At 41.5% G+C, this 271,976-nt stretch overlaps 4 protein-coding genes and 1 pseudogene across 10 annotated transcripts in view; 2 read left to right on the forward strand and 3 right to left on the reverse strand.

The window, feature by feature from the left end:
• The window catches only part of GRXCR2 (glutaredoxin and cysteine rich domain containing 2), a 13,421-nt gene extending 2,402 nt beyond the window's left edge, over nucleotides 1-11,019 (reverse strand). The window contains exons 1-2 of the mRNA XM_010959597.3: nucleotides 10,684-11,019; nucleotides 4,296-4,517 (exon numbers count right to left, since the gene is read on the reverse strand). Coding sequence (XP_010957899.1) covers nucleotides 4,296-4,517; nucleotides 10,684-11,019 — 558 coding nt within the window. The remainder of the gene's footprint in view (nucleotides 1-4,295; nucleotides 4,518-10,683) is intronic.
• Nucleotides 11,020-38,859: 27,840 nt separating this feature from the next.
• On the forward strand, nucleotides 38,860-47,682 carry LOC105072617 (interferon regulatory factor 3-like; annotated as a pseudogene).
• A 9,730-nt stretch (nucleotides 47,683-57,412) lies between these two features.
• SH3RF2 (SH3 domain containing ring finger 2) lies at nucleotides 57,413-176,934 on the forward strand. 6 transcript variants are annotated; one of them, XR_006726626.2, is made up of 12 exons: nucleotides 57,413-57,563; nucleotides 58,748-59,224; nucleotides 109,465-109,734; nucleotides 112,640-112,735; nucleotides 123,665-124,006; nucleotides 146,113-146,204; nucleotides 147,522-147,692; nucleotides 154,406-154,638; nucleotides 157,839-158,197; nucleotides 160,291-160,600; nucleotides 171,187-171,236; nucleotides 173,416-176,934. XR_006726626.2 is itself a non-coding variant. In XM_045520064.2 (11 exons), the coding sequence occupies exons 2-10, from the start codon at nucleotides 58,847-58,849 to the stop codon at nucleotides 160,564-160,566; spliced, it is 2,217 nt and encodes a 738-aa protein (XP_045376020.1). In that variant the 5' UTR covers nucleotides 57,413-57,563; nucleotides 58,748-58,846; the 3' UTR covers nucleotides 160,567-160,600; nucleotides 173,416-176,934. The 6 variants fall into 6 exon arrangements, 5 of the variants coding, with proteins under 5 accessions (XP_045376020.1, XP_045376021.1, XP_010957901.1 ...); XM_045520064.2 differs by lacking the exon at nucleotides 171,187-171,236; XM_045520065.2 differs by lacking the exon at nucleotides 173,416-176,934 and having other exon boundaries at nucleotides 171,187-172,288.
• A 2,107-nt stretch (nucleotides 176,935-179,041) lies between these two features.
• PLAC8L1 (PLAC8 like 1) lies at nucleotides 179,042-195,514 on the reverse strand. The gene is made up of 4 exons (XM_010959603.3): nucleotides 195,390-195,514; nucleotides 190,541-190,677; nucleotides 180,368-180,504; nucleotides 179,042-179,290 (listed from the first exon to the last, which is right to left on the reverse strand). The coding sequence occupies exons 1-4, from the start codon at nucleotides 195,512-195,514 to the stop codon at nucleotides 179,150-179,152; spliced, it is 540 nt and encodes a 179-aa protein (XP_010957905.1). The 3' UTR covers nucleotides 179,042-179,149.
• A 7,578-nt stretch (nucleotides 195,515-203,092) lies between these two features.
• LARS1 (leucyl-tRNA synthetase 1) lies at nucleotides 203,093-260,464 on the reverse strand. Of its 2 annotated transcripts, none has more exons than XM_010959606.3 (32): nucleotides 260,414-260,464; nucleotides 252,545-252,663; nucleotides 250,322-250,409; nucleotides 249,834-249,914; nucleotides 247,892-248,029; nucleotides 245,340-245,501; nucleotides 244,657-244,769; nucleotides 243,668-243,731; nucleotides 241,937-242,004; nucleotides 241,610-241,835; nucleotides 239,010-239,097; nucleotides 238,851-238,927; nucleotides 235,157-235,210; nucleotides 234,244-234,384; nucleotides 232,622-232,699; nucleotides 229,404-229,489; nucleotides 229,245-229,310; nucleotides 229,065-229,147; nucleotides 228,437-228,575; nucleotides 227,881-228,093; nucleotides 226,248-226,305; nucleotides 224,425-224,488; nucleotides 221,352-221,535; nucleotides 220,157-220,247; nucleotides 219,208-219,348; nucleotides 218,053-218,193; nucleotides 217,199-217,309; nucleotides 214,992-215,102; nucleotides 212,646-212,750; nucleotides 211,260-211,355; nucleotides 209,710-209,842; nucleotides 203,093-205,126 (listed from the first exon to the last, which is right to left on the reverse strand). In XM_010959606.3, the coding sequence occupies exons 3-32, from the start codon at nucleotides 250,370-250,372 to the stop codon at nucleotides 204,921-204,923; spliced, it is 3,369 nt and encodes a 1,122-aa protein (XP_010957908.1). In that variant the 5' UTR covers nucleotides 250,373-250,409; nucleotides 252,545-252,663; nucleotides 260,414-260,464; the 3' UTR covers nucleotides 203,093-204,920. The 2 variants fall into 2 exon arrangements, with proteins under 2 accessions (XP_010957908.1, XP_010957906.1); XM_010959604.3 differs by having other exon boundaries at nucleotides 260,302-260,457.
• Between the last annotated feature and the right edge of the window lie 11,512 nt (nucleotides 260,465-271,976).

Below are 271,976 nucleotides of genomic sequence, written 5' to 3' on the forward strand. Positions count from 1 at the left end.
AATTCTGGCTTGAATTCAACCGAGTCCCCTGCCTCTGGTCTTGTGAGATGTTCTCCCCACCAGGGCCAGTCTCATTGTCACCTACAATGGTGCTTGACCCACAGAAAGCACCCAAGAAATCTTTCAATGAACACTTGCCCACCAGAAAAACTTAAGGTTAGAACCCAATCTCTGTAGCTGATTTACTTCTTTCATAGATTCTCATCCTTAGGTCTCTCTCCAGCTGGCTTTTAGGGACTTTTCCCCACTCCCAACCCAGCCGACTCGTAACTGTTCTTGGATGTCAGCTTAGCAGCACTTCCTCCAGGAAGCCTTGCCGACCCACACCTCTGGACCAGGTGTTCACGGCGCCTCTACTGCATGGCAGGTCTCACCCTCCATTGACAATTCCTGCTGACTAGACAGGCAGTGCTCTGGGCTAGTCCCTTTCCCCATCACCTCCTGGCATCTAGCTCAGTGCCTGGCACAATATTTGCTGCTCATATACTTGCTGAAAGAATAAACACACAAAACAATGATGTCTGGAGAACACCTCCTGTCCTTAAATTCTAGGGACCAATAAGACAGCTGGAGTCCACTGGGTGGCTCAACCAGGCAACACAGCTTTCTTTGGTAACCTAAGAATAAGCATCATCTCTGAAAAGGAAGGCCTACGTTCTGAAAATAGTTCCATCGTGCTGCAAAGTGCCTGGGAAGGTATTAAATTCTATTCATTCTAGAGTTAGAGAATGTAAGTGATTATCCAGTTGACAAAATCCCAAATGATGTCCATGTACCCCTTTGTTAATATTTTATTGGTTGTGGTCACATTCTAATATATTAACAATGAGGAAATTTATTTTATTCCCTTAAAAATATGTATCTGTCAAAATACTCTTAAAGCAAATTGCCATGGTCCATTTTTCTGCCAAATCCATCATGTTTTATGTTTTGCCCTTGATCCCACTGAGATTTTAATGATACGTCAATGTTGTCAAAGGAAACACAGTAAAATCCTGCCATAATGCTATACAAGTGATCCAAAAACTCACTGGTGTAGAATGCCAGGTCAGATATTGAAAGATTACTGAAATGCCCTGCCCTAAAGAAGAATAAACCATCAGTCAAATTTCACCCCCTGTCACATGATTATTGCCGCATTAGAGGTTTCACTTGACGTTTCCATTTTCTGGGGTTACCACCCTTCCTCCCAATACACTCTCAATGTTCTCTTTTTAATGATCCGGTTATTTCAACAGGTGTTTACTGAGCCTCTACCCCGTCTGCATGGTATCAGTGGCTATCGTTCTCAGTATTTTTAAAAATCCTTCTCAGAGAAGATTAAGCAAGAGCACACAGAACACAGCTGCACAGCATAGCTTAGGTTCCAGAATCCAACAGATCTGCCTGAAGCACACCTTCCTAGCTCCACAACCAAGAAAAAGGAACCCAGCTATCCCCGCGGACTCCCAGGCCCGGGCAGCCCTGGAGATGGCAACCAGCGCCAACCTAGAGGCTGGTTAGCCAAGTGGTGAAGATCGTAAGATTGGTAGTCCGGTGGACCTGGGTTTGACTACTGACTCTGGTCACCTCTGGCAAGTTACTTAATTCCTCTGAGGCTTCGTCTCCCCAGCTGCAGAATGGGACTACTAATAGTACCCAATTCGCGGAGTCCTTGCGAGATTGAAATGGACTATTGCATGGACAGCACTGGGCATGCTGTCTGGCTATCGGGAACTCTCAGAAGCTGGCAGTTATTATTATTATTATTATTATTATTATTATTATTATTATTATTATTATTATTATTATTATTAATTACTACCACTACTTTGTTTCAAAGGTAAGAGCACATAAAACATAAAGAAGCCCAGATGAATTATGGTCTCAAATCCACTCAATCCAAGGCCAGATTCTTCCCCTTCTACTTTTCACTGTGGCTCAATTCAATTATTCCTCTCTTTTTCTTTTATCGTTAGTACAGAGGTTCAAACACGGCCTGGCTTTTAGCCCTGCTCTGCTCTTTCATCGCGGTCCTACTGCTCCCCTGTTCCATATAATACAACAAAGGGTCTCTTGGTCAGAAGGGGCTCCTTGATCTTCTTTGACCCTCTCTTCTAGAATAAAAGTTGTCTGGGCATTTACTGCATGAGGGATGGGGCAAATAAATAGCAATTTAAAAGAGCTTAAAGAACAGGCAAGTCAAGTATAAGCTTTCACGGCAACTCTCCGCCGCACACCTCTGTCCTAGTTTACGGCATTACAGCTAAGAAACACTGTTCCCTCCAAATTGAATTTAAAGATAATTGTCATAGCAGATCTGTTGTTGCTTTTTCACTCAGACCTGCAGTGTGACCTGCATTTCTGGTCCCCTTCTGAAAATATACGCTCCTACAAGTTACATTAATGGTATGGACAAGAATAGAATTAATGAATTTTAAAGTGGGAAGGTAATGCTTTGGATCACAATGTTCAGCTGTCTGCTTGCTACTCTGCTAGGTTTCAAGAGTGCAGCATAGAAGGCAGAGGCTGAATAAATCCTTGCCAGCTAGTACTTTGGTTTCAAATTTCAGTTTTAATAATAAGTTAAATAAAAACATTTATTTATTGAGCACCTATTATATGCCAGGCTCTACTTTTTTTTGGGGGGGGGCATTGGAACTAGTGTGTTACACCTAATGTAAATATGTTCCCTGCCCTTGTAGAATTCAAATCCTAGCAGGTAAGAGCAAACATTAACCAAACAATTGCACAAATAAATGTAAGACTGCAACTGTGTGGAGGGGGTGTGAGGTGCCCTGAGGGGTCCACCCTCAGGGATGTTATCCTCATGGAAGTCAGGAGAGGCCTCTCTGAGGCAGTGATGCGGCCACTGAGATGTCAGGGACTAAGGGCAAGGAGGTAGGGAATCTGGAGAATATTCTTGGCACACAGAAGTTGGCTCCAGTAGGAAAGAGCAAAGAACACATACATGAGAGATGCGCAGGTGGGCAGTGTGTCCGGGGCAGAGAGAATGGGGAGAAATGTGTAAGGGGCGAGGCTGAAGAAGCCAGGCCACACAGTGCTTTCTGGAACAAGTGAGGAGTTGGGGTTTTATCCCAAGCGATGAGAGGCCACTGAAAGCTTTGGGCAGGGGAAAGGGTGAGGAAAGGGTGGCATGATCAGATATGCATTTCAAATGCATCTTATCAGTTGTGGGAACAGGTTGGAAAGAGACAGGACCGGTTGCAAACAGAGCTGGAGTCTGGTCATGACCTTCTCGGTCCACTCCCCTAAACTCTCCCAGGACCAGGACATCACTCAAGCGCGAGGAAGCCCCCACTGTGTTATGCCGACCCACGGGGGAGGCTCAGCTTCAAGCCCCAAGAGAAAGGCTCTGAAGAGAGAGAAAATTCCTTTCTGCTGCTATCCAAGCTTTTACTCTCTTGGCTTAAATTCACTGAAACTGCTTTTCCCACCTTCAGCCCCACGCTGTGAACTGTTGAAACGTCATCATCCTTCCCCTCGTCTGAGCATGTCTCAGCAATGGTTTCCAAGATGGCGAGTGAATGCACACCTCTGAAAGGTGTGGGGAGAAAAAGCATTCCAACTGCTTGTAGTTACTTTTTATCCAAAGAAGGCAAGAAATTAAGCTTTAAAAATGTTTTCGAAAGAAGCTGCTATGCTGACTTTTAATGAACTAGTTGACACTGGCACCCTCACTAATTCAGTCACTAGACAAATGTGGGACCCAAGGGACCATGGCGTAAGTGCGATGTAAACATAAAGTGACGAGGGTATCCCCATTCAGCCGTTCATTTTTAGCGTATTAGAACATATTGCGGTTAACTAACACCTGGTCTAGTGGATTTACAGATGATTTTGTTTAGTTTCAACTACACTAATCTCCACAAAATCTAAAGACAAGTAGCGTTCCAAGATTTCTTCAAGGAAACTGTGGCTTGAGGATTATCACCAACCATGGGGGCACAAGCGAGCCCCTAAGAAAAGGACAGAGCTCTTTTTCCCATCTCTAGAACAAGCTGTTCTCAGCCACACTGCAAAGTGAAAACAATACATACCTGATCAGATCCTTGGAAGAAATCATCCAACATAATTTAAATTACGAGTATTTGAAATACGGACTTATAACTATTATGGCTAACCATGTACCATTAAAGTGTAATAAACTTAAAATTCCTTCACATCTTTAATTCATTCAGACATCTTAAGGATTCCTATTCAAAAGGATTCACTTAAATAGCACACAAGCAAAACCACCTGGAACCACTGCTGCAGGGCCCGCTCCGAGTGGAGAGTGAACCATTCTGACACACCTGTGGGTACCGGTTATGGGGGAAAGTGCCTTCCGTCTCCGGCAAAGGCCCATCGCTCTGGTCTCCATAGATTCCTTCTTTGCTCATCAGAGACTCTTCCTCAGCCTCCTCTTCCTTCTGGAGAATCTTCCTCTTGAAGTCTCTCTTGTCCATTGGAGTTCGAATGATTTTCAGGTTATTTGTGTAGATGATTATCTTTCCAAAATCTATAATAGGCGGGGACTAAAGAATTGAAGAATGAGCGTGGTGATTGGTCACCAGTCACCAAATCCTGGGCTGCAGAACCTCTCCAGAGTCCCAGGAAACAGAGAAACCGTCCAGCACTTGGGATCCCATTACAGCCCAAAGCTGACTCCCTAATTTCTTTGCTCCCTCTGAACATCGTGAACACCAGCTTCTTTCTTCCTGTTGACAGTCAACAACCAAAGTTGAACTAGTCATATATCTAGAATGTAGCAGTCTGCAGGACAGGGACCAGAGCTTCTGTTCCTACTACACACCACATGAGCTGGTATAGGGTTGGGTGGGCACACTGAGTGCTTTTTAATTTGGGGGGGGGGAGATTTTTTGTTTTTCTTGGGGGGAGGAGGTAATTAGGTTTATTTATTTATTTTAATGGAGGTACTGGGGATTGAACCCAGGACTTCAGGCATGTTAAGCATGTACTGTACCACTGAGCTCTACCCTCCCCTGCTGAGTGCTTAATAAATATAAAGGAATGCTTTTCAAAAATAAATTTCTCTTGGGGGAGGGTAGAGTTCAGTGGTAGAGTGTATGCTTAGCATCCAGGAGGTCCTGGGTTAAATCCCCAGTACCTCCGTTAAAAAAAAAATAATAATAATAAAAAAATAAATTTCTCTCCAAAATTTTTTGCATAAATAATGATAGTAGATACAATTTATTATTATTATTATTATTATTATTATTATTATTATTATTATTATTATTATTATTATTGCATTTATTGTGTGTCAGGCAAAATACTAAGCATTTTACAAATATGATCTCACTTCCCTCCCAAATATCCCTATGAGACAGATACTATGATTTCTGCATTTTACCAATGAGAAGACTGAGTCTCAGTGGGGTTAAGATGCTTCCAAGTTTACAGAGTTACTGAGGGTTTGTGGCTGGGATTCAAACTCAAGTCTGTCTCCCTCTAAAGTCCATATTCTTAAAACATACAATGAGCTATTCACAAACATTTTCCCCTTGCAAAAATAAGATCATTATATATATATATATATATGGGTATATATATGTGTGTGTGTATATATATGTGTGTATATACATGTGTGTGTATACGTGTACATATACATGTATATATACACTTGTGTACACATACACATACATACTTGTTTTTTCATTATTCATGCAATATGAAAATCTTTTTATGTCAATAAATACACTTCTATAGCATCATTACTAATAGCTTATGTTCTGTTCCATGGATTTACCCTGTGTTACTTACTTGTTTGCTGAGAAATAATTTGGGCAATACTATAATGCAATAGAGAAGCAGGGGGAGTAAATGTTTAGATGTTACTTAACTAAGAGCACATATTTCTTTGCAGAGCTAGGATAGCTGGGAGGCGGAGAGGGGAACAACACTGGATCCCAACTCCACTGTTTACTAATTGTGAGATTCAGGAAAATCATTTGGGCTCTCGGAACCTCAGTTTGCTCATGTAAATGGGCTGACATCTAATGGGTGGCCACCACCAAAGACAAACTAGTTATTAAAATATACAAATATTTCCATACTGGGTGGTAAACAGGATGCTGTCCTGAGACTCCTGACTGCCTTCCTGTTACTCCAGCCTCTCTTTAGGGAGCCTCTAACGTCCTAAAACCCAGGAATGTAGAAGCTAATGCTTAGGATCCCAGGTTTTAGGACCCTACCTCAACACTCCTCTGGCTTCTATACCAATTAGGCAATGTTCCTGTGGTTAAATATTTTGACTCTTTGGTTAAATACTTTGATTCTTGTCCCTGAGGCTAAATGTATCGACATCTAGGAGTGGGAGTGCAATGAAGAATATGTAAAACAGTCTGCAAAAGCTGAAGGTACTATGCAAATGATGCGCATTGCTACTGTTGCATTAAAAACTATCCTTTAGCAGGGCACATACAGTCATGCTTCACAGCTAAGTTCCCCAGCATAGTTTTCCCTTTTTTTACAGACCTGTATAAGCCAAATCTATTTAGATGCCACGGTCAAGCAGTCTCCCATTGAAAGCCCTCATGTATTCAGTCACAGCCTGGCTTGAGCGGGACTTCAAAACTCAGGTCCCCTTCCTTGAAATATCCACGGAGTTTTTGATAATTATTTATAAAGCCACTAACTTCCTAGCTGGCCCTGTTTTCTCTCCCTCTCTTCAAGGGATCATGTGGCAGCTTCCATTTCCTACTGTTTGATGCAGGCTGGGTTCCTGTTTCACACTCTGGACTATCAGTTTCTGAACATCAGAAGATAAAGATGGTGGCACTTTTGGAAGGTTCCATTTCCAGTAATAGCCAAAGAGGTTCAGTTACTAGAAAGCTTCCTTTTTTTTTTTTTTTTTTCCACATGGAGGACTGGTTTTTCCAAGGCAAATTCTCAATATACTAAAAAAGAATCTGCAGCTATCTGGTCCAGCCTCCTCCCTCAAAGCTGGTCAATATCTGAGACTCTCAGATTAGCGAATTTATTTTTAATTTACTCCAGAGATGGAGGGTCCCAAATCACCTTGAAGATGTGTTTAAGTTTCACTCACCCTGACAGCCAAGTTCTTCCTTGTGTCTAAGGAAACTCTCTGGGTGTAACTAAAGTTCACGTTATCTGGTTACACCCAATTGCCTGTGAGGAACACCCACTCTTACATGATACAGGGCCAGGATGGAGCCAGGAATTTTTGTTTCCTTCCATAGCGCCAAGAATGGCAGCTTATGTGATTAAACATTCATAAATACTCTGATGTCAAAAGCAACATGACTGGGGATTGCCATTCAAGGACCACAAAACCTCACTGCTAAATGCAGATACGCCTTAGCGAGTACTAGAAACTCAGTGGACTTTGGAGGGAGGCAGACATGAGTCCAAATTATATTCAAATATTATTTGACCGCTGTGTGAGATCAAGAAGTTATTTAACCCCAAGGAACTTCTGTTTTTTTTTTCAGTATGTAAAAGAGAATTGTTGTGAAGATGAAATTGCATAATATGTACAAAGGGTATGTTCACTAACATACACTGAACATTTCATTTTTCGTTTCTCTCTCATTTTTTTATGAACCTTATAAAAATGGTTTCAATTCTTTAAAATATCTGATTGTTCATTACCACTTTCTCTATCCATCATGTAAAATTTTAAAAGATTCGATATTTCTTTGATAAGAACCTAGCCATTATCACACTGGTAGGTAACATTTCCCGAGCATACACAATGTTCCAGGCACGATGCTAAGTCCTTCTTATGTATTATATATTTTTTAATCACCACACCAGTCTTCATAAGTACTTCTGTTGTCACAAGGGGAAGTGGCTTGCCCAAGCTCACACAGTTAAGTGGGTAAAATGGACAGCGAGCCCAGGTATAACTGACATTAGAACCTTGCTTTTTATTATTACTTTATTGCGGCAAAATATACATAACATAAAATTTACCGCATTAGCCTTTTATAAGGTACAGTTCGGTGGCTTTAGTACGTTCACATTGTTGTGAAACCATCTCCACCTCCCATCTCCAGAACTTTTTCTTATTCCCAAACTGAAACTCTGGACCTATTAAACTCCACCTTCTCCCAGTCCCCAGCCCCTGGCAAGCACCGTTCTACTTTCTGTCTCTATAAGTCAATCTGATGCCATTAGGACCTCATATAAGTGGACTCATACAATCATGTTTTTAAAAATGGCTTATTTCACTTAGCATACATCTTCAAGGTTCATCCATGTCGTAGCGTGTGTCAGAATTTCCTTCCTTTTAAGGCTGAACAATATTCTATTGTATGTATGTACCTCATTTTGTTTGTCCACTCATCTATTGGTGGACATTTGAATTGTTCCCACCTGTGGGCAATTGTGCTGCTATGAATACTGCTGTATAAATATCTGTTCCTTTTATTTATTTGTTATTAATTTTAGGGGGGCAATCAGGCTTATTTATTGAGGAGATACTGGGGAATCGAACCCAGGACCTCCTGCATACTAAGCATGTGCTCTACCACTTGAACTACACTCTCCTCCCTTTCAGATCCCTTACTTTAAATTGTTGTGCTTAACAGCTACCCAACATTGCTGCAGAGTCAATATTTACCCTGGGTTGTTTTAGCGTTGGATTTGTTACTGAAAGATCATGACTTCCCAGCTCTCATTTCCTTGTTTTAGCTAAGTACCACACTGACCACCTGTTTCAGTGGGTGGAGCAGCAAGAATCCATCCTGACCATCCTCAGACCAACAGGCTGGCTGACAGTGGGATGTGGCAATTGGATCAGGAAACACAGAAAGCCAGGATAACCAGATCGAGCAGAAACCAAACCTTAAAGCTGATCTCTAGAGTGCTATGTTTAAGCCCACTGTGCGGTGCAGCCATGAAGTCTCGGCTATCTGATTTTATTAAGTTCCTGCTAATCATACTTTTACATAGATGCCAAGTTTGATACATGACTTACAAAGGGCAAGCAGTCCAATATCATAAACTGTGGCCTTGTACAAGGTTTGTATAAACTATGACTTTGTCAATTCTAAACCTACAAATGAGATTTAGTTAAAAAGAGGTACTGTAAGCACAAGACATGGTCAAGTACCTAGGACACAATAAATACTCAATAAATGGTAACTATGATCATCTTCATCATTAATAGTGGCCTTATTCTCTTAAAAGGAACATTCCATAGGGCCAAAAGCATGGGGAATCAGAAGACCTGGGTTGGTTTTTTTTTTTTTTTAATTTTTATTTTAGGGCTAAACTTTAATAGAATGTGAAAGTTTGAACTCTTACACTTTTAAACAAACAAAACCTAAAAATTACTGATTGGTTGAAAATGGTTTTATGGGAAAACAAATCTGTAACAAAAACTTGGCATTGAGTGTGAAGGCTTCACTGTTTGAGCAAAGTGTACAGTTTCCCAGAAGACCTGGGTTTTATTCTCACTCTTCACCTAATGCCCTGATTATAGTGGGTGAGTCCCTTACAACTTGGCACTCAGTTTTCCTCATTTGCCAAGTGGAAATGACCATACTATGCCTTTCTCCTCAAGGTTGTGGAGAAGACCCTATGATACAGAAGGTGATAATGTTTTGCAATGCATAAGTCACTCCACTAATGTTAGGAGTTGTTTATTCCAGCCCCCTTTAATATCAAAAAGAAACCTGGTATTAGCTTTGATAAATGTAGACATGCCCTTAATTATTCTTTCACCAATGCCAGCAAGGCCAGTACATTTGTCTGCTATGGATGTATTATCTGTTCCCCTAGGAAATTAACAATAAAAAATGATTAGAGAGTAATTATCTAAACTTCACACTTTAAAGATGAAAACATATCCTGGTGTGCTATTCATTAATAACCTGGTACATTATATAATTGCATTTCATCTTTTTTTTTTTTTAAAGGCATTCACGGTCCTGCTGGCAGAGAGCACACACACATCTATTAGTTTGTGGAAATCAGTGAATAATTCCCAGGTTCTTCTAGCTTAAAAGAAAAGCTATGTATGGACTTTTGATTAACCGTGGTACTGGAGAAGATAACCGAAATTCACAGATAAAAATACATGTTTCAGTCGAACTATTAGCTCAAACGTCTTCCCCATGTAACATTTCGTCTGGCAAATTTGCTTTTCACCATTTCTTCCCAGGACTCCAACTACCCAGTGCTCAGGCTAATGAGCAATGGAAAGGCTAAATAAATAAATAAATAAATAAACACATTTTTAAAAAAGGAAGCAGCAGGAGGGAGATAAGAAATAAAACAAGACACGGAGAAACCACAAGCTAAATAATTGGCTGAAGTAAAATGAGCAAGCACCCTCAAACGCTTAGCTCTTTCAGGAAGCAAAGCAACCCGCTGCCGCATAATCTTCTACACTGGCAGTCCGGCAGCCTGAAAACCACTGCATCTCTGTTTCATTTACTTACCGAGATAACCCAGCCAAAGACCCAATTACCATTTGTTGCCCTGCATGGAATTTGAATACTACCTATGCTTACTGCATTTTCCAATAAGTAGTCAACCAGCATGTTATATTTTGTCCCAGAAATATTATTCTGAGAGTGGCTTCACATTTGGTGCACCTCTAGCTCTGGCTGGTACTGGAGCATGAGCAGGATACAGATGGGAAACATTTAGGTGTTTCTCTAAACACATTTTCATCCTGAAAGCTTCTACGCCATGTGCAATACCAACCTTATGGTCATTCGCCTTGTAATCGTTGAAGAAAGGCTGGCTGCCTGCCAAAGTGTAGGCACTGCCCTCTCTAACCACGCTGATCCTCTGAGCAGTCAGCTTGGGGGAGCACGGTCGGGGCTTGGGGGCTTCCCCAGACCCGTAAACACCATCCATTGGTTCAAGGGCCTCTTGGAGAAAACTGTGAGGATATTCCTCCTTTGGCGACTCTAATTCCTGTCCATCCTCAAAGACCTGCTTCAACACCCGGCCACTGTAGGAGGAAGAGATTTTAAAGCGTACTTTCCGGGGTTTGCTGTCGCTCTTCTGGCTCAGCTTCTTCTCGGGATCCTCCATGAGCAGAAATTTCACCCTGTGGTTTCCAGGCTTCCGTGGAGCCAGTGGAACTTGGGGCTCTGAGAAAAAGGCATTTTATTTTCTCTCCTCCTGCATATAATTAATTCAGGTTGGTGCTGGGGTATGCTCAGTTTACAGCAACTGACACCCACACATTAAATATTGATAGGCCCTCATGCAAAGGCAGGCAATTGCAGGCTGGTGGAATGGATGGAGCATAAGACAAGACTGGGTCCCCTCTGAATCCCAAACCCACCTATAACTTCTCCCCAACCCTGGCTTTTCTTAGCATGAACATGAGTAGGTTTATTTAGACTGAATAAGTAACCAGTTCAATAAGGATCAGTCAGCAAGTGTCTTGTTATTTTCACTAACAACTGACCTAGTGAACATTTCATAGGTGCCAGAGATTTTTACGTGCAATATCTTTGTTCTCACAATAAAACTACAATGAGAGTGTTATTGTCCCCATTTTACAGAAGGGAAAGTAAGGTTCAAAGCAGTTTCCCCATTTTTCTGCTCTATTGTACAGTCAAGGAACAGAGCCAAGATTTGAACTCAGTTCTAACTGATTCCAAAATCCATGACCAAGCCACCAAGCTGGAGGTTTTCAAACTGTGCCTCTTGGAGTGCTGACAGGAGGAAGACACGGGTCCTGGATTCTGGGCCTTCTACCCCTTACTTAGTCAGAGCAGCTTCATTTTATATCCGTTTTATACTTAAGACTTCATTTGCAAGCACAGCATGAGGCCCCACTGCCTACTGCAGACAGAGCCTGGTGAATGCCCGACACTGGGACATGGTCGCTGGGATGAATATCAGAGAAGCACAAGATGTGGGGCTTGAAATGCACAGCCCTACAATCCAGCTTAGGAAACAAACCTAACACACATGAAATCATAGCCTCCCACTTAGGGAGCAAACCATCCACTGCTGACTGCCGGAAGAGCTATTCTGGGAAGAGAGTGGTCCCTCGGGAGACAAGGATGGAAGAAGAAGGCTTGTAAAGGAAGAGCCCTTGCATTGGGTCTCAAAGAACAGCTGAAATGGTGGGGGTTAAGCCTGCCTCCCTGTCTCAGTTAATGACATCATCAGTGACTTAACTGCCCACGTGGACTTCTCTCATACTCCAGCAGCTGTTCCTATGGATTCTATCACCACTGCCTTCTTCCATCCACCCCCACCCCCCAGGCCCCAGGTCAAGCCCTCATCACTTCTGCTTTCAGAGTTGCAGTGACCTCCTGACGACTTCTCCACCCGTCCACAAGTCCATCCTCCACACAGATGCCAGAGCGATGCTTCCAAAACGCAAGTCAGCAGATGTCAGTCTCCTGCATAAGAAGTCCGAACTCCTCATGAAGCCAGCAAAGATCCTCGGAACCTAACCCTGCCTTCCTTCCCAGACTGGTCCTCCACCACTCTTCCAGGTGCTGCCAGGAATTGGTGTTCCAGGCATAGTGACAAGCTCAGCTACTTCTCAAAACCATGAGTTTCTGCCTCCTATCCAATACGTACTCTGTTTCTTGAATGAAATGTCAAGCTTCCACATATCCTTCAAGTCACACCTGAGATGTCACTGCTCCTGGGGTGCCTTCCCACCTGCCCCAGGGAGGAGGCCATGGAACTTTGGAAGCATCATTAAGTGCTTCTTGCTTCCCCTTACCATTCTTGTGCTCCCCTCCAGTAAACTGTGGACATCTTAGAGTCAGAAGCTGCCTTCACCATTTCTCCATCCCTAGTGCTTATCAAAGTGCCTGGTATTTAACAGAACTCAGTTAATAATTGCTGAATGAATGACTTCCAGGTGACAGAAATCAAATAGAGAAAACTTTTGGAACAAGAGTTGAGTGTATTTTGTGGAGAAGACTGAAGAAGTAGGGTCAGAAAGTTGTCAAGAAAAACACCTGCATTTCTATTAAGAAGGGGTTCAGTTATAAGGCCTCAAGCAATACAAGCAAGGAAAAGATCAAACACACACACATACACACAGAAATAACATTTTAAAATATGAAAGATAGGCTCTTTGTAACACAAGAAGATACATTCCTCTCAGATCCCTAGGACACAGAGCTGGCCCTGATGTACCATGAATGGATCACAGGAGGCTGAAATGTGGATCCCTGCACCCTCAGAACAGCCAGGTGAGGCCCCGGGCTTCTAGGTGATCACCTCTGATTCCATCAGCCTCATTCATTTACTCCAGTGTAAACAAAAGAGTACCATTATTTTCTACCTGCACCACGCCATGAAGAAGTTTGCCGTGATAAACGAAGAGAATATTTTCTTCCATCCATCCCAGGAAACAAGTATTAAAAAGTGACTGAAAGTCTGCCTTCACCCAGAAAGACCAGTGAGTGGACGTCCACTGCTACTCATTAAATAGGCATTTTCGGTTGCCCAAGGAATAAACACCATTAGCAAAGGTAGCTTTTCAAAAGGGTAGACTTCAACCAGAGCCTATGCATTCATGCATTTTTGCGCAGTTGTGCTTTTGACGATTCATTAAATTTAAATTAAGTTAGAATTTTGAACACAACCGAATTGAATGGGTTGAATGAAAAAAAAAGAATCCTTTAATTATGCAAAGAAATCAAAAGCTGGCAATGAGTTTTCCAAGTAACGTGAGTTTTGTATGTTTTTATGCCCAGTCCTATGTTCACAGACATTCAGTGAGCCAGACCAAAATCATGAATTTTGAAGCGACGGTGCTTACTTGATAATTTTAATGTTAACTTTTCAGAAAAGTCACACACACCTCCAGAAGGAGGATAAATCGATAAATTGAAAGCAATTCTGGCAGTATTATCCAAAGCCTTAGAAAGGTTTGCATCCTTGAACCTCACTAAGAAAGAAAATGACTGCATAAATCAGAAGAAATCATGCCAAAAACCTCAGCATCAGTTGCCCCCGGGTGGAAGACTCTGAATGACTATTTTTTCCTTCCTAGTTTCATTATATTTTACTTGTCTGTGATAAGCTTATCTTACTTTGATAAACAGAGGGAACATAAATGGACAAAAATTCATTACTTTCAACCCGGTAATTTCTCTCAAGCAGATGTGTGTATTTTTTTTAATTTTAAGAGTTTGTGTGAGCAAAATTGATCCAAATCAGGCGACACCAATGTAGAAGTTAGAAATGGTGAGGAAGCTTCACCACCAGGAGCTTGGAGAGAGACTTTTATAGCGAAAAGGCAGAAGCAAAATAAGGAAATCACTGATTTGGCTACAGCTTAAAGCCTAGTTGGCTGTTTATAATTGGTTGTCCTTAGCGTTTTGATTTCGTATCCATGAGGTATTCACGGGCTGTGAATGAAAAATATTGCTCACCATATCAATAAACAGAGGATTTTGCAGCCATCAAGCTACCACATTGCAGCCTCCCCAAAGGTGCCACCATCAAGCCATCAGCCACTGTAACCACCCCCAACGTACCCCCTGAGGAGGCTCAGGCTGAGACCCTCAATCAAAGCAACGATTCCAATGAGCCCAGACTTCTGCAACTTCTCATATATAGAAAAATACTAAATGCCTTAACTTGAGCTATCTGGTTTTCTTTAATTAACAATAATCTTTTTTTTTTTAATTTTGACACGGTATTTCTTTTTTTTTAATTGAAGTACAGTCGATTTACAATGTTACGTTAATTTCTGGTGTGCAGCATAGTGATTCAGTTATACATAGATACACGCATCCCTTTTCATTCTTTTTCATGATAGGCCACCACAAGGTATTGAAGATAGTTCCCTGTGCTCTACAGTAGGACATACAATAATTTAGGACAATAACAGGATAGTACTGTCAAATTTCTAGGATACTTAAGCAATTTTTGGAATACCTATATTGTAACATATATCCAAAAACATAGCACCTAAGAAAGTGTATCACCACTTATTATCTGACAATACTTCCCACATAATTTAACATATCATATAAACATAATTCGTTTAACATCTCTCTTTTACCAGGTGAGAGACACATCCTTGGAGGTTTTCCAGGGCTCCTCTGGGAAATTTCAAAGTTACTTCGAGGTCCAAAAGACTGCATTTATAATTTGATTTGGGGAAGTTGTCAAAATGTCAAAAGGTTTGGACATTTGACTAAACAAGACCTCAGATCACTATGAAATAATACTTAATTATCAATTTAAATAAATTGACAATAGAAAATTTTAAAAGCAAACATAGAAGGTTACCTAGTTGCGAACAAAACTTCGCTCTATCACTATTGAGAAGACTGGGTTTTCTTAAGTAATAAGAGATCCAATAAAGATGAAATGAAGCACAGAAAAGGATTTTGGAAGACTCCAAACCTTTGCTTTCCAGGTGGATTACCCAAAAGGTAAACAACAACAGCAACCTTTCACAATCAAGAGCCGACCGACATTCCAAGAACACTTTGTCAAAGAGAGAAGGACAAACTCTAATTTTATATACTTTTCATATTAAAATTCATCCTTAAAAATTTAAATAAATCCATTCTCATTTTAGTCAGCTTGACCATACATAAAATTCCTTCTCCAAGGTTCCTTTTCCACTAACCTTCTACAATATTTTTATATCCATTCAGGTCTTGCCCTGTGTTTTTCTCTTCCTAACTCTGGAACAACCGGTCAGTCTATTTTCCTATCTACTTTTCACACAATTGTTCCTTTATGCTCTGATTTTTCTAAGTAGCATAATTACATATACTGATTAGAATCCTTAACCCTTAGAACCCTTTATTTCTAGTGAAAGCTAAGAAGTAAGCGATTGTAAACCATCTGCTACACAGCATTCTGTGGACTGGCAAATTTGTAAACACATTTCACAATTTCTACAAGTATATTCTTCCTCATAGTAAAATTTTGAATGTGTTATATTTACTAATACACACAAACATCTATAGTTCTCTGTAAAAGGAAATCAAAAGTGGATAAACCTATGTCAGTAATTTATATTTCAGTATTTTTCCTTATTTGGAAGTGATCTAGATATTCAATGAATATCCATCATTTAACTAATCTCATAACTGTAAGGTTTCAAGTTACCAAAAATATTTTGGAAATTACTCTTAAGTAGACATACCTAAAGCATTATTATTGTTGAAAAGTTCACTTTTAGGGTTTAATGTCACTTACAGCTATTTAATTTACTTGTTTTAACAATTGTGTTTAGATTACTCATGAAAACTTCATGAGACATTAAATAGCTAGCCATCATCTTAAGCTATCTTTCTTGCTGACAAATTCTGTAACAGAGATAACATGAGCTTATTTGACTTCTAGTAAACCTAGGTAAAATGAAAAAATTATTTTTAATGCTGTAACTCTAAAGACATGCCTATTTTAATTAAACCAGCAAGCTTCAACTAGCTTTTATTTGCCAAAGATTATCCTACATCACATGAACTTGAAAAACATTTGGGTTAGCTTCTATATTTCTGAGCATAGACTTGATTTATATCAATGTTTGTCTTTAAGCCAATTAAACAGTTCTTTACAAATTACTTTTGGCAATACTATTAGGAGGTCGAAAAATATCAAACATCTATAACACACATACATAGACATACATAAACATACAGATGAATGCAGAGATCTTATAGCTTTTACTTTTAAATTTTAGCCATAAGACAGGTACAGTAATAGAATACTCACTGGTTTATAAAAGAACAGTTGGATCCAAATTGTGTTTCTGGCAGACAGGATAAGTTACAGTTACCTCTCAGATGGCTAAGGCTTTTACTAATATTTATTAAAAGACTTTAAGAGTTTTCATTCACTTAATTTCCAAATATCTTTTATTTTCTGGGATCAGAATTACTGCCCTTGTAGTTTGCATTTCAAGAGATGGCTCTAGGTTCCTAGAGAAGACCAGGTGGAACATTTACATCTCAAAGGCTCAGAGAAAGGATGTAAGTATCTCCAAGAAGGGCTTTTCCCCCTAAATCTAGTATCTTCTACAGTATCTGCAAGGCTTTTGACATGAAAAGTGGAGATTCTGGGATTGGTAAAAAGGATAGGTGGCATGGAATCATTTCTAGAGTTGAATTTCTGTTCTTGTAAAGGCTCAATTTGTAAGACAAATACAGTTGTTTTTAATTCCTCAAAGAACTGGATTGCAGCTTGAATGAATGACATCAAGAGGCTGATGCAGCCATACATTATGCTCTATTTGCTTCTTTATATCAATAGAAGATCTTCAACTAAGATGGGAGATCAAGAGTCCTACATTCTAGATTTAGACCTGTGTGTCTCTGGAATACAACTCCTTCCACAATGGCTTCGGAATGTTTTTCTTTCCATCTGGATACATAGTTTCATTAGTTTTAAGGGAGAAGGTCTAAAACAAAAGTTCTTATCAGGCTCTGAACATCAGCTTCCAATTTGGCCAAGTTCTGAGCAAAGAACTACTTAAAAAAAAAAAAAAATCCTTGCAAATATTTTTTCAGGTTTCAGCTGGGACAAATAGTAAATATTCCTGGCAGTATTGAACAATCTCTTGGATGAAGAGGGATCCCCAAAGAGGGTGCAAAAGATACCACCTTCCCAAGATCCAGAGCCACTCCCAAAAGAAAAAAGGACTTAGACAATTTCCCTGAGAGCTGACAACAGTTGGAAGGACCCTAGCTGCAAAAGGGGTGCAACCCACAGCTCTATCCAGTCATATTTAACCCTGTCCAGATTAAGTCACAACCAGTCCAACCTTGGACCCAGTCTAATGTAGGTACAGTCCAACTCCAGCAGTTTCCAGAGACAAAAGTTCAAATAAAGTCTGAAAGTTTATAATGCAAAAGCTATGGATGGAGGATGGAGGAAACTTACCCACCAGCTCTAGGGGTGGCCGGAAAGCAGCAACTGAAGGTGCTCCACAGGCACCTTCCCTGCTGTTGGTCGTTGCTCCTGGGGGCCCCCTGAGAGTCTCCTTGGGTTCTCCTGTCACCACACCTGTGAAAAGATACATTGAGGCATATTAAACATTTTGAAGTTTTTTTTTAACTGAAGTATAGTCAGTTACAATGCATCCATTTCTGGTGCACAGCACAATGTCCCAGTCATGCATATACATACATATACTCATTTTCATGTTCTTTTAAAAAAAAACTGTAAGAGTTTATCTGAGCAAAAATCAGTTTGAATCTAGCAGTGCCAAACCGGAAGTGGTTAGGAGCACTCCTAAGGAGAACATTTTAAGTGGAGAGAAATATTTATAGAGACAAATGTTCTCTATAACATTATTCACAATAAGAAAAAAACTGAAAACTTAAATATTTAACAGTAGGAATGCCACAAAATGAAAGAGTGCGTAGTCATTTTTTAGAAAGATTTACAGAGTTTGAAATAATACGGGAAAATACTTATGAAACAAATTAAGTGGGAAAAGGTGTCACACAAAATGTTTTTGGTCTGTGATAGAGAATTTACTACATAAAATTGTAAAGGAGAAAAGACTCAAAGTTAATCCTTTAAAATGTTAAAAATGGTTCTGTCTGAGAAGGTGATTAGAGGTGATGTTTATTTTATTTTTTATATTTTTCTATATTTTTTCCAAATTTCTTATAATTAGTATTGATATTAACATTACAAAAAAACCCCTGTTTTCTTTTAAAGTAAACTGTGCCTAAAACTTAAGATACAGATGAACTTATGCAATTGGCTGCAGACAATGAAATCTGCAACTTCTGTCATTTTCCCTCTGGATGAATACAACTAATAGGAAATAACATCATTTTATTGTAAAAAAAATGTATTTTTTCATATCATTTTTTCCATTCTTTTTTATTGAAAGTATAGTCAGTTTACAATGTTGTGTCAAGTTCTGGTGTACAGCACAATGTTTCAGTCATACATATACATACATATATTTGTTTTCATATTCTTTTTCATTACAGGTTACTACAAGATATTGAATGTAGTTCCCTGTGCTATACAGTATAAACTTGTTTATCTATTTTATATAGTAGTTACTATCTGCAAACTTGGGACTCTCAATTTCTCCCTTCCCACTCCCTTTCCCCCTGGTAATCATAAGTTTTTCTCTGTGTCTGTGAGTCTGTTTCTATTTTGTAAATAAGTTCGTGTCTTTTTTTCAGGTTCCACATGTAAGCGATATCATACGGTGTTTTTATTTCTCTTTCTGGCTTGCTTCACTTAGAACGACAATCTCCAGGTCCACCCATGTTGCTACAAATGACATTATTTTATTCTTTTTTATAGCTGAGTAATATTCCATTGTATAAATATACCACAACATCTTTGTCCAGTCATCTGTTGATAGACATTTAGGCTGTTTCCATATTTTGGCTATTGTAAATAGTGCTGCTGTGAACATTGGGGTGCAGGTGTCATTTTGAATTGTATTTTTCTCCAGATACATGCCCAGGAGTGGTATTGCTGGATCATATAGTAAGTTTATTTTTAGGTTTTTAAGGAATCTTCATACTGTCCTCCATAGTGGCTGCACCAATTTACATTCCCATCAACAGTGTAGGAGGGTTCCTTTTTCTCCACATCCTCTCCAGAATTTATTTGTAGACTTCTTAATGATGGCTGTTCTGACTGGTGTGAGATGATACCTCACTGTAGTTTTGATTTGCATTTCTCTAACAACTAGCGATGGTGAACATCTTTTCATGTGCTTATTGGCCATCTGGATGTCTTCTTTGGAGCGATGTCTATTTAGGTCTTCTGCCCACTTTTTGATTGGGTTGCTTGTTTTTTTGATATTAAGGTATATGAGCTGTTTGTATATTTTGGAAATTAGTTCCTTGTCAGTCACATCATTTGCAAATATTTTCTCCCATTCTGTAGGCTGTCTTTTCATTTCGTTGATAGTATACTTAGCTGTGCAAAAGCTTTTTAATTAGGTCCCATTTGTTTATTTTTGCTTTTATTTCCATTACTTTAGCAGCTGGTTCGAAAAAAATATTGCTGCAATTTATGTCAGAGTGTTCTGTTTTACTCTACAAGTTTTACAGTATCTGGTCTTACCTTTAGGTCTTTAATTTTCACACCATTTTAATACAAAAAAAAGTGACTTTAACTTGAGTCAAACTTAAGGTAGAATCATTTACTCAGGATTGTACCCAGTCACATAAAATTCTGATGGGTTATTGAAAGTAGAGATGACTTAAGAAACAAAATTAATCAATTATAATCTCATATGGGGCTTATTACCTTTTTTATTGAAGTATAGTTGATTTGCAGTGTTTCAGGTATACAGCAAAGTGATTCAATTATACATCTATTTTTTCAGATTCTTTTTCATTATAGGCTATTACAAGATATCAAATATAGTTCCCTGTGCAATACAGTACATCCTTGTTTTTTTGTTTTGGTTTTGGTTTTGGTTTTGGTCGGGGGATTTATTTATTTATTTTAACAACTGGGAGTAAGAGTTGCACTGTCTGATATAATAGTCTCTAGCCACAGGTAGCTAGACACATTAAAATTAAAAATAAAGAAAATTTAAAAATTCATTTCCTCAGTTATACTATCTCCATTTCCAGGGCTCAGCAGCCACTTGCATTGGACAATATTGTATTGGTCAGTACAGATATAGACATTACCATCACCATAGAGAGTTCTATTGGACAGCCCTGGTCTAAGGCACAGGCTTTGGAATTGAGCAGACTTGAGTTGGCATCTCATGTGACTGTGTGACCTTGGACAAGTCACTTGCCCTCTCTAAGCCTCACTTTTTTTTTTAAACTTTTTTTTCATTGAGTTATAGTCATTTTACAATGTTGTGTCAATTTCCAGTGTAGAGCACAATTTTTCGGTTATACATGAACATACATATATTCATTGTCACATTTTTTTTCACTGTGAGCTACCACAAGATCTTGTCTATATTTCCCTGTGCTATACAGTATAATCTTGTTTATCTATTCTACATATGCCTGTCAGTATCTACAAATTTCAAACTCCCAGTCTGTCCCTTCCCACCCTGCTCCCCCTTGGCAACCACAAGTTTGTATTCTATGTCTATGAGTCTGTTTCTGTTTTATATTTATTTATTTATTTATTTTTTACAGAATCCACATATGAGCGATCTCATATGGTATTTTTCTTTCTCTTTCTGGCTTACTCCACTTAGAATGACATTCTCCAGGGACATCCATGTTGCTGCAAATGGTGTTATGTTGTCGTTTTTATGGCTAAATAGTATTCCATTGTATAAATATACCACAACTTCTTTATCCAGTTATCTGTTGATGGACATTTAGGCTGTTTCCATGTCTTGGCTATTGTAAACAGTGTTGCTATGAACATTGGGGTGCAGGTATCTTTTTGAAGTAGGGTTCCTTCTGGATATATGCCCAGGAGCAGGATTCCTGGGTCATATGGTAAGTATATTCCTAGTCTTTTGAGGAATCTCCATACTATTCTCCACAGTGGCTGTACCAACCTGCATTCCCACCAGTAGTGTAGGAGGATTCCCTTTTCTCCACAGCCTGTCCAGCATTTGTCATCTGTGGACTTTTGAATGATGGCCATTCTGGCTGGTGTGAGGTTACAGTACATCCTTGTTGTTTATCTATTTTATGTATAGTGGTGTGTAACTGTTAATCCTGAATTCCTAATTTACCCTCTCCCCTCCCTTCCCCTTTGCAACCATGTTTGTTTTCTACATCTGTGAGTCTGTTTCTGCTTTGTAAAAGTTGTTTTGTGTCTTTTTTTTAGATTCCACATATAAGTGATATCATGTATCTGTCTTTTGCTGTCTGACTTACTTCACTTAGGATGATAATCTCTAGGTCCATCCATGCTGCTGCAAATGGCATTATTTCATTCTTTTTTATGGCTGAGTAGTATTCCATTACACACACACACACACACACACACACACACACACACACACACACACCACATCTTCTTTATCTAGTCATCTGTCAATGGACATTTAGATTGTTTCCATATCTTTGCTACTGTAAATAGTGCTGCTATGAACATTGGGGTGCATGTATCTTTTTGAATTAGAGGTCCCTCTAGATATATGCCTGGGAGAGAGATTTCTGGATTGTATGGAAAGTCTATTTTTAGTTTTTTAAGCAATCTCCATACTGTTTTTCATAATGGTTGTACCAAACTACATTCTCACCAGCAGTGTAGGAGGGTTCCAGTTTATTACTTTTTTTTCATTACTTAGAGAATACTTTATCCCTAATGGTGGGGTAAACAGACATTCTGTGTCTCCTAATGTGATGCTTCATTTACAGATGGGGTGTCCAAAGGAGGACATTCTGAACACTGAAAAGCACTATTTACAGTTATACTGGGACAGGAGGCAAAGGGGAATAAATGATCACTCCACTAATGAAGAATTTTAGGCAAAAATGTTAAATATTTATGTAATCAAGTCTTTAGACCTAACTTTTGGTTTACAAGAAGCACAGGCAATGATAGATGAATGAACTAAAAGATCCCAATAAGAAACAGATGGACAAAGCTACTATGTGGGACATCCCACAAGACAACTAGTCTCAACCAAAAAAGTCAATATACAGGGAAAAAATGTTGAGATAAGCAGAACACTCTAGATTTAAAGAGATAAAACCAAATGCAATATACGAGCCTTGCTTGATTGGTTCCTGGAGAAACGACTCTAGAGTTGGTACCAGATGGAATTAGAGAATTATTTTTCATTTTCATAGGCAGGATAATGTTATGTGATTATGTATGAGAATGTCCTTTTTGTAGGAGATACATGCTAGAATATTTAAAGTAAAATGTCATGATGTCTGCAATTTATCATGAAAAAATGTATGCCCTCACTATATATGCATATTTAAATATATATGCATATATATGAAATGAAAATGAAAAAATGCTCGTTAATATTCATTTATTTATTAATAAATATTCTTGATGGTCATTTATTGTACTATTCCAGTGTTTTAATGTTTGAAATGTTAATAATACCAATTGGCGATAAAATTGCTCTCACGGAAGTATTCACAGGTACTGAGGTTTGCTTCTGTGCATTTTGATTTAGACTCTAGTATATTCCGAATCTTCACTGAGTAGAATTTTAATCCTATCCTGTCTGATGTCATTTACTGGACTTTATTTTTATGTGTACTTTGGGATTTGGGAGATTACATTAGATATGTGTCTTGATGAAAGAAATGTGCAATTATTGCAAATTGAGTATGAACATTATCCTTTAGTGATCTTTCCACAGCTATCTTTTCTAATCAGTGTAGGGCTTATAAATTAAACATATCCTCTTAATCTGCTCATACATTACCACACAGAGGTGTGTGTGTGTATTTAAACCTCAGTCTGGCATTTTTTTTTAAAATATTGTTATGGCAGAAGATTATTATAGCCATTGATCATTCCTAGAATGTTGTGAGAGTCCATGCAACTTTATAAAAAACATGAAAACCAAAATCTAAGTTTCCAGTTCCCCCTTGCTCTACCACCAACCAAAATAGAAATTTCCAAAGCAATGCTTCAAGAGATTATCATAGCTCACATCACCATTGTTCAAAAAAAACGTATAAGGTTGTCTAAGCTCCCTCCGGATGTAGGTGACATGGAACATAGTCTGGTGGCCTGTCCCACTTGTCCCTCTTCTGCCCCATATCACAGGACAATCTGATGAGGAGACCAGCCTACCCAAAGTGTGGGATCAAGAGGCTCTGATTGGAAAATAAGGCATTTTCTCCCACGCCGTCTGTTCCCAAAGTGTAACCCACAGAACTAACAGTTATTTCATGGAGGGAAAAAAAAAATCCCAATAAGTTTGGGAACTTCTGGGTTAAGTCAAGTGAAACTGATTTCTTTACTGCAGGACTTCCCAGAATGTTAAATATACTAATGGCCTTGGTCAATCTCCAAGTGGGGGAAACACCGTTTCTAAAATGTAGTGCCCACAAAACTCCTAAATTGGAATTCTATTTCATGAAACCAGTGCTCTGAGAAAAAGAATCTCGGAGATGCTGTTCTAAGATGCTTTCTGGCTTAAAAAGTCTTGCCACCTCTGACTCTCACCCTCTTCATAGTGAAAAACAGCTACTGTTTATTGAGCATTTGCTATGGACGAGGGAGGTATGTTACAGAAAGAAGCTCAAAGAGGTCACGCTATCTGCCCAGGGTCCCACAGCCATGAAATGTCAGCTGTTATTCTCACTCACCCAGGTCTGACCCCAAAGTTCAGGCTTCTCAACATTAACGCTTCTCTCACATCATCAAGCTGATCACTGAGAGGGGAAACATCAAGTCTTTAAAAGTGAGACAGGAAAGGATTTTAACTAGTCTAGTCTCATCTAAAACCCGTAATAAACTTGTGAATATAGGATCAGTGAGGCCTCTCTGTGACTGGGATGTGAGTTAGCTACCAGTGCGCTGGTTCTCTAAGTTCTGCCTCAGAGGAGTCCCCACGGTTGGCTTTGAAATTTAACCACCAGCATCATCTATAAATTGCCGGCATGGAGAGATGGGCCATCTTCCTTGCACTCTGAAACACCTTTTCCTCACTGCCTCTGAGCAGAGCTGGCAGCAATCTGTGTATCACAGGCCAAAACCCCCACGTCAGAATGTAAAGGGAAGGTTCACCAAGCAGAGGGTGAGTGTAGTGGAAAAACATCAACCCTGCCAGAAACCACAGGCCAAAATCTGGGACTTCATTAAAAAATAATCACTTGGGATTATTCTACCATTGCAACAACCCTGTCCCTGCAGCCCCTGGTTTGCCACCTAGAGAATAAGGAACTAGTTCTTCTAACTCCTTTATTCCTACCAGAGAGAAAGCAAGGAGAGCTCTCTGAGGCTGCAAAACAGTCCTGATTTTTCTCTACCTCAGTACTCTTCGGGAGAAATATACATATGAATGTAACATAGCACATATGTATTTTTTAATTTTCCAGTAGCAATGTTAAAAAAGTAGAAAATAAACAAATGAAACTTGTAATTTCATAAAATTAATAACTGACAAAGTAGACTCACATACCCACGTTGTTCCAATCATACTTAAAAGTTTTAAAAATGTATGTGTAGACTCACAGACACAGAAAATAAACTGTGGTTACCAGAGGGAAATGAGGGTGGAGGGATAGATTAGGAGTTTGGGATGAATAGCCAAGACATGGAAAGAGCCTAAGTGTCCATCAACAGATGACTGGATAAAGAAGATGTGGTATATTTATACAATGGAATACTACTCAACCATAAAAAGAATAAAATAATGCCATTCGCTGCAACTTGGATGGACCTAGAAGTCATCATTCTGAGGAAGTAAACCAGAAAGAGAAAGAAAAATATCATATGAGATCGCTCATATGTGGAATCTAAAATAAATTAATAAATACAAAACAGAAACAGACTCATAGACATAGAATACAAACTTGTGGTTGCCAAGGGGGTGAGGGGTGGGAAGGGACACACTGGGATTTCAAAATGTAGAATAGATAAACAAGATTATACTGTATAGCACAGGGAAATATATACAAGACCTTATGGTAGCTCACAGAGAAAAAAATATGACAGTGAATATATATATGATCATGTATAACTGAAAAATTGTGCTCTACACTGGAATTTGCCACAACATTGTAAAATGACTATAACTCAATAAAAACTGTTAAAAAATATGAAAAAAAGGAGTTTGGGATGAATAGATACACATTACTGTACATAAAGTAGATAAACAAGGACCTACTGTACAGCACAGGGAACTATATTCAATTTCTTGTAATGAGCTGTAATGGAAAAGAATCTGGAAAATATATATATATATGTACATATATGTATATCTGAATTGCATTGCTGTACACCTGAAATTAACATTGTAAATCAACTCCAGTTCAATAAAAAATAAGAATAAAAGAAGTATGTGTAAATTGAATTAGATTAAAAGTTTAGTTCTTTAATCCCACTAGTCATATTTCAAGGTTCAGTGGCGGCAATCAGTGGGTGAGAGGCCAGGGAGACGGACATCCTGCAGTATAAAGAGTAGTTCTGTACAACAAAAAATTGGCCTGCCTAGGTAAAACACCTGTTTACTATTATCTCAGCCTAGAATCTGTTTGTTTTTTTTTGGTGAGAGTGGTGAGTGTGGCTTTAATATATAATATATTTTGGGGGGACTGATAATGCATATAAATTAAGAGAAGTTGGTACTTTGTTTCATTTAGTGTTTGTTCTACCAGGAATTGTCTACCATTTTAAAAAATTGCTTCAGAAATTGAAATGCTGCTCCTATATCAGACAGTATCTGTGGCTGTGCCATTCACAGGGGTCCTAGACATGAGTAAAGCATCTTCATATCTTCTAGGGAAATCACACCCAAGCATTTGCCATTAAAATACACAGTATTTTATTATCAATTACTTTCCTTTTATTTCTCAATTAAAGCAAGGGCGATGTGTTGGTTTTCGAAGTTATATTTGTAGGAGGATTATTGCATCTACTAATTTCATTCCAGAATGGTAAAGGGGTGTTGTGAAATAAGTGTTAACGGGAAGCACGCGTTGTGCCTGATGGATTGAGAGCCCTTGCTCTAGAAGAGCAGCTCGCTCCAGCCGACGAAGACTGCCACCTGCAGGGAGGAGAGTGAACTGAGGCTGCATCCCAGAGAGCCCTAGGAATTCCCATGGCTGAAAGATTCCAGGGGACAGGGAGGAGAGAGCTGCCTCAGTGAAACAAATATGTACTGTGCACCTCCTAAGTCCAAAGCATTGTGCTAGAACACAGGGCTACAGCAGGGCTACAGCAAGACCCAAACAATCATGGCTCTGCTCCCAAGGCGCTCACAGTGTCGCGTGGGAAAGTACGTGGGTCTGGTGGGGGGAATCAGGTCAAGTGGGCTCGGACACTCCATTGGTCAGAGGTTCACACCTTCCATTTGAAACCTCTCTGCTAGCAACTTGTCCAGGTTAGTGGATCCAGGAAAATGTAAGAAAGAATGCTAAATTTTCTGCACATATATTTAATTTTTTTCAAAATGTACATCAACATAGAAAATCTAAATAAAAACAGACACAAGAAATACATTAATACAGCCTTTTGTAGGATAACGTTTTAAAATTAGAGAGATATATAGAATAAAAAAATGTCTCCTTCATTCTTCCTAAAAAGCAATTGTTAGTATATGTCTAGAATATGGCCTTCCCAATATTTTATGTGTTTATATATGTATATTATATATATGTATGCAGATACTAATATATGGCTTTGTTTTTTTAAACATAAATGAAGTTACTATATATACATGTATGCATATATATGCAGATGTATGCATGTATTATAAATATTTATATTTAAATATATATTAATAGTTTTACTTGATTTTTAAAATTTAAAAATATACCTTGGAGATGTTTCCATGTCAATATAGGTAGAGCACCCTCCCCATTGATTTTAAGATTCCATACTAACTCACTGTAAAGAATTTATTCATTCTTCAACAAATATTTATTAAATATCTACTATATGCCTGAATCTATTCTAGGTGCTGAGGATGTAACAGTGAACAACAAAAGAAAAAAAAAAGGCAAGGGAGCTTACATTCCAGTGGACAGAAAAAAGACAATATGCTTAATAAATAAGTTAATAATGTATTGTACATGAAAAAGTAATAATTGCTATGGGAAAAGCATAGAGCAGGAAAAAGGAAATTGGGAGTACTAAACTCAGAGTGGAGTGGGTTGCAATTAAAAACTGGGATGGGTGAAGCAGACCTCACTGGGAAGCAGGCTTGAGCAGATGAGAAAGGGAGCTATGAGGACCCTGTGAGAGTTTTCCAGATGGCAGGAGCAGCCTATGCAAAGGTCCTGAGGTAGGAATGTTACTAACAGGTCGAAGAAACAGCAAGCATGCTACTGCAGCTAGAAACTAGGGCAAAAGTGAACACAGGAAGACCAGGTTGAAGGTAATGGCAAAAATATACGAGAGAGATAATAGTGGTTTAAGATCAGGGTGGCAGAAGGTAATGAGAACTGGTCAGATTCTGCATCTATTTTGAAGGTAGAGTCAACAGGATTTACTGATGGTATTCATGCAGAGAGTGAGAGAAAACAAAAAGGAATCAAAGATGATTTATCCTAAGCCCCTGGAAGTACTGTGCTGCGTTAACTGTAATGTGCCATAGTTGATGCAACTTGTTCTTTATAAACAAATATTTAGGTTATCTCTGGGCTCTCTCTATTATAAATTCTCTTGCAGAGATTATCCTCTTACATGTATCTTTAGGCACATCCAGTTGGGTTTCCTAGTGAAGCGTTTCACTCCTCTCTCACCTTTGAAAGGACCTGATCTAATCTAATCCACTAGGGAGGATTGGTGTGTGCTTGGGATATGCAAAGGAATTGGTGAGTGAAGTCAAATTAAGCATGAAGGAAAGGTTATCTTTTCTCTTTCACACTTTCCCGTCTTGCATCATCCCATCCCCCAGTTAATATTGTGCATGATAAAATCAAACAACAGCTAACATTTTTGAGCACTTAAGTGCTAGGCAGTGTTAGGTGACTGACAATATTATCTCCTTTTTACCCTCATGACAACACTATGCAATAAATATTTATGTCCACTGCATAGATAAGAAGTAAAAGAAGACCTTGTACAGGTCAAAAGCATCCCCAAGGTCACCTCGGCATAAGTGATGGAACTTGGATTTTAACCTGGACAGTCTGATCCTGGAGCTCACATCCTCAACCATCAACCATCTGCACTGTGCAGCATTTAATATAAATAAATTCCTACATATCCCTGTGATCTTTTTCTTTGGGACAAAATATCTTTGTTTCCTTTATAGTAAGGATTATGCCTAGTCCCCTAAAAGGTAGTGCAGGGTAATGCAAAAGGCACAGGCTATGGAATCAGCTCCTTCAGGCTGTGTGATCGTGGGTAACTTGCTTAACCTCTCTAAACCTCAGAGAAATGGGTCAGGACCCTTAGGAAATGAAACATATCATGGGTAATTTTCCATGGGGACTTGTGTGTATAAAAACCTCTCAAGTATTTTAGATCCAAGTGTCTGTTTGTGGCTGAAGACTGGCAGTGAAGTCCAGAGTCCCTCTTGGAGAAATCTAGACCGTTCTCTCTACTCTTGCTGGTCGCTCTGTTGTCAGGCAGTTTCCTTGGAAACCCAGCATCCTCCCTATCTCCCTTCTTCTTCATGCTGCTCCCTGTCCTGTGTCAGAGCTGCCATTGAAATCAAGATTTCAGGGCTGTGGAAAGAGGACTGGCCTCAGGCTCAGAAGGTGAGAGTTGAATCCCAACACAGAATGGCTGTGTGACTGGAACAAGCCCATAGCCCTCTCTGAGCCTATTTCACTATCTCTAAAGTCATCAGTTGACCAGATAAACTCTAAATTCTCTCTCTGAATGACAATCCTACAACTCTATCTCCAGTGGTGATTGGAAAGAAGAGAATGATGGATACAGGGAACACGAAGAATCTGGCCGCCTACCCGTATTTATTGACTTCTCAGAGGCCACCATTGATTGGCTTCCTCTGGAGCAGATGCTCAACTGTTGCTCTTGCAGCAAAAGTCTTTTTTTTTTTTTTTTTTTTTTTTTTTTTGCCCGAGGAAACAAAATGTTCCAGGAAATTTCACAAAAATTGATCTTAAATTGTCTTAAGAACCACAAATTCACATCAAGCAGGGCATTACGTGAAACCTGAGGTCCCAAATGTTGTCTGTGAGTACTCTCCCCTGTGAACAGTTCACACTTCTGAGCTGTGTCCTGGGCTGCCTGGTTTAACAATCAGCTGTGTCAGTAAAGGATGAGTGGCAGGTGTGACTGCAGCTGAGTTAGGTCCGACTGACTCCAAATCTAGGCAGCAGATTTGTGTGTGAACTGAGTCTCTGGATAGAGGGGCACTCGGTGCTGAACACAGCTCTGGGAGGATTACAACACCCCTCCTCGATCCCCCCCAGCAAATTTCAAAGGATCACTCTGGCTGCCACACTGAGTATTAGAAAGGGCATGACTGAAAGCAGAAGGCCAGTTAGGAGACAGAAATCAGGAAATAGAGGATGGTGGCTGGGTCCATGGCAGCCATGAAGGTAGTGAGACGTGGTCAGCATCTGAATCCATCTTGAAGGCAAAGGCCAACAGGCGTTGCGGATGAACAGGACATGGCTCTTGTAAGGGAAAGACAAGCGTTGGGGAGACTCCAACATTTTCCCTCAAGCACCTCAAAGGACAGAGATGTTATTAACAGATGTGGGGAGGACCGAGAGAGGAGTGAGTTTGGGGGTAAAGGTCTGACATTGGTTTTTATCATGTTAAACTTGAGTTGCCTGATAGATGTCTAAGTGGAGCCACGGAGTAGGTGGTTAAATGTTAGGGTTTCAACTGCAAAGAAGACGTCTGGACTGGAGTTAGACATCTGCACCAACCCCAGAGACAGATCAGGGGAAGCCTCAGCCTCCTCGCTCATAAGGGGAAAGATGTTCTGGCTGCCTTACCTTTCCTCTGTCAAGTCCTCCTCCTCCCATTTGACACTGTAATTGCCTGGCAAGGCAGTGAGTGCAAATGTGCTTTCCTCCAGTCTCAAAGGATCTGCTACATTCTAACAGTCCAATCCAAGAAGGCTTTTTTTTCCTTAAGTTTTTCAGGTTTAAAGTTCAGCTCAAGAGAATCAAGAGCATAGGAACAACCTTGTGCAAAAAACAAAAACAAATTCACTGGGAGCCGCGTTTCCTACCTGAGACATCTCAGGGAAACCTAGATGTCCTGGGATGTACACAAGGAGGAACAAGACAGGCACAGAGAGCGATGCCTGGGCGACAAGTGGCAGAGGATTCAGAATCCTGGTGGGTTTCCTCAGCTGATGAATGCTCAATAGCTCTGAGGATTTTTAGCTTAAAATAGGAACAATGAATATGGAAGGATCTTTTAAATGTTAATAGAAGCAGTATTAAGGAAGAAAATTGAACCCATTGTTTCACAAACAGCTGGATCTACAGAAGCAAATTCACTGTGTATTTCTGAGGGTTCCTTTCAAAATATGCTTAATTATAATAAGCAAAAACTCCAGGGAAGTGCACCCTGGGAAAAAGACCTGGGGGTTGGGAATCAAAAGATCTGGCTTCCAACTCATGGCAAATCATTGATTTCTGGATGTCATATTCAAAAATGCAGATTCTGGAGGGAAGGGAAATAGCTCAGTGGGAGAGCGCATGCTTAGCATGCATGAGGTACTGGGTTCAATCCCTAGTACCTCCATTATAAAATAAATAAATGAAAACAAAAGGCAGACTCTAAGATTGCTCACAGGTTGTCGTGAAGTGGAAGAAAGAAAATGTGCTTAGTAATGACAGGACTAGGAACACTGAGAGCTGCCACGTTAAGCAGTGAGGTGCAGGCACTGACCAGGCACCTGACAGGTGCTGCTCTAAGGCTGCTACACCTGGAAGATACGGAGTAAGGCTCAGGGCTTTGGAAGAAGAGTGGCTGGATTCAGACCCCTACTCTGTCACTCACTGGCTGGGTGAGCTTGGCCTAGTTACTCAACCTCTCTGAGCTCAGTTTCCTCATCTGCAAAATGAGGATCATAATATTAGCTTTTAACTTTATTAAGAAGCTTAGCAAGAAGATTAAATGAACTATGATAAATGAAGCACTTAGCCCAGCACCCAGCATATAATAAATACTCAATAATTGTTAGCATTTCTTACTATCACGTGTAATTCTTATAACAAGGCTATCAGGTGTGTAGTCATTATGATTGCCATGTTATAGCTGTCAATCAGAGTGATTGCTTAACTCGTCACATTGCTGATAAATAGTAAGTATTACTAGTAAGTAGTAAAGAATGTGGAAGTGTTAATTATTTGTATTTTGGAGGGGATTGAGGGATCTTTGGTTTTTTCCCTGATGTTGAGCTCACATCAGGCTCACGGCCTCCCCTGTTTGGTTCCTTAGATGAGATGCTATGAATTTCCCTCTCCATGCAGCTGCTTCCATCCAAACATGCACTTTTCACTCCCATGTTCCATGTTCAGAGAAGCCTTTCCTGACTGTCAACCTAAAACAGCCCCTACCACCTCCATCCCCCAGCAGAGTACCTGCCTATAGTGTGACCTGTTTTATTTTCTTTACTGAAGTTATCTCTCATTTGGTGGCTGTCTATCTCATCTCACCAGAATGTAAGCTCCTTGAGGGCAAAGATTGGTTTCTTTACACTTGATCCACATGCCCTGGAAAAGTGCTTTGCACACAGTAGACTGTCAATAAACGAAAATGAATGACTGGCATTCTCCCCACTTATCTCAGCCTTCGGATCAGAGCCTCATGTTACTTCTCCTATAAATCCTTTTCAATTAGTCATCTGTCTGAGATCTGTCGGCAAATGACCAAGGAGTTGGGATAAATATTCCTCCTCCCTTCCCACCTCCCCAACATTAATTCCTCCCTCCCACACATTTGCAAGACTAACAGGACAGTGCGATCAGACGTGATTTTCCTCCTCTCCCTGAGGCTGGCGCTAAATTGTGAGGATTAATGAGATTCCTGTTGCTCTCACTCACTCTAAGTGTCACGCCGTGGCTGAACCAATATTGGGACTCGTAGAGTCCATCAGAGTTCATTTCGCTCCTATGCTACCATACCTGCAAGCGGAGTCCCTATCAAGCCTGTTTTAATAACAGGGTTCCAGAGGGAAAATGCCAACTGAATTCATTACTAAAATAAACTGAAGCTACAAGAGCAGGCTGGAGGGGAAGAGGCATCCAAGAAAGTTTATCTTTTCAAACTCAGGGCCACTCAGAAATTGACAAGCAGTAAAACACACACCACCTCTCCTCGCGAAATAAGTTATCTTGGGCAGCACCCCCAGACCACAGCTTGACCTTTGTGAATCTAAATTACTCTCTCCATTAGCCAAGCAAAGAGGGTTGTGTTGCCTAGAGATTTTCTTTTGCCTTCTTCTAATAATTCCACTGTCCATGAAACTAACATAAGTATTAATAATGACATAATATTACAGCAGCTCTACACTGTCTACTGTTGCAACGCCCAGGATACAGTGGTGCCAAGTAAGTATGATCTATTTGCCCTCTTATAGGGGAGACGACACAAAACATGTGTTCAGTCAGTTCATTATAAATTGTCATAAGTGCTACGGCTGGGGTCAAAGGACCTACTTTAGATAAAGCAGGTAAGAACTAAGCTAAGACTGAAAGGGTAGGAAGGTCAGCTTTGTGAAGTGTAGGTGCGTGTGCACATCGTGTGTCTGTGTGTGTGCGTGCGCGCACATGCATGAGTCTGTCAGCCACCATGTCCCCAATCTGTGGATGAGTCAATCAAGGCTCTGGGAGGCTGCATGTCCCGCCCAAGGTCACTCAGTCATTAGACAAGGTTTTGAAATCCGTTTAGTCTAACTCCGAGTTACATGCTTTTTCCAGGGTTCTATGCTGTTTCTTACGTAAATCAGAGAAGATGAAGGCCTGACAACTCAGTGGGGGAAGGGGGTGAAGTTCCTTCCCCTTCCTCTGCACATTGTGGTGACAGCTGAGCGAGGCCACTGGGGTTGCAGAAGTAGCAGCTGGGGGTCTGCAGTTTGGAAGAGACTTTGGCTCAGCAACGTGGAGGGAGGGCGGAAGTGAGAGAGACTGAAACAAAAGGCAGACAAGACAGCGGAGAAAAACCCTACCTGGAGAAAATGTGGCTGACAAGACGCCTAAGGAAATAGACAGAAGATAAAACACAGGAAGAACTGACCTGAGGCCAAGACAGAATGAGGCGAGGCCCCCAGTTCACACCCCCTTTGGGCCCCTCTGTTGGTGGTACTTAGACACTGGCTGAATTTCAAAGTCCACTCCTGATTCCCCCTCAGGTCCCACAGCCAAATCGCTTTTTCCCATTTTTCTCCTTTATTCATCAAAAAGCTTATATTGAGCCGTAATGGAAAAGATTCTGAAAACATATATAAAATGTATGCATGTGTATAACAATCGCTCTGCTGTACACCTGAAACTAACATTGTAAATTGACTACACTTCAATTAAAAAAAAAACTTAAAAATAAATCAATAAAACCTTAAAAATAGAAGGAGGATAAAAATAATAGGTACAGGACCTCTGGTTTCTGGCTTGCACCTGTAAGGAGCTGGGAAGTGGCCACTCTGCCCTAACAAAAAGTAAAAGCTGAACAGACTAAAAGATCAACAACTCTTTTTGGATTCCTAAGGGAGAGGAGGAAACAGGGCAAACTGCTAACCCCAAGATTAGAGAGACAGGTGAATGCCAGCAGTCACAGATTACCAGAGGGTGGGGCTAGCTCAGTGGCAGAGCGCATTCTTAGCGTGCAAAAGGTCCTGGGTTCAATCCCCAGTACCGCTGTTAAATAAATAAACACACGGATAAATAAATAAATAAACCTAATTCCCCCCCGCCCCCCCCAAAAAAATCATAGCTTAACCAGAGCAGAGACTCACAGGCAGAAACTGCCACAGAAACCAGTACTGGGGTAGGAAAACCTGTACTGTCATTGATGAATTCCTGGAAGCTCACTGCCGACAACTCTGAGGGTAAAAATACTCCAGGGGAACCGAGTCACAGAGGGCGCCACACAATATTAGATTTAGAGGAGTTAGGCCAGATTCCCGCAGAGAAAAATCCCCTCTGGCTTCCAGGGGAGGAGGAAAAACAAACAAACAAGTAAACAAGTGTGTATCCAGTATATTCTCCTGCTAGACACTGACAAGTCAAAGATGAACGAAGTGGACAGTGACGGGTCTTGTCTAAAACAGGCTTCACCTTGGACTCCCCCCCCCCAAGTCAGCCAGCCACTGTCCAAGCCAGTGGGCCCAGGGTCCCTAGGGAGTGCCACCGCTGCAGAGTGGCAGCTTCGTCCCAGCCATATGCCGCCTAGAGGTGCAAACATGAATAACACCATTCCACCCTCTAGAGCTCAGGGCCCAGTGAAGGAAACGGAGAGGCCCCGGACAGTTACAACCCAGTAGGGCAAGAGCTGCGGGGGAGAGACGTGCAGGAGGCCACCGGAGTGGAAACGCGGAGTCTTATCCTCGACCTGAGATCAAAAAGGCTTCCTGAATGAAATGTCCCTGCATTCGTTAATTCAGCAAGGAATCAGAGAGCCCCTAGGATGTGTGTGATGCTGCTCCAGGTGCTGGCGACCCAGCGATGAACAAGGAACCTCTGTCCTCACTGGAGCTGATATGGGCGGGGGGCGGGGGGGTGGAATAAACAAGTAACAGGCAAATAGGCAATACACCATCTGAGTCATTTGACAGATGGCACTCAGTGTTGGGAAGAACAGAGAGCAGAGTGAAGTGATGGAGAGGGACAGATAGGCAGGGAAGCTAGTCAGAGTGCGTGGGCGGTGAAGGCGCTGGAGAAGAGGTACCGAGAGGGAACTGCCGTGCGCAGATCTGGAGGAAGGCTGTTCTAGACGGATGCGGGTGCAAAGGCCTAAGGCGGGGAGAAGCGTGGCCTGGTTGAGAAAAGGCAGGAAGGCCAGTGTGGCTGGGGAAATCAAAGGCGGAGTGGGCAGATGGGAGATGAGGTGGGAGATACAAGCAGGGCCCTGTTCACGAGGTCCTGGTGTGGATGTGTGGTTTTACTCACGGAGGAATGGGAAGTCATTGAAAGACTTTTTAAACGATGCTGATATGCTCTGATTTGCATTTTCCAAAGGTAACTGGTCGAATGGATTTTTGAGCACATGTATCGTGAGTATATTTTTAATAAACTTTTTGTTTTGTATTTGAATAATTTTAGATTCACAGAAAACCTACAAAAATAGTACAGAGACTTCCTATACCCTTCACCCACTTTCTCCTATTATTAACATAACCATGGTGTTTTCAGCACAAGGAAGACTAACAGTGATAGATTACCACTAACTACACTACAAACTTCATATGGATTTTGCCAATTTTTCCACTAATACTCTTTTTCTGTTCCAGGATCCAACTCAGAATAGCACACTCCCTTTATACTCATCATGTTTTATTTTCTTATTTTTAAAAAAATTTTTTGCCTGGGTAATTTTTTTTCCATTTTTTAATTGAGGTATAGTCAATTTATAATGTGTTAATTTCTGGTGGACAGCATAGTGATTCATTTATACATATGTATATTCCTTTCCATATTCTTTTTCATTATAGGCCATTACAAGATACTGAATATAGTTCCCTGTGCTATACAGTACATCCTTGTTGTTTATCTATTTTATATATAGTAGTTAGTGTCTACAAATCCCAAGCTACTAATTTATTCCTCCCCACCCCATTCCCCACTGGTAACCACAAGTTTGTCTGTGAATCTCTCTTTTTTGTAAGTTTATTTGTGTCCTTTTTTTTTTGATTCCATATTTAAGTGATATGGTATTTTTCTTTCTCTTTCTAGCTAACTTCACTTAGAATGACTATCTCCAGGTCCATCTATGTTTATGTTGCTGCAAATGACATTATTTTATTCTTTTTTATGGCTGAGTAGTATTCCATTGTATATGTGTGTGTGTGTGTATATACACACAGCTTTTATATATATATATATGTGTGTGTATATATATATATATATATATATATATATATATATATATATATATATACGTATATATATAAACTTCTTTATCCAGTCATCTGTTGATGGACAGTTAGGTTGCTTTCATGTCTTGGCTACTGTAAATAGTGCTGCTATGAACATTGGGGTTCATATATCTTATTTGATGGGGGGAGTTAATTAGGTTCACTTATTTATTTTTAGATGAGGTACTGGGGATTAAATCCAGGACCTCGTGTATGCTAAGCATGTGCTTTACCACTTGAGCTGTACCACCACTCCTTTGCATGTATCTTTTTGAATTAGTTTCTTTTGGATATATGACTAGAAGTGGGATTGCTGGATCATAGGGTAAGTCTATTTTCAGTTTTTTAAGGCATTTCCACACTGTTCTCCATAGTGGCTGCACCAAACTACATTCCCACCAACAGTGTAGGAGGGTTCCCTTTTCTCCACAGCAACTCCAGCAATAAGCATTTGTAGATTCACCATCTTTCAAATAGTCTTTCTATCTTTGAGGATGCATCCAGGTCAGCTAGAATCAGCTTCTCCAGGTTGTGACTAAAAGTCTTGACAGATAAGGGGGAGAAGTGGACGCAGGCAGGCTACTTCTCGAGACTACTTCAGTCCTCCAGGCAAGAAAGGAGGGAGCCGACTCCAGAGACTGGGGTGGGGAGTCATACCTCTTAATAGCACCTCATAGAATAAAGGTAATTTTAATGCTCTCAAATTAGGAAGAACATTGCCTCCAAATAGACAGCCTTTTTACATTGAACGACTTTAGCTTTATGAAAAACTTAATACACTGCTCTAAATTTTCTCATTTTTTGAGAAGAATGAAACTTTATATGGACTTACACTGGTCCAGTCCATAGAATATCATCTGGGGACAACTGCCTCAAAAAAAAAAAAAGTGATTCACTGAATTACAATCACTTAATCAACAAACATTTACAGAGCACCTTCTGCATTTCAGGCTCTATGCTGGTCTCAAGATCAGTATGTTTCCTGCTCTAGTAGAGTCTACAGCCTATGTGGACATCAGAAAAATTAGAAGCACGCTGTGGACCAAAGAAAATCAAATAACTAATTGCAGAATGACCTGCTTAGAGGTTTATTACTAACCTGATGGAGCAAGTGATTACAGGCAACTTGACATTGATGAGTTGGCTGTAAATTAAGCCTAACAATTGGGAGTGCCTGTGCAGGAGATTGTATCTGGGATGGGGTGGGTGGCTACTCCTCTTCTTGGGAAAAAAGCCTCCTGTGGGAGGTGGGGCTTCCAGCACAATTCAGGAGGAAACCACACCTGGGGCAACTTCAGCTTTGTCTGCACCTGAACAAGCCGCTGTCTTTATAAGCTGTCTCTGGTGCAGTATCTCTTCCCTACTCCTTCCTGGTCATTTCAGTTAGTCTAAACAGGGAGTCAAAGGTGAGGGAATCCAAACTGGGAGTTCGCGATTTGCAGATACTAATTACTATATGTAAAACAGATGAACAACAAGGTCCTACTGTATAGCACAGGGAACTATATTCAATACGTTGTGGTAACCTATAATGAAAAAGAATATGAAAAGGAATATATATATATTTGTGTGTGTATAACTGAATCAGGATGCTGTACACCAGAAACTGACACAACATTGCAAACTGACTTCAGTAAAAAAGAATGCAAAAAAATAATCTTGAAATGGCCTATACTGTAAAAGAATATGAAAAGGAACATATATATGTATTACTGACTCCTATGCTGTACACCAGAAACTAACACAATGTAAATCGACTATACCTCAATAAAAAAAAAAAATTTAAGTTAGGGAATCCCCTGGTAGGAGATCTTAGACCAAAAGATAAAAATCTTGCTCCTAGTTAAGAAGATTAAAAAACAATAACAAAACGCCACTGAGCTCCCACAGTAAGCACAGCAGATAAAGACGAACAGCTCCTCCCCAGCCACAGAGGTCAAGGGTGAAGCGCAGAGTGAGGGCAGGCAACCAAGTGATGCTGGGGTCCCAGGATTTCAGTTCCGCTCTCCGGCATCCAGAGGGGACTGCTTGAGGCAAAATTAGTCACTGACCGACAAAATCAGGTCACTACCATCTAAGGTGCTTTTCGTTTCCTTGTCCTGATGCTATAGTCTGAGAAGCAGAGGTTGCTTTTCAAGAGTGGCTTGGAGGCCTCTTGCATCAGGATCACCAAAAGTGCTTGGAAAATGAAGTCTCTGGGCCTTTCCTAGGCCTCCTGAGTCAGAATTTCCAGAACCTGCATTTCAGATCAGCTCCCTAAGTGATCCTGAACTGAAACGTGAGGACTGCTGTGCTAAGGGCACTCTACCTATCTATGGATGACCGAGACGAGAGGAATTGTGAGGAGGATGCAAACCACTGACCAGGAAGAGGCCTTGCAGGAGGTGACAGATGGAGGTAGGTGCAGGGGGCCATTGCCCACCACCTTTCCTGGGCTCTCCCTACTGGGAGAGAACGGCCAGGTTCAGGTCACCTTCAATGGTCTGGATGTTCTGTAAACCCCTCTAGTTACTGTTATTGCCTGGCTTAACCTTTCTGAGGTTACTGTCCACCTTAGTTCTCTAGGGTCCTGTGGGCTGAGAACTTCAAAAACCAGAGATTACCTACAGGTTTCCAGAACAAAACCCAAGCTGGTGAGCCCTGACGGTTAAAAAGATTGGCTCCGGACTCTGGACACTAGAAGGCTGTGTGTCCTTGGACATCTCCCTGTGCCTCGGTTTCCTCATGTGTACAGTGGGTTTATCACCAGGACACCCCTCCTTGGGACATTTTGAGCAGCAATTGAGACCATCCATTCTCAGCTCTCAGCCTGTGCTTGGAACAGAGTTCACGCAGGACAAATGTTGACTTAAACATACAACCTGTCAGACATGCCGGACCCCACGGGGAATTGCCCACAGCGCACCCGGCTGATAAGAGTCACCACGGATGTGTGGGGACCTGGGGGAGAAAGACGAGCTTATTCATGGGGACCAGATGACGCTCTGCAGGGAAGTCAGAGAGCTGTGCTCGGCTGTATGCGAGGCGAGGGGGTGGAGAAAAAGGTGGGACACTGCTCAGAGCCTCTGCTTGTGCTGGGGCGGGAATCATGTGTGACGGGAAAGGAAAAGAAAAGGGAAGTGACAAACTCGCTGTGCATGTGTCTGTCATCCCTGATGAGCAATAAAGATGATGAGAATCCTCAAGACCAGGCTGCGTCATTCAAGGAAGAATAGAAAAAGCTTGTTATTAGGGGAAATTGATGCTCTGTGAAACCAGAGCTTTTAGAACAAAGAGAATCAGATTGGCATTTTGGGAGGCTGGGGAAGTGTGTTTCATTCAAGATTGGTTACAGGCCTTGGGGTCTTTTGTTTTCTGCTATTTCATTGTTTTCCTGTCCCATTTTCTCCCCCAGGCTCCAGGCTGAACCCTGGGGTAGGGGGGCATCTATTAAAAAAAAAATACTTGAAGTGGAGGTATCGAGGAGGGGAGGATTTCTTGTCAGGGAAACACACACAATCTGTATTTTGAAGGGCCTTATTTGAACTGCCTAGAAAATACTTCAGAGGCAAGTCTGAACAATCTGATTGATCACAAACTCAACCTTATAATTTTCAAAGGAGGCAGTACAGAGGATGGTGGAGGACGTGGATGCAGCTCTCGAGGCCAGGATTCAAACAATGATCAGACTAAGATGACTGGCTGTGTTACCTTGGAGAAACCACTTAACCCCTCTGAGCCTCAGTTTCCTCATCTGTAAAATGGGGTCAAGATTATAACTAATCTTATAGAGTTGTCATGAGAAATGAGACAGGGTTGTGCAGAGCAAACCCTCAAAGAAAGGGCACTGTCCTCATCAATGTCATTGCCGCCACTATTCATAAGAGGTTATGGGAAAAACAATGGAAGACGATACAGAATCAAGATGGTCCCTGGTTTAGAATCACAGCAGCATTCAGGAAACTCACAAACCCCCTGTTTCAACCCCAACAGCAGTGGGAGCCATTGCCAGATCTATTTTGTAAATTCCCTGTTCTTTCTGAGAAAGCACTTATTTCCAGGGCTCGAAGTCTCCAGAGTCCACGTCTCCTCTAAGTTACAAAACGGTATTGCTGGGTTAGGATAGACCAATTCTCCACAGAAAATGCCCGCTGCCCCCACCCCACCTCACCACCAGGAACCAATTCCCAAGTCTCCTTTCTTCCCCAAAGTCAATTCCCAAGGCACAAACGGTGCAGAAAGCAAGCAATGCTTGTTGTTCTTTCTTAGGTTTCCCAGGTTTTTTGACCCACGAGTTTGTGTTTCTGTGTTCCAGTCTCCCCAGAGCTGGGGATGACTTTAAGGACATTTCAGAAAGAAAGGAGGTGTGAGAATGAGGGTACGTGTGCAGGATACAGACAAGGACCATGATCAAAAAACAACGACAACAGCAAAACACCCTCCGGCTCATTGAGTTCATCGAGTCGTTCTGCAAACCCTGACGGCATCCCCAGTGTGTGGCAGGTGCTGTGCCAGGGACTGGCCAACAGAGAGAAGAGAACACGGCCCATGATCTAGAAGTTTACCGCCTGGGGTGGGGCAGGGTATAGCTCAGTGACAGAGTGCATGCTTAGCATGCCTGAGGTCCTGGTTTCAAATCCCAGTAGCTGCTTTAAGGGAAAAAAAAAAGTTAGAAGCTCACAGTCTAGAAAGGAGTCAGAGATAAAGGACCCCAGCAGTGGAGAGAGGAGGGGCAGCTGTCGCATCCTCAGGGTTGGCCCAGTGATGCCTCTTGATGAGATTACTGGGCTCTGTCCCATGGACTGGTGAACACCTAGGGATATCCCCAAATATCTCCCCATCCCTCACCTGTCTCCTTGCCTGAATTCCCTCATTAGTTTCATTTAAATCCTTTTTTGTTTCCCTTTTAAATGGCAGTACTGGGGATTGAACCCAGGACCTCATGCATGCTAGGCATGTGCTCTACCACTGAGCTATACCCTCATTAGCCTTCTTTTTGGAATAAGGGACCATCCCTTGGTTGTATGCCAATAGCCCTAGGAGCTGCCATCACCAGCCACACCAGAACCACTTTCCTTAATCCTCTTCACAGAACTTTACAGTTTACAAAACACTTCTGCATTTACTATCTGGCGGTAGGGTAGGCAGTTTTGTCCCCACCTTCCAGATGAGGAAGTTAAATAATGAGCCTCTGGCCTCAAAGCTCAAAGGTGACAGATCTGGGACCTGAACCTGACTCCAAGTCTAGGGCCCAGCAGAGCCGGCAAGGGTCACCATTATTCTTAGCACCTGAGGTCTAAGTTCCTCTTTCCTCTCAAAAGTAGATGCTTTGTGGTTCTGATGGAGAAAGTTGACTTGGTATGGAGTTAACGTCCTACTCTGCATTCTTCAAGAGTTCCATGGAGGGAAGGGCTGAGAGGTCGTGTGTCCTTCAGTACTCAAGCAGAGGTTGCCCAGTCCCGTGGGCATGGGGAAAGGTCAGGGTGGCAAGGAACAGCTAGTAATAACGGCCAGTTCCTGGGTGTGACCCTGGGGCCAGCACTCTGCAGCAGGCCTCAGCTACATCCCCCAAATGTCCCTACACACCCCGTTCCCACCAGTACAACTATAGTCCCTCACACCCCCATCATGTAGAGATTTCTCCCTACACAGAGGGAGAATCTTAGGAACAAGTCCCCTTGTGTTCTTCATTACTATTTACTACCCACCCACAAGTCCCTGTGGGAATTACCTTGGCATCTCCATGGGTGCAGTGGCCTCCATGAAAACACCGCTTTCCTGCCTCCTGGGACCTTAAACCCTTGAGAAGTGAAACAGACTTGGGGTCCCTTATGTTTTCACCCCACCCCTGGCTCCATGTGTAAGCCCTTTCCCCAACTCCGCATTGTGTCACCTCAGCCTCTGAGCTACTGAGCGTCCCACGTCACCTGGGGAGAGCAGACCTTTCAGCTTACGGCTCTAACCCCTGCCTTCCGGGGTCTGAGCATCAGTCCTTGGGGTCAGGCAGGGTTAGACTCCTCACAGGCCACCGGCTGTCCCTGGGGCCCCAGTTCTTTCCCCAGGCCCCACGCAAAAGACTCCACCCTTCTCTTTTCGTCCAAAACCAGATAAACAAATTGGGGAAAATGGAGAATCTGGGTCGCACAGATCAACTGAACATTGCTGGATAATTCCAGAAACATGACAGTTCAGGGAGGGCATGCAGCAGTTGGTCCCAATCCTAAACCCTTACAAATCCCCCCCGTAGTAACGATAGCTGTCATTTATCAAGTCCTCACATACTTACCCAAATAACCCTCACCAGGACTCTTTGGAATAAGTACCACAACTGCCCCCGTTTAGATAAGAAAGTGGGGGTTTAGAAGGTCACTTGCTGAGGTCACCCTCTCCTAGCCAGAAGGTCAAGAGATGGGCCCCATCTATCTGATCCCAGAACCTCAACTCTGCACCCTAATGCAACACTGAGTCCCCCCAGCCCCCCAGCTGTGTTTGAAGAGGTTGCAGATCTAGGTAGCATTTCTTGCGACTTGATTGCTCTGAGAAACAATGACAAAGGAGAGCTTAAGTATTGGGTGGGTGGGTGGGTGGAGGAGAAACTAATTTTAGCTCTGTAACTCAGACTGCTCATTAAGTGACAGAGGTGTCACCATGCCCCTTATCTTTGCCATCCACCTTCTAAAATAAAAGAGTCAGGGCCTATGATTTCCTCAGCAGGAAGATTCACCCTTCAGGGGATGATGGGGTGTTTTTCACAAGTCACCAAAAGAGACACTGGCCTGCGAAAGTCTCTTGTCATTTCCCCCAATTTCCCCCAATTGTGCCCTCAACACTTGGTAGTGAGTCTTGTGTGATAGGATAATATTCCAGAAACTTGTTTTTTAATGGAGGCCTGCCCCAAGGGGGCCAGGCTGATAAACCTGTACCGGGACCTGGTCAGTTCGGGCCCCTCATCCCCATGTCTGAATCACAGAGACGTCCTCTGCAGCAGTGACCTGTGGATTCTAACCCCCTAGAATACTAAGTTCCTCCTCCTCACTGCTTATCTTAGTTCTATATAAAGTGAAAATTAAGCAATTATTTGACATAAGCCAAAACAAGAATCCTAAAGTTAGAATTCGAGCCAGGGGGTGGTAACTACAATATTACCCCTACCTGAAAAAACAAAGGGTGGTGGTAGCTCACACCCATCTGGTGTTCACTGTATCCCAGGCCCTGTTCTTAAAGTGTGGCCTGGACCACCACATCAGCATTGCCTGGGAACTGGTGAGAAACGCAAATTCCCAGCTCCCCGCACCCAAAGACTTAACTGAATCAGAACTCCTGAGGATGGAGCCCAGCGATCTGTTTTAACAAGCTGTCTGGGTGATTCTGACAAGGTACCCTTAGAGCAAGCTACCATATGCTCTAAAGTTGGGAATGCAGTCTGACTTCACCGAGTCCTTCCAACGACCGTGGAAGGTGTAGGAACCACTGGAGAAGAAACCTATGTTTCTAAAATACCGAGCCCTGTCCAAAGTGAGTAGCAACGCCAGGAATGGAACACAAGGCATTCTGCTCCCCAAAGAACTGCGTCCCTAAACACACGTTTCCTTACTGATGAAAAGTAAGCATGGCCGAGGCAGGGAGACAGATCACTATTCCCATGGAAACCAATTAAAAGTAGCTTCGGTCCAGGGAGGGGAAAGACGTTAACATCTATTGAACATCAGTTATGTGCCAGTCACTGTACATAAATATCTTGTTTCGCTCTCACAGAAGCCCAGGCCAGGTAGGCATTCTGGAATCAGATCAGGCAGGGTAAGCAACTTTCCTAGGCTCTCACACCTGCATAAGTTGCAGAGCAGAATCTGAATCCTGCTTAGTCTGTCTCTAAAAATCCTCCCAGCCTCCCTGGCGCACACTCACCACATTCAGCATAAGCATGTGACCTCATGGCAAAAAAAAAAAAGAAAAAAAAAAAAAAAAACCAGAAAACCAGGGATAAATGCCTATGCAGCAGCAAATGAGATCACCCCGCTCCAGGGGTAAAAACTACCTCGGCAGCAACTCTGGGGCTTTTACAGCGTCACCCATCACCCCAGGCTGCTCCTCCCTCCCCTCCCTTTTTCCCTCTCAAAAACCACCGACTTTTCCCTTTCACCTGTGAGACAGGGAAGTTAAGGTCTTACTAAATTAAACATGTCTATTCTCTTCCTATAAAGTGAGTATTCATCTGCCTTTCCAGGGAAGCAAGGCCTTTCGTGGGTAATGATGCCAGAAATTGGGTGAATCGCCAGTTGAAATCCTAGCAATATTCAGCGTGGATTATCATAATGTTATGAATGCCTTTAACCAGCTCCCCACACAGAACACATACACACCCTTGAAACTGGCATGGAATTTACCAGCAACCTTCCCCAGTTGATGGCTTAATGCACTTGCAGGCAATATATGACGTGTCATGAAACATCTAAAATCAAGCAGCACAGGAAGATCTAAAACTTAAAGCTACAGTTTCTCTGCCCTCATTTTGCAATTTTTTTTAAAACAAGTTTGCTGTTTCTTTTCACTTAAAAAAACCAAAACACAGAATTTCCCCCCTTGGTTCACAGAGTCATGGAAATTCTGGGTAAAAATATTTGTTGACAGCAGGGTGGGGGTATAGCTCAGTGGTAGAGTGCAAGCTTAGCATGCACGAGGTCGTGGGTTCAATCCCCAGTACCTCCATTAACAACAACAAAATTTTTTTAATGTTTACCATAATAGTGAAAATGTTGAAAACAATTATATAAAAATATATTTGTTGACATAAATATATAAAACAGCCCCCAAATCTCCCTAGCTTGAAAGTGGTCATTGGCTCGTGGGCCTTTTAGGGTGGAGACCAGGTATCCTGGGCTTCTTTGTCCAGCACTGTGATCAGATGGCTGCTCACACTGCAGTCCCAAAGCCTGACACCTCCTGCCACAAACTCAGTGCTCAGGCGCTACAGAGCACAGGCTGTTCCCAGAAGGTCCCAGGTGCTCCCCTGCCTTCATGCCTTTACACCTGTGGTCTCTCAACCTGGAATCCCCCCTCCATGCCTTTACGGGGCTAACTCCTCCTGCTCATCCCTCCGAACTCAGCCCAGGTGTCAACTCTTCAGGGAAGTCTTCCCTGACTTCTGCCACCAGAGTCCCCCAAGGGACCACGTGCTGACCCTCATCACACTACTTATCATGCAATTTTATGATAGTCATTTACTTTGGTGCCCCTTCCAGAGCTGGGAACTGCCTAAAAAGATCTCACTGTTGTCAGGGCCCAACACAGGGCCAGACACAAGGTAAGCACTCAGAATACCTTTGTTGAATGAGTGAATAAACGAGTGACTGAATGACAATCTCTTCGATACTTTCCCACAAGCTCCAGATGCACAATGGAAATGAGAGAGGGGGTCGTTCTCTCTCAACAGCCTTAAAATGCTGCTCCCACCCTCAGGGGCTCAAATGGCCCCACATGGCCGGAAGTGGCTCAAGGCTGCAGAAACCCTAGTCTAAAGTGTTATCTAGATGAGCCCAGGGGTGTTCTCCAAACTTGAGGTTCTTAATGTTAGTAGCAAAGCCAAAGCAAGGCCAGAATCCTGGGAGTGGCTCCTGTCTGGAATGGTCTGGAAATTTACTTTGGTTCAGACCTTCTTAGCATAAGGCCAGTGCAAGCATGTGTATGTGTATTTATTATAAAAGCACTAGGTAGAAAAGAAAGCACCATTGCTCTAAAGCTCAGAAGATGGGCAGGGGAAGGGTGTGTGCAGCTATGAGCTAGAGACCTACCTGGAGTCCAAAGGCAGGACTGGACCCCAGCACACTGTGTTCACTGGCCCTCCACACTGGGCCAAGGGAACCCCAAAGCCTCGGATCCTACCCTGGCTGGTGTGGCAGCTGGACGTGGGGCAGCCGGAGGGCAGGGTCTGGCTGGACCAGAGCCATGTGCACCTCTGCATCCTGCAGAAGCATGGTTTGCAGCAGGACGCCTAGCAGGAGGACTTCCACATCTTCCAGCCTGGGGATGCCAGTGGTCCTACACCCCTGGGAAGGACAAGCCCGACCTGCTGACCTGGAAGAGGAATTTCCGGTCTGCCCCGAACTGGAAGGAAGTGTTGAATTCAGCCAAGAATGGAGCAAGGACCACCGTGACCTGCACTAGATCTAAGAGTTTGTGACCTCAGGAGTTGGGGACTTTCCTGAGTCGGATACCTCTCTAGATGCCAGTGACAGATGTAGTACCTCTGATACCCTGGAGGAGTTCCTGAGTCGCATGGGCTTGGCCCCAGTACCAGACACAGGGCTCTCGTGTCTGGCTGTGGCCCCTGAGCACCCTCCTGACCTTTTGCTGAACCCCAACTTAGAGATCCCAGCTCCCTGCCCAAACTCGGACCCCCACTCCCACCCCAGAAAGCCCACTGAGGCAGCTGTTGGTACTGGAGGAAGATGAGTGCCAGCTGTGGAATGGGAGGGGCGGGGGCTGGGATGGTGGGTCCCCTTACACTCCCTCAGTCTTCCTTTTCACATCGCTGCTGCCACTGCTGAGAGTGGGAGTTCAGGGGACCACTGTCTACCTGGGTGCCAAGTCTTCCAGCACACTGTCTTCTGCCTAAGGGACCTATGGCTGGTGGGGTCAGAAACAGGGGACAGGACACTGCCTGGGCAGCCAATTAGACTATCAGGCCCGGGGTGTAACAGGCTACAGGCGGCATGTCCTGAGCTGCCTGGGGAGGGAGGTTGTAGGATCAGCTCCGTGGAGAGCCTGGCAGCGCTTTGGGCCCAGATCCTGGGGCACTGTCACTGGTATTGGGCTGTGGCAGGAGCCACTCACCGGTGCTGGTCCCCAACATGATGGCGAGGTCCCCAAGGACAAGAAAGGAGGCATGTTCGACCTGGGACCTTTTGTGGCAGATCTGATCATCTTCAAGGAAGGAAGCAGACACTCATTATCTACACCCTATAGTTCTGTGTCAGGGAGTCATGGCCCCAGGACCAGCTGTGGATCAAGAGTCTCCTGATGGTCAAGGTGGTTCCCACGTGTCTCAGCTCCCTGCCAGATATGGCCCAGTTAGGAGTGCCTCCTCACTGGAGAATACCAGAGACCTGTACATTTCCACCAGCCATCCACTCCCCCTCACCTCGGACCAGTTCAAGGCCTACCTCCAAGACCTGGTCAAGGACATGGATTTCTAGGTCATTGGAAAGGCCTGAGCCTTCCCTCCTCATGAGTATAGTCCCCACCCTGCACTTCAACCAATCAACTTTTTCTTGCCACCATCACGAAAAAACCGTCAAACATAAAGCAATGTACAGTGGAAACCCATACTCTGACAGTGGCCCATACTATGATTTTCCAGAGACAGCCATTGTTAAGAGTGTCTCAGAGGTTGACATGCAGTGAGCCTGAGAGACAAATCCAGTTTACAGATGATTGTGTACAATATTTTTAAAGATAATTCTATTAGTTGCCACAAAATAAAAAAAATCAAGAGTTTCACGGAATTGGGATATTTTTATGGAGCTTTGAAGGTGGCAGAGAAGGAAACGGACTACTACAAAGCAATGTGAAAAGTACTGTGATTTACAGCTTTCCTTGGAAAAGTCAAAGATCCGCCACCCTACTGGCAACGATTCGCTGCAGCTGAGTGGTGCCATTTGCTTTCACATAGGGTGTGCTCCCAAGGTTGTCATAGTCCCTACCTGACCTATTTATAAAACCAGTCTGGCCCCCATGTGCATTTGAGTTTGCAACCATTGATGTCTGTCCTTACAAAACCCTTCTGTAATATTATGAGTATCGTGAGCACTGCCTATAATCTCTTTTCTATTATATCCGTGTCAGCACATACAACTCTACCTCCATATTCCTCTGGGTGACGACATTATGCTATATAGAACCAATCCCTTCCTGATGGATGTTTAGGTTAGTTCCATTTATCTCTAGTTACAAACACTGTAACAGTAAATGCTTTTGTATATATCTTTGGGTATTTGGGCATTTCTCTTGCATAAACTAAATGTGAAATGACTTGCGTGAAAAGAAACACATCTTTAAGTTTTCAGCAGATAATGACAAAATGCTGAAGATGGGTTAGAATCCAGGCCATTTTTTTTTCACCCCAAGCAAGGGGCAGAGAGTGGCAAAGCTGGAGAGTGACATCAAGAGATGAACTGTCCCACATTTGAGCCCTTTTCTTCCATAACCATACTCCTCTATTCTTAATCTACCCACAGCTGACTGGCACAAATACTGCAAGTGGAAGAGGCAGACTTAGCAGGACAAACGTATTTTAGAGTTCTAGCTGAAAAGTTATTTCACAGTCATAAAGTGGGCATGAAAACAAAGTGAGATAATAATTCAGGTTATATTTATGGGATTCTCCGTTTGTTATTAAAAACAAAAGGAATTTTCATCCACATATATTGATTAGTCTTTAGGCTTTTGGCATTTCTCATTATTTTATCTAAACAAGATACTACACTTCTTTACTTTCTGTTTCAGGCTTATTTCCCCTTCTGTTTGATGTATGTTAACCTGATGTTACTGTGTAAAGGCTGCTTACGTTTCCAAGGTTTGGGCTCTACTGAGTGGAACCAAAGATAAAAATCTGGGATCAAAATTACAATAAGGAATTGACTAAAATAGCCCCCCCCCTTTTTTTTAACATGATAAATGCAGCATATGGGATGACTTGAAGGTTAAGAGTAGAGGTTGCCTGGGTAGATGTCCTGACCTCCCTCAGGCACTAGCTGGGGCAAAACATAACCTCTCTAAGTCTGTCACCTCATCTATTAAGACGGGGTAATAACAGGGTGATAGTTCTTTGCAGAGAATCTGGCACAAAATAATGTTCATTGTTATTATTTATTGTAACATAATAGCCAACCCCACCCCCTCTGAAAGTCCTATAGGATGCTGCAATGACCAACACCACATAAGCCACTGGGCAGCTACTGTGTGAGCTGACACTTTATGTAATGGCCAAATCAGAATGAGTAACTCCTTGAGGAAAAGAAGCCAGGAGTGGGGCTTAGTTTTAAACTGTACTTTAGATGCAACACAATAGATAATAAGAGGCCTGGTAAGAGGATAATGGCTAGCCTTTACTTAGCACTGACTCTGTGTCACACTCTTTGGAGCATTTTATAAGCATCTTCTCAGTATACGCACACAACGATCCTATGGAACAGATGCTATTTAGCATCCCTGTTTTACAGATGAGAAAACCAAGTACAGAATGTTTTTAATCAACTCGCTCTAGAGCATCCTCTTATTCAGTAAGATGGCATCGGCCTTCTGACTTCAGAGCTTACACTCTTAACCACTAGAGTAAGTTAGAAACAATGACAGAAAGAGGTCAGTTACAGCTGGTAGTATCTTTCAATCAACTTCTATGCACCAGACACTGGGCTACCGACACATAGTAGGAAGTTTATTCCTTATGTCAAGCCTAAGAATTACATATTCCTCATAGCACTTTTATGGATGGGACTTAGAGCTATTGAACACCTGGAGTCACAGAGCTCTTAATGGTAGAAGTGATTTTCCAAAGCATGTCTGCAGATTCCAAGTCCCGAGCTTTCATCCTTGGAATGCAGTAAGAATTCCAAACACAAATGAGTCATCCTCACCTCTCAGCAAATATTTATTAAGCAGAGATTTATTAACAGAGATTATGCAGAGGAGAGATAATTTATAGGGACAAGTGAGTAAACAACATTTTATATAATTAATATATAATTAGCATCATCACAGGGCCCCCAAAAATCTAATTGATTTGACAAATGTCATCTACAGACAGTTACAGGAAAACAATTCTAATTCTCCTTTTAAAAAAAGAGGAAGCCTTTTGTGTATCACGTATTTTCACATTATCCTAGAAGACCTACCTGTGAAGAGAGGCATCTGGGACTAATCAGGGCATTTAGGGAATTACTAAGTTTTGCAACTTTTCCTGCCTGCGATCAAAAGTACAAGGTTGTGGTTACCCAACAGCCTAGGCAAATAGTCAGCTTTTGCACAGACTTGCCCTGAGTTTAATAGAATTAAGGTTGCATCCTGCTCAGGGTTTTGAATCAAAACATGTCCTGATTTCATCAGCAAAGAAACAGTGAAGGAAGAGGAGGAAGACGGGTTGAGATCACAGCCCTCTTCCTTTGTGAGGCGCAGTATCTGTTACGGATTAACATCTACTTAGAGCAGTTTCAGAGCTTTGCAGCTTACTTTTCCTTTCTTTGGCCAGCTTATTAATTGTAATGCACAGACTATTATTGTTGGAGGGTTTAACTCCACCTGTTGTAAATGTTTTAGTAAATCTATCATGATTTAAGCTATTTTTATTATCTTTGAAAAATTTATTACACTAGTAACATATGTTCATTGTAGAACATCTACAAATACACATGAGCAAAATGAAAAGACTAAAATCAACTAATAAGTCCAGTGGCCAGAAATGACTGTCGGTGACACTTTGGCCTACGTTCTTCTAGACTCAACATTATCTATTTCTGTACATTCTTGAATAACCTGGGCTCATATGGCTTGTGAGTTTCTATGTCCACTTAATTGTGAACGTCCTTCATGTCATCAAGTATACATCTACACTGTCATTTTCAATAGTTGTAACATATGGTACAATTCGTTGTAATATATATAATATATATGTTACATATAATACATATATATATATATATATACACACACACACACACACACACACATACATACACAACAATGGTTCTAAGGGCTACCAGCACATAGTGTATATTATATATATGCCACCATTTACTTACCCATTTACCCATTCCCCTATGTTGGACATGAAGGATGTTATTAACTTTTCACTACCCGTAAGTATTCAGATGAGGAACATACTTGGGTATATATCTGTTGCATTAGTATAAATTTCTAACAGTGGTATTTCAGGGTATTGTAAGTCTTTAGCTAATTTCAACTGGTCTTTTTTTCTTTCTTGCTTGCTTGCTTTTTTTTTTTTTTTTTTTTTTGAAATAACTATAAGCCCACAAGAAGTTGCAAGAGTGGAAAAGTGGTACAGAAAGGTCGTTTGCACCCTTCAGCAACCTTCCCCGAGGGATAACATTGTATGTAACAGTCATGTGGCATAAAAGCTAGGACATTGGCATAATGCAATAACTAGACTACATACTTTACCTGGATTTAACCAGTTGAATTTTTTTTATATTAATAGAATGGTAAGATGCATTCTCACTTTCCTACTTTCTCCTCTTACACAGCAGCCTTTAGAACTCCTTCCTAAACCTCTGTAGAGGAAAGATTACCAACTATATTTAGTAGACTATTGTCTTCTATTGAAAATCAAGAGGAAGAAATGCAAGTAAGAATCTGTCATCAGATGCAGAGGTGGTTGAACCCCCAACTGAGGCACAGAAAATGGGTAGGGTTCTGCCCTCCTTTCAGTTCTTCACATCATTCCAGTCCCTTTATGATGCACTAGAACAGAGCATCCCAAAGCCTGGGGTACCCCAACCACAAAGTAACACTGAATCACACAGTGAGGAGGTTGCTCATTTCTCCTTCACTCCTTTGATCACATCAAGGACAAAGCCTCAGTTTGGGGCTAGTCTTCAATGCCTCTCTGACACTTGCTAATTCCCCCTTTTTAACAAATTGCTCAGGCCTCAAGTTCAGATGGAGGCGGGCCATATCATTTAACTGAAATTCAATGGCATTTTATTGTAATTAAATGTACTTTTGCCTTCAAATTGCAGCAGATGAAACTGGTTTTCCATTTACATGAATATCGTTTAAGTTTCCTTTCAAAACACATTTATTTCAACAACAAAAAAGTGACTCGATATAAAAAAAATGTGATTAGGGCAAAAAACAAAAAAGGTGGAATGCTAATAACCGAGCTTAGGGACACATGGTGTTAGAGCCTTGTGGTCGGTGAAGAGCGGACCAGCCAGCCACGTGGCCTGGCATACTCCCCTTTGGGTTGAGTTTGGGCAAGAGTAAGAATCACTGGGTTCCTGGTTCTCTTATGGGATCTGCTTACAAAACAAAAAGACAAAAAGTATTCTACATCTATTAAGCACTTATTGGATGCCTCATTTCACTGACTCCTCAGAACAACTCAATGAGACAGATTTCATTGGTAAACTCATTTTAAACATGAGGAATCCAAGAGATGGAGGAATGGGGTAATTTGCGAACTAATCCATCTAGTAACTGGCAGGGCTGGGATTCAGACCAGATGGCTGCTGGTTCATACTGCTTCTCGTTAAACTTAAGGACCGTCAGTCATCTCTAGAAAATGTGGGATGACTCTATACCCTCGCCAGGAGTTTGGGTCCCTTTCTTGTGGGTCTGGTGATTGCATAGGAATTCCCTAAAGTACACTCCTGAGCTGAAGACATCCTTCTGACTGGAAAGGATATCTCACAGTTAACTTCATTCTGGACCTGCATCTTTCAAAGAAGGGCAGGATGTCTAACAGCCATTCAACCCTTGCCATTCCACCTTCCTAGACATTTCCACTATTGGAAAGATGCCCAGTTTTCTCCAATCATTCCTCTCTTTGAATAGTTCCAAAGGTTTCCCAGTATCATCAGAAAACCAAATCACAGGGGCAAATTTAGCATCAAGGAAACAGATAATATAGCTCCATTTAAATATTTAAAACATATATCCAAATTTATACTAGCTACTGAGGAAAGAAAGCAAAGAATTACAAAACATGGCCTATGCCAACAAAAGTCCAATGATGGTCAAGAAAGTCTTCATGATCCTTTCGATTTTAATGCTTCAGATTTCTAGCTACCTGGACTCCTTTGATGGACTTATGGGATGGTTTACAAATGATTAATTTTAAGGCAAAGCTTCTGAGACCACTGAAGGATTAAGAGCACGTCAAGTGGAAACACACACTTCTAAAATTATAACTGCAACAAATAAGTAAATTTGATTGACAAAAATTGTCTGCATCCCTGTTTTGTGATTTAATTTTAAATTTGAAAGAAATTATCTTAGGCAGGGACAAAGGTTTGCTTGCTTGGAAGTAATTTATTTGGGAGCAAGTGTTAAGGATGAAAAAGGGATAGACGGAATGAGGGAGAGACAGTACAGGATGCATTGTTGCATTAGCCACCCAAATGCATGAGTGGTACTCATCCCACAGAACCTTTTGAAGAGCCTTATGAAATCTCAGGATTGCCTACTCCGAAGGATGAAAGGAGGAAGCACTTATCCAAAGGTTCGCCATTAGTTAAAGGTGGTCCACACTTCTGGACCGTGCACATGGGACTGCAGAGCAAGTTCCTGTGAGTGTACCACACTGCAGTATCAGAGAAGCTCTGGGACAGGAGGCAAGAGGTACATGGCAGGGTCCTGACACCACCAGGGAGCATCCACCTGAATCTGACGAAACATCTTAGCTTAAGAGGTGAGGCTGAGAACATGCAAAGTGGCATGCAAAAGGTGTCCAATACAAAACCATTATCAACAGTTTGACGTACATCTGCCCAGACACAGTTTTTACAGGACATCATTAATTCACTGATTCAGTCAATCATAAACCCATTCAACAAACACTAATTAAGCATCAACCACGTGCCAGTGACTATGTTAAGTACAAGGGATAGAGCAGATGGTCACTCATAAGCGCTTTGCTCTCTTGGAATTTGCAGGCTCTTTGGGGAAATCAGGCATTAAATTAAGACATTATAATTGTTACTGAATTACGATTGTGATAACTGTTACCAAGTGTAGGATGATAAACTTTCTAGTCAGGAGAATTAAGGAAGGCTTCCCTGAGGAAGTGGCATTTAAGCTCAAACTTTCACAAGAGTGGGTGAAGAAAGCAAAGGAGGAGGGGAAAGTAACGAGGAAGAGAGGAACTAGAAAGTGTGTTGCAGACAGAAAGAAGAACATAAACAAATAACCCCACAGCAGAAAAACTTAACCTGTCCTGAGTAAAGAGGAAAATCCAGTGGGATGGAACTGGAGTGGGTGAGTGAGGGGGGGACGTGGGGTAAGTTGAGGCAGGTGAGGTGGGCAGGAGGGGGATCCTGTCTGGCCTGATAGGTCAGAAAAAGGATGGGGTTTTATCCTCAGGCCACTGGGAATCCACTGAAGGATCTTGAACAGGAGAGCAATATGATCAGATTTGCTTTTTTTTTCTTACATAAATCAAGATATGCTTGTAAATACAAGCAGCAGAAGCTCATAAATATCACACAGGTATTTAAAGAAAGCACAGCCTGTAATCCCGACGTAATTGTACAAATATAAACAGGAGTGCTGATGAGGTGGGAGCAGTGGGGGTGATGGCCTGAGCCAGGAGTCTGGGAAGGCATGCACAGGTCACCTTTTTGTTTGTTTTTGAGGACTAGTTCATCTGATTTGACGCCAAGGTTGCATTTAGTTAAGCCCGGATGAAATCCCCGTTGAAAAACCTCCTGTTTCTTCAAAAGAAAATTTCTCCTCAAGCTTCCACCAAGACTAACCTTTTGTAGGTTGGAGACCACCTACAGGGTGTGATGTGAAAGGTGCTGAAAAACCACTCCTATTCACTGTAAACTTTCTCTGCCTTCCACCAGTGTCTAAAATTCCATGATCACAATTTTCTTTTGATGAATTTTCTGTTGTCAAATATGCTGGCCCTAGATCTAGCCTGCCTTCCTGGGACAGAGCTGGGTTTTGTGTTTTCTCAGGGATGGGTGGATTTGAAGCTTTTTGAGACCCACACAGGGGCAGGGAGGGGGCCAGGAGACTGGATAGATTACAGAGAGCAAGAGTGAAAGCAGCTTGGGCTCTCCTGTGTGTAAAGGATGCATACCTAAAGTTACAGATATATCTTTACATAAACTTATGTAAACATACACAGGTGTACTTTTGGCATAAACTTGACTTTATAACATGGGAAGCACTCATGGTGAGGAACATTGGCTCTGGGGTTGGACCAACCTGGGTTCAGATCACAATCTTCGTAACTCTAGGAAAGTTATGGCACCTACCTTCTAGGTGGTTGGGAGGATTGCATGAGATAGTCTGTTTAAAGTCTTAGCAATGGTCTGTGGCATAAAGGTTACTTACTAAGATTATATGTATATTTCTCCTTGTGCAAGCCAGTGCGTGTCTGTGCATGCAGATGCCGATGTAGATATGTCAGGGAGATAAAGTGTGTTTACGAACAAGAGAGGTGAAGAAGGGAGAATGTTGCCCATCCCTGCAGCAGAAGTGCCAGCCCAGGCACTGAAGTGTGAGGGGGCTGAAGGGCTGCTCACAGAGAAGACAGCTCAGCTTTACCGAATAGGAAACAGAGGAAGGAACAGCAAAGGGTCTTGAACCATAAGGGGCTTCTTGATAAGCACAGACTGTAAAGTGGAAATTGATTGAAGGAGACAGACAACAGAATGCCATGCAATATCATTGAAGCTCAAAAAAACCTGCCATAAAAGGGAGAAGGAAAAAAAAAAAAAAAGGAATTGAATATGGTCTCTGAAATTGACATGTCTCCAAATTAGGCCTCTATGCTCAGAGGACATATGACTCCATCTGCTCCATCCTAAAGCTCTCCTCTGTTTTGAGCTTCAGGCATGTTGGCTTTTTCAGAACTGACATGGAAGAACTTTGAAAAACATATAAACCCACAATCTATTCTCATACCTCTTGGTCCCCTCTTAAGTTTTTCCCATGGCGGGCAGGTTATAGCTAGTGGCAGAGCATGTGCTTAGCATGCACAAGGCCCTGGGTTCTACCCCCAGTACCTCCGTTAAAAGAAAAAAGATTTTCCTGTGAAGTTGTATCTAAGTGCTCTCTGCATAATAAAGAATTGTCATTCTCATGTCTGAGAGAGGAGATAGAGTAAAAACAGAACACTCAGTATCTAGTCCCAGTTCTGCCCCTAACTCACTGAGCAACTTCAAGGAATCTCTCAACCTCTCTGGGCACAGCTGCCTCACCTGCCAAAGAAGTTGATTGGTCAGTCTGGGTCCTGATCTTTTGACTTCCTGCCATTCTAGACAAGGTTTAGCTCCCTTCAACCATCGCTCCTCCCCTTAAAGTTGTATCACCATAGGACATTGGGAGTTAAGAGCACAGACCACCTGCTTCTTGCTAGCTGTGACTCTGGGCTGAGTTCTCTAACCTGTCTGCACCTCCGTTTCCTTTTCTGTAAAATGAGGGTACAGAAAATTGTAGTGCATGATGATGCTAGCACGGGTTGCTAAAAGGATTGAGTGAGTTAGTGTAGGTGAAGTATTTAGAACAGTGCTTGGCACAGGTGAAGGCAACTGTGGTGTTAGGTAATATTATTATTGTTATTATTTACTTTACTGGATACTTTTGGAGTGTTACATGAAATATATTACCGCTAAATCAAGAAACAGAAGTGTAAGCATTTATTTGGGGCTATGAAAAGACTCCAGTGGGTAGGGAGGTGGGGGTGGAACTGGGACATTGCTTTTTTCTTTTAAAGCCCTCTTGTGCTTTGATTTTTCCAGGCTATGTCTGTACCATCACAACACGTTTTGTTTCATTTAAAAAGACTGAACAAAAAGATCACTAAAGTCCCTCTCAAATCTCAAAACTCAAGGACTGACTGTAAGTTTTTTGAAGGAGCAGTACTTTCCATGTGGCTGGATTGCTATCTAGCTACCATGAATATGTTTGACCTTTTTGGGAAATCCTCATAAAGGTTCAAAACAGTCACCTTGGCAGGTTTATAACCCAGCGCGTTTCAACTTCGCCGACAGGAGAGAAAAACCAGAATGATGAAAATACAAACTTTGTCAACACCGGGCCTTCCGGGCTGGCTTCCATTTTGCCCTGTGTAATGTCTTCCCAGAAACCGACTGGGCGACACAAAGGGAGGATCAGGAGCAGGGCGTGGACTCGGGGGAAAGCGCCCGGCGGCGAAAGGGTTAACAGGGCTGGGTAAGGCGATCCCTGAAATGAGTAAGACTCGAGTGGGGAAAGTTTTCAAAGCAGCCGCAGCGGCAGCTCCTGGGGAAACGGAAGCCGCCGGCTGGAGGGAGCCTGGCCGGAGCCGCGGACCGGGCTGAGCTGAACTCTGCCAGGGTTAAAGCGCAAGGTTAGTGCTAGTGGCCCCCGGACACCTCCCGGTGCTGACATCTTTGGAGCGTTGTCTCGGGAAGGCCAGGCGCCGTCCCTCGTCCCCGCGTGTCGCGTTGGCTTTTCTCACCAGGGGGGCCACCGGCGCGCGTGCCAAACCTCCGCCTGCTGCGCTCACCCAGGCCCCGGCGCCCGGAGGGACTGGGACCTCTAACGAGGAGGCTTTTCTAAACGGGAGGCTTCAGACATCCGAAAAGAAACTGGAACAAGAATTGTTTTCAGAATACACACACAGACACACACACACACACACACAGACACAGAGACACACAGACACACACACACACACACACACACACCCCTGTATATGCAGCTTGGCTTTTGCAAGCTGTGACCACGGTCCAGAATTCCTACCTGCTTCACTTGAAACTGGGAATAATTGTCCAAGTAACTAAACAGGCTGTGTGACTTTATCTTATGGGAGGAATATTGTCTCTGAGGCCAAGATAATCAAGGTGTGGAGGCCAGAGGGGGAGAGAGAGAGAGAGAGAGGGAGAGAGCGAGAAGGGAGGAAGAAAAGAAAGAACGAAAAAAAGTCCAAGCCCCATGGCCTGTAGTTGAGGCAAAACACTTTGTGAAAACTAGTTTCTAGTAGAACTTTTTTTTGCACATTGCTTGAACAAAGTAATGGGGGGAGATATGAAGGAACTAATTCTACAACTGCAGGAGATTCAGATAAACTTATCTATGTAAACATAACTTGTCTGCATGTGAGGCAGATAAGAGAGAAACTTAAAGGGGAAAAGAAAAAAAGAGTAGAGAGCGTCACAGGAATTGCGTCTTGAGGGGCCTTTCATTTGAGAACGGAGAGGGACCGACTGCCCGACTGCTTGGAGCCCTGGCTGGGGGAGAGGGCTTTCTGGGCCTCATCATCAGGCCGTCTCTGTGTCCCTGCTCTTGCCTTCCACACGGAGAGGCAGTGAGTAAGTAGTCGGTCGCTGTGCTGACTGCTTCCTCAGACCTGCCAGCAGGCAGGAGCAGAGGCTTATACCTGCTAGCACTGAATCAGAATGAGTCATCTGAAACTTGGGTGCTGGAACAAAGTCCTTGCAAACTGCCTTATGAGACAATGCCTTGATGTAGGTGGGAGACACTTCTCGGAGCAATCATCGTTTTTTCCTCTCTCTCCCTTTCTCCTTCCAGCAGGCAGGCCTTCTGAAACTCTCCAGCCGCCTTGGGCTCAGCTGACCCAACCATGTGGACTCTGCCCCTCCAGGTCAGGACGGGAGTTTTAAAATAAAAATGGATGATGTGACGTTACTTGATCTTCTGGAGTGCCCCGTGTGCCTCGAAAAGCTCGATGTCACAGCCAAAGTCCTCCCTTGCCAGCACACCTTCTGCAAACCATGTCTCCAGAGGATTTTCAAGGCCCACAAGGAGCTGAGGTGCCCCGAATGCCGGACCCTGGTGTTTTGCAGCATCGAGGCGCTGCCGGCCAACCTGCTGCTCGTGCGTCTCCTGGACGGGGTGCGCTCGGGGCCAGGCTCAGGCAGAGGGGGCTCCTTCCGCAGGCCCGGCGTGCTGGCCTCGCAGGATGGCAGGAAAAGCAGGACTCAGCCCGGAGGTCTGCAGTGCAGCCCTTTCCGGCCGGTGCCGAACATCAGAGTCCACATGGATGGGGTAAGAAAGATCTGATTTGTTCACATCATCGTGTCCACTTGGAGGCTGGGTTTGTGTGCATCGCCGATGAGAGGTTCTCTTCTTTTAGTTACATTTCAAAGAGCGCCGCGGAGGATTCCCTGGGGATAGATTTCTGTGGGCGGCGATAGTTGTGCTAGGATTTGGTGGAATCCTGAGCCTCTCTAATCCATCCGGGAATTCTTAGCATTGTTACAGCTTCCTAGGTTCTCCCTGCTTCTTGTCCAGAAGGTGGTAGGTCAAGGAAAGCCTTCTTGCTTAGATTTTTGGTCTCTCATTTCTGCTGTTCTGAGGCCAAACCACAGCAGGGGAAATGCAGAGGGTGGGAAAAAGAGAGAAAACAAATCTAACCGCTTGCTGCTTTTGAGATCTCTGAGAAGTTTCCAAACGTCGGGTTTTGCTTGTATTTTACCCAGATCCACCTTTCCACTCCCAGTCATAAAGCAACATTATGACAATGCTCGTTCTTAATCGTTCGAGGTTTTCAAGACACCTGATGCCCAAAGTTCGTGCGGGAAGGAAGCGGGTATGTGGGTGGAGTGACTGGCAGGAAAGGCTGGGCTGTGAAAGTACAGCAGAGGTGTCCAGGAGCCGTTCTTTAACAAATGAATAGAACACACACAAAATGCACATCGGAGGCTGCAATAAAAAACAAACAGACCCAGCAGAGCCTCTCAGGAGATCACCCAGCAATGCTTTTGGGGGTTTGGATAATGTGAATTGCTCTGTCCAGCCTTGCAAGCCCATCTTAGGACTTTAACCTGGCTGTGAGTCTCGTTGTGGGGAGCCTGGTAAGGGCACATCTCAAGAGAGGGACGTGGTCTTTGTGACTCCAGCAGGATTATTTGCTGTCACCCCTGGAGTTAGTGTGTCCAACTGGACATGGCAAGCTGTGGCCTGGATGGTTGGCATTCTTCGAAAGTCCGAGCTGCATTCTGTGTACTCCCACCTACAGGAAGCTAATACACCAGCAGCAGAGTCTCACGACTCCCTGCTGTGAAGGGTAGCAGAGGGTGGGAAGGTCTTCCCCGGATTTCTTCCCTAACAAAGGAGAAGAGGCTTGTGGTGTGTGTTCAGAAAAAGGTTCTAAAATATTGCTTCCAGCAGCTTACGCCTCCGTGGGTTCCCTGCACCTTCAAGGCACCACCCCTGCAGCAGGGGAGCGTGGAGACATTCCGAGATGAGAGTGGGAAGAAACAGGGCACTGCTGTGATTTCTTTACTGCAGACTTTTGATTGCCATTGTGCTGGTGTGTGCACACATTCCAGAAAAGGGCTTGGCGCCCTTCCTTCAGGCTCCTTGCTAGCCCTAGGTCTAGTCATCAATCAGAATCCACAAGTCTGGAAAAGGTGGGGTCAGAGTAGGGGAGCCAGGTTCTCAGGCAGGCTGTGTTTAGAAAGAATCGGGCTTTATCTCATCTGGGGTCAGCAAATCTCCCTTTGAATTCCTGAGACCCAGGAAGCTCTCCCCTCCCCCACCCTGCAAAGACTGACCTGCCTCCCTGCAGGCGAGAGTACTGCCAACCACTCCCACTCCGAAAGTGTTGCCAGGCTGGGAGGAGGCATGTCCCCTATCACCTTGGCCTGTTTGGGTTCATGTTTTCATCTTTTTTTTGATGTGGCTGTGTTGCTAAGAAAAGGTAGCAGCAGAAGACTCCACAACTCCCTCCTTTTTGAACCACAGAGGATTCCCAGGCCCCTCCCAGCATAAGGAGTTGAGGAATTAGAGTTGGTCGGAAGAGACAGCCAGATACCGCACGTCCCTGGGACTCTTTCACAGGGACTTGTAACCTCAGACCAAGGTGCTGGTGACGAGGTTGTGCCCATCCTCCGAGCTGTCCTGGACTGAGTCCTGTCATGAGGCTGAAATACAGAACCAAGCCACTGAAGGCTCCTGCTTTCAGGCAGGTCCTGGTTTAGTGACGATGCTGCAAGAAGGCAGAGCTCGCAGCCATCCCACCCTCCACCCATTTCCTTCATTTCCTGAGCCTACCTTTCTCGAAAAGCCTCATCTCATCCCTTTTGCCTTTTCAATGGGAATATGAACGGAGCATTCTTGGATGTAAATAGGGCTGTAATTCTGCAGCCTGTTCTACTCCCCAAATATAGCTACCTTTCCTGTAAGTGTGAAAGCAATCATGCGTCCCTTGGATTCAGAGAGTTGAGGATTATCTGGGAGGCCACCCTGTTCTGAGAGGCAGAGGAATGACCTTGCATCCTCAGCCAAACCCTCACCAAGCTACCTGCCCTCTCAGCCTCAGTTTACCTACACCCGTCAACACTTAATAATACTTGCTACCCTCCTTCCTCCAGGGCAGTGTGAAAATTATCTTTACAACATACTCAGATAGCCTGAGAAAACCTATGTCCTGTAAAGACAAAGCATCATCATTATCATTCATTTAAACTTGCTGTCTGACTTTTGACAAGCTACTTAAGGTTGCTGGGTTGCAATTTAAAATTCTGTAAAATGGGGAAAATGTATTATAAAAACAGAGAAGCATGGTGAGGCTTAACTAATTAGTGCTTGCAGAGCACTTTGAGATCCTTGGATGAAAGGCGTTTGGAAGATCATTATCCTGGTAAACATTATTATTGACTGTTGATTGTTCCCTGCCGGGCATGAGGCATTCTCCAAAACACGGCAGGAATGACAGCCCTTGCAGGAGAGCGTAATAGGTATTATTACTGGACTTGAACCTATGACGAGTCCAGGATGGGATAAGACTAAGTGCAAAGTACTCCCCAAAGAGGACATAAATAATCTGTTGTCACAGGCAACCATTTTGTGCAACGCCTCTCCAGAGGACTTGATGTCAAGGTAGCACTCTGAAAGAGTTCATTGAACTTCCTGTGCAGGAGCTTTTTAAGCCCAAAGCCTGTTCTGTTCACCTTGGCTCATCTACAAAACAAGCTTACCAAGATCTTTCTGTTGGCTCCAAGAGGCCTGAAACTTCTTGTGCCAACCAGGATGCTAGGGTGAAACCAACAGCCACACTTCATGGTGCCAGCCCAAGAGAGAAAAAAATAATCCATTGTGCCTGCCTGTCTACAACCCTCCCAAGCCGATTGTGTAAAAAGAAAACTTGAGAAATGGTTGTAGGTTTCTACAGCGTGCAATGATTTCAAGCCAACAGATAAGATCGGCCGTGTCCCAGAGGGCTGGCAGCGCAGATCCCACCGGTTCCTGTTCCTTCCCGTACTGCAGCCGAGCCCAAGGATCTCTGCACACATTGGAAAAGATTCTGGGCTCCTGAAAGGCTGATGTTTTTTCCTCCTCCCTCTGTTTCCCTTTAATATTTCTGAATTAGACCAGACAGGAAAGCAGTGAAGCTAAGAATTGGCGAACTTAGGTTCGAAAATACCAGAATTCCAGTCCTGATCCTGCCCCTCGGTCGTTGTGTACTTTGGTGAGTCACTTCGACCTCAGGGCCTCCAATTCCCCTTCTGTAAACTGGAGATGATAGTAGACCTGCCTCCGCAGGCTGATGGGAGAAGTCAGTGAGACGATTCATGTCAGTGACTTATGAGCACAGCGATTGGCTCAGTAAATGTCAGCTGCTGTCATTATTAAAGCGACTCAACACTGTTCTACTCTAAATTGCACACCATCTCTCACCCCTTGTTAACCGAGTGTCATCCAGAGATGGTTCACGGTATGCTGATTTGGGGCTTGTTTTGTTTGTCTCCAAATGCCCCGTGGCCGTGATTCAGGGGTGTGATTCCTCCAGTATGCACTGCCTCAGCAGCTCACTTCTGAGACCCTTAAGGAGCTAGGAGTTGATTCTAGGAGCGAATTTGCCAACCAGCTTCGCTTCCCCAAACGGCAAGCTCAGCGGGGCTCAGCAGATGCAGGGCAAGAACCCAGTCCACTTCCCCAGCATCTCTGATTCTCCATTAACGTCTCCCCTTTCCCCTGCGTCTCACTCTCCCCAACACAACTGTGGCTGCCCTGGGACTCTCCGAAGTCTTTGTTAAGCATCACGCCAACCACACACATTCCTGTCCCTCTCGCCCTACCTCAGCGAGAACGCACCTGCCACCTCCAGCACACAGACCAGGTGCCTGTGTCCTAGAAACTTTTTCAGCTGGTGTTGCAAGCAGCCCAGGGAGAAAAAAATGAGGTCAGAAGACACACAAGGGAATTGAGGCTGGGCACAAACCAGAAGGCATCCAGCCCCTTTCCTTGGTCCCAGCTACTGTGTCCCACTGCAGAGCAGTGACACAGATGGTGGTTACTGGTAAATTTCCAAGGGGACTAAAACCATCCCAAGCCCCTGGAAATAGCAGGCAGATGCCACTGGGTCACCGCGGACTGCATGTGGCAAGCGGAGGAAGGCATAAAGAGGGGAGCCGAGGTTGAGAAGTCGGGACATCCAGATGGTTCTCCAGCTCCACTCACACGTACAAACTTTAAAAAAAACCACATGGCCCCAAACCTCTCTCAATGTACCTCCTTTCTAGTTACAATCCCCTTCCTTTTATTGATGACTGAAGTGTTTAAGGACTGCAGTCAAATGGAGCTGGGTTTGTGCTGGGATTCAATTATTTGTTAGCTGGGAGGCCCCAGGCAAGTCACTAACCTCCCTGACACCCAGTTTCCATATTTGTGTAAGAACCAATAAGAACTGTTTCCCCAAATCCATATATTATAAGGCCATTGTGAGATTAAAATGAGATAGTGTTTGTGAAAAGTTTAGTCTAGTACCTGGTACATAATAGGTGCTAATAAATGTTACCGACAATAAATAACAATACAATAACAAGAAAGAAGAAAGTCTGCTGGCATTGGGTTTGGAGTTCTTGTGCTCACACATAAACAGGCAGGGACCTCTTGAAGAAATAAAGCAAAGAGGGTAGCAAAAGGAAAGGGGGTTCTCAAAATGGCAAAACCGTAGTGATGGAAAATAGTGGTTTTCAGTGTTTCCAGGGGTTACGGGTTGGAAGAGGATGTAATCTACCCAGTTCTGAAGGTGGAGGAACTGTCCTGGCTGCGGTGGCAGTGAAATGAATCTATGTATGCGTTAACCTTCATAGGAATTTATACCAAGAGAGAAAAAAATCAATTTTACTGTATGTTAATGTTTAAAATATTTTTAAAAAATGAAATGGAGCTCTTGTACATTTCTTTGAGTGTCCTGCCTAATTTTCACTGGGCCCACTCTGATTTCCTTTCATCTCTGTGTGTATGGGGTCAATACTGTTTCTGAGAAGGGTTCTGCCATCATTTAAATGATCAGGGGAGTTCGTGTAGGTCGGTTCCTCTCTGTTTTAGGAAACCATTCTATTATCTGCTTCAGTTTTCTCATCAGTTAAAGATGTCTGGCCAAACAGTGGACACATAGAAGCTCACCCCACTGTGGATGGCCGAGGCAGGTGGCTGGGGCAGAAGGTTCTCTTTACTCAACCTCAATTATCAGCCACACGCACTGGGGCATGTCCAGGGATTAGCCAATGCATATTTTTATGTTGTTTTCGTTTCCTCGTAGGAGAGGTTGCCTGTCCACCTGTCCCTTCAAACTATAAAGAGGTTGTGAAACCAGCGAAAGTGCTTGTTCAGCCCTGCACTCTCAGTCTCCTTATCCACGAGCTGGGATCAGCTCAAACACAGCTCTCTTCAGCGCCTAATATCTCCCTTTCTCATTTTAAATTGATGCTTATATTTTAGACCCGCCTTTCACAAAGTGTCGTCTATAAGCTCTTAGATGTTCCATGAAGCTCCAAGATCAAACAAACCTGAGATTAAAACAGAGCTAAACACTTTCTCTTTACTGCAGGACTTTTCAGTGCTTTTAGCATGCTAATGAATTGTGAATCTCTAAGCGGTAGAAAAATAATAAGATCGGTCTCCCAAATTTCTGTGACCGTGGTACTCCTTCTCCTCCCTTTCATTAGTACCTTTGGTGGTATCAATAATTGTCCACGGAACAAATTTTGGGAAAAGCTATCTCATACTAATGCAGAGGTAACTGAGCCCTCAAAGAGAATCTCTTTTGTAATTGGAGACTATTGACTCATTCCAAGAGGAGTTTTTGGCAAGTTCTTGCCACTAGAAGACATTTTTGGGAAACTGTGTGAACCACACCATCACCTCCTTCTGCAGTATTTATTTAACTCCTGTCAGGAGTATCCAGCTCTAGGCCCTCTGAGAAGCTACACAGCAAGGTAATTATCACCTTGGTAAAGCCAACTATTCAGTGTATATGTATCTACGCATATGTGGTATGTATATGTATACACACATGGATATGATACATATATACCCCCGATTTAAAGATATTATCTATTATAAGATATATTATGTAGTTATAGCTCTTAAAGCAAAAAAAGAAACACTACTGTGTTACATGCTCACTGTAAGACATATCCAATTTTAGAAATGTTAAGATATCAAAAAAGAAATGTCTTACTAAAGAGTACATGTTGTCTGATTCCATTTATATAAAATTCTAGAAATGGCACAACCATAAACTATAGTGATATTTTGGGGGTAATGCACATGTTTTATGTGGTGCTATATAAGCTTGTCTAAATTCATCAAACTGTACACTTAAAGAGAGTGCTTTTTTGGGTATGTAAATTATAACCCAATAAAGTGATTAAGACAAAGAAGTCTTAGACTCAAGAAATGATGGTTTATGAAAATGTCAGGCGATGAGGTGGTTCAGTTTAAGGGAAATGAAGTTTGGCCAATAGAGAGAAATTTTCTAGAAAAAAAAATGGGTGTTTTTAATGGTCAGGATGAAAAGGTAGGGTCTATTCTGGGCATATGGGTGCAAGGAAAGGCAGGACAGGACAGCGATATCTGGAATAGAATGGAAGCTGGGAGAAAGGGAGAAGGGAACAGATGGAGAGGATACGGGGTGACTGGATACCTGCTTCAGAACACCACTAGGAAGGCACATGTCAATTACTCGCGGCAGTAAAGTCTCTTCGCAGCTGAGCTGGTTACGTGGCATCACCTGGTTGATGGGCTGCATCTACCTGATGGATTCAGTGCAGCCAAACAGGGTATCTCTGCTCCAAGCAGATGGCTGAGCTTACTGGGCAAGTGAGAAGCAGTCTCCACTTCACTGGCAGAGAGAGCCATTCTTTTCCATTGAAGTGGTCAGGTTACCTGACAACCCTAGCACGCAGGGGCAGAGCCAGCACATCCACAGCAGGTGATAGAGCACAGGGCAAGGAAAGACAAGTCCATTCATTGTGAGGAGCTTTCCGTAACTTGGGTCTGTGTCAGCCCCCCAGGGTCACATCGCTCCAGATCCCCAGCTCAGAAGCCAGGGCATTCAGCAGACTGTGTCTAAGTGCCTGCTACGTGCCAGGCTCTGTCTCGAAAGCTCACACCATTGAAAGCTCATACCAGGCATGCTCATGGGCTCAGACTCCAGGACTCAAATAGTAGCTGAGTTCACGTCAGATCTGTCATTTTCCTAATCTTTCTTCCAAGCACCAGGAGAACAGGCACCTTGTCTCTCAATACTGTGCTTGGAGTGTGCACCCAGCCTAGAGCCTGGCCCCTACTAGGAATCCCAGTATATTTTTTGAATGGCTGAATGAATAAATGAACACATTCATGTCTCTGGTAGACTTCCTGGAGTCATGGAATAACTCCTCATGCTGCAGAAATGAAGTCTTCACGAATCGAGCCATGACAAAGCTATGTGAGGAATGAGCAGCATGAAGTCATGAGGCGGCTGAAATATTCTAGATGGCAATCACCTTATTCATTACCTTTTTGGGTGACACTATCCAGAAAACATAGTGCTCCAGGTTCAAAACCACTCAGCTGATGACCTGCTAACCCTAAGAACACAGGAAATGCCCTTTCCATATGTGGCCAAACTCCTGAGGCAGATGCCGCAAATTTTAGGTGCTCCTTTGATCTTGGGGGAATCATTTCATGCTGAGTTAATCTACACTTAGTCCCAAGGATACCAGTGACAGAAAGGAAGAGGCACTACAAGAATCTGAGCTACATTGTTACGAGCTAAGAGTTATGAGCTGAATTGACCTGGCCTCCTACACGAAGGGAAGGTGGCATTTCATGTGGGAACATGGCCCTGGCACCTCTCATGCTGACACACCTGTTACATATGTATATAGTTAAGTTAAAAATATGTATAACATAAAATTTGCCGTTTTAGCCATTTTATGTGTACAGGTCAGTGGCATTAAGTTTATTTACACTGTTGTGCAACTACTGCTACCCAGCTCCAGAACTTTTCATCATCCCACACTGAAACTCTGTACCAATGAAACAATAGCTCCCCATTGCCCACTGATATGTGTGTGTGTATGTATACATATATATGTATATATATATATATTTTTAAAAATTTTATTTAATCAGGTCTTTTGGGGGGGGTAATTAGGTTTATTTATTTATTAATGGAGATACAGGGAACTGAACCCAGGACCTTGTGCATGCTAAGCACACACTCTAACACTAAGCTATACCCCACCCCTAACACTAAGCTATACCCCCACCCCGCATATATATTTTTAAACTTCTTTCTGAGTAAGAGGAATAGGGGTTTTTGTATCATTTTAAAAATATGTATTCAATTTTCTGCTGCTTCTGACCCTAGACTTCCAGTGAGATAAGTAAACAAGATAAGGCGGTGATTTAGGACAAAGGCTCTTCATTCACGTAACCGGCTGTGTGCTTCCGGGCAAGTTACTTAGTGACTCTGAGAATATAAAATGGAAATATTAAACCTACCTCCTAGGGTTATTGGGAGGATGTAATGAGGCAATTCCTGTAAAGGGCTTAGCACAGGGTCTGGGCAAAGGAAGCGCCCAGGGAAGGTTAGCTGTCTGCTTGTACTCATCCAGGCAGGTTAATCTTGTAAAGTTCCACCGTGCCGACTGCAGTGGGGCTGTTTCACTGTGCTGTAGACATGGAGTTAACAGTGATCGTGGTCTCGTTTGGAGAAGAAGTTGAGATAACTCTTGTAAAGTTTTTAGCACAGGGTGTGACACGCAGTAAACTACATGACAGTAAATGTGAGGCATTATTATTTCCTGTGCCTCATTCATTCCACAGGCGCATACAGGATGCCTTTTATGAGTAAGACCCTTTGCTGGGCTGCAGTGAAGAACAAAAGCAAGTAAGATACGATCTTAATAACATGCATACATGGAAGAGACCCAGGAAAACTGAGTAACTCACCAAAATGGCCAAAGCCCTCCCCTTAAAGAGCTCATGTCTCTTTGGGGAGACAGCCATAAAAACGAATAATTATGATGCAGTTAATAAATCTTAAAACAAAGGACTGACTGTGTCAGGCACTGGATAAAGCGCTTTTACCTACACAATCTCACGTAACTCTTTCTATGACCCACTGAGGTGGGAGTCACCGTTTTCTCCACGTCACACATAAGAGGTTTGTGCCCAATAAATGTTACTATAAGGAAGCAAAATGGGAGAAAATGGCTACAGATCACAATTTAGCATTCCTGTATTTGTGTTTGGGGCAGTTATTAAAGCTGCATTTTTTAAAAAATGCAAATGGTCTGATTTTTAACCATCCGGAGAAACCCATGACACTGCAGATTGCAAACCTCCGAATACTCTGAGAGGCATGTACGTTGGGCAGTGAGTCCCAGCATCACGGTCCTGGTGCTGCTGGTTTGGGAATATGTGCCCTTCAGCCACCAATTGCGTACACAGTGTGGAGAGCCAAGAGAGGAGGTGAGAGAGCTTGGATCATTCACTGCTATCCTTCCCTAAGAAGCTAACGGGAAAACTTCAGCCCAGAGACAGGAGAAATAAGGTACGTGCTCTCAGAGTACCTGAAGCAAACCACTCCAGCTAAGGAATCAGCCGAACTGCCCGTGTTAGACAAGGGAAGGGTGGAACCATCGCCTAATGGCAAAACTGGCCCACGAGGCTGACTGCAAGCCATCCTCTGTCTCAGTCTCGCCTCCACTCCTTCCAGAAGTCAGCCCTCTGTCCCACGTCCCAAACTGGCTGGCCATAAGTTCCTCCTCAGTTCCCAGAGTCCCCACTGCCTCACAGGGCACATAAGCTCCATGAGGTTAAGGAGGTGTCTTGTCCCCACTGCACCCAGCATAGTGCCTGGAATGCAACTGGCGTTCAATAACTACTTCATTACTGAATGCATACTGCTGGCTATATTGCATGGAACTGCAGTGAGATTTAGCATCTTCATGGCTGAGGAGCTCCTGATGTCTTCCCTCGAGGCTAGAGGACAGGAGACGTACCCGCCACTTTGTCCCCAGGATCCCTTCCAGCCCCTGTCTGGTTGACAAGGGTGTTTCTTGACTTAAGGCCAGGTGTGCTAGGAATGGCACGTAGGTGCTGGCAGGGGATTCAGAGGTAACTGGGAAAGGAAAAAAAGAAGTCAAACCAGAACGGAGCCAGATCAAGAGGAGAGCGAAAACCAACTGACGCGGGCGCAGCCCTCTGAGCAGGTTGTCCTGGTTTTGCAGAGTTAAGGACGATACTGCTGCACACAGAGTATTTTAATTGGTTGCCAAGGCAATGCAGCAGATTCAGTGGGCATGGAGCCAGAAAAGATCTCTGCAGAGCTGTGTTCAGCTTTGTGTTAGAAAGGAAAAGAGTTTGCTATTAAACACGTTGCTTTTTATTGTTTTGGTTTTGTTTTCTTAAATCTTTGAAACACTAAGATTTTTTCTTTTCCCAATCAGAAAACTTTGTGGCTGAAATATGTCCTGAGTTTTCTAAGTGCTTCATTCCATTTGGTGTCCTAAGGCTTAGAGAATTAGGCAAATTTCATCCTATGGAGGGCTTGTCCCGATTGCTTGGGCAAGGAGGGAGGGACCAGGAAAGAGAGAAGCCAGAAAGGAGGTCGGCATTGTTAATCAGCATCTTGATAACTATGACCATCATATAATACCCACAGTGCACCAGACACTGTGTGAAATAAGCATGGTTTTCTTGAATCCTCCTAACAACCCTTGGAGGTCCATGATATTTTCTCATTTTACAGATGAAGAAACTGTTGACAAGTGGCAGAGACAGGATTTGAACCAGGCAAGACAAGGATGGTGGTGCCTTGGCACCCCACGGAGCCCTGGGATCTCTGACATTGCTGGTGGGTTCCTGTTGGCACCAACACCAGCATTGTAACACTGCTGATAAACTTCCAGAGCATAAGGTCATCCCTAGCCAGTCCAACTCCATGTTCCAATCCACCTCACGATATGCTGTGTTAACTGGGTGCCACTTGGTCATGACTTTAAGGACTTAAGTATTAGGCATGAGTCTAGGTGAAGAGAGAGGGAGCCAAGAGCGGGAAATGGAGGCAGAGAAAAGAGGAGGGTAGGTGTGGCAAAAGGCAGAGAAGACACGTGGGAGATACAGACAGGGCAACAAAAACCAGGGAGGAAGAGGGGAGGAGAGGGAGAAGCTGATCAAGGCAGCAAATGCGCAGGGGAGCGATACTTGGGGAGATGTGTTATCAGGAGACCGACAGGCTCTGATCCAGAGCTGGTCTGCTTTTCCTGAAATATAAACAGAGTCAGAGCAAAATATTTCTGCTTCGTTTCTTTCGGAAACCTGTCATAGGGGTAGGCAATGGCCTATTATAGGTGGGGAGTAATAGAGCCTGAATTTCAGGAAAGTCGGCTTCTAATCCTGTCTTAGCTGAGAATCAGCTCTGTGAGGTGACATCTGGGTGCTTAGTAAATATTCGCAATGACTACGGTTGTAGAAAAAGTCTCAGATTCTCCCAGTCTCAGGATTCCAGCATCTCAAATTTCAAAGTTGCCTTCTTCGTATCTTACAGAGTACGCACATGATACAGAAATGGTTGCATTTATGTTTTTAAGAAAAATATGTATCAGTTGAAAGGTTTTCAGAAAAAACAGCTACCATTTTTTTTTTTAACAGCTATCATTTTTGAACACTTACAGTCTTCACGGGCCTGAGCTAAATACCTACAAAAGTGATTTAAGACACATAAGTAAAATTAATTTAATTTAAATTAAAATGTTGGGGTGGGGTGGGTCTAGCTCAGTGGTAGAGCATGTGTTTAGCATGCACGAGGTCCTAGGTTCAATCCCCAGTACCTCCATTAAAAAAAAAAAAATTTAACCCACAGAGCAGTACTGTTTTACAGGAAAGGAAACTGAGGCTCAGGAGCACTGAGTAGCTTGCCCCCAATTAATCATATAGACTGACTCTAAGCCCACAGCCTTGACCATCCCATTATACTGGTTGGTCCTGCAGCACTGTGGCCCTGCCTCCCTTATGCAGAGAGTATATGTAGCACGTATTTTTTTATTTATTAACATGGCATTAGTAAATTCCTCTCAAATCATATTGCAAATCTTGTCACTCCAGAACTACACAGTACCAACCACATGTGCAGGGACTGAATGAATCTCCCAATTCCTTTGCATTCTAGAATCTTACACCTGAAAGGGATCGTGAAAGTCCTCCAAGCCAGCAGCCACTCTCCTGTGCTCCAGTCCTCTCTCTGACTTCCCACAGAGATGCCCTGTTGCCCTCAGGCCCCCAGTGTGGGGGAGCTTCCTGTGCCTGAACTGACTCTATTCCCTCCACCTCTGAACAGCACTCTGAGAAAAGCCTTCCTGAAACTGAGCCACACAAAACGCACCTGCTCCATGGGAGCCTACGGGTCTTTGAAGGCCTCTCAGGGGGGTTGCATCTCATTTTTGTATTTTACTTTCAATCATATTTTCTCCAGGCTGAAGTACCTTCCTTAGTTCACCTGGTGAGCCGGCTGAACTATTCCTAACCCAGGCGGTGAGACAGAGGAATAAGAGCAGGGGCTCCGAAGTTGTGAGAGTGGATTTCAAATCCCAGTTCTGCCTCTTGTTAGCTGTATGAACTTGGGTTAGTCATTTAACCTCCCTGAGCCTCACTCTCGTCACCTGAGGATGGGGTAACATACAACCTACCCCACGTGTTGGTTCCTAGGATAAAATGAGATGACACGTGTGACCCACCCAAGGACTGGCCTGTAAATGCACTTAGTCCATGGTGATGATTTCTGTTATCTTTTAGTAGTAGTATTGCCCTTCTCCCTGCATAGGTATCCATCTTATTCCACTGAGAGCACCTCTTTCAGGATCCAGTTGCTTTTTGCATAAACCACCCACAAACAAGCATATCAGGGTCTTGTCCCATAAAAGATCTCTGAAGCATCTCCACGTGGGGATTTCACGAAGAATGCCAGACTCCTAGATAATCTCTCTTGGGATCTCTTCCCTATAAAGAGCTCCCAGAGGTAGCAAACCTGCTAAAACAACACTTTAACAGGAATGCTACCCTTGAAAGCACTTAGAAAACAAAATACCTCTTTTTCATTCTGTACGTTTTGGAGGGCACTTGTTACATTCTGTGGGTGCACAGTAGGCTACTGGTATAAACGAAACTCCATGAAAGGAAGAAATGCTGCACTGCAGTCATAATACTGCTAGCAGGTACTCATTACACAAACATATATTGAGTGCTGTCACTATGTACCAGACACTAAACGAGGCACCAGGATAGAGCCATGAACAAGATAGACATAGAATGTACACTCTACAAATCCACGGTCTGAGTTGGGTTCCACCCAGAACTAGACTCTGACATGAGGACTGAATGCTCACAGATCATTTGGGAGGATGAGGACATTGGTAGGGGAGTGGGGACATCATACAGGAGAGGGAGGGTGACCAGTAAAGGTGAGTTTTGAAGCCAGTCATCACAGTGGGCTACTGAAGCTTAATCCTTTGGGAGAACTCTGGGAAACAGTGGAAAATTCAGATCTCAGAATTATCCTGGCTGAGAGGTGAGAGATCTGTGTATCTATACCCCATACTTAACAGTCATGGTTAAGAGCTACCCCAGGGGCAAAGTAGGTTCTAGAAGCTCAAGGGAAGGCTTCCAGCAGAACTGCAGGTGCTGGCTACGGGAGGTGAAGCTGGATTGCACAAAAATGGTAAAGGGACCTGAAAAGATACGGGTAGAGCCCCAACAGTGTCACACACATACACACACACGACATAGCCAAAATAATCACCAGCTGTGACTAGTGTCTGCTCCATACACTAACTTTTATCTATACAAGGATATGAGACAGAGGATAAAAGGAAGATCTTTGATCAGGGTGGTTAAGAAGGGAGGCCTGTGTGCTGAGACCTGAGTGAGGAGAGGAAGGCAGCTCTGTGAGAAGGAGAGGATTGGGTTCCAGCTCCAGAAAATATCTGGAGCCTGATCTCAGAAGGAACTTGATGAGTTTGGGGAACAGACCGAACACCCTCTTGGCTGGGGGCTGATGAGCAGTGAGGTGAGTGGCATGAGAAAAGGCTGCAGAGGAAGCTCCTGAGGGCCCGAGAAGCAATGGTGACGGGGGTGGGGGGGTGGGGGGAGGAGACTGGATCCTGGATGCAGCAAGAAAGCTGAAAGCAGGCAAGTCACCTGACCTGATTTTCTGTGTCACACATTACTTTGGCTCCTGTGTGGGAAATGAATTTCTGGGGGACAAGAATGGGAGTAGAAGATCAATTCCAGTCTTCCGGATGGGTGGCCTGGACTAAGATGGTACCAGTGATGGAGAGAAATGGGTGAGTTTGAGAGCAAATTCAGAAGTAGAAACAAAGGAACTCGCTGCCACTGGGGCGTGCAAATTTGACCCTTTATGTGTCACTAACCTTATTGAACATCACTATGTCAAACACTTCTGTTTAACACTGGCAACCTAAAGGCAGGTACCATTACCTTCATCCCCATTTTACAGGTAGGGAGACTGAGGCTCAGAAAGATTAACTCGCTCAAAGTCACCCTGACAGCAAGAGACAAAGCTGGATTTGGCCGTAACTGATGGTCACTAAGTGCTCTGTTGCAGCTTTAAAACCGAGCGGAGGTGGGGATTGGCTGCATGTCACCCTCTCTGAATGTGCACCTCACTGTTCACTTCAACAGTATTCAACTTTCAAGGTGTCACTCAGGCAGAGGGCAAAGCCTAGGCACTAAAATCAAGAGCTGAATTTGAATCCCAGCTCCCTCACTAGCTGGCTGTCATTGGAACTCTCTGAGCTTCATTCACCTCCTCAGTGAAATAGAAATATCTACTTCAAATGGTTGTTCTTCATATTTAATGGAACCTTGTAAAGGCTGAATCACCAGGTTGTTCCAGAGTCAACTCAGATCCCCTCCCTAGGAGCCTCCAGCCTTGAGCAGAACTGGGGCCACAACAGGCTTCTGTCCCTGGGACTTGGTTCAGGAGACTTGATTCTGAGGACTCAGAGGGACAGGTTCCTTCAAAGGGAATTCCTCCCATGACTTGGCCTGAGGCCCGACCTAGACTGGGTGCTATGTAAAGGCACTCCTGATCCAAGTCCATCTCAGACTTGCTTTAAAAGTGCCACCTTGAAAGGAATCATAAAAGACAGGGGCTGAGATCTAAAAAGGACCATAAAAAACATTTGGCCCAATGCCTGATTATACAAATGAAAAGTCGAGGCTTAGTGAGAAGAAAGGACTAGCCAAGGCCATACAGTTTGCCAGTGAATAGACACCAGGGCCAAACTCCCGGCTTTCTGAATCTTGGACTGAGCACTTGGTATTTTAACTGCTTTACATTTTGCCCTGGCCATTGTAATTAGTCTGCTGGGCTTGGGTCAGAGGCCTCCAAACCAGAGTTCAGCATAAAGAATTCCTTGAGGAACATGCACACACGCAGATCATGTGTCGTGTTTTGCATCATGGCCTGGTGAGGGTACTTGCAGACCTCTGGCACTTCAAGTGCCATTTCATCTGAAAAGCAAGCCAGCATTTACCTGGCCTCACAGTTTATGCCAGTTTTCAGCCTCAAAAGGCAGGTCCAACGACTCAGGGGGAAAGAACAAGAGACGAGCTATACAGAAAGACATAAAATAAAACTAAGATGGCAATGAAAGAAAAGTCTTTAAAATGTCAAGCAAAAGGTATGATATAGATGAGCATGGAATTGGCATCAAGTGGCTTCAGTTTCATGGGTATTGTTCTCTAGAAGCACTTTCTTTTCTGGTATTCTTATTTTTTATTGAAATGCAGTTGATTTGCAGTGTTAGTTTCTGGTGTACAGAAAAAGTGATTCAGTTATACAGATACATACATACTTTTTTTTTTTTTTTAGTTTCTTTTCCATTATGGCTCATTGCAAGAATTGAATATAGTTCCCTATGCTATACAGTAGATCCTTGTTGTTTATCTCTTTTATATATAGTAGAGTGTATCTGTTAATCCCAAACTCCTAATCTATCCCTCCTCCCCCTTTCCCCTTTGGTAACCATAAATTTCTTTTCTATGTCTGTGAGTCTATTTCTGTTTTATAAATAAATTTATTTGTATCAATTTTTAGATTCCATATATAATATATGATATTTGTTCTCTGTCTGATTTATTTCACTTAGTATGATAATCTCTAGGTCCATCCATGTTGCTGCAAATGGCATTATTTCATTCTTTTTTATGGCTGAATAGTATTCCATTGTGTGTGTGCATGTGTGTATGTGTGTATACCACATCTACCTTATCCATTCATCTGTTGATGGGCATTTAGTTTGTTTCCATGCCTTGGCTATTTATTATAAATAGTGCTGCTGTGAACATTGGGGAGCATGTGTCTTTTCAAACTAGAGTTTGGAAGCACTTTCTTTTGCAACTATTTGCCCGATCCTACCCACCATTTTGGTTTTGTCTTTTAAACATTTTAAATGATTTCCAAAGAATAGAAAAGTGATTACTGGCTCAGAGGGGATGCATGTTTTTGAGACTTCTGATACATGTTATTAATGTGCTTTCATCTGTGTTTGCCAGAACTCTTTTAGTTGCAAGTGACAGAAACTCACCTCAACTGAATTCAAACCGAAGTGGGAATTTGTCACCCCATGGAATGGGAAGTTCAGAGTGAGAGCTGGTCTCAGGGCCCTAAGGACCAAGATTATCTTGTCGGGTTGCTCTCCTCTGTCTTAACTCCAGTTCTTTCCATATATTGGCATGATTTTCCCCATTGCAAATAACATTCTCCATGATGTGGATGGAAGAAGGTTCCTCCCCTAGAGTTCTTAGTTGCAAACAACAGAATCCACTGCTAATAATCATCATAATCATCATAATAAATTAAGAAGAGGCAAGATTAATACATTCACAGAGTTTCTGGGAGGGCTGCAAAGCCTGATTTGAGGCCACTTTGCCAGGAACCATGCTCCAAGTGACCAGGTGCTGATTTCCAGAGCTGACCTTGCAGGCACTGAACACTGAGTCCTCCCTTGGCTCCCCCTCCTGTTACTGCAGTTGGAGGTCACCTTGGCATTAGCCCCCACTGCTTTCCCACAGAGGTGGAGATGAGTCTTCCCTGGGCCCCCTCTCTGGGTCACTAACTCCCAATCTGAAGTTCACGTCGGGTCCCTGTCATTGACAAAGCCTAGAATCCTGGTTGAGAGCAAGGCTGATAAAGCTGGCATTTTCAGCTTCTTAATTTTGAGACAGTTTCCACCAGCCATGAAAATTCATAAGGTAGATGAGTTCCCAAACATAGAAAGAAGGTTCAGAGGCATGGCATTCAAAAGAATCAAGAATATGTACTACACAAAACATGGCCACAGACAGCTGAGATTTACATCACCCCAGCTCCACAACCCCAGAAGAAAAGGACCACCTAGTTCAGTACCTAGCATGGAGCAAGTACCCGTTGTACCGAAATGATCCAGAGCTTTAATAAATAAGACCTGATTCTAAATCCTAAGTCTCCCTTGTGACAAACTGACAAAACTAAGATGAAATTAAATCACTGTGCCCCTCCAATTTCCTTATACCTAAAACATTTCTTCCCTGAACTTTTGTTTAAAGATGGGCAGGCTTACCTACCTCACTCGTGTCTAACTTTTATGGCTGTCTGATTTCTTTTTGTTGCACTATGTGGGAAACAGGATGTAATATTTCTGATAAATGGAAACTTGGTGATTTTACCAATGGAAGTCTACTGAAATAGAAAATAAGATTCTTAACTAGGAAGAATGTTAACAGGGTGTAAAACTGTAGTTGGCACTTAAAGATACATAAGCAGGGTCAAAACTGGGATCAAAAAGAACCCAATAGGCAGGGCAGATGGCAAATAGAATTCTCAGTTTCATCGAAAACAAAGCAGGAAGTTAAAATGCAACCCCTCATAGAAGCTTTCACAGGTAGTGTGATATTTGATACTAGCAAGCAGCTGATGGAAATTTTTATACAGATGCTGAAATTAGCTTTGCTAACACATACTCCTACAGTGAGCACCACCCAGCCTTGACTCTTGCAAAGCTGCCTGTGAAGACAAAATGAAGAGGGCAAACTGGTATCATTTTTGAAGACAGTAGGTTGTTTTAGGAGTCACTGCATTCCTGCATCTATCCTCATTTTGTTGCCTCATGTCAATTCAAAACAGTTTGTTGTAGGGAAAAATCCTGAGCGGGTCATTTTTCGTTGTTACTTGTGACAGTCCTTCCCTAATTTGGTAGTAGAAATGAGGACATGTTGAGTCATTAGAATTTTCTCATTTCTCAGGAAAGCACATTGACTCTTCTGCACACTGTATGCCTCTTTCTGCCTGTGGGGAAAGAGGGAGCTGCGGAGAGAGAGAACCTCTCAGAGGTGGATGAAGTAACACTCACAGAATCCTAGGTGCAGATAGAGAACTATTTCAGGATTCTGTGGAATGAAAGGACTCGAATACCTAAAATACACAAAACAATCACAATGAGGTAATTCATGGTTAAAAGAATTTTGTGGCTTTGATCTAAAAAAAACCTGTCTGGGCATCTAGTTGGCCACGTACTATAACCACAGTGGCTTTACCATTTTCAGTCAAGTTGCTGTTTGAGACTTTCAAAAATTCATTAAGAAAGAAAAGCTGGCTGAGCCAGGTGCCAACCTGAAATGTCAATTTTTATCACTACTGTTTAGACCAACTTATCTAAGAAAATTTCCCTTGTGTCAACACAGTTAATCAGCTCTATATGTGAGGATGTTTTCAGTTGTAATTTTCAAAATCCCTTGCCAAACTAACTTAAGGGAAAATAAAGAAGGGGAGGTGACTAGGGGATTGGCAGTTTCACGGAGATTTGAAGAGTGGATCTTAGGCATGGCAGGATCTGTGAGTTCACAGTCATCTGAATTCTGCATCTCTCTGTCTCTCAGCTCTGCCTGCTGCTGCTTCCTTCATTCTCAGAAACGTTCTTTCCAAGAGAAAGATACTGGCAGCCAAACTCTACAGCATTCTTAAGACTCTTAATCTTAGAGAAATTGAGGGCATACCCCATGACAGCTCTGCGAGATGCTAATTAGCTTACCTTGGGTACTAAGCAAATCTCTAAGCAATTGCTGTGGATGGGATCTAAGGAATACTCTGATTGGGCAGAACTACGTCATGTGGCCACCCCTGCAGCCAGACAGAAGGGCAGGGTCAGCCCACCTGCACCACAGGGTCTGGGTAGAATTACTAGGGGATAAAGGAGAGGTGGTTCACAGAAGGAAAAGAGCCTGTGCAGACAAATGTCTTGGTAAGAATACATTTAAATCCTGGCACATATTTAGGATTATTTAGGATTAACTGCCGTGTTTACGCATGGAAGTTAAAAGCAAAAGGGAACCAAAATTCAAAGTACCTCCCAAAGCCTTCTTATTTCCCTGAACTGTCTGACTTTCTATCCAACCTTTTTGCCATCACACGGTTCAGTCTGTCAAAATCTTGCCCACACTTTTAAAAGTCCTGTTCAAATGCCACTTCTTTAGAAAATCTTCTCAGTTTGTCCGTGTCAGAGATTCTGTCTCCCTTTTCAGTTCCTGTGGCAAACCTCACCTGGCACTTACCTTGCTCTGCCTTCATTTGTCATATATGGATAGTTTTGCATTATGGACCCCCTTACCACCGCCACCAGATTAAAACTCAGAAAATACTTCAAAAGGTTAAGAGGGCAAGAGAAGGAGGAAGAGACAAGGTCAGGACCCCTTTAGACGCCATATTTCCCCCATCATCACACTTATCTCCTTTACTGATGTGTATTTCTTGTCTGTTTCTTCTCTGGGACTCAGTTCCTTGAAGACAATGACTATGTTGTTCAATTATTCCTTTTCATTATAGGTTGCACAAAATAAATACTGGATGCATGGGTGGATGGATAAATGAATGATTTATAGAGTTAGTTCCAGGCTGGTGTAAACCTTCCCCTTGTCCAATAAAAAAGAGTTCCAAAGAATGAAGGGATTAAGATCAGCTGAGTAAGCAAGCAAAAACTTTATACTGGAAGGGATCACAACCACACTGAAAACAAATGGAACCCAAAAAAGAAAAAGAAAACAAATGAAACACAATACATTAAACTATTGCATGAGAGAATTCATTTCAATATAATGAAAAATTACTCTCCTGTCAGGCTGATTAAGTACCAAAACTCCTCCTACCATCACTTGTAACTACTTTTCAAGGCCCCTGAACGCAAAGGGCTGGATTAAATGATGTCAGGTGACCTTCGGCAACCCTCTCCCTCATCCCCAGCTCTTTGATTACTTGGAGTTTCCCTTAATTGTTTTGGGTTTTCTACTGCTGCGTCTCCATGTCATTACAAAGTCCAAAACCTGCAGTTCTAGTTAAGTTCTATTGACAATAAGAATGAGAGGTAAGCAAGTTGTAGACACTTGCCCTGCTTCCATTTAGACCCTGGATCCTTAAGTGATCTGCTTTAAGGCTCCACGTGGTACTCACAAAATATGCTTCAGTAGAAAGATATTGCCTTGTATGTACTGAGAATAATTTAAAAAGTGGCAATCTCATTTTTGAGGCTTTTGTGATTTCTAACAAGGCTGCTCAAAAAGCAAAAACTAGAAGAACCCTGTTTCAGCCAATTGCAATTTTTCAGTTTTTCTCCTAGAAATGGCCCTGCCATCAGCTGTCAGTGGTGTTTATTCTCAGGCTTTGTCTGGTTCTGTAGGTAACCAGCAAGTAAAGAGTGATGTGAGTCCACGTGTTTATCTGTGGCTATATTAGCCCGACAGTCAATGGTCAATTGACTTACAAGTCATCATAAAACCATTCTGAGCAATCATTTGGCTATCTAGAGCCATCACCATTTTGGACTAGGATGATGGCAGTCTTCTGTTAAACTATGAGAAGAGAAAGCAAGTTGAAATTCAATTGTCTTCATTTCAACAAACATTACCTTTTGCACAGAGAGCAATAGACTGGGCATGGTGGCGTTTTCAAAATTGAAAAGAGGGGAGATACTCAATGTTTACATTAACTTCTCTAAGTGTCATTCACACTTTCAACAAATATTTATTTATCTGTTTATTGGAAGCGTGATTACACCATTTTATTTTATTTCTGTGGGGGAGGTAATTAGGCTAATTTATTTATTTAATGGAGGTACTGGGGATTGAACCCAGGACCTTGTGCATGCTAAACACTGCACTCTACCACTGAGCTACACTCTCCTCCTCAACAAATATTTACTTATCAGCCTCCATATGCCAGATGTACTGCAAGGCCATGGAGGGAATGCAGTGGAGAAAAATGTAGATGCAGTTTCCCGTCTTACACAGTGTGCGGTCTCATCAGAGAGATGTTAAGTAGTAAAACACACAAATAAATATAAAATGCTAAGGTGTGATTGATAATTGAAGTATAGTTAATTTACAATATTGTGTTAGTTTATGGTGTACATCATCTTCTTTTCCATTATGGTTTATTATAGGATATTGAGTATAGTTCCCTATACTATACAGTAGGTCCCTGTTGTTTATTCTGTATTTAGTAGTTTGTGTCTGCTAATCCCAAGCTCCTAATTTATCCCTTCCCAATCTCCTCTCCCCTTTGGTAATGATAAGTTTGTTTTCTATGTCTGAGTCTATTTCTGTTTTGTAAATAAGTTCATTTGTGTCTTTTTTCTTAGATTCCACATGTAACTGATATCATATGGTATTTGTCTTTCTCTGACTTACTTCACTTAGTGTAATAATCTCTAGGTCCATGCATGTTGCTGCAAATGGCATTATTTTATTATTTTTATGGCTGAGTAGTATTCCATTGTATAAATATACCACATCTTCTTTATCCAGTCATCTGTTGATGAAAATTTAGGTTGCTTCCATATCTTGGCTATTGTATATAGTGCTGCTGTGAATATTTGGGTGCATATATCTTTTAGAATTAGAGTTTTTGAGGAGGGATATTTTAGACAATAGTTGATGAGGGAGATATAATAAAAATGAGGATCATTACCATATGATATCACTCATATGTGGCATCTAAAAAAAAAGACAAATGAACTTATGTATAAAACAGAAACAGACTCACAGACATAGAATACAGACTTGTGGTTGCTAGAGGGGAGGGAGGTGGGAAGGGATAAACTGGGAGTTCGAGATTTGCAGACACTGACTGGCATATATAAAATAGATAAACAAGTTTATACTGTATAGCACAGGGAAATACATTCAGTATCTTGTAGTAGCTCATGGTGAAAAAGAATATAAAAATAAATGTATGTATATTCATGTATGACTGAAGAATTGCGCTGTATATCAGAAATTGATACAATGTTATAAACTGACTATACCTCAATTTAAAAAAAAATGATCAGGGATGAGAAAAAGGTACTTCCTGAGGGAAGGTAAGTTGGGATGACCTAACTTAAGAGTTGGGCAGGAGTATCTGAGCAAGGGAGTAGCTTGTGCAAAGGTCCTGCAGAGGGGAGAGTGATTATCAAAGGATGTGTGCTCACGTGTAAAGGAGGGGAGAGGAGTCACAGGGGAAGGAGAGGGAAGCAGGGGCCCAGTCAGATTTTAAGGACAATGGGAAGCCACTGAGAAATTTTAGATGGGAAGGATATGATCTAATTTACATTTTCTAAGGCTCATCTGGCTGCGCTGGTGAGAAGGACTGGGTGAGGGCAAAGAGAAAGTGGGGGAGACAGTGAGGAGAGTATGGCAAAGAGAGATGATGGTAGCAGTGGAGACAGAGAAGTGACATAAACAAGACCTATTTTTGGAGACTCGATTTTAGAGTGGAATCAATAACACCTATATCTTGGAGTTGTGAGAAAAAAGGAAGACAACTTATGTAGTGGTTTATAACAATGCTTGAACGTTGTACATGCTCGATACATGTTAGCTATTGTCTTCATAATTTTCAGACCAGTTTTCAGAATGATTTGAAGAAAAACTCTTGTGTTGAAAACCTTCTGGAAAGGGTTTCTAGTTTACAAGAATTAAAATTCACATTCCATATCCAGCACTGTACCAAATGCTGGGGGGGAACACAAGAGAGACATGAGATACAGTATGTATTATATACCTACCACATCTTTACATTCATCACCCATTGATGGGCACTTAGGTTGTTTCCATATGTTGACTATTGTAAATAATTCCATGATGAACATGGGGGTGCAGGTATCTTTTCAGATTACTGATTTCGTATTCTTTGGATAAATACCCAGAAGTGAAATAGCTGGATTATCTGGTAGTTCCATTCTTAATTTTTTGAGGAATCTCCGTACTGTCTTCCACAGTGGCTGCACCAATTTACATTCCCACCAATAGTGCAAGAGGGATCCCTACTCTCCGCTTCCTTGCCAACACTTGTAATTTGTTGACTTTTTGATAATAACTATTCTGACAAGTTTGAGTTGATATCTCATTGTGCTTTTACTTTGCGTTTCTCAGGTGACTAGTGATGCTGAGCATCTTTTCACACGCCTGGTGGCCATCTGTATGTCTTCTTTGGAAAAAATGTCTATTCAGCAACTCTGTCCATTTTTAATCAGGCGGCCACATCAGTACTCTTGACCACTATGCTATAGCTGCTTTCCTTCCTATTGGGGGGTTGACTGGGCCCCATCTTACCCTAGTGAACAAAATGATGGTCAGTATAAGGACAATATTCTCTCAGTTTCCCCAACCCCCTGGGAATTTGAAGCTTTGAGAATTTTTGTAAAGAGGAAAGTGAACTTTATAGACTTAGTGGATATCAAATGTTCTGATAATTAATGAACAGGTAATTTTCACTGACATGGTTAGAAATGCAATTTGATCTTCACATTATTCTCAAAGCATTTGCAAAGAAGGGTGTGGGGGAATCAATCTCTTTATGACACTTTGAATCATTGTTGAGTCATACAGAATATTAATGGGAACCTAGTTCCAAGACCTTCCAAACCCAAATAGTCTCTAGTTTTGAGGTTTTCTTTGCATTGGGCTGGTGCTCCTTAGACCAGGGCCTTGCTTCCTCTTGCAAGAACTTACAAATCCAGCTGAAAACAACCTATGAATATTACTTGCATGGCTGTGTCTGGACTTGAGAACTCTGCAAGAAGCCATGTTTGTTCCCTCTACAAACTGAGCCCTTGGGCTTGGAAACTTTTCCTAGCAGTCAAAAGCTGACAAGCAGGCTTTATTGGTTTGTAAGTAAATGAAGCAACAAGACAATAAACAGCAGTCTGCCTCTCTCCTTCCCTCTGGATCCCAGCATCAGAGGTGACTGTTCTGGTCACAGGAGCTGGATGAGGGAGGCCACTATGTGTGTCACTTCACCTTCACAGTCACTGTACAAGGTAGGGATTATTATTTCCACTTGACTGATATGGAAATTGGAGATTAGAATAGGCAGGTTATTTTTCCAAAATCTCCTAGCTGGCAAAAGGCTCTGAAGCCTGTGTTTATTTCTCAATACTGTGCTGTTTTCTAGGATAGGGGAGGCAAGCATCCAGGCTTGAATGAATGATCAGGATGTCTACTGTGGCCAGCCATGTGCTGAGTGTTATGATGGGTGCTGAAGAAGGAAATGACATGGTCTTAGCTGACCCCAGCAGTGTTGGATAAACAAGGCTATCAATCTGGAATGGCCAGACTATGATCAATCCCCAGAGTAAAGACACAAGATGACACTTGAGGCTTGAAATAGCCAAGGAGTAAAAATAATAATAATGGCTAACAGTTCTGAGAATTTACCAAGTTCTGAGCACTGTATATCAGCTAACTCGGTTAGTCCCACAACAACTGTATGAGGCTGTACTGTTATCATCTTCATTTTATAGAGGAGGAGACTGAGCCAGGGTTACCCAGCTGGAAGTGTGGAAGCAGAGATATGAATCTGCTTTCTCTCATCAAAGAATATACTTCTCGGGATTTAGAACCAAAGAGACTTTGTTTGAAACCTTACTACACCACTCATCTGATGACCTTGAGTATGTTATTTAACTTAGCTTGCATTAATTCATCTGGAAAATAAATAAATAAAACTAATATACCAAAAGGGGAAGGAGGGGAGAAAGGAAAGAAGGAAGGGAGGGGTCATGCTCTTTACTCTGGTAGGTAGAGAGAACAGGAAATATTGCAGCATCCCATCAGAATAGCAAAGGATCCGTTTCTACTTTTCAGGAGAAATTGGTTTGTTGCCTTCTGAGGGAGTGAGTGCAGAAGTGAAGGCATTAGAAGGATGTGGGTCCCCAACACTAACCACCAGTCCTACCCACCCAGAATGCTTCACCTGTTCCATATAGTTCAGGCCCCAGGGTACCATTCACACGGTAATCCTCAGTGACTGCCCAAAGCCATAGAAGGGACAGTGGACTGGACATGAAGCTCCTCCCAACCTGAGCACTGCCTCAACGTGTGAGTGTCACAGCAAGCACAAGTATCTGCTGGGCCACATCACCCTAGAGGCAGGCATCTGCTCTGCCACTGCTCCTACGTCCTTTGCACCCTTCCAGGAGATCCAGAGTCTACACAGGCGATCTTTATCTCTAATGGTCTGGCACCATGGCAAGTCAGTTGGCCTGGCTGGTTGAGGGATTTTGCAGGTAACTGGGGTCCGAGTGGAGCTCAGGCTGGCAACATACACTACCCTGATCTCAGCTGGAGCGCCATGGTGGGGTGGGACTTTGTCTTGTTTGCCACTTTATTCACAGTGGAAAGCACAGAGCTAGGCATGAGGGACACAAGAGGAACCAAGATGGAAACCTCGCCTTTAGGAACTCATGGTTTACTGCAGTAAGACAGGCATGTGAACATGCAGTGTAATAAAGCGCTGTGGTTGGGGAAGCAAAGGGTCTCCTGGAGAGATACCCGACATGTCCTTGGGAGCCAAAAACGGCTTTCTGCAGTAAATGACATCTCACCTGGGACTTGAAAGGTGGATAAGAGCTAGGTGGTTAAAGGATATGATAAAGAGGGTCCTGAGCAGAGGAACAGCATGGGGAAAGGTCCTGGGACAAGAGAGAACTAGGAACATCAGAAGAAGAGAGAGGAACAATGAAGGTGGAGAAGTTGACGTATTAAGGAATCAAAACTCTATCTTTGGGGCACTGGAGAGACTGCTGAAGAGTTCTGAGCTAAAAGAGTGATATGATCATTTAGGAACTGGGCATTTGCAACATTATCTTCCAAACCACCCAGTAAGACAGTGGATCTGAAGGGAGTTGCACTTCTCTCCATAGTAAGTCTTTTGAGCCTCTTTCACTTCTTCAAACTTTTCATTATGCATGTGATAGTTGTCGACTTGTCCCAAAATAGATTCATCCTTTTAAGAGAGATGAGTAGCTGAAATCTCTATTGCTCCGTTTTGGAAGAAAGAGATACTGCTTTTATTATGTCATAAAAAGAACTGCAGCTGTATTTTAAGAGAGCAGAGGAGAGGAGAGGAAAGGAGAAGTTAAGAGAGAATGGAGAAATAAGAGAGAACAATTTCCAAACAAATGCAAATTTGTTCCTAAAAGACTTGCAATCAATTAGGAAACCCTAGGTCTACAATGTATTGGATTGGTGTCAGCAGGAAGCAGCCCATTAGAAAAACATGATCTTGAACTGAAGGTGATGGGACCCTGAGCTATGCTCATGCTTCTGAACCTTTTCTGGCCCACCTGGGTTTTCAGGACCTGGAGCGAAGCACTACAGCCAGGCTGCGCCCAGGACCTTGGAAGACGCCGGCTCCTCCAGGCAGCGTCCCACACCCATGTTCTGCCAGTTTTTTTGCAGGGAGCACATCTGGGCCCAGGCAGCTGGGCTGGAGCCTGGGCTTGTTTTTCACAGCTCATTTGCAATGTCCTCATTCTATTCCTGAACACTCCGTCCTTCCCAAGTGACACTGGAGCTCAGTTTCCCAATAGCCACTTTAACGCGATGGCTCTGAAAACCTTGCTCAACATCGGTCCTTGGAACTAGTATTTTCCGACACTCGTTCTAAGAAGGATGGCTGAACATGGCACACGCCTGACTCCCCTCTTACTGTCTGAAAGGGGCAGCTGCAGGCAGCACAGAAAGCCTCCTCTTGCAGTCACAAGGTGACTCACAGCAAGCTGGGTGTGAGGACACCCCCAACCCCCACCACCCTTGCACCAATTCCGGGTAGGCAGGTCAGCTAGTCCCGGCCCCCACCCCTGCTGCCTGCACTGTTTGGCTTGACAAAGCCCCCACTGGTCCCCACCTGCCCAGAGGGAGAGATGAGTAAAACCATTAATCCGATGGTTCACAGTCAACCCTGCTGGAATCTAACCGAGCAATAAACTTGAATTGAGTTCAGGCTTTACGCACGGACACTGGATCCTCAGCAGAGAGTCCAAGGAAGCAGAAGACGTTGTGTCCTCACACCTGGCTCTGCCATTTACAAGCTGTGGGGCTGCAGATGAACCCCTGCTCTGTGCCTCACGTCCTTTATCTGAAGGTTGGGCCAACAGGACTTACCCTATGGACTGTTGTGAGGCTTAGATGAGACACTGCATTAATTAGGACATAGTACTAACTGACCAATAAATGTAACTTGCAGTAGGCACTCAGTAAGGAATGAATGGTGTTGACGTTTTTGAAAAGTTTGACATTGCAGTGAATCGCAGATACAAATAGTTAACCAGGCAGCTTGAGTAAGGCAGTGGCAGGTCACATGCACACCAGTAAAGATCCTTCCTTTACATGTGATGGATTTTTAGTAAATATTTATGGAATTAATTGACCTAGAATATTAAGCAACTATAACAGAGAAGCCACTCCCATAACACTGCATGGAGAGGGATCATTAATAAGTGTAGGATGCTGCCGAGGAAAGAGGCTGGGCTTTATCCTCAGACTGCACCACTTACTTATCAGCTGTGTGACCTAAGGCAGGTTACTCCTCCTCTCTGAGCTTCAAATCTCTTTGCCTATAAAATAATAGTAATACTTGCCTCATAGGCTCTTTGTAAAGATTGAATGAGATATTACATTTAAATATATTTTAGCCCCTTCCTGATCCACAGCAAACACTCAGTGATAAGTAATGACTTTCATTTGCTATTTTACAGACTAAATGGAGTTCAGAAGGGAAAACGAAAAGGGATTTTCAATTGAAAAACACTCGCCTAAAGACTAAATAAAATCACTAACTGCTTAGAAACCATCTGGCTGTAGTTTCCCTTCCCAAATTGAGAGAAAGGATGCCTCGCACGCCTGTCTGTTACGTTGACTAGTCTTGTTCCAACTGGAAAAGGCAATGAGAAGGGAAAGATATTAGTCACTGACTGATAACATATCTGAGTGGGATAGAGCCTTAGATCAAATGGACCAGAAGTGATTTAGCCACTGCAACCCAGTTAGTCAAGCACGCCTAAAACATGAAAGAGAATCTCACATGCGTAAGCCATCTCGTTGACAGCTAGGCTCTCTAGCCAGTTCTCCCGATGGTTTTCTAAGTTAAGGTCATTCGAAACCATCTGGAGCCAACCCATTGTGTGATCCTGGGTAAGTCCTGCCATCTCAATCCACGCTTTGTAATAGAGCATGTTGGAACAGAAAGTCGCTCTAAGACTCACTCACCCACTCACCTCTTTCCACAGTCTGGCTCATACCGCTTTGTCTGTGCACACACTAGGCAAAGCATGAGCTTGTTACAGTGAGGTGCATTCATGCCATAATACCAGAACATGACTGAGGTCAACCCACACCCTCATTTCATTTACAGATGAGAAAACTGAGGCTTGGTGAAGGTTGCCTGGACAGATAGAGGCAAGGAATGGGTGAGAAAGGGCCAGAACCCAAGTCTTCTTTTGTTACACAAGAAAGAAAAAAAGTTTTATTATTGGAGAAGCATTAAACCATGCCTACCACTGGTAATGGCAAGATTAAATGGCAAATCAAAAAGAAATCTCATCCTTTTATATGTACATGTTAATTATCCTTACCAAAGGAGGAAATAAAGCTTCTCATATCTTTTCAACAAGCAGGAAGTTACATCTTGGAGTCTAGCACCTGGGCTAGAACAGGTAGATAAGAAGTTATGCTCCTTGAGGCAGAACCCATGTCTTCCAATCACTAGCCCAGAGCTCTTTGTCTTAGGTCAGGCGACCCCCTGCACATACCATAGCAAAAGAAAAGGCCAGGTGGCTAGTGGGTGCCCATCACCTATACTTTGTTCTGACATATATGTTTATTCTTCCTCCACAGACTCAGAGGAAGGGACTAAGAGACTGGACACCAACTAAATACTATAGATGCCTTGCTTGCATTAAATTCTCATCACACCCCTGCAAGAATAAAAGATAACATTTATTGACTAAGGATAGCCAGGCCCTGTTCTAGGGGCTTTGCATGTATCTGTACACAGTATCCAGCCAAGGAGGTACCTGGGGGGTTGAATCCAACCTCTGCTCACCAAGCCCTGAAACGGGGCCACATCAGCTGCTTGGTAGGAGTGTCCCTTTGTGTAGCTCATCTGCCCAACTATACACAAAGTCATGCATGTAATCTTGACAGCATCCCCATATGGCTGGTCCCATTAGCATTCACCTGCTGAGATTCACAGCTAGTTAATGGTCGAGGCAGGATTTGAACCCAGGTTCTCTGACCCTTATCTCATATATGGCCTTCCTGAGAGGCAGACTGAGATAGGGGCTCTAAAGTTACAGACACGTTGAAAACAGAACTGACTGCTTTGGTCACTGACACAGCCCCAGGGTCTAGAACTGTCAGCACACACAGGCACTCAGTGAATCTTGTGCACTGATTGACCCCCCCCCCCTTTACAGAATGAGGAAGCTGAGTGACAAAGAGGCTAAATGTCTTGCTTAAGGTCACAAAGAGAGTAGGAGATATTGTTGGGCTTTGAATGCAAATCACTAACTCTAAAGCCCTTGTTCTTTTCACAGTAACATTCTGTCATTCTTAGACATTTGTGGAGTTCATTGATCCCTAATTATGTGCTCAGAAATATGGGGCTACAAATCTTAATAAGAGTTAGTTCTGCTCAGAGATAAAAAAAAAGAATAACATAATGCTATTTGCAGCAACATGGATGGACCTAGAGATTGTCATTCTAAGTAAAGCAAGCCAGAAAGAGAAAGAAAAATACCATATGATATCATGCATATGTGGAAGAAAGGAAAGAAAGAAGGAAGGAAGGAAGGAAGGAAGGAAGGAAGAAAGAAAAAGAAAGAAAGAAAAGAAAAGAAAAGAAAAGAAAAGAGAAGAGAAGAGAAGAGAAAAGAAAAAGAAAAAGAAAAGAGAAAGAGGACACTAATGAGCTCATCTACAAAACAGAAACAGACTTGCAGACATAGTAAACAATCTCATGGTTACCGGAGGAAAGGGACTGGGAAGGGATAAATTTGGGAGTTTGAGATTTGCAAATTTTAACCACTATATATAAAAATAGATTTATTTTTTATTCTGTATAGCACAGGGAACTATATTCAATATCTTATAATAACCTTTAATGAAAAAGAATATGAAAATGAATATATATATATATACATACACACACACACACACATACATGACTGGGATATTGTGCTGTACACCAGAAACTGACAGGTTGTAACTGACTATACTCAATTAAAAAAAAAAAGTTCCTACTCTCAAGAAACTTGGATTCCAAACGCCTGCCAGAATCCATATTCTTGCAATCATATTCCCTGATTTTTTCAATCAAAGCAAGTCCAAATGGTATAAGCCAAAAGGTATAAAATAAGTACATTTTAAGGCAAGAGTGTCTGTCCTCTCTTCCAAAACTAGGATTATAAAAGTGGCCCACCAGGGTCCATGGGCCTGGTCTATGTCCTTCTATACACCATTGGCTGGTGTGTTCATAGATTACTGTCGCAGGGAGAATGAGTTAAATCTGTGCAAATTTGGGAGAGCCAATCCTCATCCTAGCTTCTCTCGATTCCTTTGAAGTGATATCCACAGATGAGTTGGGGTTTTTTTCTTATTTATTTTGGTAGTGGGCCCAAAGTAATAGTGAAATATGATTTTTTTAAAAAGACTACATTTTTAAGAATAAAGTTCATTTTTAAAAATGAAAGAATAAAGCAAAATTGAGAGAAGGTACAGAAATTTCCCATATATCCCCTACCGCCACACATGCATAAACTTTCCCACTATTAACGTCCCTCAACAGAGTGGTACGTTTGTTACAAGTGTTGAATCTACATTGACACACCTTCATCACCCAAAGTCCATACTTCGCATTATGGTTAACTCTTGATGGTGTACATCACAGGTGAGCTTTCATATGTACCTCCATGCCCTCGTTTTCTACTGCACTTACAAAAACAGGAGACACTTAAGTTAGAACATTAAGCTGGGAAGTTGTGCTTTTCTGAAGCAGCAATCAGGTTTTGATCAGGAACATTAATTCAGGGTTTACTTCATTTTCCTTCCTGGTTTTGTTTTGTATAATATTTAAGAGGCAGGAAGTGGTTAGAAGGGAAGGGTGTTTTAACAACAACAGCAACAAAAATCTCTAAATTCATTAGCTGAATTCCACCAGGCCATGTGAGCAATCTCTTAATAATCCTACATCAATCCGAGAGAAGTTGTAACTAGTTCACTTAGTGTAATTATAGGGCAGCTTTCTGCCAGGCTTTAAAGATAGACTTTGAAATGTTTCTTTTTTTCCATTTGCCTCACACTGTGTATGGGGAGCAGCTCAGGCTCCTGGGATACCGGCCAGAGTTAAATGGGGGCCAACTGGAGAGAGAGGCACCAAGATTTGGTTCCTGTTTTTCTGTGCTCAGACTGCTAGGAGCACAAATACCTCCCCTAAAAGGTCTCCTGGAGAAAGCTCAAGGCCTAGAACTGCTATCTAAATCCTCCCAGCTTTAAGTCAGAGAAGAGTTGGTAAAGCCAGTAAGATTATAGCAAGATGTACAGCACAAAGCTGCAGAGTTTGCACTAGAAGAAAAATTCTCCAAGTGTGATCCCCAGCCAAGCAGCATCAGTGTCACCTGGGAATTGGTTAGAAACGCACCTTATTGAACTCCACCCCAAAAATGCGTAAGAAATCCTGAGAGCAGGGCCCAGCAATCTGTGGGTCAACAAACCCTTCAGGTGAATCTGCTGCGTCCTAAATTTTGAGAGCCACATCTCTAGGGCCATGATATTGAAGAGCATTACCCTACTCGCTTTGCTGAGGAGATAAGGGTTCTAACTTGTAAACAGATTTATTCAAACAAGGCGTATCAAAACATTAAGATCTTTTTGCCTCATTTTTATTGAAGTACAGTTGATTTTCAATGTTGTATTAGTTTCTGGTACAGAGCATAGTGATTCAGTTTATATGTATATATTCTTTCTCATTACAGTTACAAAAAGCCATTGAAGATAGTTCCCTGTGCTATACAGTAGGACCTTGTTGTTTATCTATTCTGTACACAGTACTTTGTATCTGCCAAACCCAAACTCCCAATTTATCCCTCCCTCCTCCATCCCCCCCGGTAACCGTAAGTTTGTTTTCCGTGTATGGGAATCTCTTTCTGTTTTGTAAATAAGTTTGTTTGTGTCATTTTTTTTAGATGCCTCATACAAGTGGTATCATATATTTGTCTTTTTCTGTCTGACTTAATTCACTTAGTATGATACTTTCTAGGTCCATTCATGTTGCTGCCAATGACATTTCATTCCTTTTTATGGCTGAGTAGTATTCCATTTTGTGTGTGTGTGTGTGTGTGTGTGTGTGTGTGTGTGTGTGTGTGCGCGCGCGCGCACATATATATGTATATATATCACATTTTCTCTATCCAGTCATCTGTCAATGAACACTTAGGTTTCTTCCATGTCTTGGCTATTGTAGAAAGTGCTGCTGTGAACACTGGGGTGCATGTATCTTTCTGAATTAGAGTTTTCTCCAGATATATGCCCAGAAGTGGGATTGCTGGGTTTTTTTGGTTACTCTTTTGGGATTTTAAGGAACCTCCATACTTTTCTCCATAATGGCTGCACCAAATTACATTCCCACCAACAGTGTAGGAGGGTTCCGTTTTCTCCACAACCTCTCCATCGTATATTACTTGTGGACTTTTTGAGGATAGTCATTCTGACCAGTGTGAGGTGATATCTCATTGTAGTCTTGATTTACATTTCTCAAGTAATTAGTGATGTTGAGCATCTTTTCATGTACCTGTTGGCCATCTCAATGTCTTCTCTGGAGAAATGTCTATTTAGGTCTTCTGCCCATTTTTTGATTGGGTTGTTTGGTTTTTTTGATATTGAGCTGTGTGCACTGCTTGTATATTTTGGAAATTAATCCCTTGTCAGTTGCACCATTTGCAAATATTTTCTTCCATTCTATCAGTTTTCTTTTCATTTTATGATTTCCTTTGCTGTGCAAAAGCTTTTAAGTTTAATTAGGTCCCACTTGTTTATTTTTGTTTTTATTTCCATTACTCTTAAACATTAAGATCTTTGGAGTTGAGCAGAACAGGGTTCAAATCCAGGCTCTGCCACTCACCAGCCATGGGGCTTAGACATGTTACTACTTAAGCAGTAGCGTGCTGTAAATGTTTAATTGGGAAGTGTAGTGTTTGCTGATTTCCATGGTGTAAACACTGCCATCTCAGCTAATTTCAAACTACCAAGATGGTCAACCAACTCAAAAAAGATTCATGCAAATTTAACAGTTAGTACCCATAAACCCATGCAAGCTGGTGCCAGCACACCACTGTCTCTAAGACTCAGTTTTCTCATCTGTCAAATGGATGACTTTAGTATTTACCTCATAGGGTTGTTGGAATGTTGAAGTGAAAACATAATGAAAGCACTTCTGTGTGCCAGGCACTTAAGATGCATTACCTCCCTGAGTTCTCATAACCATAAGATGGGTACTGTTATTCCTTCCACTTTATATATGAGGAGGCAGCTGAAGTAACTAATCCAAGGTCACTTAGCTAGTAAGTAGGAGAATGTGAGTTTGACTCCAGAGCCTGTGGGTAAGAGATGTGTGTGTTGACTTCTTAGCACCGTGCTGGGCACAGGTGATGCTCACTAACTGGTAGCTATTATCACAATAGAAATGAACTTCTCAAATACCTCTCTGCTTTGGAAGGAGGGATTATCAACTTGTGCTGAATGAAACTTCTCAGTCACAGAAGCTACATTGGTTTTTCTTCTGAGAGGAAGGGCCAGTATCAGTCTATATGAGCTGCTGTAACAAAATACCAGGTGGCTTATGAACAACAGGAATGTATTTCACCCAGTTCTGGAGGCTGGAAGTCCAAGATCAAGGCATCAGCCTGGTCTTGTTCTGGTGACAGCCTTCTTCCTGGTTCAGAGCTGATGTCTTCTCACTTGAGCCTTGCATGGTAGAAGTGCTAGGGAGCTCTGTGGAGTCTTTTTCACAAAAATACTAATCCTGTTCAGGAAAGCTCCATCCTCATGACCTCAGCACCTCCCTAAGGCCCCACTTCCTAATACTATCATCTTTAGGGGTTAAGATTTCAACATATGAATGCTGGGGAGGAGGGAAGCATTCAGACCAGAGCAGCCAGGTTGCCTGATGGGAGAGTCAGCTGTGCATTATTTGTGGGACAGATGATGACCACCTGTAGCTGATGGACACCCACAGATCACACAGCAACTCAGACTCATGTTAGTGCAGCTGTAGGCTCCTCCCCTCCCCAGTTTTGTGTATGTTTTTTCTAGGCTTTCTCTACGATACACTGATACACATATACATACATGTATGTAGTTTTCTATTGGGTCATATTACACATTTTTTTTGCAATTTTTCTCTTCTTTTTAGCCTAAGAATGTATGATGGACATCCTTCTGATGGCAGTCCCTACCAGTCTATCTCAGTCTCTCCAAAGCTGCTGAACACTCCACAGTAACTGCATACTGACATCTATTTCACCAATTCATGACTGAAGGACATTTAGGCAAATTCCAGTTCTTCACTCTTAGGAACGATCCTACATTCACCAATCTTTTACATAAATTCTTGCACATGTCTGAAGGAGAAATTCCTAAAACTAAGATTCCTGGATCAAAAAAGATCAAATAGTTTAAATCTCGATCAGTGTACCCAAACTGACTTCTCAACGTGAAAATTTAAGCTCCCAACATTCAAGAAGGAAAGTGCCTGTTTGCCCATACTCTTACCAACATTGGCATTCCTCTGATGATTTTTAAGAAAATTTTTCATTATGAAAAGTTCTTGATATAAAAATAGAGAAAATAATAATAACAAAGTGCTATGTACTCATCACCTGGCTTCCAGTTATCAACAATCTTACTTCATCCCTACCCCCTCACTTTCTCCGTGCACTAGATTAAACTGAGATAAAGCTCATATATCGTCTTTTATCTGTAAATAACTCAGTAGATACCTTTAAAAGATAAGGATCTATTTTTTTTTAACATGGCCTCAATACCATTATCACATCTAAACATTCCTTGATATTATCAAATATCCAATCAGTGTTCAAGTTTCACCAATTGTCTCAGTAATTTTTTAATAACTGTTTTGTTTGAATCAGGATCCACCAACATCCACATATTGTACTTAGTTGACATGCTTCTTAAATGTCTTTTAATCTGTTTCACATACACACACACAGACACACACGCATACACTTCCTCTTCTTTTATTCCTTGCAATATATTTATTAGTGGAATTGGGTCATTGTCTTATAGTTTCCCACTTCCTGAATTTTTCTTATTACATTCCTGTTGTGTCATTTAATACGTTCCTCAGTCCTCTGCATTTCTTACAACCGTTAGACCTAGAGCTGTGCCGTCCAATATAATAGCCACTAGGCACACATGGCTGTTTACACTGAAATTAATGAAAAATAAAATCTAAAATCCAGTTCCTCCGTCTCATTAGCCACATGGCAAGTGCCCAGTAATCATATGTGGTTGGTGGCTACTGCATTAGACAGTACAGAATAGCACATTTCCATCATCACAGACAGTTCTTTGGACAGAAGGCTTCTAGAGTCATCATCGGATCCTCTATGACTGTTTAATTATTTTTTTCCTCATTTATGTTCAAGAGTGAAGATGAACACGCCAAAGTCTGTGTTACTAGGCAGGCTCAGGTAATATAAGGGAAGTCACTAACATGTGGCAGACTGCTCCTGCCTGGTTTTTTATTTGTGCATGCGTGCGTGCGTGTGTGTGTATTATATACTTAAATTGAGGTATGGCAGATATTCCTGCCTATTTTAAGTGGCAGCCGCCTGTATTTACTGAGGGTGAGACGTTTGTGATGGGTGCCACAGGTATGTGTGAGGCTCTGATGTCTCAAGGTCAGCAGCTCCCAATATGCAAGCAGCCCTGACCCTTTCCTGCCTCCTCAGAGGGAAATTGAGGGAATCAATGATAATCCATCAGGCTTAGCCGTGCAATTATAGGACATGCTGGTTCCAGAATATCCCTGAACATTCCTCCTTTCCCAGAGCTGCAGGTGCTTCTGGCTGCAGCTTTCTGCTTGCCTGTGTCTTTGTCTTGGCATGTGTGTGATGAGCACATTTCAGACCACACCAAACAGGTTTCTCAGCTTGCTTCTGTGACACTCTGCAAAGCCCAGAGGGGCCACGACCGTGGTGGAGCAGTCTGGCTGGCTGTGCATTCTAGCAAAAACCTCCCCAGGTCCCTGGGAAAATCTCAACCCATCTATGAGGAAATGGATTCTTTGCAGTCCTGATAGGAGACAGTATAGGAAAAAAAAAAAAGCATTCTGTGAATTTAGGGTTAGGAGACCATCATGCATGAGGTCATTCATTCTCAAAATACTTATTGGGCCAGATACTGTGTTTGGCACTAGGATGAATGGTGCACTAGGTATAAGTTTCTGTCCTCACCAAGTCTGCCATCTGGGGGAGGAGGCAGATCTACAAACAAGCCATTTCAACGCCATTTGACAATATCGGGTGCTAACGAGTGTCATAAAAGTACACGGAAGAGATCCCTGTCCCTGACATGGACATTCAGGGACATACTGTTCAAGCTGAGACCTGAAAGACAAGTAGCAGTTGGGCAGGAGAGGAAGAGGGTGGAATGCCGCAAGAACCTTCGGGAAGAACTTGAGACGTGAGCGTTTGTGCGGCATTGGTAGTACAAAAAGATGTGCAGTCGGGCTGCGCTGGGTGCTGAGAGTGGCCAGGTCAAGAGTGGAGAGGTAGGCATTGTAACTGACTGTACTTCAATTAAAAAAAAAAAAAAAAAAGAATGGAGAGGTAGGGACTGAGCAAATCCTAGCTGTGTGAGTCAGGCAAGTCCTGTCTTCCTATGCCTCAATTCTTTCCCCATTTTTTAAAATTGAAGCATAGTTGATTTACAGTATTGTGTTAGTTTCTAGTGTACAGCAAAGTGACTCAGTTATACATATATATACGTATTCTTTTCCATTACAGTTTGCTATAAGCCATTGAATATAGTTCCCCGTGCTCTACAGCAGGACCTTGTTGTTTATATATTCCATACATAGTACTTTGGGTTTTTTTTTAAATTTTATATATATTGTATTTTATTATATATATATATATAGGTTGAGGGGGAGGTAATTAAGTTTATTTATTTTAGTGGGGGTACTGGGGATTGAACCCAGGACCTTGGGCATGCTAGGCATGAGCCCTGCCACTGAGCTGTACCCTACCCACCACACATGGTACTTTGTATCTGCCAATCCCAAACTCCCAACTGTGCCTCAATTTCTTCCTCCACCAAACAAGCCTATTGATTCTTACCATGCAACGCTGTGGTTAGAGTCCAATGACATACAGATGCAAACGTATTTTACAAACTGTAGCCTAAAATCCTGTCTGTAGCAAGACAACTGTGCTTGTCTGGACCAACTTTTCAGCCGTGAAATGAGTGTGAATTAAACAGGGAGCTGTGTAGGGGTGTGGGACTCGGCTCCTGCTGGCCCACGAAAGGCAATAATGCACATGTCTTGTGTCTTCCCAATGCCATATGCAGCAACACCAGGCTGGTAGCCAATGTAGGAGCTTTTACCTCATGGAAATCGGCAAATGCTATGTGTCAGAGTCTTTTTATTCTTTGATGGAGAGCTGGTTAACCAGCACACCCCTAAGTGAGGGTGAAAGGAATGAGAAGAGGAGGAACCCTGGGGCAGCAATTATCAAGGAATGTCCATCCACAACAAAAAAGGGTTTTGAAAGAATGAGTCTGTCACTTTTTCTGCCATTTGAAACAGGCCCACCCAAAGCCAGCCCTCAAGGAGGAGGACAGGAGGGCCATTCTTTCATGCCAACCCATTCCCAGACGTACCGGAGGAGTGCCAGCGACACCCGGTCACAGACATGAGACTGGAGCCTCTCAGATCAACAGCTGCTGGGAGCCGATTTCTTTGGCTCATGTACCCAGCGATAAATTGGATTTCAATGTTCTGAATAGGCAGAAAAAGATACCTCCTTGCTCCCTTTCGTGGAGCTGACAGCTGGCATTTGTTGTCACTCATCATGGCTTCCTGCAGTGGAGATTATATACTCAGTGAAGAGGACATGTGAGCAAGAAAAAGTCTTCCACAGTGGGAGTCTCCTAGGCCAGTGTCCATTTGAAAAACAGGGATACGGACACAGCTCAAAGCATGTTTTAAGTAATGGAGCCTTTTTAAAGGATGACCTAGAAAAATCCTATATTTTTGTTTTTTATCAACAAACTTTCTTTTTTAGAGCAGTTTCAGGTTCGTAGCAGAATTGAGCAGAAAATACATAGAGTTCACACATAGCTCTCCCCACCCACACATATATACTCCCCTACCCTCAACATCCCTCATCAGTGTGGCATATTTGGTACAATTGATGAATTAACATGGACACATTATTATCAACCAAAGTCCATAGTTTACATTAGGGTTCACTCTTGATGTTGTACATTCTATGGGTTTTGACAAATGCATGGTGACATGTAGCCACCACTATAGTATCATACGGAATAATTTCATTGCCCCCAAATCCCTTGTGCTCCATCTATTCATCCCTCCCTCCCTCTCCCCAAACCCCTGGAAGCCAGGATCTTTTTATTGTTTCTGCAGCTTTGCCTGAAAAATCCTATTTTTATCTGTGGCTAGCATGCCTGGATACTCCCCAGTCCTGGAAAAATAACTAGCTGAGCTTGTTGGAATTTTATGTCAGGAGCAGAGATGGCAAAAGATCAAAGTTGGAGTTGGGTTTAAGTGGCATGGTGCAATTTAATATCCCTTCCTCCCTCCCTCCCTCCCTCCCTTCCTTCCTTCCTTCCTCCTTTCTTCCTTCCTTCCTCCTTTCTTCCTTCCTTCCTCCTTCCTTCCTTCCTTCCTTCAACAAATACTCACTGAGTTCTTACTAGGTGCTGCTAGAATGTAAGTCCCATAAAGGCAGAGACTGTGTCTGATTTATTGTGGGCATTCAGTACATTTTTGTTGACTGAATGAGTGGACGGCGTCACTTTGCCAGGTGTGAGTGGTATACAGATGGACAAGTCATAGACCCTGTTTCGGCGGAGGTCAAACCTGGTGGACAAGCAAACAAGGAAACCAGCTATGGCAATACAAGGTGATGAGTGCTATGGTGGCGAAGTGGGGAAGTGTAGGGTGCAATGCCCCCCCCCCAAAGGAAGTCCAACTCACCTTGCAGAAAGAGACAGCAAAGGCTTTCTGAAGACATAGAGGCAATGCCAAATATACTGGCACCTACGTGGATAAGACTTTATGGAAAAAGAGAACTGTCCACATATTCTGCAACAGCTCACGTTCCTAGGAGGACTACTGACTTTATCTTAGTGTGGCATATGATTGCAAAGAGCTGCTGGAATGCTCTGTGCTCAATCCTTGGAAACGTTCTCCATTTCTCAGGGACTTTCAGAGGGTTTCTCTACATTCAGGCTTTCCACTGAGAAGATCCTGTGCCCAGTGTGACAGATGACACGTGGGTCTTTACAGTCTCTCTGATGTTCAGCCACTTGCTTCTAACACGGGGTCCAGCTTTGAAGGCAGGCAGGGCACATCTTCTCTAAGGTCACGTCTGTTCCATTTGGTGTAAAGTAGAGGAATGCTCTAAGTTTTGATTTCCAAGAGGCAAACGCAACTTCAGATTTGTGGGAGGTCCTGGTGGTGACAGTCTTGGTTTCAAGGGCAGCTGAACTGAGAGGGAAGAATTCTAACTTCCCAGGGCTTGCTGCTTTCAACAAGGGTCAGGCAGACTTCTTCTTCTGATGTCACCAAATTAAGGTGCAAATAAGTATAAATATGTCACAAACACAAACATGCAAGTCTGAGAGGAGGGAGCCTAATTAAGTAAAGCATTTGAAATCCAGATGTAACTTTTCGACAGCAGAAGACAAGCCCAGCCTCTTCCGCTCTCCCCTTCAGAGTCCCTGTCCCTGCAGGTCTGGGGCACTCATGTCCCTTTCACTCCTCAGCCTGGCCTGCAGTGGTGCCTTTACTTGCCAGTCATTCTGAGAAGGACCGTGTACACAGGAGCAGAGAGAGCAGTGGACAAAACTGCCTTCTACTCATGACTCAGATTTCAACAGTTATCAGCATTTTGCCAGTTTGGTTTCATCTCATCCATCACCTTTATTTCTGGCATATTCTAAAGGTACTCCTAAAGCTTTGATCATTCACCTTAATGTCCTGTTATCTTTAGAATTGTAAAGAATGGTCACATTCACCTTCTTTGAGGAAACTGTGGCCCGGAGAGGTTCCGCGCCCTCAGGCAAGGACTCAAGTTTGTAAGCTGGGTGTCACACCAAGGGGCCACCTCCAGTCCCCAGACCAGATGGCCGCATTGTCAGAAATGTTCTGCTGTTTGCCTGGGTCACGTTGTCACTAGTCCTTCCTCCAGCTCCAGAAATCGCCACATGGAGGCAAACGAGAGAAACAACTTGGGGGAGAAAGCCAGTGTGCGTGCGACCAGAGCTTTTTTTCCCCCTAAGTCAGGAGAGGTGGTGGTGGTGGGAGGGTCATGTGACTCATCTTTCCTCCCTCTGCATGGTGGATTTGGCTCAGTTTCTCAAGCCATATGGAAAGCGACTCACCCACCAAGTGCCACACCTATAAGAAAAGCTTACTCTCGGAATGGAGCAAATGGCAGGGAGCAGAAATGTCTCCCAGGATGAGTGAGACAATTCCTCCCTTTGTCCTTCAGGCTCCCACGCACGTCCAGCCCTTCTTCACAGGTGCCCTGTGCTTTCCTGGAAGAAGAGATGGCAACCGAAATGTTCCCTGGAGAATTCAGTGCTCTCCCGTTGGACATCTCCAGGACGTGGGACCCACCCCATCTCAAAAGCAATCCCACGCTATGTATTAAAAGCCGGCTGATGTCAGGAGCCAGGGACATGGCCATGATCGCGTCTGGGATTCCCTTCTTTGATGGGGGAATGAAATCACCTCAAAGCAATCTCAGGGAAATGTTTGGGAGAAAAAATGAAAACATGCTGGTGGCAACCCTGGAAAGGGGCTGCTGGTTATGAGTGGTTCTTTCTCTGCCCCCTGGTGTGGACTCCTGCTTCTTTCACCTTTTTCCTGCTACAGGACCCCAGATAACTCAAAAAGGAGGTGGGCAGGGGAGGTGGCCAGAGGAAAGAAGGCTGGCATATTCCAGGTGCCTGATTGTATTGGATTCTGGGAGGGAGGAAGGAATGTCCTGCCCACTGACTCAAAGAAGCAGGAGATAGAAAAAAAAGGGAAACGGAGAGCTGTGCTGTCCCAGCTCTCTACCTAAGACTAGACGATGAGAGGTCTGAGACAAAAGACTGAGGGGAGTAATAACCTTTAATGAAAAAGAATATGAAAATGAATATATGTATATTTATGCATGACTGGGACATTATGCTGTGCACCAGAGATTGACACATTGTAACTGACTAGACTTCAATTAAAAATAATAATAAATAAATAAACAAAAAGACTGAGGGGAGAGAAGGAGGAGAGAGATACATGACAAAAGTCACAGAGCAGAACAGAATTTTAGATACAGATATAGAATATATACAGACATAATAAGAACCTTCCTTACACTGGATCTCCTTCTGTCTCTCAGTGTCTGTTACCTCCCTATTCTTTTCTTCTGTAACAGTGACTCCAACTTGTGATTAAATATATCCTTGTTTATAAGTTTGATCTTTGTTTCCCCACTCAATGCCTGGCACAAGTGGCACTCAGAAATACTGAGGGGGAGGGTATAACTCAAGTGGTAAGAGCGCATGCTTAGCATGCACAAGGTCCTGGGTTCAATCCCCAGTACCTCCTCCAAATATCAATAAATAAACCAATTACCTTCCCCCATAAATAAAAAAGAGAAAAAAATCACTAAAAATATTTTTAAAAGAAAGAAAGAAAGAAATACTTATTGAAAGAAAGAGTAAGTAACAAGTAGGGCTGGAAACGTCAGCCCTGAAGATCTAACAGCAAGCTCATGACTCCCCTCTCCTCCTCTGGGCCACATCTCTAAGCATCCTTCCTTATTTAATATTTATTATTTGCCAAGAATGTTACTAAGTGTTCTGTGTAATTTATCTCATTAGTCCTCTCAACAAATGTATGAGGAGTGTGTTCAGAGGTCCCTAAGACCCGTCTCAGATTCAGTGATTCACTAGAAGGGCTCATAGCACTCAGCAGAGCTCCTAAACTCGCAGTCACAGTTTATTACAGTGAAAGGATGCAGATTCAAGTCAGAAACAGAAAAAAGCACACGGGGTAGAATCCAGGGGAGGCCTGGCCCAGCTTTTGGTTGTCCTCTCCCAGACAAGCTGGGCAGACAGCACTTACCTCTCCCAGCAGTGGTGCCTGACAACGCACATGAAAGCTGCCCACCAAGGAAGCTCACCCAAGACTTGATGTCCAGGGTTTTTATCAGGGGCCAGTCAGAGACACATGACTGACTTCCCATGCCACTGGCCTTAGTCTCCATCCCCTCCAGAAGTCAAAGTTCAACAGCCTGGCCCAAGCTCCTCACCATAAATCACATTATTTGCTTACACTATCTGCTGTGTCCCAAGGCTCCAGGTAAACAGAGCCTCTCTGGTCAGGCGAGATATTCCAGTGGCTTAGAGGTTATGTCCCAGGTCAACGGCTAAAACTTCCACTGGTATCCACAGGGTTTGGGTATCACAGAGTTGCTGAGTTTACTGCACAAAGAAGTATTAATATTAGCCCCAATTTGTAGATGATCCGAACTAAGAATCAGGAAGGCTAAGTGATTTGGCCAAGGTTACAAAAGCTAAAATACAAATCAACACCTTACTTGACTCTATTCTGTGTTCTATTCCATCCTAGTACCTCTGCTGAACAAGTAAAACTCTCTATGAAGAAATGAAACTCACAGAGTATTTCTCATAAACCCGGCTTCAGTTTTCAATGCCCAGATGTAGGGACTTCCACTTAAGGAGATCACAGCACCTTGAACCTTCTGGTGATCTCAAGCCCCCAGGTGGCAGATGGTCTGGGATTTGTCAAGGCCAGACATACTGATCCTGCTGAGTGAGCACTGGGGTTGGGGCTCTCTCTCCTCAGAGAAACACGTGCCCAAGGGCCAGCCAGCACTTTCTAACATACACTCACTTGCCCCCAACAAATCTGCTCCAGAAGGATCGTCACCATGAAGGAGGGAGGCTCAGGTGGCCAAGCAGAGAGTAGGAAGTTACCAGGACAGTGAGCTGACCCTTTTTCTCACCAGTAGAGTGAAGTCACAGGGAAGTCACAGGCACCTCACCCAGCATTCCCAGGGTCCTGTTCTGCTAATCCTTCCAAGAGGTCCATGTGCAAATATGAAGTCACATTAGCGGAGTAAAGCTTTGGAGAAGCTGGTCAGCAAAGAAACCTAGATGACTTCGTTTAACTCGTGATTCTTAAGCTTATTTGAGTACAGAACCCTTTTTGAGTACATCGTTAACACCAAATTGCTAAAATTCAGGGCAATTTGGAAAATAGGGCCCAAACTCTCCTTTTTCATTTTCTAGTTCATGCCAGTAGATTGGCTTTCAAATAATTAATATCAGTCATATGTACTAACCATAGGTGTACTCTTTTCCTCCTGGATGTTTCTTGATTCATTCACAAATTCATTCATTCACCAAGCATCTACTAAACACCTGCTTGGACCCAGGGCTCAGAGACAGCACTAACAGAGGTGTTTCAGACACAAATCCTAAGTTCTCCTGCTGAGAACTCATAGCCTGATGAATGATTCCTGGAGCCAAAGGCCAGGATGTCTTCTCTTGGCTCCACTCTCCCGTGATGGGCCAGCTCATGACCAGCTCAGGGCGGTGAGCAGTTAGCTCGGCATGTTGGTTTTGGCCCCACCTGATGCCAGGAGTAGGGAACCAGGCCAGCCTCTTTCTGAACAAGTGGGAAGTGTCATTGGTGTGTAGCAAATAGCTCATCACCCAGGGGCAGGTCGAATGCTCACCCCAGCCAGGCTTTCCCCTCATCGGCATCACAGTGGGGATTCTGCCCCATGTGGACTCCTTTTCTCTTACCTGGTTATCAATACACATGCCTCCTTCTTCGTTTTCAAATTGGAAATAAGCTCAGAGCTCACTGGAAGCTGGACCTCCTGCTGCTTCTGAATTCTGTTATTGGGATATTTCACTGTTACGCAGTTTTGTTGTTTCTGGTTTTTTAATATGTATTAATCAGGACTTCTGCAGTTTCAAATATCAGAAAAGAACTCCAAGCAGTTTAAGTAGTAAACAGTAAATTAGTGGGGATATAATCTCATTTTAACTGTGCATCCTTCAGTCACAGCTAGACGCAGGCATTCTCATTTCATTGTCAAGTTTCTGCCTATCTGGTTGTCTGTTTATCTCACGAGATCGCTAGTTCTCCTGCCTTCTCCAGTTGTGTTTAGGAAGGTGTATCTCCTGGCTGGGAAATGTCAACACTGTTAATCCAGGGCTTACCACCTCAAGGCTCATGATGCAAAAAGAAAGACTCTCTTCTCGGTGTCTATATATCAAACATCAAAGGAGATTCTAAGTGATCATGTTTGAGAGCACATGCCTGCTTTGTACCAAGCACTATCCCAGGAGGATTTGGGCACTCGAACTGTTACCGAGCCAAGCATGGCTCTGCTTGCCCGCTTGGAGTGAAGCAATCTACTGACAGTAGGTTGTAGTGCAGGATAGGGCAGCGTTTATTACAAGGCCAAACGAGGAGTGTGGGCAGCTATTGCTCAAAAGACCTGAACTCTCTAATGGATTTCAGGGAAGGGTGAGGGAGAGGGTTGCAGGGTGCCTGATCAGCTCATGGATATTTTTCTGATGGGTTAGTAGAAAGGTAACTTACTGGGTGGCATTTTGGGAGTTCACATCAGCAACCTTTTGGTTTGAACTGGTCTGGGGTCTGCATGTATGTGCATGCAGTTAACTTTTTCCACATGGTGAGGGTAAAACAACTCAAGGATATGGCTCAGAATATTATCTATAGCATGGATGGCAGGTCCTGTCCCCAGAAAGGCCCCCACAAGGTCTTGCTCAGTTATATAACTTGAACTGTTGCTGAGCCAAACTTGGGTCCACTTGCTGCTTGGAGTAAAGCCTGGGCCACATCCTTGTGTGTGCCTGGTGTGACCAGAGTGAATGACATGCCCATGAGAAGATGGAGAGCAAACAGGTGGCTCCCTCAGACAAGGGATGCCTGAGGTTTCACTAATAAAACATGAACTACTACCACCTAATTTCACTACTACTGTCAATGCATGCCCTGTTCCCTTCTTTCTGGGTTCTGTGCTTTATCCTTCCATCAAAAGCATGGCCCTCATGGCTTTCAGACCCCATTGAGGTGACAAATCAATAGACAAATGCCAGGAGCATAGAAGTATTAAGCCTTCTGAATCTCAGAAAAGGAAAGCTTTTTAGGCACAGACACAAGCCCCCAACGGATTATCTGGCTTTCCAAAAAACACCAGGAAAGAGTTTAGTAATGACCTGGCTATGCGACCTCCCCACCCACATTATCCCCATTCCCCCCTCCCCCTGCCGGCCCCTGTAGAGACAGAAGACAACTGTGGGTAGTAAAGGCTGTTCCCATCAATACAACAGGTGATGGTGGGTGTGGAACTTGGGAGTCCTTTACCCTTGAGAGAACCTGGAGAGATTCCCTTGAAAATCTAACCACTGGGTAGAATCAACCGGCTTCCAAGTGCTTAACTTGTCTGTGAGGGCTCTGGAGTTCAATAATTCAAGCTAATGCAGCCAGCAGCAAGCAAATTACATTCACACTCTATTCAGATTTTGATTATAAAACAGCACTCCAAATGAGTTTTATGATGTAAAAACATACCAGGTGATTTCAGTGGCATGAAAGAGAATGAGGGTGGTAGATGCATCTGGATTTTGAGGTCAAATGAATGGAAGTCTGTCTCCAGGCTGCTGTACGTCGGCTGCGTGACCTTGCCCGGTAACATTGAACATCTCCAAACTTCTGTTTCTTCATTGATAAAATGGGATGACCCACCTACTTCACAGGGTATTGAGATCATTTGAATGAAGACAGTACATAGAAAATGCAGTCATGTAGTAAGACGCATTTCGATGGCTTGCCGGAACCACAGTAAATGTTAATCTCCTTCCCCTCTTCAGATTCTCTCTCTCCTTCCCTCCCCCATCCCCACCCACTTTACAGCATGGAAGCCAGTGTTTCCTATACGTGTAAATGTAGAACTGAATGTATAATGGATGAGAATAAAGGTGATGAAGAGAGTCTTCATGTTAAAAGTAGAATTTATGATTCACTTCCACGATTACTCACCTACCATACTGAGAGGGGAGACTGAGGAAAGAGGAAGATGGCCAAGCAATGAGTGCTATCTCAGGGTTTCGAAGTGCATGCCTCTTCAAAGAGATGTAAGCACTTTGTGCTGTTTTAGTTTAGTATGCTTGCTCAGTGGTCACTAAAACACGTAAGCTACTTGAACGGGAATGTCTTCCAGAAAAGAAAGGGAAAAAGCAGCCTAGCCTTTTATAAAACCTACATCAAAACTCTGCTGCTCCCATTTTAGTTAGAATAAGATACAACTCAGAGCAGGGGCATCAAACTTGGATGGGTGGGAGAGCTTGATAAAAATGCAGCTACTTTCATTGCCCGCTATGAGGTTCTGGTCAAAGAGGTCAGGGATTGGGTCCAGGAATCTGCAATTTTTAACATCTCAAGATTTCAATGTAGATAAACCACAGACTTTACTTTGAGAAACACTGGTTGAGTGGTTAAGAGCCTGGGTGTGGGGACACAGACTTGAGCTCAAATCCTAAAATACACAACTTTCTAGTTTTGTGAACTTGGGCAACTGTTTAACCTCTCCAATCCCCTGTTTTCTAATCAGAGGTTGTTGTGAGAATGAAATAAAATATATTACAAAGTGCTTAGTACAGTACTTAGCACATAGGAAGAAGCACTCAATAAATATTAGCTATTGATACTACCATTATTATGCATAGACAAGGGGGCTTCAAGTCTTTTTTCCCCTAATTTTTTCATTCTTCCTTCCTTTCCTTTTCCTTTTATGAATCCAAAATATCAATGTATTAATAAGCAAGATGAAAGTTTACTGAACTTTCAGACGAAAGTCTGGAAGTAAAGTAGTTTAGGATTTGCCTGGCAGCTCTGCAACCCAGACTACTTTCTCCCCTTTTTAATTGTGACCCTCATCCTCATTGTTCAAGGTGGCAGCCAGAGTTCCAACAATCACATCTGCATTCCACATAGCCAAATGAAGGAAAAGAAAAAAAATCAGTTTATCTCAGGAAGGACATTTCCTAAAAGTTGCTTATATCCCATTGGTTGTAGCTTCTCTCAGATGTAGCAGCCAGGGAGGCTAGAAAATGGGACCAGTGTGTGCCAGGTGCTCAGGTACCCAGAAGAATGTGATTTATGTCAGCGTAAAACTGGGAGAAGGAATAGGGAGGGCCAACTATCATTTCCTGATACATCTAAGCCTGGGTGTCTAACAGATCAGATCATTCCCTAGAAATCCTCTACTCTCATTCTGCTTCTACTTGCTTACTTCTTAGGTAAGGGAGCATCGTCTTCAAAAGGTGGTTGCGTGGTTTGTTTACCTACTCAGCTTGGCTGATTTTCTTCCCAAATTCCTCCCATATCCTTTACTTTTCATCCCGCAGCTTCATTCATTTTCTTTTTTTTTAAATTTCAGATCCACAACATACACTGGTCTGTTATTAACAAATGCAAACATCCCAATAAAAAGATGTGCAGAGTATATGAAGAGTCACCAAAACCCAAATTCAAATGAGAAACAAACACTTAAAAAGAGGTTCGGACGTGTACCTCCATGTTCAAAGCAGCACTATTTACAATAGCCAAGACACGGAAACAACTTAAATGTCCATCAATATTCATTTTCTTTTTACTACCCAATTTTAATAGACATTGTAGAAAAGTTAGAAAACACTGCAAAGGACTTAGGGAGATAATTTTTAAAAAATATTCAAAAATTTCACCACTTAGAAATAACCACTCTTAAAATGTTGGTATAAAGCCATCTAGCATTTTCCCCAGATTAAAAAAAAATATATGTGTGTGTATATTTACAATGAAAGCCTAGTCTACATAACTGCCTTTAACCTCTTCTATTACACTTAACAGCATGAGTAACTCTGCAGGGTTTTCCATTGTATGGGTGTATCATAATTCATTCAACCAAGTCCATTTATCCACAACATCGTGCTAAACCTCCTAGAACATACATCTTTGCTCATTTGTCCACCAGTTTCCCAAGGAGGAGCTGTGTTCTGTGGTTTTCTGTCTCCCCAGGCTCTCCTCGTTGTATCCAGGGACCAGCAGATAAACCCTGCCCCATGATCCCATCCGCAATATAACACTGATCAGATTTCATCTCTACCCCTAAGCAGCTGGAAAGTCCTCTTCAGATGAACATTGCAGACTTAGAAGTTTCTTGAAGAACTGATTTAATGCCTTCTTACACCCCCTTAGGAATAGCAAGACTGTCCCCAGGAGAGGGGACTACTTCACCCCATGGCTGAAGAAAGCACAAAATACAATCTGAGGTGACACAGAAGGGCTTTCTATAAAACCTAAGTTATTAGAACTTTCCATTTGTCAAACTGACTTCACACAAGACAAGAATGAGGCCATTTCTCTGTGAAGAAACCAGTTTCAGTTAGGGAAAAGAAATGCATTTGATGGAAATAACTATTTAGACAGACAACTGATTTGACAAATGATGATTCTTGAGCTGATTTTTTTAAAGTGATGATGGATTTCTGACTGTTTGTCTTGGCTGTGCTTGCTAATGACCCAAACGCACATGAGGTTTACACTGTCTAGAGAAGGCTGAAGAGTAAGTGTATTGCATCACTCTCACACAGCACTTTCTGTTTTCAGGGGGTTTTCACCTCAATTTTCTTCCTGCCAACACTGAGGAGTAGCTAGAACTCCTATCATTAGCCCGACACACCACAGATGATGATTGTAAGTGTCACATATTGAGCACAGACTCTGTACCAAGCAATACGCAAAATGCAGTATAATACTTAGTCCTCACAACTACCCTAATGAGGTGGGTGTTCTGTGATCGCCCCATTTTATAAATGAGTATGGTTTAAGGAAGATGAATTACCTTGACCATGGTCACATAAAAGGAAAGAAGTGGAGCCAGAATTCACAATCAGTATTCAAGTCCCAGAAAGAGTTGCCGATTCACTCAAACGCACTTAGTTGCAGAGTCAAGTTCAAAATGCCGTTCCCTGCTTACTGATTAACAACAGGGGCTCTAAAATCAGTTAGTGTGAATTGAAATCCCACAACTGCCGTTTCCCAGCTGCGTTACCTTTGGCCAGTTACTCAACCACTCTGTGCCTCAGTCACCCTGTCTTAGAAATGGGGATAGTAAGAGTGCCTATCTCAAAGGTTAGACAAGATCTACTACACACGGCACTTAGCACAGAGGAAGTGCTCCATAATTAGTCATCAGTGTGATCCCGTCTGTCCCTCCAGCCTCTAAGTCAGGTACATGTTTCATTGGTCTGTGCCCCTGCAGGTGCCTCGAGCAAAGGCCTTATGTAACTACCGAGGGCAGAATCCTGGTGACCTAAGATTTAATAAGGGAGATGTCATCCTCCTCCGGAGACAGCTGGACGAGAACTGGTACCAGGGGGAAATCAATGGAGTCAGCGGGGTCTTCCCAGCCAGCTCCGTGGAAGTCATTAAGCAGTTGCCCCAGCCACCCCCACTCTGCCGGGCCCTCTACAACTTCGACCTACGAGACAAGGACAAGACTGAGAACCAGGACTGCCTGACCTTCCTCAAGGTAAGGGTTTAGACAGCCACCGGAGTCACACAACCACATAAAGACCATGGCAGAACCTAGAGTTGTTTGTTTCATATTTGCTGATTTTTTAAAATTATATTTTATACATAAATGTATATACGTGTGCATATATAGGTAATACGTTTGTATAATTCAAACTACATGAAAGTGAAGTCGCCAGAGAAATCTAATAGGAGTTTGATGGAAGCCCCAAGCCTTTTCCATTGCAATTACAAAAATAAGTATTCACACCCTCATTCATTCATTCTACTATCGCTCTTGAGCACCTGGTTTTTGCAGACATGGGGAGGAAGCATGAATAAGTCACAGCACCTGCCCTCAGGCAGAGTAGTGGGAGAAACAGATACTTAGACAGGAAATTACAAACACAGTTTAATAGCCTGCTGTGCAGAACGGCAGCTCTTACCTCTTCATCGTGTATCTATCTGTAAGGGTATTCTTGCTGACCACGTTCTGATCACCTAGTTCTACTCACTGACAACATTCTATTTTGTTGAAAACATTGCATTCAAAACATTCCAAACATGCACAATATCATAATTATATCTTTATACATAAATAACTTCTTACAAGATACATTTTACAAGCACATGAGTTACCCCAAGATTGTTCCCCTCTCTTTTTCATTGGATGACTCGTCACCATCTGCAAGTAATGACAAGTCTACTGAAGTCTAGACTTCAACGATCCCTCAATGTCCAAAGGGGATTGATTCCAGGACACACTGAATCCTGAGGACACAGAGCTCATGGGTATGAGGAACAGGCTGTACCTTAAGTCTATGTATTCAGTATTTACCATTCCCTAAACATTTTAATTCTCCCATAGAAACCAAAGTTGTGGTGCTTTTAGCCTATGCTACTTACAATAAGTAGGTCAAATACAAGCACAAGAAGTGGTACTGCTACAGTAGCTCAGGAAAGGTCTTTTGTTTTGTAAAACATTTTTATTCCATCACTACCTGAAATGAGATTTACTTCAGATTCTCTCAGATCAGATAACCCCACTGCCCTCCGTATTTTGAAACCATGATCTTCATTATTGTCTTGGCACCTTGGAGTGAGTCCCCTAAGGAAGGTTATTCTGTAGACCAGCTGCAAATTTCATGCTCTGACTACAGCTGGAGGAGGGCAATTCAATTCGACAAGTGTTTATTGAGTATTTACTTCGTACCAGGCACTAGACACTGCGCTCTAGGGACACAACTGGATGACACCAGCAGGTGTGTGATCTGCTTTTTGGCCCCTCTCTGGCAATCTGTAAACCAGGACACTTACCTCACCTGCTTCTTCATTCACTGAATCCATCCATGCGCCAAGCTGTCTGCTGGGGATAAAGTGATGAGTATTGTCCCCTATCTTCATGGAGCCCAGCAGTCTAGTGGAAGAAAGAGACATGCAAATAGGAAATTATGATAAAGGAACCAGAAGAGAAGACTTGATCCCTTCTGGAGGGCTATGGAAGGCCAAGACTACACTAGGAAATCTCATGGTCTTCCTCAACTCAGCATGTCCAAGTAAAACTCAAGATCTGCCCTCTTGAAGCTATTCTTTTCCTAGCGTCTTCTATCTCAGTAAGTTGTACAATTTATTTGCACATTCATTTATTCATTCATGTATGCATGCATTCAAGAAATAGTTTAAAAATTGTGAATCACTATGTTGTACATCTGAAACTTATATAATATTGTACATCAACTCTACCTCAATAAAAAATTTTTAAAAAACAGAGAAAGGAAGAAATATACTGAATGGTTGACTACTAAAGGGAAGGCCCTGCATAAGGTACTAGGGACACATAAATGAACAAAACAGATGCAGGCCCTGCATGCATGGAGTTTAAGTTCTGATGGGGTGGACAGGCATCAAAGAAATTATTACCTGTAAATGTGTAACTAACTGTGAGTTGTCATAAGGACATAGAAAGGTAAGAAAAGGTATAATGCAGTAATGGATTTAGATTTGGATTCATCCACATTACTGAGGGGCATAGATCAGACAGATCAATGGATAATATTCAGGTTTAGATTGCTGAGAAAGTATGGAAGTGGAAAGGTATGATATTAAGGGAACAATCAATGTGTCCTGTATGACTTCATTTGTATGTTACCTCTTGCTGGGAGGTAGGAAAGAGCACAAGAGTGCCAACTGGATGCTGGAAATGCTTTACATCTCTTACTCTGGGTGGGGGTTTCATGGATATATTCTATTTTAAAAATTCATCTAAAATGTATATACTTTATTATATACATGGACATGTGTTTCTGGAAAAAATTTTTAATTAGTGTGTTTATATGTTTTATCGTCATAGAAAAGAATCTGGGAAAAACTATGTTAACCAAGATGTTAACAGTGGTTGTATCTATGTTGTGATAGGATTTTTTCTTTGTTTTGCTTATCTGTATTTCTAAACTTTTCTACAAATCTACATGTAACCTTTAATAACAAGAAAGATATGAATAGAAAGCCACTTAATTTTGATGCATTAAAAATTGAACAGGTTCTGAAAACTGTTCAACATCAGAATACAATTCATTCTTCCAAGAGTCTGTCTCCTTATGGCTTCTATCTTGAATTCTCCATCAGGTTAATTTAAGTGAAAAGCCCAGATTCTGCTGGTGATGGAAAATGAGAGACATTTCTATTTTCCTGTTGGATTTCATGGATCCTCCAAATTATTTCTACTCCTCTTTGGGCCTTGGTGACCCAAATACTAACCTTTATGGAGAAAGATTATTTTAGTGGAAAATTTTGTAAATAAATTGTGAAAGAGTTCCACTCCTTGCCATTTACACCATTTGGGACTCTAAGCTGATCTCCACCGAACGTTTTCACCACCTGAAAACTGAAAGTAAATGCTGACCAGAGGACTTTCTTTCTTTCAGGATGATATCATCACTGTGATCAGCCGAGTGGATGAGAACTGGGCAGAAGGAAAGCTAGGAGATAAAGTGGGCATCTTCCCAATCTTGTTTGTAGAGGTACGTGGTTATCAAGTCTCCATCTGATCTGAGCTTATTCAGAATTATGTGTGTGTTAGAGTGACACCTGAGAGCCATTCCTAATGCTAGGAGGCTCATTTCACAACTAACTAAAGTCTCAAAAGAAAAGATGCTGGATGATAATACCCATTTCTGGCAAGAACTGGGAAAATGGGCCTTTGCATTCTACTGATAGGAGTACAAATTGGTGCCATCACTCACATCCAAACTCAAACTCACATCGAGTATATTGAAAGTTTATATCTCTTTGGAGTCATTAATTCCACACCTGACAGCTCATTATAATGAAGTATTAAAGCAAGTGTACAAAGATATATGTACAAAATATGCTAAAATATTCACCGTAGCATGGTGCATAGTGGTGACAAATCAGAAATAATCTAAATACCCAGCAATAAGGATTTAGTTTTTTTTTAATTATGGTGATGGAAAGATATATACTCATTAAAATTGTGTTAAAGGAGAATATTCAATATCATGGAGTATTTGGTATTATGGCAAGATGTGTGATTTGTCATTAAGTAAAATAAAGTTTAATGGGGATGGAGTTTCAGATTTAGAAGATGAAGTTCTGGAGATCTGTTCCACAACACTGTGAATACAATTAATGCTACTGAACTGCATACTTAAAATGGTTATTACATTTAATTTTGTCATGTGTTTTTAGCACAATTAAAAGAAAAAAATTAACTGTATGAGACTAACTTTATAAATACATGTGTGTCATATAAATGGATCAAGGACTAGAAGAATATGTACCAAAATATTAACAGTGGTGATTACCAGACAGTGAGACTCTAGATGGTTTTTGTTTTCTTCTGCTGACTTGTATTTTGTTGATCTTCAGAAATGAGCACAGATTACTTATTACTGTTTAAGCCACTTTTTTATGTTCTTTTTTTTGTTGAACTATAGTCAGTTTACAATGTTGTGTCAATTTCTGGTGTACAGCACATTGCTTCAGTCATACAAGAATATACATATATTCATTTTCATATTTTTTCACCATAAGCTACTATAAGATATTGAATATAGTTCCCTGTGCTATATACAGTATAAGTTTGTTTATCTATTTTATATATATCAGTCAGTATCTGCAAATCTCAAACTCCCAATTTATCCTTTCCCACCCCCTTCCCCCCGGTAACCATGTTTGTTTTCTATGTCTGTGAGCCTGTTTCTGTTCTATACATAAGTTCATTTGTCTTTTTTTTTTTTATTCCACATATGAGTGATACCATATGGGATTTTTCTTTCTCTTTCCAGCTTACTTCACTTAGAATGACATTCTCCAGGGCCATCCATGTTGCTGCAAATGGCATTATTTTATTATTTTTTATGGCTGAGTAATAGTCCATTGTATAAATATACTACAACTTCTTTATCCAGTCATCTGTCGATGGACATTTAGTTTACTTCCATGTCTTGGCTATTGTAAATAGTGTTGCTATGAACATTGGGGTGCAGGTGTCTTTTTGAATTAGGGTTCCCTCTGGATATATGCCCAGGAGTGGGATTGCTGGATCATATGGTAAATCTATTTTTAGTCTTTTGAAGAATCTTCATACTGTTTTCCACAATAGTTGCACCAAACTGCATTCCCACCACAGCCTCTCCAGCATTTATCATTTGTGGACTTTTGAATGATGGCCATTCTGACTGGTGTGAGGTGATACTTCATTGTAGTTTTGATTTGCATTTCTCTGATAATTAGTGATACTGAGCACTTTTTTATGTGCCTATTGGTCATCTGTATGTTACCTCATTGGAGAATTGCTTGTTTAGGTCTTCTGCCCATTTTTGGATTGGGTTGTTTTTTTTTTCTTATTAAGTCATATGAGCTATTTATACATTCTGGAAATCAAGCCCTTCTCAGTTTCATCTTTTGCAAATATTTTCTCCCATTCTGTAGGTTGTTGTTTTGTTTTGCTTACGATTTCCTTTGCTGTACAAAAGCTTGTAAGTTTAATTAGGTCCCATTTGTTTATTTTTGCTTTTATTTCTATTGCTTGGGTAGATTGCCCTAGGAAAACATTGCTGAGATATATGTGAGATAATGTTTTGCCTATGTTTTCTTCTAGGAGGTTTACTGTGTCTTGTCTTATATTTAAGTCTTTAATCCATTTTGAGGGGGTTTTTTTTTGTGTATGGTGTGAGGGAGTATTCTAACTTCACTGATTTACATGCTGCTGTCCAGTTTTCCCAACACCATTTGCTGGAGAGACTGTCTTTATTCCATTGTATGTTCTTGTATGGCCTTTGTTTTAAAGTCTGTTTTGTCTGAAATCAGTATTGCTACTCCTGCTTTCTTTTCATTCCCATTTGCATGGAGTCTCTTTTTCCATTCTCTCACAATCAACCTCACTTTCAGTCCTGAAGGGGTTGGTTTGTTTGTTTGTTTGTTTGTTTGTTTATTTAAAGCAGATGTGGAAGTAAAACTGGAAAAAAAAAAAAAGCCAAAACCAAAACAAAACACCACCACCACCGAAAAAATTTTTTTTAAATTTAAAAGAAGAAAAAAGATTTGAAAACAGTATAGGACATGACAAAGAGAAATAAAAATCAAATTGAGACAAATTTTTAAAAGAAAAAAGATTTGAGAAGAGCATATAATCAATACCAGAAGAACAAAACAAAGAGAACTATAGATCAACTTGAGACAAATTTTTAAACAATTAAATTTAAAATTTTTAAAGAAAATTTTTAAAAGATTAAAAAACAAATTAAAGATTTTTAATTAAAAATTTTTAAAAAAGCATGTGTTCTTGTGTAGACTGTGCACTCCTAATAATTTTGTTGTGACGTCCTTTTTAAGTATGGGTGATTGCCAAGTCTTCCTTCCATGCATTTTGCCTGTTACCCCTTTGGTTGGGGGTGTGGCCGGTGATGTGGTGGCCGGAGCACGCCCTGGCCATTGAGCGGAGCCTCCTTTTTGTTCTGTGGTTGTTGGCGCTCTTGCCCTGGTCCTGCTGCGTGAACTTGGCTCAGTGGTTCCAGAGGCCCTCTGGTCGCACCCGTGGTCTGTGCTGCTCCCAGTACCATGCTCCAGCGTCAGCAGGCGGGCAGGTCACGTACTGTCCCAATGCCACGTCCTGGCACCATGCTCGTGTACAGTAGGTGGGTGGGTCGCTCCCCAGTTCAGTGCTGCTCCCTGCCCAGCTCCACACTTGATAGGCAGGGTTGGAGAAAACGGCCACACCAGCCCGCACCAGCCCTCACCCCCACAGCACGCCAGAACTCTGCTCCTTGTTCATTTGTCTTAGAGGCGCAAGTTCACAGAGGCACCAGGGCAGAATGTTCCCCTCTCCCTGGGGCTGTAAACAAATTTCAGTCCCGCCTGTGAGGTTGCGGAGCCCCAGGTACGCATTCAGGTTTCTACCTCACCTCTGCCTGGGAGCTGCATCCCAGACAATATGGTGGCTGTGCTGAGAGCCCCCAGTAATGGCGCCGTGGGTCTGAGGAGACAAAGGTTACAGAGCCCCTTCCCCCAGGGCACACCAGCCGTGTTGCTTTGCTTTTTTTTTTTTTTTTTTTTTTTTTTCTTACTTTATGGGGGCCCCAGGTTGTTCTGCTCTGTAAACCCTCCCAGCCACGGCGCACAGCACCCTGCAGTCCCCCGAGGCTGCCTTTGTACAGCCGGCCCGAGTCCTAGGCCCCCTCAGGCAGCCTGTCCTGTCCCAGCCCTGCCGGATCACGTGTAGGGCTGAGGGGGTCCCAGGGACCCTTTGTGCCGTTTAACTTAGTTCCGTTGGTCAAGGGCTCTTCCATACATATCCGAGCCTCGAAGGCTCCCCCTCCGTCCCGCTGGCCTCTCCGTTGGAGAGGGGGAGACCCAGCGACCGAGCGCTATTCCTCCTTTGCCGCTCCCTCCCCGCGGGACCCGTCCCGCACTGTATTCCTTTTTCCTCTTTTTCCCTTTTCTCTTACCAAATTTGTGGCAATTTTTGTCTTTTGAAGAAGGTGATGTTCTGTCAAAGTTCAGGCGGTGTTCTGAGTGGACGGGTGGGTCTGTGGATGTCACTCTGGGTGTACTCGTGAGAGAGGGTGAGCTGCGAGCGTCCTTCTATTCCGCCATCTTGGCCGCTTCTAAGCCACTTTTTTCATTGATTTCCGCTTGGAGGAGGTACCGGGATTAAACCCAGAACCTCTTGCGTGCCGAGCATGCGCTCGACCAGTTGAGCTATACGCTTCCCCCGTAAGCCACGTTTTAAAGAAAGAACACATGCTAGGCTCTCTGCCTGTTTCTTCAGTATAATAATACAGCCTGTAGCCCCAAGCCTCTCTAGCCGTCAGCCTCACCCTAGCTTGAAGCAGGGTCGCTACAAATTTAAAAGAGAAGTTTTATTATTTAACTGCATTTATTGTGTGTACTAGGAATAAAGCATTCAAAGTGAGCAGTGCAGAGCTATAAAAGAAGTAAAAGGTCTGCTTCTTGTGCTCTAGGAGGGTGGGGTGAAGCAGAACAGAGGCATAATTGGAAAGAAGGGACAAGGTCTTCCATCCATAAGAGCCAAAGCAGGTTCTAAAGTGAATAGTGTGCACAGCATGCTGCCCAGCTGACAATGCTCTCTCTACCCCTCTACTAAATCTGTATGGAAAGAATGAAAAATGGGAGGGAGAGAAAGAGAAAGGGTCCAGAGAGGCTGGTCTTACTACTATCTCTACTAAATGATGGTGGTTTTTCTCTTGCTTATGTCCCATTCAGGTAATATGCACCCAATTCACTCTACCTGTTCAACTTCACTCATTTTATTAGGCTCCACTAGAAATCCACTTTCTCCATAAAATTCCAGCAACTAGTTGAATATTCAGTTGTCTCTTTCTTCTCTGAACACCTGTTGGGTGTCTGGCTTGTACTTGACAGGTTAGCCGAACACAGAGCAGGGAATTTATAAAAAAAAAAATTAACAAATAAATGGATGAAAAATATTTGGAAGGTGGTCAGATACACAGGAAAAAATTCAGAGAACAAACCTTACAGTGTGACCCTGTCCTAAACGTCTAATCAATCATTCAACTAATTTTTCATCGAGTGCCTGCTATGTCAGGTCCTGTGCTAAGTTCTAATGATACAAGACAGATATGGGTCCCTAATTTCAGTAATTGTAAAGTCAGACATTAATAAGTAAGTATAAATGTGATGAACGATGCAAAGAGTGAAGGAGAGGGAACTACTGGCAGGGAGAAATGGGATGATGGGCAACTTACCTGGGTAGGGTGTTGACAAATGCCTTTTAAGCCAAGATCTGACAGATGATTAGGAGTTATTTAGGTAAGCATGGAGGGAAGAGTGTCTTAGGGAATGGAGGTAACATGTGCAAAAGTCCTACAGGGTCAGGAGGTGTGGTGCATCCAGAGGACCAAAGAATACTAGAGATGGAGCTTAGAGAGTAAGAGAAAGACAGACAGTAAAGCCAGAAAAGCAAATGGGACACAAACCACAGTGGGCTTTGTAAACCTGCTTGCATTAGTCAGGACGAGCTAGGTTATGCTGTGGTAATAAACAGCCCCCAGATCTCAGTGGCTTCACAAAGAAAAAGTTATTTCTCACCCATATTACATGTTAAGCATAGAATAGTGAGTGGCGGTGCTCACACAGCCACTAAGGAACCCAGACTAATGAGGCTGGGCCATCTTATCTGTGTGCCATCTGGAACACACAGACTTCCTATTCTCATGGCAAGGTAAGAGTAAAGAAGAGTGCACTGTACGTCAGTGAGGGTCTCAGCTCAGTGACACTTGTCTCTCCCACTTATAGTCTGTTGGCCTGAACCAGTCACATAGTCCCACCAGTCTGGAAGTCAGCTGAGAAGTCTAGGGGACTACATGGAATATTTGCTGTGTATCAGCATCTGTGTATATCATAAGAAGTCTGCACTTGACCTAGAAGTCCATAAAAGCCTCTGAAAGATTTAAAGTCAGGCAGTGATTCCATCAGATTTGGGTTTCTTAAAGAATGCTCTGGCTGCAGTGGGAAAAATAACTTGAGGAGGGGGAAGAAAAAAAGCAGAAAGACAAATTAAGAGGCTATGACATGGCTCAGTTAGAAGATGACCATGACCTTGACTGGTAGGTTGGACACAGGTAGACAGATTCAAGGACCTTTTAGAAGGCAGATCCACAGGACTTGGAGGTTGACAGAAGCAGGGGGTTGGGGAGAGGAAGTAGTCAAGGATCATGCCCCACTTCCTGATTTGCATGCCTAGGTCAGTGGTAGAGCCATTTAACTGTATCAAATCCTTTGCTGAAGAGGAACAAAATGTTTGGGAGACAATAGTTAAGTCTCCCAAGGACAGAGATTCTCTACAACTAAGCCCTAGTCAGATACATAGGAGGTGCTTAAATTTTTGCAGATTAGAGCTTGCACAGTCCCTTGTATTATTTCAAGAAGCTCCTTGATAGCTCTGGGGGAGAAAGGGCACCGCTGATTTTATTATCCTTTTCTGATATTCTTTCTTCCAAAACATCTACATTTCATGATTATTCATTTGGATACTCTCCCCAGTACTCCACCTCTAAAATTAGTGATTACAGGAACCCTCACGATTATCATCCAACTAGCCATCATGTCATTCATCCTCCTAATTGCTCAGAGGGGAAGAGATAATCAAGTGGTTGCTCTAATCTGAGAACCTGGTTTTCAAAAACTACTTGAAATCTAAATTGAGCTTTTTAAAGCAGCACTTAAATTTTGACTCCAGTCATTTCATTAAGACCAGCACTTGCTGAGAACTCCTTAAGTAAGTTTTGAATTACCAGCATCATGCAAAGCAATGGCAAGGAAGGAAAGCTTTCTTCTGAGAGTGACGTGGGTTTTTTTTTTTCTTTTTTGGCATAAACAGGATTTTTCTTGTTAATGTATCATTTCAGGTATTGAACTACACCTGGATAAAAGAGTGGTAAAACAAACACTGAGCTCATGCCCGTTCTTGTCAGGACTTCTCCAGCGGGGCACGCCTGGGTTAAACGAACCTTGCTCAGCCCAATGAACCACAAGGATATTGTTTCAAATGAGTGGGAGCAAATTTAAGAGATCTACAATCCTTCCCTGACTGAGCTATTAATCACACTACCAGAGGACGGGGAAGACCTAGTCACGTGGGGCCCCTTGTCAATGTTGCTGATGGAAACTCTCATGCTGTTGCTCCCCTGGGGACAGAACGGTTTAGGTGGAGGCAGAAAAAATTAACTTATTTTGTTACGGAAATGACAGGCCAGCCAAGAAACAAGCACCACTCAGAGGGTTGGAGTACTCAGATGTATTACACCGGAGGGCTCAGAGGGGCTTCTGCTCCGAAGCTCTGAGCACCTCCAAGACGTGCACGTGAGGTTTTATAGGTAAAGTACAAGCTTGGGGTATTCAGCCAATAGCATGGAACAGCTTTAGCAACATCATTATCACAAAAGTGGAGGCAGGGAGGCAGCAAACCAACATTCCAAAGCCAGATATATCTCTTTGAAAATCCAGCTGGCTAGCAAAAAAAACATGAACAGCAAACCAACACTAATTAACTTAGATTTACAAGTTAGTCCAGCAGAACTCAGATCAGTATTCCGATTCTTAGATTTGTGAGTTATCTTGTTAGCCCAGCCCAGCCTCTCCTTCACATTCCTAGACTTGTGAGTTATCTTGTTCCACCAGCCCAGCTTTTCCTTCACAAATTCATTGTAGCTGTGAATGACCATAAAGAACTTTACTCAGTCAACTTGGAGAGTGCATATTCTCCTCTTGCTGGGTGAACAGTGAAGGGATGGGTGCTCTTGGGAACAGAAGACACTGACCCTGGTCCAGGCTTCCATCAGAACTGGCTGAAACAATTTCAGTGCCTTCCCAGTTGATCTCCCTCCTTCCAGTCTGGCACTTCCAAATAGCAGCCAGAATGAGCTTTTTATGTATTTATTTTTATTTACATATAGTAAAAGTTGCTCTTTTGGTGCCTGTACATTCTGATAAATGCATACAGTATAACTACACCACCATCAAGATATAAAATAGTTCCCATATGATCCAGCAATCCCACTCCTGGGCATATATCTGAAGAAAACTATAATTCGAAAAGACACCTGCACGCCAATGTTCATAGCAGCACTATTTACAATAGCCAAGACATGGAAACAGCCTAAATGTCCACTGACAGATGACTGGCTAAAGAAGTTGTGGTGTACACACACACACACCACACACACACACACACACACACACACACACACACACACACACACACACAATGGAATACTACTCAGCCATAAAAAAGAAGAAAGTAATGCCATTTGCAGCAACATGAATGGACCTAGAGATTATCCTACTAAGTGAAGTAAGCCAGAAAGAGAAAGAAAAATATCACATGATATCACTTATATGTGAAATCTAAAAAAAAATGAAACAAATGAACTTATTTACAAAACAGAAACAGACTCACATAGAAAATAAATTTAGGGTTACCAAAGAGGGAATGGTGTCAGGGGAGGGATAAATTGGGAGTTTGTGATTAGCAGATATAAACTTCTATATACAGAATAGATGAACAACAAGGTCCTACTGTATAGCACAGGGAACTATCTTCAATATCTTATAATAATCTATAATGAAAAAGAATATGATAAAGAACACATATATGTATAACTGAATCACTATACTGTACACCAGAAACTAACACAACATTGCAAATCAACTATACTTCAATTTAAAAAAATAGTTCTAACATCTCCAACAAATACGAAGGCAGGCTGCCCCTTTGTAGTCAGTTCCTTCCCTGACCCTGACCCCAGGCAACCACAGCTTCTGCATTTTTCCTTTTCCAGAATGTCATGGAGATGGAATCATACACAATGTAGCCTCTGGGGTCTGGCTTCCTTCACTTAGCATAATGCCTCTGAGATTCCCCCATGTTGTTGGCGTATCAGTAGCTCATCCATTTTTATTGCTGACCCATATTCCATTGCACAGATGTGCCAGAGTCTGTTATCCGTTCACCAAATGAAAGACATTGCGGTTGTTTCCAGTTGTTGGCAACTATGAATAAAGCCACTGTGAACATCTGCACACCAGTTTTTGAGTGAGCCTAAATTTCTGTTTCTCTTGTATAATTAACTCAGAGTGGGATTGCTGGGTCAGACGCTAAGTATGTGTTTAACTTTATTAAGAAATTGCCAAACTGCAGCATGAGCTTTTAAAAGCCTAATTCAGATCATGTCACTCTCCTGCCTAAATCCTGCCAAAGTCTTCCTAGTACACTGAGAATGAACTTGAAGCCTCCCCACCTTTTGTGATCCAGCTCCTCCCTGTCCCCATGGCCTCCTCTTCACCACCTGCTCCTCACTCGCTCTGTTCCATCCCCCTCTCTGATTCTTTCTCATCTTTTTCTCAAAAAGGCTGAGCTTTCCGCTTCTTCATGATCGTTCCACCAGCTTACAGTCCCTCTGCCTGGTGTTCTTACTCCACACCTTCACATGGCTGGTTCCCTCTTGTCATCTGTGTCTCAGCTTAAACATCGCCTTCTCAGCAGATCTTCCTTGACCACACCCCCCAAGTCTAAAGCAGCCACCTCCCCCAGTCACCCCCTGTCACATCAGAGCACTCATCACTGCCTGTTATTTTCTTGTTCAGCTGCTGCCACACTGGCTTGCCATTTATAAGTCACTCCTGGGCCTCACCATTCTTTTCCTTAAAGTGGACATAATAATGCACCCTCTTCTACTTGATGATTTATTTTCATGATATTACAAGCTTCTTGAGGCAGGAACTACATCATCTTTAAAATGTTCTATCTCAGCTGTATTAATCATCTAAATCACCTGCACACTGTCATTAAAAAGTTCTTAGATGAAGAAAAAAAGTTCTTAAATGGGCAAATTCCCTTTTCTCTCTATAGCTGAATCTCTAAATCAGAATGAGACATGTGGTTTTAGAGAGCACCTGGTGACGATCATAATGATGGAGATTTAGGTAATTGTACAGAGACATTTACCCTTTTGTCAGCAGATTTCGGATTTCTGAAGGAAAGGAACTCATGGGGCCCTTGGTGGGGAGGGTACACAAAACATAGTGCAGTCAGTGGTTGTGCTAGAGCTCGCTGGAACCAGATGGCAAGAGTCGGTTGTTATGTTTTCAGGAAGCTTGCTAGCCAGCTGTTAAGCCATTGGCAGATATTTACACCACAGAAATTGGTAACCCCTACAAATGGGGGGGAGTTGTTTGTTTGTTTGTTCGATGTATCAGCACACCACTGACTAAGAGAGAATGGTGATGAGATAAATGTATTTAAAGGAGATAGAAAAAGATGGTCTTAGCTTAAAGATCGAGGGTCCCGTATGGATTTGTATTCTGGCTCTAATACTTATCAAATGTATGAACTTGAGCAACTTCATCCACACATTACTGCACACTCACTCACTCCCTGAGCATCCAGTCTGGGTTCCAGCGTGGAATACGTGTCTAAGGCCCCTGCCCTCCGGTAGCGAACAGTCCAGCAGAGGAAGGGACATGATTGACATGTGGAGTGGGAAAGCATCAGGGCTGCAGGAACACTGAGAAGGGTGAGCAGCCAAGCTGGGGTCTGGGTGGGGGGATTCAGGGGTGGTTATAGGAAGTGGGGAGGGTCCTCCAGGTAAAGAAGGCTCGGATGAGGCTGAGAGAAATCAGTAAAGGAAGAGTGCAACCGATTGAGGAAGAGTATCGTGGCTTATTTTAGCTTCTTTGGACCTCAGTAAAAGAGTCATACCTACGATGCAACAGAATGGACTGATATAGCAAAGTAACTGGGACATGTTGAGAAGAGATGGAAGCTGACCAAGGAGTGATGACTGAGGTGACAGCATCTGAGCTGGCTTCAGACTAGCCCACTAGGACTCAGCTATTCACATGAGATCAGGATGACTAAATTCTCATCAGACCTTTTATCTTTTCAGCCAAACCTCACAGCAAGACACCTCCTAGAGAAGAACAAAGGTCATCAGTCATCCCGTACACAAAGCCTGTCACTCGTGTCCTCATCCTCCAGGGGCAAAGCAAGCAACACGCCCACCCTCCGAAGGGGCCCGGGGTCCCGGAGAGGCCCGGGGTCCCGGAGAAAGGGGCCTGGGCAGTTCTCCATCACGACAGCCTTGAACACCCTCAACAGGATGGTCCATTCCCCCTCGGGGCGCCACATGGTGGAGATCAGCACCCCAGTGCTCATCAGCTCCAGCAACCCCTCTGTGCTCACCCAGCACATGGAGAAAGTGGATGCTCTTCCCAGCTCTGTGGGGCAGGTAGGGAGCAACCTCGGGGATAAGGGCACCTTGGAGTTGAGCAGGTGACCCACACCATGTCACAAGCAATATTGGATGTAGCACTCATAATGCATGAATAATGTCACATGTATTACCTGCCCGAGCTGTATATACATGGTCTCATTTCATCCTTGAAACAGCCTGTGAGCTCGGTATTATTATTATTATACCCATTTTATAGATGAGGAGACTGAGGTTGAGAGGACGGGGTTGGCTTTCCCATGCTAAGAGCCATGGTATGGTTCCTGTCCTCTGGAGAACTTCCCTGCAGGGTGATAATGGCCTCTGTTCACTGGGATCACAGTTTGACATTCACTGTGCCATCCTCTGGGAATTTACTAGGCATGACGTGGAAAGGAAGGAAAAGAAAGGAAAAGAAAGGAAAAAGAGCTATAGGTTCTTGGGTGTTTTCAGGACTGGCTACGTAATTTGCAAGGCTCCATGAAAAATGAAGTTGCAGGGCAAACGTGATGAAGAACTTCAAAATGGCAGCAGCAGAGCATCAAACCAAGTGAAGGGCCCTTCTCAGCACAAAGCCCTACACATGTCAGACACCATGAAGTCAGCCCTGGGTATTTTCATCTAGAGCATCTAGTAAGATAATGTATATAACATGTTTAGCACAATGCCTGGCACAAACTAAGCCCCCAATAAGCATTAGCTCTTAATACTATATTATTAATACTATGACTGTTCTTATAAACCTAGCCACCAAGTTGCCAACTGAAGGGAGATAAGCTGAGGGGTAGTTGTGGCAATCCAGAAGCAGAAGGGCTTCTAACAGCATGAGGCTATTTAGGTTGAAGGGTCCTTTAAAAGATGAAGGAGGGGAGGTGTGAGGCAAAGTAATTAAGAACTGCATGTTGGGTATTCTGCTGAAAACACTCTTTGGAACCATGCAGGTGGCAACTTGAAAGGACAAACCTCAGCTTGCAGTGATGTTTTTTTTTTTCAAAGCTGTAAATTTTGTTTTTAAACATGAATCTCTACCCTGGGATTAAATGACTTAATTGGACTCTAATCCCTTTTTAACAAGACAAGGAGGAGGAGAAAGTCAAGGGCTCCTCCAAGACCTGTGTGCTGGTCTGAAAATAAAACAGTCCCCTCCTCCAGCACCTCATACCTTATACTGTTGTCTGTATCTCTAGGAGGCTGGCTCTTCGTGTAATTCTGCCCGCCACTTGCAATATGTACACACACACACACACACACACACACACACACACACAATTACACTCGCCCCACCACATACACTCTCCTTGCAATAAAAAAAACCATGAAATTTCATCCCTTTCCTACACACAGTCCAAATGCCTTCTTACAAGTACATAACACACTCTGTGCCCAAAGTTCTCCACCCACTCCCACCCCTAACACACACACACATACACACATACAGGGGCCTGTGACTCTCAGTTAAGCCAAAGACCAGCAGAATTTTTCTGAAACCATTCTTTCTACATAGACATAAAGGTATGAAGCTCAGCCCACCTGCAGTAGACCCAGGCTAGCCCACTCAGCTGTAAGTTGGGTTCCTAAAGGATTTAGCCTAGAGTCACTTCCTGTGTGCCTTTTTAATTCTCTTTCTTGGTCATTTACCCCACTGACAGAGAGGTTGGACTGCAGTGGAGAATCCTAGGAGGATTCAAAACAAGTCGGATTCCTTCCTAGTTTAAACAGATGGTGAGAGTTCCAAAGGGTGACATTTGCATACTCTCTTCCCAGGGAACCACTGCTCAGTACTGATGGCCTTTTCTCGCTTCAGATGGCTGTGGAGTATAAGTATTTCTCCACGCTGGCCCAGATGTTGTTAAAACCCCACTCTTAAAATGTCACACTTATGAGCTATATCTAAAGATGAGTGGAAAGTGGAACAAACGAAAAGTTCTCCGGCTTCCTTTTTCTCTAACACCCTTGAGTTTTGGTCGAGTCCAGCTCACCAGGCTCCCCCTACCTTCCCCATCTCAGCACTCTGTATAGTACGTAGTCCCTAGTAGGTACCCAATAAATCAAGGAATCCAGACTTTTGACTTAAACATCTGGGCAGACAGTGGTGACGTATACACAGACAGGGAAGACTGGAGGAGGAATTGTTTCCTGTGGAAAGATCACAGGTCAGCCTAACTCTTTCAACCAATAGGCATCTGTTGAGTGCTTATAATGTACCAATCACCATAGTGAGTCCTGGGGATTCTATTACCAAAACAAGAACAGCAATAATATCAAACACTTACTGAAAGTAAAAGGATTGATTGATAGATAGATAAATAGATAGATAGATAAACAGTTAAAGAGGGAGATAAATAGATAGAAGGATGGATGGATGGATGGATAGATAGACAGATAGATAGATAATAGATAATAGATAGATAATAGGTAGATAGATACATAGATAGATAGATAGGTAGGTAGGTAGGTAGGTAGGTAGATGATCTTTTTTTGTTGCCTGTCTCCTGAGTTCTGCCCTTCATCCTAAAATATGGTAAAGAGCCTTTGTAGGGGAGGTATTCTCACCACTTTACAGCGAAGTAATTAAGGCCCCAAAAGAAAAACAGCCTGGCCAAATTTCATGTAATTAGTAATTATAAGTGATACTAGTTTTATGTTCACAGAAGTATATGAAATTCTTTTTAATACTTTAGTAAAACTCTAATGCTTTTTTCTCCAAAGAATAGTAAGTTAATAAAGGTGCAGGTGGCATGCGAACATGGCAAAAACTCTGGAGGCGGGAGGCAATGCAGTTTGGAACACAACGATAGAGTCAATACGGCGTTGCTAGAACATGTAAGAAGGGCCAAGAAGCAGAGAGGAGGGCGCTCGTTAGCGTCTGTCTTAGTGCCCCGGGAGAAAGAGGGATATTTGAATATTTGAATGTCAGCCCTTCTGTGATGGTGGCATAAAAAGTCCAAGAACATTTTTTAGGGAAGAGCCTCTTGAAAGCAGTTCAGGCCTCACCAGCTAGACGGAGGGGCTTGGACGAGTAAGGAGTTGATTTTCTGAAAGCAGCTCTAAAGAAACAGTAAAGAGAAGTCTTGGGTTGTCCCTCAAGTCCTAAACAACAAAGAGGAGCAATTCCTATCTTCTCACAAAGAGAAGCTAAAGCAGGGGGTTTTGTTTTCCTAATGTCGTTGTGTCTTCCCACCTGACACACCCAACTAGAACGTCAGGAAGTGACCGCAAAGACGAACTTGGGCTAAAAACAACTGTACTGGAGAACAATTCAGGATTAGACGTGAAGACTCTGAGTAGGTTCTCTGGGAAACTGCGGTGGAGGAGGTTAAGTAGGAGGGTTGGAACCAATGCAGCTGGCCTTTCGGGGAGTCCTGGGTATTATCTCTAGGTCTGTGATGAGAAGGGATGCTGTAGGAAGAGAAAAAGAAGCCAACTGCCTGGGACCCGAGTTAGAATGGAGCCCTTCATCAGTGGCTCTCAAGGGAAGTCACAGGTGCCAGGCTCACCCTGGAGACCCTAAAACAGACTTGCTCAGGATGTGAAGTCCGTTTGTCCCCTGAGTCCCACACTCACGGAACTCAGCCTCTTCCTCCCCTCCCCACTCCACCCCGTTCCCAGCCCCTCCAGCCCCCTCCTTCAGCCTGCCCTTCCTGGACCAGACCCTGGGAGGGGAGCTGCCGTGCAGCTGGAAAGCCTGTCATCATTCCAGGGTGCTGCCTTTCCCTCACCGCCGACACACAGTCCATCAGCAAGCTCGTCTTGCCACCTCAGTAGCAATGGCTTCTGTCCATTCTATCCCACCGCCTTAGTTTTGGTCCTCATCGTGGCTTCAGCCTCCTCCTGGTCTCCCAGGACCTCGCTCATTCCTACACCTCACCCCGCCAGCCCCCTTCCCCCATCCGCTCTCCCACCGTGGCCTCCATAACAATCCCTTGAAAACCTAAATCTTTTGGGCAGCTTCTCTTCCCCAAACCACTAATGGTTCCCTACAATCCTCAGGAGCAGTAACACCTGCTGTTTATTCAGTGACCACTGAAAGCCAGACACTGTAATAGACGACTTACAGACATGATGACTATCCCAACTGTTCAGGTGTCTGTGTGTCCATTTTAGCGAGGAAACAGGAAAATCAGGTCACTTTCCCAAAGTTTCAAAGCTAGAAACAGACCCAGGATTTGAGGGCAGACCTGTGCCCTCTCCCCTAAATGAGTTAAGGCATTCTAACTTTTTGTTTGTTTTTATTTGGCTGGGGGGTGGGGAGGGGGAGCAGGAATCAGATTGATTGATTTTAAATGGAGGTACTGGGGAATTGAACCCAGGACCTCACACATGCTAGGCATACACTCTACCACTGAGCTACACCCTCTCCCTGAGTTAAGGCATTCTAGGCCCTCCATGATCTGGCTGCAGCCCCGCTTCCAGCCTCCACACACATGCACACATGAGTGGGAACACACAGTGATCTACTCAACATTCGGAAGCATAGTGTATACTAGGTCACCTCTTGGCTTTCTGTCCTCGTATCTGGCATGTGCCTACATTAGTCTGGGCAATGAACAAATACTTGTGGGATAAATAAATGCTGCTCCTCCTGGCATTTATTTTCGGTGCATTTGCCCGTCACAGTCACACCCAGACCCCAAAGCCCTGTATGCATACCATTTCTTCAGGTAAACTTGCTACCCACTCTTCTGCAGAATTAATCTCTTTCCCCTGTGTTCACGTCACACTGCTTACACTTGTGTTCTTTGTACTGTAAGTACCCCATAGGTATCTTATCACCATGCTCGCTAGATTGAAACTTCTTAAGGGCAGGGGTGGTGTCTTACTTATTTATGTTGCCGTTGACTTTCCAAAACCCCAGGAGAGGTTTCTAGTAACGTACAGTGCCTCAAGAATCAAACACAAAGACAGAGGCCTCTGACTGACTTAAATAATTACCAATCCCTTTGTCCTCCTCTGATCAGCCAGAAAAGAAAAGAGGTGAGACAAAGAGGGGAAAGGCAGGTCCCCGAAGTCAGGGTGAGGAATGTGATTCTTTCCCTCAGGCCTGCTCCATCCCATTCCAGGAGGATAATGACAAGTCCACCTATCTTTCAGGGGCTCCTGGGAGGATAAGCTGTCACGTTCCTTAGGGAATTCTGAGGTCTATAAAACCGAATCTCCTTTTAACGTTATGTTTGAAATATTCTGAATAAAGTAATTTCCAGGAGCTTCAGCTCTAAGTTCAGATCCCCTCCCCAAGTGCCCCTTGGTCTCCATCTTTCACAGAAGTCTCCCAACCCAACTTTACAGTTCTCAGGACTGCCAGGAGAGAGGGTTTTTATTTAGCAGTAGGATCATTTTTTTTCCTTTGGACACACTCTCCATGCTACTTTTTGTTTAGGATGCTCAGCTAGTCCTCCTTCTGAGGTAACTGACAGAAGGTTATCCTATGTTTTGTTTATATTCTTATTTTGACATCTCCCAATATAAATTTCTTTTATCTTTGCAGTTTTCACGCAGCACATCCCTACTGACAGATGATGCTGTCAGAGTTCTCTTGCGCTGGCCAGACTGGCCCCAAAGAGCCATGGGTGAAAAGTGGGAGCTTCCATTAAATGGACACCCATCCCCTCAAACTGTTCTGCTCCGTGTCACTGTGATCTGCCCCAAAGTACATTCTATGGGGCCTTGAAATATGTTTATTAAATTTTTAAGAACGTACCCCCACCCCCCGCCCGGTGGAGACAGCCCCATAAACTGTCGCCCTCACCCTCTGCTCCAGCAGATCCCCCTGGGGAAAGAACCGCCACGAGGAAGCAGTGCTGTGGGCACGAGAAACCACTCCAGCTTCAGACCCAGACCCTTTTCTCCGTCCCCAGGGGGAGACTTCGGACAAGCCTGTAGCTACTCTTAAGTTTTGGTTTCCACCAAAAACAGGAAAAACCCCTACCTCACCAGGTTGTTGGGAAAATCAAAGACGTGAGGAGTGTCAGGTGCTTGGTTCCCACTTCTGTTACGGTTGCTATTATTTAAAATGTTAGCAGTCACACTTCCCTAGCAGTCAGTTGCTAGATCTCTCTTCAGTCGCTCTCCTATAAATGTTTTTGAACATTTTTTATCAGAAAATTTCAAACATCCATAAGAGTGAAGAGAAGATTATGAATCCTCCTGTTCATATCACCCAGTCTCAGCAATGAACCCACTTATAGACCAATCTTATTTCAGTTATATCCCCACTCACGAACCTGCTCCCCAATGGAGTTATTTGAAAGCAAAGCTCAGACATCATCTCATTTCGTCCATACACAGCTCAGCATCGCTTTAAAAATTTCAGTGAGCATTTTCTTCTAAGAGTTTCACATAAGCATGATCCCAATATCATACACTAGAAAATGGATCACTGTTTCTTAAAAACATTAAGTATTCCGTGTTCAAGTGTCTGTATTTGCCTCATAATTTTTTTACAAGATGGTTTGTTTAAATGGCATCCAGATAAGGTAAACACCATGCATTGGGTCAATAAGTCTATTAGATTTCTTTTATTCTACAGGTCCTCTCACACACTCATGCTTTCTCTCTGTCTCATCTTTTGTCATGGATATGTTTTAAAAAGTCACCTGTCCTGTTGAATTTTTTACATTCTGGACCTTACTGGTGGCATCTTTGCAGCATTAACACAGTAACACAGATAGTAGACAGTAACCCCTGTCTACTATCCATAAGGAGCCATTCATGACCATTTGTTTGGGGTTGCAAAATGGCAACATTCCAGATCCATCATTCCCCCTGGTTTTTTTTTAAGCTGCAGTGCTTCTATTAGATTGACTCATGCTAAGAAGTGAGTGTGTGTAAAATCCTCTACTGTGAGTTTTCCCTGAATCATTTTGCAATGATGTCCAAACCTGCATCTCACAGGCCCTCAGCATATATTTAAGGGAATCCAAAGTTCATGCCTCAACCACTATATATTCCACCCCCCTGCTGCCCCCACCACCCCTCTGTTTCTCTTTGTCTCTCTCCCTTGTTTGTTTCAGGGTGTTCCCCTTGTTCCAAAGACAGGACTCATTTCTCACCACCTTCTCTGCTGGCATGTTTGCCATCACTGAACGGCCACCCCTTTTTCCACTGGCCACTGCCAGCCGGGCTAATCTCTCCCGCCTGCCTGTGCCAGTCTCCCTGTTGACATCCTTATCTCTGCCCTCAGGCCGGCCTCCGCCTCCTGGCCCCTTCGGGCCTGTGTTCATTCCCCTGCCCCTCCTGAGGACTGGCTCCCACAGCCGGGCTAAGACCAGAAGGAAAAGACGGGGTCTGTTCAGCCTGGAGAAGAGAGGGCTGCAGGGTTGATATGGGAACAGGAGATGGCTTTATTCTTCCAAACTTGGGTTTATAGACTGGTTGTGTGTTCCCGTGTATGCAAGAGGAAAGGAACATAAATCAGCACAGGAAGGATTTCGTGAGGTACAAGGAGAAATCTCTCCCACCACACAGATTGTCAGAAACTAAATAATGAAAATGCCGAAGGAGCCTGTGGAAGCTGTTGATGGATTTCAGGGTGGTTCTTATTTTTCCCCTGAGAGGAAGGCAGCTGAGTATAAATGGAAGGGCTCTGAGTCAGGTGAAGCTTCATGCCATGGCTTTGCCACCTAGTAACTAAGTGACGGTGAACTGAGGACCTTACCCATTGAGCCTCAGCGTCCTCATCTGCAAAATGGGTAGGTCCTTCCATGCGGGGTCTTTGCCGGGATGAGCTATAACTCAGGGAGCTGCAGCCGTCTCTCTTCCCTGCTTTCCTCCAGGCAGAGCTTTCAGAATACAGCATATATATCATCATTTGTGGGAGCGAGGAAAACCCCTGGCTTCAGCCAAAATCTAGATGACCGTTCCAATCTGAATTCCCTACGATGTATTTTTCACAGCCACTAGCAGATGTGGAGGTGGTCTGGACTCATTTTACATGTAAGAAAACTGGCAAGAAAAAGTATCTCCCTAACAGACTCAAGGTCTTCCCCCAAAATAAAATAAATGAATTGCAGTTTAAGACAGGACAAAGAGTCCTTTTACTGTCTCATTTAATGCCTCATCCTTGAGCCACATAGTCCCAGTTGCAGCAACGATTATTAGCACGAGACAGGTGCCTGTCACCTCCCCGGTCAGGCTGAAGTTAGGTCCGTGCGCTGCCGCCCGTCAACAGCACGGCCCTGAGGGCGGCGCTCTGCCTCCCCGGCTCTCGTTTTCTAGGCGGAATGACAGAATGCCCTGGGCAGAGTATGCTGTGGCTCTGTTAGCAGAGCGCACTCTGAAGGTAAAACCAGCGGGAAGAGCAGTTGCTATGATTTAGTGAGTGATGGTCACGGTTGTGACGGTTGTGATTCCTCTGGTCCTCTGCTGAAGCGCACGTTCACACAACAGTGCTGTTGCCTTTCTGGCTCCTGCAGAGCTTTCTCGGCCCCACCAGGTGTCAGGTAGAGTTCTTATTCAAGACCTTCTTGAGGGAGAAGCAGTGTAGTGAGAGGATGAACATAAGGGCTTTGGGGTCAGCCAGCTCCGGGTGGGACTCTCACACTGCCTCTTACTGAGCAGTGTAACACTGGGCGAGTTACTTAATCTCTCTGGGCCTCAGTTTTTCCATCTGTAAGATGGAACTGACGTGATGCCTTGTATTTTTTTTTTTTTTAACTCATTAAGATTGCCGGGAGGATAAAATGAGGTGATGCATGTACCTGAGATAATGGCCAGGGCTTGGCAGTGGTAAATGGCTCTATAAATGTTCACTCTGTGATTAATGGTGGGTCAAGTCAGGAAGCTGTAAGCATCCCCTCTCCCCATGGCCCCGGGGCTGGCCTGTGCAGACCGGCCTCACTGATGGGGCCATCTGCCAGCAGCACGCTGAGGAAGGATGACCTGTCAGAGCCTGCCTTCGAGCGCAAAGCCTTCCCAAAGTCCCAGGGCTCCCCTGATAAGCAGTGACAATTCTGGAAGGAGGGAAGGAGGATGACTTTTGGCTTTTATCTAGGAGGCCCCTGGGGGAACTGTACTTGCTCAGCTCAGACTCTTAGCTGTAATCCCAAGGAGGGGTCACAGGAGGGAAGCCAAGAAGAAAGACTTTGGACAAAGGAGGACACCAGGGTGGAGACCGGGCAGGGCTGTCTGTCCACTATTTTCTGTTTGCACAGCTTTCTCTGTAAGTTGCATCCTCACCTGGTATAGTTAGTTGCCCAAGCCCCTCATGGCCCACCGGTGAAGCAGCCAACAAAGAGCTGTTGGGTGCCATCCATGCACCCAGCACAGGCGACACAGGGGACAAGACAGACACAGTCCCTACACTCGTGGAACCTCCACACCAGGGAAGACAAACTGAACAAAGTGTTACAAATACCTGATTACAAGATTATAGGTGTGCAAAGTGCCGTGAGGTTGAAGGATGGGAATGAAGGGAGTCTGAGGGAGGTCAGGGAAGCCTGCCTGGAGGAGGTGACCTTCAGGTGGCGATCTGAAGGTTAACAGAAGTCAGCCAGGTGCTAAAAGGAGGTGAAGGGGGGTGCCTACATGCTCCTCTCCTCAGCCCTGGCAGCCCAGTTCCCTTTAGACCCAAGTTGCACCAGAAAACGCCAGCACTTGGGGGCACCACGAAGCCTGCAGTCATTGGCTCCTAGCCCTACCCAAGTTCCCCGAAGTCCTCTGGGGAGAAACCATTCTGGTTTCTGGTGACCAAAGCAAGTTCTGTAATTAACTCTGCTGCTTAGCTTGTTTCTTTGATTCAGCATTTCTCCAGCGAGAGGTTAAACTTTACATCATTATTCTGCCCAATTAATCCTGGCAGGCGAGCCACTAAGGAGCCCCAGCCCTGCCCGGGTGGAAAAGGGAGCGGCCCAGCTTTTGCCTCAGACATCTTAACACAGACTCTTTAGCTCTGGGAGCCAGGAGCAAGGGTCACTGTTCCCGAGGCCACTGGGGCCTGCAACGCATATGCACACACTCAGAATTCAGCAAGAAGGGAGAACAAGAGAAGCAAGATAAAATAAAAGGGCAGGAGAAAGAGAAGAGAGGGGCACAGGACAGCAGACAGGGACAAGGAGGGTGGCAGAGAGAAACGTGGGGGGCACAGACATTCCTTAATGGTACGAGGTTAAGACTTGCAAGGACTCAGTGACAGCATCTTTCAGAGAGACCGGTCAGGAACTGAATGAGATACTCACATGCAGAAGGATTTTGCAACCTTAGCACTGCAGGCATTTGGGGTCAGATAATTCTTTGTTGCGGGGACTGTCCTATGCATGTAGGGTGTTTCACAGCATCCCTGACCTCCACCCACTAGATACCAGGAGCATCCCCCATCAGACGTTGTCAAACATCCCCCGGGGTCAAAATCGGCCCCAGCTGGGAACCGCCAATGAAGTATATAGCAAAGGGCCTGGTGCACAGTAAATGCAGAATAAATGGCAGCTAACATAACAAGTGTGCAAGGCAAATGCCTTTTCTGAATAGCAGACCCTTCTTCCCAAACACATGCTTAGAATATAAGTGCTTTGGATAAAACCAGAACTTTCCAAAGGTGGGACAGCTAGACTTGTCAGTGCTGTCACTGGAAATGTGCCAACAGAGACTCACGTGCCCGGGCTGGAGAAACTGAAGGCACCCACATATTGACTGGATTGTTGGAACGGGTCCACTTTCCACTCCGCTCGGCTCAAAGGGAAAGGAGCTAATGTTGTGACAAGGGTAGCAGGTGCCTGGCCCCATGCCAGGTCTTACATACAAACCAGCCTCTGTGAGTACTGTGAATAGATGTTATTATTTCCATGTTAGATGGAGGAATGGTGACCCAGAGAGGCTAAGTCACTAGCTCAACGTTACTCAGCAAGTGCAATCCAGGATTTGGGTTAGAACCCGAGTTTGACTCTCCTCCAAGCCCACACTCTCTCTCCACCCAAGTGGCAGGAGTGGGGCTTTTCACAGGCTGACTTGATAGTTCACAGCAAGAGTTTAGGAGCAGTTCGGGGGCAGCAGCCAGGCTCATTGGGAAGGAGTGATGGGACTGACTAGCAACGTCCGTCATGGGCCCAGGAGGAGGAAAAGGGGGCCCATGGCCACGTGTTTGCCATCCGTGTACAGGCTCATAATCCAAGATTCAGTGGGTCTGTATCATCCAGGCTGGTGTTATCTGGGGGCTACACTGGACTAGGGTACATCTGGGTTTGTTCAGCAAATTAGCTGCTTTCTCAAGGCATGAGCTGAAAACCAGGTCCTCTCCATAGGGGAGGGTTTCTACAGAGGGCGCCAGGGACACCTTCTTAACAAATTGTTCTCATGGAAAAACAAGATATAAGCCCCTACCACAAGCCTTTGTTAATGCTTGAGGAATTTTAGTTTCGGCAAGTAATGATGTTCTCAAAAAAGAGAAGGAAACAGAAACTTCCAAGGCAAAGAGCCATTTTTTTTCTCTCATTAAAAAAAAAATGCTCATTGTATTTCAAAGCACAAGCTTTGGGAGATACAATATCCATCCTTCTCTCTCTCTCCCCACTCCAAAACAATCAAGCCCGGGTGGAAAATTGCACAACTGGATGCATAATAAAACCTGCTTACACGTGCAGAAAACACAGCAAACACCACTTTGTCTATTTCCAGACACTTGGCTAGGGAAAAGGTGCTTTCTCACAGCTGAGTCTCGGGCAACTCTGAGGACACAGAGGGCAGAGTTAGGAATGCATACGAGTCCTTCCCTCTTGCTGGGTGCAGTTCAACCTGCCTAACTGAGCTCTTGTGCTCTGCCTGCAGCCTTGGCCTTGGCCTTGACCTGAGCTGGCAATGATGGGAGAAGGTTGGCTGCCTTCACGGCCCACCACGTGCCAGCCAGCCAGCCATTCAATAAAGATTCACTGAACCCCATTATGTGCGAGCACCGGGGTGACAAACTCTGGACATATCTGAAGCAGCAGGTCAGAGAGAGTTCATGATTTTCATCATTTTCCTGCATCCATTTCAAACAGGCAGGACATGAATCGTATTGAAGAAAGTCTATCCTGTATGTTTTTTTAATTGAAGTATAGTCAGTTACAATGTGTCAATTTCTGGTGTATAGCACAATGTCCCAGTCATATATGTGCATACATATATTCATTTTCATATTCTTTTTCATGAAATATCCTGTATTTTCAAAGTCATATTCCTTACAACTGGGATTAGGCCCTCGCTGGGCCCTCATCTCTCTATGTGAGCAGAGAAAGCAGTCATCAGGGGAAGAACACTTTACCCCCAACTACTTCCACTATTGGCACCTGGAAATTATCCAGCATTCACTTATTTTTTTTTGGAGCTGAAAAACAATTGGCAAACTACAGCTCAGCGGCCAGATGTGGCCATAGCCTGGTTTTGAACGGCGCACAAACTACGAAGGTTTTTCCAGTTTTGATTGGTTGGGGGAGGGACCAAAATAAGACTATTCCATGACATGTAAGCATGACATGAAACTCCATTTTCAGCATTCAGAATTAAAGTCTGGTCGGCACAGAGCCACGCTCATTTTTTCTGTTATCCACAGCGGCTTTCACACACATAGCAGCAGCATTGAGTTGGATAGAGATGGTGTGTCCCACCAAACCTGAAATATTTACTGTCTGATCCTTTGCAGAAAAAGTCTGCCAGCCCATGGGTGAGAACCTTGCCCTCTCTCTCTGTCTTCTTTGAAAATGCAAGTACCTGCTGGTCTCGCAATATCTGAGGTCCTCGGTGCCTTTGTGAGAACGCGTGTATCTGGTCACTTGCAGCCTGGCAGGGAAGAGGCACCAGCTGGAACCCCCCCATTCATCTCAGCCTCCAGGTGCACGTGTGTCACATCACGCCTTGTTTTGGAATTTACCCAAATTCCGCCTTCTTACCCTTCACTCCTTCTCAATAAGGTAGCTGGTGCCTCCTGACCCCTCCAGGGTAACCCTCACTGAGCCTGGCGTGGGGAAATGTTTGGTGAAGGTTAGCTGATGTGAGTGAAGAAGTGAATGAAACAGTGTCTATCAGCCAATAAGCATAAGCACCAGCTGAAGAAATGACTGAATTCACGGATGATTCAGTGATCGAGGGGGTTGATGAAAGAAAGGAGACGTGAGGGGGAGGGTACAGCTCAGTGGTAGAGTGTGTGCTTAGCTTGCACGAGGTCATGGGTTCAATCCCCATTAAATCTCCATTTTAAAAAGGAAGAAAGGAGATGTGAATGCTTGTCAGAGGGAGAAAGTGAACAGAGAAATCAGTAGTGAAGGAGGGGGTGGATCTGTGAGGCGGGTGAGCCAGTGAAGGCGGGCAGTGGCACCTCTGCAAGAGACACAGAAAGGAGACAAAGGGCGTCACTGCCCAGCTCTACTGGTCTTGTCATTCTGCCTTGCTAGCTCACACCCTGCCAGCCTGGGGATTTTGCTCTTAATCAACCCCCTCCCTTGCTGAGGGTGTGCCCATGCTTTTGTCCAGGGCTTCTGTCAGAGGACAGAAACACCTGCACCCTGGGCGTGAGGCCAGACAGCCTGCCTCCACGCCGATGGCCTCCCATATATGGAAAAAATATGCCTTCAGCGCCTGCGTCCTCAGCCCCATCCCTTTCATGCACTGTGGGTGAACAGGACCGAACCCCAAAGCCAAGAGCCCCTCAAAGGCACAATTTCCAGGTGTACAGAATGGGCAACATGTTGGTTTGGACCAAATTCATGGCCAGCATCCTCCCAGCCAGGTAGGAAGACATGGAATCAAAACCACCCTATGCAAAGCCCCCTCCCCACCTCCACTGCCCAGTTACTCTGTTTTTTTTTCAGTCTCTGTCCTTACTTTCTATTTTGTGTGTTTATTATCTCGCCTTCTCCCTCTCTAGAATATAAACTCCATGAGGACAGAGCCAGGCACATGGAAATCTCAATAAATATCTGTGAATATGAGTGACTTAGTCCAGGAAACAAGTCATGTACACCAAACGCTTGAACCAGCTACCAGGACATGAGCCCCTCTCCCAGTGGGGACCTGACCTGACTATGCCGCCAAATCCCACGGGTGACCTTGAGCATGCCATCTCCCCTCTTGGAGGCTCAGGACATTAAGTCAGACTATCTTCAGGGTCCCTTCCAGCTCTCATATACTGGAGTTCTGAAGCCAAGGGGAGGGGGCTTCAGATTCTTCAAGGTTCATGTATAGTTAATATGAACCTTAGTCCCCTGACCACAACTCAAAGAAAAACTTTGCCTGTTACATAAGGGACAGCCATTCCACCTGGCCCATGATTGGGGTAAAGTGACACTGGGTGTGTCGACATCCCTGTTGTGGCCAGCAGCCACCTGAGCATCAGCAGTGACTATCCAAATGCAGCCAGCCCTCTCCCTCAGGCTTTGCTGAAGGAGCCAAAGCCCAGCCTGACGTCCCGCTGCCTGTGCCTTAGGAAAGCCCTGGAAGTGCGCCCTGAAACCCCGGCAGAGAAAGGACTAGGCAATCTCTTCCCAGGCGTCTACGCAGGGGTGCCAGAAACGGGGCATACTTGCCCAGGTCAGCCCAGCAAATGAGGTCCAGAGAGCCACAGAGGGCTTGTCTGAGGGCCCCAGCCCTCAGGGACTCCTGCGCCCTGGGACCCCTGCGGCCCTGGCAGCTTGAGCCTCTCAAGCCTCCAAAGTGCACGCGCTGCTTTGCATACTGTAGGGATCGCGGAGATGCTGGCTCTCAGTCACGGTGTTTAGGTTTGAATCCCAGCTCTGCGTACTGGCTGGCTCTATGGCCTTGGGCAGATTACTTTAATAGGTATTGCTTTGCCTTTCTCATCTGTCAAATGGGAATGGTGATGATAATAATAGTATTTAGCCCTTTGGTTTGTTGTGAAGATTAAAAGTGTACTTAGGAATGGGTGGTTCCCAGCAGGCATTCTGTAAGTATTAGCCTTTGTGGTGCTTGTGATTTCTGAAGTCTGTTCTGGTGTCCCCCATCTGACCCCAGTGAGACGATACACTCTGAAGAGACAGAGACCATGCCTCCCTTTCAATCCCATCCTCGTATTGCCTCACTCAAGGCTGGGAACACTCAGAACACTTGTCAATGGAAAGGCATCAGACATTCACTCTCAAATCATGGCCCTCCAATGTTCCAGGAGTTCTGCTAGTTAAAATCCATGACCCAGAGTGTTCAGAAAAATGACACCCAGAGTTTGCGGGAAACTGCTGGTTAGGAGAAGAGGCTGAGCTAGGGGACAGCAAGAGAAGGTAAACAACAAAAAGTAAACTGCCCCCCCCGCAATATACCTCGGTCGTTGGGTGTCAACAAATACCTAACACCAGCAGAAGACAGAACTGGGAGAAGGACAGTCCCTTCACATCTGTCCCAGATGGTTTAGCCACTGACCTTCCTGAAAGCAGACTCAGCAGACATGTGTTGAGTGCTGAGCTACTGTGCTAAACTCTGGGAAAACAAATAGTAAGTTTAAGGGTGTTCTGAGGATGGGCCAGAAATTGGGATCTCCTCCTGCTTAATGGAAGTCCATGGTTTTACTCCTTCTGAGCACAATGAGATGAAAATATCGTGACACCTGGAAACAGAGATTCCCTGAAACGTACTCTCCCATTATTTCCTATCCAATGCAGCGCCCTGAAAGGTGAGATGCGGCTGCGCTCCCAAGCAGGTGTGGTTCACTCAGTGTCAGGAGAAACAGTAGAGTGCTTGCTCCAGGGGCAGTCCGGCCTTCAGGCACCACAGACTGAGCCCTCGGGGCGGGCAATCAAAACTGTTGAAGTCTAATTTGAGACAGTAGTGGACAAGCTTCTCCTGACTTCTGCACCACCTTGTAAAGCCAGCAAGCACGCTATCCAGAAAGGAGCTGTGAGCCCTGGCTTTGGGCATGTCACTCTCTGTTCTTTTCACTCGCCTAGATCCCTGAGGCTGTCCCTAGAAACGACCCCTGGATCTCAGTGGACTTGACAGCCATGTCCTGTCAACCCCAGGAAAAGGAAGAATTATTAGGTGACCAGCCACATCAGAGATCTCTGCCTCTGGGTGGGGTGTTTCCCAAGGGTCTCCTGTAACAACAATCCAGAAGAGGGAGGCAGACTTGTCAAGAAAAAAGATATCAGGCGGTGATCTGGGGGATCCTGAGGCCTCCAGATCCTACAGTTTCTAAGATTGTAAATCCTTCATTTATTAAGAGGACTTAATAACTCAAAAGGAGCAAAGACAACCGTTTTGATAATGTGGAGGGGCAGTGAGAGATTATCTTGTTTCTCTTTTTAAAAACGTCCATTGTGGTTGCTATGATATCCTTCAAGAAATTTTAAAAATAATGAGACAACAAATACATGGCAAGAAATTAACTTTCTGAAGATGCCATGTGAACTTGACGTTGTCAAATGATTTCTGGGCTCATGACCTTCTTTAGAAGGTCATGCTTTAAGTCCTACTTCCATTATGTCCTCCAGCTATATCCCCAAAGTGAAACCCACAGACCTATAAAAATTGACAGTCCTTAGAGAAAAACTTATCAAACCTCACCTAAAACAGATGAAGGAATTTAGGACCAGGCACGTGAAACAGCTTTCCCGGGGTCACATGGTGAAAGAATAATAAAGTGGGGAGAGACATACCTAGGAAATCTGAATCCAGAACCCAGGTTTTTAACGATTATGCCATTGTGTGTCTTGACTGGTTTTGGTCTGCTGCTTTTCCATCCCACTCTCCCTGTGGGGCCCTTTTCCAAGTCTCAGCCCTACTCCCTCCACCATAAACAGCCACTTTCTAAGACGTGGGGTCTGTTTCAGAGGCCAGCAGAGCACCTAAACTTCTAGATGTTCAGAAACAGCTCTTCTCTGGGATGCTCTTATCCAGAAAATGTGAAGGCAGGACCCTGGCGTAGGGCGGACAGAAGATTTCTTGCAGTCTGTGCTATCCTGGTGAGCAGTGGCCTTTGTCATCAGTCCCCAGGACCTAGCACAGTGCCTGGTACTCAGGAGATGCGTGACAAGCATCTTCTGTGAATAAATGCCATGAGAGGACCCACAGCAGACTTAAGAGGAACTTTACTTGTTTAGATTTTTATGGTCTCTCATGAAGTCCAGTGAGAGGATTTAATTATCATTATTGCCAAGCAGTTACTCCTTCAGATGGACTGTTATGAGTAGGAGGGTGAGGGTTATAATTAAGGTTCTGGTATGCCCTGGCATTTCAAAAAGCACTAATAGCCCTCAGCCATCAGACTCTGCTTTGGGACTAAAATCCTGCCCTGAAGGCAGCAGGCTGTTGGGCTCAGGAGAGCATGAGACTGAAAAGGGAAGAAGGAGGTGAGGGGCCAGGTGGGGACACTCTTTGCCCAATCAGAGGGCCCAGTTTTAAGAAAAGGATTTTGACTTCCTCTTTTGACGTGGGTTTTTTTTTTTTTTTTTTCCTGCATTTTCCCAAGAAGCCAATGCAGAGCACAGCTAGAGAGGTGTCAGACCTCACCCTCCACTGGAAGCTCAGGGTGCATGAGAATAGCCCAGTCCCGAGTCAGGAAAGAGATTCCTAAATACATGTCCCCCACACAGGGGTAGTCACCCCTCACTGGGTCTTTGTGAAAGGGCATCTGGACTCTTGAGGTTGGCCCTGGTGTTCCGGAGAATGAATATTTCCTTCTAAAGTCCAGTTTCATTAAGAAGGTCCTACCTTCTGCCTCTTCTACTCACACATCTGCTTTGTCCCCCATCTCAGTGTTACACTTTATTGGGTATTTACATGAGCAAAGTACTTTGCATGCAAGTTCTGATCAAATTTTCACAAGAACTCTATGAGGTAGCTACTATTACTGCTCCCTTTTATAGATGAAGAAACTAAGGCTCAGAGGAATTAAGTCTGAGCCTCACAGAGTCAGTTGGTTACAGTGCCAAATTTCAAACTCAGTTCAGACATCCCCAAAAGTCCATCCTCTCAGCCATGGCTGCACAGTGTCTCAAGGACTTACAGAAAGCCCCTTAATCAGTGACTGTTCACAAGGGGTTCTTCTTAAGTAATGAGTGGAACCCTGGAGACACTGAGGGCTTGAACTGACAGTGTGGGATCCATGTCAGCTGGGGTTTTCCAAGCTAGGGTTTTCCAAGCTTCTATGCATAAGTTCCAGGTACCACCTTTTCTCCCCAACAGAGGCCATCAGGCAAATAAATTAATCAGGAATTTATCTTCAGCAAGCAGAGTATGAAAAACATTTTACATTTGGTAAACAGCTCCTGGCAACTACTTTAGAGTAGTATCATAACCATTAAAGAAATTTAAACTCTTCCCACAAGGAAAACCCCAGACCCAGATAGGTTTATGGGTGAGTTCTTTCACACTTTCAAGATGGGGTTAACTTCACTTTTTCCAAACCCTTCTAAAGAATGGAAGAAAAGAGAACACTCCCCAGCTCATTTCATGAGACTCAGATATTCTTAATCAAAACCCAGAAAACAACAACATAAGAAAGGAAACTTTGAGTTCTACCTCACTTACAGGCATAGATGCAAAAGCCCTCCAGTACCTGTTAGCAAACCAAATCCACAAGTGTATGAAGATAGAATACATCGTGATTAAGTTGGGGTTTTCCTGAGATTGAAAGTTCAGCTGAACATTATGAAATTACCTGGTGTAATCTATCACATTAACAAATTAAGGGAAAAAAGCTATCTTTTCAATAGCTGTAGAAAAAAAGTTTGATAAAATCCTATGTTCATTCACTGCACATATTTTAAAAATCTTATCAAACTAAGAGTAAAAGGGAACTTCCTTAACATGATAAATGGTATCTAAATCTAATAAAATCTACATAATCTAATAAATAATCTAATAAAATCTAAATAAGTCTAATAAAATCTACAGCAAACATCACACTTAATGGTAAAATGTTAAAGACATTCCCCTTAAGATTAAGAAAAAGAATAAAATGTCTGGTATGTTTCTGCTCAACTCTGTCCCTCCCAGAGCACCTAGCCAGTATGGAAAAATAGGAAAAAGAAGTAAAAGACTAAGTATTTGAAAGGAAGAAGCACAGTTGTTATTATTTGCAGATAATGTTGTCTATTGGAGCACTCAAAAGAATCTAGGAAAATGTAGTAGGAGTAAATAAGAATTTAGCCACGTTACTGCATACAATCAGTATAAGAAAGTTAATTGCATTTCTGTATTCTAAAAAGAAAACAAACAAACAAAATAAATAAAAAGAAAACAAACAGAAAAACAAAAAGATAGCATTTACAACAGCAACTCAATTTTTCAAAATCCAGCAAAAGACAGGCAAAGCCTTTTATGGAGAAAATGTATAAAACTTTATCAAAAGATGTTAAAGAAGACTTAAGATAAATGAAGAATTATGTCACGCTCTTGGGTTGGAAGACTCAACATCTTAAAGATGTTGATTTTCCCCCCAATTTATTTATAAATTCAAATCCCAATGAGTTGTTTGTTTGGAACTCAAAAGATGATTCTAAAATTCAAATAGAAGGACAAAAAGCCAATAGCAAAGGTACTTTGAAAAAAGAAGATGGAATTTCGTTGGGGTGAAGAGTTGGTCATACCCAATCAGATATCAAATTTTATTTTAAAGCGATAGTAATTAAGATGGCATGGATTTAGCATAGGGATTCTATTAAACCAATGGAATGTACTGGAGAACCTAGAAACAGACACAGCATGGAGACTTGATTTATGACAGAGCAGGTTTTGCAGATCAGAAGGGAAGGGTGAACTGTGGTGTTGGGTTAATTGAGTATCCATGTGGAAAAAGATGAAATTGGATTCCTCCCTTGTCAAAATCAGTTCCAGGTGGATTAAAGACTTAAATGTGAAAGGCAAAACTATAAAACTTTTAGAAGACAATATAGAAGTATATCTTTATGACCTTGGGATAAAAAAAATTGTATTCAAGATTTTTTTAAAGTATCAACCATCAGGGAATATATTGTAAACTTGACTGTATTAAAAATAAGAACTTCACTTCATCCAAAGACATCAGAGTAAAAATACAAGCTACAAAACAATTCATATCCAAAATATTAGAACTCAAAACTTAATAAGAAAATAACCCAAAAAAGGGCAAGGAAAGAGACAAAGGAAATGAAGAAGCATTTCATATAAGAAACAAGAATGGCCCATAAACATTTGAAAAGAAACCCAATCTCATTAGTACTCAGAGAAATTAATTTGAAACCACAATGAGGTATCATTTCACACCCACCACAGACAGTTACCCAAAAGCTTGGCATTACCACAAGCTTTCGAGATGGTGGGATAACAGGAATTGTCATTGGCTGCTGGCAGAAGTGTAAATTGTTACAGCCACACTGGGAACCAGTTTGTTATTGCCTAATAAAACTGAGCAGGCTCATGCCCCATCAATTCTACTCGTAGGTGTATGAACTCCTGTACATGTGCACAGGGGACACACCCACGAATGTTCATAGAAACATCATTCAGGACTGCCCAAACTGAAAATCACCCAAACGATGCATATATGATAAAATGGTCAGATGGTGGTAGACGCATACAATGAAATACGGGATGGCAGGGAAAACCCACCACAAAAACTGAGTACTGAGTGCAAGAGGCAAGTAACAGGAGAATCCACGCAGTGTGAATCCCTTCTCACTGTGTTCAGAAACAGGCAAACCTCAACACCGTATCATTTATGGATGTGTACCACCAAGGTAAGAATTACACAGAAAAGCATCGGAACGATTAAGTACCTTCCAGCATTGTAGCTCCCTCTGGGAGGGAAGAGATCGGTTCATGGAGGAATATGCTCCCCCCACACCACCCTGCCCAGCACTGCAGCTAATCTCTTGGCAGATCAAAATAAGTAACACTTCTTGAACACTTAGAACATGCTGAATAATTTACATAGATTATTTTATGTAATCCTCATAAAAACTCAATGAGAAAAATACCATTATTGTCCCATTTTATGGATGAGGAAATGGAGGAACCACAGAATTCAATACTTGCTCAAGATCACATAGCCTGGTAAAATGCTAGAGCCACTCGCCTGAGCACTAAGCGAGACCTGTCCCCTGACTCCTGGGCGGGAGCTGCATTGTCTCCACCCACATGACTGATGAGGGGGCCTCATGGCCAGTAGAATGTCGAGGCAAGTCTGTGCCAGGCCCTGCCCCGGTCCCCTTCCTCCCCCATCAACACCTCAAGACCTGAAAATGCCCAGAGGCCACATAGCTGTAGATTCTTCTGTCCTGATAAAGACTTCTTTTCAATGAGTCATTTCCTTCCAAAAGGAGGAAAAAATGTTTCTAGATCGTAGGAGAAAGACCCACCCGCGCCCTCACACACATACCCTTTCTCTGATCCTGCTCAGATCCCCAGATCCTATTCCAGGAAGCACCAGTTGCTAGAAGACCTTGCATCCAGCCTCACAAACCCTTTGTGGCACAACCGACCCCAGGAAACCACCCACCAGAAGCCCGTTCACTCAGACAGGTTGGGCCTCAGTCTTCAATCCTAGTAACAGGAAGAGACTTGCCTCCTCAGAAGGTGGCCATCTCCTTAGTTGTCTGCACTGACCGGGTGGGGCCTTTGTTTCTGTCTTGTTCTGTGTGTGTTTATGTGTGCGTGTGTGCATGTGTTAATACTAGCATCGGTAAGAGTGTGGGCTCAGGACCTAGACTACCTGGTTTTAAATTTTGTTTCATTCTAGTTGAGTGGCTTTTCTTTCCCTCAGTTTCTCACCCAAAAATAGGGATGATAAGAGGACCTTTAATAAAGATTGAATTACCTGTAAAGCACTTAAAACTGCCTGGAAAGCTTTACATTCTCAATATTAGCCATCGCATCATGTTTGGAGAATAGGTTTGCATAGAAGGAGGTGACTGCACTGGGAGATGGGTGGGGAGGGGCCGGGGGAACAGATCGAGGTGCCAGCAGTGCCCTGTTGACTGTACATTGGAGAGGTCTTCATGCTCTGCCCTATCTGAGCAACTTTTTGGAATGTGACCTTGGCCTGCCACCCCAGCAGACTGTAAACCAATCCACCCCCACCCTGCTCTGCCCACAGCCACAAACCACAGAGAAGACACACCATGGGTGGTGCAGGGTGTGGCTCCTGGTTTTCTGCTGTGTCAGGCCGCAGTGGCTCTGCTGTGGGCCTGGCTTGGGGCATTCACTGGTTCTGCTTGGCTTTTCTATCTGTGCAGGTCAGCACTTACCACCCTGTACCTGCCTCCCCGGGACATTCCACGGCCATCGTCCATCTGCCTGGCTCCCAGCAACACCTCTCAGCTAACATGTGAGTAACACCCTCAGCCCTCCACTCTCAGGGTCCTGGAACAGACAGGTCATCTTTGCCATCCCTCTGCCATCAAGCATCCCCCGGCCCCAAACATCGCATCCAGAGAGACCGCACCTCCCCTTCCTTTACAATCACCAAAGGAAATAATGGTGAACAACGTGATTAGCAAACCACATCATCCTGGCTCATTATTTTACAAAAGTAGAAAGAGACTAGAAGATAATATACCAAAACATTGCAGGGAGATTGAGTCCTGAGCAATATCTATGGTCTTCCTTTAGATTCACAATGCTAGGTCATAAATAGATGTTGCTTGCTCAAGTCATCAGGGAAAAAAGAAATACAGCAATTTAGACAGAAAAAAACCTTGCAGATGAGAACACTCTCCTAGCCCCTTTGATAAAATCAGTGTCTCGAAGTCCTTAAGGTCTAGAACTACTTCCCAATATCTAGCCTGAGTCCATACCCTGGTAACCCTGAACCTGGCAAGCCAAAGTGGGTTGTTTTTAATGCCTTTAGTCAGGCAGTTATTCTCTTTCACCAGTATCACTATTCCCAAGGTCTTCCCCCTCCAGCTCATACCTGGATGTTACCTGCCCAACTCCTGTGTGGACTTCAGAGTGGAAAGTCAATGCTCCAATCTGAGAACATTTCTAGCACATTTCAAGCCTGCTCTCCTCCATCCCACCATGCAGCCAGCACTCCGACTACGCACCGTTAAACTGAAATTAGCCTCTGCCTCCCACTTCCCAGGGTCCACCTCCTGCCTACGTTAGGCAAGCTCCTCCCCGTTCCTGGGGTCAGACATGTCCGCACCCTTAGGAGAGGCAGTGGATCAGACAGGCTTCTGTACTGACCCCTCATTTCCCTGAACCTTGATGGCTGTGACCGTTTCCTCGAGTGACACTCTAAGCAGTGTGAAAAAGCATCCCAGGCAGAACCATCACTTCTGGGTTTGAGGCCCAGCTCTGCCACTATTTCCTGGTCACCAACTCCTCTCTCTGTTCTAAGTCAGTTTCGCCATTGTCAAAATGCTGATGTGACCTAAATAGTGATTTGCAGCTGTGGGGCACTCTAAGGAGGAGCGGGAAGATGGAGGGGCCAGGGATCTGGGCCCTTCCATTGCTGTTTCAGCCAGGTTCTACCACTTTTATCTGCCTGACATGTTAAGATTTCAATTCTTAAAAAGTTGTCGTTGCTAACCACTGAGCCAACGGGCTCTGAGTTTCCGTCTCCCTTTACCTTTCGCTGGTTCCATGCCCTCCACTAGGCGTGCTCACCTTCTTCTCTCACCAACTGCCTGTGTCTCCCCAGGTTTGTAGCCCTGCACTCCTATTCAGCCCATGGACCCGATGAGCTGGACCTGCAGAAGGGAGAGGGCATCAGGGTACTGGGGAGGTACCAGGATGGCTGGCTCAGGGGCGTCTCCTTGGTGACTGGACGAGTCGGCATCTTTCCCAGCAACCACGTCATCCCCATTTTCAGGTGCGCCCTCTCCAGTCTCAGGCATCAGAGGTTGGTGTATCTAGACCAGGGGCCAGCTGTGGCTTGAATTGCTGAAGGACCCAATGCCCTTTCAGAGTATAGATCAAGAAAAAGCTTTTGCTCTAGTACTCTCCAAACACTTAATTTAAAAAAAAAAATAGCAAAAATAGTTATCTCTTAAATAGTTCACAGTTTACAAACACTTTTGCATCTTTTAATTCATTGTCTATACCTAAGGATCCTGTAAGGTGGGTGGAATTTTACAGATGAGGAAACTGATGTGCAGAGTTAAGCAACCTACTCGAGGACTAGATTTCAGGTTTTCTACTGTGCAACCCACCTGCAAATCGCACTTCACGCCGGCACCCCAACACTCCATAATGGTGGCACAATGGGAAAATGCAATGATCAGAAGACCTCTTGGAGCAGTTTGGGAGACTTCCCAGGATGCTGGGCCATTAGGCAGGGTTTTCATGACTCATCTGACCACACCCCAGGTCACATGCTAGTTACCCTCCAGGTCTTCTTCCCAAACAGCCTTTCCCAGCCTTTTTCATTCTGGCACACATATCAATTCCACTGGTCTACACTTTGTCCAGCCACCTCACATGACCACCAATGCACACAGACCCCCAACCTATCCAGTCCTCCTCCAACCTCCACCCCCCTCGAAGCCCAGGCAAAACCTGTCACAAACCAGTGAGGCAATCAGCACCCATAAACCCTGCCTTTATGATAGACCAGAGAGTCATAACTCCAAGGAAAGTGATAATCCCATTGTTCTCTACGGCAGTCAGACCTGTAGTCATATATGGCCAGCTTGGGGGAACTTCATGTAGGCGGGGCACTGTGTCTGGAGGAGGGCAGCGATGGTGAGGAGGCAGAAACTACATCATCAGAGAAACCCATAAAGAAACTAGGATTGCTTGAGCTGCAGAAGACAAGGGTCAGAGGCACCATGATAGACTGTGTAGACCAGGAAGTAGACTTATTCCGGCAGGGGGGCAGTGAACCAGTGGATACAACTTGGAAGGTTTCAGTTTAATAAAAGACTGCACTTTCTAACCCATAGATTTTCCCCATCAGGCTGGCTGGTGAGGTGGTGGGTCCCCTTTCTCAAAAGAGTACGTGCAAAGTGTGGGTTCCAATAGATCAGATCCAGGCAAAAAGATTTCTTCCCATGACAGAAGGTTCGAGTAGAAGATTCTAGTTATTCCCTTCAGTGAAAGGTTCTTGGAATTTGTTAGAAGGTTGCGAAATCTCCAGAGGCAAACTAAGGGTGTCTGTAACTGATGCTTTAATTCAATTGGTTCAGTAAGCATTCATTCAGCACTTAAGCTCAGGCACCTTTCTAGACACTGGAGAAACACCAGTGAACAAAATACACATGTGCCTGCCCCCTGGAGCTTACATTCTAGTGGGACAGATAGACAGTAAGAAGGCTTGTAAGTAATATATGTAGTAGGCTAATCATAAGGTCTAAGAAGAAAGATAAATCAGGAAAGGGGGACAGAATTTGTGTGGGGGTGGTTACAGTTTTAGTAGGTTGGTCAGGGGTGGCCTTACCGAGCAGTCAGAAGGAGGAATGAAGGAAATGAAGGAACTGTGTTCCAGGCACAAGGAACAGCAAGCATGGTACAAAGGCCCTGAGGAAGGAGTAAGCCTGACGTGAAAGGCCAACAGGACTGGATCAGAGAAGTGAGAGGGAGGTTAGTAGGAGATGAGGTCAGAAGGGTAATGGGGATTCAGATCATACAGAATTGCCCCAGTCGTGACGAAGAATTTGGCTTTAACCATAATATAGGGCTTTGAGCAGAAAAGTGACATGATCTACCTTACGTGTTAATGAGGAGCCCTCTAGTTGCTGGGTGGAGGGTAAGAGTAAAGGGTGGAAGCAGAGAGACTAGTTAATCGGACACTGTAGTAACCTGGGGTCGGGAGGTGATGGTGAAATGAACCAAGATGTTGGCCGTGGAGGTAGGGAGCAGCGGTCAGATGCTGGGTGTACTCAGAGGAGAGACCACAGGATTTTCTGACAAGTCAGATACTGAGTATAATAGAAGAGAGGCTTCAAGGTGAATCCAAGTTTTTGTTTGTTTGTTTGTTTGTTTGCCCTGAGTAACTGGAAGACAGTTGCCTTTCACTGAGATGAAATTAAAAACTCTAAGAGGAACAAACAGGTTTTGAGGTGTCAGAGGGAAGCAAAAACTTGGTTTTCAGCAGATTAAGCCCCAGATGCCAGTTAGTAATCCTAGTAAGTGGTAAACGGTTGCGTCTGTAAGTCTAGCATTTAAGAAAGAGGTCCAGGCTTGAGGTGGTACTTAAAGCCCTAAGACTGGATGAGGTCATCAAGGCAGGATCTCTGGTGTTGGAGAGAATGACAGGTAGCCAGGGGCTGAATTCTCCAAGGAACCAGGGGAGAGGCCTGGGGGGGAGTGACATATGCGACAAGGCAGGGTGGAGGGTGGAGGAGTCAGATAATGCGAGTCAAAGCTGGGAAGTACTGAGGAGGGTGGGAGGATGGCCCAGAGTGACAGTGAAGAGCAGGGAGGACACCTGCCCTATCTCCTGAGCAGCTTCTTCCAAGGAGCCTACCATGAACGCTCTAGGCCCATCTCTACTACTGGGGCATTTGCTTCTGCATCCGGCTTAGCCCTAAGTCCTGGTTCTTGCATGAAAAAAAAAATTAAAATAAGAATGGCTGTACAATTTATCATCTAAACTAGGATGCTTTTGAGATAAAAGAGGGACTCTTAATACACCAGGAGAGCAGGCGTCAACAGACTCTCCTGGGAAAATCTGGACACATGGTCACCCTATGCATGTAGGACTCTGTTCCAGTGTATTTCAAGGCTCCAGCTTTCCATTCTATCCTTCTTGGCTTTTCTCCAGGGTAGATCTATTGAGTTCTTCAGCAAGTCATGAGCACCTAGGCTCACCCACTCCCAGACGGCCACGTATCAGAGAGCAGACGGAGTTTCAGCATCACAGGTTGCCACTGAGTCCACCCCCGACCCTCAGCTCACAGGGGCCTCAATATATGCCTGTTCTGAGGCACGGCTTATGCTGATGGGTGTTTCTGCCTCTAAAAAGGAAAGACCCTATCAGAGCATAATCCCCTGAGGGCTATTAGGGGACAGCAGATCAATGCTTTGTGTGTGTGTGTGTGGGGGGGGTTTCCTTGGCAGCCTCCCAGATGCAAAGAAAGTTCCCATCCCCACGAATCTTGGACACGGATGACATGCTCAGCGTGTCTATCTAGGGGCAGGTCCTTGTTCTTAACAACGCTTCCCACTGTGAGAGGTTTAGTTCCTCCCACTTCTCATCTGAATGACGCTGTCTTTTGTTAGCTGAGTTTCTACTACTGAGTGGGTTGAACTACATCGCGAGGCCCCTTTCCACTCTTTGGTTTGGTGTGTGGGAGAGGTTTTCCTTCACTTCTGTTGTCTGTTGGCAGTGATGGCTCTGCACTGCCACCAGCCTCCGTGGTGGACAGGACTGCCTATGTAACACAGGCAGACCTCAAAGGGCAAGGTGCCCCCTGAGTGTCTGAACCTTTGCTCTTATTAGCATCATCCCCTAGTGAACTGAGCCAGCCAGAGTTTGGGGATCATTTATCCACCAGTGTTGACCGAAATGCCAGGGCTTTGATTTATGACTCAGCAAGTGAGCCCTTTAATCACTGAGAGAGGAAAGTCGGCTGCTCTGTACAGAGCTCCAGCCCTCTGTGCTCGGTGGTGATGCCAGCCTGCCCAACTGTGACCACAGCCAAGTCTCTGCCACCACCACCTAGCTCCCAGATCCCGGAGGGATCCCCTGGCTCAGGTGGTACTGAGCACCTGTCACATGTCATCCCAGCCCTTCGTGACAGCACCTGCATCCCTTTGGGTCTCCTCCTGCACACACGGTCTCGGTGGAGGCAGAGTTTCCTCCCTTTTCAGAGGTTGAAGAAACCAGCTCCTCCTCTCCATCCTCCTTCTCAGCCCATCACCACAGCTGAGGGACAGGCTCAGCCTCCTGGGACTTGGGAGTGTGAACAGGGAGGGAAAAGGGTGGGGAAAGGATGGGGGCAAAGTGGAAGACGATTCATACCTTCACACCGAGAACTCAGCAGCACCTGATCAGACTCCTCCTGCCTCAGATCCCTGCTGCTCAGCTCTCTGCAGCCTCCCTTGGATCCTTTCCAAGCCCTTTCCTCTCCCTCCCATCCTCTCAATAAATGCCCTTCTGCCCAACTAGCCACGAAACTTCTCTTTCTTGCAACCTTCACCAGACACACATGCCACCCCAGTGCCCAAGGGGTGGAGAAAAGCAACACGTGGATCACCACTCACTTTCCTTTAGCTTTCTACACACAACTAGATAAAGCTTTTGCCTTATCAGGAGGCTACTGCCAGCGCTGAGCACGGTATTGCTGCTGTGTGGAATGCCTCTTTCAAATACTGGGCAAGTTCTTAGGGGCTCATATCACAGGTAAGAAAGGGGACACAGATACCTGCACACTCAAAGCAGCACAATGGAGCAAATCAGAGGCAACAAGTACACCCCTCTCTGAAACCCAGCATGTCTTTCCAGTCTCTCCATCTAGGAAACATGGATCATAATGTATGCAGGTCTGGGGTGTTGTGGGGATTAATTAATCTATGTTAGCAAAGTGCTGTGAAAGTGTTAGGTAAGTGCTAAGCCCAAAAACAGAGCGACTCGGTGTTGGGTGGGGGACTTGAGATTTAGGAGTTTTTGGAATCTGGCCTAGTGCTGGGCTCAGAAAAATGAGGTTGCACCTTGTCTGTAAATAGCTGTCCAAGGAAGGGACTGTGGAATAGGCTGACCTGGGCCTAGCTAACTGTATTCTGTCCTTGCTGCTGCTGCTGGCAACAGTTTTGGTACTTGTCTCTTCTGTTGCCAGTCCATTTTGCAGCCTCCAACACTTTGATGCCTTTGTTCAAAAGACGGGCAGGTGCAGGCTCTGCCAAGGAAGCCAGTGCTGGGGAGTTCTCTCCAGCCCAGCCCTCATCTTCAGATTGTAGCCTGAGCTCTTACTGGTGGACCACCCAATCCACTTCACTGACCCAGTCACTAGGGACCAGAGGCAGGTTGAAGGCTGTGGACAGAAGTCCCCTGGCTGCAAGCATCAGGTCCTGGTGCATTTGGCTGTGTGCACTTCCTGGGCAGAGTTAGCCACGTTAAATGATGTCTGACCCGTCTTGTACAACACCAGTGGCTTGTTATTAAACTCCACACCGTTTTTTAAGCAAAAGGAGGGAAAGGAGAAATAAGGGGGAAATTACCTAGAGAGAAACCTGGAGGCAATGATGGAAAGGAAACCAGAGGGAAGGCATCTCTGTGCTGGGGACTTGATTGAGCTGGTTATTCCCAGGGAATCAGCAGAGGCTATTCAATCAACAGAGTGACAAGGTGACTGATGGACTGCTCAGCAGGCATTGTGATGTTGGGGTAGGATTGGTAGAAAGCCAGGAACGGGTTCAGGGAGTTTCAGACTGGAAGCAATGGACAAGAGATTGCTGTTTTACAAAATTTTGATACTACTCCTAAAAATCAGAGCCTAAGGCTGAAGAATTAGGTCTTAAGGAAGCATGAGTAGGGCCTACCAGCTCCTTTGGTTTGTTTATTTCAAGCAGGATGCAGGGTTTTCCCTGCTACCAAGTGATGGATGCTGTAACTAGCCAGGAGATAGTGTAGCTCAGCAGTAAGACCATGAGTGATATAGCTCAGGGGTAGAGCCGAGGGCCAGCCTGGACCTGGGTTCAAATCTCAGTTTGCTTTCTACTAGTTGCTTGGGCAAATAACCGTAAGTCTCTGTTTTTTCAGTCTATAAAACAGTAGCGTTAAGAGTACCTCATTTGACACAACATTGTAAAATGATTATAAATCAATAAAAAATATTAAAAAAAAAAAAGTAACTACCTCAGAAGGCTGTTGTAAAGAATCCATAAGCTAATGTGGGCAAAGCATTTGACCAATGCTGGGCATACCGTAAGTGCACAATATGTGTGAGCCAGAATGACTGGCTGCAGTACTAAAAGCATCATGGCAGCCATTCAACAAACATTTATTAATAAACAATATATGCAGAACCCAGAGGATATAAAATGGTCATATAAAATCTCTGCCTTCAAAGAGTTTAGAATCTAATGGAGAAGTCACTGAATGAACAAGAAATGGCCACTGCAAAGCAAGATGAATACATCTAAGATCTTGTGATCTGAACTCAAGGGCTAAAGGAATGTGGAGTGAGGAGTGATCAGAGCTGGAGTGAAAGCTGGTGAAACTGGAGTCTTCTAGTCCCACCAGGGCCTCAGTAGGAAACCCACTCCCTGCCCTCAGTGCATCCACAGTTATCAAGGTGCCGAAGGTGAGGTCTACGTAGTTCAGCCTATGTGGTTGACGGAGACAGTGTAGGTGGGTAGGAAGAGGGTGAGGAGAGGCCAGATTTCGTATATGATTGGGAGCTTATAATCCTTTAAAATAGGACTCTAGGGGGATAGGGTATAGCTCAAGTGGTAGAGTATATGCTTGGCATGCATGAGGTCCTGGGTTCAATCCCCAGTACATCATCTAAGAATAAATAAAGAAGTAAAACCTAGTTACCTCCCCCCACCAAAAAACAAAAACAAACAAAATAAAATAGGACTCTTGACTGAACATTTTCTTTCTCTATTTCTTCTCTTTCAAAAACAAATTTCCACAACCAGAAAGGCATCTAGCTTTCCAGATTCCCGCAGCCCTGGTCTCTACACCACGTGGACGTTATCCACCTCCTCTGTGTCCTCCCAAGGCAGCATTTCCGAAGCCAATCCCCGGCAGAACCGTCCCTTCAAGTCCGTCTTCGTGCCCACCGCTGTGGTCAACCCCACGCGGAGCACAGCCGGCCTGGGGCCCACGGGGCAGGGCTCTCTTCGCAAAGGGCGGAGCAGCATGAGAAAGAGTAAGTGGTGGCCTAGAGGAACATGCCTAGAGCTAAGTGATGGGGACATCTGACCCCAGGTAAACAGAGTGCTTTTTGCAAACACAAGGATCTTGGCTTTAAAACAAGCCTCCATGAAGGCTGCTTTACAATTCCCAAATACTGAGTTGTTTGATTGGATGAAACCAGACTGTCTCAAGCTCACTGCCCTCAGTCACTTCATACATGCATGTTAATTGACTGGGCTGACGGCAGCCCTGAGTACCAACACAGAATTAGGACATAGCTGAGGTGGATGCTGGTTCTTATGAAGACACAATGGCTAAAGCGCCTGCTGGATCAGTGCTTCTCAAACTGTGTTCCAGGGAACCCCTCAGAGGGGGTGCCAAAAGGGAAACAAAGGAAGGATGCAGGGGAGAAGGAAAAGGATGCCAAGAGCCCCTGAATCCCACTTTCTTTAACTACTACGTGCACAAGGCAAAAAAAAAAAAAAAAATTATACTGTACAAAAGTCTCCTTCATATAGCCTTAACCCCCAATCCCAAGTTCTTGTCCACATACATACATACCTTGTAATCACAGCACACTGTTCTGCTCCTTGCTTTTATTTTTATGTAACATCTGCACTGCATACGTGGCAATTATATAGATCCTTCATCTTAAAATTGAACTTCTGCATAAGACTTCAATTTCAGGGGTTCTAAAAAGCATTTGAAACCCATTGTTCTACAAAACTTCAAGCTTCTATATCCATACACCTCTCCAGAAGAAGACAGTGAGCCAAGAGAAGTCAATTTGATGTGTTCTACATCCCCTGACTTAAACTGGGCTCTGCAATCTCTCCTGCTATCTCAGAAAAATGATTGTAGGTAAAAATGCAGCATGACTAGTCAGAGCAAAAGATTCACATGTGGGACAATATGCCACACAGGAAAATGCCCCAGGAAAATTTAAACAAGTATAGTAGCTCCACCCTTTCTCAGTGCTTTCATCTGATCTCTGGCTTGACCACCAATCCCACTACTCTTGCTTCTTAATTCTTCCCAAACGTGCCTCCCTCCTCCACCCTCCTGCACCAACCTCCACCTTCTTCCCCTAGCACACACACACAACAGGTAGTCCCCCCACAACAGCCTTGAGCAAGTGACTGACCTCTTGGGTCTGCAGTTTTCTCATTTATAAAATGGAAATAAAAATAGAACCTACATCATCAGGGTAATGAAATAATCCACTTAAGCCTAATAACACAGTGCCTGACACAGAATAAGCCTGGGGGAAATGTTAGCTGTATTTTTATAGTGTTAGTATTTTCTCAGGACTATCACTGCTACTACAACTAAGCAGATCATCTAGAACGTGAACTTAGGGCTGACATGATCACACTTGGTCTTGACCACCCATGAATGCCAAGATGGGCATCCCCTTGACAATGCTCAAGCTTCCTCTTGGACACTCCCTCCCAACCTCTGCGTAGATCTTGATTGGCCTGGAGTTTTGCCCGCTTGCATTGTATGCCCACGTAATAAGAAAACACTGAATCTCTTGGAAGTTAGGAACGAAGATAAATAGATAAGGTAATAAACTGATTTTTCATGCATTTCTTGGGGCTTAAGGACATGTCTGCCCAATGTGGGTTTGACTGTCTCAGGTCCCAGAGGCTTTCTCTCTCTCTCTCTCTCTCTCTCTTTCTCAAGGTGAGGCTGGTCAAGCTATCAATCTCCCCAAAGCGAAGAAAATGACAGAGAACTGACTGTATGCAACTCACAGGGCTGTCAGTGGAAAAATGTCGACACTGAAAGGGCAGACTTGTGCAAGGGGTGGCTGGCTTGCTGGCAGCAGCTGAGAATACCAACGGTGTTCAGTGAGCGTTCTACTTTTTGTGTTTGCACCCAGCTTGATGAACTCATGACACAGGGCCTGCTGTGCTGGACACAAATGGCTTTGATTCACACACATGTCCAGAGAGTGTCATGAAGGACTAACATCTCTGCTGGACGTCACCTATGGCTCTAAATGCTGGGAGACCCTTAACAGAGAAATGGCCCCCAGTGCTTCTCAGTGTCTCCCCACTGCTCTCCAGAGTGCAGTGAATTCTCGATTATTCTCCAGGTCACCCACAGGACATATGCTCGAGAGATGGGCATCTCCTGTCTTCCAGAGAATCTGAGGAAGGCATGGCTTCCTTTTACTGAGGGAGGACCATCAAGAGTGAGCTCAGGGAAGGGGCAAAACCAAACCCCTAGACCTTGCATTTTCAGGGTTTGCTCTCCTTTACCCCACAAAAGAGATAGGTAACAAACACGAGACATTTATTATGTTCCAGGCACTATCCTAACACTTTGCACACATGAAACAACATAATCCTCACCCCAGCCCATGAGGTGCTGTTACCAGCTCCAGTTTACAAGGAGGGGACCAAGGACCAGGGGGGTGATGTGACTGACTTGCCCCAGGCTCCCTGGGAGATCTGATTCCAGAGCCTGTGTCGTGGGATTTGGCAAAGCATACTCCTAACTCGTGAGAAAGCTTTCCAAATTTGTTTCCGGCTGCTGTCACATTTGCCCGGCACACACACACTAACTCCCACCCTCCCTTCCTCCCTGAGGACCTGACAAAAAGCAGAGGTCCCACTACTGGAGCTTCCGTCAGAATTTGCGTCATGAAACTGATCAGAGTCCTCTCCCCTCTCTTCTGCTTTCTCTCCCTCCAGCTCCTGCCTCTGAGCTGACTGTCTCTTCAGTTTATCAATTCCTACTGTCTCTTCCTTTGTCTCTGTCTTTGGTTTCCTCTTTGGTCTGCATGGCTTTGTGTTTGCTTCTCACTGTGAAGCTGTCTCTTCAAGACTGTCTTCTTCATTTTCTACCTTAAAGGCCTGGAGAGAGAGTAGGAGAGAGAGTAGGAGAGAGAGAGAGAGAGAGAAAGTGTGTGTGTGTGCGTGAGAGAGAGAGAGAGAGAGAGAGACAGAAGGCAAATGGAGGTAACAGACTTCTGACACCCTGTGCCCCAATATTCACCCAGCCAGTTATTTGCTGCCAGCCTCAGCAATCAGCACTAAAAAAAGAACAAGGTCACCTTTGAAAGACCCTGGGAGAATGTAAGTGCAGTCAAACTGGGAAAGCACTGAACTATTCTGGGATATCAGGGCCCGGCGCTCACCCAGCCCCCGCCCAGGCTGCTGTCAGCCGCCCCTCTGCTGACGTCACTGTCCTATAATTCCCCAGGTGGATCCCTGCAGAGACCCATCCAGTCCGGGATCCCCACCCTTGTGGTGGGCTCCCTCCGACGCAGCCCCACCATGGTGGTCCGGCCTCAGCAGTTCCAAGCCTACCAGCCACAGGGGGTGCCCTCCTCAGCCTCGGCGGTGGTGGCGGACGTGGGACCCAAGTCCGCTCCCACCGGGGAGCCCACCCTCACGGGTGTCAGCAGGGGCAGCGACACCAGGATCCACTCAGCAGCCAGTTCCCTCATCATGGAGGGCAAAGACACCCCCGTCAAGAGTGAGCCTCTACCAAAACCGCCGGCATCTGCCCCGCCCTCCATCCTGGTGAAACCAGAAAACTCCAGAAATGGCAGCGAAAAGGTAGGAGTAGCTTTCGACCCCTAACTTTGCGTCCTCACGCACAACCCCCTCTACGTCCCCCCCACCATTCACACCCTCTCTAGACGTGTTACTGAATTTCCTTGGTGCTTCCAGAGTATCTTACACATCCTCCTCTCAAGGCCCAGAAGTGGCTTGGGAAAAATACGGCTTTGGCATCAGACACCATCTCGATTTGAATTCCAGCTCTGCTGCTGGCTAGCTGGGGGCTGGTCAAAATGCTTCACCACCATAGACTCTTCTTTTGCCTGATCTGTAAAGTGGTGGTAAAAAGAGAAGTAGCCTCATAGGATTGGAGTAGAAAGTAACTGAGGTCAGAGCAGTCAAGTGCATACATCGGGCTTGATACAGAATTCGTTCACAGTATAGAAGAGGCAACTGAAACACAGGAGAATTTAAGTGACTTATCAAGGTCACGCGCAGTTGTAACTACTCACGAACTGTTACTGTGATGTCTGATTTCAGGGCTTTTCACTAGAAGACGTAAGAGTTTTTGAAAAAGTATTATGTTCTCAATAATATCCTTGAGGCAGGAGGGATGGTGGGATGAGGAGGTGACATTAAGAAAATTAGGTGATGATTATCTTTTAGTTTTTTGCACAGCACACCACTGTCACCACCATCACACCACCACCACCCGTTCCCCTCCAAAGGGGAAGGAAGATGGTGTGGCTTTCTCCTCTTTGTTAAGCACTTACTGAATGCTAGAACCTAGCAGGCACGGCGCTGCGTACTTCACTCGTCCTATCTCGCCTAATTCTGACAACCTTCAGAAATAGATATGATCATTATCATCACCCTCATTTTAAAATGAGGAAATGAAGACTTATGGTGTTCAAGTCTATTACCCAAAGGCACAGCTGACACCCATGAGTGCCTGGAGCAGAATGCAGATCTGATACAAAAACTCACGCTCTTAAGGCTAACCTACAAGCGTGGAGGGAAAGGCATTGGAGAAAAGTGTTAACTGGTTGAAAAGCTGAGAATTCTTTTTCTGAATTGCAGTATTCAGTTCATTCAGAGTTCTCCAGGCCCCACTTGTCCATGACCCCGAGGTATTAGCTACAGGCCTCAAACTGTGTTTAGTAGAGGCCCAGACCTCTGCTAAATATGGTGAGGGTCAAAAGTACGAAAACATTTGGATTCTCAGTGTGGGGACACTAGGATTCAATTTCATAGAAAAAAGAAATAATGTCTAAGCAGTGGCATGGAACACCTTGATAAGCCCTGAGACAGGGACTGGCCAAAGCAGATACCTCTTGGTGGCGGGCAGGTGTATAACAGGCTAGGAAAGAAGAGTGAGGAAGGGCTTGTGCAAACCCTAGAAAAGGGGAACTGCCCACCGGCTCCGGCCAGCTGTAGCCAGAATGGGGCACAGGCCCCCGTGTGCCTGAGCTTTGGTTACCTTAAGGGACATATGAAATCCTGATTTTTTACATGCAATCTCCCAATTTTTATACATTGGCAGCTAAATCAAACTCCCAAACATTCTGCAGACTAAACTCAGTCCGCGAGGGTCCAGCTTGCTAACTCTGTTCTGATGGAAGTCTCTCGGTGGGAGTCAGCCAGGAGGCCTCAAAGAAGAGGTGGGCCTTGAGATTGGCCTTAGTTGTAGGCACAGAGGAGAGAGGGGAGGTGAACTTCTTATAGATTCTCAAAGGGACCATACTCTCTTGCCCCAGGAACTCTGTTTCTCCTAGATAATTCCCAATCGTTCTTCAGTGCCTCGCTGAGACAGCTCTGCCTCTAGGTGGCCTTCGCAGCCAAGCCCTACTCCAGCTCCAGTTGGACACCCCTCTGCCATCCCTCCACATCTCACATCTGCCCCACCACAGCACTTGTCATCCCTGTCATTGGCCAGGGCGGTTTTGTTCGCGCTTGGATTCACAGCACCTGCCAGAGCATGTGATGCTTGGTAGACACTCATAGCAGAACAGGTATTTGCTGAGTGAACATGTGAACGAGGCATTCCAAGAAGGGCCAAATGCAGAGAAACAGCATGAACTGAGTCCCAGGGGGAAATAGCACACGGCTCCCACCTCACCTGTGTCCCTTTGCTCTTCTCTCTCTCACAGCAAGTCAAAACCGTGAGATTTCAGAATTACAGCCCTCCCCCCGCCAAACATCATACCTCCCATCCCAGCACCGGAAAGCCTGAACAGCCAGCCACCCCGAAGGGGTCCCAGCCTGAAGCAGCCCCCTTGGGCCCAGAGATGACCACTCTCTTCGCCCACCGAAGCGGCTGCCATTCTGGACAGCAGACGGACCTGCGGAGGAAGTCAACTTTTAGCAAAACCATGACCTCAGCATCCACGGCCTCAGCCACGCAGACCACGTTTCCCAGCAAATGAATCTACAGGTGGCTTTTCCTAGACCCCCAGAGAGGTGAATTGCATTTAAATACAGTCTGCCTCCACTGAGGGCGTCCTGCCATTCTTTGGGGACTTGAGCCTGGGTCCTTTTTCTGCCCATTTTACCTCCAGCAAAGGACAGGTTGGGTGGGAATTCCTGCCTGGCTGGGAGGATACACTGGGTGGTCTTCCAAATATGATTCAATGCAGCAAGGCCACTACTCAGACCAAGAAGTGGGAGCTCGTCCTGCCCACTCTGTTCCCCAGTGTGGAGTCTGCAGCCTCTCGTCCCCTCTGCTCTGTGTAGAATTTCTAAGATGTTCTAAAAGGGGCTTCAGTCAGGGGGGTCACGAAGGTGGGAATGTTGGCATGGCTTCTTTGACCTCAACATCTTAGAATAGCTTCTGTCATTTTCTAGGGCCTGGAGTCCGGCCACTAGTAGCTGCTATATCTTTTTCCCTCCATAGAGTCATAATCCGGGCTGCCCGGGGAGAACCTTTTGGGAAGGGTGTGAGATAGATACTTTGAACATTCCGAGAACCCTCTAAAACCAAGGGGAGTCATTTTTCCGGCTTTGCTCCAAACAAGGTCAGAGAGAGAGCTGACAACGGTCATACTTTAAGCTTCTCAGTCTGTCTTTCCACATAGAATCCTGTGCAGTAGATCAGCAGGAAGCACGTACCGGTGGACAGGGTCCTGTCTGCTATGACGGACAATTCACGCATCCTGGCTCCAGTCTGACCTCCCCAAGAATGCACAGCATGCTTAAAAACAACTTTGTAAGGGGTCTGAACTTAGATGTGTTTTCTGTTTGTGCTGCAACTTTCTTTACGCTCACTGACTTCTGTTTGGGGCAGACTAGCTGTTTCACCAGGTTGCAGGGTAAGGCAGCAGTGCCACTGAGAAGCTGCCAATCCACAGCCGTGGTGGGGGCGCTTTCTAGAGGGAAGCGTTTATGAAAATGGACTGGACAAACAAGGCTGGAGAGGAAAAGGGGGAAAGCAGGACGAGAAAGAGGGACAGTGAAGAAAACATGCAGGAGAGAGTGTGGGGAGGTGATGCGAGTGAGAGAGAAAGACAGAGGGTCAGGGGAGAAGATAAAAGAGTCTTCTCTTTTCATTCCTGATGGTCAAGGTGGGGAAAGAAGAATGGAATCTGCAACACTAGGTGACCCCACTAAGATGGGGCTGAAGCAAGCGGGACGAACCAGGCAGAGCCTTGTAAACAGGGGTGAGAGGGCATCCCAGGCATCCGAGGCAGTGCTGCAGGACAAACCGCTCATCCTCATTAAACTTAATTGTTGGGGTTTGACATTTATTGCATGCCCATCAATGTGGGCACTTTAGTGCATAAATGCCATTTGCTATTAAGCCTGGATGTCATTAAAAAAAAAATAGGCAGGTCTAATTAGACCTTCTCCCTGGACAGTTTTGAAGATACTGGGATTAAACACATTTATCTTTTACATACCAAACACACACTTGGCAAACTGAATTGCCAAGACTTTTCCAGACCCATATTAAAGCAAAAACAAAACCATAATCCTGCCAAGGAATACCGCACGCATGTCAGAACTTTGAGGTTGGTAGAGCCAACATGGCAACACATTCTAGGTGTTTCTCGGAGATACTGACCCATGCCTACTCCACAAAACCATCAAGCCCAACTCCATGACTCATTGAGGTGAATATAATAATTCAGATGGGAAAATATGGAAAAGTCACAAGGACAGGCAGGCATTATATGATTTGTCAAAATACAAGGACCTATGCCTCATTTTTACCCCAAAAAAGTGCTCTCGCTGAGTTCAGCAACGAGTTTAGCAATCTACTCGACACCCAGGGCAGCAGATCTAAGACACGCCCAGCCAACCAAATATTTAGTCTGTGCCTCACTAGCAATGAATCCAGTTAATTTTTAACCGCTGTGGCTGAAAAGCAGTCCATTTGGCTGTAATGGAGACACAATGCACACCTTCCAAATGGAACAGAATATTCCTCCTGTTGTCCATGTCCTCTGTAGAGTAACCTCTCTGAGAAATGTAAGCAGCTCCGAAGGCTTGCCACTCCATCCCATCCAGCCTCCTTCCGCCAAGCCCAGCATCAAACGCCCTTCCTCCCAAACCAAATCCCATCCCTGTGGAGTCGTATGAGGCTTTGAAAGGGGCAGTAAAATTGAACTCACTGGGCCTGCCCATCATTTATTCCAGCACCATGCTGCAGACATTTCTGATCTGGGCACTGCAGTGAGGACAAGAGATACATCCTTTCCTATAACCTCCACCATAACCTTATAAGGCAAGTAGAACTGTCCCCATTATGGAGCCAAGGAAACTGAGGCGTGACAGTTAAGTACAGACGGTGGCAGCGCAAGTCTGAGAGCTGCCCACACCCCAAGTTCAAGCTCCTAACTTCAGAGCCCAACTCGGGACCATGCTACGTGCACCAAGAGACCATCCCTGACATCAGGCCACTGACTTCAGACTGCAGGGTGGGTGGCAGAGTGCACTGGTTACAAATGCAGGCTCTGCTGCACACAGGCTGGGTCCAAATCCTGACTACTTGCCAGCTATGTGATGTTGGGCAAGTTACTTAACCTCTTTGAGCCATGTCTTCTTAAACAGGAGTGATAATAGTGCCAATGTCTTTGGGCTGTTGTGAGGGTTAACTAAGAGTATATTATTAAAGGCACTGAAACTGTGCTGGCACAGAGCGAATGCCTGAAAAACATCAGCTTTGAACGTTTTTAAGGAAGCAGGCCACTGACATTCCAGGTGAGAACGTCTAGAACAAGGGCATGCCCCGGGCTGTGGTGCTAAAGGGGGCCAAGTGGCCGAGTCGTGGAGGTCAGAACACAGTCTAGACGGAGTCCTAGAGGACAAGAAAGAGTCAGACAGACAAAGGGGAGGGAGAAAGGATGGGCAAGCCGGAGGAGAAGCATTTGGCAGTCGGGTTTAAATGTAACAATCAGGCCACGTTGTCTTGTACTCCGAGGAATCCACTCCTTTGTGGAACATTCTAGGGCATCCCAGGGAGAACCCTAGCACCTCATGTCTGAAGCCAAATATCACGTCCTGTGCGAGCTTCATCCTCTCAGCTAAGACTCAGAGTCACTAGGAAAGGTGCCCCTTTACCCCATGATCAGACCTGGCACCTCAGTGCTAAGAAAGCTGCTGAGGGCGGGCTCTGCTGGGGGAGGGGGAGGAGGACACCTAAGGTGAAGCAGGGGGACAGCCAGCTGAGAGCAGACTGTGATGGCCACACTTAAGGAAATGCCACCCCCTTCCATCCAGTCTCCGTAAGCAGCATCAAGGTCCTCACTTAAACTTGCCTCCTTCCCTTCTCGGGTGGGGCCGGCTATGTCTCCACTGCCCTTCACCCTCCCATCAACCAGGCTTTTGGAGCAGGAAGAGTAGAAAACAACACCCCGCCTGTGATGGGGTGAGATGCAGGACTGACTCAGCGACTTCCTGACTCACTGACTTCCACCTTCCCTTGAAAATTCAGAAGGTCATCCACACGAGGCCTGCCTTCCCAACTGCAGCCAGCCAGTGATGGCTGGGTCGGGGTCAAGACTTCCATGAAACAGACACGCACCCTTCAGTTTGCACGGCCCCATCAGCCTGCTTCACTCACTCACATGACCTACCCCTGAGTGGGGCGTGTTCCTCTGGAGACTGTGTGCTCGACGTCATCTCTCAGAGGCATCAGAAAGCCCTTGAAAGTCAGCGCTGGATCCTTAGAGGCCAGCTGACCCACGCACACAGGTCTCAGGAGCATAGTGGTCCCAGCCTGGCCCTACAGGGTGCTGTTCAGTAGTTCTGAGGTGGGGACTGGGCATCCGGGTTTTCAACGAGCTTCCCAAGTGATTCTGATGCACATAAAGTATGAGAATCAAACTCAATTTTCTCATATTGTATAGCAGAGCCAATGCTCAACTCTGACTTTCAGCAGGAATATAGCCACCCTGGTTGTTAATATATTGAACGTGAAAGGTGAACAGTAGATGCTCTGAGCTCCCCTAGACCGCTCCCCACTCCCGCACTCTGGCCCTTCCTCCAGGTCCTCATCACTCTCCCTTCCAACAGCTAAAAAGCTAAGGCCAGGTGCAGCTGAGACTGCCAGCACAGCCCTTCTTCATTCTGACTAGCTAGTGCCTACACCATACCAGTTATTAAATATCATGACTGTTACCCTGTTGTAGAGAATAAGGCCCAGAGAGGACATTCAGAGGTTAAGAGCACTGCTGTTAAGCCCAACACTTCCTGACCCCCATCCTGGCCACTGTTCAGCCCTTAACAATCACCCTCATCAGGCCCTTGGCTTAGAAAAGAAGCTGACTTGGAGGATGGGCAGCTCCTTGCCCATTTGCCTACCTTTTTCATCTAACAGTTTCCTAGGCATAAGCAATGCCCTTTAGCTTCCTAGCTCCCCCAGCATCATTTTGGCAGGTATGGAAAAACGTAATTTGCTTTAATAAAATGAGCAGGCCTCCATCTTCGTCCTCTCACTTGCCTCTGTGCACGCGGGCCAGCCCCACAGCCTGACTCCTTTCTCGGGAAGCGAACAGCTGTGGCAGGTAGAATAACGAAGTCCTCTCGAGTATCCCAAGCTGGGAGCAAGCGCTTACCAAACTGGGCTTCACCAGGGCGGCAGCCGCTGCCACTGAAGCTTCTCTTGCTTACGTCTTGAGATTAAAGACCCCAGTTCCCCCTTGGACTAAGTGTAGGGAGTGTGAGGTCTTGCAGAAAACTCTCAGGTTGCCCTGAAAGGCAGTCACTTAGGGAATGTGTTGGTCAGGCAAGACCAAACCAGAGGATGAATCTCTAGAGATCCTTGCAGGAGGCTGGCGTCACGGAGGATAAATCTTGCAAGGGCGTTTTGCTTGAAATAGAGGAATGTTAAATGATCAAGCCATCTGCTGTTTGCCAGGGCATGGTATTGTGTCCTAGACCAGAGGATAAACAAAATGTTCCCAGGAGGCCCTTCTGCCTATTGACCTACCCTTTGACAAATGGATGCAGCAGAGGTGGGATCAAAGATGATGGGATGGAGGGCACGGAGGGGCATTACAGGCTCACCCATCCATCCGTCCATCCATTCTTTCAACGACAGTTAATTCAGCACGCACTCTGGACCAGGCTCTATGAGAGGATGCATAAAATACATACGGCCCTCACAGAATATTGCTTCTTATTAGTGTTTTCTGGATTTGGGGCTCCTTTCTGCTTTTCTCCTCCTTCAGAGTTAAATGTTCTATATAGATAATTATACAGGATCAAAAAACCAATACCTACCACCTAGCTTTTTTAAAAACTAATTCTCAGTACCACGGAGGCCTGCTGCGTGCTTCTCCCAGTCTCATTCCTTTCTTCCCCACCTCCCCACTTCCCTCACAACTGCTCTGCTGAATTCCATGTTCATCACTCCCTTGTAAATTTCCCACTCATGTACCATATGGAACTTTCAGTGCAGCTGATCAAGGTGCTCTGTAAACACTAGTCAAAGCAAATATTGCAACCTGAGGCCATCGATACCTTGCCTGAATATTTGAACTCCCATCTGGCTTCTGTCACTGGGATTCTAAAGCTTTGATTCACTGTTGGGAAATGAGATTTTGATGCAGCAGCACGTCTGGTTTGGAGGAGTTCGAGTTTAAAGGGCTTTTTGTAAGAATTCTTCCCAAAAACCACTGTTTTGGGAGAACTTGTTGCTCCTGAATAAGGAAAATATGGATTGTGGCTGTGCCCAAATTGTTTGAGTATCAGGTTTTCTGGAGGCAGCTCTGCTCTGGGCCTTACCTGGCGCCTCTGGGTAGCAACTGCAGAGACCAGAAGTAGCTCCTCTGATTCTGACACTGAAACAGATCTTGCTGCTGCCGCCACCAACTCTTCGTGAGAACCCTGTGAAGTGTGCAGGGAGAAGTTATTTTTGTCCCCAGCGTACAGATCAAAAAGCTGAGACCCAGGATGCTTCAATGCCTTGACTAAGGTCACATAATTAGTTTGAGATGGAAGGGAGACGCCTGACTCTTCCTCCAGCAATAATTACCACCATTTACTGAGCACCTACTGTGTGGCAAGCCCTAAGCTGCATTATGCCACCCAGTCCTACCCAACCCTCTGAGGGCAGGTACTGCTAGTATTCCATTTTAGAGATTAGAATTGTGGCTCAGCGGTGAAACAACCTGTCCGAGGCAACAAGGACTAGAACCCACGACTCTAAGTCCACACCTTAATCTTAAATCACTAGGTCCCTCCTCTTCAATAGCAACTATAAACTCCTGATATGGCTGAGATGGGAGAGGATGCACAGTGTGTGTGCTGAGATCACAGGCATGAGGATGGGGGGTGGGGTGGTTTAACTCAGAGGGTCAAGCCCCCCCAGAGAATAAGGACAAGGGTCTTGTCATCCAAAAAGTTAGGGTGGGAAGGAAGGTCACTGAGAGTGTTCTGTATAGAGAAATCCAAAAAGTAAATCTACCCCAGCTGCAAGGGTGGCAAGACACAGCCAAGCAACTTAAAAAAGAACTGAAGCTTGCAATGTGGTTCTGGACCATTGACATCAAAACACAATGATCATTTTGCATTCCCTAGATCTCTCCCTTTTCATGAGTTTATTTCTGGGCTTGCCTGTCCTCACTCTAAAGGATACAGAGTCCCAGAAGAAGGGGGATATAATTTCCAAAATGACCCCCACTCTCATCTTCTCTGTGGGAGCAAGAGGGCTCTGAGAGCTGACCTCTTCCAGTGTTCCATGCTGGTATTTGTCCAAAGTTCAAAGGCAATTGCTTTTGGGAGAAAATTCACACCCACAGATGCAAGCTAATTATGCAAATAGAGTCACTGCTGAATGGACAAGAGCTGCAGCCTGGTAAGGCTAAAAGGATGCCAGCCAAGACCCAGAGAGAAAGGCAAAAGGTATTTGCAAAAGTCATTTTGTGCATCCTTGGTTAATGCTGTTAGAATCAGTGCTTGCGTGACCGACCAACTTGATGGCCATTTGCAGTGTCAGAGTTTGACTGCTGTAGATCACAAGTGTTCTGGAGGCCAGAGCCATTCTCATGTCTTTCGCATGAAAACAAGACTCCATGGACCATCCAAGAGGATTGTGAGAACTGCTTGCAGTCAGGAGCCTCTCACAAGTAAGCAAAAGTAAGCTTGAATCAGAACGTAAGGAGGCAGCAAAAACACCTGAAGAACCAAGAGGAATTCAAAAAAATATAGCCTTCAAAGGGTTGCACCTGGATTCCTACCCCTTCCCTACCCAGTTCCTTGGGAGATGGTTTACATCTCTATCTAGGAGAAAGCTGGAGGATCTCATTGAATGAGGAGGACATGTCAATCACAGCTGGAGAGAGATAGTGCCAGCTTCCGTGACAAAGAACAGGCAGTCAGACAGCCAGAAGGGGCCATACTGTTTGGAAGGGAAGGCTAATTTTAGATATCGGAACAACATTTCCAGATATTCCATTCTGCACATTCTATTTCTAAACTGGATTCTTTTTTAATCTTACATTCTTTTTAGATGTTGGCGAGTTTGAAACCTTAGAACTTCTTCATCATGGAGACCTCCAGTAAAGACTAGGTTTCAAAGCATTAGTCAACGAGGATTCGGGGACAGCTATTCTAGCTGTATTCCCAGTCCACTAGGACTTTACAGGATATGGAGAAACAATATTATATAATAGCTAGGCTGATGGGTTTTCAAACCAAATTATCTGGGATTTTGTCCCAGCTTGTCATTTACTAGTTATGTTTCCTTTGGCAAACGATGAAAGCATCTTGGAAAAGTTACAACACCACCTCCTTGAACCTGCTTTTCTCATCTGTCAAATGGGAATCAGAACCTCCACCTCATAGGATTCTCAGCAGAATTAAACGAGATCATGCACGTGATCATACAGCTTTGATCGTGGCACTGGGTACATCAAAGTGTTCAATAAATGGTAGCTATTACCAGTAAAGGGATATGGAAGCACAATTCAAAAACAGAGGGCACAGAAAAGAGCTAGGCTCGATGGTACAGAGAGAAGCGAAAGAGGGGAGCGATGAAGGAGTGTGTCGGCTGTCAGGAAAGCTTCACTGAGATGAAACAGGCTCTGAAAGATGGCAGCATGAAGAAGTGTTGTTACATAGAGAGGAGCACCTGGGCTCTGGAATCTTCCATGTCCCTGGGCTCAAAGCCTGGCCCCACCACTTCTTGGCTGTTTGACCTTGGACCAAGTTAACTAACCTCTCTGAGACTTCCTTTACTCATCTAAAGAGTGAAAAATATTGGGAAGATTAAGTGAGACGGATAGGCCAGATGCTGGTGTGCAGAAGAGACCTGAAAAATGGCAGCTGTTGGAGGAGATGTTAAGCATGACAAAGGCTCGAAAGCAGGTGGTCAGGACAAACGCTAAAATCAGAACAGAATTTTCTAGCTGCCATTCATTACATGTGTACTAAGTGCCAGGTACTGAGCTAACCCCTTTGAAGGTCAGTTACAGGCTGGTTAAGAGCACAATGAGTCAGGTGACCTGGATTCAAATCCAGATGCCACAGTTCCTCCCTATGTTACCATGGGGAAGTCCCTTAATCTTCCCAACCTTTAATCCCCTTGCCTGTAAAACGCAGGTTCTAATTGTGCTTCCTTGAGTGCTTTGGTCGGGATTAAGTGAGATCAGGGGCATGAAGTCATTAGCTCAGTGCCCAGCATGTAGAAGATGCTCTGTAATGTGAGCTGTCATTATTGTTTACATGCCTTTTCTCATTGAACCCTCACAACTTCCCATGAGTCGGGTATTATTGTCCCCTATTTATAGATCAAACAACTGAGGCTCCGAGGATAAATCACTTGTCTAAGGTCACAGAAAGAAGCTGGCTCTTTAAGACCAGAAATCTCAGCTGCTTTGTTCTCTTCACCTTTTAAATCAGCTTGTCAGTGGTGCCAATATGTGAGACAACACAACAGTTATTTTTCAGTGCATCTTATGCCATAACCCTCATCAGTCTTTTGTCTTCTGGAGTTCCCTGCTACCTCCCATCCTCATCTGTTGAAGGTTTGAGGTTGAGGGTCGTCTGTGACCCTGAATGCAGCCAGTGAGCACACTGGTGCCATCCCTTTGGGGACCAGCAGCTTCACAAGGTTGACAGAATTTATGAAATGTCCATTCTAATTTGCAAATAGGTCTGACAGGGATGTGTTTCCAGCTGGCTGCTGATTTCAGTAATAATCCCTCATCCTTGGTGCCAGTAAACAAAAATTACATGTCCCTGGCACACTTTGTAAGTCAGAAAATGCATGTGTTGATTAGTTAAACCCCTGCTGGACACGCCATTATGACCAAGGGGCTTCCAGCCAATGTCCTGGCTCTTACTCCATCTCCATTTAAAGCCATAGAATGTTTTCTTCCTGGGTAGAAATCAATGTCACCTCATTCATTTATTCATTTGTTTTCATTCCACAAATATTGACTGAGCATCTACTGGGTGCGAGGTTTTGTTCCATCCAGTTGGGATACAGCAGTGAACAATGCAAGTAATGTTCCTGCCTTCGTGAAGGGGAGTAAACGGTAAACAACTGAACACACAGGATTTTTTTTTAGTGGAGGTACCTGGGATTGAACCCAGGACCTCGTACATCCTAAGCATGCACTCCACCACTGAGCTATACCCTCCCCACCAGAATCATTTCTATATGACAGAAGTTACGAAGGAAACAAAGAGATGGGACAGAGAATGGCAGCGGGGTATAAGCCACATTAGGCAAGGTGGCCAGGAAAGGTTTGGAAATAAACGCAGGCAATCTGATTCTATTGTATGCTGCTAACTGCTTGCCACCTCATTTAAGATGAGACACAAAAGCTTTCTTGCAGACATCAGGGTTTTCTACTTCAAATAGACCTGTCTTCTTAGTGCTCACTAAGCAAAGAATTATTACCTGCCTAATCCCAAACTCCCTGGCCTGTTGACAAAGGACTAATAAGGGCTGCTACCCAGGACTGCACAACGCCAGCCATAGGTGTGTTCTCACTGCCTATCACTGATGGGCTGTTCGGATGTCTATTAAAATGTCAGTGGATCTTAAAGTTCTCTCTACATCATTTAGCACAACCTAGAAGGTCAGATTCTTGTGGCAGCCAGCCTTCCTTCCCTCAGTACTTACTTCCTTATTACTTCCCTGTCCCTGCACTCACTCTCAGAAACACTACATCACAATAAATGTAGTTAAAGAGCTAACAAACCACCACTGCTCCCTTGGGATCCAGAAGCAGTAGTCACAAATCACCTAGCCTCCAGTCTTGGAGGGATGTGCCTCCAGCTGCTGACCCCAGGCCAAAGCAGTCTCTTCTGGGCCCACTGTGATAGTAACAGGTTGACCCATCTCCAAAGGCACGTGCCCAGCATCAGCACTGGCACCCACCCAGGCAAAGGGAAGAGAAGCAGGGTGTGTCTACTCCAGGCACCCCCCCCCCCGCCTTATAAGGGCCAATAGTTGTGACCAGCAGGCTGAAACGTCTGCCCATGTGTGAGGCTGTACCGTGGAGACAGCAAGTCCAAAGCCTGTGTAACTTACTGCGGTGATGGGACACAGAATGCGTCCTAGGAATCACAGACTTTGTGTTCATGCCATGCAGCCACCTGGAGCCTCTGATTTGCTGTTGTGCTGAGTGGAGCACGTCCTCAGGTAAGGTCTGCGTTGCACTGGCAGGCTCTGAGGGCGCAGAGAAGCTCAGTTTTGAGCCTAAATGTGACTGCCTGCTTGAAAGCTCCTGTTCCTTCACTATACTCGGTCTCTGTAGCCACGAATCATAGTTCTGCCTTTGGAGAGTGGGGGCTCAGGTCAGACTCTCCAAACCAGTGTTCCCCATGAACTTGGCTTGCATGATCCGACTGTCTCCCGCCGCTCCACAAAGACTATGGATGTGATCATCATTAAAGTTTCCCCAAAGAGAAAACTGGCCTGTTAAGTCAGCATGAGTCTTTGGATAGAAAGGAAATCAGGCCCCAAATTGAAAAATTGGACAGAAGATGAACAATTCCCTTTTCTACTTATTTCCTGTTTTCCGGGTTTTCATGGGAACTCACTTGTAGACAAACTCTGAGCCTGGGCCTCTTAGCAAGCAAGTCTTTATAAGTGTTATTGGACCAATTTCCCATCATCCTTTGAGCTTTCTCCTGTCCCCCATCACCGTGGTCATTTGGGACTTCATTTGCACCCAGAAGGGCCAAGAGCCAAGCCCTGGCAGCAAAGTCGTGGGGAGCAGCCAGCTCCTGTGATGCCCATCTAAACTGCCTGCTCTCACCTGGACAAGGGGTGGCCAGAAGTGTTGGCTGCCCTTCCCTCTGAGCATCCTCAGCCTCAGGAAGAGAAAAGGCACTGGGGGCTGGGCAGGGAGGGGAGGACGTTGGTGACATACGCAGGGATGACAGGGATGCAGGTTGAGTTTAGAAATCGAAATAAAACATTTGAGGCCTTGGAGAAATTCTGGGGCCTTGTGGATTTTAACTTTATTTTTGAAATAATTTCAGACTTACAGAAGTGTTGCTAAAATAGTACAAGGAGTTCCTAAATACCCTTTAGAACTAGGTTCCCTAGATATTAACATTTTACTATGTTTGCTTTGATCCTCTTTCTTTCATATATTATATATTAATTAAATATTAAATTAAAATGTAATATAAATTATATATGTAATTTTTCTGAACCATTTGAGAATAAACTAAAAATCAAATGCCTATTTTTCCCTAAATGTTCTTCCCTAAAAGTGTGTATTTCCTAAAAACAAGGATGTTGCATAACAACAATACAGTTATCAAAATCAGAAAATTAACATTGATACAGTACTAATAACTAGCCCATAGATCTTATCTAATTGCCCTGCTAATTTTTTAATTTCTTTAAAAAAGTTTTTTTCTTTTTAAAATTCTTTTAAAGGAGGGAAGGTAATTTTAGGGGGGTTTTTTTGTTTGCTTTTTTAAACAGAGGTATTGGGAATTAAATGCAGGAACTTGTGCGAGCTAGGGAAGCACTCTACCACTCTACCACTGAGCTACACCCTCCCCTCTGCTCTGCTATGTTTTTAATTGTCCTACTCCTTTCCTTTATAGAGAAAATACACTTTAATGTATTGTCTAGGATCCCATCTGGGACCACATACTGCATTTGTCATATCTCTTTATTTTCTTTTAATCTGGAACAGTTCCCCAGGATCCATTGATTTTGGCATTTCAAAGAACATAGACCATTTATTTCATAGAATGTCTCTCAATTAGGGTTTGTCTGATATATAAGAACATCAATAGATTCAGATTATTTACTTTTGGCAGTAATGGATGATGATCTCTACAAATAATCAAACAGGAATCCCCAAGTCTATACAAATTAATGAATTAATTAAACAGATAAATGATGGTTCTAGAAGGTAAAGTTCTTCCTTAAACTTCCAACTACAAAGTGTAGAAGGAATGATGGAATTTTTAAAAATCACCCTTTGGTAACCACTACAGTAATAACTAATTCAGACAAGAATCATCAACGGATATTAAAAACAGTGGGTGAAAGCTTGAAGAGGTCGGTGCACACTTTAAAGGATACTTATTAGTCACCAAGGGGAAGCAGCAACTTTATAGTGGAGAAACCTGGTAGACCACCACCTTTAACCAAAAGACCAAAGTTAGCGTCACCAGTAATGGGAAAATCGATGGTCTGTACTTCCCCATGTGATGAACCGAGGACAGGGCATCTCTTCTGTGAAATGAAAAGACAGATACCTGCCCCCAAAGACTTAAGAACTTTAAAGAACTCTAGTTTTAACCAGGCTGCATTCATACAGCAGATTCTGAAGTCTTTTTCACCTTCACAGAACCTGCATTGGAAATCTTCCCAGGAGGAACTATCAACAGCTGGATACTGAAGAGAACAAATCATCTGCTTGGATGGAAACTGCTCCGTGCAGAGTTACGGACCGTGTGCTACTCCTTGGACATCAGGGATGGCACAGGAATACCAATAGGCTGGCCTCCAAGACAGAGGGTAATAGGAGAAAAAGCAAATCTGTCTTCCCACAGTATCAGTGGGTGACGGGCCAGGACGGAAAAAAGCAAATGAGTCACGTGCTGTTACAGGTTACACCAGACTCCCATCCCTCTTGTTATTTGGATCTGCTACCAAAGCCAAACTGTCTTGCCAATTTCTCACACCTTGGCACCTAACTGACAAATGAAAGGACTGGACATCAAATGCCTTCCAGCGCTGTGTCTGGCCAGTCTCTCTAGCTCAGATTTAGAGCAGTGCAGGGGACGGCATAATATTCTCCTCTCAGGTGTTCAAGCCAGAGAGGCCCGTGCTTCTTCACCACGTCCCCAGGCTTCACCCCATCCCCTGACTCTATCACATATGCATTCTTTTCCACTCCAATTCTTTTCTGTATTTCTGCCCTGACACTTTCTGATCCAGAGGGTTTTTGTTAAAATACACCAATCAAGGAAATAAAGACTTAGTACACAAAGAATCTCAGACCAGAAAAATGCATGATGTCTTAAGAGAGATGCCACAGAATGCAGAGCTTCCTGAGAGGCTCTTTCAAGTCTAAAGATACAAAAACTAGTTATAACCATACATACTTTCTTGTTCAGAAATAAGCCATTTTAAAGAAGACATTGGAAGATAGTCTACCTTTGGTTTTTAAAAGACTATAATTTAAAATGTAAATTTTAAATTGTGCTAACCTGAGAGAAATACTACACAGATAAATGAAATGCACAAATACTCTAAGACTGAGCCATAAGTTTTCATCTTCTCCCCCATTTTAAGACATCAATAAGAATTTCATTTCTAAAAGCACATGCTTCCCTGATTATCAAAGACAATAACAAGAATGCAGCATGATTTGGATATGTTAGTGGTTTTAAAGTTCATGATCAGAATTTTGCATTGAAGCATCCTCAGTCTTTCATCCAGTCCTGCTGGTAAACAGGAGCAAACATCAGCCAAACTATGAGTCAAATAAGGATTGTATTTTGTGGTTACAGAAATGTTTTCTTCTGTATGATGCTGTCACATTCAGGGCTCAAACTGCACCCATCTCTTAATGGGATGAATAACTAAGATGTCTTAATCACGCCCTTCTTGCGGTTAACCTCAGGGGAAGGTGATAATAAGCAAAGAAGTCCTGCAGTATTGGCTTTATCTGCCAAGAGGTGAGTGAGAAGGCAAGAGGTATCAGGAGACCACAGAAGGGATAATGTAGTGATGACATCTCCTTCTCACACAGGGTCAGTGATGGTGCTGCCCACAGTCTGTCCTCCCTTTTCTCTGAACTGCTGTGACTGTGTTGGTTCCATTTCCTCTGGGAGGAATTTGGGTTTGGTTGGCTCCTCTTTAGCTGCAGCAGCAATGAATGTGTAGAGATGCTGCCTTTAGATTCTGGAATGTACTTGTTATGACCAGGAGGCCTTATAGCCCAGCTATAGATTTCAATGACTTCACTTTCCAGGGTAAAGTCATAGAAGGTTAGAGGTGGAAGGACCTTTAGTTTTATATATGACATATGGAAAGGTTAAGTACAGATAAGCCATCCACACAAAAGCAAGTTGTGTAAATTGGACAGGGTCAAGTGTGGGGGGCAACGCAACTTCTAATCCCCAGAAACCGTGAGATCACATTGGCTAATTATAGCCTTGTCTTCAAGGCCCTCTCGCCTAGATTTTCTTCTTCTGAGATTGGCTTCCGCCTCTGACATTCAGAGCAGCAGGAAACCACCACTCCTCATTTTGATACTTGCTGTTTTTCACATCTCTGGGCACTTTCCATGGCTCATAGTTTCATAGAGAGTTTCATGAAGATTTTAGCTTTTCCTGTGAAACTGCTTAGCCAAAGAGCCGAATATTTTTCCTAAAGCACAAAATGAAGAATCTGATGTTTCCAGCCAAACTGAGAAGCTTAAGAAAAGCTTCCCCAATTTCCTAAAGTTTTCATCTTTGGACTGTCAGCTCCAACATTTAGATTCCAAATTGTCCTGGGTCACAAAGGGATGCAGGTGGTGGGGAGGCAGAGGAGGACGAATTAGAATGATTCAGCCCAGAAATGAACCTGAGAATAGTTTGCTAACCATGAAGTTTGAGTTTCATCTTCTGAAACTGTTACTTCTTATTACTGTATGTTGGGTCAAGGGAGAGGGTGTTATTTAGGGGAAAGGAGGAAAGGGAGAAAAATGCACTCTTTCATGGAAATATAGGCAGCAAACCTGTGGACTCTTGTGTCTCTGGTGTTTTTTAAACAGTTTTTAATAGACCAAAAGAGAATCTTTATGAGGTATGTATGTGAATAATGTTTATTAAAAGGGTGTAACATATTATTCATTAGGGACTATTGTATAAATAAACTTAAGATGTGTAAAATATAGAAACATATAGAAATTATTTTCTGGGACAGTGGACACTTAAGGACTTCCAAACTTTTCATATCTTTGTTCCAATAAAGTAGTACCAGGGCTGGCAGCTTATTTCGTTAGTATCTTGCACTGTAAAGCCACGAAGTGTGGTGGGGTTTCATTTGTTTGTCTTCTGGTTTTGTAATTTATAACAATCTTTACAATAGATTACTTTGAAATGTCTATTGCATGTGTGTTGGTGTTGTGTACCCATCCAGAGTCATCAGAGATCTATCTGTTCCACACTTTGCATCTTAGAAAACCAAAGGGAATTTTCTAGCAAGAAGAAAAACACACAGAACAGCCTTTGCTGTTGGCTAACTCTCAGATTTGTTCCGCCGACAGCATCTTGTTAAGTCTGAGGAAGCGGGAAGCTGAGTATCAGAGCTGTCATCTCTCACCTAAACATTTGATGTCGGATAACTTTTCTCTGGGGAAGGAAACACCTGTCTTTGTGAAGTCCTTTCTTCATGGACTTGACAAGTTCTAGAGGAAACTGGAAGTCAGGGCCCATAGACGCCCTGCTTTAGGACCACTCTCCACCATCGGTTTTCAAAGAACTACCACGTGTCATTTCTGTTTTATGTTCCATGATTCAGTGGCAGACTCAGTGCTTTTAGGACCCAGAGTTTTACTTGTTTGGGTTTGGGGCTCTAATGAGGTGTTAAGTTTGCTCTGCTGCCCAGACTGATCAGAAGCCGCAAAGGGCAAAAGGGGGCTCCCTTGCTAGAGAGGTTCACTCGCACCTCTGACTGCAGCCGAGAAAAGCACCGGGCCTGTAACTGGTGTGGGAAGTGCCTCTGCTCTGCGCGCAGGGAGGGGTCATCGTGTGAGAGTGGACAGATCATCCAAGTCCCCTTTGCCAAAAATCCGTGTTGTTCCCAGGTGACAGCTTGTGAAGCGTGATATGTGTTTTCTCATGAAACAATAAAACCGGTTATTCTCACTTCACAGACTCGTCCCTCAGGCCTGGTTTTTTCAGTAGGTGGCTGGAGAGGGGACTACTTTATCATGTGTTCAACGTCAGCACTGAGCATGTTATTGCTCCCAAAGGGCTTTGGTTCCTGGCAGCTTCCCTGGACATCCAGAAAGGAGGGTTGGGAGGAGAGGGGTCACTTTGTCACGCAGAAACTGCTTTGTATTGGTGGGGAGAGCTGGGAGCAGGAGTGAGTGACATCTTTCCATGCTTACCAGGTGGAGTTCACCTCCCTGGAGCAAACTCCTGTTTGTATCACCATGAAGGCCCAAGAAGGCCTCAGCCACAAGCTGCTTCTGCTTGCTTAGTGCAGAGGCCAGGGGCACAGCCTCAAGAGCCTGACTGCTTATCACTTACCAGCTCTGTGGCCTTGGGCGAGTTACCTAACCTCTCTGTGGCTCAGGTTCTTATCTGGAAAATGGAGCTGTAATAGCACCTTCTTGAGGAATGTTAAGGATTAAATATCTTAAAACACGTAGAGTGCTTTGAACAGAGCCTGGCACACACAGGTGCTCAACATAATTCATGTTTTACCACCTTCACAAGGTTCACCATATCCACCAACCATGTATATGATTATTTACCTAATGTTCTTTTTTTTTTTTTTTTGGAGGTAGAGATACTTAGGTTTCTTTCTTTCTTTCTTTTTTTTAACAAAGGTACTGGGGATTGAACCCAGGACCTCGTGCATGCTAAGCATGCTCTCTACCCACTCCATCCTTATTTTAATCAACTCAGTTTTAATCTAAAACTTGATCGAAAAGAAAGCTTTATATCCCAACTGTAGATGGAAAATTATATAACTTGCTATGAATATAAGGTAGCAGTAAATGGTAATAATAGCTCATATTTACCAAGTCCGCACTCCTTTCCAGGCACTGTGCTAAGTGTCTTGACTTGTTAGGATCCTCACAGCCCTCTAAGGTCGGTACTGTCATTTTACAAAGGAAGAGACTGAGGCACAGCAAGATGACCAGATCTGCCCCTAGCACTACAATTAGTAAACAAAGGAGGCACTTTGTCTTCAGACCCCAGGTGCCTCAGCACTGCTCTGTGCCGCTACCGTATAAAAAACAAGAGTATTCTAACCACATAGTAGATGCTTGGTGAATTAGCTTCCTAAGGCTGCTGTAACAAATGACCACACACTGGGTGGCTTAAGACAACAGAAGCCAACACAACTTTGTAAATCAACTATACTTCAATTAAAAACAACAACAAAAAAAAAAAACCAAAAAAACCAGAAACTTACTCTCTCACAGTTCTGAAGGCTGGAAGTCCAAAAGATGTTGGCAGGGCCACACTCTCTCTGGGTCCTCTAGGGGAGAATATCCCCCCACCGCTTCCAGCTCCTGGTACCCAAGGCATTTCTTGGCTTGTGGCAGCATCACTCCAATCTCTGTCTCCATCTTCACACGGCTGTCTTCCCTCTGTGTGTCTCTTCCTCTGTGTCTCATCTCTTTTTCTTGTAAGGACAGCAGTCATACCAGATTAGGGCCCACCTAATGACCTTAACTTAATTACATCTGTAAGACCCTATTTCCACCCTATTTCCAGATAAGGTCACATTGACAGATACCAGGAGTTAGGATTTCAGCATGTTTTTGGTAGGAAGGGGGAGGGAGGGGACAAAATTCAACCTGTTAACAGTTGCCTTCCGAAGGCTTTGAGTGCAGGGCTGAAGATTTGCAAGCACTAGAGAGCTGTTCAAGATCAACAACCACCTGAGACTTTCTCCTTTACGCAGTCAGGACTGAAGGAGTCAGGACAACACTTCTGTAGTGCAGTGACACTTAGTGCCCAGTCCAGGTGCTAAATAAAATTAACCACCTCCTGCCCCATCACTGGTACTTTGGGAAAAGAAGCTTAGCATAAGAAAGCCATATAGCAATTCTTCCAGCTTCCCAGATATGCCTCATGAAAGGGGAAGATGGGGGGAAATGCAACATTCCAAAACCCCAGGCAGGGTGGTGGAGGGCACAAAACTCATAATCGGCCTATTGTGGCTGGGCTGGGATGGCAAGTTGTGACAAATAACAGAGTTTTCCTTGGGGATATGTACAAAGAAAGGGCACCAGTGAATACAGCAGGGGAAATCATTTATTTTCAGATTATTTCAGTGAAATTATGACGAACAATCTCTCTACTAAGAGAGGTTTGAGAGGAGTGAGGATGAGTTTTCTTACCCTGTCAAATAAAAGTTTCTTTAGTCAAAGGGGCTGCATAGATTTCGTAGAGTTGGGAGGTCCTCATCTTGAGTTCCCGGGCCACTTGACAGATGGAAAAAGGCCAACAGCAGTGCACCGCCAGCCAGTCCTCACACAGCGTGCCCTAGGGGGAGACCCAGGTCTCTGTTCAGCCACAGTCACACAGGCTCAGTTCCTTTCCCTAGGGACCTCTACAATATTACGTGGTGGCCCATCCCACCCAAGATCCACCACCACCCTTAAGTCATCGTCCAGGGACATAACTCCACGAGGTTACCCAAGTGCCAAGCAGCTAATCAATCCTTGCAGTTCAGAGACCCTCCCTTAAGGCTTCATACCTGAAACCACTGTCTCCCTGACAGAGGAAAACTCCCCTGTCAACGTCTTTTTTTTTCCTCTTAGGACTTAATATTACTAATCATTTTATTTATTTGGAATGGGTTATAAGTGCACATGGTCCAAAACTCCCACAGTAAGAAGGAATTCCCCTGCTATAGCTGTCCTCAGCCACCCAGTTACCTGTTGGGGACAACCAACATTGGCGGTTCTTACAATGCACTTCCAGATAAATTCTACACCTAGGCAAGTATATATGTATACAGTCTTTTTATGTAAATGGTTGCATTCTTCTACGCCTTGCTCTTTTTCTCACTTAAAATATTTATCTCAGGGATCATTCCATATGAGTATATAAAGAGATGCCTTTTTTTAATCTGTCCACATCTTAGTTGGTATGACACATCTGTCCTCAGTGTCATTGCACCTCCGTCTCAGCTGTGCTGGAAATTTGCTGGCTCTTTAATGAGTCACCAGGGACCTTCCAAAGTGAATTCTGTATATTGCAGATAGGCTACATTTTAAGTGAGATTATTCCAAGTTTATCCTCCAAATTTGGAACATTTCTACCTGTTATCTTCTCTTAATGCAATAAGAGACAGAGAAACAGAAGAGGCCCACTGACCAGTAATCTACAATAGGGCTCCCTTGGAAATACCCTTCACAATGTGGCATTTTGATTAATAAACATGTTAGTAACAAATGAAATCAGAAATTTCTTCCCTTTCATTTCCTAAAGTCTTCCACTAAATGTGGTGTTTTCAAGCATCTTCACCCACATTTCTTTGTTTTTTTTTTTTAAATCACAAGTTTGAAAAGCATCCAGGTTCTCATATAGATCCAGTTTTCATGTATTCACACTTACCCGTATTTTATGTCTCTCTCTGGTGCCAATTCTCAGTGCAAAGGTGGACCCAGGTAACAATGGCCAACAAAAACACTCTCCGTAATGCCTGGCGATGTCACACTCAAGACACATGGGACAAAGGAGACCACAGAAACCTGTCAATAGCCACATAAAAGCAAGCCAAGGTTCTCAGATGTACGTGGAGCAACTACACATCTCAAAGAGCATTTACAACCCTATGCAATCAATTTAATGCTGCATTGTCTCCCTGCAATCAGGGACGGAGACTGAATAACCAATTCTCAAAACTCAGTGTATGAAAATTGCCGTAACTGAGCCACATTAAAATTGTCTTCTTTTGTTAAACACCGGCAAAGCTGAACCTGCTACAATTCTGTTAGCATTCACTATGGTAATTGTTTTTCCTATCAAGAGAGAAGCATTAAATAATATTTTTATGGTTGAAACATAGCCGTTGCTTCTATTACGTTCACCTAATTTCAATATTTAAAATAGACACAGTATAAGATGCTTTTGAATAGCAGGCGTCTTTTTCTATAAATGTGATTGAAAGCTCCTTTATTGTACACTGATTCTGCCTGCTATTCTTATCAGGACTTTATTCTATTTCTCAGGCCAGAAGGTTACTCTAACGTTTGCTAGTTTCATGGAGCCACTGACACCTGCCGTAGACGCTTGGTTCCTTGAACGTAACTGGAAACAGTTTGTCATTTATTCATTCATTCATTCATCTTTAACTACTGATTGTTTCCTACAGACTCTGCATGAACCATCTAACACAGAGGTTCTGTTTTAAATACGTTTTGGGTCACAGACCCTTTTGAGTATATGATGATAGCTATGAACTTGCTCCTCAAGGGAAGAGCAAAATACATGCACAAAGATATGCAAAATTGTGCATTCAACTTCACGGGACTCAAAGATCCACTGAAAACAATCACTGGACCACAGGTTAGGATACTGGTATACGATTAACATGTTATGTCATCTAGTATTGCAAAAGATGACAACCTTGATGAATACAAATAATCAGAACTATAAAACAGGAAAAAAAAAGCACTAACCATAACCTTTAAAAAATGTATTCAATAAATCTTATTGAGCCATAATTTATAATGTACAAGAAAATGCACAGATCATAAATGTTCAGCTGGATGAGTTTGGACAATCATATTCACCCAAGTAACCAAATGTGCAGAACATAGCCCTCACCCCAGAGTTCCCTCGCATCCCTTCCCAGACAATCCCAATCCTCCCAACCCTACTCCAGACACAACCACTATTCTGATTTCTATCTCCATAGATGAGTTTTATCTCTTCTTGTACTTTATATAAATGGAATCATGTTTACTTTTGTAACTGGCTTCTTTTGTTCAACATCATGTTTCTTGAAATTCATCTATGCTGTTATGTCTATCTTTAGTTTGTCATTTTTATTGTTAAGTAATATTCCAATCTATAAATATTCCACAAATTGTTTATCCATTCTCTCATTGATTATTCCATTTTTTGCTACTATGGTAAGTATCATGAATATTCATATAAAATTTCTTATGTGGACAAACATTTTCATTTCACTAGGGTGGATTCCTGGAAGAGGAATTGCTAGTTTATGGGGTAGATTTATGTTTAATTTCACCAGAAATTCACAAACAGTTCTCCAAAGTATTTTTACCAATTTACACTCTCACTAGCAATGTATGAGAGTTTGCTGTTCTACATCCTCACCAACATTTGCTATTGTCAGTCTTTTTTATTTTGTCCATTCCAATGAGGAGTATGAACCGGTAGTGATCATAGCCTTCTAGTGGACCAGATACAAAGATTCACATACCAGGTCACTAGTACACTAGGAGAATTTCCTGTCAAAGACCTGTCTTTGCTGCCTCATCCCTCCCTCCCTCCTCAACAGTGAGGAGTATGGAGTCCCACTCCCAAATTTAGTGTCAAAGAAGCAAAAATCTAGGAACACTGTTTTATCTTAGAACCTCCAAGGGATATGCCTGGACTCTGGACTCCTGCAATTTCACATGGGGGGTGAGGTAGCACATGTGCACATAGAGCATGAGGACTGGCGGGGCAGGAGGACAAGGAGTAGCCTATCTGCGAGGAGCGGAACATCTGTTTCATCCAGCTCATCAGGAATTTAAGATAATTGCTAAATCATGTAGGCATCATTGGTCCAAAGCAAACACAATTCAGCCTTGTCTGGGATGTTTTGTCCCACATTAAAAAAAGAAATCGTTACTCCTAGTGAGATTAGCACTGACAACTGCTACGAAGGTCAGAAGACAGCAAGTGGCCCATGAACTTGCAGTGAGTTCAGAGTGGTCATACCACATGCGACCTTGAATTAGGGGATTTTGAATCATGGCATACAAAAATCAATGAAGTCTCATTGCATGCATGGATTACAAAATACTGCAGTGTAAAATCTCTGCAAATAAAAAATTAATCAAAAATTGCATAATTATAAATCTGGTAATCTAAATGAATAATAAATGATGTTTATACATTGCCTGAACTGCTCCACTTTAACTGGCAAAGAGACATGCCCACCATCCTCAGTAAGTACATTATAAAGAAGTTCTTGTTCTGTGCCTTGGAACTCCTGTACCTTCCTTTATTTTTATTTTTTTAACTTTTTTGGGGGGATGGTAATTATGTTTATGTATTTGTTTATTTGCTTATTTATTTTAAATGAAGGTACTAGAAATTGAACCATGCCTTGTGCATGCTAAGCACTCACTCTACCACTGAGCTATACTCTCCCCCTTCTGTACCTTATTTTTTTGACTCATATGTCTTTTTTAATGACACAAGCTGTTAACGTTATCTTTAATCCTTTCCATCGTATATCCATGTTATCTAAGTGTTCGTTAGAAGGCGGTACTAGATACTAAAGAAAACACGCCCAAAATTCAATTACCTTGGGACAGAAGTCAGATATGATAAGAAAACACTATGAAAGCCAAACTTCTATTATATAATAGCTAATATTTGTACAGATTTCACCATGTGCCAAGTCCTGCTAAAATACTTTGCGTTTATTAACTCACTTAATTCTCACAACAATCCTACAATCCTATAAAATTTACTTATTAGGCTTGTTTTACAGATGAGCAAACCGATGTCCAGAGGACTTACGTCATTTGCCCGAGGTCATATATTTATTAGGAAGGGGCAGAGGCCAGATGCAAACTCCAGTAGTCTCGCCCCAAAGTCTTAACTGCTACACATAACACATATGCCCATACGTTCTCATGTTTTACGTATTTATCTAGGATGCCACAATGTGGAGTTTTGTGTTCCAAGACAGTGTCCTCACTACCACTGCTTGATATTTACTCCTGTGGGAGAGTTTGAAATCATGCAACTTCTTTACAAAAGATCCTTGGGTCAGGTGTACTGCGATGTTGTGCAGCAGGATAAACACTGTCGGCTCACGGCTCAACAAGAGGTGCACAAGGGTAAGATGATGAAATCCTGTCTTTAAGAGTCTCGAGGAGCATGGACCGGATGTCTAATAAGTGACATCCCATTTACTTTTTACAAGTCCCAGATTATAACCCTCAGGTTAACAAGAATAAAAATTTCCATTTCTTTCTAAAAAGAAAGTGTCTCGAGGAGGAAATTTTGCTGCATATATAACAGAACAAGCGTAAGTACCCAGAATACACACAGAATTCCTACAAATCAGTATATAAAGGATTAAACAAAAGAAGAAAATAGGCATGGGACAATGAACAAGTAATTCACCGAAGAGGAAAAACAAATGGCCAACAGTAAACATGAAAAGCTGCTCAATGTTGTTAGTAATCAGGGGAACGCATATTAAGACCATCAGAAACCATTTATCACCAATAAGAATGCCAAATTTTTCTTAAGTTTTTAAGTGTCAAATGCTGTGTGGCACCATGGAGAAATAGGTACTCCATACACTGACAGAAGTAGAAATTGGCACAGTCACTTTGGAAAGCAATTTGGCTGAATCTAGTAAAATTTTAAATACTCTGGGATCCAGTAATTCCACTACTTACTATCTACCCTAGAGTAATGCTTACACATGCACACAAAGAGGCGGGTACAAGGATATCCACCACAGCATTATTTGTGGCTTCAAATTTAAAACAAATGTGCATTAATAGAGGAAAGTGTACATAAACCATGATGGTGCAAATCACGCTAGGTAATAATTAAGAACTCAGTGAAAGACCAGTTAAGAACCAACAGAGCTAAATCTCCAAGACATATTTTGAGTTAAAAAAATCAAATTGCACAATGATATGTGCAGCATAATACCATTTATGCTTTGTTTAAATAATATATATTACTAATGGATGCATATATAAATAGGAAAAGATCTGAAAGGAAACCCTCCCAACTGATTTAACAAAAAAGAGGAATATGGTTCCCTTTTCTGTAACGTTTCATTTTTTAAAAATAAAGTGAATGTATTCATGTGTCATTTGTGAAGTAAAAAAAATATATATATGCAAGTATATGCATACGTGTGTATATGCACAAATATATATGTATTTTTTTTAAAGCAGCTCAGACTCAAAAGGGATACAAGCCATAAATTCAGCCTCTTCCTCTTACACCAAAGTCCTGGTGGTTATGTCAGCACCCACAGCCTAAATGTTCCTGGCTTGTTCTGAGATGAGCTCCACCCTCACACATGGAATGTGGTTCATTATTCATCTAACTCACAGGCGAGTCGAGATAAAAAGAAGAAACCTACACAAAACCGGAGTGTGGAGCCCCAGAGAGCAGAAGTAGGAAAGGTGGGTGGAAACTGCAGCGAGGCACATTTCAGATCAGTTATCACAAAAAGGCAGAACCATCTAACAATAAGAGATGCTCAGAAAAGGAATGGGCCACACTCATACATTGTGGGTGGGAGAGTAAATTAGCACAACTTCCAAATGGAAAGCCACTTCGCAACATTTATCAAGATTTAAAACTGTACATACTACCTGACCAGCAGGTTTACTCCTCTGTAATTATCCTGCAGATAAACTCACACACATGCAAAATGGCATCTGTATGAGAATAATCACAAAGCATTGGTTTAAAACAGCAGAAAGTCTGGAAAACACATAAAGGTCCACTAATAAGAATTTCTGAATAAATTAAGTACATTCATACAATGAAATCTATGCCGTAATTTAAAATATTAGCTCCAGAAGTGCCGATGTGTTCTGATTGCCTGTTTGTTACATTAAAACAAAATGAAGATGCAGAACTGTATGTGTTTACTGTTCTATTATTTGTGTCAATTACATACACCACATACAGCAAAAAGTCTGGAAGGACAGATACCAAAATATTAACAACGGTTATCTCTGACAGCCAAAATTATAGGACACTGCTTTTTTCTTTTATAGCCTTTTGTATTTCTCTTTTTTTACAATGATTATACAATACTTCCATAATAAAAAGATCAACCTATTCTCATTTAAAATTTTTATATCTTTACAAGCATACAGACTACATCTGGGCTCAGGTAAGAGTGCTGGCCTCTTGGAAGAAGGGGGGCAGCAGAGCAAGAATGGAGTTCCTGCTCACCATACACCAGAGGGCCAGGTACTTATGTGCATGGGAACCCATTCAAAATCATATTTTCTAAAGCACTGAGCTAGCTCCAAGGGAAAGGAGCCGTCCTCCCTGGAAATGTTCAGAAAGCCAAGGCTGTCAGGTCCTTGCCAGGCCTGCTGCAGAGAGGATTGAGACAAACTGGTGAAGGGCAAATCCAGCTGACCACGATATCCCTTCTGATTCTGAGGCTTTATGATTCTTTCACTGAAGTGCAGGAAAGAAGGAAGCAAGTGAAAACACAGGTTAAAAGTCATTCATTGATGTGTCATTCAGGAAATACTTTAAGCACCTCCTATTTATCAGGTGCTCTGGGCACTTAGAGCAGTGAGCAAGACCAGGGATCCGGGTTCTCAGAGAGTGTACAGTTTACCCAAGAAACAGTTTAGGGACATGAATCCCAGTCGGAGGCCTTTTCACGCCTCCTTCCGCTTCCAGAAAGCCAAAGAAAATGCTGGCCTGCTTCACCCTACCCACCTTGGGCATCTGACGTTTCCTCATCCATACGAAGCTCTTTACCACCTGGTGCTTGTGATGCCTCCACAGGGGAGGTAGTTTGAGTGGCTGGTTCTTTTCCATCTTTCAGGTATCCGCTTCAGTCAGGTCCTCAGGGAAGCCATCCTTTACTCAACCCCTACAGTTTCCTTTCAAAACACACTGTTCATTTCCTCCATGGCACTTCACACGACTGCGATTAATTTATTTGCTTATTGTCTATCTCCTCTCAGAGGCCATCTCTGTCTTATTCTCTCTGACTGATGCCTGTCACACCTATCACATGACTGCACATCGGCAGGGGCTCAGTAAATATTGGCTGAATTAATAAACAATGTTGATGACACCTCCCACATAAATCTCCTCTGTGGCAACATCACAAACACCCTCAGCTGGAACAGCTGGCCTTTCACCCACAAGGCAGTTTTGCAGCCACTTATTTCAGCGTGGCTTCATCTTCACATCTGAGCTTTCAGGAGCCACATGTCCAGAGGACACAGAAGCAGCCATTTTCTAATCCCACTGCAGTGTGAATTCAGATGAAAGCGCAGAGGTGGGAAGAGGGAGCCAGTTAAAAAATATAATTACAACTAAATGAAGAAGCAAAATGTCAAAAAGAAATGGAAATCATTGCTGTTCATAATGTGCCCTTTGCTTAATGGATGACAAACTGTAGCAATAACTCCCAACATCTAATGGAAAACTGTCCTGGGATGGGAATCTGATGTGAAACAAAGTTGTGCAAAGAAGCTCTCCTTTTTGTTCCCAAGTTTGTCACAACTATTGTCACAGTGATTTGCTTGAAATTAAACTTTGTGAATGAAGTAAACAAAGGAGGGAAAAAAACCCAAGACTCACAGCAGTCATACTCCAGCAGTGCCCTGGGAATTATGGTGTAGGTACTGAGTATATAAAGTGATACTGCCTTTAAATTCTCTTCCAAGACAATGGCTTAGAGGCACGATGAGCAGTCACAAAATGGAGGTCTATCCAGGGAACAATAATGAGGGCACAGAACATTTGAGATTACCTGGTACTGTATATCCTTGTCCTTTCCTCCATGGCTCATGCCCAACTGTAAAGAATACTGTATTCTCCAAATGTCCTTCCTTCTCCCTTTGATAGAATGCTCTCTCAAATGACCAAGCCGGGAACCCACAGAAGACCCAGTGTGGTTGGTCTCCTGAATATTGATGGGGGTGGGGCGCAGAGCTAAGCAATGCTTAAGGCAGAAGGGGTAACGAGTGGTCCTTTTTTGATCAACTTTTTAGGTACTCTTGGGACTGGGCAGCAGACAGTTTAAGTCTCCTGACTCAACTCTCTGCCCTCAACATACTGGAGGATAAAAATTTATAATAACGAATATTAATTCCTAAGATTCATTAAGTGCATTGTTGTACATTTTGTCGGGATTTTCATGGGCATAGCAGCCCCATCTTAATTTAGGAAATTATCCCTTCACTATTGTGGGCAGTATTGAGAGAACTGTCATTCGAAATGCCCTGGCCTGGCCAAGCAGCAGGCATAACGTAGGCTAGTCAAATTGGGCTCGACTGCTGAAACATCAGTTCTCAGACAGGAAAGCAAAAGGATAGAAACATTCAGAGTCGACCAGATTGTCAGCTAGCTCCTGATAATGCATTTCGTCCTTTCTGAACTTCGTTTTTAGTTGATTTCTTGATTTTGTGAGCTACTCCACAGCCTTCTAATGAAATTCAGCATTTGCTAGTGTATTGGTTTCCCAGAGGGAAGCCAAAACAAAACTCCACAAATGGGGTGTCTTAAAACAATAGAAACTATTCTCTACTGGAGAATTCTGGAGGCTAGAATTCTGAAATCAATGTGTTGGCAGGGTGGTTCCTTCTGGAAGCTCTGAAGGAAAGCCTGTTCCACGTCTCTCTCCAAACTTTTGGTGGTTGCTGGCAATCCTTGGCATTCCTTGATTTATAGATGCATTTTTCTCATCTGTGCCTGCCTTCACATGGCCATCTTCTCCACGTGTTTGGGTACAAATTTCCCTTTTCTCATAAGAACATCAGCCATTGGATTATGGCCCACACTGATCCAATATAACCTTTTTACTTCACTATAACACAAAGACCCTATTTCCAAATAAGGTCACATTCAGAGGTTCCAGGTAGACATGAATTTTGGGGGACACTATTTAACCCAGTACAGCATGCAACAAAAAAATGCTGATCCAGTTATGTTCCACACCAGTGTTCAAGAGTGAGTTCTATGCATTATCTGCTTTAATCTTGACAACTTTCAAGCACCTTTTTTAAAATCCTCATTTTAAAGGTGGAAGAATACTCTGAGAATTCGTTCAAAGTCAAATGGCCAGTAAGAGGCAGAGTTAAGATTCAAGGTGAGGTCTATATCCAATACAAATGTGTTCTCCTAACCACTACATTACATTCCAGGCTTTGCCCTACTTGGAAATGTATTGATGACCCTCCCCCCTCAACCCTCCAACTACAAGCTGTAAAAGGAAAATGGTCCACTTCCCAATCTGGGGCTAGGTCTCCACATCTCCACATGGCAATTCTGCCTTCTCTGTACTTCAGTACAAGATGATAACCAAAATCAGAGTATCTGGAAGAGAACCAGGAAGAATCCTCAGAGAACCAGAGAAGGGCTGCCACGTTGTCTGCTCAGAAGTCCACATGGGTAGCCATGGCAGGAAGAAACCTGCTGAGCTCTGGGTCATATGGGCAAAGGGACAGGGATGGAGGACAGGGTTTGGTTCTCAGCAGTCTCTCCTCTGAGGCCCAGGCAAACAGTGAAGGCTCAGGCCTGGATGATCAGAGCACCAAAAAATGTTGTTAGAGCTTATGCCTGAGCAAGATTTTTGGCTGAATAAGGATTTGGATCATGTAACAGCTCGGAGCTCTCCGAACTGATCCATCCTGTGAAGATTTAGGACAAATTCGGATCTTCCCAGAGGCCTCCAAAGGGTGGAGAGAGCCGCATTCTTCAAAAAATATTAAATCCAGGGTCTATTGAAATTAAGAGGCTGGCCCTCATCCATTAAAGGGATCTTCCCCCTTCCAAAAAAAGATTCTGTGACCAAGTTGCTCCCTAGGGCAAGAGCATCAGGTCCTGGAAGGGGATACTGACATGTGGTACCAAAGATGGGTCAGAATGTCCTCAGGTGAAAATAGAATCAATGCACTTTGAACGTCAAACCCAGGGGGAGATCATGTACCTAGAGGACGGTGTTGTTGGTACGTCTTTATAACTACACTAGTGTCTGAAAAGATTTCAGTCAACAAAGGGGACTTCATTTTATGATCTGTTATAAGAATACTTACTACATTTTCCTTATAGAAATACTAGACAGATAAGCAAAAAGAAAAATTATCCACTAGCCTACCATCTGGAGACACCTGCTGCAGACATTTGTATTTATATCCTTCCAGGTATTTTTCTAAACATTTCTTCCCCAAAATGGTGCCTAACGTGTATAGTTTTATAATCTGCTTCTTTAACTTAAAAATGCAGCCAGATATTTTTCCATCCCAGCATGCATTACTCCACAACGTGACTTTTCATGGCTGTGTAATTAACTCATTGTATGGATGCCCCCAGTGAACATTTAGGTTGTTCCAGACTGTTGCTATTATAACCAATGCTGCAAAATTTAATGATGCTGCTAAATCTTGGTACATGATTTATTTCCTTAGACTAAATGCCTAAGAATGTAATTACTAGGTCAAAGGCTACATAACATCTGAGGTCCTTTTTGTATGTATTACTAACTATTCGCTGGGAAGCCTGTATCAATTTATACTCCCACCAGCTGCAGATGAGAAAGCCCATTTTGTACATCTTTGCCTATGTGGATTTTGTCATTTAAAAACTCCTTGAAGTCACCCACATATTCTATAAAAGCATTCACATTCGTGAAAAACAAGATTTTTCCTGCCAAGGAGGGCATCTACATCCCTAGAAGTTTAGTCTAGCTTTTCTGAAACCATTTACTTTCTGTCCTTGGGCCTGTTGTAGCTTTGATACTCACTTATGTCTTGGGAAAGAAAACAGTACAGAAGAACTTAAATGAAGAGGAAAACATACAAATTCTCCTATCTCTGCAGACACTGAAGAGGCCGGTGCTCCAGTCCCCACCAGTCTGGACAATCGCTGTGACTGTGGTCCTGCCACTGGCTCCCTGGACAGGCTGCTTCACCACAGCCTGGGCTGGTGCATGGCTCCTGGAGAGTCAAGGATGGTGATTAACTTGGAAACAAAGAAGACGGTATCAGGCTGAGATAGAGTGATAAACAGACAGGGACCCAGTGATGACAAGTGGCTCTTATTTCATAGCCCAAGCTGACCTCACTGTCTCCCTCCCTCCTTCTCCATCACACCTTCTCCTCTAATTTTTTGCCCCACTTGTATTAATGACATTATTATTCCAGGTCCTGTTACTCAAATTCAATGTTCAGTCTACTTTCTCAGTGTTTCATGATAGTTAAATTGACAAACTTGGAACCAAGAGACTTCAGTTCAAACCCCAGCATGCCCGTTCCTGGAAGCTTGACCTCAGTTAAGTCGCTTAATCCCTCTTTTGCTTTCTGTTTGTTCAAATGTAACATGAAAAAACTAGCTCACAGGTTTATTATGTCGACTGAAAGACATATAATTAGTTTACTGTGCCCAGAGCATGTGTAACAAGGTGACCCTGAGCGAGGCTATACCCCAGGGATTTTGAACCTTTGTTGAAGACAAATAAGGAATTGGACTAAGCTGGTACATCTAAATCTGGATGAGGCTACTGAAATTGAACAGGCAGCATCATTTTAGTGAATAACCCAGACTTCAGAATATGTCTTGATATCGAACTACTGTATGATTGTCCTAGTGCAACCACAAAGTACAACTTCGGTTTGCTTTTCCCTGAAGGGAATAGATACTCCACTCAATCATTCTGAAATAGAAATGCAGGCCCAGGGGATGGGCTTCAAAAGTGAGGTGAGAAAAAACATCCCTCTCTTTTTGGGCTGAAAGTCAGTTTTGCCTGAACTCCTACCGTGGAGATAACTGGAGTCAGTCCTATCGTGAAGGGTAAGCTGTTACCTGGCCTCGTGGCAGGGGCAGGTCAAGAGCAGGGTCGAGGGTCCCTAGAATGAGTCTGAGCCTCTGCATGCGGTCTGTTTTGTGCTTCCCTTTTGGCAAGCTTCATTAAGAGTCCGTACCTGGTCTCCAGGGTGTTATGAAGAATTAAAAAGCCTGCCTCAAACTCATACTTGAGAGAAAATAAATAAGAGGCAAGAGAATTTCTCCTCTAACAGCTGTTGTTACAGTAATAGTCACCAAAGTTCACCACCTGAGACACACAGCCCAAGGGCCAGGGCAGAATACTCCTGAGCATCCTTAAGGCCACACACGGGGGGCATCTTGGAAACAGCTGGGGAGCCTTTTGAGAACCTCTGATTTGGGACAATAAATCAATGGGATTTTGTGTTATCATAAGGGGCACTGTTATTAAAATCCACACCTCTTTTTCATTCTACTAACACTACCCAAGTCTACACCTTCCCAAATCTGACAGCCCATTAGCTTGTTAAGAAAAACAAATTCCCAAGTCTTACCCCAGACCACTGCATAGGTCTCCAGGGAAGAAGTATAGAAATCAGTATTCATAACAAGGTTCCCAGGCAGTTCCCATGCAGTCATCCTGATACCAGCCTGAAGCCCAATACTGGTGGATTTGGAGACCACTGACGATCACTGCACTAGCTTGAGTCTCCCATTAGGTAGGTGGTGATGTCAGTGTAATAGAGATGGCAAGTAATAGGAGGTAGGGTGGAACTGGGAAGAGGATGCTTGGAACACAGCCAGGCTACAATGTCAGTATGGCATCAGGAGCATCCTGGCCAACAGGTGGCCAAGCTACACCAGAACTTGGAAGAGAGGTTGGAGTTAGGAGCTACCTGTCTAGAAGTGTGAAGTGGAGCTATGAAACACGCACACCATTAGGCATTACAGACAATGCTTAGGGCCTAGCAAGCTTTTTAAGAGCCTGCAAAAGCGTTTGAGACCTGGAAAAAAAGTATTGGCTACAAAATATAAAAATTGCAAAGTAAAAATTAGTTAATTCTCAATTAAACACAAAAATCTAGCTTTGTATCTGTCTCATCAATTGTCAAATTTGAAATTCACACGTATTTTATTACATTTGAAAACAATTTATAATTCTTTCATTTTGGGGGAAAAAAATCCCAAGAATGAATGAATGCTGAGAAGCAGCAATCACAAATTAATTACTCATAGCCAAATAATTTCAAAAGCAAATTATAAACATCTTTTCCCTTATTGTACAGCAAAAAAAAAAAAAAAAAAAGGATATAACATATGGTATGGGTATGTTTTAATATGTTTGTTATGATGTGGGTTAGGGCCTATTGCTATGGACTGAACTGTTTCTCCCCAAATCCATATGTTGAAGATCCAGCCCCAGTGTGACTGTCTGGAGAGAGGTAAGTAAGGTTAAATGAAGAATAGGGCTGGGCTCCCGGTCTGATAGAACTGCTGGCCTTATCAGAAGAGGACGGGCCATATAAGCACACAGAGAGAAGGCTACAGCCCAGGAAGGGAGTCCTCACCAGGACCCAGCCATGCTGGCACCGTGATCTTGGACCTCCAGCTTCCAGAACTGTGAGAAAATACATACCTGCTCTTTATGCTATCCAGTCTATGGTATTTTGTTATGAAAGCCTCAGCAGACTAAGACACCCATGAAGATTTCAAATTGGTCCTGAAGAAACTACTTCTATACATATCTTACCCCCCTACTTCCGTGTGAACCCCTGGAGGTTAGGGGGCACTTGCTAATTCTCCCTGTATCCCCAGAACCCAGTGCCCTCCTTGAAACCTGGTGGGTGCATATTTGTTGAATTGGACTAAACTGAATTCACCTATTTCTTCCATCATATTTAAGTCCTCCTCAAATGTAGCTGTAAGTTATATGATCTTAACTGTGTTTCACTCTCTAGTAAAGGCATAACTCTCAGGTGTGAACTGATTACATAAAAACAGTTTTTGAGAGCAGCCTTAAATCTCCTTGGTCCCCTCCACACCACCCAAGGCATTTACCTCTCAGTGTGGTCCCTACAAATTGAGGACTTTGATTATTGTACTAAGAGTTTCCAATGATTTTAGTAAAGGAATTTCTTAGAGCCGAGCCCCTAGATTAGATTTTCCTTTGAAATCCCTTATAGCTTGGAGGCCTGGAATAGAATTTTCTGTTTCTGTCTCAGCATTATGTGTGTAACACCTCTTATTATGGTGAGGAAGCCTGTCCTGTATCTATTCCAAATCAAATAACCAAGAGGATACCTTTGCCTTGGTGGGGGAGAAAAATGGTTTTTTGTGTGTTTACCTAATTTTGAACTCAAGAACTGTATTGGTTTCTTTCCTTAATACTCTGACTCCTTGGTGATTTTTAAACATTAAAATGTTTGAAATGACATGCACTGGCTAAAACATTTCAGTTCAGGATCATAACAAACATGTCAAAAACGAAATAAGTATAGCTACCCTTCACTCAGCACCTGCTATGTGCTGGGCACTTAGTAGGTCCTTTAAGAACTGAATAATTATTCAGGGGCTGCTACAGGTATCAAAGTAAAGTAGCTATTGCAGCTTCCTGCATAGCTTTTAGCTCTGTATGTAACCCCAGAGAGGCAGAATCTTTTCTTACCATTAATAGGAATGAGTTTGGAAGTAGTGGGTGAAGTTGATGGTCACAGCGTCTAAACCAGAGCAGCTATCCATTTGCTATCAAATTCAGCAAGTTCTTCATTTATTGGGAAGAGATCAGAGCTTAGATTCAGGCACACTGAAGTTCAAATGTGCCTCAGCTGCTTTCTAGTTGTTTGACCTTGGAAAACACAACTTGTCCCAGCCCTGAACTCTGGTCTCCTCTCCCATAAACTTGGATTTAAAATATCCTACCTCCACAGTTGCCCTGAGGATTCAACAAGATCATGTACGTGGCGTATAGTAGGCATGCATTCGATGGCAACTACTGTTATTATTTAGCTTAAGGGCCTTGCACATATCCTAGGGCACTCTGCACACTTCTCTAAGAAACAAAGAGTGGAACAAGAAGACCTGGGACAGTTTCTCACTTGTCATATGTGCTACCCAAATATCTTAAAATTCAATTTGGGTGACCAATCATCCCAATTTGCCCTGGACTAAGGGTTTTCCCAGGATGGAAAACTTTTCAGTGCTAAAATTAGGACAGTCCCAGCCAAACCAAGAGGGTTGGTCACTATGAAAGACAGAAGCAGAGAGGCTTCCACTGGTGGGAGGCAGGAGGCTATATCCAGTCATTCCAGTTACTGGCTCGTACGGAGCAACAGTGTCAGGAGAGGGATGAGATACAGTCCTCCCCCTTCTCAGCCTCACTCTGCCCTTCCCCTCTTCTGGCAGCTCAGCACATTCCCCACCGCACGTCCCCACACACCTGATGCTTCGGCTGGGGCGTTTCATGTTGCTCTCTTCCTTAATGAAACTTGAAGTACTAGGAGTTTGCTCTGCCTTCCACTGAGGCCTCCTTAGTTATTTCAAACTCTTAACTGAAGCCAAAACCCTTGAGTTTTGATTTCAAAAGGGTGGAAATTACTGGCAGCCACCAGCAATAAAGTTTCACTTGGTCAGGGCTCAACATTTTAAGTTAAGAATAAAGAGACACCCTCCCACCAAAGGCAGCTCTTCTCTTTCCACCAGCCAATGAGGCCAGAAGGAACTAATCAGTTGCCCCCTTTTCAAGTGCACATGGGAAATGATAGCAGATACTTTCTTCCCAAGCCCAGTTTTCTTTTTCCTGGCTCCTCATAAGAAGACATTGATTTGATATTCCAACCAAAGAGCAAAAGCTGGTGGGGGGTGGGGGGAGAATCACCCTACTCCCTACCTCAAGTTGGAGATAAAATGTTGTTCATCTTCAGATGGTATGAGCGAAAGCAACAGAGGTGAGTGTACGTTGAGAAAGGAAACATCCTCAGGAAACTTAGAGAAGTAATTCCCAAACCAACTCATAGTAACAGGTGTTTTCTGGTCACATGGGATATCCTTTTCCCTTTGACAACAAGCTGACTGCTTCTAAACTTAGGTTCAGTCCAAAGTGAAACATCTAAAGAATGTTGCCTTGATATTCTGGAACCTGAGGTCACAGTGTAACTGACAGACACCTTATACACCTAACTGTGGGCCTGTCCATCTTACTAATTTGAAGGGAGATATTGCTGAATATATAGTGTAAATTAAATAAAAAGAAAACTTATCTTTGGTGGAAAAATCCTTTTGCTTTAAGAGCGAACTCTAGCAAACATTTACCTAGCTAAGTGTCACCTGACTTCTCCTTAGGAGACTCAAAAGGCTACAGATTCCACCTTGCCAGGTAGCTGAGGAGCAGTAGGGGCCTCTCCTCATCCCCGGGGCCGCTAGTCCAATTCAGCAAGATCACATGAGTCCCACAAATAACCTGAAAGCAGAGACAGAAAATAAGGTCTTTCAGCCAATATCGTGCTTGAAACCACCTAATGAAAGACAGCTTCCTAAAAGTTTGAGCTATGCTAGGTTGTCAAACCTCTAAGGCTTCTTAGAACTTTTAGAAATCACCTACTCTTCCATGGACCTCACTGATCACGGCAGGAAAGCGGTGCTGCTGCTTTCCTACAGCCCAGATGAACCCAGTGAACAAAGAAGGGCCCGGCTGGTGACCGCCTCCCTACTGCTCCCTATCTTCAGGGTCTTAGGAGCCTCTGAAGTAGCCTTCAGAGCACGCCTCAGGGTGTGGACAACAGAGACACTGGGGAAATGTCCCCACAGGAAAAAAATTAAGAGAAAATCACACGTTTGAGAGGACAGGTCTGCAATCATAATTCAGTGCTACATTAGAAAGACAACAGGAGGAAAACTGCCAACTATACTATATATTCTCATCAGACCCATGGAGAATGATTGTTTAGGGTTCTGCACTTCAAAGCATTTACTTGAACAGGGCTATTAGCAAAAGCCTATATAATACCTCCCAAATAAAGATCCTTCAGATACAGCTTCATAATTGCCCTCTCTCACTAGGTTCTGGGCAACTCTCATTGTCTTCTTAACCGTAAGGATGCCTCCTGCGTGAAGGACAGCCATGTTTCTTCTGCTTACCACTCTATTCCAAGTGCTTAACACGGTGCTTGGAACACAGTAAGCACTCAGTAATTTGTGGACTAAATGTGCTACACAGGAAATTCAAGTTTATAAGAATATCTTAAATTAAGAAGTGATGACTAGCTTTGCAAAAAAAGATTTACAATAAAATTCCCATGACAAATGAGCAACCATTGCACATGCAAGCCAATTTCATATTATAAAATGTCATTTGTCTCATCTTTTCAAATCAAACATTTATTGTATGAAGCGACCAAGCCAAATGCCACACAGCTCTTTCACTTAAGAAGAAAACAAATGAAAAGAGAAAGCAAGCGGAATGACAACTATTTGCGGAAAAGAAATAATTGAAAACGAGTCCCCTAAGACAAAGTTCCCAAGTTTATGATTAACCTCTCTGTCCAAAACTTTATTCCCTTTCTTGTCCCACCCCTGTTCTCCTCAAAATTGAGGAGTATCAAAGAAAAGGGGAGAAATGAAACTGAGCAGGACCCTGCAGGGCCTCCCCAGGTATGGAAGCCCCCTCCGTGTCCCTTGTTTCTTGTTTATAGAAAAAGACTTTAGTCTCTTAGGCCTTTCCTGAGTTCCAAAGAGCAGACTCAGGCAGTTACTAGTTAGGGAAGTGAGGAAGTACGAAAACAAAGGAAAAGCAAATAGCTCAGTGATAAAACAGGATCCTAGCTCCTCTTCAAATGATGTAAATAACAATCTGATGTGTATCTTTGAATTATTTTGCAGAAACTAAGACCGTCCCCCCAACCAGGTAAACGGTGGTATGCTAGTCACAACCATGTAGACCCCAGACTGGCTGGAACCAGAAAGTTTATGATTAAGGCTCCTGAAACATTACCCTGTTACCTCACCACCAGCCAATCAGAAGAAAGTTCATGAGCTGCAACTCTTACCTCAGATGTTGCCTTTAAAATCCCTTCCCTGAAAGCAATCAGGGAGTTTGAGTCTTTTGAGCATGATCTGCCCATTCTCCTTGCTTGGAGCCCTGCAAATGAACGCTGTACTTTCCTTCATCACAACCCAGTGTAAGTAGATTGACTTTGCTACACGGTAGGCAAGCAAACCCAGGTTTGGTTCAGTTAACAATTTTGCCATTAGAATATCACCAGTTTGCACAGCCCCCAGCATAATTTATTCAGTAAAGGATCAGGTAAAAAACTGGGAACAGGACACTCCCAAGGTGCCAAAACATCACTCTACAGATTTCTAATTACAAAAGAAATAATGGATCTTAACTCTGGCGAGTTCTAGAAATATCCAAAATGTATTTTTACAATAGAAAGTTCTAAAAGTGTTCTTTTAGAAAAAAAAAAGTATCTTTAAAACAAAAACTCTCTAAGTGACTTTAAAATATATATCTCTATAATACCATTTCAGCATGTAATCAATATAAAATAAAATTATTGAGGTATTTTACGCTCTCTGTTACAGTAAGTCTCTGAAATCTGAAGTGTATTCTACACTTTTGTAGCACACCTCAATTCACTAGCCACGCTTCAAGGTCTCTACAGACATACGTGGTGAGAGGCTAAATTACTGGGCAGCACAGCTCCAGGCCTAACTCCAATCTAAGGAAAACAAGGGATAGAACAAATTACCACCTCTCTTCCAAAGTGAAAACACAGGATTTCTTTGTCTTATTCCTTAAACTCTTACGAGCAAGGATCATGTTCTATCCTGTTTTTTGTTTTTCATGTTGAGGTGTTTTTTTTCCCCTACCTTATAACCAATTAAGCTCTTAGGATGGCAGTGGGCAATCAGAAGACTTAATTGATGCTGTAAGTTTTGGGCGGCATCTGAGTATTCTCTAATACAGATGTGAAATTATGTCCAAAAATATTAAGAGAAAATAATTTAACAATGTATCATCAAACACTGAGAACCTACCAGAGCCAGGTACACAGCTATCTAGTAAACAATCATTAGAATGACTAAATGAATGAATTTTTCAAGATAAAAACAGACATAACTACCACAAACTACAAAAGACATGAAGGAACACATCATCTCGTTCCCACCTCAAGAATCTGCAGTGACTCTGCAAGTAATTAAATCAACTTCGAATTTCTTCCTGGAATCCAAGAACCTTTATAATAAGGCCCAATTTACTTACCTGCTTCCAACTTCTCTCTTATTCTTCCAAGATAAACATTCCATTCCTGGCATCATCTCCCAAACAAGCCATGCGTTTGTTTTCACCTCCAGGCCCTTATCCACATCTAGTTCTGAAAGCTAGGAATGTGGCCCTGCTCTACAAACTGCTATTCCAGTCCTCACCATCCTTCATGTCCCACCTCATCTGTGAAGTCTATCTGACTCTGGTCCATAGAAAATTCTCCCTCCTCTAACCAAATAGCCCTGACAAATTGGCCTTAGCCAAATACATTCCTATTTCCCATGCATGCATTCCTTGTTTAATAAGTGTGTTGTGATGGACTGGAGATATGGAGGCCAGGGCTCTATCTCAGCTCCATCACTAGTGTATAGGGTCTTGGACAGGTCACTTGCCATCTAGACCTGTGTCTTCATGTGGCCTCTTTGCTAGTCCTTCAGCACACCTGCCTGAAGGACTATGCCTCTCCTCAGAGCTTTTACACCTGCTGTACCCTCTGTCTAATATGCTTTTTTGCCTAGGTTATCAGCTAGCAAAACTACATGTGCATTTTCTCTTGGACCTACAAGTCCACTTCTAGAAATTTAAGATAAACTTCCAGATATAAAACCACATATCCACAAAGTTACTCACTATATAATTCTATACAGATTCTATAAAATATCAAAAACTTAGAAACAAACTAAATGCCATCCCCTGGAGAGTAGTTGAATGAATTATGGTACGGTTTAACAGAGAGAAGAGAGACAGGAGGGGAGGAGAGAAAAAAAAGGAGGAGGAGGAAGAAAGAACAGATCTCTGGGAACTAAAATAAAAAATATAAATATATACTTCTATATATTTATCAAAAAATAGTTAACTTTAAAAAGCAGGGTATAAAACAATTATATATAACCTCTACTTTTTACATGAGAAAAGAGATTAAAGTACATTTAATATTTGCTTATTTTTGGAAAAAGAAACAGGAAAGATAATCTAGAAACCAATGAAAACAATTAGCTACAGAGCGGGGGAATGTGGTACAAGAGAGTAAAAATTCTCTGAATGGATATAGTTTTGACTTTTGAACCATGTATTTTACTTATTCAAAAAATAAATAAAAAGGGAAAAAAGCAAACCTTAAAACTGAATAAAAAGAGAAACAAATGACTTTATATTAAAGCCACAAATGAAAAGAAATTCGTCCAAGTAACATTTGAACACAGTGTTCTGACTATATTCCTTAGTGAGATACATTTTCAGGACATAGAACTGCAAACGTATTTTTTTTTTCTCAAAATATATATATATGTGTTTTAGAACTCTACTTAGTAAATCTGTCACCAATAGTAGCCGATTACATATGAACAATGTATGAATCCGACAATCATTAAAACATGATGCAGTAGGAAGTATCACCCATGTAGCAGTCTTGCCAAGACTTGCTCAGATCGGCAATTCTGAAATTATTAACAGACCAAACGAGTAAATATACTGAGGTTTTTGGGAACCAGAGTTCTCACTGTGTGAGAAGAATGATACAAATATTTACAGGGAGAAGGCAAGAAAGAAGTTTGGTATTAGATAAAATTATAATTTAAAAAATATATATCATATATATAATTAAAATATTTTATATTTTATATATATATATCTCTTAGCTCTGCCCATTGGAAAGGTCTAAAGAAAAAAAATTACAACTTAGTAGTGATGAGTACACAAAACACCCAGATCTTGGTTTCTTAATACCATTCTCCATTAAAACAGAGCAGAGCTCCTTAGAGAAAAAAACTGATTGCTGTTCTGAGATAGGAAAATATAAGGTGAGCTGGGAACTTGTTGTGCCAGTAAGCAAAGGAATGTTTCAAGACTGATGGGGAGATGTCAAAGGGACTGACTTGAATGGATCCAGCCTCACTGGATAACTCAAGAATATTTGAGCAGTCAAAGCATAATGAGGGTTAACAGATTATAACATATATAAAAACTAGAATCCATTGGTCCACGGTGGTTTGAAAAGAATGATGAAACACAAAAATTGGGAGCAAAGGGGGAACCTCTTCTTTACATTAGAATGATACCTAATAAATGTAGAAGAAATGGTAACATTAAGAACTCACCTTATTACAACTACCAGCGTAGTAACTGGCAGAAAGATGATCCACGAATGCTACCATTTCCTGGAAGTTTGCTGGTAAAAAGTATATTTACATAAGTTTTAACATATCACCTTACAGGCTACTTATTAATTACAAAAGGGAAAAGATTACTTTTCAATGGAGAAATCTGAAGATACTACTTTAACCAAGTCATCAAACTCAGTATCATCAGTAATGGGAACACACTGACAATACAGGAATCTGACCATCATGGAAACGTGATGCAGTGGGAAATATCACCCATGTAGCAGTCTTGCGAAGACTTTTAAATCTGAATCAAACCATGAGAAAATACACAAATCTAGACTGTGAGGCAAACTACTAACAACTGACATGGAGTCATCAAAAATGTTACTGTCGTCAAAGACTGAAAAAGAAAGAGAAACTGTTCTAGTGTGAAGGGGATCAAGAAGACATGACCACAAAATGTAATGCTTAGTCTCTGAATAGATCCTGAAATAAAGTATTATGATGAGATATTGGGGAAATACTATTACCTCATTTGTATTAGGAAAGTTTATTACCTAATATTATTGCTAAACTATAACATGCTTATAAAGTACATGCCCAATGTTAAATTTCTTGGGCAAGATATACGTATATTGTGATTATACAGGAGAATGTCCTAGTTCTTAAGGGTTACATGCTAAACTATTTAAAGGGGAATTGTCATGGTATCTGCAACCTACTGTCAAATGGTTCAAAATTTTTTTAAAGTATATTCTAAATGGAAGGTGGTATCCTGGATAGGGTCCTGTAATAGCAAAAACTGGTGAATTCCTAATGAAGCCTTTAGTTAATAGCAGCGTATCAGTATTTATTACTTAGTTTTGACAACTGACCCAAGGTTATATAAAATGTTAACATTAGGAGAAACTGAGTGAAGGGTGTACAGGAACTCTCCATACAATTGATGTAACTTTTCTATAAAGCTAAAACTATACCAAAATTAAAAGCTCATTTTTAAAAATATTAAAAGAGAGAAAAAGCAAATGGGGCAAAATGTTACCAATTGGTAAATCTCGGCGACAGGTTTATGGATGTTTACTGGCCCATTATTTTAACTTTTCTGTAGGTTTAAAATTTGTCAAAATAAAGTGTGAAAATAAAATAAAACTATAGAAGGTTAAAAGTAAAAGGACAGGGGGGAGGGTATAGCTCAAGTGGTAGAGCGCATGCTTAGCATGCACAAGGTCCTGGGTTCGATCCCCAGTACCTCCTCCAAAAATAAATAAACCTAATTACCTCCCCCTCTGCCAAAATAAAATAATTAAATGATACAATAATAAATAAAATAAAATAAAAAATAAAATATTTTTTAAAAAAGTAAAAGGATAGAAAATGACAGTCTCTATGAACACTAACCAAAAGAAAACTAATGTTATTATACTAATGTTAGACAAAGTAGCCTTTCGGCAAAAAAAATTTCTAAAAATAAAGGAACACTTGCTAATTAATTAGAACAGTTCAATTTACAAGAAAGATACCAGAATCTAAATTTATATATACCTAGTAACATAGCATCAAAATATATAAAACAAATCCTGATCTAGGAGGAGAAACAGGTAAATGCAAGGTCATGAGAGATTTTAGTACACCTCTCTAAAACAAAGAGTACACCAAGAAAACAAAACAGTAGAATACAGATTTGAACAATTCAATCTTCAACTATGACCCAGTGCACGTATATAGAACTCTACACCTTCAAAATAAACATTCTTTTCAAGCTCACATGGAACATGTATGAAGAATGTTCATACACTTGGCCATACGCTTGTCTTTATAGGAGGAGACGTAGGCAGGCTTCTGAGGTGCTGGGATGGTGCTATTTCTTGACTGGGTGGTGATCACACAGGTTTTTGCTTTGTTGATAAATGCTGTTTTGTTGTTCATTGTTTGTGTGTATTTCATATATTTTGTGTGTATGTTATGTATTTCTTATTGTTTTTCACTTTTTGTCTATGTGCATATATTTTACAACTTTGTTTATGCATGTATATTTTACAACTTAAAAAGAGCTGAGATTCTTTAGGAAGGTACCAACCTCCTATAATACAACAAGCCAAGACAACTAGTTTTTCCTTCAGCATTTTAACTAACTGCTGTTTTTCCAGTTGTGCACCAGATGAGATAATGGGCTTATGCTCAGAGGCATCCTTATACAAAACCTATATCTTTAAACACAAAAAATACATTCAGCCCAGCAAGACATTTATTCTAAGAGAGACACACAGGAACTGAGACTGAGGGAACAGAGAATCCATGAATTCCAACTTACACTTAATCCAAGAAAGCAGAGGTTCACAGGCTCATTTAATAAAATAGATACTCACAATATTAAAATTATTTTCCTGTCTCCTTTTTTTTTTTTTTTGCCAAACACATTTCATTTAATTTGCCTAAGTTAAACTTAGTAGGCTTTGTTCAGGCAACAGGAAGGATTCCTTTGATTTAGAGAATAACTAAGGCTATGCAGATTGAGGGAGCAGCAAAGGAATCTAAAGGAGGGCAAACAATGAAACTGTTGCCCCAAAGGAACCAAACAAATATGACATGATTCTGGCCTAGAGCAATCTTAAGCCAACCTACCCTGGTGTATTAGCGAGGGGAAGAGTCTTCAGCAACATTTACTGAAGGTTCATCATTATCATCATCACCATCAGGAACATTTAGTGAGGGTTTCCCACTTGCCAGGCACTATACTGTAAGTAAGATTTTCCTAGATTGTTTCATCTCAACATGTCAAAATAAGCCTAGGAAAATAGGCACATTATTAGTTCCATCTTATAGATAAAGAAGCAGGCTGAGTAACGGGCCAAAACCACCCAAGTAGCAAATAGAAGAAATGGAAATCTAACTTAGCTAGTCTGACTTCAGAGCCTGGAATCTTACCCACTCTGATAAAATGCCTGCTCCTAGCAGATAAAGAGTGATTTGTACTTGATGATCTCTAAGGGATCTTTCAGTACTAACGTTCTATGATTTGCTTTAATGAATCTATGATAAAGAGTTCAACTAGGCCCATCAGTCGCAAATTGTATAAAGCAAAAAAAAAAGAAGCTCAATAAAATCTTTTTACATGAACTGAAATTTAGAATTCAGGTTCCTTAGGACTATCCAAATTGGTCTGTCCTCATATCAAGCCCTAAAAGAAATGGAAATGTTTTTTGTCTTGTCAATCAATACCTAATATCTTTTCCTCATATGAAAACAAATAGTACAGATAATATCAAAAGACATTCTAGAAAGAATAAAAGAATAAGTATGAAATACTGTTTGTATGATCTTTAAACACAACTGGACTCAAGACAAATGTGATAAATGCAGATTTCTGGGGGGAAAAAATCCTCTCTTTTAGAACAACTAAATTTAGTGTAGATCAAATAAGCTATAAATAACTACTGATTATGCCTTTAAAAAATACTATTGGTGGTTAAATACATTAAAGCCTAAAAAATTCTTATAAATATAAGAACTTTTGTCCTTTATACAAAATACTTAGTGATCAGTTAAGTCAAAATATTCTCATTTGTTCTTTTAAAATCGTAAGAGTTCTCTTCTTTAAAAATCAAAACTAGCTGTCTAATTTACTCTTTTCTTTTTAAAGAAGAAAAACAGCTAACTACATAATGGATATAATATAAAAAGGTGTTAGATACTCCTTAGCCTTCATAAACAGTATGAAGTATACCTCATACAAAAAGCATATTGACACATTTGTGTTCATCTAAAATACTATAAGCTTCTGGAAAATGGCAATAATTTGTTTTTTAAAAAAAAAAAAGCAAAGTATGGTACAAACTATTTCTTTCTGAGGCCTCAAGAAGGGAAAAAAAAATTTATTAGGTCCAGGAGTCCAAGATAACTTGGTATAATTGATTACATGCAGAATTTGATGGTTGGAAATGAAACCTATTTAGGTCCACCCTAAGGTTCTCACAGCCAATCTATAGGCACACAGTAATGCCGGAGTAGTAATATCCCCAGAAACCAGGATAAAGCTCCAGCGTGTATGAGTTTAATGAACCAGATAGACCATTGTATCACCGATATCTGCCCGTAGCCCATTTTCAGAAAGATGAATTTTTTTGCTCATGAGGTCCACGTGGAAAACAGCATGCTCAGAAATGGGGGTCTTCTCAGTGTGCTCTTTTCCCAGGACAGGAACTCGCCGAGGTCCCAACAGTGGATCATCAAATCTCATCAGTTTCACTTTGGAAAGGTCTACAGCAAAAAAGATTATCAATATGAACATTTAATTACAGTCAAACCCATGCCTGAGTCTGATAATTCACGTTTTAAACACATTGGTTCTTGTATCTAAAAATATTTTCATCAGATGATGAAATAGGACCCACTCTCAGAAAGCTAAGCTAAATCTAACAAATCTTCATCCGCTGTCAGCTTTTACTCAGATCAAAGACTAGCAGAGATTCTGTATAACATATCTCCTGGAATTATAAACCAAGGGAAGGGACTGAGTACATTTTTGAGCTTTATCCTATATGCTCTCTCAGATCAATTTTAATTTGCTTCAATTAACCATTTTTCAGATTATCAAAAAGCCTAAAACTTATTTTGCTTTCATGTCTTGCTTCCTGGAATATTTAAAACTGCAAGAGTTGTAGCTTTTTTTGGAAGACATTTTTGGAGAAAGAATTACTACTCTAACAAATAGCATTACCAGTTTCTTGTTTTGCTCCAAGGATGGAAATGTATTAATAAGCTGACAAGACAAGGAGCAAAGGAGGAGAGCAGGGGGAAAGGGCACAGATTTTAGAATTTTGAGCTTTTGGATTAGTTCCAACCCTCCACTGCTTGAGATTTTCCTGATCTGTCCTTGTGCAAGCTGATAAAAGATGGCTCCTGGCAAAGAAAGCACTTGTCTCTTGAAGAAATTTATGATCCAACAATCCTGCCAACAACTGAGCCAAAAAGAAATTTATTTATTTCGGCAATTCTGAGACATCTCAACATCAAACGGTTTTATTTTATTTGGTGTAAAAACACCATAAATGACTACAATTGCTGGTTCTGGATTCATATCTCATTCTAAGTGTAGTGTGGCTTGTTATTCTTAACCTGATACACAGAACAAAAGATATTTCTGAATTACTTCACACCCCTTTCTTAAGTAGATTGCTGGGTGGTCCATGAACTACACTCCCTCATGTTGCCTTGAGAGTATGAAGCTTAGCTTGAGAGGGATAAGATTTAAATAAAGATGAAAGGAGACATTAACGCAGCTGGCGGCTATGCCAGGAGTACAAGTTATTCAGGCATTCTGTTTTCCTTGGGAAACAAAGACTAAAGGACTCCAAGTTTATAGTAGGGATCTTGGGGCTTACAGAGCAATTACCTGCAACTACCATGAAGGCAAACCCTGCCTAAAGTCTCTGGAGAATCTCTGCGGAGGCCACACAACCTATCCCCAGACATAGCACAAACCCTGAAAATTAAAATGGGAAAGGAGCAGATACAGTCTTCATGACAGCCACGGTCTTATTTTGGGGGAAGAATACAACTCATCTTAATAGCTATTGAAATTCAACACGCACATTGGTGATACCAAATTATTTTCTTATGGAAGCAGTGACCAGTCCTGCCAGCAGATTTTATGCAGAAGGCCTTTTACTGCATATCTGCCTCTGTCTCTCTCTCTGTCTCTCTCTCTCTGAAATAGACCTCCCTCATCATTCTAAGCAATTTTGAGTCAAACTATTTCAAAGAAGCCTTAATACCCAATCAAGCTTCTAAGTGACAAAACACATCTGCTTTGATGTTTCACCATGTAGTTCATTACTGTCAATAAAATTCCTGGATCATTCTTTGTGGTTTTACTATCTTTTCTTATCCCAGACCTCTCTTATCATTGAAAATGTTGAAATTTAAGTCTGCAACTACACAAGATTTAAGGCACTTAGAGGAAAGATGAGAGTGATTGAAAGTCCCTAAGCACTGATAATGTGAAATGGAGCTTTTCACCTCCAAGTTCCTAGTTCATCTGTGGCATGGGTTGTGAGTGATTTAAAGTCATTATCATCACATAGTTGTTCAGTGGCCTTAGTGGAGTGAAATAATGATTTTACTTCCCAGTTCCTCCTGAATCTAGACCACAATCACCTTCAATACAACTGGCACTAATTGGACAACTTGCTGGCTATCGCAGCAGACCGACCAAGAAATATGTTACTGAATTTCACTCCTTTCTCACCTCATATACTCAATATACTCAGTCCTCTTAGATATCAAAGCAGCCTGAGGGCTTTTGGAAAAGTCTTGAGGTTAGAGCTCTTCTGTGGATACTTGGAGGAATATCACTTTCAAACTCCCCCTAACATTTCTATCTATTTTCCAAAATTCACAGCAGCTACTAACACCAAACTTAAAGCACTTTATAATAATATTATTCACAGCTAGAATGACATAGGATGTAAGAATTATGCCAGAGACTCAGTGAGAAAAGACGAGACATAAAAAATACATTCAGTACAATTCTGAAGAACCTAGACAGTGTTGTATCTGAGTATATTTAAAAGGGAGTCAGGTTTAATATTATATAATCCAATTTCCAATACAGGAAGACAGCCTCTTACATGCTACAACCTCATAATAATCCTATCCAGTAGTTCCACACAAATATCTATTTTCTTTAGAGCCATTATATTGTTCTTCAAGGCAAAGAGTATATGCTATTACAAAATTTTCTCTTGACTAAATACATGTAATATAATAATTTTATTTATTTCAGGGGGGTAATTAGGTTTACTTATTTATTTTTAGAAGAGGTACTTACTGGGAATTGAACCCAGGACCTCATGCATGCTAAGCATGCGCTCTACCACTTGAGCTATACCCTCCCCCCTAAATACATGTAATATGAAACAGCCAAAAGGAGGGCCACAAAATGGCTGCCTTGTATGTTTACATTTTGAAACTTTCAAGTTCTGCTTTTTATGGCCTATATGGACAGCACTATCATTCTATAGTACCTGGTTTAACGAGGAAACATAATAAATGTCTACAACATGGATGAACCTTGAAGACATTTTGCTAAGTGAAACAAGACAGACACAAAAGGACAATACTGTATGATCCCACTTATACAGATACCTAGAACAGTCAAATACATAAAGCAGAAGAGTAGTTACCAGGGACTGAAGGGAGGCAGAATGAGGAGTTACTATTAAATGGGGACAGAGTTTCCCTTTGGGATGAAAAAAAAGTTCTATAGATGGACAGTGTGATGGTTGCACACCAATGAAAATGTGCTGAATGCCACTGAACTGTACACATAAAAAATGACTAAGATGGTCAATTTGATGTATCTTTTACCACAATTTTTTAACTGTCCACAAACAAAAGAATCCCTAGCCCTAATATACCACTGGTACACAGTGAAACAAGCAGTAGTGTTTCCCTCCTGCAAGTAAGTACACACCTTCCCCTCACCCTCACAGGTGATCATTTTCAAGGCCCCACCCAAACAATGTTTTCTCCATAAATTCATCCCTGATCACCAGCTGAAATAATCTCACCTCTTTCTGTGCTGTAAATTTTACCTACACCTCTCTTACCGCGGTCAGCAGTTTCTCCGTAGGTGACGATTATGTACGGCAATGGTTAGTCCCCTACCCCCCTCACTAGACGCAGCCTCCTGATGAACAGCACTTTGTGGACTCTCAGAGCCCCGAGTCCCCACACACAAGTCTCTGCATACACACTTATCTCCACACACACTACACATGGTGGTCTCTCAAGAAATAACAACGGAAGGTGTACAAATGACCTCAAGGGAACAAAAATACATGGTAGAATGAATTTCAAAGGGCTATTTTATGTGTTCCATGTTAATGGAATATTGTTACCCTGAATACAGTTCCATAATTTAGGTCACTGTATGGGATTTGTAAATCTTTTCAGAAATTTTTTACACTGATGGTATGTAGCCCAATCAACTCTTGATTGTCATCAAGAAGAGAAGAGAGAGATCATGCAAAATAGAAAAACACACGTTAATTTGTCTTCATAATTTGGAAGAAAAATAATAAAGACGCACCAGCTCCTTTCACAATCTTCTCAGCCTAAGACCAGCTGAGTGATAAAAAGAGAAGCTATAAATTATTATATCAAATCTAATCACAGAAGATCTGGACAATATTGCTAAGAAATTAAGATTTATTTACATATTTTACCTGGAGGCACATTGTCTAAAAGGAAGACTATGACCTTTGGAGTCAAATAGACCTGAGTTTGAATTACATCTCCAGGATTTACTAGCTGAATGAACTTTGAAAGTTACTTAGCCTTTCTTACCTCCATTTCATCATCTGCAAGAGGGGAATAATAATATTGCTAATGTTACAGGGTTGTAAAAGGATTAAATGGCAAATACACGGCAGACACTCAGTAACTTTTACTCAGTTTCTCCTCTTTCCCTAGGAACAGACTCAGTTAAGCAGGTTAGTTTGGAAAATAAAGGGAATGTGTTCCTTAATTCTAAATACCTCTGAGAGATAGAAACTGCTTGTTACAATTTTAAAGCTAGATGGAATCCTAGAAAAATATCTAATCCATTGTCCTTATTTTATTAAAAGAGAGATCCATTTAGAGCTTAAGGGACATACCAAGCTCTCTACAAAGTCCCAAAAGAGAACATAGGTTTCCTGATTCTGGGTCCAACACTCTTTCCACAATATTACACAGCTGTCCCTGAGCAAGCCAGTTACTTTTCTTTCTCCCCTCTGCTTAGAACTCATCAAATCCACAAGCTACTGCCAAAAGTGCATTTCAGGGAAACCACTTACCTTTGATTCCTCGGTCCACTTTCATTAAACGTCTGATTATAGAATCACGGTTATCTCCTTGCCTGATTTCAATTTTGGTTGAGAAGTGACCACTGAATGGCTGAGGATTCACTAGGGAAACTGATACACCAGGCTAGGAAAATAAAAAGAAAATGACTGATACAGGAAATCGAACTTGAATACTGCTGAGAGGGGGAAGCTCTGCTAGATTTTTAATGCCCAAAGAAAGACAGATTTAATTCTGGTATTCTAAAATCAAGACCAAGGGATATTCAAATATAAAAGAAAAGATGGACAAAAGCTCACACTTGCAACCAAATGCCCAGGTAAACTTGACTATGACTACATATATCATTACTGATGATGGATGATAATAATTATATTTTCTCTTCTACAACTACCATCATTTACTGAATTCCTACTATTTATCTGTACTAAGCACTTTATAGACACCATTCCTATATCCTGAAAGGCAGTTCCTTAAGACTCCTCTTCATGGATAAGAAGCTGAGAACCAGAAAGCTTAACAAAAGTAGCCCAAAGTCACACAGCTAGTAGGAGGCAGAGTACCCGGTTTACTGAGCATAAACCCAGTTCTATGCCATACTATCTCCCACATTATATAAGCTATATAAAGACCCTGCTCATTATTTTAAGTGGGAAAAGTCAATTGAGCCTTATGAAATTTAAATACACAGTAGCTTAATAGAATGCTTAAAAGTAGCTTGAAATAAACATATTTGTAAAGGAAACACTATTTCATGTACCTATCTCCATGGCCCAAATGACTGTACTTTTAAAAGCCACCATATCTTAATGTAATGAGTATTAATAATATGATGATAAATTTAGGATAACTGCATGATCATGATTACCTAGTTCTTTCAAAATAGGCCTTTCTCTGTTTGCTGGGTTTTCAATTAAATGTGGAGAAACAGCAGGGTATATGTAAGTCCTCTGCTTATCAAGAAAAGTAGGACATTTTATGGACTCACAATTGCACTCCACAGGACTGTGCCAAACACTGCCATGCCGAATAGATTCTTTGAGAGTAAACAGACTCTAGCTAAATTCCAAAACCTATTTATCTTCACCAATAATGGCTAAAATATAAGAAATTTTAAAAAAGCATTTCCAGCATAATGTAAGATGGTGCATCAATCTGGTTTAGGCCAGAAGCCAAAAGTCTTGAATGGTATTATCCGAACAAAACTCATCTCAAGTATGAAAGCTCCTTTTCACTGTTTAAAAAAGTCTCCCATCAATTTCCACTCCCTTTTTTTTTTAAGTCAGGTTCTAAAAATAAAATTTAAAAATAACATCTGATACCATCCATAATAGTAGAATAAGGAAAAGTACGGATTGCACCAATCAGGGAATTAGAGGATCTCAAGTCCAGCCCCACTTTTAACCAACTATGTGGCCTAAGCCAAACCAATCACTTAAATTCTCTTTCTTCTATCTTCAAAATAATACGTTTAGATGTAAAGATTTCTAAGGTCTCTTCTAGCTCTAAAACGCAATAATTCAGTGAGATTCTTTCAACTTACTTCTGTTCTAAAAACATTAAGTGGTTTTCCAGGACAGCAGTCTTCCCTGACTTTATCTTCTGCTTCAGAGGCAAACTTGACTTCTATATGTTCTAGCTAAATAGAGAGGAAAAGATGTAAGTCCTTAGTATTACTTAATACAATTGAAATTAATCATCACTTCATTTCACCAAAGAGCAAAACTAGGTTCTCCACTTAACATGAAATGGTCTGTGCAATTTTAGTACTTTCCATACAAACATTAAATGAAATCTGTAATCAATTATTTAACACTCATCTTAGATGTCTCACAGTATGTTATTTATATAGTCATATTTATTATTTTCTGTAAGGAAATCTGGCATCTAACTGCTGCATAAGAGAAAACAAAAATTAGTATAAAAGGCTTCTACTTAAATAAACAGAAAAACTCAGAAATGTAGCAAAATGCATATGTCTGAATATAAGATGACCCAAATAAAGTGTTCCCATTGTCTCAGTGAAAACATCCAAGAATTTTTTTGACCTCCATGAATACATATGAACATTTAGAAATATACATAAAATAGATTTATAATACTTCTATATTTTAACTATAAATATAATACTTATTAACATATTTATAATTACATGGCATAAAATGCTTACTTAGAAATGCTTATTTCTTCCATTCCCATATTTTAGAAAACAATTTTACTCAAACTCTAAACCTGCACTTTTTTACTTCAGTGTCTTCATTATTACTGTAACCATTTTTTGAATCCTCTAACAGTTTTCTAGAGGATTACCTTTCCTTCTGCCTAAGTTGAATAAGAGACAGTATTTTTAGAATCTATATATGAAATTGTCTCTGGGGCAGGAAGGTAGAATGGGGAGAAACCCACAGATAGGAGAAAGCTATTGGTAATGTTCTAGTTTCTGAATTAGGCAGCAGATTCATGGATGTTCATTATATTACTAATTAAGAAGAAAAAACAGGGCCAACCATGAACCAATGATAATATGTCATGAATCGAGGATTCTAATTAATCCAGTTCTGTGAATCTGAGGTCTTAGAGGCAGGGGAGGAAAAAGAAGTAATTCAGAGTGCCCCATAATATGAAAGATTTTGGAAGTATTTGAACATAAGGTCTCTCCTCATTTTCTAAAAGATAATTTTGAGAGGAAAATCCACATATATACAGTTAGTATATTTTGTGTAGAATAACCGGTAAGTGAAATAAGATAACAGATCATTTCTTCTCACTGTAACTTCTAGACCCACCATTTTCTTTCCTCCTCCAAAACATATTTGCAAAGGTATTAAACATTGAAGATAAAGTTTATAAAAAGGTTTATTATAAAACAAAAGAACTGGATTGTGTTTACTATAGTTAACTAGTTACTATAATCCCCGGCCCCTCTTACCTCAAGGGAATTGGTCAGATAGACTATATTCTCCACGAGCACTGCCTGCTCATCAAATTCTAATTGCAAATCCAGAACACGAGGTCCCGTCTTCTCCAGATTTTCCTAACAGCCAAAATGGTTTTTAAAAACAGTCACATTACTATGATGAAAAGAATATATTTCTGCCAAAGTAATCATTCTCGCAAGCGATAAAATCTTCAAATTTGAACAGTTAAAAGGAAAGGCCTTGGACTCATGCTTTTCCTTATTTATGTCTGCTTGCTAATGAAATTACTAGCTGAGAGTAATTATCATTTAAAGTTTGATAAGATTAAGGCAGCACTGAGAAGACTAGGACAAGGTTTTCAGGTTTATAAAAGAAACATGATTTCACCATTGTTTATTTAGACTGATTTAATATGCAAACCCAAAGAATTTGCTTTTGACAAGGAATCAAACAAATTGTGAAAATATCCCTTCAGGTAACCAAAAAAATAAAATAAAAATTTTCTAAGGTACCACATCTGTAAAGCTATCTCAGAGAATAGTGAATTAATAATAAAAAATTCCTATAAATTATAAAAAAAATTTTTAAGTCAGACAGCTACTCAGATAATCCTGTGACATATTAAAAAACATTTCTTATTCTTAATTTTCTGCAACATAAAATATTTGCTGCTCAAGATGTAACCTTCAATATCTAAGCTCATATGCGCAAATACAGCTAAATACCTAAAACATGTTTCACTTACATAAGGTGACTGACATGATTCCTAATATTCACTATCTCCGTTTACCATCCAAGTTCTTTCTTTTCCCATGAAAAAATGCTAGAAAACCATTTTTATTCCCAGACTTATAGAACACAATGGTTGAAAATTTCAAATCACTAATTTGTCTGGCAAATCACCAATATTACTGAAAAAATATTTTACTACCCACCCCCAAATCTAACATTGTTTTCTCAAAAAGCCAATCCTTGAATCTGACACCATTCAAAATTAGTTTCACTGGATTCTGTACAGCATGTCACCAAAACTAACTGCCTTTGCAACCAACAATGGGATATTTTGTTGAATCCCCATACTGACAATGGATCTGACATTTTGACCAATGGCACTAGCTAGAAATCAATGAATTATGAACATACTAGCAAACTTATTACAAAGTGATTGGTGTAGGTCAAGTCAAGATCCTAAATTATTTCTGAACTTCAAACACTATAAGGCTCAGATAAGTAGACTCTGGTCTAGAAGAATTAAAAGGCTTTCCTAGGAATATAATTTACTCTAATACAGGACAAGCTAAGAGTTTTAGCCTCTTATCAAGCAGGCATCTATAGCCTAGAAGATTCAAGAATTAATCTAAAGTATAATCATTATGTGCCTAGCAGGCTAGAAGACACTGATTCACATTTTTCAAAAAATTTACTAAGCCTACTTTTTTACAGGTAGTATTAAAGTGTGTTACGTGTATTATTTCATTTACTCCTCACAGTACTCCTAAAAGGTAGGTTCTATTAATTTCTTCATTTTATAGATGAAAAACCTTGTGGCCCAGAGAATTTAAGTGATTTGTCTAAAGCCTCAAAACTAAGAAGTGACAGACAAACAGAATCTGGGCCAAGATTCATCTGCATGGAGTCTGAGATCTTAAGCAACATACAGCCTTCTTTCTGTTTTCTGTGTCAAGAAATCTAATAGATTAGCTATGTATCTAAGAGTTTAACCCAAAGATTCTCAATGGGAGAGAGTTTGTGGTGGAATGATTTTGCTACCAGGAGATATTTGGCAATGTTTGGAGACATTTTTGGCTGTCATAACCTGAGTCAGGGAAGGAGAGATTCTACTGGCATCCAGTGGTTAGAAGCCAGGGACACTGCTAAACGCCTTACAGAGCATGGGACAGCTTCCCACAATAAAGAACTACCCAGCCCAAAATATGAATAGAGCCATTGTTGAGAAATCCTGGTCTAACCACTATAAACAGCACTTATCCTGTTAAGCTAAACCTATACAAATGTAGGCTCTTGGTTCCAGTAATAGGATCTAGTAAAAACATGTTAATGTAAGCCAAAAGAATATGCTTCCTCCCCAAAGTGAAAAGAAGGGAAGGTAGAACATGAAGAGAATCATTTAGTGTAGTAATCCTAAACCAGTTTTTCTTTCACAATACATATTTTCACAGACTCAGCGATTCCACAGGTAAACTCCAAATCTGATCACTCATTCCCACAACCACTGATTGAAAAATGCTGTTTTAGCAGATTTCTTAGGGGAGACTATGCCTGAATTTTGCCCTTCCTTCTACTGGCCTCTCTAACCAATATTTGTGTGCTCACAGCTCACAGAGTCCACAGCTTACCTTAATCATGGCAACAAACGGCATTACTTTCTTCATATATTTCTTCAACTCTGGCAAATTGCCTAGCTCACTAGCAATGACTTTGTTATCAGGCAATTTTCCACTGTTGGCCTAAAAAAAGGAGAGAGAGGAATGTGGAGAAAAATACTTTAAACATAATGTAGGGTAGCAGATGTGCCTGTAAGAAACTGGTCAGACATGAAGCAGTGGCCTCTACCCGTCTGCTGGAGAAGAGCAGATGAGTGTGCGGTCTCCAGCACCATAGGGAAGGGAGAAGTAAATGAGGAATACACAGAGGAGCCTCCTACTCCCCCTAAATTCAAAAGATACATGTATTTTAGGGTAAAGGAGAAAAGCAGGTGCATCATGCTAAATATTTAATTTTTCCTTACATTAATGACAGCTCTAGGATTATAACATTATATCTTATCTGGTGATAAAAATGTTCTTATAAAGATCCTGTCTTTAAACTTCTAAAAGCATTTCATTAGCCACATCCAAATGAAAACTATGCAACTATCATACAAGCTGTATATATAATGGCTGCTTTTAAACACTCTTCCTTATAAATTGTTACCACAAATATGAAAAAACAATCCCTAGCTTTCGATCTGTTAAAATGATATACTATCTAACTACTCAAAAATAAATGCCTATATCATAATCACTAATATGTACACATTTCCAAATGTGCCACCTGAATTTAAATTCATTCCTGCAAACATCAATAGAAGAAAAATAAAGTAAGTGGCCTCTTCAGAGTTTTGAGTGACCTATTTTCCCCTCATTGTAAAAGGACTGCACCAAAGCCAAGGGTTGGGAATGAATCTAGAAGAAAAGTAACATAGAGTAAGATCTCCAATAATCTATCTTCTTTCAATTCTAACCTTTACTCAAATACACAGGAAAAAATATTTTCTCCACTTGTCAATATGTTGCTTTGAAATGCATATGAAAGAGGAAAGGAGAGGGTAGAAAACACTCCTTCTCTTTATGTCACCAAAAAGGTGCCATATTCAATATCAGAACATTCTTTTCCATTATAAACTGACTTTCTTTTGGTTCTTTTGGATGAAAACAAATGAAAATTTTAAAGCTGGTCATTCCAAATAATGCCAAAGGATGTTGTTTTCAAACTATATAATATATAGTCAAAGAATACTAGTTAAAAAGTAACTTCTAAAAGGATAGTAGTGATGAATTTTTTAATACCTGGGACATTATGTACTATATTTGGTTTTTCCGCTGTTTCCTTGAAAATGCTGTTACGAATATGGAAGCTACTGAGGCATAATTTCATTCTTCTACCTACCAAAGTAGTTTTCACTCTTTTACTTACCAGAAATCAAAATCTACAAGCAGATTTTAAAGACTACATTCTATTTCTCTTACAACAATCAAAGAGATAGTTCTCCGTAAAGATAGGTTCACATGGAATACAAAAACACTTGCTCTTCTCTTTCCACCAAATCTTACACACATAAAAGGCTTTCTGAGTATTCTTAACTATGAAAAGCATTAAGGCAAAATTCCAATAAAGGTCTAGAAAATCAAAGACTTAATGGTTTCTGTCCACCAATAGCTGTTCTTTATAATCTGAGCAAAAATTCTACAACATATACTTTGTTTCTTAATTTTGAATGTGAAAGGAAGAAGGTAGGGAGATTTTTTTTCTTTAGGAAAACTTACAAGTAAGTTTAAATATTGAGCTTCCTTTAAATACAACTATCATATTTAAAAACTATTTACCTGACACTCAAAAAAAAATCAAACTCTCCATTTCTATGGGTAATTATCAAATTGGACATTTTCTTTTAAATTACTCAAGAGCCAAGCTTCAAATCTTTTCAAACATAATAAAGTTAAAGCTTCATGAATCCCAGTGTTTAAGTCACAACAAATCCTAAAGGCAAATTTAGTCCTTCTGCTTCATAATTTTAACCACATGTTTGAAAAAGCCCCACACCTTTTAATTACATACTACTAGATCCAGTATTTTTGTATGAAAGTTCCAGAAATGATGATAAGCAGCTTTCCCTCAGTATCCATTTAAGGGTCACCAAGGATAACAAAGGGTACGAAATGCCTAAAGGTAATTAAACAAAGCTGCCTGTCTTCCATCCCCCAGACATTGCCAACACCTCAAAAACAAAAACAGCACAGGCAGTACATGACACTGCTGGGGGGAAATCTAGTGAGAGCATCACCTCAAAGTGATTACGTAGAACTGACAGGGTGATGTGTTGCCAAGATGGATAGTTCTTTGCCACGTAGATGGTGCAATGTGAAGGCTTCTGAGGTGGCTGCTTGTCAGTCTTCTACAAGGCAGGAGAAAAGGAAAAAAACATTTAATCACTTTCATCTAACTCAAAAATGAAAGAACCCTCTCTCAGTATGTACCACTACTGCCTTTAAATTTAAAAATATACCTATTACAGAACTTCAATAGCAATGAAGAGAACCCTATATATTTTAATGAAAGTTGTCTTAATTTTTATTACTATCAAATGTTATTTGGCCAACAACTTTTAAGGAATGATTTTTTAAAAAATGACTTCATACAGTTGATTTAAAATGTTGTATTAGTTTCTGGTGTACAGCATGGATGGTCTTAGAGGGCATTATGCTAAATGAAATAAGTCAAGACAGAGAAAGACAAATACTGTAAGACATCACTTACATGTGGAATCTTAAAAATTACAACAAACTAGTGAATATAACAGAAAAGAAACAGACTCCCAGATGTAGAGAAGGAACTAGTGGTTACCAGTGGGGAGAGGGAAGGGGGAGGGGCAAGATGGAGGTGGAGGATTAAGAGGTACAAACTACCGGGTGTAAAATAAGATACAAGGATGTATTGTACAATGTAGGGAATACAGAGTCAATATTTTGTAATAACTGTAAGTGGAGTATAACCTTTAAAAATTGTGAATTTCTATACTGTATACCTGTAATATATAATATTGTACCTCAACTATACTTCACCTTAAGAAATATGACATCATAAAATAAATACATAAATAAATAAAGTTTTAAAACATAAAAAAAAAAATTACTTCACCTTCCCTTTAGCTGGCATCATATAGTTCTTGAGTCGGAGTCTAAGGTCATGTGCTACCTCCATGAGATACTGTGAGGAACGGATCAAGCTTTCATCCACAGGACCTGCCAGAGGCCATGAAGCATTCATAATTGAGTCGGGCTTTAAAAAAAAAAAGATTCAGTGAGATTAGAAAACACAACTATTTTATGATTCTTGGTTACAGTTTCATACCAAGGCTACCATCTGTAATTGTGTGCTCAAAGTTCAAACCTGACTACACATAACACACTTCCACAGCCCCTGATCTAATGTTCCCTAGAATTCAAGCTGTGAAGTCTGACTCTACATTCTTAATTAGCATCCATTTGTACAAGCGTATTAATACCCACACACATATGCTCACTTTCAAAGAAAATTATGTAATGCTAATTTGCCTAAATTTAATCATTATTAGATAAATTATGCACACTCTCAGTTTTATCCTATTAACATGAGTACTGAAAGTATGGCTATTCACTATATATATCATGAGCACATTTTTGCATTGTTCATGCACTGAAAAATACAAAAGAGCTTGGCTAATAAGCCTAGAAAGGAGTTATTAAACCAGCCAATCTGTTTATCTGCAAGCCTGGAAGAAATAATTGAGTTTATCTTCACAGCAAGAATGCTAATATAATAGCCTTGAATATGCAGCCCGATATATGCCACAAATTTTATATAAAACAAGAATATTTATGCAAATAGACACTTTCTTTGTTTATAAGCAGCTCATAACAGTTATTTATCCTTCTCAATATTTTCACCTTTTTAACAAACAGTTGGGAAAACAGTATTAGTTATACACGTATTCAAATGTATACATGAATGTATTCAAAAGTATTATAATATTTCCTAACAGGAACGAGATGATAACATACACAAAGTCACATGTTTTTAAAATACATATACTGTGTATACATAAATAAAGGCATACTGATATATGATACACCTGTCTAAACAGGAGATAGCTTCAGTCTAAGTTGCTGTAGTAATTATGAGATGAGGAATCCAATATTATTTTTGAAATATTCATTTTCAGTCTTTTTCTTTTCAGTAACATTATTACCATAATATTTATTTAGTGAGGACAAAATCAAAACTACCCAGAACACTTTAAATGCATAAAGCTACCTTTCCCAGGAGTGTCCAGATGTGCTCACACAAATGTGGACAGAACGGAGCCAAGAGAAGCGTCTGAACTTCAATAAACCGGAATACGAGGTCTCGGTGCATCCCTTCTATGGCCAATTCACGGTACTTATCTTTTGCAGCCTATAAAATTTGAAAGTATTTACCATTTCTCTCCCGTTATGCTTCTTTAAAATAAAATTAAAGGAAAAAAATTCAGTATCTATTTTAATGCATTTTTAAGTGTTCAGTCCTCTAAAATTCCATAATTTTTTTCTTTAACCTGAAAATACAAGAATACCAATTCTAACAAAAGGACATTGCAGTTTTATACTGATCCTTCAGAAAAAATATCTGAAATAAGACATTTTGCAATAGACATAAAAGTTGAATGATTTAAACTGTGTACTAAGGATGAATGCTCTGAGTAGCATATATTAAGTATCAAAAAGGCTATAAATATGACACTGTTATGCTCAGCACTTATCCTTATTTAACCACATCTCTGAAAACCAAGTTACATAAATCTCAATGTGATATTGCACAAAACTGAAGAAAGCTACATTTTCACTTGAACTGTCAAACTTGTGGGAACACTGACACCTTGTGGCGAACAAGAGAGAAAAGGTTTGCTTTCAAACTAATGGCAATTAGTTACAATCATGCCTTTGTTTATCAATTTAAAAATGTTTTCCTGGAAAATGTGACTAATTTTTCAATTTAACCGCTTTACTAACTCACAGCTCAATTAGGAACAGAATTACTTACATTAAAGGGACACAACAGAAAAAGTACCAAAGAAAACTATTTAAAATTTACAATTTATTGAAGAATTTACAAATTGTCAGTCTCCACTTAGGATGAATTATTATGTTATAGCAGGAGAGAAAAAAAAGATGAAATCTATCATATTCACATTGACATATTTTATAGATACAAAAAGATAGCCTACCTGAAATTCAAAAAACCCTGTTTTCAAAGCTTCTTTAAACATCATCTTTTCATAGTTTTGATCTGTTTTTATAATTCCTGCATTCATTTCACTATTGAATAGGGAAAAAAAGGTAACTGAGTTTAAAGGCAAGTATATATAGGTATACAAAACCTCTGCATACACTAATAAACAGTAAAATGAGAACATGCCTGAATCATTTAAGACTGCTCAACCACAAAACCATCCTTGTATTTCTTAAAACTGACTATTGCAGCTACCCACTGTCTATCCACTTTTGAGAATTATCATCTGATACTGCTTAGGACCTGTTTCAACACAGTTAATGAAGTGCTTATTTAAAAATTCCTTCACGGAAAGCCCAAAATGCAATATGAAAATAGCTTTACTAAGGCTGTAACAGGTTTAATTGTTCCATTTTTAACAATGGACATTGGCTTAAAAAAGAATTCCTTATGCTACCTCAGGCCCTTCATAATTTGGCCTACTACAGCCCCAACTTGTTGGGTCTCCTACATCTGCCCTCCATGTACCATACTTCACATAAATACCATACTCCCTCCATGGCTTTCTCCTCTCCCTCAAAAATCTTCTTTTTCAAGAAACTCAGAATTCACATGCCACCTCCTCTGACTTCCCTCTGCCCCTATTATTACACTCATAATTAGCTGGATAAGTGTTTTTCTCTCATGCTAGACTACAATGAAGGATCAAATCTTATTTGTCTTTGTAATACCAGTGCTTAGGACGGTTCCTGATACAAAGAGACTAAGAACTGTCTTTTTAAGGAAAAAAAAAAAAAGACAATTCTTTTCTTCTACTTTTCCTTTAACCATCCCGCCCTCCTCTAATGCAAGACAGCACGGTAAAAATGATTGAGAATGGGCTTTAGAGACAGAAACAAATTCCTATCCCAGGTTTGAAATTATTAGCTTTGAAGCATTTAATGAAATATTTAATTTTTCTAAGCTTCAATGTCTTAACTATAAAATAATCTTTATCATATAAAATTGCTGTGAGTCTAAAATCAGACAAAGGATGCAAAGTACTTAGAATAGTACCTAGCACAAGTAAGCTTTCAATCAATAGTAGCTATTATTAACATCTAATTTACTTTCAAAGAAGGAAAAAAACTTAAAAATACACCACGACTAAGCAACCCTAAAGTACAAAGTGGCTGGGGTCCACAGATTACCTGGCAAAAACTCGATCATTGAAGGTGTTGGCAGGACCACTTCTCAGGCTGTCCCAGTTGGCAACCATTTCTTTCACCCATTCCACCCAGGTGTACAGACGGAGAATACCTGCATCTGCCATGGTTTCCACAAAGTTAGCATCTTCAACAGTGTCACCAGCATCAGCCAGGGCCAAGCGCATTCCTGGAAGAATTTTAAAATGTGGTTACTGAGTATCACCTATGTGTGCAGTTGGGTAACCCGCCTATGTGTAAACTAAGAAATAACAAGTGCTTTAAAGGACTGCACTGATCAACAGCAAAAATAAAGATCACCAGAAGTGGGATCCAAAACAACACTGTTAAAATATCTGAATTTTCTGTATTGCTTTTCATACAATTAATATCAATATGTGTTTCTCCTCAGGCATGCTGAGTTAATGAGATGAAGCGATCTTTAGTGAGGCAGAGGGAAAAAAAAATGATCAGCTGGGGAAAGATACCCCATCAACACCTCAGTCTCATTTAGAAGTAGCAAAATTATTATATTTTAATGCATAAGAACAGATGTTGGTGCCTTATGTGTACAAATTATATATTTTCTTGGTCCTTAAAGTAGATTGTTTTAAGTTTTCTACTAACAAAATTTACCTTTTCAACCAAAATCTTCCATTCTAAAATATTGAGAAAACCACTGATAAAGGTCTAATTAAATAAATTATAGGACATTCTTTCAATGAAAGGCTATACTGCTGCAAAAAAGAGTGAGGAATCTCTTACGTATCAGTATGAAGTGATCTCAGATATGAACTGTTAAGTGAAAAAGGCAAAGTTCCTAACAGTATGTACAGTATTCCACCATCCGTGCCTTTAAGATGAGAATCTGTAACATTGAGTTCTATGTGCATTAAGTATCTTTTACAATATACAAGAAGCTGAATACATTTTTTTTACTTTTTATTTTGAAATAATTTGACCTGACTTCCCTAACGTTAACAACCACAGTTCAAAACCAGGAAGTTAACATCAGTATGACACTATTAACAAAACTATAGACCTTATTCAAATTTCACCAGTTTTTCCTGTAACACCCTTTTCCTGTTCTAGGATCCAATCCAGAAACCCATCTTGCATTTAGTTGTTCTGTCTACTTGGGCTCTTCAAATCTGTGACAGTCTCTCAGTCTGGCCCTGCCTTCTATGACCTCGACACTTTTGATGAGTAGTAGTCAGTTGTTTAATAGAATTTCTCCCAGTGTAGTATGTCTGATGCTTTCTCATGACTAGACTGAGGTTACGCACCTTCAGCAAGAGTATTACAAAAGTGGTGCTGTGTGTCTTCTCAGTGCATCCTTATCAGGGAGGTCTGTGATACTGATACGACTTATTACTGCTATTGCAAACTGTCCTCACTTAGGCAGCGTCTGCCAGGGATCTCCACAGAAAAGTTACTGTTTTTGCTTTGCGATTATAAAGTTATCTTGGGAGAGATAATAGGAGTATATGCAAACATCCTATTTTTTCCTGAATTCTTCACCCATTCATGGATTTTGTCTGTGACAATATTACTGTATTTGCCTAATGGTGATTTTATATTTCACTCAATCCTTGTACTTTTATTAACTGGAATTCTTCTGAAAGGAAGAGCTGTCCCTACTCCCCCACTTACTTATTTACTCAATTATTAATACTTATCAGTTTGGATTCATAAATATTTATTCATTGGATTATAATCCAATACTATCCTTATGTACTTTGTTTCTTCTTGTGGGGTTTCTAAATGAGAGTTTATTTTGTTTATCCTACTTTAGTTTTATTACTGCACACTGAGTATGTTCATGTGGCAAATGATTTTCTTTTTAACTCAATTACTTTGTTTCCTAAATTGTCCTAGCTGGGGCAATTGGGAACTCCTTCAAGTTGGTTCCTGTGCCCTTTCAAGCTGTCCACATCCTTTTTTAAACATTTCCTTATTTTCTGGCACCATAATGTGTTCCATGCTCATCTTGTATTTTCTCTACTCCAGACCTCAAATCAATCATTTCTCCTAGGAACGCTTGTTCCTTTTATTAGAAAATGGTATTTAGAAACCAAGATCTGAATGCCAGGTGTTTCACTGTTACTAGTATTTACACTTCTCATAGTCTCTCTTAGCAGACAGAGCTAGAATAAAAGCATGTATACTAACTTACACATAAATTTACGTTTTTTTCTATTTGTCTGTATATAAAAAAAACCATGAGTTCATACTGATATTGCCAATTTTGATCCAATATCATAGGGTTCATTCTAGCATTTCCTCTTGATTTATTTATAGCTTCTGACAGCGAGCTCTCATCTACAATATATTTATTTGTTCAATCCCAGTAAACACACAGTATAGTCTCAGAATTGCTAATCTACACCTCTTGTCAAAACAGATTTACTAACTACAATATTTGCGTAGAGTTCGTTTTGCCCTACAGCGTCCAGTCAAAATAGTGTTTTTTAAAGTAACTTAGGTTAGCTGGTCCCCAATCTCCTTCAGTACAGTCTCAGACTACAGTAGCCATGTGAGTAAAGCAGAGCCATGATGACCAGTCTAGGCTACATATGAAATAACTGGCTCCTCCAGATAAGACAGTACATTTCTTCTCTTGACAAAGTAATCATCAAATGGAACAGGAATGAGGACAGGGAAAATGTATTTTTCTAAAAAATGAGTGCTCCCAGTTGCAAGTCACCTGTATGTATATCAAATATGAAGGAAACACTTTGAAAAAGCTTCCTACATACTCAACATCGCTACAAACTAACTCTGACTTCTTAGAAGCAGCATGAAATTACGAAAAAGCCAGGTTGCCATTATAGTGAGTATTCCTTGAAAGAAGACTCTAATAATCTTAGCTTAAATTTGTTCCTAAATAGGTAAGATTAGCAATTCTTATGTTTTAAAAATTACATTGCTTGTACACAGAGAAAACATGAATATTTTGAAGTACTGGTAAAAGCAAAAGACAAAAGCAATAAAACCAAAACAACAATTTTAACCTGCCTGCTGTAATCTGAGGAGAATTGGACCCCACGCAACAGCAATAACAAAACAGTATACTCACCATCGGCTGAATATTTGTCAAGAGCTTGGCTCAAAGTGAGGAAGTTGCCTGTGGATTTTGACATCTGAAATAGAAAGTCAATGATCAGGCATTAGTAAAAATATATATAAATAAACAAGCCAAATCAGTCATATCAAATTAAATGGGTTGGCCACCATCAGAAAAAGACAAAAAGAATTAGAAACATGGAAAGGAAAAGATACCTTACACTAATTTTACAGAGGAGAAAACTGAAGTCCAGTCAGTACAGTGACTCATCCGAGTCACTAAAGCTAGGACAGGATCTCCAGTCTGCTTACTCAGTCCACTGCTCTTTCCATTAACTGATAATGTCCCTTAGGAATTGATTTGACTTGTGGGATAATTCCACTACAACTCTGGAACACTTTAGCTGGTTATAAAGAAGAGCTTTATAGCAATTAGAGTCATTCAGAAATAAATGGACTAGCTCAGGAGGTCAGAATTAGGGCTTTAAGGAACTTCCTGTCATTAGGGTCACAACAGTTGGTTACTCAAGTTGTGCTGTGTCTGACGGCAACACAACTAAAGAGGCAACGTGTACAGCCTAGCAATCTTCATAATTCAAAAAATTTTTACGCCTTTGTAACTTTGCTGATACCAGAGAGGTGATTATTCTATCAATTTTCCACTACACAGCAATAAAGTACCTTGTTCTAATAAAATGAGTATAGTGTATGTATAGGACAACAATGCTGAAACCAAAGAAAATGTCATGTTATAACAGGATTTATATTTTTATACATATATAAAAATACACACACATATATATATACATATATACAAATATATAGTTACACTTTGACTTTCAAAGAAAAAAATTAGATAGTCAAAAGTCCTTGTTGATTTAACAAAATCTATAAACTAGCTGTTTTTCAGCCTAATGTACAGATTATCTTGAATAAATTTTTTAATCCCCTTTCAATATTAGGGCACTGTAAAAAATGTTTCATTTTGCAATTCATATCATATGCTATTTGTTTAAATCTATAACTATTTTCATTATGACATACAGCTATGAATGTTCTTTTACCATTCTTTCACCGTTAGTCCATCAGATGTAGCAAGCTGCACTGGTTGGAATAAATCCACCTTGTTGCAATTGTTATTAATGAAAAACAGATAATACTGCAACTTAATTTTTTGTTTGTTTGTTTAGTTGAGGGAGGGTGCCCCTTTCTAATGTGCACAAAGGCATCATAGGGGCAAGCAGGGCCTTGTTAAGAGGTTTGCATAATCTCCTGTTGAGGGTCTTGATCAACTAAAGTCTTGTGTAGCCTATAAAAAACCACGTCTATTATTAGTAGTAACAACAGGGGAAGTTACAGCAGTATAGTGAGAGATACACTGTCTGGGAAGAAGCCTTAAATGACACCTGAATACTACAAACTCCAAAATTCTATTATTCTCATTTAGTGTTTGGTCACAGTATAAAGCAAAAGCCACCAAGTTATTTTCTCAACTTAATAAGGAAGATATTGTAGGGCCACAATGATAGGGTCTTTATGTTTCCTGTCCCTTTCCCTGTCTCTCTCTCCTCCTGTTACAATTTGTGTCACCCTACAAACAAATGTTACAATCGGTAAATAAGTTTTCCCCATCCCTCCCCTCAACTAATACTATCTATTTCATTCACCTAATTTTAAAGGTAAACCTTTAATTTATGCTGGTAGTCCTAAACATTTTAAATGGAAGATTTTTAACTCCTTGATTTTCATATTCTTTATTTCTTTAAAAAGTACAACATCCTAAATCTGGAAAGTTTTTGGCAGAATTTTAACCTTTCAAGAGGCAATGAGCCTTACCTTCTCAGAGTTGAGGAGGAGATGTCCATTTGCCCTCACAGATATAGGCCATTTGTCACTTGACAGGTAAATGTTTAAATACAGAAAATGAAACAAAGATTATGGTTTAGCCTTAAAATTTTAAGGTAAATGCTAAAAGATTCATAAAAGTTTGCTAAGGCAAAAGTACAGAGATATTTATTGAGTCCTTTTCATAACAGGAAATAAAGGAAGACAAGGGAAGTCCATTAGTAAAGGAATGGTTGTATAAACTGTGGTACAGGCTTAAAATGAAATACTATGTAACTATTTTAAAATACAGGCAGGGCTATATATATTGATATAAAAAGATCTTAGAAATATACTATTACAAGGAAAAACAAAGAGACAAAATAGTGTCTATAATGTGGCATCTTTGTATAGATTAAAAAATATGTAAGAATAGATATCTAATGCCAGTATAGGAATACATACATTTTCCAGAAGGAATCTGGAAAGTAGTAGCAGTGATGAGCTTTGGGAAACAGAGTGATACAGGGGGAAGGCTGAAAGTTCACTTTTAACTTTTTGCCTTTATGAACCATTTGAATTTTCAAGCTATGTATATATCATTCATTCATTCACAAGATCAGGTAGGAGGCAGTGTTAAGAGCATGAGTTCTAGAGTCAGACTGCTGGGGTCTGCATGCTGGTTCTGCCACTGCTGGGTAATCCTGGGTGAGTTATTTGAGCCTTCTATGCCTCATGTAAAACGAGGATATTATAGACCCTCCTCCAAAGGCCGTAGTGAAAATAAGACGAGTTACTAAAAGTGATTAGAACAGTGCCTGACATAAGCCTTGATGCTATTACTTACCTGTAATTTTAAAACCCTAATACATGTCAAAAACTTGATGCAAGGGGATAAATATTCAACTTAACTACTAACAAGTAATTCTGAGATACCCGATTTCTCCAAAAACACATTTTGAACAACAGAGAAAAATAATTACATGGTAAGAACCACATCAGGTTTATTTTATTTCTCTTCTTCAAAACCTCCCTTTTATTCTTGAGAAAGAAAATTCAATCTCATTCTAAATATAAGAAGGAAATCACATGAGATTACTTTGGTCTTACAAAATAAAATTTGAACAGTGGGAGGGGTTTGTTTCTTCAGCTACTTTAGTGACAGGAGGAAAAGGCACACAGACATATTTGGGTCAAGAGGGAAGATGACAGAAGGATTACTCTTGAGCACAGGGTATTAAAAATGCATCTTCGACCCAGATTCTAGTCAGAACATCATCATCAACTAATGCTGGAACCTTGGGGCTCTCAGCTCAAAAGTGATGTTTCCTTCCAATTCTAACGTCCCACGCTCTGTCTTAAATCACCTTTACTCCTGCATCTGACAGGTCAGATGAGTCACATAACAGGGCAAGTGAATTACTGATGCCCCTGAAATATGATGTGCTTTGGTGGCCAAAGGTAGGTATGAGGACCTCTGGATATAACTGATATAGGAGGTGTGCTTTCTGCTTTAGAATATTTAATATAAGTAAAAAAAAAAACATAACTGGCAAATCTAACCATTCTCTCCACAGTAATTTCTATATATTTGAGCCCTTGTCAATAATCAATACATTTAGTCTACATCTTTTTTAGCACTCACCTTTCTTCTGGCCACATAGCCACATGATTATAAAGGAAATATGAAAGATGATTTGGAATAAGATCCTTGCCAGAGACTCGAAGATCCACAGGATACCAGAATTCAAATTCCTGCCTCAGCTGATCTAGCTTTTCCTTTGGGATCTGAGTCTTAGGAAATGGAGCCTCCGTGAAGAAAACATAGTCCCAAACTTCCCTGGTCATCTGCTGAGGACTATTAAAAATAAAAGAAACAGAAAACAACAATTACATATATATATACAACCTCTTTGAAAGAATCAGGATTCTAATCCAACCTTGACGTAGAAATCACTTTCTTAATGCAGTTACATTAACAAATGAGGACAGGAGACTCCCCTAAGAATGAAGAACGGGTAACAGAGGAGGGGCTATTTATTACTTTTTCTCAGTTCAACATCAAAAAGCAAAAACATCACAACAAAATTCCACTAAATGAGTTCTTCTAAAAACTAATTATTAGAATTTCCAATAGGTAAATCAAAAGCTCACATCTCTTGCTAACAAATTACACTTCTTTTCCTTATCCATTTACCAACCTGATGCCCAGCGGAGACTCTGCCTGTCCACGCAAGTTACCTCCCTGCAACAGGTGTGCAACTGTGTAAAATGCCATGTAAATAGTGGAATCGGAGAGCGATTCAATCAGCCACTGCTCATCCCATGGTAGACGAGTACCTGCAAGATAAAAAGAAGGAAACTAATGCTTGAGGAACCCAAGAGACACTTTATCTATAGAATTCACATTTTCAAGAGCGGGTCAATAGTACTGACAGAGCTATCTTAAATTTACTTAATTAATACAAATAAACTGGTAAGTAAAAGACAAAATGGGTACTCTCTGTCTCGGCCTTTCTCTTGCCTTCTGAGATGGCCTGCATGGTCTATGGAGTACGCATCTCTGCTTTCACTCAAAAAACAAACAAACAAAAAAGGCTGAGGCACTAGAAACTTTCTATTAAAAAGCTGCACCATAAAAGCTATGTAGGTTAGAGACTTCTACCACCAGGTGGATGTCAGAAGACCATGTCCTAGTTTCCCTCACCCTCTAACCCCGAACTTCTAATTCAGAAAAACACTGGAAGAGAAGAAAAAAAAAGGTAAAGTGTTACTTTGCTACATAACCGGCAAAGTCATCCAAACAGAAAAACGTGGAAGTTTGCTTACCTAAACCATAAGTTCTGGAGCAAGCATGCTCTTGCAGCCAATCTAAGGTAGCTTCAAAATTCCTCCTGGTCTCCTCACAGAACCTGGGAAGAGTAGAAGATAAAGTATTTCTCTTCACCTTTATTGTCTTCCCTGTTTCTCATCTCCTTGCCCATCTACCATCACTTTCTCCCAGCTTACGTTTCCAGGTTCTTCAAGCACTGGGATGTCTGTTTTTTCCAGTTCTCTTCTCCATAATCCAAGTACCTGGGAGTGGATGAAATGATTTAAAAAAATAAAAGTCAAATAGATAAGCAAAGTGACAGAAGGAAATTCCTTCTTACTATAAGAGAGACTAACCACTGGTCACACAGGGCCACGACGCATTCATCTGAAGACCTGGATATAACTTGTTTCTCTGGTTCCATGTAAATATATGCATCTCCCTAAATGAAAGTAAATAAAATTATATCAGCTATTATGTCAAGGCAATCTCTGTTCCTCAAAGATAAGAATAACTTTTAAAAAAATGCTCTACCACAAATAACCAAAACCTCACATTTTCATTATGTCTTCCCTCTTCCCAAGGTAGAAGGTAACTGCCCTTCTTTCTGTGTAACACTTGCTGCTGAAAAGGCATGCATCTTTATCAAATGGATCACCTTCCCTAGGTACAGATTATGCCTCTTCAGAGTGAAAGATGTTTAACAGTTTCTAATGCTATGCTCTGAAGGTAAGGCTGCCTAATTAGCCTTTTATTCCTGTTATAATATATTAAAAAATATATATATAAAGAAAATAGGAAATCAGATCCATGGAACCACTGCTGTTAAAAAAAAAAAAGATGCACAAGAATTAAACATGGAAAATACTATTACTGAAGACTTCCATTTAACAATAGTAAATTAAAACAGACATGTAACTCTGCTTCCTCTCAAAATTCTAACAAAATGACAACAAAGAGGCTTTTTTTTCCCCAATGATATGAACCTATAAAGACAACAAGAATGGGAGAAGAAATAATATTAACCAAATGTTGGGAACTAAAAAGTAGGATGACAGATAACTATTAGCAAATCAAAGAAAGCTAGCTGAATCCTAAGCCCACAGAAGAGAAGGCTGAAAAGCAATCTAGTTTGCATTACAGAACTTCCAAAAAACTCGGGATTTGTAGCACAAGACAGTTCTGGAAGAGAAGGCAACACAAGGCAGGAAAGACAAGGACTAATCAAAGTCTTTTAACGAAGTTTGAACTCCAGATACCCTGATCCCACACTATGCAGACAAGCAAGTGCCCCTCCCTATGCCAGCAGAGCAATGAAGGTTTATTCCCTGGACAGGACAGAAGAGAGTCCCTCAACCAGAGGACAAGCTTAGGTTATGGGTATCACAGTGAAAAAGCGGGGACTGAGTGAAAGTGAGCACACTGGGTGTTGGTACCCACCCTAGCAATCTTCTCCCATTCAGCTCCCAGAATGCTCAGTTAGCACAGACCCTTTAGGTCAGAAACTGAAGAATCTTCTGAGGGGAGTCTAACAAACCAAGAAGCCCTAATTAACATCAAGGCTAATATCAGGGCTTCCCCAAGGCCCAAATGGACCTTCTGGATCTCCTCCAGTGAAGCCCTATCCATATCCAAAAAGGTTCCCATCACCTTTTCGTACCCACTGTTAAATATCAACAGTTGTCCTCAAATTAATGAAAGATTAAAATTTCATATACATGAAATGAGAATGGCATCCTATAAAAAAGGATCAGATAAGAAGAATAAGCTCTTAAATTGCCTCTGAGTTGGGTAAGAGGTATACAGGAATTCATTATACTTCTCTATACTTTTTTATAAATTTGAAATTTTCCACAAAAAATTGAGGGACTTCCTCAGAAAGAAGAGCAAAAGGACTTTCAGAGGCTAAGAGATTCAATATCTGAATGGTAAGAATTCAGTCAGCAAAAATAAAGAACAGGAAGGGACAAAATTGTCAAACAAAAAGTCAAGAAATTTTCCCAAAATTGAAGAACATAAGTTTCCAGATTGAAGGAGCCCACTATGCACCCAGAAGAATGAATGAAAACTGACCTACACCAAAGTAAATCATCATGCAATTTCAAAATACTGGGACAAAAGAGAAGACTTTATAAGCTTCAGGCTGGGGTGGGGAGGGGGTGCAGTGTAGCCACAGGTCAGTTATAAAAGATTCATTATTACCAGAATGGTTTTGGACTTCTCAACAGCATCACTGAACCAGTACACTATGGGCAATGGCCTTTAAAATTTTAAGGAAAAATTCTTTCCTAAGCCAGAATTCTAAACCTAGACATTCAAGTATGAGAACAGAATGAAGATATTTCAGACATGGAAGGTCACAAAAATTTACCTTCCAGGTACCCTTTTCCAGGAAAACTACCAGACGCAGAGCTTCACCAAAATAAAAAAGTAAATAAGAAGTCATGGGATCCCAGAAACAGGAGATCCAACTCCAGAGAAGTAAAGGGAATCCTAAGTAAGAGAGGAGGAACATCCCAGATACTTGTGCACATCTGCAGGAAGTACCAGTCTGAATGAGTAACACAGGCCAGAAGGCTCTGGGAGAACTTTGTCTAAGATGTAACCGATGGCATACCGATGTGTTTGAAGGTCCTGATAGGAGAACTTAACAGCTGAGACAGAGTTTGGGGATGAAGTACCAAAAATTATATTTAAAAGTAAGAAAAGTCGGGGGGAAAGACAATTATTAACTCCACAGAAAATCAAAAGCTGGGGAAGAGAAGTTCTCATGGTACACTGCCCTATGGATCAGCCATGACTCAAAAACGTACACACTGAGTATTGCTCTAACGTAAGTTATAATACACCTCGACTAGGAAGATGGGGGTTGGAGAAGTACACATAAATGTGAGGTTAGACAGGAAGACACAAGTTGGGAAGAGTTAAATCTTGATCTTCCATAGTTGGAAGTCAATGGCTGATGCCTAAAAATGAAAATTTAAAAATTACACTACAAGCATTTAGATGAGAGATCTGTAAGAGAGGTGGAGGCCGATACTAAATAAAATAACTGAAAACAGTTGAAAGTAAGCCTGTCCAAGGAAGAGAAACTTAAGAGAATGTTGAAGGAGGGAGAAGAAATTATTTTTAAAATTTGAATAAGCCATTGTCTCTCTGTATTATGGATATACATAACTGTCAAAAATAAAAATTCAACTTTAAAAGTAGTTAAGTAACTCAACAGAAAAAAGTTACAACAAAAATGAAAAGGGAAAAAAGGATGACAGTAAAAAGCCCTACAGAAAGAGAACTGTAACCACCAATACCTCACCGCCAGGAAGCACCATTAAAGTTCTCTGTATGTGATTTGCACAGGCGATCTTTGGAACACTAACTCTTCATCAATGTTACAGGTGGGATGTCAAGTTAAATGAACTGCTAAACAGGTCTCCTGTTTTATATATATATAAAATTATATCTCTAATATAGCTCCAGGTTCTACTACAGAACTCACTACTAATTATCACTGGGAAGTCTATTAACTAAAAGCTTTTCTCCAAAAACAGCCTTCAGAGGATAGCCCATGACATACAGCGTCAATCATCTTGTTCTTAATAGTCTTCTTTACATCTTGGACCTTCTGTCCTTTAAATCCATCCACCAACATTACCTAAAAGGAGAAGTGGAGAAAAAGCACATATGAAACAATTAAAATTTGCTTTGGGTTCCACCCCCAAACCTCTCCCTAACTAAATTTACTACCCGTCACAACCAAGATACTTTTACTGTGAAATTTATCACATTTATAAACCATAAGCCTTAATTTTGGCACAGCTTGGACAACAAATATTTGTAACACTTGTTTTTCTTTTAGTGTAACTAGAATAGCTATTATGAACATAGTTAGAAAGGAACACTCACTTCCTTCCCACTTCTCAGGTTTCCATGTGGAGAGAATTCCTCTCCCCTAACTCATGTCATTCCTGAAGGCTCTGGGAGAAAGAACTGAGCATACCCAGCTCAGCCCCACTTCAGCTTCTCTTTCCAACTCCATCTGTTGCCAGCAAACATTCTCCTTTGCCTGGCCATGTGACAAGCTTGGCTCTTAGAGGAAAGCCTATTGTTTTTCAACTCTGACTTTTTGGCAGTGGGGAGATTTAATTCCAGGGCAAAGTATTAGCTTGCCCACTGCTGTCACAGAGCTAGCCACAATCCCTTTCCAGCTGATATTCTGACCTCTATCTATCTGACTCCTGTGACTCTCAAATAGCTTCTATCTTAAGTGTTCTTTTTTGACCTTCCAGTCCTCTAACATATCAAAATACTTCATTATCTATGTAATTCATCATTATGAAATTTTACTTATTGATCATTGTGGCACAGGGATTAACAGTACAAATCTTAGAGCCAAGTTGCCTAGTTTGAGTCCCAGTTCTGCCTCTGGCTGGCTATCTGGCTGATCCTGGGTAAATTACTTAATCTCTTAGTGCCTCAATTTCCCCATCTGTAAAATGGGAATAACAGTGTCTACTTCACAGGTTATTTTCAGAAGTAAGTAAATATGTAAATGCTATGTAAGTGTTGGCTTTTATTGTCATCCAAAACATGGAAGTCACTTTAAAAAAAGGCATGTAAGATTTTTGAGGCAATTCTTAGCCTTAAAAATCTTCATTTCAACCTCAAGTCACGAGCAACTGGACTTTTTACTTTCTCTAGGCTCATCTTCTTTCCATGGATATGTAAAGCTACATTAACATTTGCACAATTAAGGAGGAAAAAAGGTCCAGAACTGGCTTATTGTGCTAACATGGCATGCAGTAGGCATTAACAAGTAAATTAATGAAGCAAATGAAAGTGCTTATTTAAAATGTGAACTCCTCAATTAAAAGAGCAAAAAGGGACCACATATTGCCCATGCAATAAACTGTTGGAGTTTACTGTATGATAATATGAACTAATTTTAAATATTTTCTCAAGAAGTTCATTTCTTAGAGATTAGAGGGCACAAAAATGGAATTTCCACAAATGCTATTAGACAAAAATAGATTTTAAAAAATTTGGAAATAGAAGAATACAATCTTACATTAATCCCTCTCAAATCAGGATATAGCTGAAACTATATTGAATTTTTTGATATTCTTTTCAAAGTCACTAAGATGAAAATCACAGAGCACAGGGTAAATCAAATAAAAACAATAAAAAAGTACCACTTACACCATCATAAAACCCTCTTAGATATAATTTCTCCTTTGCTTCTGCAAGTTTTTCTCGGTCATTCTGGCTCTGAACTTTCAACTCGTCACAGATGGTTACAGCAGAAAGTGTTCCAAAACCTGGGATTTCAATGACTGGCACCTGCAAAGAACCACAATGTCAGGATCTCACACTGAATGAACACAACGACAGCCCGATGGGCACAGTCCTTTTGCCTTACCGTTCAACGAAATCATTTCAGATTTTATACATCACTATGGCAGTGCCACACATTAGGTAATCACAGAGGGGCTAACATCCAGATGTGAATCTGTCTTTCTACTCTCCACCCAAATGCTCTGCACGAACCCCCACATTGTCCCTCTCTCACTACACACACACCTTCCCCAGCTCTCATCCCTCCACCAGCATATAATTAATGAAATAATTAATGTTGAAACTAGCAAAATGCTATAAGCAACTAAATTTACAGATAGGCTTGTTTCTGGTTTATATTGTCTTCTGGATTCTTCATGAAAATTATTCACTAGTAATTTAAGTTTTTTTTTTTTCTTCTGCAGGCACCAATTTGAAAACATAAACATTCATGAGTAATATGGCAAAATTTTGTCTTTAGAAACCTGGAAATTGGCCATACTAGAAAATAATCTATTATATAATTGGTAAGGCTGAAAAGCTGTTTGTTTGTTTCAGAACTGCAGGTGCCAGGTGCTAAGAAAATGCTTACTGTTAGTTTTTCTTTCATTTTTATCCACCACAGCAATTATCAAATTAAATAAACTCTTAAGCAAACTCTCTCTTATTTTCGTACTCTACCAATTATTTAATTTTGTTTCAAGGAAAATGTTACCTCTTTTCATTCTCTAAAAAGAGAAATATGGATATGAATATTCTGAATTATCTATGTACTCACAGGCTCAAATGGCAAGACCATGTCATCTCTAATTCCGTACTTCGCTCGCAAAGCCTAGAAAAAATTTCCAGGTTAATACTAATGATCGACACTTTACTGGTAATTATTGATGGAAGCATCTCCCAAACTTTTAAAACTATTTTTGTTCTCCTCTCTAGAGAGAGCAATTTTTCAGTTTTACCAAGTATCTCAAGAAAGGATATATGACTTTAAAGAACTAAACAGTTTGAGTGAATGGCTTAATGATGAAATTGTACAGCCAAAAGCAAAAATTCACACGTACACAGACACTTAAAATGAGAATTATGTTCCAGGTTGCAATGAAAATGTGAATATCAGAAAACTTTTTTCAAGTTTTATGAAATCTATCACATCAACAGATTAAAAATGAATAATCACAAAATTATATCAACAGATGAAAAAAAGCACTTGACAAAACCCAATACCTAGTCACAAAAAAACTCTCAGTAAACTAAAAGAGAAGCAGACTTCCTCAACTTTGTAAAGACTATGTTATAAAAAGCCTACAGCTAACATCATACTTAATGATGAGAAATCAAAGCTTTCTCACTAAGATCAGATACAGCGCAAGGATATCCCCTCTCACCACGCCTTTCTTTTTTTTTAAACAAACACATAAGACTTTGATGCCTCAAAAATGTAATGAACAAAGATACTAATTACTATATATAAAATAAACAAGGTCCTACTGTATAACATAGGGAACTATATTCAATAATAACCTATAATGAAAAAGAATGTATGTATAACTGAATCACTGTGCTGTACTCCAGAAACTAACACATTGTAAATCAACTATACTTCAATTTTAAAAAGTGTAATAAACATAAAATAAATGTTGATAGCTTCCAAAATTGACTGCAATCTGGCCATAATGAAAAGGAACCACCCAGCAAACCTCTCCTCTTCAGGTACACGTGGCACAGATCTGCCGGACACAGTCACTTCCCTGGCCCATCACACCGTGGTCCAGCCACCTAGCCTGCACAATGTCACCAGGGCGCAGGGGGAAACCCCCCTCACCACTCCTTTTCAACATTGTACTGAATGTTCTCGGTAATGAAATAAAGCAAGAAAAGAAAAGAGGAGAGGGGAAGGGCGGAGAGGGGAGGAGAGGAGAGGAAAGAAAAGGTATTACAGATTGGGAAGGAAGACATAAAACTGCTTTGTTTGCAGATAGCATGATCAACTACATAGAAAATTCAAAGAATCAACAACCAAAAAAAAAACTCCTGGAACTGATAGGAAAGTATAGGAAGGTTGCAGAATACAGTTAATATACAAAATTCAATTGTGTTCCTATATACCAAAAATGAACAAGCAGAATTTGAAATTAAAAACACAATACCATTTACATTAGTTCCCCCCAAAATTAAATATAGTTGATGCTTAAACAACATGGGGGTTAAGGCTGCTGACTCTACCAAGCAGTCAAAAATCTGCATGTATCTTTACAGTCAGTCCACTGTATCCACAGTCCCATACCCACAAATTCAACCAACCATGATCATTGTAGTACTGTACTACATATTTATCAAAAAATATCTACATGTAAGTGGGTCTTGCACAGTTCAAAGCTGTGCTGTTCAATTATATTTAGGTACAAAACTAACAATACACATATAAGAGACAAGGAAAACTACAAACCTCTGATGAACAGGATCAAAGAAAGACTAAATAAATGGAGAGATAGTCCATGTTCACGGATTGGGAGACTAAATATTGTCAAGATGTCAGTTCTTCTCAACTCATCCCATAGAGTCAATACAATCTCAATCAAGATTTCAGCCAATTACTTTATGGATCTCAACAAGCTGATTCCAAAGTTTATATGGAGGCAAAAGACCCAGAAGAGCCAACTCGATATTAAAAAAAAAAAGTTGTAAGACTGATGCTGAATAACTTCAAGACTTACTATAAAGTTACAATAACCAAGACATTGTGGTGCTGACAAAAGAATAGACAGATCAGTGGAACAGAACACAGAGCTCAGAAACAGATCCCCATAAATACAATCAACTGATCTTTGACAAAGGAGCAAAGGCAATACAATGGTGCAAGGACAGTCTCTTCAACAAATGTTACTGGAACAACCGGACATCCATCTGCATAAAAATAAATTTAGAAAAAGACCCTACACTCAATACAAAAATTAACTCAAAATGGATCATGGAACAAAATGTAAAACATAAAGCTATAAAACTCCTAAAAGATAATGCAGGAGAAAACCTAAATGACCATGGGTATGGTGATGCCTTTTTAGAGAACATCAAAGACATAATCTACAAAAGAAATAATTGATAAGCTGGACTTCGGTAAAATTACAAACTTCTGCTTTGCAAAAGACAATACCAAGAGAAGAGAAAGACAAACCAAACTGAGAAAAAATATTTACAAAAGATACATCTGATAAAGGACTGTTAGACAAAATGTACAAAGAACTTTTAAAACTTAACAATAGGAAAACAAACAAATCTGATTTAAAAAATAAGCCAAAGACCTTAACAGATACACCTCACCAAAGGCACACAGATAGCAAATAAGCAACACGAAAAGATACTCCACATCGTCTGTCACCAGGAAAATGCAAAATAAAACAAGATATCATCACACACCAATTACAATGGCCAAAATCCAGAATACTGACAACACCAAATGCTGACAAGGATGTGGAGCAACAGGAACTGTCATACGTTGCTAGTGAGAATGCAAAATGGTACGGCCACTTTGGAAGACAGTTTGGCAGTTTCTTACACAACTACACATACTCTTACCATATGATCCAGCAATAATATTTATATTTATAAATATTTATATTTTATAAATTTATAAATTTATAAAAACCTGCACATGGATGTTTATAGCAGCTTTACTTATAAGTGCAAACACTTGTTAGCAACCAAGATGTCCTTCAGTAGGTGAATGAATAAACAAACTGTTGTACATCCAGACAACAGAATATTTTACAGTGTTAAAAAGAAATAACCTATCAAGCTATAAAGACATGAGAAACCTTAAATGCATATTGCTAAGTGAAAGAAGTCAAATCTAAGAAGGCTACATACTGTATGATTCCAACTATATGACTTTCTGAAAAGGTCAAACTATGTGTAACAATTAAAAAGATTAGTGGTTGCCAGGGGTGGGAGGGAGGAGAGATGAACGGGAAGAACACAGAGGATTTTTAAGGCAATGAAAATATTCTGTATATTATAGTGATAGATACATTATACATTTGTCCCAATCCACAGAATGTACAACACCAAGAGTGAACCCTAAGGTTAACTACGGCCTTTGGGTGATTATGATGTGTCAATGTAGGTTCATTTTTTGGTAAAAAATGTATCATTCTGGTGAGTGATGTTAATAATGGGTGAACCTACACATGTGTTAAAACAGGGAGTACATGGGAAATCTTTGTACCTTTTTTCTCAACTTTATTATGAACCTAAAAAAATTATGAGCTCTAAATAAATTAACTTTAAGAAAGGATTCTATGAAATATATTTAAAATTCAAATGATAGGAAAACATAAAAACATCAAGAAACAGGTTAAAGATAGCATTTCAAAGATACATGCATAGCTTTTTAGCCTAATACAATAGTTAGTTCACTGGTACCTAACCAACAAGATGATGAAAAGGAAATAAAAACATGGAACTCAGACACTTACTTGCTTTTTCTTCAAGTCTCTGAGGGCAGCAAAATCATCCGGAGAGTCGGAAGGAACACTTGTGACCACACCAGTGCCTTACATAAGAAAATATGGAATTAACTAATACAACCAGAATGTGTTTCCCAAAGAATTTCTAGAAAGAAAGAAACCCTTTACCTTTGTCTTCCTTGATGGTGAGCATCGGAAGAACATAGATCACCTTGTAAGATGTTAAAGGTGCAGAAAGTGATGCACCAAGAATTTCCTATGTAAGAAAAAGATCAGCATAAAAGATAAAGTAACTTATTTCCACCATTAAAATTTAAAACAATGTTAATTATTTTAAGCCCTGAGAAGCTAATATATATAATCAAAAATATATAAAATATAATATATATTTAATCAAAATATATAGAATATATACAATCAAAATATATAATCAAAAATATATAAAATAAAACAACACTCACTCTTTTATACCTACTAGACTAAAAATAACTGAAAATAATTATAATACCCAAATCTTATAAGGTTGTGAGAAAATTAGTACACAAAAAATACATTGCTTTTAACATTGTACTCCTTGAGGAAAACAATGCAGGAATCCACAGCAACTGCCACAAAAATGTTCACACAACTTGTACTGAGCAATGCAATCCTAGGAATTCACCTCAAAAGAAAAAAGAATTTTTTCTCTGAGACTCTGCCCAATACTGGGTTAAGTACATTAGCAAACTCTGGAAACAACTAAAACTTTAAATTTTAGAAAAACCACTTAATAAAATATCAGACATCAACAAAAAAGAATACTGTACCTCTATTTTAACACTTCCTTTTTTTTTTAAATGGTGATACTGGGGATTGAATCCAGGACCTTGTACATGCTAAGCATGCACTGTGACACTGAGCTATACCCTCCCCTGTACATCTATTTTAAATGAAAATTAGGAAGACAAATTAAATTAAAAAGATATATCTAGTTTCTCCTTTAAAAAAAAAAAAGCAGAAGATCTGACAATACTGGACTCATAGTCTCATACATCAACAAAAAGCTTGCAGCTGCTTGTTTAGGAAAGGAATGCACTTTTCAGTTCCATACAGTTCCCACCCATCCCACTTTATTCATATAAATAAACTGCTTTTATGGAACTAATAGTCTTATGGGTAAAAGCTAAATATCATAACAATCTTAAAGGCTGAAAGCTTCTTTTTTTCACTTTTTTTTTTTGAAAGCTATTTTTTAATTTATACCACCCATTTTCCTCATTCCAGAATCTGCTCAAATTAACATAAAAGAAGTTGCATTTAAGACTAGGAAAAAATTTGTGTCATTAATACTGTTCCAAAAACTTCTCGGACAGAACTCTAACATAGGAACTAACGAGATGTGGCAGCAATGTTCATAACATAAGAAACAATTTAAATATCCATTACACATGGTGAAAAAGAATATGAAAATGAATATATGTATATTCGTATATGACTGAAGAATTGTGTTGTACACCAGAAATTGAGACAACATTGTAATATAACGTTGACTATAATTCAGTAAAAATAAATAAATGAATATCCGTTACAGAGAATGGTTAAATAACTTGTGGCCAAACAATGGAATACTATGTAACAGTAAAAATAAGAACAAGGAAGATGTTTACCTACTAATAAAATGATTATCAGGAAACAGTTAAGTAAAAAAGAAAGGAAAACACAGAATAATGTGATAAAGTATATTGCCATCTGTGTATTAAAAAGAGGGTAAAGGAATATATACATATGTATTTGCTTATATATTCATGAAATACTTCTGGACGGATACACAAGACTTTTTTTTACTTATTTTACTGACTGCCTATGGAAGGGAAAATTGAGTCACTGGGAATATTTTATGTATAACTTTCTCTTTTAAATTTTGTTATAAATATATAACAATCCAGTCAAAAAATAAGTTTACAAAATAAGTAAGAAATCAAAGTCCAATTCAAAAGGAGAACTGAGATGATATTTGACTCACCTTCTTCTTCTAAAAGGTTATTTATTAAGGTAACAAACATCAGCATTTACCAAAGGGAATAAGACATTCAAAAATACTGATAAGTAAATAAGTTCTAAGGATAAGAGCTGTGTAACCTCCCAGATTTAGTTAACATCAACCAAAACTTTCTTCTCAGGACAAAAGCAGCTGCAGTTCCACACAAGGAATGCAGGTAATCATATTCAAAAAGTAATATAATGTTTACTACAGCTATTAAATCTGCTGGGGAGAACTGTCTGTATTTTTCAACCAGATACTTACTGAGCTGAAACGTAAGATTAAAAAATGCTATTTTAGTGATATAGTCATACAATGACTATTCCACAGCAATTAAAAAAAAGAAGAACAAATTACTCCTATACATAACATGGATGACTCTCCACATACACGAAAGTGTACAGACTATATAATTCCCTTATGTAGAGTTCAAGAACAGCAACTAATCTTTGGAGACTGAAGTCATGGCAGTGGTTTCCTTTGCAGGAGCAGGCTGAGCACTGATGTGAAATGGACATGAAAGCACCTTGTGGAGTGCGGGAACTGTTCTAGATCTCGATTTGGGTGGCGCCTACATGAGTGTGTGTATATGTGACAAGGCACCAAAATGTACACTTATGACTTAGACATTTGACTGTGTGTACACCTCACTTGAAAAAATTTCTTAAATGTCCCTTTTTCAAGCTTCATTGTTGACATTTTCCTCTAAATTTATATACTAAATTAAAAAGTCTGTTACCCAACTTACCTCTCCCATTAACTCCTTAACAACAGGCACCACTCCATTGTCCTTGGTAAAGCCCTGGTATGACATATTTCTTGCAGCTTTTTGGGTGCAGATGAATATATCACCATTCACTGTCTCAAAGCCAATGTACTTCATATCAGGGCGAACCCAACAGTTTGTCTGTCCAAACATGGTCTCAGGTCTGAGAGTAGCAGCTACCAAGAAGATATTTTTCCCTTTCAAGCCACTAAGAAAAAAATACATGTTGATGCAAAAAAAGTTGTGGATTCTATCACAACTATCTGATATTTCAAAAAAGATGAAATAACAATGCTTCAGTAAACCTACCTTAGTTTGGATGGGTATGGCTCAAGCACTTTCAACTTGATTAGAGTATATTCCTGAGGTCCAACACCCTAAACAAATAAACAAAACAAAAATCTGAGGAAGAAAAAAAGACTTAGATTAAACCTACTAATCTATGTGAGCAATCTGATGCAAATTTCTAAGACGGTTCTTGCATTGTTAGAATAATTCTTTTTTCCAGTGAAGAGACTGCCAGTGGTATGCTGACCATATCCACATGGAAACCTAATGTGTAAGAAGTGGCTTGGGAGACCATGCCATGCCACACCAGACCAGAACTGGTCAAGGAGGCTGAACTGAGTGAGGCTTGCTAAGAGCTCCTGTGAGAAGGAAGAACAGGAAAGAAAATAACTGTCTTGGATTAATCAGCCAAAATAGCGTTTGCCAAAATGGGAGTTAGAAGATACGATCAACATCAACCCCACAGAGCAGTCATCACAGACACACACTCGGCCAGGGGTCAGATGATGGACATTCGAAACCCAGCTTGGGCCCTTACTTATGGTTGGACCCAAGGAGTCACAATCGCTCTGAGTCTTCGTTTCCTCATCTGTAAAATAACTGTGCTGTGCCTCACACAGGACTGCCCTGAGAAACACATAAGATAATGACAGGAAAAAGCTTTGAAAAGCTATGATGCACTACTGAAATTAGTATACTGCTACCATAGGCTATATTAAAGTTTAATACACTCAATAAACTGGGCCTTCTGAAGTTTCTCAAAACTTTCAAAATTTTCATCAACTCTCACTTCTCTCGGATAAGTTACATCATAATTGAAGGCTGATTTTGAAAAGTAGTCGCTAGACTACAAAGGTGTTCAAAGGCGGTAACAAAGAACAATGCACTCACAGAACTCCTAAGTTCAGATCCTGGCACTGTTGATTTACTGTGCCAAGGCTTTAGGCAAATGAATTACCCTTCATTCACTCTAGTGTTACAAGGAATAATGCTACTGATGTGTCCTACAAGAATACAGAGTAAACTGATGCCATGAATAGCTAGAAGTACTTTGGAAATAGGTAAGTAGGCACATGACCAAAGCAAGTATAAATGGAATCTGCCTACATCAGTTAACCACGTATCTTATTACCTTTCGCCACGCTCTCCTTTTAGAGCAGTGGTGCTTCTCAAACATGAGCAGGCATATGAATCACATCGAGAACACATTAAAAGACAGATTCCTGGGCCCCACCCCCAGAGCTTCTGATTCAGCAATTTTGGGGTGAGGCTCAAGAATGTGCTTTTCTAGGGGGGAGGGTGCAGCTCAGTGGTAGAGTGTGTGCTTAGCATGCACCAGGTCTGGGGTTCAATCCCCAGTACCTCCATTAAAAATAATAATAAAATAAAATATAAAAATAAATAATAAACATAATTACCTCCCCCTGCAAAAAAAGAGAAAAAAATTTTTTTTAATTTTTTAAAGATTTAAAAATAAATAAGTACAAAGCAAATTAAAAAAAAAAAAAAAGAATGTCCTTTTCTGAAACAAGCTGATGCAGCTGAACCAAGTGCCACTCTTGGAGTAGCAAGGTCCTGGACAAGACACAGGCCTATGGTGACATTCTGCCTCCCTGTTCACAGCCACGAGGCTATCAATGACTGTATACCTCACTACTGGAATAAAGTTGTTGTCAGGTTTCTGATCTGCTTCTTAAATTCTATGTCCATATTAAAAATTATTATAATAACTGCTCTGTCATAAATAATTACCTCTCCAGTTTGTCTGTCATGATCCATACAAGGCTGTCCGTCTTTTGGAGAATAAATGGTATACCTAAAAAATAAATAATAGGCGACAAATATTATCATAATACACAAGTTTTATCCTACTATATTTGCCAGTGTTGTTTTTAACATCTCACAATTATTTCTTCTAATTAAAAAAATGTCTACATCATTTTTATGCTTTTATGGGAAGGTCTATTGCCAACATAGTTACTTATTTTTTTTAAGAATTGTTTTATCATTTTATTTTATTTTATAAGAATTATGTTACTATTTCGATTCTTTTTTCTTTTTCTTTTTTTCAATCTGCATTTTTTTTTTTTAATTTACAGTCTTGTATTAGTTTCCGGTGTACAGCATGCTGATTCAGTTATACATATACATATTCTTTTTCATTACAGGTTACTACAAGCCATTGAATATAATTCCCTGTGCTATACAGTAGGATCTTGTTGTTTATCTATTCTGTACATAGTAGTTTGTATCAGCCAACATAATTATTTAATGAAAGCTTTCTGCCTTCATCAAAGGTAATACCACTGAAAAATATTCACTGATCTTGGCTTTTTGGTATAAAACAAAAGATTATAAAATATAAATTCACTTCTGAAATGCAAATAGCTTTTAATTAATCCATATAATCAAGAAAGAACCTTACAGAACAACTTATAGAGCAAATAATAAAGCAAATAAAATTATTTTTCTGCTTGGCTAAAATCTTAAGAGAATCTTTAGTGAGATCATAAACACCAACATCCCTACTCTCCCTGGTTCTATCTGTCACAAATACTAAGCACTCAGAGAAATTAAGACACTGGCAAGACACAAAGGTAGACAAAGGAAACAAGAGAATAAAAAGAAAAATTATAGAAAGAGAAAGGATAATGGAAAAAAGTAGGCTATGGGGCACACTGACCAACATTGCAGGAATTATATGATTTTTGCTTTATTATACCAAAGGATAACAAACTCACCGCTTTCCAAATTTAATTTTGCTTCTTTCTCTTAATGTTAAAAACTGCCACCTGACAAACGAATCATAGTAAGGATTAACATCAGTGGTAATGAAGGAACGACGCCAGTCTACCTATAGAAGGAGAAAAGAAAAGGTAATTTTTGAGAAACTTGTATAGTCTCCATGAATAAGAATTCTCATAAATCATTTACCCTTCTACTCTTTACTGTCCAACTTAGAATTATATCAAATATCAAAAGCAAACCAAAAAATTTCAAGTCCCACCTATTAAATAACTATCACAATTAGTATGTTACTTTGTGCTTAATATGTACGTTTTTAAACACACACTTATATATGAAACATGTAGAAATTATAATAAATTAAGAAGAAACATTTAAATAACACCCTTATGTCTCCCTAAATAGTTAAGTAACACTTGGGCTTCTTCATATTCTTTGACTAGAATTCCTTTCTACTCATTGACAATATATCTAAATATATTCCAAAACAACAAATATTAAAGTACTTCATTGCTTGCATCAAGGACCATTTAGTTGTAATCTGACAATAACAATACTGAGTCATCAGTGGAATACTGGTGGAATTTACTACTCTAAATTAAGAAGTGGTCCAAACCTCACACAATCACAAAAATATCACTACGTTCTTTCTCCTAAACTATCGGGGTGATGGGCATACCTTCAAACCCATTCTCTTCAGATCCTGAACAGCCAGTGGTGGGAAATAGTCAAGCCAATGTTCTGCTTCAGAAAAGTTGACTATCTCTTCATCAGACAGACCAAGGGATTTCATAATGTCCCACTGGTATTTAGACGATCCAGCTTTAGCAGCAGCTTTACTCTAAAAAAACCAGCAAACTCCATCAAAGAAAAACCAACAACTGGTTAACAAAGTCCAGGACCACAACAACTTTAAGTGAGTAATCCCTTTTGGTAATTCTTAAACTCCAAAACAATGCTGTTGACATGTCAGAATACTACAGGATTTGGATGTACTATTTTGTCTGCCAAACCATACCTGGATTCTGACACCAAAGATAACTAAATGTGTGGAACCATAAAGAATTATCATCACAAAGATAAGATCTTAGCACCAGACCTTCTCTATTTCCTTTTTTCTAATGCCACATGCATCTTTTTTAAGTTATGATTAAGTTACTAACAAGAATTTCCTCCTTTCTCAATATTTACCAATATCAAAAAGGCAATCACATGCCAGGGACTGGAGATAGGCAAAGAAACAGGTTGAACTACAAACAAAAAGGCAGGACAAGGAATTTAGGGGATGAGGGAACTGTTTTGTATGGTACTATGGTGGTAGAAACTTGACTCCGTGGATTTGTCAAATCAACACAATGATACACTACAAAGAGTTAATTTTACTACGTGTAAATTGTTTTTAAAAAATCAACCAAGATGTTGGAGGAACCCAAGATGGAATAAAGACTGTGAAAAATGTATCTAACTGTATTACAAATATATGACATAACCACACCACAAGGGGTAGGGAAGAAATGAGCTTTAGAAGTCATTTTGGAAAACAGTGTGCTGGGTAGATTCTAAAGACAAAAAGAACTATACACAACCGCTGTACTACTTTAGTTGGTAAAACTGTTTCCCTCAGGGGTACAGGTTAGCAATTCTGAAACTACTAGTAGAGAACTGAGCAAACAACAAATATACTGTAAATAATGAGAGCCAGGTTTCCTACTATTTGAGAAAGAAGTCACAAATAAGCAAAAGCACAATGCTAGAACAAGCCCCATGGTGCTAACACAGCACCAGGGGTATTAGTGTGCACTTTTAAAAAATACAGATAGATAGATAAAGAAATAAATACTACACGTACAGTTAAGTGGGTTAGTAGACATGCATACATTTCCTTGCTCTTTCTGAGAGGGCCTAGAAACAATGAGCAAACCCAGTGCTCAGAGCTTAGTTTCTAAATACCATTTTCCATCAAAAAGAAAGAGGACTCTTTGGAGAAGTGGTTGATTCCAGGGCTCAAACAGGGAAAATATAAACTGAGCCTGGAGCATCTTGTGGCACTGGAAAGTAAGGAAGAGAAAGAAAGAGAGAAAAACAGAAAGATTCAAGGAAGGGAAGAAGGGAGAAAGAAAAGGAAAAAAGAAGAGAAAAGAAAAGGAAAGAAAAGAAAAGAAAGGGGCATGTTAGATGGACACAGGAGCCCATCTAAAAGACCAATGGCCAAATCTAGAACAATTTGAGCAATAACAACAACTCAACAAAAAAATCCAACAGAATTGGATTATAATGCAAAGAATAAATAAATATGCATGAATTCACACTGATATAAAAAAGAGATGAATAAATAAGTGGGGAGGAAAGGACAACTCTTCCTTTCAGAAGAATTCCAGATAATAAACGTAGAAGGAATGAGGGAAACGGAAAATCACCATTAGAACACAACAGTGATAACTACTGCAGGCAAGATGCACTGATGAATGCTCAAATTAGTGAGTAATTATTTTAAAAGAAACAAGATATTATTTCCATAGCCTCAAAGTATCTCTCTCAAAATACATATGAATTTCTTCTCTGTAAAGACAGAAAAACAGAATCTCAGGAGAAAACCTAGCAGACACCACCTAAACCACTGATCAAGGTTAACATCACCTGTAATAAGATGTATCAGTATCTTAAACTTCTTGATATGATGCATTAAAGACACATCATCTCTCAATCTACTCATTGAGAAAAAGAAAGCACTGGACAAACCCTAATAGACAGATATTCTATAAATTATCTCACCAGTACTCTTCAGAAGTGCCAAGATCATAGAACACAAACACAGAAGAGACACGACAAACTAAGCGCAAGGTGGGATCTTGGAACAGAATAAGCACAATAAAGAAAAACGGGTGAATCCAAATGAAGTCTGTAGTTTCTTCAACAGTACTGTTCAAATTGATTTCTTAGTTTTGAGGACTGTACCCTGGTTATATAACTGGGTCATGTGACTGTGTGAAGATTCTAAGGGAACCCTGTACAATCTAGCAATTCTTCTGTAAGTCTAAAATTATTTCAGAAGAAAGTAAAAAGGGGGGGGAAAGATAACCAAAAAATGAGAAACATAATTTTTTGCTTTGTTACTTTTTAAAAATTACTGAATACTTTTTATGTGTCAGGTACTGTGCTAGTACTGGAAATGTGCATATATATCAGGCAAACATAAATGTAAAACTTCAAGCAAAAGAAATACCACCAAACCTTTTTTCCTTTAGCTTTATCCTTAATTACTATATCTTCTGTTTTAACATTGATTTCTTCCTCTTCTTCTTCTTCATCTGGAAAATCAGGGGGGCAACCATAAAGCTCTATTTCTCTTTTCAATTTATCAGCACATGCCTATAACAAACACAACATTAGAGATGGTAAAGTTCAAAATTCAAAGTAGAAACAATCCGAGTTTTTTTGTTGTTTCTATGGTCAACTAAAACTTACCGTGAAATTTTCTGCAATACATCTATACATAAGTGGATCATTATAGAAAATTCAAATCATACAAGTCATGTACCTAAAAATCCACTACTTCATTTCCTCAGTAACCACTTATTCAATACCCAGACTACTCAATGCAGTACACTATTTGTCAGGTGTTAGAAGTACAAAGATATATAAGATATAGTGTTATCATTTTGAGTAATAACATTAATAACTGCTTTTCTCAATTTAAAGATTACTTCACATATATCCTAATAGTTACCATCACAAGCCTGCTAGGTAGATAGGACAGATACTAAGTTAGAAAACAGACAATGGAAGATGAAGTGATTTATCCAAAGTTATAAACCTAGTAAGCTGTAGAACTAACACATGAACCTGTACTTTGAACCCCAACTCATTTCAGCTGTACTGTGAGTCCACTGTCACAAAGATGACACCAAGTAGACATGTTAAAATTATGAGAAAAATACGAATATAGAATTGTGAATTTTAAAAAAGGGAGAAGAATCTTCTACAAAGAATTTCAGTTAATAAATAGGAAAAGAATGAGACAACTAGAAAGTCATCATTTTATAAGCATAGATTCAGTAATTAAAAGACAAGGATCATCAAAGCATGCCAAAACCAGAGTTACTAGGTAACCAGATATTCAGAGGCTCTTAAAGTACCATCCCACAGATTACTTTTTAATTAAAAAAGAGAAAGATTACCTTCAGAATGAGGAAATCTGGCAGTTATTAATTAATATCACTAAAATGAAGACAAGCTGCCATTGATATGATACAGTGGGAAGTTTAAACTCCACCAATGTAGTATTGGTGATAACCAAATGCAATGTGTGACCCACAAAATAAAAAGTAAGGAACTGCCAGGAAGGACATTTTGGGACAACTAGAGAAATGTGACAACAGATAATGATAATACTTTTCAATGTTAAATTTCTTGGAGGGGATAATGGGATTGTGACAACGTAGAAGAATGTCCTTTTCTCAAAAGATACATGCTGGAGTGTTTACGGGTGACATGTCATGATGTCTGCTATTTACTTCCAATGAGTTCATAGGAAGAAGAGAGAAAAAAGCATGTATGCATTTTATGTTGAGAGGCAGAACTAAAGCAACTGTGACAAATGTTAATACTTGGTAACTACAAGTGAAGGGTACATGGGTGTCCACTGAACTATCCTTTTACCTTTCTATAAGTTGGACATTTTTCAAAATAAAAGATTGGAGAAAAACAAATGAGACTTAAATTTCCCAATTCCCAACTCTAGTTTTTTAGCCTGTTTTTTGCTGAAAATTATTTTTAAAGTCAATTTATGACAAATTTAAGACACTTGCAAAAATGGCCAAAACATGACTGTTTAGTATCTTGTGCTAACAGTCTACATACATCATGAATGCACAGAACACTGCCCATTTTAATTGTTAGCAGTTATTAACTAATTCTAAAACAAAAATATGAATATACAAGGTAACCAAAAGATATCAAAATTAGTTAGAAATCACTTAGACCTTAATGTGTGCCCTTTATTTAAGCACTTCTTCATATGCTTTCTAAAAATTAACTTTCACTATCATAAATTCAACTCACTTCAAAAACCCTGCAACACAACATAGAAGTACACATTTGATAATTCTATTTCAAGCTCTTGGATATTACTATTTGCTCTAAAGAGTAGAAAGCAAACCCAAAGCAATCTTACCTTAATAGGCATTCCAGTACAGTGTAAACCAAAGGGAAACAGACAAGTTTTTCCTTTCAATCTCTGGTACCCTACTGCAAACTACAGAAAGAAAACTGAATTTAAACTACAAATTTAAATACTAGATGAATATAAAATGCTAACTTTTCACAAAGATCATCAGTTTCATTTTCCTCTTCACGTCTTCCTTTAGAACACCAGTTAGATTTCATAGTCATTCCAAAATTCTAGCCCACTATTCTTTTTCTGTCTTTTCACCAACCTAGGAATTACTTATGAACGTGTATACATGCCTAGACCCCTACACATATATACTTACACATATGAAAATATGTAAATTAAATTACTTAAATATAAAAATTATGCTGAAAATTAAGAAATTATATGTTCCCTTAACAGGAAATAAATTTTACAGACATCATTTTCTTCAAAATAGTATTTATTAAAGACCCTCCACCCCACTATATTAAACATAGAGAAAGCTTTACCTCACATTTAGATAAAGAAAATGTGTGTCCCAAATGAAGGCGCCCATTCATATATGGATATGGGAAGGTTACAAAGTACTTGTCCTTGCTGCAAAACAACCAGGTAAAAAAAGTACAGAAAAGAAAATGTTTAAGTTCTTTTTACAATTAAGAGTACAGCTGAGGGAATGCTTACCATGAATAACTTGTTTAAATTTTAGTTATTTAAAAGACATTTAAAATTAAAGTTTATAAATCCAGAAATTAAAAGCTCTCTAAAATTGAAATTTATTTTTGATTTAGTAAAAATGAAATATTTATAACTAGCTATTAAAGAACTAAATATCCTTGTGGCAAACATTGTAGATTTAACTTGAGCTGAAATACTAAGAAGACATACTAGAAAAGAAAAAATTAGTACTCTTAGGAATCTGGATTAATTTAATCTTTTACTGATTAAATGAGACTTGCTTTCATTAGATATATATACAGCCATTCAAAGTCCCTCAGGTAAAAGAAAACATCCCTAATATTACATGATACAGGGTAAATTCATTTTAAAAGCACCTTTTTAAAGCTGCTTAATGTATTATGCTATATTCTTTTTTTATGAATCAAGTATATCTAATAGACATAAATTTACAAAACACAATAAAATGAACACCCGTAAACACACCACCCCACTTACAAACTCAATGAAGCTACCTGTATATTCCTCCCCACCCTCCCACCAGAGATAACCAGTATCTTGAAATTTACTTTTGTTATTCCCTTGTTTTTTTAACAGTTTGCACATAATCTGGTCCCTTAAATGATGTATTATTTAGTTTCACTCCCCTGTAAGCTTTATTAAAAAATGGTCTACTTCACATAGACTTCTACAATTTGCATTTTTCACTCAATGTTATATTTCTAAGTTTCTTTAGTTCATTTTTTTTTCACTGAGTAAAAGAGCTTTTCCAATTCACTTTCAATCATTTTAAATTACCTTACAGTTGACCAAAATTCTACAACCAAATAGGAGTTTCAAATTATAGATTAAAGTATAACACCAGAGACTTTGTATGAGAGCAAACTCCTTTACTCTTTTAAAAAAAAATCCTACTAGAGTATAGCTTAGTAGCAATGAAAAGACTTCGGAATCAGAAAGTTCTGATAATTTTTATATGGGGATTCTGCATATGCATTCACTTCAATAAAGTCATCTTATGTTGAAAATTTTTTAAAAATCAAATTAAAAAAAAATTAGAAAATTAAATTAAATTTAAAAAGAAAGTCCTGATAAGAAGTCTGAGCCCTGTCAATTCCTAGTTATGCAACCTTGAGCTGGTTACTTAGCCTCTCTGTACCTCAGTATACTCATCTATGAAATAAGAATTAAAATATTGGTAATCTTAAAGAGTTATTAAGATTAAACTAAGAGGGGAGGGTATAGCTCAGTGGTAGAGTTCATGCTTAGCATGGCCTAGGTCTTGGGTTCAATCCCCAGTACCACCACTTTAAATGAATGAATGAATAAATAAATAAATCTAATTACATTCCCCTGCAAACAAAAAAATTTTTTTAAGTTAAAAAAAAGATTAAACTATGCATGTAAAAAAAAGGCATATTTCCTATTGCTTTGGCATACTGAACAGTAAGTGTTCAATATTAGCTACTATTATTGTTATTGTCAGTGCATTTTCTCAACTCTAAGGAGCACATTTTTGTACATTCCAACATATCTGAAATTGAGATAAATCTTATAATTGATGCACATATTTATTGTGGTACTGTATTGTGGCAGTTATTTTGTTGTTTTTCTCCAATATCACATCATTATCTATGGTCTGTCTTATAAACAATGATTCTTAACATGAAGGCAACAAAGTTTTATAAAATAAGATCTTAAAATACAGAAACCCTTCAAAACTTGTATTTTGTGCCTTTGGAGATAATTATCATTATAACATGAATCTCTAATAGAATGATTTCCTTTTATCAGTCAGCAAAGATGAAACTTCAAAACATTCTCCTTCATTTGTCTAAATAGGAAAATATTAGTTTAAAAATTATGTAGAAAAAACCCTTTAAGAATTCTACAGGAAAGAGGATGCTAATTTGAAATGCAGAAAGTATAAGTCAAATCCTTCAGCTCATTTCAGACATTATAAATACAACCTGCCTTATCCTTTCCACAGAGCAGATTCTGCAGCCAATACTTTTGGAAACATTATGTGTAGAACTTCACAAACTATTACTCACCTAGTCTGCTTCTCTAAATTAGATGCATTGACCTCAAACACTTTCTCGGTATCCCATTTTTGTTGGATTTCTTTCTCAATCTTCTTCAAAAAGTCCACTTTGGCTGTTCCTTTTCTTTCCTATTAGACGCAAAAGAGACAAGATAATCCACACTATATTTCAACAGGCTTGCTTTAAGAAAAAGAAAAAAAACAGGGTTCATACAGAATTGAGTTGTTTCAGACAGATTAATTTTCCCATGGTTATCTTAAAATTTAAATGAGTAAGATTAAAAACTGGGGTTATCATGACCTGTCCACTTCAAACCTCAAAGGGATGATTAAAGAATTACTTAAACATAAAAAAAGCTTTGAAGTACTTGTTTTTACTTTGATACTACAATGTAAACTGTTGTCAAATGTCCCCATTTAGTTAAAATACATGAATACTTAGAAAGCAAGTGATGGAGCAGCGCCTGCTTGCCCAGCAGGAATCACACCCACCAAAGGAGGACAGTGAGACCCAACGGGTAGAGGCTGAGGGAGGATAAGTCATCTGTGCATGTTTTCAAGGCAGCTGATGAAGAACTTCTCTCCAACATGGTTAACAGGCTATTAATATGAAATTAAAATGAAACAGAGAATGGCAAGCATGCCTCCAGCATACTGGATCTACCTGGCAACATTCAACACTCCCCTCAGCCCTTATGCCATCTTTGGATAAAAGTGAAAGAAAAGAACACACATGATCACTCTTAACTCAGAAAAAGAAGGTTTAGAGCTTCCTTCCCAGTTTGTGACTCTGTGAGAAAGAATTAGCTGCTAAAAGCACGTGTGCTGAAGCCAGAGCAGGACACAGCACTTACAGGCCTGGCAAGTGTGAAAGCTGGATACCAATGGACCACACATGAATCTAATTCTGTTTTGCAAATTGAGTATTAGTTTCTAGAATCTTATTTTCTGGTATAAAATTATCTGAACCAAAATTAGATTTTCTGCCCCTTCTTACAAAACAACATTTCCAGATTTCGAATGAGAAAATACCCAGGTTCTACTTAGACTTTTACAACCTACTAGGCAGGTGATCTTGCCAAGTCACCTAACCTCTGGATCTCGGCCTCTTTTAGTCATGTCTCCCTCCATCCTTCCACCCAACAATTTAAAACATGCTTTCTACTCACATCACAGATATACTGGATTTTTAGACAGCTATTTTTTTTAATGGTTACACAAATTTGAAGTATTATGCAAAGAGGAATTCTGTGCAATTAAAGAGAAAACCCAAACATACCACTGTTTCTTCAATAATCATCTGAAATATGCCTTGTATATTATGTAATTAAAAGTAATTAAAAGTATTAAAATTAGGTAATATTCAGTACAAACCAATCATAGAGTTGTCAGCTCTGTTCTGCTATTCAGTTTTCTATATTTTAAATCAAAGAATAGTTTACTATTCCTTTTTAAGCCAAGTTTAAGGTAGAAAAGAAGGACAAGCAACAGAAAGATGAAACGTCAGTTTAAAAGTAGGAGGTGCAATGCTGGATTAAAAGAACCTTGCCACAAAGGCAGAGAGGAAATGAGAAAGAATTTCATAATTTGAAAAGTCATGGGACACAACATTGTAAACTGACTACACTTAAATTTAAAAAAAAAAATACACACACACACACACACACACACACACACATATATATATATATATATATATATATATGTATGTATAAAGAAAAATCATGGGCGTTAAGTTTCTGTAGTAATCAAAGGAAAATAAAAATGACAAATAAAATTTTTCATTTCTATAAATCCTGACCAGGTCATAATTGTAAGTGGAGAATCAAAACACAAATCTAGTAGAGTCAATTTCTCTTCAGAGGCTCTCTACTGCTCTCTGGATAAAGTCCATACTCTTCAACCTGGCACTCAAGGCCCTTCTCTCATCTTTGCCAGGCCCCTCCCACTTCCCTCTCACCACTCCAGGACTATTAAACCATCTGCATTTTCCCAAGTGTGCCAAGCTCCCCCTCTCCCCTCTGGGCCTTTGTTCAAATTATTCTCTTTGCTCCCATACCCCACCAATCTCTTGGCCTGGCTATCTCATCCCTCAGGTCTCAGCTAATTATCTGCCCTGATTCCCCAAGAGTGTATTAGATGCCATTCTTAATGTGATCCTACCTACCAGTATTACCCGTACGATAGCCCTATCACATGGTGTCAGTATCTGTCTGTACTCCCCATAGGACTATAAGTTTGTTCACGGTGGGGATTGTGTCTCATCTGTCATAATATCCTCAATGTCTAGCTTAGAGCAGACTCTCAAATATTTGCTGACTATTTAAAGACTTAAAAAGGGAAGAAAGTAACACATTACCAGCTTTTGCATATTGTGGCCATAACAAAATAACATGGACTAGGAACTGGGTTGTATATTTGAATCAAGGTGCTAAGCAATTTGGATTCTTCCCCAAGAATTTCCAAAAAACTAAGTATGCATAAAATATTTCCTTTTCCAAGAAAGAAGGCCCTGCATCTATCCACTTCTTTCTATTCTTGCTACTAACTGATTTCATTTAGACTTTCAGTTACTTTGCTCCCCCTTATTGCAAAATTCTCTTCTTAACAAGTAACCTATAAATTATAAGTACGTCTCTCTGTTCCTATGTATGCTGACCCCTGTATTCAATTCTAATATACAAGGACTACTGTTTGAAAAAAAAAAAGTGATGGCAGAGACGGCAGTTTGCCTGTGCAATATCCACTCCTTCCCTTTCCTCCTTAGCAACAAAAGCCCAGTCTTCTTCAGGGCCGTGCAGCAGAGGCAGTTAAGCGTGCCCTTCCATGGTTCCAGATGAATTCACAGATTGGAGCTAAGGGGATTGGGTTTTAGCATGGGAGGTTTGAGCAGAAGAAAGTAAGTCACTTCCACCTGGCCCTTAAAACAACCTGCACAACTCCTGCTATAGGTGGAACAGGCACAGTGCCTAGGGCCCACAGTACCTCTAGGGGCTCACAAAAATGTTTTAATTTCTTTTAAAATCAAAAGAAAAAAGTAAACTTTTAGGTTGAAGAAAAAAAACTAACACATATTATGTCTTTACACCAACAGTTGTAAAATAAAATTTTTAACATTTTTTTACCGAAGAAAGAATCCATGAAGGCAAAAGTTATCTAGGACCTCCTGAAGCCTCATCGTACCTTCTACCCTAGCGTCATGGGTCATATGAAATCCCACTGTAACATTACTAAATTCCTCTTCCCTTTAACGAACTTGAGTTGGCTTCCATTGCTTGCAACCTGATAATCCCTAAGACATTTACCCACCTGGGTTGTGAACTCCACAGAGAAAGCAACTTTCATAGTCACCTCAGCACCACGTCCAATGCCAACAGACACAGAAATTATATGACAAGTATTTCTTGCTTGAAAATGACCATATCACTCACTTCAAAGAGGAACATGAAAGCAAGAATCTTCCCAAATTCCAGAGAACTGTGTGTTTCTTTTCACTATACTGAGCATGCTCAATGCACAAAAGCTCTTCTTTGAGGTCTCTGCTTCTTAGAAAAACTTGTTCCTCAAAACTTCTGATGTCAATTGTAATAAAATCTAGTACTGGTCCCAGCACCAACTTGTTCTATAACTTTGAGCAAGTCACTTGATCTATCTGAGCTTCAATTATTCCTTCATTGGTTCCTCAACTAGACAATTGGTTACTTTAATGAGTTAAAAGATTATTTAATAAGATCAGAATTCCTAAACTTTGGCCAAATAATTCTTCACTTTCAGGGACTGTGTTGTGCATTGCAAGATTTGCAGAAATATCCCTGGCTTCTACCCAGTGGCTACCAGTAGTACACCCCCAACTGTGATCATTCAGTCTCCAGACCAGATGTTCACTGGGGGACATCACCCCAGTAAACCACTGAACTAGATAATAAACTTTTTCATTTATTCATAGTATTCTGCAGTTCTTATAACTTTTATGAACATTAACTTATCTGATGTCAACAACAACCCTAAGAGGTGGGCAACAACCACCTTAAGAAGAAGACCAATGATTATCATTTCAAAGGTGATGAATGTGAAGCTCAGAGATCATAACAGCAAATGGTTAAGTTGGACAAAAACCTTCATCTTCTGACTTTCATTTCTGCTTTCTCTTGATACTCTGGCCATATCCCAGCTCCACCAATTACTAGCTGTAGAACCCTAGCCAAGTTCCTTAACCTCTTTCATCCTCCATTTCTCTACTTATCTGTAAAATAAGGATAATAATTTTATCTACCTCGTACTATTATTACAGGATTAAAAGAGATAAAGCAGGCCCGGGGCAGGAGCAGTGGCAGAGGCTGCTGGGTCCGCTCGCTCAGTGCACCTGCCCTCCCCTCTGGGAGCCAGCAGCCAGGCCAAAGGGAAAAAAAAAAAGACAGAGATAAAATAATGAAGGACTTAATCTAGTGCCAGACCCATGGTAAATGCTTGATAATGCTAATCATTACCACAGGGAGACAAGTAGACATCATGTGCTTTTTATTAGGTGTCAAAATGGCGTTGTGTTTATGTTTTATGAGAATTTATCATTACATTAAACTTACTAAAATATGCATTAATGAAAAAATACAGTGCCTAGAATTTGCTTAAAATGAATCCTGAAGGGTGGAGTGGGAGGGTCTGGGGAAGATATGTATGAAACAAGACTGGCCCTGAACTGCCAATTATTGAAGCTGGGTGATGGGTACATAGAAGTACATAATATTATTATTATCTCTACTTCGTTCACTATTTAAATTTCCCAAATGAAATTTTAAGAACAATAATTTTTTAAGTTCGCTATTAACTTTACTACATCACATCCCCATATCTCCTCTAAAAGTCTGATATGTAACCAAAAAACATTAAAACTGTTAAAAGCTCTATAAAATATTCTTGTAATATGAAAAAAAATTGTTTGCTCTTTACAAATTCAAGTATAAAATAAAAACTAATTTTATATCCATGCTATTCTATGTTGATTGTTTTATACACTTTACTATTGCTACGGTTTCCTCCGAAAAGTTAGAAAACTTTCATTATAGGAAGGTACTTGCAAAAGAAACTTCCCAATTAGTTTACAATTGGAAACAGTATAATGATTAAGAGAATGAGCTTCAGAATGGGACCAAGTGAATTAAAATTCTACTTTTTATTTTCCCAATCAGTAAAAAGAGGGTAATAACAGCACTTAATTTTATAGGGTTGCTCTGATGAAAAATTATGTAAAACATTAATGCCTAGCACAGAATAAGCAATCAATACATTTTAACATTTAACATTATTATTACTATTACTTGTTCTTTCTTAAAGGGAGTTCTTATTGCATTCTTCCAATAAAACTAACTTTAATGTCAGCCCAGTATCATGACAGTGTAAATAAAACACAAATATTTTCAGAGGTGAAGAAGTGAAGTGAATAAAGTAAAGTAAAACAGTAAGTTCTACCAGGAATACTGCCAATTTCCTTATAGACAACTTAAAAGAGAAAGACACACACACACACACACACACACACACAAAATGTATTAAAGTTATCCTAACTGAAAAATCCATTCCCATTAACACCAACCAAAAAAAGAAGGACCTGCAAATTTCATACTGGCTAGGGATATCACCAAGGCAGGGTGGGGTTGGTGGGGAGGCACTGAGCAGCTTGGAACAAAAGAAAAAGTACTGGACCAGGAATAAGAAGAAATGGGTTTTCCTGGAAAGCAGTACAGCATAGTGACTGAGAAAAGAGTCAGTCTGTGAGAATTCTAATCCACTTCCATCACGTACTAGCTATGGGAACTTGGTTAAGTCTCTAAACCTGGGTTTCTTCATTTGTAAACTGCAGAGAATAAGAGTGCCTACTCAAACAGATTAGTGTGCGGACTCAGTGAGACAATACAGGTAAAATGTTAAACACTAAAGCATAACACAAGAAATGTTAATTATTGGTATTATTGGTCCTAATTCTGCTAGAATTCCAGCTCCACTAATTCTCACCCCATTGGGACTTACTGATCTTGACCCTTTTCCACTAATCCTTGGGTCCCTCCCACCCCATGTCTTCACTTCTGCCCCTTAAGTCCATTTATATAATCACCCCTTTGCCCTTCTCTTCATCATTCTTGCTTGGCCAAGCTCCAACGTTCCTATCCACCTGCTCTGCCCCTTCATCAAGGCAGCTGAAAGTGGTAGGAGATAAAAACTTAAACATGCTAACCAGCCTCAATTAAAATCCATTACCACTAATGTCAAGTGATGCCCAGGAATACTGCTAATTTCTGAAATCTAGTTAGTTACTCCTTTCCCTAGACCAGTGCTTCTCAAACTTTAATGTGTATACTGTCCGGTACAGTAGTCACTAGTCACAGGTGACTATTTAATTTTAAAATTACATTAAAATTCAGTCCTTCAGCGGGGTGGGTATAGCTCAAGTGGTAGAGTGCATGCTTAGCATGCACAAAGTCTTGGGGGTTCAATCCCCATTACCTCCTCTAAAAATAAATAAACCTAAGTACCCCCCCAAAATAACAAAAATAAATAAATAAAACTAAATTTAAAAATTTAGTCCTTCAATTGTACTAGCCACATTTCAAGTGTACTAGCCACACAATGATGGAACATTTTCATCACCAAAGGAAATTCTAGTAACAGCAATGTCCTAGACAATTGTTTCATATCTTCTCCCTTTTCAAATCTCTAACACTTCCTCTCCCATCCTTATTTTTAGCTGATAAACTTGGTTCCTAATTCAATGAGAAAACAGAAGTGAACAGAAAATTTCCTCAGCCTCCCTCATCACATCCACCCAACCACATGCGTCTGTACCCATATACTCCGCCTTCTTTCCTGTGCTACAGGTGACTGTGGTACTATTTAACCCCTCCCCTGTGGTATGTGACACACCTGATTTCATCCCCTCTATTCTATTCAGGAACATCACTCCTGCGATTATTTATCTCTTCTGCATCAGCTTTCCCTTTCTACAGGATAATTTCCATGAGCATACAAGCACTATATAATTTCTCCTGTCTTTAAAAAAAAAAAAAAAAAAAAAGCCCTCTTTTAACCTTCATCTTTACCCCATTCCTCTGCTATCCTTTATAAAATTCCTCAACACCACCACACACCCATCCCCATCTCCCCCGGATCACTGTCCTTTGGACATACAACCCTCTGTACAAGCTATTCACTCACACTGTTGTCTCTGCCCAGAAATCTTTTCCTCCATATAGTTGCACGGCTTGCTCCCTTACTTTCTTTTTGCCACAACTGTCACCTTCTCAGCAAAGGTTTTCTTGAACCCTTCTTCTTGCTCTATTTATTTCTATAGCACTTACCGGCACCTGGCATATTTTACCACATACTTTAGAATGTAGCGCGCACACACACACCATGAATGCAGAAATTTTTGTCTATTTTACAAAGAGGCGCTTAACAATTTTTTGTTGAAAGGAGGAGTCAATGTTATATACTCCTCTCTCTCCAAATCGGTTTTTCGAAACCTTGGTCAAATAACACACGTGACATTAAGTAGTCTGTAAAGTTAGTTATCAGTTCCTGGCTCTTCAGGTAGCAAGAAAAGGCACATCATCACTTAAACGTGGGGGGCAATGCCTCCTCCATCTTTAGAATGGGGTTTTTCCCTTCAGGACAGTGGCTACCACATGGAGCCCCTAGTTTTTGGCAAAAGCAGACGGATTAGCCAGCCCGGTTCCACGACCCGGCCAAGAGGACACGCTTCCCGCCAAAACTCACCGCCATGGCGCCGCCCAGCCGACTGTGCAAACCCACGACAGTAACCTCAGTAATTCCCCCTTAAAGGAGTGGTTACAACCCTTCCCCTCCCTCGCGAGGCAGCCAGGCCTACCACGACACTGTAGCACACACTTCACACCTGATGAGGCAATCACCGGCTCACTAATTACCTCCGGGGGCACCTCTTAGCTTGCCGGGAATTGTAGTTCCCAGGCCTGCAGAGCCCACGTCTGGCAGCCATCTATTGACTACAATTCCCAGAGAGCAACAGGCTATCGGAAGTCTGCCTGATAAGCCACTCAGAGGGAGCACCGGTAGTGGCGTCACGGGCATGTTGAACTACAAAGCCCATGATGCAGTTCGGTGTAGCCGACGGCCGCGAGCGCGCCGTGAGTGACGTGGAGTTCCCTAGCTTTCAACCTTTTCACCCTTTGGCGTTGGGTTAGGTGTCTTGTCTAAATGCCAGGATGCAAGGTGTATTAGTCTTAAGTGACTGAGATGTTAATTATGGCTTGCCACTGCGCACAGGTATTTATGACTGTCGGTGGCATTCAAAAGTTCAGAATTTAGGCATTTTATAGCTATTTATTAACAATCTCCATTTTTTTACAAAAGAGGCTGGAAACCTTGTACCTGGTCCCAGTGCCCGTCTCAGACTTTTTCATCCCTCTTACCATCCAAGGCTGATTTGTCTGAAGTGCAAGTCACTAGTCACATGTGGTTATTTAAATTTAAATTAATTAAAATTAAGTAAAATTTAAAATCTAGTTCTTCAGTCGCGCTAGCCACTCTTCATGTGCTGGAAAGTCCCTGTGGCTAGTTGTTACCATATCTGGACGCTGAGGACATAGAACATTACCATCATCGAAGGAAGATATATTGAAAAGCGTTGATCCAAGGCTATTTTATAGTGGTCAGATTAGTTAGCCTCATGTGCATTCCTTTATTAATTCAGCAAACATTCGTTAAGCATCTGCAAAACACTTGGGAGCAGCGGGTGGGGCGGGGAGTGCGCCCTGCCCAAAGTGTGTCTTCTTAAAGGGGAAAAAAAGGTAATAAAATTTTTAAGAAAAATAAATTTTAAATTATATATGTGTAGTATACATTATACTTACATTTTTCAACAACTAGTTGAAATACAAATCTAATGATAGCCTAAAACAATGCCTGGCATATGGTATGGGCTCAGTTGCTGGATAAAAGGAAGTTAAGAAGGATGTTAGCCACTATATATAAAAATAGATTTTAAAAAAACTTTCTTTTGTACAGCAAACTACGTTCAGTATCTCGTAGTAATCTTTAATGGAGAAAAATATGAAAACGAATATATGTATGTATATGCATGACTGGGACATTGTGCTGTATACCAGAAATTGATCATTGTAACTGACTGTACTTCAATAAAAAATTTTTAGAAGAAGGAACTTTAGGTTATAGAGAACCTACCAGCAGCTCTCCTGCTTCTGGGCACTCACACATACAAATATTCTCCATCACTTTCCACACCCTCCTCCTTTAGCTATCCACCATTTAGACATCACTTCCTAACAGACCAAGTCTTCGTTAAATGTCTTTTCCTAGATGTTCCCTGAAGCACCCCCTTCCTGCTCTCCCTTGGGAAATCTATGTCACTGAACTTTAATTGCCTGTTGATTTATCACTGGACAGTAAGCTCCATGACATCAGAGGCTACCTAGCACAGCGTCTGATACATAGTAGGTACCTTATAAATACTGAATGAATGAATGAAAGAATCCTCATCCTCCACAGCTGTTATAACTATGGTTATACTTTCCTGTTCCAGTTCTGCCCTACCCAGTACTATTTGTCAACTTCGATTCACCAGCTTCCAATCCACACTGGTAATTGAACAACAGTTATTAAGCACCTCCTATGAACCTGACATAGAGCTAGGATATAGCAGGGAACAAGACAGACATGGCCCCTGCCCTCATGGAGCCTACAGTCTAAAGGGCATGAGCCATCAAAGAAGAAAATAAACAAGTCATTGTGTGATGACAAATAATAAAAATTATGAAAAACCTACCTGCATACCTCCAACTTCGCCTTTTTTAATTTTCCTATTTAAATGACAAATATTCTTTTTTTCAAGGGTGATTTGGTTTTCATGCATTCAACAAAATTTTTTTAGCCTCTACTTTGTACAAGGCCCTAGCCTAGATGCTGGAATCACAACACTTGAACAAGACAAGGCACAGTCACCTCCGTCTAGTGCAAGAGGCAAACACTGAAGCAGTGAGAGGCCATGGGAGGTCATGGAAGTGTTTTCAGTGAGGAAGGGACATGGTCCCATGTGTGTTTTATAAAGAACACTCCTGAAGAAAGATTGGGAGGGAGCAAAAGCGGAAGCAGTGGCAGTCAAGGTGGAGAAAGGTAAAAAGAGTCAAGAGATATTGAGAAAATGAAAACTATTATGGCTTAATGATATGGCTTTATAATTGGAAATTGTCGATTCTTCACCATGCCATGTGGAATACCCTCTCTAGATAAATGAAATTAGAAAGGTAGCATACTGGATAAGAGCTCAGGCTCTGAATCAGACAGACTGAGTTCATCATTTACTAGCTGGGTGACCTCGGGCAATTCAATTAACCATGCTGTAAAATAAAGGTAATAATAGTAAGTGCCTCATAGGATTGCTATGAAGATTAAAGAAATAATATGCATATGGGTATAAACCCTACATATATATATATATATGCCTGGCATATAATAAGTGCTTTAAAATGTCTGCAGTTTTTATTATTATTTTAGGAAAATTGGTCTATAGACATTAATCTGATTAAAAAAGAAAAAGCTTACCTGTACCTCATAATAATCTCTTTCCTTGCCTAACTGAGCTAATTATCATCGTATAATTGTGTGGTATACCTTCGTCAACTCCCAGACCATACTGCACTCATTCTAAAAACTGCGCAACAAAACTCACTTCCGCCTTGTTTTTGGTTTTTGGTTTTTTTTTTCCCCCAAACTCACCCCACCGGTCACTCTACTCAATTCAATTGAATCAGCATTTCTAAATTTAGATCCATAAGGCTATCATTAGCTTTGGCTTGTCTGGAGTCCCTTTTTATTTGTTTTTCACGCCTATTTACCTACCATCCCTCCCTTTATATGACACAGTCCAAGGAAGGAATCATGGGCGTTTATTTTCATACTTCTGTTCCACAGACATGTGGCACTCAATAAATATGATTATCACTCCTCTAACCTATTAGCCACTTTTTGTTTTTAAATGTTTTTTTTTTGTTCCTACATTAGTATTCCACCTTTAGTTTTATGCTTCCTGAATGGCAAACAGATTTCTTTTTTAAATGATAGAGGCAATGAGTACAAAGAGAAAAAGAAAAGACCCTCCTAGGACTTATGGACTTGAGCCGTTCCTGGGGTTGCTCTGCGTGCAACCTCCAACAGTTAATGGGCAGCAGAGGAAGAGTGTGTGCGCTGGTTGTGCTCACCAGCTTTGGAGTAAGATGCCTGAGTCTGACTTGCAGCTCTGTTCTCATGCTAGCCCTGTTCCTTCAACCTGGGGACTCTGGTTCCTCACATGTAAAATGCGGATACTTGATAGCACCTACCTCCTAGGCTTGCTGTGAGACTAAAATGAACTTTACCAAGCAAGGTGATTAGCCCAACGTGTGGTTCATGGTTCAAACGCTCAAGAAATATTAAGCTAGGGAGAAAGAAAGAGAAGTGGTGAATACTGGAAGCCAGCCTGATCAGTGTTATGGTCTGAATGTTTGTGTCCCCACAAAATTCATTTGTTAAAATCCCAATGCCCACTGTGATGGCTTAAGATTTGTGAGGTACTTAGTCAGGAGGATGAAGCCCTTTTGAATGGGATTAATGCTCTTATACAGGAAAACCCACAAGCTCCCCACCCCCTTCCACCTCATGAAGAGACAAAGGGAGGTGTTGGACCTGAAACAGGGCTCTCACCCAGCCATGTTGGCACCCTGATCTCAGACTTTCAGCCTCCAGAACTGTGAGACATAAATTTCAGCTGATTGTAAGCACCCAGTCTGTTCTATTTTGTTACAACAGTCTGAAAGGACTAAGGTCATCATTTAATTCATGGGAATTCTAAATCTGACTGACTTCAGCTAGGAACAAGTAGCCCTGTTAATTAGGGAGACTTTTATATTTAGACAAATATAACCAATTTAGAGAAGTTGCACTTCTCAGGTACCAAAATTTCAAGAAACCCCTGTTGCCTAGATTTCGCTTACAGTGGTGATACTTGTAATTCTCCAGAATTAGAAATCATTCTCTCACACCATGCCAGTCTAGACTCAGGATCTACATGCTTCAGCCTGCTCTTGTCACCATTCCACAGAGCACTGCCAGCCCTGTCATGGGTCATATGTGAAATGTGACACCTGAGTCATAAAAATGCTGCTTGTGGTTCCTAAATAGCCTACCTATCCAAATTGCTACCACCATTTCCACCACCATTGTGGAGCAGTCTGGGGCTTCTTAAGAAATGGAAGGAAGGAAGGAGAGAACAGGCAGATGGAAAAGAAGAAAGGAAGGGGTAAAAACAAAGCAACAGGTGGTGGGGGGAGGATATAGCTCAGTGGCAGAGTGCATGCTTAGCAAGCATGAGGTCCTGGGTTCAATCGCCAGAACCTCTATTTGAGTAAACAAATAAATAAAAATTTAATTACCCCTCAAAAATAAAAAAAGAAAGTAAAAAAAAAAAAAGAAATAGGTAAAGAAAATCAATTCTCTATTATTGATTCCAATTTCAGTGACTATATTTTTTAATTTATTTTGTGAATTTACAACATTTAAGATTCCTATTTTTACAATATCAATGAAACCATGATCTAAACTATATAAACTGGGGGTATAATTGTGGTCTTACTTTTATTTTTTCCTATTAATTGGTCAGGCTGCCATTAACTTACAAGGCAGAAGTCAGTACCTTCCTCTAGATGCTCTTCCATGCAGTGTCCGAGAATGTAGGCTCTAATGCCAGATTGCTTGCCTTTGAATCATGGGCACCACCACCCCACCCATTCCAAACTTGCTATGTGACCTTGGGCAAATCACTTGATCTGCCTGGCATGGTGATAATAGTACTACTTACCTAGTAATAAAGTTTTGATGACTTTTGCAGCCATTCATTGATATTTATTGAGCATCTACTGTATACTAGGTTTTGTTTTCAGTGCCAAGTATATAATGTGAGCAAGGAAGACAAAATCCTTGACCTCATGAAAATTCTAGTTAGAACAGGGTAGAGAAAGCGAATAAGTGAAAAAGTTTCAGACCACAAAAAATGTTGTGAAGAAGATAAAACAGGATTATGTAACAGAGAATAACTAGAGGAGGGACGTGGGTTTGCTAATTTAGATGGGATGGTCAGAGAAGGCCTTCCTAAGGAGGTGATATTTGAGCTCACAAGAAAAAGGCAACCATCAAAAGATGTGTGGATAAGAGTTCCAGGAAAAAGGACCAGCAAGTGCAAAGGCCCTGAGGTGAGAAGGAGCTTGAAATGTTTGGGAAACCTAAGATGCTTTTTCCTCACTCCTCTCTTCTCAAGCATCCAGTACCCCTTCCTCACATTCAACTGATGACTGCTTCTTAATTCCCTGAAAACACAGAAGCAATCAGTAAAGAACTTCCATGAGTTCCTTTACTATGTCTACCATCATACCGCCATCCCTTAACATGTGCTCTATTTTCCTCCCAGGGATCCTATTAAGACCTACACTCCATTTGTACACTCAAGTCCCATTGTCTTTTCCTACTAAGAGATTTTATTCCTCCAGTTGCCCACTGCACCTTCAACATCATCAAATTTTCTTTCTATACTAGGTCATACTTACCTGCATTCATATTTCTAACTTAATGCAAGCAAGAAGACAAGCAAAAGAAAAATACAACAAAATGCAAACAAACCCTATCCTCTCTACCCCATGACATCTTTGGTACCTTCATTGCTCTAATCTCCTTTACAGCAAAACCCTTCAAGAAAACTGTCAATACTGTCTCTGATTCCTCACTTCCCTTTCTTTCCTGAACTTTTTCTAATCAGGTGTTTACCCTTCTATTCCATGGAATTGTCCAGGTCATCAAATGATCTCCATGCTGCCAAATCCAATGGTCAAGTCTGTGTCCTCATCTTACTTGATACAAGAACTACATTTGACAAGTTGAAAACTCCATCTTCCCTGAGACACATTTCTTCTCTGTTCTTCTGCCTCACTGGCAATACCCTCTCAGTTTACAGGATATTACTCCCCTTCTTTCTAAATAAGAGAATGCCCTAATGGCCTTTCTTTCTAGATATATTCACTTCCTAGATGATCTTAAACAGGCCCATGGTTTTCAACACACTTTACATGCTGATGAATCCCCAGTTTTTAACACCAAGCCCAATCTCTCATAAACACCAGACTCACTGATCCAACTGTCTATTTGACATCTTCATTTGGATTTTTATATTAATTACCTATCATGCCTAACAAATTACCCTAAAACTTAGTGGTTTAAAAAACAATAACCATTTATCACCTTTCACAGTTTCTATGGGTCAGAAGTTTGGGAGCAGCTTGACTTGGTGGCTCTGGCTTAGGGGCTTTCATGGAATTGCAGTCAAATGCTGGCCAGGGCTGCAGTCATCTGAAGGTCTGATGGAGACTGGATGTTGGTAAGAAGTCTCCTTGTGGGCCTCTCTGAAGGGTTGATTGAGTGTCTTCGGACACAGTAACTGGGTTTCCTCAGAACAAGAGACCCAAAACAGGAGCTACATTGCTTTTTATCCTAGACTTGGAAGTCAATGACTGTCACTTGCAGTGTATTCTATTGGTCATACAGGCAAGCTTTGATCCAGTATAGGAGGAAAGTACACATGGGTGAGAACAGGAGGTAAGGATCATTGGGGGCCATGATGGGGGTTACCACCATGTCCAATGTCTAAGACAATGTCTAATGTCCTATTTATGTCACAAACTTAATTCAAGATCTACCAACCATTCTCTAAATCTGCTCCTTCCTCATTTTCCCCATCTCAGGCCAAACACCTTAGTGTCATCCTGAATTCCTCTTTGCATTTCATACCAACAATTAATGTCACTAAAACTCATTGACTCTGCCTTCAAAATATGTCCAGAATCCAACTTCTTAACATCTCTTTCAGTGCCAGTCTAGTCTAAACCTCCATCATATCTTGCTTGGATTATTGATTTCTAACCAGTTTCCCTACCTCCACTTTTGTCCCTTCCAGTCTGATAACCAAGAGGCAGCTACACTGATCCTGTTCAAAAATAAAAAACTAAATCAGATAATTTTATTCCTCTGCTTAAAACCTTCAGTGTCTCCCAGTCTCACTCCGAATAAGAAACCAAAGTCCCTACCATGGCTGACAAAGTACTCCATGATCTGGCTTCTCACTACGTCTCTAACCTCTTCTCCCATCACTTTCCTCCTGTTTCACTTTGTTCCTGCTCCATTGCTTTCCTCTCCTCAAACTTGCCAAATTAGTTCCTGCCTCAGGGTCTTTGCACTTCCCTGGAAAGCTCTTCCACGAGATAGCCACAAGATTAACACCCTTACTTCCTCCAGAGCACTGCTCAGAGTCCTCATCACTCTCTCTCCCCTCACTTTGCCTTATTTTTCTTTGTAAAATGTATCCCACCTGACTTATGATAGAGTTGTTTATTTATCATCATTCTCTTTCTGCTAAAATACATCTCCAAGAGAATGCCTATTTTCTCCACTGCCGTATCCCCAGGGACTATCATACTGCTTTGCCTACGATCAAGTTGTAATCAATATTTCTTGAAAGAAGGAAAGGCTGAATGCAGGAAGTGCAAGAGGCGAATCCATGCAAAATTGGTTGGCAAAGTGCCTGGCACTTGACAAGTATGAGTTATTACCATTTGATGTGTCCAAATCCCATGGGGCTTATTCAATCCAAGGAAGAGAGCGCAGTTGTCTTCTAATATCAGAGGAATAACCAGAGGGGTCTGGAGACCGGTCAGTCCACTGTTGCTGTTTCATGCTTAAAAAAAAAAAAAAAAGAAAAAGAAAAAGCTCAGTACAGCAGTGGAGCTTTGCACATTTCTCCTGGATGCCTTTCTAATCTGCAAGGATGGTAGACCTGGGTCCCCATGAAATCCTTGGAGAATGGGGCAAGGACTATTTCTGGTATGCACACACTCAGAGATGCCACTTCAACTTTTTCTCCCTGTTGACACTGCTCTCAGTGTGTGAAGCACCTTTTTTTTTTTTTTTTTTTAATTGAGATACTTACAGAGTCAAATGCACTTCTAAGAAATGAGGCAGAGAGAACTTCTGTACATTTTTCCTAATTTCCCCCAATGGTAACATGTGCAAAACTATGGTATAATATCATAGTCAGAATATTGACATTGACATGTTTTATGTGCATTCATTTTGCCTGTTTGCAGTGTGTGTATAATTCTATACAATGTTATCATCACCCCTGTAGTTCCTATACTTACCCTGACAGTTAAGACACTGCACAGTTCCCACACCACAAGGATCCCTCCTATTGCCCTTTAAAACCACACCCACTACCCTTCCACACCCCCATCTCTGTCCTCTGCTCCTAAAATTATGTCATTTTCAAAGTGTTATATAAATGGAACCATACAATATATAATCTTTAGGGGCTGGCTTTTTTCCTCACTCAGCATAATTCATCCTGATTGCTACATGTATCAGGAGTTCCTTCCTTGTTGGAAGGAGGCATGGAGTGGCACTCCATTGTATGTATGTATCACATAGTTTAACCATTCACTGGTTTAAGGTCATCTGGGCTGATTCTTGGTTTTGGTTATTATAAATAAAGCTGCTATAAACATTTGTGTACAGGTTTGTGTGTGTAAACATAAAAGGCTTCCATTTCTCTGCCCAAGAGTATAATTGTTGGGTCATATCATAGTTGCATGTTTAATCTTTAGAGAAAATACCAAAGAGTTTTTCAGAGTGGCCGTACCATTTTACATTACACTAACAAAGCATGAGTGATCTAGTTTGTCTACATCCTTATCAGCATTCAGTGTTGTCAGTTTTTTTATATACATATTACCCATTCTTATAGGTGCTTAGTGTGAAGTAACTTAAAAAAAAACAAAAACCAAAAAACCCTTACAACACAGTTCTCTTAGGAAAACAAATCTACATTTTCATAACGAAGAGAGACTGTTTCCAGTGATTGACTCACTGTTTGCTAACTCACCTTGTCTTTTGCATAACTAAGATTCAAGCGACCTTTATTGAAGTGACTTTTCTCTGAGCCAGACAGGCTGCTCCAGGTGACCCAAACTCAGGAGAGACTGATCTTTTGATGGGTATGTTGTTTAATTAGCTGATCATTTACAAAGGCACAGACATGAGAGGTTCTGTTTGTAAGTATAAGCTTCTTAGTCTGAAATTCTACCAAAGCTTAATTTAACTACATGTAAAGGAAGCATCTTGTGATTGTAAATTTCACAGAGAAAACCTTAAAAATGACCCTCGAACTTCTTTTACTGTACATCTGGGACATTCTTAGCCACAGAGTGGAGAATAAGGACCATAACAAACAAACAAACAAACAAACAAACAAACAAATGGGCATGATCCACCTTGATTTTGGAACGCCTATCTACCCCTGTCAACACTTGAGTGAGATCACAGCATTGACTACTCTTTTTGGTGAGGGTCCAGTTACTCTCAAGCCAAGAAAGGGAAATTGGTTTGAATAAGGATGGTTTAGATATCTTTTCTTCCTTTAGTCACTCTCTCATCAATGTCCCATATTAATACACTCTTTTTTCTTAGATAAACTGGCGTCTCTTTCTTTCTCTTCCTGTGAAAATAAACTGAGAGAACAGTCAACGATTGTTAAGTCTCCATTTTAACATTCACCTTAACTAAGGGAAGAACATTATTTTAAAATCAATCGTACTCTGTATTATCCAAGAACAGTGCCTAATAGATGATATTGGGTTCAATATATATTTGTTAAATAAATTTTGAATGAACCATGTAGTTCATATTTCAGTGTTTGTGAGTGGAGATGGTTAAGAGAAGATTAGAGGTGTGGGCTTTGGATCAAACACACGTGGTCAAGGCCGGGCCTTTTCACTCATTAGCTTTCATGAATTTTCTAGGATGCAATTCTTTTGTCTATGAACACTGTTTACTATACAAGGGTATTGTAAGGATGACAGGTGACAATACACTGAAATATTTAGCATAGGGCCAGCACTGAGTATGTCCTCAACAACTTTGGCTCTGATTATTATTTTCAATGCCTAATTATTAGACCAGCAGAATCTGAGGCCCCAAAAGGCACACTTCTCAAACTTTTGTCTCTGTCCCCACCAAGAACACAGAATCTGGTACCTGGAAATCAGCACTCAATAGGTGTGCTGAATCAATACATATATGTATGCATTGCCTTCAGAGTAGCCCAATAACTGAATGACTGAAATCAGTGCCTCATTCATTCATGACCTGAATATGAGTCAGTTCTGTGCATATAATGGATGCTACTGAATAAAGTATATGGAAAATTCTAAGCCATGGTTACTGACCAAATTGGAAGCAACTATTTAACAAATGGAGAGAGCCAGGTGTGAGGCAGGAATTGACTACACCGTACCCCACTTCCAGTTCTGGAAGAGCAACTCATCTACAGACACTGTTTTCTCAAGATACAGTTTGGGGTTCAATATCTACATTCAAAGCGCTGGTTTTTATATGGAACATATATACCTATATATAGTCTATTCAGTTTAGAAAAGTAATATAACGTCACAATTTAAAAAATAGGAAAAAAGAAAAACTATCCAAAGTCGTTACACCCAGATATTACTACTGTAATCATGTCTGTTCTACTCTCTGTAAATGTGCTTGGTTAAATAATGCCCTTGGTCACTAGGAAGCTGATATCTCAGCACCCTCGTCTCTGAAGTAAGGCCTGCAAAACTTGTTCTATAAATATATCTGAACAGCGCTTTGAAATTCTTGCAGAGGAGTGATTTACTGTGATAAAGGCAATGCCTGTTCCATATCTATTGTACTATCAAGTTCTCGCCTAGCCCCAGGCCTAATCAAATCACTTGTACATTTATTTCTCTTTTTAAAAATTTCTGTCATTTAGGGGTAACACCTCATCTCTGTACTGGAAAGAAGTGAAGGAGAAATGTGGATAAACATAAAGGAAGAAGGGGAGGAGGAGAGAGGGAAGAGGAGGCAACAATTGACTGTGGGAAAACTCTGGGCTTGTTGCTAGACCTGGATGTTCCTTCTGCTCCATCTATAAACACGTGTGACTCTGGGTAAACGACTCAGTCTCTCTGGGCTCTCTCCCTCATTTGCAAAGTTGGGGAGAAGGTGTCGGTGACGGAGGTTCATAAGATGATTTCTAAGAGTGTTTTGCTTTTATTACTCTTCATAAGCGGTCCACAAACTGTGGTCAGCAAACCAAACACTATTGGCTCCTGTTTCTGGGCACTGGTAACAATACCTTTTACACTTTTAAATGGTTGGGGGTGGAAAAAAAAAAAACAAACCTCAAGAGAATAATATGTTGTGTCATGTGAAAATTCTCTAAAATGGAAATTTTCATGTAAGTTTTAAGGGAACACAGCCACAATCATTTGTTTACATAATACACACCTATGGCCAGT

This window comes from Camelus bactrianus, chromosome 3 (assembly GCF_048773025.1).
Source record: "Camelus bactrianus isolate YW-2024 breed Bactrian camel chromosome 3, ASM4877302v1, whole genome shotgun sequence".
Taxonomy (NCBI): Eukaryota; Metazoa; Chordata; class Mammalia; order Artiodactyla; family Camelidae; genus Camelus; species Camelus bactrianus.

What these genes read in the sequence shown, in the direction of transcription:
- SH3RF2 (XM_045520064.2), top strand. Translation starts at nt 58,847, where the DNA reads ATGGATGATGTGACGTTACTTGATCTTCTGGAGTGCCCCGTGTGCCTC. An exon ending in CAACACCTCTCAGCTAACAT is followed by an intron (nt 146,205 to 147,521) that starts GTGAGTAACACC and finishes GTGTCTCCCCAG; the next exon opens with GTTTGTAGCCCTGCACTCCT. An exon ending in GCGGAGCAGCATGAGAAAGA is followed by an intron (nt 154,639 to 157,838) that starts GTAAGTGGTGGC and finishes ATAATTCCCCAG; the next exon opens with GTGGATCCCTGCAGAGACCC.
- PLAC8L1 (XM_010959603.3), bottom strand. Translation starts at nt 195,514, where the DNA reads ATGAGTTGGTTTGGGAATTACTTCTCTAAGTTTCCTGAGGATGTTTCC. An exon ending in CATTTTATCTCCAACTTGAG is followed by an intron (nt 190,678 to 195,389) that starts GTAGGGAGTAGG and finishes TTGACTCTCCAG; the next exon opens with GAGCCATGCACCAGCCCAGG. An exon ending in CTGCAGAGATAGGAGAATTT is followed by an intron (nt 180,505 to 190,540) that starts GTATGTTTTCCT and finishes GGCTATTGACAG; the next exon opens with GTTTCTGTGGTCTCCTTTGT.
- LARS1 (XM_010959604.3), bottom strand. An exon ending in CAGGGTTTTTTGAATTTCAG is followed by an intron (nt 219,349 to 220,156) that starts GTAGGCTATCTT and finishes CAAATTTTATAG; the next exon opens with GCTGCAAAAGATAAGTACCG. An exon ending in TGATGCCAGCTAAAGGGAAG is followed by an intron (nt 217,310 to 218,052) that starts GTGAAGTAATTT and finishes CCTGCCTTGTAG; the next exon opens with AAGACTGACAAGCAGCCACC.